At 49.7% G+C, this 284,470-nt stretch overlaps 4 protein-coding genes across 11 annotated transcripts; 2 read left to right on the top strand and 2 right to left on the bottom strand.

Annotated features, from left to right (window-relative positions):
* The first annotated feature begins 1,600 nt into the window (after positions 1-1,600).
* Positions 1,601-117,094, top strand: RALGAPA2 (Ral GTPase activating protein catalytic subunit alpha 2). Of its 4 annotated transcripts, none has more exons than XM_061461767.1 (41): positions 1,601-1,721; positions 9,271-9,381; positions 10,017-10,066; positions 20,660-20,717; positions 24,047-24,090; positions 24,363-24,537; positions 25,097-25,212; positions 25,594-25,732; positions 27,012-27,211; positions 28,779-29,009; positions 32,348-32,521; positions 33,395-33,532; positions 34,144-34,292; positions 34,735-34,846; positions 35,573-35,810; positions 36,333-36,497; positions 37,986-38,126; positions 41,394-41,531; positions 42,049-42,146; positions 43,898-43,988; positions 44,149-44,325; positions 45,824-46,017; positions 46,496-46,594; positions 46,859-47,014; positions 57,746-57,874; positions 59,170-59,298; positions 59,944-60,002; positions 60,262-60,370; positions 61,416-61,526; positions 61,864-61,932; positions 62,064-62,201; positions 62,659-62,842; positions 63,562-64,330; positions 64,635-64,706; positions 65,698-65,821; positions 66,847-67,002; positions 74,192-74,350; positions 79,361-79,488; positions 105,934-106,055; positions 114,270-114,309; positions 117,030-117,094. In XM_061461767.1, exons 1-40 carry the CDS (start codon positions 1,616-1,618, stop codon positions 114,272-114,274), a joined length of 5,763 nt encoding a protein of 1,920 aa, XP_061317751.1. In that variant the 5' UTR covers positions 1,601-1,615; the 3' UTR covers positions 114,275-114,309; positions 117,030-117,094. The 4 variants fall into 4 exon arrangements, with proteins under 4 accessions (XP_061317751.1, XP_061317750.1, XP_061317749.1 ...); XM_061461766.1 differs by lacking the exon at positions 117,030-117,094 and adding an exon at positions 115,373-115,455; XM_061461765.1 differs by lacking the exon at positions 117,030-117,094 and having other exon boundaries at positions 114,270-114,484.
* Positions 117,095-123,474: 6,380 nt separating this feature from the next.
* On the bottom strand, positions 123,475-125,488 carry INSM1 (INSM transcriptional repressor 1). Its single transcript, XM_061461851.1, has one exon. It carries the CDS (start codon positions 125,486-125,488, stop codon positions 124,184-124,186), a length of 1,305 nt encoding a protein of 434 aa, XP_061317835.1. The 3' UTR covers positions 123,475-124,183.
* A 2,343-nt stretch (positions 125,489-127,831) lies between these two features.
* Positions 127,832-230,938, bottom strand: CFAP61 (cilia and flagella associated protein 61). 5 transcript variants are annotated; one of them, XM_061461759.1, is made up of 26 exons: positions 230,843-230,938; positions 228,671-228,821; positions 227,427-227,577; positions 224,843-224,919; positions 223,852-223,919; positions 222,638-222,764; positions 217,768-217,900; positions 215,512-215,665; positions 210,228-210,319; positions 209,022-209,200; positions 205,453-205,492; positions 203,372-203,511; positions 199,845-199,971; positions 198,867-198,944; positions 197,514-197,720; positions 194,963-195,097; positions 181,280-181,407; positions 165,540-165,638; positions 161,647-161,815; positions 159,622-159,796; positions 153,593-153,885; positions 149,343-149,670; positions 148,746-148,837; positions 146,330-146,535; positions 129,554-129,644; positions 127,832-128,045 (listed from the first exon to the last, which is right to left on the bottom strand). In XM_061461759.1, exons 2-26 carry the CDS (start codon positions 228,811-228,813, stop codon positions 127,857-127,859), a joined length of 3,621 nt encoding a protein of 1,206 aa, XP_061317743.1. In that variant the 5' UTR covers positions 228,814-228,821; positions 230,843-230,938; the 3' UTR covers positions 127,832-127,856. The 5 variants fall into 5 exon arrangements, with proteins under 5 accessions (XP_061317743.1, XP_061317744.1, XP_061317745.1 ...); XM_061461760.1 differs by lacking the exon at positions 198,867-198,944; XM_061461761.1 differs by lacking the exon at positions 165,540-165,638.
* Positions 230,939-231,305: 367 nt separating this feature from the next.
* CRNKL1 (crooked neck pre-mRNA splicing factor 1) lies at positions 231,306-242,569 on the top strand. The gene is made up of 14 exons (XM_061461764.1): positions 231,306-231,443; positions 231,815-231,967; positions 233,156-233,247; positions 233,360-233,518; positions 233,878-234,044; positions 234,562-234,740; positions 235,450-235,620; positions 236,232-236,423; positions 237,124-237,183; positions 238,119-238,199; positions 240,251-240,490; positions 240,896-240,997; positions 241,569-241,817; positions 242,318-242,569. Exons 1-14 carry the CDS (start codon positions 231,396-231,398, stop codon positions 242,483-242,485), a joined length of 2,061 nt encoding a protein of 686 aa, XP_061317748.1. The 5' UTR covers positions 231,306-231,395; the 3' UTR covers positions 242,486-242,569.
* The last annotated feature ends 41,901 nt before the right edge of the window (positions 242,570-284,470 follow it).

Raw genomic sequence — 284,470 nt, forward strand, 5'->3', positions numbered from 1 at the left:
AACCTGCAGAGCGTTTTACCCTCCCTGGGTGCCCCAGGAGCAGCAGCAGCACTTGTGATTGGCAGAGCGAACCCAAAGGCTCTTCCCACACAGGGAACCGCGTGTAGCTCAGTGTCCCTGCGAAAACAGGGATTCATTAACCAGAACAGGTACTGTCCAAGGGCGGTGGAATTGCCAGCTTTGAAAACGACAGAATCAGCACCAACGGATTGAACATTACAGGGGCATTCCCCACAGCAAGCTCACTGCAGCATTACAACAGAGCAAACATTAATCCAACTGCAGGATTTCTGGCAAGAGGCAGACAGACAACTCCAATTAAACCATGCATTAAATCCCTTGCCAAGCAGGGATGGAGCCCTGTGCCCGTACCACTGTACTGCGGTACAGAATGCTACAATCACAGGATCAGCCAGGCTGGAAAAGCCCTTCAAGCTCATCCAGTCCAACCCTTACCCCAGCACTGCCAAGGCCACCACTGCCCCATGGCACTGAGGCCTCATCTCCACGGGGTGTGAACACTTGCAGGGCCGGTGACTGCAGCCCTGCCCTGGGCAGCCTGTTCCAATGCCTGAGCACCCTCTGGGGCAGGAATTGTTCCTCAGCTCCATCTAAACCTGCCCTGGTGCAGCTTGAGGCCGTTTCCTCTTGTCCCATCCCTTGTTCCTTGGGAGCAGAGCCCAGCCCCTCCTGGCTCCATCCTCCTCTCAGGCACTTGTAGGGAGCCATCAGGTCTCCCCTGAGCCTTCTCTTCTCCCCACTGAACCCCCCAGGTCCCTCATCCCTTCCCCATCACCCCTGTGCTCCAGGCCCTTCCCACCCCAGCTCCTTTCCCATGAGCATTTTCCAGCCGCTCTTCCCCGAGCCTGGAGCGTTCCTGGGGTTCCTGTGGCCCAAGTGCAGGCCCCAGCACTGAGCCTTGTTGACCCCCATCCCATCGGCCTCGTCCCCTCCATGCAGCCTGTGCAGAGCCCTCTGCAGAGCCTCCTGCCCCCAGCACACCAGCACTGCCACCCGCCGTGGCGCTGCCTGGGGCCCTCTGAGTGCTGCCACTGGACAGCGCTGGCGCGGGGCCCTGGGGCCACCGCAGCACCGCCAACACCTGAGGCGTCAACCCCGACACCGCAAACTCTGACGTCATGGGCGCGTCATCTCCCTTCGGGGCACACGCAAGGGCACACATCAAGGGCGACAAACCGGGGCTGGAGCGGGACTGCGCTGAGTGCCCCCCAGCGCAGCAGCGCCGTTATCCAGCCCGGAGGGTGAATGAAGCCGCCATTAAACGTCAAACCCCGGCCGTGACGTCACCTGAAACGCCGCCGCCCGGGCCCGGCCGTGACGTCACGTTGAACGCCGGCGGCGCGGGCCCGGCCGTGACGTCACGCTGAACGCCGGCGCGCGGGCCGCCCGCCGCGGGGCACGCCGGGGGCTGTAGTCCTCCCGGCCGCGAGGGGGCGCGGCTGCGCAGTGCGACGGGCGGGCGGCGCGGCCACGGGCACGCCCACCGGTGCGGCGGGCAGCGGGCCGGTCACGGGCTGGGCCTGGGTCTCGGTCTGGGTCTGGGTGTGTGTGTGTGTGTGTCTGTGGCGGCGCTGCCCGCCCGCCCCGCGCAGGGATGTTCTCCAGGAAGGGCCACGCCGATGTCAGGAAATCCACGCAGAAGGCGCTGGACCCGAAGCGGGATGTACTCACCCGCCTCAAGCACCTCCGCGCGCTGCTGGGTGAGTGCGGCCGCCGCGGCGCTGAGGGGAGCGGGCGGGGCCGGGCCGGGCCCGGAGACCCCCGCCCCTACGCCCCACGGGCAGCGAAACCCAGGGGGGCCGGGCCGGGCGGGAGGAGCCTCACCTTAGCGAAAGCCTCACCTCGAGGCGAAGGTGCCGGCCGCGCCCGCCTCCCAGTCAGCCTCGGTGCCTCCGTCCGTTCACCGGCGCTGCTGTCCTCAGGCGGGAGAGCGCTGCGGAGTGAAGACTTGACAGGCAGCCCCCGCTGAAGGTGCCCGTGCCTGCCCCGAGTTACCGCAGCTTTCCCCAAGCTCCCTTGGCAGTGCTGGGGAGCTCCGGGCGCTTCCCGGCGCTGTGGGAAGGCAGCAGCCCGCCTCCTTCCCCAGTTCCCGGAGCCCATGCAGAAGGTTATTGCCGTGCTCTGCTGCTCCTGGCTTCGGAAACTTGGGTCGCTTGTGTCGAAATACTTGTGCTGCAGCATTGTTGTTTGGGGACAAAAGCCGTGCCTACATGGGTGATTTCCTGCGGGGCTCTTCGGAAGAGCAGTTCTAGGAGCTCTGCTCTTGTCAACAACACGTTGACAACTTGTCCTTCTTCCTTGCTCCCTCCCGGAGAGCTGCTTTTCTGGGGCCAGGCTGAGAGAGCTGGGCTGGGGCAGCCTGGAGAAGAGAAGGCTCCTGAAGGGGAGACCTGAGAGCAGCTCCAGTTCCTGAAGGGGCTGCAGGAAAGCTGGAGAGGGGCTTGGGACAAGGGATGGAGGGACAGGCCAAGGGGAATGGCTTGAACCTGCCCGAGGGGAGACTGAGCTGAGCTCTTAGGCAGAAGCTCTTCCCTGTGAGGGTGCTGAGGCGCTGGCACAGGGTGCCCAGAGAAGCTGTGGCTGCCCCATCCCTGGCAGTGTTCAAGGGCAGGTTGGACACAGGGGCTTGGAGCAAGCTGCTCCAGTGGAAGGGATCCCTGCCTGTGGCAGGGGTTGGAGCTTTCAGGTCCTTTCAACCCAAACCAATCTGGGATTCTGTGATTTCAGCTGTGAGAAACGAGTTGCTAAGATTTGGTTGGCCTCGTGTTCTCTGTTACTCAGCAAACTGCAGCAGGAGAATGCTTTTAAGAGGTTTTGTGCACTGTCTCTGTTCAGGAGCATCGGTGGCAGTGTGTGTTTATCTCAGTTTAGATTGTTCTCCTTGGTAAGAAGGAGGAGAAAATGATCTGGTCTGTGCCAGTGTACTGCAGCCCTTGGCTAGTTTGCCGTTTCAGTCAGGTTTGCAGGTGTGTTAAAGCCTCAAAGATGTTGTGTTGTGGGCTGTGAGAAGCAAGTAAGTGTCTGGAGGGGAGGGCCTGGTCAGGAGAGAGCAGGAGGCTGCAGGGCTGCACCAGTGAACCGCCCTGTGGGCAGCGTGGGCCCATTCACGGTGCTGGAGATGGAACTGCAGGTTAAAATGTCAGCTGTGAGGAGGGAACATACACAAACAGGTTTGAACGTTCTGTAGCAAATCAAGGAGCCTTTGTGGTGAGGACCCTGAGTGTGGTCCTGGGAAGAGCAGTGCTTCTCTCCCTTGGGATGGAGCCCTGGAGAAAGCTGTGCTCAGGGTGTGGAAATGAGTGAATGAAGTGAAAGCCAAGTCTGTATTGGTTTAGCTTGCTACGGGCATCTTGCTGATTTTTTTGGGACATGTTTCGTACGCATGAGTAACCATCCCCCTGGTTTGTGTTGCTCCCTTGTGATCTGCTGCACTGAAGTAGCTAATCTGAACCAGAGACTTCTGTGGGTAATCGATCAGTGGACAAGTGCTGGACAGATCTGTAACTGGTCTTGAGTCATGCTCTGGAAGTGGCCAGGTCTCACTCATCTTGTGACCAGCAATGCACGCAGGTTTGATGTGCCCAGACCATAGACAGTTAATATTCCCCGTGTGGACTCACAAGTGGAGCAGTTCTGACTGCTGTGGTGGTGGGACACAAGAGTCTCACGGGTTGGAGCCCCTCAGCACCTGCAGTCTGCACGTTGTTTGTGAACAGCATTGAAGCTTAGCTTTGGAATTAGTGCTGAGTGAAGGGTCTGTGGCTGCTCTGGGTATAAATTCCTCCTGTTCTGTATGTACAGAATCTCCATAGTTGTCAATCTGGTGTGAGTTTCGTGTTGATTTCCCTCTGAGGACCAAATGTGTGTATGAGAACTTCGTTTGCCTTTCTATGTATTTAATTCTTAATGGTACCACGTATTTAAGGGCAGGACATTGGAAGGGTGGGAGCACATTCCTTACCTGCATTATGATGTGCCTTTTAACTGTGTATGTCTCATTGCTCGTGTGCTGTGCAAGCAATAGGAAAAGAATGGCAAGTTTCAGTGTAAAAAAAAAAAAAAAAAATGTTGGGAAGCTTCTTGTTTCTGAGGTGAGGTTTAGAGCACTTTGTGAAAGCATCCTGGAGAGATGCTCTGAGAGGCTGGAATGCGAGCTCGCAGACCATGTGTGTCGTCGTGCTCCACCAGCCCCACGGGAGTAAAGGGACTTGAAGAAACAAGAAGTACAGCAGCTTGGGTTAATGTTCCCCTTTCGGCCTCTCGGAAGGACACCACTAGGTTAAGGTGAAACACTGGTGTGGCTGTGGCTCTGGCTCTTGGTGGTACCCATCCTAGGGAGTGTGATGGTTTGTGTGCAGGACAGAAGGTTGTCAGGCTCTGGTGACAGAGCTGACGGGTGGAACTAATGGAAATACACCCATGAGCGTGACGAAATTAACTGATGTCCTCAGGCAGATGGAACAGAAGGGGAGAGCCGTGCCTGGTGCTTTCTGTAAAAATACTGACAACCCAGCTGGTAATGGGGAAATATCCCTATCACTGCTCAGGAAGTAGCCACTGCCAGAGGTAGTGACCTGATGTTTTGATTAACCTTCCTGTTGAACACTGGTTTCGGGTGAAGCTGTCATCAGAACCAGAGGGCTGGGCAGTGAATGAGGGCCTTGCTGGCTGCAGTGCTGTGATGTGACAGCTCGCTGTCTCGTAGGGGATGTGGCTTGTTGCAAGGGCTGTGTCAAAGCAGGCTGTGGTCCTGTTCCTGATGTCTGCCTTTGAGAACATCAATGTAAACACTTCAGATAACATGGGAGTGGCTTTTTGAAGATAATATCTTCAGAGATGCTGTTGCAAGTGCATGTTTTATGGTATTGTTCAGCAGGGGGAATGAAGCAACTCATGGTAAGGATCTCTTCTGTATTTAAAGCAAACTGAGCTTTTGGTATAGAGTCTCAAAAAGAGTTGGATGTTTCTTTCTCTTTCTCTCCCCCTGCGGTGTGGCACTCCTTGTGCTGGCCAGGGCTAGGAATGTGTGTGTCTTCGTGTCCTCCCACCCCAGTCATTTCACTCCCTGTCCCCAACTGCTTGGCTCAGGCCACAGTGGCACATGTTCTCAAAATAACTGCCCTGTTCTTGTGTTTCCGTAGGAGGTGCCATCCTCTCCTCCTTTGTTAGCTTTAAATCACAGGAATTAATCTGTAAACAAAATGACAGTTACTCCTCTGAGATCCTGCTGACGCAGGAGGATAGGAATCAGAGGATGGTATAACAGGGGAGGGATGAGAAGGAGGAATATGTATTTCCATAAACAAGGGGTTGTGTGAGCACCAGCATCAGTAACACACAGTTTGATGGCTTCAGGTCCCTTAGCTACCATCTGTTTGTCCAGTACCCAAACGGAAAGAAAAGATTCCTGTACATTTGTGTTGCTGTAACATCCATCCCTCAAGTCTCTGATGCCCTTCAGGATCTGAGCTCCTACTTCCTGTGGGCAGTCTCTACCTGCATGGCCATGCAAAGCACTCACTGGTGTTAGGGAAATGACCAGAAAAGTTCCTTTAGTTTTGTTACTGTAAAGACAAACTGACTTTCAGAACTTGGGTAAAATCGGTAGGAATGTTTTTTTTCCCAAATACAGTGTCAACAGTGTGGTCTTTTTAGGATGGACTTGAGCCACGCTGGTGTTATAAGCAATGGTGGTGACAAGCTTGGCTCTTTCACAGTGATTTGGCCATAAACGAAGCCCTCTGCACTGTTTCCCAGGTTAGTGTCTGCGGGACATTGTTTAGCATAAAAATGTGTCTTTGCTCTTTAAAACTTTGTTTCTGTGACTGTTCATGGGCAAAAATATTCTTTCTTTTTTTAAGCATCTCAGTGTTTTCTCCTCCGACACAAGTGACAAGTTCACTCTAACATCTTTGCACGCCTTAGTGTATTCCCCATGAGTTTTTCTTCTGGTTCCAAGAATTGCTCTGTCGTGACGTATTTTTTATGAGTAATGGTGTAGCAGGAGCAACAGCTACCCTCTGCTGTAGTTCTCCAGTAATTTACATGAGGTCACTCTCCGCTCATGCAGAATATGGGTAAGTTTTTATTTCATGAGGGTGCTGAGCCTTTTCTGTGTGGTGTTATTGCTCCTTCCAATTTCAGAGTGATTTGCCAGAGAGCTTTAGGGCTGGAGATAATGTTGGTGTGGAGGTTGTGTCTGTGAACAGACCCTGGTGCTCTAAGTTGCCCACCACCATGCACATTAAACTGAGAAACAGCAAAGAGTGGGCCCTTCCCCAGAGCCACCGGTGAATCTCTGTGAGCTGCCTGGGATGGGGATGGTGCTGAAGCTGAATTATGGGGCTTGAATTTTCTTGAACTGAATATTGTTAAGGATGATAACATTGCTTTGAAAGTAGCAGCAGATTGGTGCCGTTGCCAAGCCCAAGAACAAGATACTGAAGGAGGGCAGTGGGGTTTTCCAGTTATGGCACAGGCGTAGGAGAGGTTTTCATTTAGAGACACTCAAAGGTGACCTCTTCCAGCCTTCCTGCTGAGTTTAGAACAGCCCTTACCCTGAGGTTTCACATGAAATTGGAGGTGTTCAGTTATTGTAGAGATTGCTCTAACTAGAGGGGGTTAGTAGAGGATGTTGCCATGCTGATGCACCTTTTTGAAGGTAAAACCTGTTTGTAATTTCTGGGGCAAGAGTAGTAATAAAAGTTTGCAATTAACCGGGGTACGAGTGTACCATTGTACCTTCATCTGCTTTAATTCTGAAGTATTTGAGCTAAAGAAAGCCCTTCAGGACTGAGAGAACTTTGTATGAATAACATGAAGCCAAGAGACTTTGGAAGTTCATGGAATGAAGGGAGGGTTTTGATTACTTAAGTGACTGCAGCAACACTTGGAGTTAACAGGAAAAGAAAGGTTCTGGCTTGCTAAGGACAGGATGATTGTCCCCGCAGATCTAGTCATATGAGAAGGGTAATGAGAGCTTGGCAGGAAACCCAGATTCTTATTCAGTGGTACCTGGATAGTTTGTTTCCCTAAACTTCCAGCTTCAGTAAGGCAAGTAATGGTGACTTGCAGTTACCTTATGAGCCAACTGCTCCATGCTTTATATGGAGGGAATATCATGTGCACCCTCCTGAACGTCTCGTTATCTCCTGTATGTTGCTGTAAAAGCTGTAAAGTGCCCATGGGCAGCATCAGCCAATGGATCACCTATCCGTGTTTGGGGAATGCCGTTAGCGTATATGTGGGTATGGGAAACCATTATGTATCTGATGGCTGACAGTGTTTGCTGGCTTGCTCAGAGCTCTGGCATCACTAGGTGGCTGGTTTCAGCAGGAGTAACCTGAGAGCTACTTATGAGTAAATATAAAAATATTACCTAATACCTGCAATTCAATCCCAGCCCTGCAGTTTAATTTCCTTGGATGCTTATAAATTCTTCAGTCACTGTGATTTCCCTAAAGTCAGTGGTTTATTTTCTTATTTTGTATGATAAGTAGTGCATGATACTTTCACTGATGTTTTCCATTTGGAAAGCAGAAGAATGAGCCTTACCCTGCCGCAAGCTGAACATACGTATAGTAGTGAGCCAAGTGAGTGTCTCAGGCCTCCTGCCAACTTTCCATGAGCCCTCCTGGGAAGCTCTGTCTTGTCCTGGTTTCTGTCGGTTTAGCTGGCAGAGCCATCGCCCACCTCTGCCCTCCTGTGCCCACCGGAGCAGGGAGAAGCGCTCGTGCTCACTGTGGCTTTCCACTGCTCCTCACCATGAGCATGTGTGGTGAAGGAGTAAAGAAACCGTGTTTTCTTAATGTGTGCAGCAAGTAAGGAATTTGGGAGTGAAATGCCCAAGAAAGCTCTGTCTTTGAACAATGGAATTATTGGGCCAGTGGCTTATTCCTTGTGTATTGGATATTATGTTTTAGGTGAAGTGCGCAGTGGTGTCAGGATGACAACTTGCATGCAGGATTCCAATAAAGTCTTACTTTCTGAGTGAATATTATCTCTTGGGGTAGTAAATGGGGGTGTTGTTGCTGGCTGCTTCTAAGGCAAGAGAAGGTTTTCCTGCACACCTTGCGAGGGAATGTGAGGAGCACCGTGGTTCGGCAGGAGAGGGCTGCAGTGCTCCAGTGCCTCCGGACAGCAGAGCAGCACATGAGTCACGCATAGAGAAAAGGAGAATTTGCTTTTTTTGATCAGGCAGTTCCTTTCTCCTTTCACAGCTCAAAGGCAAAGTTTCCTTTTTGTTCAGCTCTTAATGACCTCATCCCTTCATATGAAATCCTTGTAAATGGAAGCCTTGTTTTCTCCCAGAGTTGTATTTAACAGGACGCATTCAGAGAGGGGAATATTTGCACTTAGCTCACAAGTTCGAGACCAGTAGCTTGTAGGAAACAGATATCATGTAAAAGAGTTTCCATGCCTTGCTTGTTTCCGTAGCACAAGCAACCAGGCAATGCCCTACTACCAAACCGGTATTAATTAACCCTCCCTCCGCATTGTCCAAGACTAAAGTCATTCCCTCTTCTGCACTTGTGTGATGTTACTGGGTTGTGTTGCAATTGCTTTGTCTTGATTAATGAATGAGTTTCTTGAGAGGTGAAATTTCAGTGAGAGGCTGTGTTGTTAATAATTCCTGCCCTTTATCTTCTTACTTTGGGGTGGAATCATCTCACTCTTTGTGACCAAATCAGTTCAGTGAAGAGCAGGTGACGTTAAAGTGTGTTTTGCAAGTGGCAGGTTTAGAAAACATTAGGTTTTTTTTTCTTCTGAACAAATAAACTTATTTCAAATGCCAGCCCCAATCCAAGGCTCAGGGAAGGGAGCATGCCCGGCTTTCCATTGAAATGAATTGGGAATTTGCTGTTTTCTGAATTGATCTGCTTGTCAGATAGTCTGCAGCTTGCATACAGCAATCTCTCCTGGTGTTTGTCTTTTCCCACAGTACCTCCTTGTAATGACACAGAAGCCATTAGGTTGATAGCCAAGACACAGCCCATCTCCTTTCTGATTCTGTTGATGGAAACCCGGTGGACCTCAGCCACACGGCAACCTTTCATCAGTGAAGTGCAAATGGAAATGCCCCTGTTTTACTTTGCAAGGATGGAATCAGTTTGGTGTAGAATACCCAATGAACTCACTGAAATGGTTTTGTATTGTGTTTATTCCATTCTCTAACACTCAGTTTGCATGAACACAGTGCCTTCCAGCTTTGTGACGTTGTGCAGTGACTCCGTTTGTTCCTCTTTTCAGATATTGTGGATGGGAGTGACCTGAAGCAATTCTTTGAGAACAATTATTCTCAAATTTATTTTGTATTCTATGAAAACTTCGTAACACTGGAAAACAGCTTGAAACAAAAAGGTAAGTTTTAGAGGTTTGCCAGCAGTTGTTGAGTCAGTTTTCCCCAACTGTTCTCAACAGCATTCTGTTAGAGCTTATCTGGTGATTATCTAGTCCACAGTTACCTCTATTTGCATTAATGGTTCTGTGCAGTACAGTATTAGTATTAATCATGTTAATTTTACGGTGGCAGAGAGATGAGCACAGAAATTGCTCTGAAATGTCATAACTGAAAAGAATTCTAAATGCATTTTTATGGTGAAGTGTCACTTCAGCTCAAGAATCAGTTCTCGTGCATTTATATACGCATCCTCTTGCCTCGTTTTGAAGTGCTGAAGCCTTCAGCCTGCAGTTAAGCAGATGTCTGTTCAGCTCAAGCACTGTCAGAGACGCACAGACCAAGCGCAGTGTTGGAGCTCTGTCGGCAGGAATGGCTGTCTGCTTGGAGATGGGCACGGTGACCTGGACTCCAGCGGTCCCTCACTCGGATTCAGAGAGAGGGGCACTGAAGTCTGGAAGCATCTTGCTCTTTTGCTGTTAAAGATGAATAAAATAAGCAGAGTGCAACATCTTTGACTTCACATGAGTAACAGTGTGATTTTGCCATCTGTTTCATACTGTGTATTTATGGCAAACTGTTGCTTTCTGCCTTGCAGGGAATAAATCACAAAGGGAGGAGCTGGACTCCATTCTCTTTCTTTTTGAAGTAAGTTTTCCAACTACTTTTTATTTTAAGTCTCGCTGTGATTATATGCTTACTTAGGCCTTTACAATGCGGGGTGAAGCCAGATGTCAGTCAAACCGACAGTAGGTGTCCGTGACTATACAAAGTGGGAGGCAGAGGAGAACTGGGGGGGTTACGCTTGCAGATACGATGACAATAAACAGTTTATTATGCAATAGGAATGTTGGTTGGATGAATATCCAGAGTTAAGAGATTTCATCAAAATCTCTTGATAGTCATTTTGATAGACGACAGGTGTATTACTGTCATTTATCTGTAAATAATATATAATGAATACTGTGGTTATGAATTATACCTGTCCTGAGGATCAACTCTTTGGAAGTGTCCTGGGTCCTCTCAGTAGAATTTGGGAGCAGTTTTTTTGAATGAAGTTCTTGCTTCTGTGTCTCATGGAGGACTAGTTCGGAACAGCAGTTCTGCTCCACTGTGCTTTGTCAGCGTGAAGTTCAGTGTCACGTTTATGTTGAATGTCTCACAGCAGGAGTCTGGGCTCTGCTCCTTTCACAGGGAGGCATCTGTTACCACTGCAGTATTCAGTCTTGCAGCACAAGGAAACCAAAATGAGTAAGAGTTGTCAACTACCGCATAGCAGTTTGAGCTGAGTGTGAAATGTTAATGTAACTTTTTTAATGGCAATGTTTAAAATGGGATTTATTAAAGAGGAGCATCTTTTCCACCCAGAAGCGTGCCCTTTCCAGTGCCAGCGCTCACAGTGTCTGCAGTGTCTAGGGAGGAAATGTTGGCCAGTTAACTTTAGCAGAGTCAAAGCTGGGTGTCTTTGATTTAAAAAAGAGTAGCCTGTGATAAATCATTTTCTCAGGGATCTCTACAATCAGTTATTACCTAAATATATTTGGGTGAGAAAACATCACTGGACCAGATGAAAGCCTGACATATAAAGTGTCTTACAAACACACAGCAGAAGCTCTGTCTGTCTGAAGACAGGATCAGTGGTGCCTATAGGGGTTTTGGTTTGGGGTTTTTTTAACAATCCATTAGGTAAATAATTGGCCTGATTTCTTTCTCAAGGGTAAATACACACATCTCCTATTGATTTCTCTTTGTTAATCCATCTGCTAACTTTTTACTTGAGTCTTACATCACAAAAGTGTTAGTCTTTCTTTATAGTTTAGGCTTTTTTTTGGTAGGGGTGTTAGGAAAAAAAGCCTCAGACTTTCGATGGGACTCTAGAAATTAAAATGAAGGTTACGTGTTCTGAACTCTTTTCTCTCCCTCTAAAAATGGAAAAAAATCCATTGTATTAATGTATAGCTTGTAGTTACAATAATATTTATCCTGACAAGAAGAATGATGCTGTCTAGCTTAACACGCTGTGATATGAAACATGGCCATGAAAATGATGATATGAAGTGCTGGATTTTTGTGATCTCATCTTCCAATATTTATGAGGTAGCCAATTCATCTCTTGACTCGCTCCTCTGTCTGCCAGGCTGCATTTTCACACTGAAGTCTAAAAATCAAATCATGTTTTCTGCTACTTATTAATAAAAGAGCCTGCTTTAGGCTTTGCATGGGGCTCATACATCTGCTAGTGCCGTATTTGGGGCAGGAGATACTCTTCTTCCCTCTCCTCCCACGCCGGTGGTAAAGGTATGGCCACATCTCCTGAGCAGGGCTCTGCAGCTTAATGGGAGCTCATTAATGCCCTTGCGCTGTGTCTGGAATAAGTAATTTCAGTGGCTGTGTCATTAAATGGCAAATAGCTGATGGTTGCTCACCCTCTTGAAGTGAACACACGTTCACTCCTGGGTCCTGAAACCCAGGGTGCTGAGAACCGCGCATCTAACGCCGCTTAGAAACGTCAGGAAAACACTCTGTATGAGGAAGAGAAAAATCCATAGTTATATGGAACGCGGTGTTGCTTTGGGTCCTAGCTGAGGGGAATTACGTTACAGCCTGGTCACCGACAGCCCTGGGGAAGAAGAAGTCCTTTTGGATGCTTGTGTGGATTTTGGAGGGGTCCCTTCTTGGGCTTTATCTACTGAAGTAAATTTGCAGTCCATTTGTAACACGTGCTCACTTGTGGGAGAACAGTTCTTTCGAGGGCCCTTTAACATGCCCCCCTTAACAGAGGGTACGTCAGCCTGGGCACAGGACAGGAGAAGATGTAAATGCCACGAAATGAAACATTCATACTGCAATCCATAGGAAACCCAGCTAATGGGTTGTTAAGCTGCCCGGGTTTCATCTGGTGGCAGCTGAGCCAGAGGGTGCCTGGAGTTTCCTTCTAATTAGCTAAATAGGTAATTACTGAGGATTAACAACGCTGGAGTCCAGGAGCTGAGGGCTAACGCTTTGCGAATCAGCAGCAGTACTTATGGAAGGAATGGACCTCTGCCTGTCCGGTGGCTCAGTGGGGTCCTGCTGCTGTTCTAGTGACACCTACTGTGGGTAGGAGGTAAAAGTAACAAATGCCTTTTCCATAAATCCCCTGGAAACTGTGTTGATTCGGTTGTAGTTTATTGAAGGTTTAATTTTACATGTCAGCTACCCAGCCTGGCCACTCAACAGTAACATCACACAACATATTTAAGAAGAACTACTAATCAAAAGGGGGTAACATGAAAGGTTAACAGTTCATTTTGTAAAGTACTTTGTTACAATTAATGTAACAAAGTTCTTAGATCTAACTTCATGTTCCCTAAGGTGCGTTGGCCTCCTCTTTTGCCGAACAGATATTCATGAGATGATACATGATGTAGTTAGCTGTATTATTTTTCCGTGTATCATCTCAAAGGCCAAGTCATGTGAGAACTGACTTTGCCTGTTCTCTGGCGAGGCCCGGTTACCTCCCGACTGCAGTACGTGTTCAGAACGCATTGACAGCATTTCCCGTGTCACTGTTCTCCCTGACTTGAAGGCGCTGCGTGTTACGCCGAGCACTGTGGGTCACAGAAGGTGCACTGCAGTTCTGCAAAGTTGCTGGGTCCCATGGGAGTTCTGTGCCATCATCTGAGTGTGAAAGCTGTGGTTTATTTTAATTATAAAGGGTTTTGTCTTGCAACATCAAGTACCGATTCCTCTGAGGCTGCATTCTTTTTGCACTGGTAATGCAGTAAGAGCAGGCTGATAGGTTGATATAATGCACAGATCAATTTCTTCCCATTCTCTGTTTTATGCACAGCTGCATCTCTTGTGCTGATGCGGCATTCACTGCACTGATGTAACATGCTGGCTGTATGAAATAGTTTGTTCTTATAATTTCAGATACACTTTCTAGTGCAGGAAAGCTTTCCAAAGTCACTTACAATAGCTGCTGTTGTTGCTAGAACTTTCTCAGGTCCTGCCAGTGGCGCTCAGGTCTGTGCTGAGTGTAGGTAGCTGGGGTGGTGGGTTGGGTGCCCCCGCTGCCGCAGGGTATGTACACAGAAAGCCTCTCAGCACAGATTGCTTTGCTTGTTTATTTTGTAGCAGTGCATATTGCTGTAGCATTAAGTGCCCTTGTGTTTCACAGCTCCTAAATAACAAAAGCATACTGTGGTTTTCATATAGCTTGCACAATAAGCTTTGGTTTTGCTGGGTGCTCTTAATTGCTCCAAGTCCATCATTCTTGTGGAATTTGTGGTTCCTTGAACTTGGAGAAGATGAGAGTGAGGCCAGACACAGGGTAAGCATGACCTCGTGAAGGATCTGCAGAATTACAACCTGATGTAGCTCGTGCTGTGCTTCTAGACCCTTCTGTGTGCCAGGCCCAGCCTGCCCCCGCACGGCTCTCGCCCTGCTGAAGTGAGTTGAGGCTGGCAGGGGCGGTGAACAGGCACAGAGCTGTCTGTTCTGCCTCCCGTACAACCTCAGCAGCAGAATACTGATGCACCCGCCCCAGCTCTCCTCTGCAGTGTCCCCAGTATGTACCCAGCAGGTGATGTAAACTGGAATGTGAACGGGCTGGGAGCCTCTGCAGTGCTGGCATTGCACACGCTCAGGTTCATGTGAAGTGACTTCAACGAAGTGTCGTCCCAGAGCTGATCATCAATAAACTGCTGGAACTTGCCCAATACACTTTGAGCTCTGTGTTTTATAGCAGCGGGTACTGATCTCAATACAGTGGTGCTGTCCTCAGGAGCACATCTAAATATAAACTACAAATGGCCATGTACTCAGAGGATTAAGATGTGATATAAATCCACTGCGGCACGGGTTGCTCTGCTGTCAGAATGGGAATGTGATGACTACAGAAGGAACCTGAGTTTGTTACTGCAGGTGTGCACAAGTGACTTGTTCTGCAGATGGTGGTGCTAATTCTGTATAGGTTTGTAATTGGCTGCAGTCTGTTAGGAGCCCTTTGGAAAAGTAGATTCAGACCAGGCACAGTAAATACACCACATGTGTCGGAGGAACACCGGCTGTGGTGTGGGTGGCCAGGCAGGGCTCTGCACTGACAGAGCACGGGAGCAGGCAGTGCTGTATAGCACTGCCCACTAATGCACATAAACATCATTTAAAATGTACAGCTGTGGTTCATACTGCATCAAGGTTGCTGTGGGTGTTTTAAATGTTGGATTCTTCCAGCACATTGTAGGACTGCTTTATATAGACTCCTGTGTGAATTAGCAATAGTGGTTAGGCAGCTTAAAGCAAACCTCAAAGCCAGTGGTGATTTTTAGCAGGTCATTTTCAATGCCATAAACCCTGCATCAGTGACACCTTCACTGCTTTCACATTCATCACTCTTTACAAAGGACTTTAGTGCTATGATGCTATATTTTATGAATGTGCAAAAGGCTGTTCCATATCTGCAGTTTTCTTGGGCTGGTTTGCTTATCTGAGGCTGTTGCTCCTAATTACTTCCTTCATTTAGAATAAAACTGAGGAAAAATGAATTCTGTTGAAATAAATTGTGTATTGAAAGAGGCCAATGTGAAAAGTACTTGTAAAAATCTTTACAAAGAACAATCAAGTCAGGTTATTGTTGAGTTCTTATTGCCACAGGTCCTGGTTTCTCATTTCTTGGGGTTATCCTTTCTATTTAGCTTTTCCTCTTTATTTAACTTTCCTGTTACTATTTGCATTTTCCTCATGTCTGTGCAGCTCAGTGGCTTAATTTCCCCATCTGCAGGTTATCTTACACTTGAAATCAAATTACCATTAAGAGTCGCAGCTTTAAATTCCGGTTATAGGCTCTGGTACAGCTTTTCGGTTGATTCCCGGTGCCTCCTGTGATTACCAGTTCCACTGCTTAACCCCGAGTCTCTCACACACACTTGGCTGGCTAATTCTCAGGCTCAGTAGAGTACCAAGGGTTTATTTGTTTACAGGAATAAAATTACTTACAGCCCTTCTTCCTGCATGGAGAAAATTACTTTTTGAACCAGCCTCAGTTTCTTCTGCCATAATTCTGACGGTTCATCTATTGCTGCTCTTTAAATGACATTGATGTGACTTTTACAGCGTTCTCTTGTTCGTTCTAACTATATGTTTCATGTGTCTGACTTCAGAGACCCTGCTCTTTGATGCTGTGCCTAGGGCAAGAGTATCCTGTGTGCTTTGGGCAGATGTTTCCCCTCAACGAATAACTAAATAATTTAGTGGTGCAGTAAATGGAGTGTCCCTTCACGCAGACGGAAGCGCTGCAGGCACATGAACAGCAGGCTCTTGGCTTCACCCAAATCAGTGAATAGGGGCTGGAAAAACTCTGAATTACTGCAGGTTTTAGTAGTTGAACAGTGAAACTCTTATGGAGGTGCCACTGAGCAGCGCTTGACCTGAGGTGTAGGGGAGCTCGTCTGCATTTGACTTGGCTTAAAGCAGCTCCACCTGCCATTAACAGAAACTCCTTATGATGTCCGGGTTGTAGTAAATAAAGCTATTTTTTGTCTCAGAATCCTTTCTCCTGGAATGAACATTAGTGGGAACCTGTCACTGACATTGCCTCTGAGAGCATGTTCAATCAGCGAGAACATTTGTGTTGGTTGGTGTTTAATAAGAGGCTGCATAGCAAGTTACAGAGCTCTGGGACTCTATTGTCTACGTATTGTCTCGCCTCTGTGGAAATTCAAGGGGAAACATCCAGGCTATGGGGGTCTTCAGTGTGATTTGGTCCCAGCCTCAGCCTGCCCTGCCTCTGCAGCAGGGCAGCACAGCACACTGTGACAGGCACAAAGCCACCCGTGGGTTTGGTTCAGCAAAGCTGGCACAATAACAGACCTTTCCATAGGAGCTGCAGGATTGGTTAAGCCAGAGTGAATCTGTGGAAATAGAAATCCTGGTATCTTTTATTTTCCTTTGACAAAAGAGAGAGAGAGATCTTTCAAAAAGCAGCATCCTGTGTAAACTAAGGTTTAAACTGAACATTATTCCTAGTCATGCAGGAAGTCCGGAAGAAAAAGAACTATGGATAATCAGTTAAAAGAACTGACAGATACCCTGATGTGTTGATCAGTAGTAATACCTAATTTCTATTTCAAGTGTGCTATAATGGATTACCATATAGATGCAGCAAAGCACTAAGCATTAAATAGATCTATGTGTTTTGTGAAAAAGCAATATTATTTCGCACTGTGGGGTTTCTTAAACTATTTCCTATTAGTCTGCTGTGAAACCAGAACCAGGAGTCAATGGCCAGCGTGGATTCACAGCGGTGCTGCTCCAGCTCTAGGCTGGAGTGGAAGCAACTGTCATTTGTTTTGTAGGAAGAGCAGGATGTGTTTTTAGAACACCAGGGGTTGGGAGGGCATAGCAAATGCTGTTGGAAATGAGATGTTGGCAGGACAACAGCCGGAGCTTGCTCACGATGTCCATGCTCCCCTGTCACGCTGTGACACCGCCTGCGCCTGGGCCCTCCTGCACACATGGGGAATTCCTGCTTAAAAATTGCTCGAGCTGTAGCTTTGAAAGAACTTGGAACATGAACAAGTTCTATTTGATAGTGCAGACTTGGAGCCACGATAACTTGATTTGCATTGAGGAGCAAATGTGGGCTTTGAAGTCAGGCTCTTGATATGAGTGCTGATGTGCTGCAAAGCTTTGCTATCTTCATTAGGAAGCTGTGGTGCAGGCAATGCGACCTGGTCACTGTGGCAGTGCAGGCAGGTGATTAACCACATCTTTGCATTGCTTCAAAGTGTGTCATATATATATATATATATATATATATATATTTCCTGGTTTTTACATGCTGAAGCAGAGAATAGCAAGGGAAATGACTGAAGTGTCTCGATTTTTGCTGTATGAAACACATGTTGGGATATGGAAGCCTTCCTCAGATGGAAACCTCTGTCCCCTTGCTCGCTATGCCAACCTTTTGACTCAAGTCACCTGGGAAGGGTGTTTGTGTTTTATAAAGAAACCCCCCTCTAAGTGTGTTATTTCCTTCCCCAGCCCTGCCAGCTTCATGCAGTTCAGTTGAGCTTGTGTTCTGGTGGTGGTTGTACTCCACAACAGCATTTGCTTTCCTGGCACAGCCCGCAGTTCACTAGCACTTGGATGTACAAGTTCTCATGAGTTGTGTTTCAGAACGGGTCTTTATTCTGCAGCTTTGCCACCTTCCAGCTTGCACCTTGTCCTGGTTCACTGGACATGACCCTTGTGTTCAGGTGGAGGTGGCAGCATGTGACACACAGGATGTTCATGCTGTGCTGTTGGGGGGTGACACCCAGTTTCCCTCAGTGCGCTGTGTCTGAAACAACTGCTGGGTAGTGACTGAGCTGAGCCAGCTGGGATGTGTGGCTGCAGAACTGCCCCCAGACCACGGCACAAGCTCTTGGGAGCACGTATGGTTTCTTGTGGCAGCCAGGGAAAACCTGCTTGTCATCAGATCGCTCTCATAAGTGACGCAGGAGTGAGCCGTGCTGGTGTTCGCATCTGGTGAAGCAGACGTGTTCCAAGGACAGTTTTTGGTTTACAGTAAGGAATTTCACTGTGCCATCTGCGGTGCACTGGGACGTGATTTCACTGGTGGTAGTGCCAGATCTTGACAGCTTTCTGATTAAACATTCTGATACGGCAGTGGCAGTTGCTTTTTTGGAGGTTTAATACAGTTACTTCTCAGAAGTGAGGGGTTTGAAACAGGTGAGAGAGGATTTACATCCAAAGACAAGCTGAAGGTATCTCATTCCTGTGGTCTGTGAAGGGAAGCTGGTTTTGCTGTAACAATCCACTGTACTTCTCATAATGGCTCAAACAATGGGGACAAAATGTACGTGGTTTTGACCGGTTTGCCATGACAAATGTGAAGATATTGGAAGGTTTCTGCCTGCAGGGTGTTCTGATGCTTGAACCCAGACAGATTTTGCTGCCAGTTTGTCTTAGGGTTTTGTTTAACAGAGCTCTTCCTCTCGTGTTACGGGCTCTGATGTGTGCTGGGGTGCAGACTGAACCCTGCATGCAGAGAACCACCACTCTTGCAGCGACTTGAAGTATTTGGGATTCAGGCAGAAGCTCCTTTCTGCCCTGTGCTGGGTTCAGTAACGCTCAGCGTCAGAAATGGGCTGGAGAAGTGGTGGGCTGCGACTATTCCAGTATTCAGATGGATAACAACAATTCTCTGTCTGCGGATCCTGCAGTCTGCTTGGCAGAAGCGTGGCCCCTTCCTACCAGGTAAAGCCCCAGTGTGACTCATGGCCTCATTTTTAGCCTGTCAGAGCCTTCATCCCAAGCGCATTCCTGCTGCCCATGGATGGGGAGCCAGACCTCTGGCCACCCGCCCCACTCTTTGGTCCCTGCTCCACGGTGCCATGGGGGTGAAACAAAGCACACCACAGCATGGAAGGGATGGGCCCCATTTCTGCTCCAGGTAAACCTTTAGAAAGGCCAAATGCTATTGGGAGCATGTGCCTGGTGAAGGTGTGAAGAAGGCCAGGCTGTCAGTGGGACCTGAGGTCTAGTTCCCCAAGTCTATGGACGTGCCATCACTGCCATCTTCCGCCATGGAGAAAGGAATGCTCCATTTCCAGAAGGACTCTTGGGAGTGTTGCACATCATTTCTGAGGTGGTGGCAAAATAGACAAGTCTGTCCTGTCCCATCTCTGGAGCACGCTGTTTCCAGCAACAGTACTTTGGCTGTCTCGGAAGGGATGCCCACACTCGCTTTCTTGGCTGTGATGCTTTACTTCCTCCTGTGAGCTTTTATGTGCAAAAGACCCACAAACGTTGCTTAAATGACCTGGCATTCATTTGCATCCTGCATGGAGTATTTCTGGAAACTTAAAGGTGCTTTGTGTGCAGAACTTTGTTCCAGTGATTCTGTTTGGTAATTAAGAGGAGCTCTGTTAGTCATTTGTAACATCGTTTGATCTCATTTCCGGGAGTAGATGTTAAAAGCTGGTTTCCCATTTAAATGTATCTTAATTTCATATTTCAATGGCTGGAAAGGTGTGAGATCAGGCCTGTTTTTCTGTGGGATCCATGTGAAGCCATGTTTGCTCTCTCACTGTTTCTGGGAGCTGAGCAGCAGTGAGTTCCCTGCCCTGTGTCACTAATACACCTCCATGCTGAGCCCTAGTCTGTACTGCCAATAGTGTAAGAAAGAGGAAAAAGCTGCTTGGAGCCTGCTAACTGAAAGTCCTTTTAAAAGTCATATTTACCTAGGTAAGACCCTGGATAGTTTTGATTTGTCCAGATTATTTACTAGCATTGCCATCCACTAAACTGACAAAGAGCAACGTTTGCTGGCCCCAGCTGCTCTTTCCAACCAAGATGCTACGGCTCCGTTCAGGAAAGCCCTCAGGAGCGTGCTTAAACGCTTTGCTTCGTGGTGCCCTGTGGGTAACAGAAGTGAGGGGAGCGGGTTTGACCACAGCCTCTCCCCCTGTTTGAACTGCTGCTGGTGCCATCAGTCCGGACCTCCAGAGGCCCCTTGTGCTGTTCCACAGAGGAGCTTCCCTGAGTGCTGCGCTCTGAATTAACTGAGCCCAGCTTTGTGCAGCTCGGTTCCGCTCCCCAGCTGAAGGCACAGGGAAAGCACTCACTGCAGAGATCACCACAGCGCTCTTCAGCCCTGCCTTAGCCAGGGGTCAGAGCCCCTTAGATGGGGAGAGGCAGACTGGAGCCCCAGGAGCTCAGGACCTGGGCTGTATCGACCCAGTCGTTACCGATCACTGCAGGGGGAGTGTAACCCAAAGGGAGCTGCTTGGAAACCTGCAGCTTCTGCGTTGGAAAGCAGTTTATATTTGGGAATGCCAGGTGTTGGAAGGTGATGGTTTGGGAATGCCAGGCGTTGGAAGGTGATGGTTTGGGAATGCCACGTGTTGGAAGGTGATGGTTTGGGAATGCCAGGTGTTGGAAGGTGATGGTTTGGGAATGCCAGGTGTTGGAAGGTGATGGTTTGGGAATGCCAGGCGTTGGAAGGTGTTGAGAAAGGGAGAGCGGTTCATGACAGTGTCATGGTATTTATTCAGGACCATTCCAGGTATCTTTCTCTGCTATAAGGCAGGAAAGTAATGGGCGAGAGTTATGCTATGATACGTGTTTGCTAACTATTGTGTTCTCAATGTGTACATTGCCATTTCATTGATGTCTTGTGTATTAATTTCTCTGTATCCTCTGAATGAGCCTGTTTACTACAGAAAATGTGACTTTTAGTTTTGTTTCCTGCAGAAAATATTGCAGCTGCTACCTGAGAGGATTTTTTACCGATGGCATTTTCGCAGTATAGGTAAGAAGGAAGGGTTTAAAGCTTCCAGTCAAATAAAATCAGTGTTTTCTGTAGTCAATTCCAGTTCTGCAGGTCCTCTTAACCACCAACTCCCATAGTATTCCCATACAAATAGCACTTACATGAGGCTGGCAGCTGAAAAATCTTGAAGCATATGGAAAATGCTTTTACCTGCTCTAAGAGCTCTGTGTGTTCCTTGGTTTGTGTGTGTTTGGTTGCCTGCTTCACTTTGATTTTGCACAAATGCCTTTTAAATTTTATGTTCTCAGATTTATCTGTGTCCTGTTTCCTTCTCTTCCATGTGCTGGAAGCTATCGAGAGGATGGGGGTCATAAACCAACACATCTTTTTCTACTTAGGTCTCCCTTTGTGTTCACAGACTAACACCAAAGCTAGGATTGAGGAGGGTTGTGGAATCTGTATGTTGTGGTGGTCTTTTGCATGTGATCATAGCCGAGATGCCTGTACAGACCCATAGCACTGAGTGCGGCTCCTTGCCTCACGATGGATGCTGTGGAACTCAACCCTTGCCACCTCCTGAAGCTCATTCTGTAGAACCCAGGCTGTGACCAGGGGGCTGCTCAGCAGGTGAGCATAGGCTGTGCTAAACTGAGTGCAAGCCATGGGGCTGCTGCAGTGAAAGGAGCTTCATTTCAGCTCTGATACCCTGTATTCTCTGTGCAGCTTAGTCCCTTAATGTTTGTGAAACCCTCAGTTGTCTCACACTATTTGTGGGAATTAAATGAGGAATTTCTGGTTTAGGGCTGGGACAGTGAAGGAAAGAGATTCAGGACAAAAATGCAAGCTCTTTGATAGCTCTTTTTGGTCAGTTTTTCTTCTAATGATTGGCCCCTGATCTTTCTGTCCCGTGTAAGTGGCATCATGAACGCACAGTGTTTGTGCAAGCGTGGCCCCAGCTGTCTGCCACCGATTCCCATATAGTGGAGGATCTGCCAAGCCCTCCGTTAGGATGTGACACTGGCCACGACAGACAGGAGATACCGGTGGGGCTCACTGGGTCACACCAACAGCCTGTCTGCTCCTTCCCCAGATTCCCATGGGATTTACTGTGCATTGTGCCTCCTGGAACAAGGGAAGGAACAGGGGGAGTCCGGCAGGGAGTAGTGCTGGCATTAGTAAAGCTCTGCTTTATTGCCTAGCCTCCTGTCCGCTCTGCATGCCTTGGGGGGCAGGTGTGCTGCAGGAAGAGGTTTCACAGGCACGAACTGAAGATTGTATTGAAGCACGTGCATGGGAAAGGACAGGATAAAGTTGCCAGCTCAGTTGAGTGCTTGGCTCAAAGCACTATCTGCTTCTGCTATACTTGGCTTCTCCTAAAGGTAATAGAAATTGTGGCAGGCTTGGTTTAGTCACTCCCCAGCTTTGGAGATCTCAGTAAGAAAAGCAGGATTCATTTTTCTGCACACTGATCATGTTTAATAGAGGATTTCATACAGTTTGTATAGAGCTTTTAACTAGATTTAAATATTGGACTCAGACATTAATGCTATGGGAAAAGAAGTGTCATTGTCTTCAGTTAGATGAAAGTCAACTTTTTAATGGTTTCAATATTCCCTGCAGCCTCCAGTGCTGCTATAGGGAATGTTGAGACCTGTGATCATACGACAGGAGCCAGAAAGCACAATTTATTCCTCTCCTCATTTAACCACATAGCATGAAGCTGGAGTTAAATGGGCACAGCCCTACTGAAAGGTGCAGTGCATTCACTGTGATAGTCAGAGCACCTTTAATCCAGTGAAGTGCCTGAATGTGATTGTTTCCTCTGAATTCAACATCTTCGATCGGTCACTGGTTTGAAAGTTCTGGTCCCAAATGCTGCCAGGGCACTCACAGGGTTCGGGTTTGCTGTCTGTAAAAGCACATTTCAGCTGCTGAGGAAGGGGGTGTATTTCCTCCAAGCAGTAGGGTTTGGCTCCAGCACCATTCTGTCAGCTGCCATGTTACCATCAACACAGGGCGTTTGCTGGCACACAGCTACAGAGTGGAAGTTAAAGGTTAAGGAAGGAGTCTTGTCACATTCCCAGTTAGCACTGATGGGAACAAAAGGAGACATCTGCTTGAGCGCTTGACTGCCGTTGCACCTGAACTAGTGCAGAGCAGGCTGGGTTCAGTCAGTTGTTCTAGAGCTGGTACATTCTTTATATTTCTGCTTCTTTTGAATAGTCGTATCTGGATAATTTTTCGCCTGAGTGTGATAAATGAGCTACAGAATTTGGCAGGGCAGTTATTTACAGCTGTACCTTGTGAGTTGTGCTCGATGTTCCCATGCATTGAAGTGTATTTGCTGGGTATGTTAATAATTCCATTTAGTCTTGTGGAATGGTGGGATCCTGAGGGAAAGCTCCCATTCGGGGGTGTACAGAATTCACAGACACAGGGGGATGAGCAGCTGAGTGCTCTATCATAGAATCATAGAACCATAGAATAGTTAGGGTTGGAAAGGACCTTAAGATTGTCTGGCTCCAACCCCCCTGCCGTGGGCAGGGACACCTCACACTAAACCATGGCACCCAAGGCTCTGTCCAGCCTGGCCTTGAACATTGCCAGGGATGGAGCATTCACAACCTCCCTGGGCAACCCATTCCAGTGCCTCAGCACCCTTACAGGAAAGACTTTTTTCCTTATATCCAATCTAAACTTCCCCTGTTTCAGTTTTAACCCGTTACCCCTTGTCCTGTCACTACAGTCCCCAATGAAGAGTCCCTCTCCAGCATCCCTATAGCCCCCTATCATGTTACTTTTCTCAGAACTGGATTAAAGCCATGTTTTACCTGGAGCATTTGAGCTATAATCACTCTGATTTGAAGTGCAGGGTGGTTGGGTTGGGATCTCTAAAAGCAGAACTGAAACATTTTGCAGTTTCATAGCTGTGTGTATAGACACGAACGCAGTACGGGTTGCTAGCATCATTTTCTCACCATTGCTGTCAGTGTGAGTGTATTTGTATGCATTAATCCTACCAGTTAGGAGTAAGGAAGGTTTCTCCAAATGCAATAACCCAAAATTCCCCCTCCGTAGCTTATGTTTAATGAGAATAATTTGAGAAACTGTCAGCTGGCTGAACCCAAAGTACCCCACTGGAAAGAGAAGTCATGTTTAATCTTGTAGCACTGACAATGATGATTATGGTTGTAACTGGATTCACTTTGGGGTTTTCAACCCATAGTCTTCCTTTTCTAGGACCCTTCTCACTACCCACATGGCAAATGGCACTAAACTGGCCTTTCTCTGGTACTCTTTATATCCGGTAGTGGTGGCAGTGTCCATCTCAGCATCTGACATGTGCCTGTTTCCTTCTTCTCACCCAGGGTCGATTCTGAAGAAACTTTTGCACACTGGGAATTCTCTCAAGGTATTTCTCTGGGATGATGCATTCATAGTGCTTTCCCCTTGGATTCCTATGAGGTGTATTACTGTACGGTTTTCTATTATCGGTGGTTTTCAGCTTGTTGGGCTTCGTTAGTGTTACTTATTCACCTTTTAACCACAAATTTGATTGTTGTAATCCTAGTCTATTTAATATTTATCCTCAGTCACTTTGCTGTTTGTTTCTTCACGATGTCACTGTTACTGTACTTACAAATCTGTTTTAATATCTTCTGCTGCAACATCATTCCCTCGTAGATAAGATGTGAAGGAATCCGCCTGTTTCTTCTCTGGCTCCAAGCGCTTCAGACTAACTGTGGGGAAGAGCAGATATTAATATTTGCATGCCTCGTGCCTGGCTTTCCACCCCTTACCTCCTCCCGAGGTCCCTGTACACTGGATAACCTCATTAGCCCTCCGAATTCACCGGATGGTGAGTAAATGGACACCATTTCCATGAGGGGCACATTGCTTCTCCTGCCACTGGGGTTGTGGTGGAACTGCAGAGCTTCTCATGGGGAAGGTGTTACATGAATGATGTTTGTCTTTCTGGTTTAGAGATGGACCGAATTTGCCAAGCTGTTGTATTTAGTGCAGCTGTGCAGCCTTCTGGTCTTGTCATTCTCAGTTCAGAACGTTGGGTTTGTTGGTTCATGGTTGCCTTTTGTGGGGGTTTAGTTAGTTTGTGTTTCTGCTGGAGCTGCAGCTCTATGAACATGTTACTGCACAACCAGTAGGTGCAGAGATGTGCAGTTAACCTGCAGTGACTGCTTGTGTTAACCCCCAAACTGCTGTCAGGCAGAGGCTGGTGCCACGTTCGAGTGTATGTGGTAGGGCTTGGGAAACATGGGAAGCCCAAGTGGTTACTGACTTCATACAACGGTTTTGTTGTGCATTAACGGTTGTCTTCAGATTCATCTTTTTCTAGAAAATACCTTTTATTTAACTGTTTTGGGGGGTTCTCTGCGTAAAACAGTTTCGTTTTATTTTAGCCAAGATTTCTCCAGAAGAAATAACCCCACTTGTGCCAGCGGTCTCTGGAGAGAAAATTGCTGAAGACCAAACCTGCTATTTTCTTCAGCTGCTGTTAAAATACATGGTGATTCAGGTGGGGAGGATACATGATTTTAACTCTTCATATTCATACTTATAGTAGGAAGTTCAGCCTATGCTGTACCTGCACGGAGCTGGTTTTGCCCCTCCGCAGGAACAAGCTGTTTTCTGCACTTTCTTCCTCTTGTTTTTGAAAGGAAAATCATCCTAAAGCTATTTCCTGGGCTGTTTTGGTTAAAATAAGTTTTGCACACTTGTGATAAGAATTGCTGAATGTTATCCAAACTTGCAGGATAACTGACTGCTTTATGTGCTTGTGGCTGCATGTAGAAAATTGATCTGGGGTAAAGATGTGGTTTGTTCTCTTGGCCACATTGCAGAGCTGAGAAGACTATTTTATCTTGTTTGTTTGTTTCTCTCTAACTCCATGACAAAGGCTGCAAGCTTAGAGTGGAAGAATAAGGAGAACCAAGACACTGGGTTTAAGTTTCTCTTTACCTTGTTTAGAAAATACTACCTTCCTCACTTGTTTCCATCGTTCACAAAGCTGACCAACCTCTACAAGCCTGTCCTGGGTGAGTAGTGAATCCTGTCCTGTAAGTCGAAAAAGAAGTAACAGTGACTGTGCTCAGTAGCATCTCTGTTCCCTGCCTCATATCACCACAGTTCTGCTGAATGAGGAGTTTTCCTCCCTCATCTCATGATTTGATGTATTTGTAGTGTATTTTGATTGTATTTGATTGATATTTGTAGCAAACTTGTGCTTTTCTGAGGTAGTCCAGGAAGCTGCTGCTGCTCAGGCTGCATAAGGGCTGGCCTGGTTTTCCTTTCCTAAGGGCATCTCCACAGACATAGCATTTACATGGAGTGAGCGAGGACTCTGTAACTGTGATGTGTAATGACAGAACATGCTCTCTGATGGGTTTGTTAAAGAACCAGCAAGCTGCCCGAGGCTGAGGGAGCAGCTAACTTAGTTACTCTCATTTTACTTCTTGTTTCCTTGAAGAGAAGACAGGAAGAAGGGCCAGATGCAAGGAGGTAAGATGCACATCTGCAGCTGCAGGATTAAAAGCATGTTAATTCAGAAACTCTCACATTTTTCCTAATTTTTCTACTGAATTATGTATGGGAGTCAATAGGAGCAGTGGTGTTAATCCTCACTTGGTGTACTGCAGCCTCTTCATCATCCTTCCCCAGTCCTCTGACATCTAATTCCTGTCCTTTGCACTTCGATATTTAGTGTCTAAGCTCACCTCGGTGCCACTTCAGCTCTGTTCACAGCTCCAGCCCAGGCCTTCCATGTCTTTGAGCTGTGCACCAGTGACTTTTCCCTAACTCTAAGCATCTGAGTGAATTATGACCCAACCCTGTCTCCCTTCAGCGACCTTCCACTTCTTCCCATGTATTTTCCTTCTTTTATTTCAGTTTATGCAATGCTCTTTGCACCAAGTATCCTTTTTCTTCTCGGTCTTCGCACTGTGGAGTGTTCCAGAGCCTCTTCTCTTTCTCACTGTACTTCATTAATAAAACTCTGTGAAACCTACGGCATTAACCAACACTGTAATAGTAGTTCCTTGTTTCAGGTTTTGCCCTTCGTTTTGCAGCCCTTCTCCTTTGCTTTCCTTTGTTTTGCATGATACAAATTATAATCTGCAGGGAAAATCTCTGCTTTTATGTTCTTGCTTTTCTTTAGGGGTAGCAAAATTCTGACAATGTAAGCATTACTGTAATAAAAGCAGTCAGTTACTGCACCCGTTAGTTCATATGGAGAAGATGCTGGTGACACGTTCAGGACATTTAACCACACTCTGGAAGTTTTCTCAGATGAGTTTTTCTGTCTTTTTATCTCCCTAGATATTCCTGATGTAAGACCGAGGCCAGTGTACATCCCTGCAACACGGAACAATGAGAGTGTCTATAGCACCAAGATCCCCTACATGGCAGCTCGAGTTGTTTTCATTAAGTGGCTTGTTACCTTCTTCCTCGAGAAGAAATACTTACCTGCTGTTCAGAACGTGAAAAATGGGGGGGAAATGCTCCCTAAAATCATTCAGGTGCTTTGAAGTTCCTCTCTTTTTCCTTATGTTCGTACTGACCTGGTGCATGATCACCGTGCACTGACAATGGGAGCAGGGAAGAAATGCTACCCCTGGGTGAATAAATGATATATTTGACTATTTGTACTTTGATGGAGGAGGGAATCTCCAAGGGAAACCCTTCAGGAATCCACTAAAGTTTGTGGCTTTTCTCTCATAGCTATTTGCTTCCCCAGCACCATCAGTATTATGTTCAGAGCTTCGGAATTCAATCTGTAAACTGTCATTCGTGCATGGACCATTTCCCAGCGCATCAAAGGCCTCTTTGTTTCCCTCTCAATTACAGCAGCTTCATGCAATGAGATATTAGAAAAAGACTGCACTTTCAGGTTGCTGGTTGAGACTTCTGTAGGAGCAGGGGCTCTGCAGGGATCTTGGAGGGATAGGTGTGTTTCTTTAACGAGACTCCAGCCTCCTGTTAAAAGTTTAGGATCAATGCCAGCTTCTGTTCTCTTGAATCACAGGTGAGTGTCAGGTCTGGCTCCAGTGGGAAAGCCTGCAGGAACTATTGTGGGAGAACTGTGTATTTTCATGTCAATTGGTTTGGGAGCCCTTTACTGTAGCAGCTGGAGGCCCTAAACCAGCAACTGAAAGTGGCTTTTTAACTGATCTTTTCTTTCTGACTGGAAATTCCACCTTTTAAACTGCTGTGCACCAACAGGCAGAGCCGGGAGAAAGAACTGTTCCCATCTTCCTGAGGTTTATAGAGAGCACACACACAAATTTGGGTTGCATAAAGGTACTGCTGCCTCAGGGTGGAAGCTGGTTGGGAGTTAGCACTCAGCTGCTGGTGTGTGCCAGCCTTGGGCACACGCTGACCTCTGTGGCTCTGAATTCACTGACTGCAGCCTCGGCCTGGCTGGTGAGGCTGAATCTCACCCAAAGCTTCCTTGTGAAAAGCAGCAGAGATGTTAGTGTTGCTCTGTTGCTGCCCACTTGGCTGAGCAGAGAGCAGCCTCACTAACATGAACAGAAAGCAGAACTGTGTTTGGGTGGTGCTTGTGTCAGTGTAAGCTGGGATTCTGGTAATTCAGAAGCAACTTTTAGTCCTCTGCCTGCTCCTGGCTGCATCACTTCAGCCTAGCAGAGTGCAAGATGTTGCAAAGTACATGCAATTGCAGAGCAAAACCTGTCCAGGACATGTCAGGAATAATAATGTGTGAGAGTATGAGCCGTGTGTAGCGCTATGAGCCACCTTTTCCCAAACCCAAGGGGATCTGGAGATTCCTCTCCCCTGTGTCTGTGCCTTCTCCACTCCCTCCACTGCACCCCTCCCTCATTTTTGCTTTATGACCTTGGCAAGGTAGTTGCTGTTCTGGGCTGGGGGGCCCATATGAAGTGTGCATTGTGTAGAGTATAAGACCAGATTCCTTCTTGGATGAAGCAGTAGACTGGAAATGACGCTTCCCGAGCACCGGGATGCCAGTGTGTTGTGTGGCACAGAGCACGGGCGTCCCGAGGCCTGTGTAAGTGCCAGGGCGGTGGTGGATGTTGCTTCTCTCAGGTGTGTGTTCTTCCTGCCCAGACTGTTGGTGGTGCAAGCCAGGATAAACCCACCGAGCTGGACACGGGCGCGTCGCACGCGGGCGAGCAGGAGCGGAGCCACTCCAACAGCAGCAGCCTGTCCGACAGACGGCTCAGCAGCTCCAGCCTCTGCAGCGTGGAGGAGCAGCACCGCCCCGTCTACGACATGGTGCAGAGGATCCTCCTGTCCACCCGGGGCTACGTGAACTTCGTGAACGAGGTGTTCCGGCAGGTCAGTGCCTGTGGTCAGTGCCTGTTGGGTGTTTGCCCTAAGGCAAATGTCATGGTTACGAGGCAGAAGGCAGCAGAGGCTGGTGCGCAGGTAACTGCTCAAACTGGATCTGACACACCAGCACCCTTTAGCTTGGAGTCCTTCCTAGGGCTAGCTTTGCCAACAGTTCTGTGACATACTTACGGGAGCTGCGGGTTGTTGCTGGTGCCAGAATATTGACTGGGCCACTTCAGTTGTTCTTGGTATTGGGATATAATTTAAAGGTGTGTAAAAAGCCGTTAGAATCATAGAATCAGAGAATAGTTTGGATTGGAAAGGACCTTAAGATCATCCAGTTCCAACCCCCCCTGCCATGGGCAGGGACACCTCACACTAAACCATGGCACCCAAGGCCTCGTCCAACCTGGCCTTGAACACTGCCAGGGATGGAGCATTCACAGCTTCCCTGGGCAACCCATTCCAGTGCCTCACCACCCTCACAGGAAAGAATTTCCTTCTTATATCCAATCCAAACTTCCCCTGTTTAAATTTTAACCCGTTACCCCTTGTCCTGTCACTACAGTCCCTAATGAAGAGTCCCTCCCCAGCATCCCTATAGCCCCCCTTCAGATACTGGAAGCTGCTGTGAGGTCTCCATGCAGCTTCTCTTCTCCAGGCTGACCAGCCCCAACTTTCTCAGCCTGTCTCAGCCTTTTAAGCCTATTAGCTTGCAAGTATATTATTTGAATTAGTTCCTGTGATCAACATCAGTTTTTAATGTTGAATATTAGTTGCTTCTACTTGTATTTGTCATTAATTTGACATCTTTTGAGTTGTTTCGGATACGCATGCATGTGGCCCTGCAGGAGAGGCTGTTTTCTGTTTGTTCGGTTTGTTTGTTCTGGGGTCTTGGTTCATTGGATTTTGCTTTGGTTTGGAATTTTTTCTTTCCTGTTGTTTTTTGTTTTTACCATATTTTTTTTCTGGGACTGAGGTACAGATTGCTTAAAGTGGCAGTTCCAGGTGACACAAAGGTGCAGGAGCTGCTCTCCAGCAGCTGAGTGATCATCATTCACAAGCTTTACTGCGAAGTGGCTCGTGTGGCACGGACTAGGAGCCCTTGTATGGGTTTAGGAGCCTATCTCAGTGCTTTTCATTGCGTGGCTGGCACGGGGGGAGGAGGCAGCAGTGGTTCAGGAGGCAGCAGTGGTTCAGGAGGCAGCAGTGGCTCAGGAGGCAGCAGTGGCTCAGGAGGCAGCAGTGGTTCAGGAGGCAGCAGTGGTTCAGGAGGCAGCAGTGGTTCAGGAGGCAGCAGTGGCTCAGGAGGCAGCAGTGGCTCAGGAGGCAACAGTGGTTCAGGAGGCAGCAGTTGGACAGGAGGCAGCAGTGGTTCAGGAGGCAGCAGTGGTTCAGGAGGCAGCAGTGGCTCAGGAGGCAGCAGTGGTTCAGGAGGCAGCAGTGGTTCAGGAGGCAGCAGTGGCTCAGGAGGCAGCAGTGGCTCAGGAGGCAACAGTGGTTCAGGAGGCAGCAGTTGGACAGGAGGCAGCAGTGGTTCAGGAGGCAGCAGTGGTTCAGGAGGCAGCAGTGGCTCAGGAGGCAGCAGTGGGACAGGAGGCAGCAGTGGTTCAGGAGGCAGCAGTGGTTCAGGAGGCAGCAGTGGTTCAGGAGGCAGCAGTGGCTCAGGAGGCAGCAGTGGTTCAGGAGGCAGCAGTGGCTCAGGAGGCAGCAGTGGCTCAGGAGGCAGCAGTGGGACAGGAGGCAGCAGTGGTTCAGGAGGCAGCAGTGGTTCAGGAGGCAGCAGTGGTTCAGGAGGCAGCAGTGGCTCAGGAGGCAGCAGTGGCTCAGGAGGCAGCAGTGGCTCAGGAGGCAGCAGTGGCTCAGGAGGCGGCACTTGTGTGGTTCCGAAGCGCTGTGGCCTGCTGCCCTCTCCTGGTGTGAGCTCGCAGCGTGTGAGGTTGGAGCGGCTGCAGGGAACCAAGGCTCCTCGAGGACTCTCTTCGGTATGGTCAGTGTTCAGGAACGGAGACAGATAATGGTGTTTGCATCCGGTTTGTGTTTATGCTTCCTTACAGGAAGCTCACTCGGTACTGTGAATTCCTGCTTTCCTTCCCCTGCTTCCCTTCCCCTGCTTCCCTTCCCCTGCTTTCCTTCCCCTGCTTTCCTTCCCCTGCTTTCCTTCCCCTGCTTTCCTTCCCCTGCTTTCCTTCCCCTGCTTCCCTTCCCCTGCTTCCCTTCCCCTGCTTCCCTTCCCCTGCTTTCCTTCCCCTGCTTTCCTTCCCCTGCTTTCCTTCCCCTGCTTTCCTTCCCCTGCTTTCCTTCCCCTGCTTTCCTTCCCCTGCTTCCCTTCCCCTGCTTTCCTTCCCCTGCTTTCCTTTTTCTTCTGCTTTCCTTTTCCTTTCTACCCCACTTCTTAGCCTTTCTGGTAGTATTCTGTGTCATGCCCATTCCTCCCACTGGTGAGCTCTACTGTTGTATTAGCTGGCTTGTGGCTCTTCCAGCTTCTGTATCCTTCATAAGTTGGCAGTGTCTGTGAAGACATGCTCAGTAATTTCACACACTTTCTCTATGGCACAATTGAACTTGCTTTTGCTATAACCCTTCCATTTCTGTTGAACCAGCTGCTGGGTGTTGCACTTCCTGCTGGATAGAGACAAGGAAGTGTGTGGTGTGATGTGATTTCCCCTGACCGGAGCAGTGTGCCCTTGCAATGGGTTTGCAGCTAGGCTGGGGTAGGAGGTGCTATAGCTTGTGGCCCTGTTGATCCTGGAGTGGGTCACCTCTTCAGAGTTGAAAAGATCTATTTTTCAGTATGAAAAATGTGTTTTCCTCTCTTTCAGTGTTTTTATAAGATAATGCACATTGATATCAACATTTTTTGTTGGCAAAATGTGATTTTTTATTACAAGATGACATTTTCAGGTATTGATTTCTGTGCCTGTTCACTGCAGTGCACAGGTCTGTCACTGTTTCCAGTCTCCTAAGGCCCACAGGTATGTGGGGAGGCAGCCAGTGCAGCCTTTGGGAGCTTTGGGAGAGGGTGTCTGTACAGCATGACTCCCAGATACAGATACTGAGCAGCATGTTGGGCAGAAATGCACAGCTGCAGTGAGGAGGGATCGAGTGCCAGCCGCTGTTACCCTTGTCACAACTCACTGCCTTGTCTCTATGTGCACCTCCTAAGGTGGCACTTCCCATCACCCACTGCTGGTGGGACAGGGAGATCCCCTCTCCAGGAGGTGCAGAGCAGTTCCCAGGCTGTGCCTGGCAGTGTTTGGGGCTGGTGATGGCTTGGGGGGTGAATCCAGGTGGATTCCTTCTGTGTCCTAGGTTTAGTAAAATGAGTTAACTTTTCAATTCAGGCTTTTCTGTTGCCACCTTGTGATGTATCTGCAACGCGGAAAGTGGTTAAGGTGTATCAGAAGTGGATACTGCAGGAGAAGCCGGTGTTCATGGAGGAACCAGACAAGAAGGATGATGGGCAGGATGCTGGTGACAACCTAGAAGATTCCTCAGTGCAGACGGATGGTAAACATGTATGGCATCAGTGTTACCTACTCCATCCTGTCACCTACAGCACATGACTGAAGTTAAAACTCGGTGTAAATGAGTAACAGCTTAAAAATGTGTGGAAAATCAAGATTAAAATAGACTTTTATTTAGGGACTCAAAATAACTACTGAGTGTTCAGTAGCACTTGCAGAGTGCAGGGAGAGATTGCACCTGTATTGAAACACGATTTGTTGGTTACCCCTGCCTGCACTAACGTGGCAGCAAGAACGGAATGGAGCAAATTGCCTGTAGGTTCTGCAGTGTTAACATTCACGTTGTTTGTTGGCCTCGTGTGTGTAAGAGTGATTCCGTTTGGTGGTAGGTACTCCAGAATCTGACAGTATGTACCGGTTTGTATGTACTGGGTGAAATACTTGGGTTAGTCTAGGAAATCAAAGGGTAGATAAAGATTATGTGCATCATTTTAATAGCCTATACTGAACATCAGTAATTGACTTTGACACTACTGACACTGTGAAGCTGTTTGGAGGGAGGTTTTGTTGTACTGAGAAAGGGGTTTGAGTGGTAAAAACACAGTGAGAATTACAAGGTTTTGACAGATTATTTGTGGAGAATTTACAGTTTTGCCAGGCTTGAATTCAAATATTACTACAATCGGTAACTATAAAATGTGATATGAAATATTTCAAATAACATAGCCTTCAAACTTTTATGAAACTTTATATTCCACATACCATCTGTTTGTTCAGAGATCAAGCAACAACAGATGTGCCTTCCTTGCTGAAATGAAGCAGGACACGAGAGGTCCCCTTTTTGCTGTTGACAGCTTAAATGCTTTATATTAAATATGGGCACACTCCTTCCTGCTCCTCACTAACCCAGTCTGTGTTTGACAGCTCTCCTCTGAGCACTCGGGACACAAACGCTCCTCCAGCTGGGGCAGGACGTATTCCTTCACCAGTGCTGTTAACAGGGGATGCGTGCTGGAAGAGGAGGACAGAAACGTTAAAGCTGGTGCTCAAGCTGCATTGCAGGTGTGGTCTGTAGGAGGGGAGCGGGGCTGTAACTGGATCATATAACCTCATCGCTTCATCATTTAACCTAATCATGTAACTCACACTGCAGGTTATAATACAGTCTCTGAGATTAAGGCAAGCAACTACTAGCAGTTGATGGGCTTTGTAAGCCAGGATTTGCACTGTATTTATAACTTTTTGTAATGTACATTGAGCCCTGGGACCATATCTTGCAGTCAGATAGCTATATTTTGTGACAGGAAGTTCATGTTTTTCTGCTGTGGGTACTGGGAATCAATCAGAACTGCACACTTGCTCTCGTTGAGCCTCAGTTATGGGGAATACTGGTGGCTGCTCAGGCATGCAATGCCAGGGAATGAGTAGCTGGAGGAATGGTGCTCTTGCCTCAGCACATAGCAGAGGTACTCACCAAACCCACAGTGTGTGCCACGTGCCTTTGCTGGGTCTGGAATGCCACCTGAGTTGTTGCTGGAACAGTGGGGCAGAGCAAAGTGATAGGTAAAACATGAAACCTGCTCTAGAGAAAGTGAAAGGTTTGGCTGGAGGAGGACAAGTGTTTTCCTTATTCCTGACACCACTTAAACTGTCTGTCAATGCCTGTTCTGAAGGTGTTCCTGACAAACTCTGCGAATGTTTTCTTGCTGGAACCCTGCCCTGAAGTCCCTGTGCTGCTGAAGGAGCAGGTGGATGCTTGCAAAGCCGTTCTGAGCATCTTTAGGCGCATGATAATGGAGCTATCTATGAATAAAAAGACATGGTAAGCTTAATACATTCTGCATTGTTTAAGGGGAAAATATCAACATTTAAGTTTTATGGGAGAACTGTTGGGTAGGGAACAGACTGGCTTTCCCAGGGACAGACCTTCCTGTGTCAGTTACCCTGGTGGCTTGCCTCGGAATGGATCTGTGAGCTTGCGGGTTCTGCTGAGTCCACATCGTTGTGTGATTTGACATGTGGGTTCTGGCTGGTGTTGCCATTCCTGACTGCACCCCTCAGAAGTGAGTTACTGTTGTCCACAACAAACTAACGTTTTGCACTGTGAAGTGCACTGTGAGTGTTTTGATCTGTGAAGTCTCAAGTGTGATCACTTTATAAGTCAAGCTCCCTGGAGAATTAAGAGGGGGTTTTGGTACATGAAAATTAACGAGTACAATTGATAGAACATGTGAACACAAAGTGCGATTTTGTTTTGGCTCCAGGGAGCAGATGTTACAGATACTCCTTAGAATAACAGAAGCTGTGATGCAGAAGCCAAAGGAAAACCAGATCAAAGATGCGTTTGCTCAAAGCATGTCAGGATTGCTTTTCCGAGTGAGTGACTGGGGCTGGTTGGTTTGTTTGGGGGGTTTAGGTTGGTTCTCCATGATGCTTACCCATAGTTTTAGTTAAATGCTGTGAAACCTACTTGGAAACCATGAAGAGATTCTCCTTTGCAGTACTACAAGGAATTACTTTGTAAATTGCTCCTAACAGAGGGAGACAGGCTGATCTGATCTGTTCCTCAGGGCTCTGTGACAAACACTGGTAGAACACGCAGGCACGCAGTCTCTGTGGGGGTATCTCTAAGGTGTAAGCTTGATGTAACTAAGTCCAGCTGGCACATCACAACTGAGGCCCATTGAATGACGTAAAAACATTTATACATCCTAGTGTACTTCAGAAGCTCAGCTACAGTGTCCAGGCCTGAGTGCCACAGGTGTAGCTCGGTCACTGAGATCACTCTGTAGGTGTAGGAGACAGTTCTCCATCATCATCATCATCATCATCATCATTATTATTATTAGTCACAGTTTATTTCAGTTTGCCAGGGAACATCCAGACCACCTGAGGCATGTGTTTGGGAATGCTTAGATTTCCTTAGTGAACAACTTTCACAGTTATTTACCCGCTGATGTCTGGGGATGGTTTTCTGATGCAAGACCCTGCCTGTGCATCACGAATACTCAGTGCTAATGTGCAGGTCGGTGCTGACTTCAGCAGCATGGGTCAGGGTTGTTGTGCTGGATTCAAGAGCTGTCACTCATTTCTGTCTCTCAGACCCTCATCGTGGCGTGGATCAGAGCCAACCTGAGCGTGTACATCTCCCGGGATCTGTGGGATGAGCTGCTCAGTGTCCTGTCCTCCCTGACCGACTGGGAGGAGCTCATCACCGAGTGGGCCAACATCATGGACTCTCTGACAGCCGTGCTGGCCAGAACTGTGTACGGGGTGGAGATGACAAACTTGCCCTTGGATAAGCTCAGTGAACAGAAAGAAAAGAAGCAGAGAGGGAAAGGTTGGTCTGTGCTTCAGTGCCTTTTGTATCCAACAAGTTAAATATTTAATCTCAAAAATTAATTTGATTTAATCTAACATTAAATACTCCTTAATCTAATGTAAGAACCTGTTTAATCAAATGTGAAGTGCTCTGGATTTGTGTATTCTCACTGTGGGAGGAAAGGTAATTGGGGTCAATAGAAGAAGCAGGTTTTAGTACGCGCTTAAATTCAGTCTTTGCTGTGTAGTGGCAGTGAAACGTGGTTTCCAGTGCTGTGGTCTGGCCTAGTCAGCAGTGCAGGAATTCCTTTCCATGTCTCTTTCTTAACCTTTATTAAAGTATTTTAGCTGCATTTACGTGCCACTTACAATTGATGCACGTAGTTGAAGCAGTGATTGATTTTTATTGATAGTAAAAGTTCACCTGTGTTTAAAAGGTGAATGTTTTTCATGCCCGAGTGCTTGTAAGCCCATTCATACTTAGCAGAAACATGTGCCAAAGTATGCAATGACTGAGGATTTTGCTTGCTTTCTCTCTAAGGTGGCATTTTGGAGCCTCAGAAGACAGCTGTAGTGGGAAGATCTTTCTCATTAAGCTGGAAAAGCCATCCTGAAGTTGTGGAGCCGATGAGATTCAGAAGTGCCACAACCTCTGGAGCCCCAGGGGTTGAGAAAGCAAGAAATATTGTTCGTCAGAGAGCAACAGGTTAGACATAAAGAACTAAATGCTTGTATCTGGAAACACTCGTGTGTTAAATCTGCCTTTGAGTTGTGGCTGCTTCCAAAAGTAGTGCAACTTAATAGCTAAATGCCTGAGCAGAGATGCTGTGTACCTGTGGCTGGATGTCCTGACCACTGCCACTGTGAACAGATAATCCAAGTATTTTGGAAGACTCTAAATAGATGCTTTGAAGCACATTACATTTAATTGCAAGTTACTCCTGTGCACACTATGCTTTTCTGTAAAGTACATCCCATTCCTATTTATGATTTGATAAGAAAGCATTTATTAACATCAGTCAGATAGTACCTGGTGCTTCTGCCCTTCACACAGCTATTGACTGGGAGCACAAGGTAAACCAGATACGTAGCAAACAATTTCATCCTTTCTTACTTGCTTTGTTTCCTTTTAATTGGCATAATGAGGTATGTACAGCATCTCCTTTTCCTTTTCTCTCTCATATTTACCTCTGGAAAGAGGAAAACAGGAGAAAGGAGAGCAGGGGTGAGGAATGATGGGGCATGTCTGAGACCCCAGGCATGGAACAGATATCTGCTTTTTCAAGCATTTCAGCAGCCTGAATCTGATCTCTTTATTTCGTGGTAGCATGGTTCTGTGTTCCAGTGCAGTGGGATAAGGATGAGAAAACTCCATAGAAAACCTGCTTTTGAATAGGACAGATTTCACTGTGCAGCTTCCTGCCTCCATCCTAACAGATTAGTTGTGTTCCTTACCAGGAGAACTTGAAGGTGATTCTGTGTTTTGAGGCTTTAGGCTTCATGACTAAGCCACAGGCTTCAGCTTAGATCACAAAACATTTTGTCAATGGAGTCAGTCATTCTTTGTGTCTGTTTTACTTTCAAATCCAGTGAGTTCCTGTTTGTGCTCCAGTGGGAGCTCACTCTTCTGCCACCGCGTTTCTCCCCTAGTTCTCTCTAGGGGAGAGATATCTCTGCTCGCCAGAGCAGTTGAGAGAACCTGGAGGTGTTGATTATCAAAGGCTTTTTGAGTCTAACCTCCAGCTCAGAGCAGGTCTGCTCAGAGCAGGGTGCTTGGGCTTTACCCAGCCTGGAGCTGGGATGCAGCTTCACAAGCCAAACCAGAGGCAGCTCTGTCTTCAGATCAGTTTCAACAGGTTTTCCAGTCTTTATTTTTGAGCTGTATGTTCTGCTACAGATACTTTGGGGCAAAGAAAAGAGGGTAAAGTCCATTCAGCCCAGGGACAGGAATTGTGCACTGGCAGAATGTACAGTGGGGGAACTGCTGTGGTTCAGGAATCACTGGTTGTTGCACTCTCAATGAGTGAGAGGCAGTTGCACATTATTGACTTAGGGCTCCTAGGAAAAACTTCTGGGCTTAATGGTGTAATCCCCCCCCCCCCGATTGTCATGTTTCATTGTATCACAACATTCAGAACCCCAAATATTTCCTTACTGTTTCTGACCTAATTCTTGCTTTATTTCTCCCTGGAAGCCAAGCGCAGCCAGTCTATCAGCAACTGTGTGCACCTTTATGAGGCTTTGCCAGCTACTAAAAGCGTCCCTCTCCTGCTTCACACTGTGAGCTCTCTCTTACCTGGTATCTCTTACACTTCTTGCTCTCACAGACTGTCAGGTACTGTACTTGAAATCACCTTTTATATGAATGTTCTTTATATTTTAAACTGCTGTCTCTCTGTTCCCCTTCTGTCTTTAGTGGGGTGGAATGGGATGTGTTGCCCTGGTTCTGTTTCTCACACATCAGAGCTGTTCAAAACATGGCGTTAACCCACAGTGGTAAGAGATGAGCAAGTTCAGTGGGAGCACAACTTGTTCTTTTTGACAGTTACAGAGGGTGCAAACAGTGCCTCCTTGTAGCTTTTTGTTACCCTGGCACTGGGTTCAGTGTCAGTAACTTTGTCACTGAAGAGCTACTGCAGAAACTGCTTGAAGGTGTGAGCTGGTGCAAGCCCAATACGCAGAGAAATGCAGCTGGTTGAGCTACTTGATTTAACAGAAAAATCTCCTTCACTCTGTTACACAGTTACAGATCCATGCTTATAAACGTGCCCTTTTTCCTTCCATAGAATTCTGTCTGTAATTATTGATTCCAGAAGCAAATGTAAAAGATTTGTCTGTGCCTTTAGCTCTCGGGTAGTGTTTGATTTCTCTCAGATGTTTGCAGTACTGCAGGCAATGCAAGTGTTGTTCATTTTAATATAAAAGATTACCATGAATCGTAATTAATTTCTTAATAAAGAAATCCTTTTATTCATGCTTACACTTTCTATTACTTGATTTATGGAAGGTTTCCAAGCAGTTGTTAAAGTTTTAATGTAGGGCGGACCAAATGTACTAAGGGTAAGGGAAGCAAACACTAAAGGCAGCAGTCCAGATTTGGGCGTTTAGTGTTATTTAGACTCACGTGGGTGTATTTCTGCTCAAGTGCAGTAAACCTTGGATTTTCCAAGGAGTGGGTCCTGCTGTTGTGACAACTGAAGCTGGAGCAAGCCCTAAGCCTGCACCTCCTGAGCTGAGCTCTGCGCTGGTGCCCAGACACAGCTGAGTAAAAGCGAGCACAGAGTGCCTGGCTGGAGGGCACTCATCCTGCCCCTAGCCAGGGGTGCTGGTGGAGCAGCCAGCTTGCTCGTCCTCTGAGCAGGCTGTCCTTTCTTTCTGCTTTCAGCTGGGAAACCTCTGAAAGTAACTTTGTCCCCTCCTGCATTTCACCTCCTGGGAGGGGTTTCTGACTCGAGCCCTAAGCAGGGTTGGAGCTGAAGTTGTTGCAGCTACTGAATTGAATTGGTTATTTGTTCTGGTGTCCTCAACATAAAAAGGACATGGAACTCTTGGAACAAGTCAGAGGAGGCCATGAGGATGATCAGGGGCTGGAGCACCTCCTGTGTGGAGACAGGCTGAGGAAGGTGAGGCTGTTCAGCCTGGAGAAGAGAAGCTGCGTGGAGACCTCAGAGCAGCCTTCCAGTATCTGAAGGGGGGCTATAGGGATGCTGGGGACTGTAGTGACAGGACAAGGGGTAACGGGTTCAAACTGAAACAGGGGAAGTTTAGACTGGATGTAAGGAAGAAGTTCTTTACTGTTAGGGTGCTGAGGCACTGGAATGGGTTGCCCAGGGAGGTTGTGAATGCTCCATCCCTGGCAGTGTTCAAGGCCAGGTTGGACGAGGCCTTGGGTGAGATGGTTTAGTGTGAGGTGTCCCTGCCCATGGCACAGGGGTTGGAACTGGATGATCTTAAGGTCCTTTCCAACCCTAACTATTCTATGATTCTATTTTATCACTTTCTGCAACACACCTGAGGCAGCAGTGATGCTGTGCAGTCAGTACACGCCAGAGCTGTTGGGGTTTGTGCATGGGCACTTGTGAGGTACTTCTCTAAAGCACACACGATGTTCATTAAGTGTTTCAGCATTACACTCGGTGCAGGCTGAACAAGCTGAGCACTGTGTCCTCCTGAGGCTGCTGCTGCAGCCTCTGTGTGTCACCCATTACCCATCCCAAGGGCTGCACTTCTTGATCCTGTCTGAGGAAGCACAGCCTCGATGTCAGTGCTTGTGGAGCAGAGCAGAGGAGGCAGGAGGAGTGTAACGGAAAGCTGGGGGAAAGGACACTGCTCCTTATTGGAAAACAGAGATGCCAGGAATCTCATAGAAGTTGCCACAGCAGCACTTTCCATCCGGCTTTAAGAAGGGAAGGTACCACTGGCTGTGTGACCTGAGCAGTCACTGGTGGCTGTGGTGGGGTGTGTGGACCCCCTTCTCGGCTGCTTTCTGGGGAAGGAGTTAGCAAGCAGGTTAGGATTGGGAGGTGACGTTAACCACTGCCATAGCCGTAACCAAAAGCACCTCTACTTGCCTGCAGGAAACCTGGAGAGGGGCTTGGGACAAGGGATGGAGGGACAGGCCAAGGGGAATGGCTTGAACCTGCCCGAGGGGAGACTGAGCTGAGCTCTTAGGCAGAAGCTCTTCCCTGTGAGGGTGCTGAGGCGCTGGCACAGGGTGCCCAGAGAAGCTGTGGCTGCCCCATCCCTGGCAGTGTTCAAGGCCAGGTTGGACACAGGGGCTTGGAACAAGCTGCTCTAGTGGAAGGGGTCCCTGCCCGTGGCAGGGGTTGGAGCTGGAGGAGCTTTAAGGTCCCTTCAACCCAGACTAGGCTGGGATTCTGTGAATGGGAACATACTCAATCCCAAATGTTGCTGTCTTTGCCCCCACCCCAGTGCTCAGAGAAATGCATTTCTGCAAGCCCTGTGTTGCGAGCTCAGCTCGGGAGCCCCGGATGCTCCTTTCCCACTCTGTCAGTTCACTTTCTCACTTGAATTTTCATGCCCCTTTCTCCTCTCTTTCGATTTCTCATTTGCAGTCAACAAAAAGCTGCAGGATGCAGTTTGCCCTCAGAAACCTCAGATTGGTTTTACCCTGTCTGAACTGTTGCCTTTTTGATTGTCCCCCTCCCATCCTCACGGACAGGTCGGTCAGCACAGCCGTGCCCTGCACTCTGCATCTCTAGCAGTGCTGCAGCTTCTCCTCTGTCCTGTTTCCAGAAGGAGCAGGGCCTTGTGTGGGGCTCTAGCACTGAAAACCAGCTTTGTTCCCATGGCTCCCACCCCTCCTCGTGCACTCTGGACCCCAAAGCCATTTCTGTCCCTTTTGTAGCCCTTTCACCACTGGCACCGCTCCTACACCTCTCTCTAAACTTCACAGTTTTCTAAGGATAGTGTATAAAGCCTAAATGATAACTCTGTAAGCGGGAGGGACGTTCCAGCCGTGGAACCTGGGAAGTCAATGTATGTGGATAGGTACTGAACTTCTCGTGTAGCTGCCTTAGGTGAGGAGTTCACGCGGGTGCGTCATTCTGAGCTGTGCGAATGTTCTGTGTTCAACCACCAGAAGTGGAAGAATCCCAGCAGCTGGAAAATCCAGCGGGAGCAGAAGCCTCGGGCCTGTTTGCAGAGCAAGAGCAGGAGCTGACTCGGAGCAGCAGCACCTCGGACATCGCAGAGCAGTTCCCACCCGATTTTCTCCAAGGTAATTCCTACAGACCGCAGCGATGCTGCACCTCTGAAGAGCAAGCGTGGGGCTTGTCCAGCCCCGTAAGTGCTGCTCTTACCTGCTTTGCTTTCCAGCGCCGTTCTAAGATGTGTTTTTATCTTGGTTTCTTAGTGAATATATCGTTGGTGTCTTGTTGAAATAACTATTGGTAAGAAGTTACAGACCCACATGCAGGACACGGCCTTTATAAAGCAAGGCAGTGACCAAGGGAACCTTTAAACGTGTGCATTTTGTGTGTAACTCTTGACATTTATTTCTTTTAATCTGGCTTGCATTTAAATTTTGTCTTCGAGAGAACAGCTTTGCTGTTCCATCATGTAGGTTATGCTTATGAAGGATCTTCCAAAACACCTTGTGTTCTGTTGTAATGTATGACTTCCCTGAGCTATAGACACAAGTGACATGTAAACATAACTGAAGTGCTCGTGTGCTGTGCTGGGTACTTTGGTCCCACAAATGTCTGTGTTTCTTGTTTGCTTTCCAAAATTTCTAGGTAAAAAGGCTGGAGCTCCTCATAATTCCACTTCTGCAGACTCCAAATGCGTTCAGGAAAATGCGGGGTGCGCAAAGAAGGAACATGAAGCTGAGCAAGTAAGGCAAAACAGGAAGTAACCGTTGATGAGAGCCTACCAATGTTTCATTTCTAATGAGGTGGTTTTAGTGCTTAGAAACTGCAGCAACTGCCAGTGTGAAAAGCCATGAATCACATCTCTAGTTTGGAGCCTGGAGTTGCGCTGTAGCTGCTCACGTGTTGGGTGATGTGAGCGTTCTGCCTCTCCCTCTCTTGTCAGTTGTTTCTGCAGGCTGAGGTGGTGCCTGTATTGCAGGTTTATGTGAGACTTCTGTGCTTTTTATATTAACTAGAAACACGAAGTTAATAACTTTTAAAGTGTAAATAATTCATGGCTATTACAGAGCTACAGTGCACTGGAATAAATGTTTCATGGTTTAAAGTACTGGGGGAAGTGCTCTCCTCCAGCACCATTTGTGTCACCAGCTGTGTACTGCAGAGGGCTGTGCAAGTTACCATCAGGACAGGAAAGCTTCATAAATTTTTAATGCAACTTTGGACTAAATGGCAGAAATAATGATGGCTGGGGCTGATCATCCCGGTGGAAGTGTAATGCAGCGTGGCACGGAGGGCTTCAAGCTGAATCTTGTCTTTGGACCGTGGCTCTCCCATATGTCTGGACTTGGAAGTGCCACTAATTGTGTCCCATTGCCTGGGAGTGATGGGCAGGTCTCTCCAGCTGCAGTGGTAGATAATGCCATGATGATTTCTAAAGCCAGATGTCTCTTTGGGGGCAAGAATTGCTCAGATTTAGGCAGAAAGAATGAATGGATTCATGTCTGGCCAGGGGTCAGAAATTGCTTTAAGGGATGTATACATTTATTTAAAACTAGTAACAGTAATAATTGCGAATCTCAAAATGGAATGTCACAAATGTTACCTGAATTGAAGAATTTCCTTTTTTCTACTCCTGAGAGTAGAGATTCCTTCAGCAGTTAGATCAGTGTGCCCCGAGGGCCTTTGTGTTGGGGCTTGGTGTTAAGTTCTGCCAATACAGGTGCCACAGAGATGTGAATTGGAAGGTGACCTGCCAGATGTAAAGAAAACCAGTGATGTGCAGGGGCAGAGCAGTGCTGTGTAGAAGCAGAAAATGGTCTGAAGAGTTTTCAGCAAGTAGTTCTAAACCCATGTGGTGAAGGAGGAGGAGGTGAACAAAGGATGGGGTGTCTTTTTATGGGTTGTCTTGCAGCAGGATAATGCTCTGACAGAAGAGATGATGCTGATTCCTCCCTGGAAGATTTTTGATACTTTCTGTACTGAGTCTTCAGATTTGTGGAAAAATGTAGATAAAAAGTCCTGCTTTTTGGTATGAAAACTGAGCCTAGGGAAGGGAGGATAAAGGCTGAAGCTGAGAACATGGTCATAGAATCAGAATCATAGAATATTTAGGGTTGGAAAGGACCTTCAGATCATCCAGTTCCAACCCCCTGCCATGGGCAGGGACACTTCACACTAAACCATCTCACCCAAGGCTCTGTCCAACCTGGCCTTGAACACTGCCAGGGATGGAGCATTCACAACCTCCCTGGGCAGCCCATTCCAGTGCCTCACCACCCTCACAGGGAAGAACTTCCTCCTTACATCCAGTCTAAACTTCTCCTGTTGGTTCCCTGAAGTCATTTAGAGATATTTGGGCAGTCTAAATATTAATTGAAATATCTTGTCTGGGTTATAACTGATTTCTAGTGACTGTGTATGTAGCTCTGATTTGCTAAAACGTGATGTGGTTCTCGGAAGTGTGCTAAACTGAGATGAATGTGTTTCTCCGAAGGTACCAGTCCGAAGAAGCAGCAGCACAGCTGAGTTGGATTTGAGGGCAGACTGGCAGCAATCCCATGGGAGCTGCAGAGAGAGAGAAAAAAGTGAGTTCCAAGACGCAGCCTTTTTCTGAAGTGTAGCACCTGGGGTCAGTGTCAGGTTCTGTCTTGCTGCAGATGTAGTGGCCACTTTTCTCATGGTGCTTTGCTAATGTAGTTGTTAGAAACCGGGTTTGTGACCTGGTTAATGCGCTCCCTGCCGCAGGTGAGAGCGTCAGCAGTGACACGTCCATTGGCTACAACAACGAGGTGGAGATCGCTCTCATCCCCTGGCAAGCTTCTGAAGATGACCCTGAGGTGAATGCCTCCGCAGACGTTTGTGTGGATGCTGATGCCCCTCGCTGGCTTCAGCTTAGCCCCTCAGACACCGCGAACCTGACAGGTACTGCACTGCAGGGAATGTGTTCTACACTGTGATCTCCCAAAGGACTTCGCACAGTTTAGCTTGCTTATAAAAAGTATGTTTCATTTATCTCGTTCCCTTCATGATGCTCATTCAAAAGTGAGTTTTCAATGCGTAGAGTTTAAGAATTTGGATAATTAGGAGCCGAACTACGTGCCAGCAAACTGTGATACAGAAAAGGATCAAACAGTTGAAAATAATGGGGTTGCTTTCTGTGTCAAATCACTGCTCATCAGCTGACTTGTGACAGCTGATCACGTGTGCTCTCTGAGCCTGTCCCACTAATGCCCAGTTTTAATTCCTATATAAAGTGAACAGGTTATAGTTCCTAGCAGAAAGGTACAAACGAAGCAAAAAAGCAAAACAAAATATCCCAAAAGCTTTTTAAAGAAATCAATTCACATGAACATAAAAGCATCTAGAATGGCTTTCACTTTGCTGACCCTCTTTGGGTCCTGGGGTTACTTCCCTCTGCCTATGTAGAGGGTTCCTGTACCTCTCCCCCAGCCCTCGGGTGCTGAGCACTGCAGGGAGCCCCCTGGGGCTGGTTGTGCCTGCAGACAGGCTGCTGCGTGGCTCTCGCTGCGCTGAGAGCAGGCTCTTGTCAGCAGCAATTCCACTTCCGTATGGAATTCTGCTCGTACTGTCCCAGCAGACAAATCCCGTTGTCCTGGTGGTCTTCACAGCCCCCTGCTCTCCTGCTCAGTTTGAGTACTGCAATCTCAGGAACAGTCCCTGCATAAATGAGGATGCCCGAGCATGCTCTTCATCACCAGCAGTGCATACATAGAATCATAGAATCGTTAGGGTTGGAAAGGACCTTAAGATCATCCAGTTCCAACCCCCCTGCTGTGGGCAGGGACACCTTATGCTAAATCATATCACCCAAGGCCCCACCTCTTAGGGCCTTTGTTCACTTGCATTTCCAGGTCGTTTTACACTGTGTGATCTTAAAAGAGAAAGGGCTTTTAGGAATAGAAATCACAGAATCGTGGAATCCCAGCCTGGTTTGCGTTGGAAGGGACCTTAAAGCTCATCCAGTTCCAACCCCTGCCATGGGCAGGAACACCTTCCACTAGAGCAGCCCCTGCCCGTGCCAGGGGGGTTGGAACTGACTGCTGAAATGTTAACTGTAAAAGCCAGTTATTGGTTGAATAAATCTCTCTGACTGCATGAATGTTCCATTTGGAACTCGCTGGTAAAACAAACCTAACGTTGAGGGGGTCAGTCTGATGTAAACTGCTCTGTGGCTGAATCACCTCTGCATGGAAGGCCCGTGAGCCCACACTTTCTGCTGTGTTGTGGTTTTGAACCGTGTGCTAGCTTGAGCAATGAAAAAGAGAGGGGTGATTTGGAGAGAGAGAGAACTTCAGAGGTGGGAAATGGTTAAAAGGAGCAGTTTTCCTGGTTTACTGACCCAGTTTATGCTGACACTGTGTTCCTGATTCATGGAAATGGACCTGTGTTGGATTTCCAGACAGCAGTGAATTCCTTGCTGATGACTGCAGTATAATTGCTGGTGGAAGCCTCATCGGTTGGCACCCCGATTCTGCTGCCGTGTTATGGAGGAGGATCTTGGGAATTCTTGGAGATGTGAACAATATAAAGTCACCTAAAATTCATGCAAAAGTGTTTGGGTATCTCTATGAGTTGTGGTACAAACTCGCAAAGGTACGTGGATGGTGCTTACACCTACTGATCTGGTTTTTCTGCTGCTTAAAAATTAATAAATATGATTTAGTGTTAGCATCTGGAACAAAAGCATGGGATTTGGAGGATTCTCTTGTCAGGTAGGCTAATCCTGTTTGATTTCCAGTAGGTATCCCCAGTAGAGAATATCCCTCTTCAATGATAAGAGAATTTAGACAGTTAATTTATATGGGGTGGGGAAATACTAGCAAAGAAAGTAGAGGTATAGAACAGAATATTGGTGCAAAAGCCCATGGTATGACCTGAAAGGGCAAGACTTGCTTAGGACATGGGGAAGCCCTATAGAATAAGCTTTCCAGGTAGTTTTGGCTGAAGTAGGAGCTCTGTATATGCAGAATGTAGTACCTCAAAATAATGAAACCAAACTAAAATGAGAAAGTAATAATGTGAAATAAGGAGCCATCAGTTTTACTGGCTCTTCTCCTTTAAAACCGCCTAGATTCGGGACAACCTCGCTATAAGTGTGGACAATCAGTCTACTCCCTCTCCTCCTGTCCTCATTCCTCCTCTCAGGATATTTGCATCTTGGTTGTTCAAGGTAAGTGGTTTCTAAACTTCTCACACATTGGTGTTGTCTCCTGTTTCAGTACTGAATGTGTGTATGTTCAGTTGTGTTACTGTTAATGGTTGCAGCCACTGCTGCTAAGAGGATGAATATCCTCCAAAGGCTGTTTGGACTCGAATCTCCTGTAGCAAATACAGGGAACAGCTTTGCTTTATGCAGAATCCGCTGGAGATGCACTTCTGCATTTGCTGGCTACCTGAGAAAAAAGCACTAATACAAGGATTTTGCTCTTTTCAGGCAACCACGCTGCCAAGCGAGTACAAGGAAGGCAAGCTGCAGGCATACAGGCTCATCTGTGCCATGATGACGAGGCGACAAGATGTTCTGCCAAACTCTGATTTCCTGGTTCACTTCTATTTCGTGATGCACCTTGGGTTGACAAGTGAAGACCAGGTACAAGCTTTCCCTGGTAAAAAGAGAATTTATTATTGTGTGCTGATGGAGATGTCTGTTTTCTGTGTTACAATTCTTGTGTTGGGGCTCTGGGGCAGCAGCACAAGAGGGACGTGGAGCTGTTGGAGCGAGGCCAGAGGAGGTCACGGAGATGCTGCGAGGGCTGGAGCAGCTCTGCTCTGGAGCCAGGCTGAGAGAGCTGGGCTGGGGCAGCCTGGAGAAGAGAAGGCTCCTGAAGGGGAGACCTGAGAGCAGCTCCAGTGCCTGAAGGGGCTGCAGGAAAGCTGGAGAGGGGCTTGGGACAAGGGATGGAGGGACAGGCCAAGGGGAATGTCTTGAACCTGCCCGAGGGGAGACTGAGCTGAGCTCTGAGGCAGAAGCTCTTCCCTGTGAGGGTGCTGAGGCGCTGGCACAGGGTGCCCAGAGAAGCTGTGGCTGCCCCATCCCTGGCAGTGTTCAAGGGCAGGTTGGACACAGGGGCTTGGAGCAAGCTGCTCCAGTGGAAGGTGTCCCTGCCCGTGGCAGGGGTTGGAACTGGAAGAGCTTTGAGGTCCCTTCCAACCCAAAGCAGTCTGGGCTTCTGTGATTTTCATATTTGAAGATCTGAAGCAGAAAGGAAGCAATGCTTTGTGACACTTGTTGCACGGAATTGCCTGGTGTAGTGTGGTCTGTACCTCTCTTTAAATTACTTAGTCATAAGTTTCTCATTGCTCCCCCAGTTAACAAGTACGTATTTGTGATGCACTGTTACAACCCATCACAGCTCATCTTAGGGATGCTTGTACCTTCTGGCACAGGGTAAAATGCCAGACATGATCTTGGGTGAAGGAGGGGCTGTTAAGAGCTTCCTGTTAACTTAGGAGCAGTGTCTGCTCTCAGCACACCCTTTGAATGCCCTGTGCATTGTGTGCAAGAACCTCCTCGAAATTACAATTACTGTTGGCCTCCCCAGACTTTTGCCCTTCCTTCAGGGGAGGTTTAACATACCCGCTCTTCCTGACTGCTGCAAGGGGGCTGGGACAGAAGGTTATCTTACCACTGAAGCCAAGAGGCGCTGCCGGAGTGTTCTGCAGCTGAGGATAAGTGTGTCTGGGTCCCTGTGCCCTGGGCTGGCCTCGCTAATAAAGCATTCAGTGAGAGATGGAGATGAGACTTCATCCGTTGAGGTGTAAGGAGCTTACTGCGCCGCAGAGACGGCTGAGTACGGGCAACAGCTCGGAGAGTTACTCTTAGCAAAACAGGATGTGTGAAAACACGTCCATGGTTTTATGGCTGGGGGGGAGCGGTGACAGCACGGGCAGAGCCGAGCTCCGGTGCCTCGGAACCCTGCGGTGCTCACGGCTCTGCCGGGGGCCTGCAGGGAGAGCCCCGCCGGCTCCCTTGTTTCTGAGGTGGAGAGGGGAACAGTCCCAGCTCCCCTCCTGACAAGGGAGAGCATGTGGAAAATCCGCCTTTTAAAGAGATCACGGAGGGGAAAAAAGAGTAGAAAGGAGGTGGTTTTCTTGTGGAAAACCAAGTCCTGGCCAGTGTGGAAACAGAAGAACTCCCCTTCCTGCACTGTCGGGGTGTAACCTGGGGGTAAGGAAGAGCTTGTTGCTCTTTCGTACCCCTAATGCCGTTCGGATTTCAGTTTAACCCTGCCTGGTGAACGCAGTAACTTCATTTCTCTACAACCCCCCTGTGTGCTAACACCCACTGTGGTCAGACCCCCTCAGTGTTAAGAACCACTCAGCATTACATCCTCTCGCATAAAGCACGCAACTCACCAAACGTTAGAGCCTGATGTAGGCTGAATTGAAATAAAATACTACCTTTTACATTTGAAAACACAAAGGCCCTGAATCAGTAGAGCAGCGACTGCCAGCACAGGCCATAGGGATGGGCAGTATCAGTGCCTGTAAGACTTCAGTTGTTTTCATCTACAGCTTTCCATGACATGGCCAGGTTCAGAAGTGTCAGCAGCTCCTTTCTTCAAAGCTGGAGGGTGCTCTGCTTTTTCCGAATCTGGTGGCTTCCAGTTCCTACATAGAAACTGGGGGACTTCTGAAATGTGAGCAGGTTGTTGTTGAGCTGCTCTTTACCCTGTCCATCACACTTCGGTGTCAGTAGCAGTCCCACAGGCTTTACGCTCTCGCTGCTGTGCGCACTGGGTTTCAGTCCTTGTGCAGAGCCCCAGTCCCCAAGTGAAAGAGGATGGAGAGGTGGACACTGCGCAGTGAAGGCAGACCCCGCGCTGCCCATCCTTCCAGGCTGGCCCAGCTGTTTTCCACACTGATGCTGCTCTTTTGTTCCTTCTCATCTCACTCTGTTTTGCTGCTTTTGCCTCTTGGTGGCACACTTGACCACAGGTTTTCTCGTGTGTTGCTGTCCTTGCAGTTTTGCTTTCCTTAGCTATGGAATTGCTTGAGATATTAGCTCATGGTGCTTGGGAGCTCGGATTCTCATGCAACAATCCGTGTGCCTGTTTCTGTATTTCCTGTATCACAGAATCCGAGACTGGTTTGTGTTGGAAGGGACCTTAAAGCTCCTCCAGCTCCAACCCCTACCATGGACAGGGACACCTTCCACTAGAGCAGCTTGCTCCAAGCCCGTGTCCAACCTGGCCTTGAACACTGCCAGGGATGGGGCATGATTTGCCTCAAGGTGCTGGGTGGGTGTTGAGTCTGGTCCAGTAATTTGGATGCTGAGGGCACTGCCTGCTGCAAGGGCAGGTTCTGTGGTTTTTGGGGTTTGGTATGTGCTCTTCCCTGATAAACCTCTTTAAAAGAGGGAGTGATGTCCTGGGCACAGGGATCGCTGGGACACAGACCCCTGTGCTCTGCAGCACTGCAGAATTCGAGGATTCCAGGCACTGCCCACCAGAATAAGCTGTGGTGCAGATTCTTCTAGCACAGATGTTTCTGTGTGCTAAGCAGAAGCATGGATTTCTCACACTTAAGGAACACAAGCAGGAGAACTGGGGGGATGTTCTCACTGAGCAGTTTTCCTTCGGTGTGTATCACTAGTGCAACTTTAGAGTTACTGGGGAAAGCAGGAGGAGTGTGGACAAACCCCAGGAGAACACTTCGGCTGTGTTAGAAGAGCTTTGAGTCACTACATAAATTACAGTCAGAATCCCCTTTGACCTGACTGTGATTATCAGTTATTTCAGTCTGTTAGGTATAGTTCATAGGTGGTTATTTTATTTAGTTAGCATCACAAGGGTTGCTTTCCGCACCTTATTTCTGTTTCCACTCCCCCCTTAAGGGTACGAAATTCCTGCTGTGTTGTGTAGCTCTTTGTGCTGACAGGAAACCAAACCAGCCCATCTGGAACACGGTTATGAATTATCCAGTAACATCCCAGTGAGTGGGGCCGCCTCGGGGGTGTGTGAAGGAGCAGTATGAGGTGTGCTGTGGGGTGTGCTGTGGGGTGTGCTGTGAGCTGTGCTGTGGGGTGTGCTGTGGGGTGTGCTGTGGGGTGTGCTGTGGAGTGTGCTGTGGGGTGTGCTGTGAGCTGTGCTGCGAGCTGTGCTGTGGAGTGTGCTGTGAGCTGTGCTGCGAGCTGTGCTGCGAGCTGTGCTGCGAGCTGTGCTGTGAGCTGTGAGCTGTGCTGTGAGCTGTGCTGTGAGCTGTGCTGCGAGCTGTGCTGCGAGCTGTGCTGTGGGGTGTGCTGTGAGCTGTGCTGTGGGGTGTGCTGTGGGGTGTGCTGTGGGGTGTGCTGTGAGCTGTGCTGTGAGCTGTGCTGTGGAGTGTGCTGTGAGCTGTGCTGTGAGCTGTGCTGTGAGCTGTGAGCTGTGCTGTGGGGTGTGCTGTGAGCTGTGCTGTGGGGTGTGCTGTGAGCTGTGCTGTGAGCTGTGAGCTGTGCTGTGGGGTGTGCTGTGAGCTGTGCTGTGGGGTGTGCTGTGAGCTGTGCTGTGAGCTGTTATGTGGGGTGTGCTGTGGGGTGTGCTGTGAGCTGTGCTGTGAGCTGTGAGCTGTGCTGTGAGCTGTGCTGTGGGGTGTGCTGTGAGCTGTGATGTGAGCTGTGCTGTGAGCTGTGCTGTGAGCTGTGCTGGGGGTGCGAGCTGTGAGCTGTGCTGTGAGCTGTGCTGTGAGCTGTGAGCTGTGCTGTGAGCTGTGAGCTGTGCTGTGAGCTGTGAGCTGTGCTGTGAGCTGTGCTGGGGGGTGTGAGCTGTGCTGTGAGCTGTGCTGTGAGCTGTGAGCTGTGCTGTGAGCTGTGATGTGAGCTGTGAGCTGTGCTGTGAGCTGTGAGCTGTGCTGTGAGCTGTGCTGTGAGCTGTGCTGGGGGGTGTGAGCTGTGAGCTGTGCTGTGAGCTGTGTTTTCCATGGGGCTCCCCTGGCCCTCGGGGCAGGATGCAGCAATTAGGACACGGCAGGGTAATGAGCTGTGCCTGTTTGTGTGTGTGACACCCGGCCAACAACCGTCTCTGAGGGCAGGTGAACAATTCTGCGCCGCGGTTGCATCACCTCCTCAGGTGGGAGAAGGGGCTGAGCCCAGGCTGGTGCTGTCACTGCTCCTGGCTCAACAAGGGGCCTCGGGTCAGGGGCCAAGTGAGCATCTGGGGTGATGGGTTTCCTCCTCCTCTGCTCCCAGCAGCGGCCGTTCTGCTGCAGCGAGCCGGGTTTCTCCTGCAGCTCCTTAGCAGTGAAGTTCGCTGGGGCTCTACCTTCCCTCCCTCCCATGCTACAGGACAGCGAGTGTGGATGTTCACTGCCCTGCTGTGGGGCAGTGGAGGGAGGTCACCTTCTGTTGTCCTAGTCCCTTGTGTGGGTTATGGGGAATCGTGGAATGCTTTGGGGTGTGAATCTTAGGCTATGTCCCAGGGGAGCCTGGTGTGGTTTGGGTTGGTATAGCTGCCTTCTGCTACTTGGTGAACCCTCCCCGCCATGCCCATGATTGCACCCACACGTCTTTCAATTTGGACTATAAAGAAAGCTTTTTAAATGAAACCACATCTGGTACTGCAGTGCACACACAGTCAGGAGAGGGAAGGCGTTTTGTTATCGTGGTGCTGCTGGGTGCTTACTGCAAGCAGTGGTTTTAGCTTTGTGAAGTCCATAAGCATCTCCTTGCTTCATAGCTCCCTTCCTTTTGCTGAAGAACCAAAGTAGCAGAACGTAATCCCAAAGCACTGCTGACACTACTCACCCCCCTTCAGAAAAGTAGCTCTTCAGATAGTTCTGATTCCTCAGTTCTGGGGTTTTTGGTACTTAAATTATTTGTATTAGCGGTGGATTTCTGTGACGCTGTCTTACCTCCACATTTCTGCTCCCAGTTTGAGCAGAGACTGCAGTGCAAGTCAGGTGCTTGCCTTGGAGGCAGGTTTTCAGTGTCAGCCCCACAGCTGTCTGGTGTCACTTCTTTAGCAGCTCTCCCCCTGCTACCAGGGCTTTGGCATGAGTGAAGATTCTCTGTGTAACCTCTCAACAGCGCGTGCCACTGAGGCTTTGCTCTGTAGTCAGAGGTTGTCTGAAAGTGAGTATTAACACCTAAGTTTAGTAAATGTACAGTTCCACTGGCTCACAGAGTACTTCTGGAATAGAATGCTTATAGCAGGTACTAATGAACATAATAAGAAGCCAGACGTCAGAAATTCCCTATGGAAAGACGGCTAACAGCAAAGGAGGGAGGCTGTGCTGATGGCTTCTTTTAGTTGAGTGATGTTAAGGGCAGAGCAAACTTTAAATATGGAAGAAAAACCCCACAAAGCCCGGACCCAAGGAGCTGACAGATGTCGTGGTGATTAGATTTCAGGCCGTGCAGGATGCAGCCAGCTGCAGGCAGAGGAGTTAACAGCTATGCTTTTAGCTCCGTGCCTTTTGGTAGCAGAAGGGTGACTTAGCTGAAATACTCTGCCAATAAAGATGGTGATGTACTAACGTAGGCTGTGCTTGCCTACAAGCCTCGTCGTCTGTCTCAGATGCGCTGTCCCTGATTATGGCAGGGAAGCTACACCAGTTATGTGGTAAGCTTGTGAGGAAAACTGGCTGCAGCTCTTTCATCAGAGATGGCTGATTTAAAACCTGAAGCATTTCTCAGTAGAATTGCTACAAGAGAAGCCATGTTATCTACCTGTTATCTACCTTGTTATCTACCTGTTTGTACCGACATTGATCTGGAGTTCAACATAAACCACTTGTGAGCTGCTGTATGTTTCTTTGAAGTTCTTATTCAACACAAGGGGCTGTGGACAACTTCTAGACTGCTCAGCCACTGCAGCCGCTCACTGGGACCTGCACTAGCCGCGTTTGCCACGGTTTGGGATGTGCCAAACAGCCCCTTCTCCTCTGCATGTGGTCCTATGTCCTGAAAGCTGATGCAGCAGGTAGGTAGAAGTGCCTTCCTGGCTCCCTGTGATCCAGGGCTTGGAAGTGTCCTGCCGCTGGCCTTTGGGAGAAGTCCCTGTGGTGACACAAAGTCAGCTCGACTCCTGAAGCAGTGCCATGGACTAGTAACTGAGGTGTTGGTACCACAGCTCTGTAGCAAATGGGTATTTGAATTCTTCCCTCTTGGTGTGTGTGAACTTAAAACAGTTTTTCCAGTCTGAAGCACGTCCCTAGCCCTCTGAGGCTGTGGATACATCAAATGTACTTTAAAGGAGGAGAAGCTTTAAAAGCTCTTTAAAAACTCCTTTCCTATGTTTGCGTGATCTCTGGTGAAGGCATCTGAGCAGCTCTGTCAGCACAGGCCTTTGGTTGCTCTCTTATTAATGCAGCTGTAGAAGAGGGAGCTTTCTGATGTAGTTTAGAGGGGAGGGAGCAGTTAGCAGGAGGTGATTTACACAGTAATCTGTCATCTTTAGCACTCATGAGTAACCTTACCCGTGCTTTACAAACGTGTTGTTCTTCTGGTTTGTAGTATCTCTCCCTGTTGCGTTCCAGTCACAAGACACTTCAGCACACACAACTCCTTTGGAGGTCAAATGACAGGTTGAAATGGGTTTCCTGACAGGCTAATCCCGAGGGTGTCAGAAGACTTCATACCTTGTGAATGCAGCTTAATTTCTGACACGGTAACTCTTACCTAGAAGGTGGCGGTAGGGAGGCAGACCTGGAATGGGGATGGATGGAAGCGTGTGCTCTTCTGCAGTGGGGATGGAGGAGGAAGGGCTGCACGCTGCAGTCTCGGGCTCTGCTCTTTGCCGGGCTGTGGATGTCCGCGGCGCCCGAGGCTGGGTGAGGAGCGGAGTGCACTGGGTGCCAAGGCGGCAGCGCGGGGCAGGTGGTGGCTGCTCGCTTACACCTGGAGCCTGCAGCGGGAGGGGTATTTTGTAAGTGCCCTCTCGGTGCCCCCCATCCGTATTATTTGGATGTCCAGCTTAACCCATGCTGACAGGGTTAATGCGTTTGGGAAGGACCTGCGTGTGATGGCCCCCTTCTCTCGCCTCCTCCCCGTTTTTAACACTACAGAGCATCATTTTGAATTGAAATAGTCCATAATGGTCCTTTTTTTCACTTGTCTTCAACAACGTGAACGCTAAATTATAGCTGTGCAATTATGTAAACAATGGAAATGCTTCCAGAATGAATACTTCCTTTTAAATTTTCATTTTGTGTAATTGCTGAAAGGTTCGGAGCCATAATAAACCCAAATTATTTTACACGTTTATCGTTCTAAAGGTCAATTATGAAAGAAGTAAAGAAACAACACGGCACAGAATGAGTAAACCAATTTCTATTGCCATCACCATATGCTTTTCTTATTGCTTGTGTTTTCCCAGTTACTGTGTACATAGCATTCAATTAAAGTGATTCATTTACCAGGCTGCGAGCTGCCGAGCAGGGTCTGCATGTACCGGGCAGCGCTTCGGAGGGGAGGAAACAACGGCCTCTGTTTGAATTACCTGATTTTTGTGCTAGCACTGATAGGACATATGCTCTCCCTTGCACTCTTTCTCATGAGCCCAGGTCTCCTTGATGAGCTAGCTCATAGTGCTCCTGAACTGCTGCGTGAAGCCACACTCAGCTGTGAGCAGGAAACGTGGTGCCTGGTGGGGAGAGGGAGGACCCTGCGCAGCTTTACCTGAAAGCACCATCCCAGCGGGAGCTTCTGCCCTGCCACTGCTGCTGGGACTGAGCTCAAGCAGAGCTCCAGTGTTACCTCAGACACACTCTGCCTTGTGTTGGTTCAAATGAAGGCACGCAGGCTAGCGTGGATGTGCACCAGAATGCCCGGGGTGGCAGCGGGAACCGATGGGAACCAGCTTGGATGCGGTTTTGGCTGGGCTGTTACACACTTGTACGTTGTCAGCTCCCAACAGTCGGGTGTGCTGTAGCTCACAGTGCACAGCCTGTGCTGGGAATCCATCACGTTGAAGCTACAGGACAAAGCGGGGGAAGTGAGGGTTGCTTCCTTAGCTTTTCCAAAGGAATTTCCGAAAGTTTCTCACTGGAAACCAGCGTACTTCTTTAGGGGTAGCACATCTCACAAACAGCAAGCACATCGGTGCGGCCTCATTCTCCCAGCCTTGTGGCTGTGTTGTCCCAGGGTTTGTTGAAGCTGTGCTCGCTGTGCTCCCTCAGGTGTGGGTGTATGAAAGCAGCAGTGTTGCTGCTGCTCTTTCGTCCTGTTTCCTGGGCAGTGCCCGTGGGTGGGAGCCCACGAAGCCGGTGGCCGTTCCGGTGGTGGTGAACAGATGGGGCCGAGCGAGGACAGGGGCGACAGCCGTTGTTTGTACCCCCGAGGCTCTGTTACCTCCCAGGCCAGGTGAGCCCAGGCCCTTTCACTGTGGCCTGTGTCAACAGCAGCGTGCTCCCATCTGCTGCTGGTGGTGCTCAGCCATCCCCTACCTGGCTGCAGGTGCTGCGGGGAGCCAGGGCATCAATCAGAGCCTGTGTTAGAAAGGTGGGTCCTTTGTTCTGCCCGGGGCGGGTTTATCACCCGCTTTACAAGCGGCTGCATCCATCTGCTCTCTCTTTGCATGTTTGCCTTGACTGATATTGACTTTAAAATGTATCAAAGGAAGTGATTAAAAGCAGTTTAAACATTAACTCGAGTGGCATTTAGCTTATTCAGGAAAGTGAAAGCATTATCTGCTACTATGTGAAAAACCAGTGTTCTTTACTGAAAATACACACCAGTTATTCCATGGGGTGTCACTGCTGTGGATACACAGCGGGGCACTGACCAGGTTCTGCCCAGGTGCTCAGCAGGGACTTCAGAATATACTGCTGGTGTAAAAGCTCCTCTTTATGGAGTGCAAAGGGAGCTTGGCTTCTGTAGGTTCTGATGTACGGGCATGTTCTGGGCCTGAAGTTAAGTTCAAGCCTTCCTTAGCACATCCTAACACCAGAAAAGGGGGACACTGGAAATGGTTTTCCTTTGACATTTTATTGAGACAAAAACTAATATTCTAGATCATGTAGAAATTGCTTTTTCCAGTTCTTCAGGAAATGCAGAGTTCTGTGTAAGGATTATAGAGGTTTTGCACCCAAGTTTAAACCTGCTGAAACCCTGTAAGAAAGAAATCTTAAATAGAGGAACTTTGCTCTGATGTGGAGAATTGAAGTGTGGAAGGATTCAAGTCGGAGCGCGGCTCTGGAATGCGTTCTGTGTCACAGGTAACGTGAGAGCAGAGCTGTGGTTGCTGGTCTGCTCTCACACGTGTGGTGCTACCTGTGAAACCCAGGAGAGCCCCTTTGCCTCTTCAGGAGTTCAGCAGCAGCTCTTCTCGCCAGGGCTGGCCTGGGTTTGCTGTCTCAGTTATTCAGAGGAGCAGGAGGATCCCGGGGTGCTGGAGCAGCCTGGCAGTGCTTGGCGCCTGCTCTTGGTTCCTGCCCAGGCTCCTCTGGGCAAAGCCGCAGCCCGTTGTGGCACCGGGGGAGTTCATGGCTACAGAGGTTTGGGTAATGGGGTTTTAGGGAATAACTCACTGGGAATGATGCAATGCTTCACCTGAAATGGATTAATGGCTTTGGATTCAAGTCTTATTTAACAGGAGAACAGTTATCCTTAGACACAGAGAGACACGAGGATTTGTTTGGTTTTTTTCCAACCGGAATTTAAGATTACAACTATTACAAAAATATAAAATGCACTTTTCTCACAAAGCACATCAGCAGGAAGCAGTGGCTGGTACCTGATGGTCGGTTTCTACATATAGCTGTGGGGCTCTGAATTATCTATCACCATGATTAGTGCGGAACTGGTGAATTGCAAAGTTGAATCACAGAATCCACCTGGTTGGAAAAGCCCTTCAAGCTCATCCAGTCCAACCCTTACCCCAGCACTGCCAAGGCCACCACTAACCCATGGCACTGAGGCCTCGTCTCCACGGGGTGTGAACCCTTGCAGGGACGGTGACTGCAGCCCTGCCCTGGGCAGCCTGTTCCAATGCCTGAGCACCCTCTGGGGCAGGAATTGTTCCTCAGCTCCATCTAAACCTGCCCTGGTGCAGCTTGAGGCCGTTTCCTCTTGTCCCATCCCTTGTTCCTTGGGAGCAGAGCCCAGCCCCTCCTGGCTCCATCCTCCTGTCAGGCAGCTGTAGGGAGCCATCAGGTCCCCCTGAGCCTTCTCCAGACTGAACCCCCCAGGTCCCTCAGCCCTTCCCCATCACACTTGTGCTCCAGGCCCTGCACCAGCTCCACTGCCCTTCTCTGGCCCCGCTCCAGCACCTCAATGTCTCCTCTCTTGGAGTGAGGGACCCAGAACTGGACATAGGATTTGGGGTGCAGCCGCACCTCTCCCTTTTGGTTTTGGGCCTTCGTTGTTGTGCTTTCCTTGTTCTGAAGCAGGCCCCTTCTCTTCCAGGATATCCTGAACACGGTCATCAGGCACTGCCCGCCATGGTTTTTCTTCCTGGCCTTGCCTGGCTTTACCATGCTCATCGGGGACTTCATCACTGCGGCAGCGCGGGTGCTGAGCGCGGACACGCTGGAGGTGAGGGGCCGCCCGGTGCGTGCTGATGGGGCTGGTGTGTATGGACTCATGAGTGCCGAGTGGAGCGGTGCTGGGGCAGCTGAGCATGGGTCCCGGGTGCGCTGCGCGCTCCTGGTGCAGAGGGGTTTCATCAGAGGCACACAGAGGTGTGAGGAGCGGTCCCGCTGGGGCTGCAGCACGCCTCTGCGCTAGAGGCAGGGCTTGCGCTTCAGAGCCTCGATAGCTCCTCGCAGGGAGCACGCAGGGACTCCCCTGGCAGTACAGGATCTCATGCTAAACATCAGCACTAGCACAAGCATGCCTCTGAACAATGAGAGTGGGGAAGAAGTAAACCGGCGGATCAGTGGGGGGTGGCACGGTAAGGGCGAAAGTGTGGCAGTGCTGGCAGAGCAGGGAAGCTTTGTCCATGAAACACCAGCCCGGGGGGACCTACCTGTCCCTTTGGGACAAGTGCTTCTGCTGCTGCTCTTGACCTTGGTGCAGCTGCGCAGGGACATGGCCCTCTCCTGTCCCAGCAGGACTGAAGAGTGAGCCTGGCTGTGCCTTCTCCATCATCCTGTCATCGAACAGGCATCCCATCAAAACCCTGATCAGTGAGCCAGAGCTCAGAGTGCCAGTAAGAAATGAACAGCCAGCTTTCTATGGGGGAAAAGCCCAAACCACCACCACCTTCCATTTCTCCTGCAAGCATGAAACTTAGCATGCATTGCATTTTCAACAGGACACAGGATGATACCGCAGCAGTTAATGCATTTATAGCTCACGCCATGTTGCTTTTGATTTTGTTATTGAAGTAGGAATCTCTCTGAACTTCTATCACATCTACAGTGAGGTTGAGTGCATTGTGCTGTCTCTTGTGCCGCAGGGTCAGCTAATAGTAGTGCTGGATTAACGCTTAAAACTCTCACTCGGCTTTTCTTTAGGTTGTTCTGTGGGTTTTGTTGATGCTAAATCGCTGATGGTTGGGTTGTGTAATGACAGAGGAGGTATCAAAAACGTAGAATGCGCTTAGAAGTGGGGCCAGGTCCCTGCTGGAGGCAAAGCTCAGGCTCAAAGAAAGAGCAGGGCAACACAGCAGCTGACATGGGCAGGTAAGTGCTTGTTAGTCACTGCTGTAATGCAGCCCTTGCTGTAGTGGTAAAGGAAGAGGCACCGGGACGTGTTCCTGAGGCCGCTGCTGCAGTGGGGGTACAGCGCGCTGCGTGTTCATGGTGACACACACGGCCTCAGAGCCGCTGTCGTTCTCCTGACGTGTGGGTGCGTTCAGTGCGTGTCTGTGTTCGCTCCCTGGGCAGGCTCCCCGCTCGGAGGCTCACACCATCCTCGGCTCTCTTGTCTGCTTCCCAAATCTCTACCAAGAAATCCCCCTGCTGCGGCCCGTTGCCGAAGCTGGCGAGATCATCGCGGGATCTGCGGACGTGAAGGTAAAGCCCAGACCCACCAGGAGACCCTTCCCGAGCTCCTGCTCTCACTGCTCCGTCACTCCGTGCCCGCTGACGGCTGGGCTCGGACCCGCACAGCCGCACACGTTGCGTTGTACTTACTCGATCAGCATTGCTGTGCTTAACAGGAGCCGGGACACTGGCCAAGCTGAGATGCTGCAGTTGCATTTGATTTGCAAGGGGAGTGAACTGCTTCCGATCAAATGCGACGTTTGTCAGGCAGACGCTGTCAGGTCAATTCATTAAATGATGGTGGTGGGATGGGTTAAAGTGTCCATTCATGCTATCTGTGTACATTAGTCCTGTAAGAGATGTGGGGGGTGCGGAAGGGGAGGTAGTCTTGGTATTACATTAAATGTTAAGAAAATTCCACTACTAGAACCATCACCTCGTGTGAATGGTTCTTCCTTGAGCACTGATTTCAGTGGACACCTGGAGACATGAATTGCCTTGAGGGATGGAGAGCTCTGTCATTTCCTGATCTTCACAGCAACAGTCCTGTAGGGGAAAAGTGACACGTGCCCACCCCAGAGACCCACCAAAGGGTGGCTATGGTGAAATGGAACAACTTTATTTAAAGTACATGTATTAAAAAGATGCTGATTCAAATTTGTTTTGTTATTTTAGTGTTACCTCATAAATATTTTATTGAAGAATGCTACAGAGGAGCCAAGTGAAGCTGCAAGGTAAAATATTGAGTTAACCAAATGGGAAAATGGGGAAGTCTTTCTCACTACGTGTTTCTGGGGCTTGTACAGCTGCGTTGTTTCTACTGCCTTGTGGTTTGATCCTGCTTAGATTGGTTCTTTAGCCCTAGAAGGTGAGGTTCATTCTGTGCCGTGAAGGTGTTGAGCTGTGGCGTGAGAGGGAAAGCAGCGATCCTGTCTTTGTCAGGTCTGTCATTCTTCTGAAGCCTCTGACGGAAGCACTTTTCCTTTCCCAAAGGTGCATAGCCATCTGTGGCCTCGGAGTGTGGCTATGTGAAGAGCTGACGCAGTGCACAAACCACCCCCAAGTGAAGGAAGCGATCAATGTCATAGGTGTGACACTGAAGGTACTGCTGCGACAGCTCTAGTCCATAGCATCGTGTAAAAGCGTAGTTTCACTTGAGAAGTAGTTGCTGATTATGTAGAGCCCAGTCTGCTGCTTTGTTGTTCCACTGCTTGAAGCCCCAACAGGATGCTGCTGAGCAAACCACAGCCTGGGGCTTTCTGCAGGCTGTAGTGGGATGGCATTAACTGCCCTCAGGAAGGTATCTCCCAGTTCTGAACCTTTGCCTGTCATTAGCAGCTCCTTATCTTCAGGGAGCATGGTTCTGAGTCTGTGCATGGTTCTTCAGTGGGGCCCTTGGCAGTGTCACAGAGTCCCAGCCTGGTTTGGGTTAAAGAGACCTTAAAGTTCCTCCAGCTCCAACCCCTGCCACGGGCAGGGACCCCTTCCACTAGAGCAGCTTGCTCCAAGCCCCTGTGTCCAACCTGCCCTTGAACACTGCCAGGGATGGGGCAGCCACAGCTTCTCGGGGCACCCTGTGCCAGCGCCTCAGCACCCTCACAGGGAAGAGCTTCTGCCTAAGAGCTCAGCTCAGTCTCCCCTCGGGCAGGTTCAAGCCATTCCCCCTGTCCTGTCCCTCCATCCCTTGTCCCAAGCCCCTCTCCAGCTTTCCTGCAGCCCCTTCAGGCACTGGAGCTGCTCTCAGGTCTCCCCTTCAGGAGCCTTCTCTTCTCCAGGCTGCCCCAGCCCAGCTCTCTCAGCCTGGCTCCAGAGCAGAGCTGCTCCAGCCCTCGCAGCATCCCCATGGCCTCCTCTGGACTCGCTCCAGCAGCTCCACATCCTCTTGTGTCCTATAGAACAGTGCAGGACACTTGCAGAACCAGCCTGTGACTCTGTACCTAAAGACCCTTCCCACCACAGGCCAAGTTAAGATCACACAGATAAGGTCACACCTGGCTTACCCTGGTGAGGACGATGCGCTGTTGCAACATCACCAGTTCTTTATGGTTTGTATGGATGCACAATACTTAAAATACAGGAAAACGCAAGGAAATATACCTGGATAGTTTACATGCATATCTATATTCTAATCTCCTTTTCTCTTCCAGTTCTCTAATAAACTGGTAGCTCAGGTAGCCTGTGATGTTCTTCAGCTGCTGGTTTCTTACTGGCAAAAGCTTCAGAAGTATGAACCCTCCCTGTCCAGAAAGATCACTGAGGTGAGGCAGGTTCTTTCAAGTGTTTGTGTGGAAATCATGGGCAAAGTTGTCTTTATTCCCTCGTTCCTTGCTTGAGCTGCTCTGACTGTGGCTTTATGTTACCTCTGTCTTTCTACGGTTCTTGGTCCTAGGACCAGTGTGCTTCTCTAATCTGTAGTGATTCATTTCCCAAAGGCTCAGGAAATCTTTGTAGTCTCCCTTGGACATTGATTTATAAGGGCAGAGAGATGCTCCTGAGAGAATTTAACCTCTCTCGTGCCCTGTTCCAATGAAGTTCATGCTCTGCCTTTATACTGAAAGATGTGAGATGTCTTTGTGAAATTCTGTTCCAATGTAGATCCTCGTGGCCACTATTGCCTTTCTCTTGCCGAGTGCTGAATACTCCTCAGTGGAAGCAGATAAAAAGGTACGTTGCTGGAAAGAGCAGCCTTTGTCCCTTGTGTGTGCTATTTGAGACGGTTATTGAATGAAATTGCTTTAAGTTTGGGTGTATTTAATAGAATATACCTAAATTCTGTGTTATATGGTTTTATTCAGTTCATAGTTTCATTGCTGCTCTGCCTGTTGGATTGGTGTATGGCACTGCCCATGAAGACGCTGCTGGAGCCAGTGTCTGCGGGTGCTCTTGAAGATCAACACGCAGCCAAAGCTCCTTTGCTGGACTACATTTACAGAGTGAGTCTGAGGGATGAATGGGATTCTCTCGCAGATCCTGGTGGGCACAGAAGCATTTTTAACAAAGTCCTGAATTCTCACAGTGAGCAGAAGGTGTCCAAATGAGAGGTGCAGAATGCAAAGCGCTGTGATGGGGAGATCAGAGAGGTAGAACAGACAGAGGCTGGTGAGGAGAGAAAGGCAAAATGCTTAAAACAGAGAGCCAGGGAAAATAATCTTTGCAGAAGTATTTCAGTGACTTGACCTGGGCTGTTAAAATAGAGGGTGAGTCCTGCAGAGAGCAGTTCAGTACAGAGTCAGTGCTGGGGAACAGTGTTCTTTTCAAAACAGCATTTAGACATGAGCGTCCCTTGTAGCATGTCCTGGCTTTCACCATGTAAAGCTGACAGGGAACGTGTGTAAGGGGGTGCTGCAGTGTCCCCCTTATTGCCCCTCAGCCCATGCCTGTGTGCTGCAGGTTCTGCACTGCTGTGTGAATGGCTCCAGCACCTACACCCAGCAGAGCCACTACGTGCTCAGCCTGGCAGACCTCTCCTCCAGCGACTACGACCCGTTCCTGCCGCTGGGCAACGTGAGGAGCTCGGAGCCAGCCCAGTGCCACTCCTCCACAGACCTGGGCAACCTGCTCACGGTCGCTGAGGGTAAGAGCTCAGTGTGGTGGGGACCAGCGCATCAGCCCTCAGCAGCTGGGGAATGGGGCTTCCCGGGGCACAGCTCTTCCTGGAAAACGTGCTCTTTCCTTTGGGTTCGTGCGTGTACTTCTAGTTCTAACAGAAATGTTGGAAACATTAAAATATAACTTTAATGCCACAGAGAGGCTGCGAGGGCTGGAGCAGCTCTGCTCTGGAGCCAGGCTGAGAGAGCTGGGCTGGGGCAGCCTGGAGAAGAGAAGGCTCCTGAAGGGGAGACCTGAGAGCAGCTCCAGTGCCTGAAGGGGCTGCAGGAAAGCTGGAGAGGGGCTTGGGACAAGGGATGGAGGGACAGGCCAAGGGGAATGGCTTGAACCTGCCCGAGGGGAGACTGAGCTGAGCTCTTAGGCAGAAGCTCTTCCCTGTGAGGGTGCTGAGGCGCTGGCACAGGGTGCCCAGAGAAGCTGTGGCTGCCCCATCCCTGGCAGTGCTCAAGGCCAGGTTGGACACAGGGGCTTGGAGCAAGCTGCTCCAGTGGAAGGGGTCCCTGCCCATGGCAGGGCATGGAGCTGGAGGAGCTTTCAGGTCCCTTCCAACCCAAACTGTCCTGTGAGTCTCTGATTCTCTTAACAACTAAGGCAAGCTTCTCCAATAGGAACAGAAACGTGCCCATGCTCTGTTTGAATTGCTCCTGCTGCTCCCATCCATCCGTGATGTTTTCCTTGTTTTAGAAAAAAGGAGGAGGAATTTAGAGCTGATCCCTCTGACGGCGCGGATGGTCATGACTCACCTGGTGAATCACCTGAGCCACTACCCGCTCAGCGGAGGCCCTGCCATCCTGCACAGCCTCCTCAGCGAGAACCACGACAACTCCTACGTGGAGTCCTCCGAGCTGTCCTCGGAAGTCTTCCGGAGCCCCAACCTGCAGCTCTTCGTCTTCAATGACAGTACTCTTATATCCTACCTCCAAATCCCCACGGAGAAGACGGACACTGAGCCACCAGCAGCGCCCTCGGACGTCAGGGTAATCGTCAGAGATATCTCAGGGAAGTACTCTTGGGATGGCAGGGTACTGTACGGGCCCCTGGAGGGCTGCCTCCCGCAGCAGAGCCCAGCGAGCGCGCTGCTCGTCTCCAGCACCCCCCAGCACCACTTCATTTCCCAGAAAGACCTTTCTCAGGTGGAAGAGGGAGAAGATGCTCTGGACCAGCTGCTGGAGCGGATTGGTACCACCAGTCCCGAGTGCCTCCTGCATCCCCAGCGGAAGCTGAACGAGCCGGCGCCGCCACCCTTCGGCATGAGCTGTGAGCAGGAGCGCGCGCTCACGGAGGCCCTGATGAGGCAGAGTGCCCAGGAAGAGCAGTACATCCTGAAGTGCAGCTCGGACCTCAGCATGAGGGTGGCCCACCAAGAAGAGCCGCGTCCTGTTGAACCACAGGCTTCCTTCTACTTCTGTCGGCTCTTGCTAAACGACTTGGGAATGAACTCCTGGGATAGAAGGTAGGAAGAGAGGATTCAGAGCACGTTTATGGTCCTCTTCTCACTTCTACCCCCAAACCTGTGCACTCTTAAATTGAGAATGATATAGCTGGGTGGTGGTCAGAGCACGATCTTGAACTTCCACATGTACCTGTTTCAGTGATTCTTTTGAATACACATTTGTAGATTGCTTACAGTAAGAATAATGATAAACCCCCATTTGCATCGTGCTGATTTGATTCCCTTCTCTTGGTATTTGAATGAGGAAATGCTGTGTCTGTGCCGTGCTGCCTTTCCCTTCAACTCCTGTTTTATGTATTCATAGGAAGAGCTTTCATCTTCTGAAGAAGAATTCGAAGCTGCTGCGAGAACTGAAGAACCTGGATTCCCGCCAGTGGTAGGCAAATGGTTACTGCCCACACCATTGGCAAGGGGAGCGTTTCCCAAGGAGCAGTGGGAAGTCACCAAACCCAAGCTTCAGTAAAACTGCGTGTGCTAGCAATATGAATGTCTGTATGGAAAAGGGATGGCTTGTTTCTGGAGGGCTCTGGAGCATGGATGGACAAGCTCTCTTCACTGGCACTAGATACACAGCATTCCCAGTCAGTAGCACATCCCAAGGCACAGCAACCTGTTTCCTGTTTTCTTTAGCTGAGAGGGCAGGAAGAATCTCCAGCTATTTCGTGGCCTTGGCTCAGCTCACACAAAGGACTGTTTCCTGCAGGGCGAGCCCTGTGTCAGGGGCAGCAGTCAGAGGGGTGATGTCCATACAAGTACTCTGCAGCCAGGCAGTGGCAGAACAGAGTGCTGCTTATTGCGTTTGATTCTTCATTACATGACACGCAGCCCTTGGGAAACTGGAGCATTGAAGAGTCCTGGTTTTCTGCTATCCCAACGATTTCCGTACCAAACCCACCCAGGTTGTTTCCAAAGCAGGCAGCTGTCCCTGTTGGCCATGTACAGCTCAGCCCGGGCTCTGGAAGTCAATAATGGTTTTTCTTTCTCGTACATCATCAGCCTGTAATGAAAATCCTGTAGGTCACGTTAAGCTCCCGTTAACACCTGGGCCAGCACCTCCTTGCAGGGCTGCACAGATGTATGTGATTAACCCTCTAATTGGAACCTGGTCACCACTTCTGCTGCTGCTGCACTCGGCTCTGCTCTTGGCTGCACTCGGCTCTGCTCTTGGCTGCACTGTGGTCATGGGGGAAACACTGGGGAAAACCTACTTCTGGAGCTGGAAGCGAGGGATGTATCTGTGGGCATGGAAGGAAGGGACGTGCAGAGCTAACGGGGGTCACCTGCTCGTTGCTTTTGAGTGCAGATGGTCTAAAAAATAACTCTGAGCTATAGCTTGTGTAAGTTTTGTTTCTTGTATCCCCTCGCAGCCGGGAGACCCACAAGATTGCGGTGTTCTACATTGCAGAGGGGCAGGAGGACAAGTGCTCCATCCTGTCCAACGCAAGGGGAAGCCAGGCCTATGAAGATTTTGTTGCTGGACTGGGCTGGGAGGTAATAGTAGTCACAAATTTAGGCAAGCTTACATACTGGAAACCAAGGGCTTAGATCGCTGTGTGGTTTGTAATTGGGGGGGGGGGGGGAGGTAAATTTTAATGCACACTGATATTTAGCACTACTTCAAAGATCACCTCCTTAGCAGAGTGCTGTAAATCCCCATGCTGCTCCTGCACGAATGCATCCTCCCTGTCTCTGAGGGACCCACAATGCTGTAGGGGACACTTCTGCTTTCTGCATCTTGGAGAGCTGGAGCATGACTTTACCTTCATTTTACCTCCTATTAACTCCTTGTGGTCAGGCCTCGTACCCAGCCACAGGAGAGCTTTACAAAGAGCAGACACAGTTGTGTTCAGTTTGCACTGCTGAAATGGTGTGTCAGGGACCAGACTGCTGTGAACGCTTCTGGGTTTTGGATATGGAGAGTAACTGTGTTCATGCTTAAGGATTTAAGGGACACAAGGTCTGCAGGGGAAGGTGGCATCCTCAGTGATGCAGCTGGGAAAACAGACAAGCTTTTGGACACAGGCTTGTCTTCAGAGGGACATTTCTTCTAAATGATCCTCTAGAATAGTTTCTTCTGAGGTTTTTCTTCCTGTACCAACGTCCACTTTGTTCTGCAGCTTTCCTGGTGGTTTGTATTTGCTCTGCACTTCAGTTACTTCTCCGGGTGTGTGCTTGGAGTGGGCTTGCTAAGCCTGCACAGCCCTTGGAGCAGCTGCTCATGACAATGCTGCTGCTTCCTGGCTGTGTTTGCTGGAAGGGAGGCAAAGAGCCACAGAGATAATGACTGGGGCCTAGTTAAGAGGTGGCTGCTGTTAGTAAAGCTCAGATACAGGAGTGGGCAACAGACAGCTCTAACTAATGCTCAGATCACGAACCCATAGGGGAAGGCTTCTCTTTCTCTGGGGTGGCTGCAGAATCATAAAGGGGTAAATTCACCAGGGCTTGATATATAAAGGAGTACTGACGATTGATTGGTCTCTTCACATCCCTTCTCATCCTGCCTTGCCATGGATCAGGTTGATCTGTCCACGCACGGGGGGTTCATGGGTGGCCTGCAGCGCAACGGCAGCACAGGACAGACAGCACCCTACTACGCTACCTCCACCGTGGAGATCATTTTCCATGTGTCCACGAGGATGCCTTCAGATTCAGATGATTCACTCACCAAAAAGGTAAATCACTTCCTGTGTGTGTCACAACAGTGCCTGCAGTTTCCCTGTGCTTAAATCAAAGTTTAAACTGGAAGCAGATTGTGCTGCCTGGTCCTCGCAGGCCATCTTTGCTCTGCCACATGGTGCTCTGCAGCTACATTATCTGGATTAAATGGCATCTAAATTCTGGATTCTGGAACACAATTAACATTTCCATGGTAGCCTCAAATGCCACCATTAGCAATAATATTAGCAATAATTTCATTTGTATGTTGTCTGCCTGCCAAAACTGTTGTAGTTTGGTAGAACAAAACAACCAAATGCAGCATAATAAAACCTTGCAGATGAATCATCCAGCGTGGAACGGCGAAGAAAAGAAGTGAAAGAGAAGTGACAAGCATAGTACCGAAGGCAGCCAGCTGATATGTAAAGCCATTATGCAGTTATTCACAATTCTGACAAGCAGACTCTGCTTCAAAGATGGCCAGAACCCAGCCCAAAATTTTGTTGGTATCAGTGCTTGATCATTTGTCTTCCCTAACAAGGAGTGATGTGAGATGATGGGGCTTGCCAACTGCTGCTCAGAGTCAAAGAAGATTTTAGGTGCATACCAAATCTTTGGCTTTTTAATTAGGATTGGCAACTTGTCCTGCATAGGTTGTTAATGTGTGTTAATAATGCTGCTGCAGCCATCCAGTCTACCATGTGATGCTATTGTGCTCTGAAAATCATCCATAACTATGTCATTGGGTGATTGCATTTGTCCTCTTGGTTTCAAAATAACGTGCTTTTCCTCAAAATCAAAAGGTGGGATTTCTGATCACTGGAGCTGAAGCCTCACCCGGCATTGAAGAGTTAACCAGATCCTTGCTTTTCTTATTGTGCTATCTGGCATTTAAAACAAAAGTCAACAAAATGACATGTTCCTCTTCATGAATGCGACTCATTAGCTTCATATTAGTGGATTTACATGGCTATGGGGAAAATGCAGTCTGAGTACTTCAGGACGGAGAAGTAGGGCTGTGGCTCATGTGAAGAGGCTGTACGGTCTCTGTCACTTCACTAAGGTAGGACCATCTGTATTTTATTGTTCCTGGCCAGTATTTATCCAGCTGCTAGTTAAAAACTCCAGTGATGAATGCTTTCCAGTTTCCCTAGGCAACATATTCCTATGCTCCACAAGAACATTTCTTGTAGCATCTACTTTGCTCCAATTTAAGCCCTTGACGCTGTTCCACATGGATATCGGGGACAGATTATTTTGCAGCAGACTTGCTCATGTTTGAGAGCTGCTGCTATGTCTCCTTCTTCCTACTCAAATTGTGTTCATTTACTCTAATCTTAGCTCCTGGGTTTTGTGGAAATACTGTCTCGCTGTTGAGTAATACGTCACCAGGGAGAGGAGAGAGCACAGTCTGACAGAGCTACCACAAGGGGAGAGAGGGGGTTTAATTGCAAACAGTCTATTTTACTGATTCTCCTAATTCCCACCCACATTAGGGATTAACACAGACATCGAGAGAGTCTGGTTATTCTGTTTAATTGTCTTCCCTGTGTTGGCTTTAGGAGAATTTCTTCTGTGTTAGAAACAAAAAGCAAAAGCAGTTTGTAGTTGCCAGTCCCCAAGTCTTGAAGTGCTGGGAAACCAGCCCAGCTCCAGTACCTGCTATCCACAGAAAACAAGCAAAGTAATTGCTCTGAGACTTAAAATCTGCTGTAGGGATGGAGCCCTGCAGGGATCAAACTGCGTGTCCTGTAAAGAAGGACAAAGCTCTGAGCACCCTCGTGGACCTGAGGAGCTGGTGGGCTGGACCAGAGGACTTCCAGAGGGCTTTTTGAAAGGAATAATCTTCTGTGCTTGTGCACAGAACAGTTCTGGTTGATTTGTGGCAGCTCTTGCATAAGCAAGTGTGTGTTCCTGTGCAAATTAGCATAGACTTCTTACCCAGCTTGGCAGACCTGCAGCTAAGGGTGGAGGCAGGATGTGCTTCAGAAGCACTGGAAGATTTCTGGACAATTGATAGGTCTCTAGTTCTTTGAAGATGCTGAGGGATGAACTCGCCTGCATTCAAAACCAGCATTTTGAGCACGAGCGTATCCAAACCATCTCTGCAGACAGCATTAAACCTACCGTGGTTCTTAAAAGCCAATAAACATGCTCATTTCTAGAAATTTCTGTTGCAAACCTTAGCTGTGGAGGCCCTGTACTGCAGTACATCGATGTACAGCTACATCGATGCTTTAGCAGCACAGTTCCTCAGGCCACAGAAGTCCCACGTTGATTTTGGCAGCCTTTGCCTGTGCAGAGCACAACCGGCGTGTGCTTGAGGAGAAGCACGTGTCTGCTGTGACATACTCTGAAGCAAGAGGAAAATGTTTGTGTTCCCCCCGCTGTCCGTGCTGCCCTCCTGCATCCTGCAGTACCGGGTTAACATCGCGATCAGATGCAGCGGAGATCACAGTGACTCTGCAGGTCATCACCAGCACTTTAACAGTTCTGCTTGCACAGCGAGCATGGGCTTGGCTCCCGCCTCAGGTTGTTGGGGCAGTTGGTCCAGGTCAGCAACATCATTTCATGTTTATTTCTTCTTCCCAACAATGCTCCCTTTTCATAGCAGTGTGTCAGAGGAAGGCAGATTCCAGTGTCACCCGCTCGCTGCTCCATGTCAGTGTTTGCTGTGCTGGAGCACAGCACAGTGGGCACGGAGGACACTGTTACTGAAGCAGAAAATCAGATGCCAGTCAGGATGCAGTGGGGGCCACAACGTTTTTCTTGCCTTCCCCTGCTTCCATCCGGCAGGGCTGTCCGTGGATAGCGTGTGGGACTCGAGCCCCTTGTCTCTGAGATCTTGATGCTGTTTCTGTGGGCTCTCCTGTGCTTGTTTTGCCTGCAGACAGGCAGCAGGAACTCGGTGCCTGGCTCATGGGCTGGGGCTGAGCAGAACAGAAGGGTTTACCACCTGCTGGCCCGGGAGCTGGGGCAGAGGCCGGATTCTCTGCGATGCGGAATGAAGCAGATGCAGTAATTTTACTTAAATATGTTATTATGGCTCTTTATGTTTACTGCACACAAGAGGGACAATTCATTTCTGCTTTGAATTCACAAGAATAAGTGCACTTCTACTGAGGATGAGCGTGGCCCCTTCTTGTGTAGTGCAGTTGTGATTTGCAGTTTGTATTCCTTTAGTTGAAGTAAATGCTGACGTATTATATTGCTTACTTGGGGAAGGAAAAAAAGAGAGGAAAAAACCCTCTCCAAATAAGTCTGAGCCCTGAAAAAAAATGTTTCTTGGTGGAATAATCAAAACTCAGCAGGTATCTTTGCTGCTGTGGGGTTCTGCAGCATTGGCTCTGAACTGGTTTTTAACCTGCCTGTCTCGTGGCGAAGTGAAGATCAATCATAGTAGCAGCATCCTGCCTGAATTGTACTGAAAGCCTTAAAACCGAGCTGCCGCAGTTGTGAGTGCTTTATTCCATCTTCCCCATTGTCACAGCAGAACTTTTCAATTCAGAAATCTGGTTGCAACCCCATACTGAACTCTTGCTCCTTTGCTGCAGAAATTTGTTAGCTGGAGCTAGATTCGATTTTTAGCAGCTAATCTAACTGCTGTAGGGGTTTGCAAAGTGGGGACAGAGCTGTGCTATTGGATTTGTCCAATTCATTTGACTCCAGGACTATAATTGCACTTATGTCTTACAAGGCTTTTATAGCCTAGGGCTGGCGAGCAGCAGAAAAACAAATTGGCAGTGATACAGTAAGAGTGAAAGGGAATGAAAGGCACACATTATCAGTCTCCAGGCAGCACTGTTCTGGCAGGAAGTTTCTTGGTTAATTTACAAATAAAACTTAGATTTTCGGATGCGTACGCTGTCAGCAGACAATGGGGATGTCAGCCCCCACTGGTACTTAGCAAAAGTAGCAGCCGTGCCTTCCCCAAAGCAGGAATTCTTCAGTCAAACAGACGACTCGTCTCTGGAGCCAGCTGGCTGTGTAATGCAATTAGCGGGGAAAGGAGGTCAGGCCATGAGGTGTGTGCCGTGACCAGCGCCGCGCCAGCAGCGCCGCGCCTGCGGGCGGGGGCAGCCCCGCCGCGCTCCGAGCAGCCGCCGGCGCTCGGCGAGCAACCGGACAGCTCCCGGTGCTCGGTGACCCCCCGAGGAGCTCTCGGTGCGCTCCCGGTGCTCGGTGACCGCCCGAGGAGCTCTCGGTGCGCTCCCGGTGCTCGGTGACCCCCCGAGGAGCTCCCGGTGCGCTCCGGGTGCTCGCTGGGCTCCCGGCACGGCTGCGCTCTCCCCTCCGCGTTAGCGCTGAGCGGGCGCGCAGCAGAGCTCATCCTCGGCCGCGCCGCGCACGGCAGCAGCGGTGCCCGCCGCTCGCAGGCGCTGGCGCTGCAGGGTCAGAGAGCCCGGGCCGTGGCTCCATGCTTTGTTCCTGCAGGCGCGGCTGAGCCCCCGAGCGCTGCCAGCTCGCTCCCGAGGAGCACTTGCGGGCTCCGGAGCTGCCTTCCTGGCACATCTGTGCAGACCCTTCAGGTCAGCAATGAACTGGAACGTCTGAGGGCCCGCGGCTGAGCCGTCTTTGGGTTTTGCTTTAACACAGATCTTGTTTCCTGGCTGCTGGGGGACTTTCTCTAACGGAGTTTTTTCTTCCCCTCTGACCCTGCCCCTCATGAAGGACACGGCCGGGGCCTCTGCCTCCAAACACCACCTCTGCGCTGCTTCGGGCCCCCAGGCAAAGCTCGCTTCTGTCCTTCAGGGCGCAGACTCTGCCCCACAGCGCCTTGTGAGGGAGCAGGGCTGCGGAGCAGCAGCTGGGCTGTTGTCACTGATAACGTTATTACAGTGCTTTTTATCAGTGGCATTTTCTTTCAAGAGCAAATAATGTTTATTAATACCAGTTTTATGTTTGTAGCATTATACCTTATACATGTGATGATTAAAGACCTGTGACTTGGAAACGGTGGCAGGTAGCTTGAGCTTTGCAATGCCTTACAGCCTGCCATGAGGACTGCAGCAAAGGCAGGAATTTATTATTGCACGATGTTGGCAAGATTTGAGGCACAAATCACTCCCTCTCTCAAGCACAGCAGCATCAGTTGATCTGACTTTCTGTTCACTGAATTTTGTTCTCTTGGATGTGGTATAAGTACAAAGTGGTTTGGGTTTCTTCCGCATGAAAAGTGTTTGATTATTAGCAGAACAGTTCCTTGTGGTGTACAAAGGGTCTCTGAAGCAGTGTTTGGACAAAGTGCGATCACTGGTTTATAGCAGTCCGAGGTGAGGCAGTGCAGAGCCTTTCCTTCACAGGTTGTTCTGGGGAAGAGCTGTGTTAGCTCAGGAATTGCCACATGCAACTGGAAAATTGCATCACCTTTAGAGTGCAGTTTCTGTGTTCATTTGTTGGGCTTTCTAAAGCAGAGGTTGCTAAATGTGGGCTTCCTCTGTGTTGTGAAGGCCGTGCCAGAGCTCTGTGTAGTATTGGGCACAGCCTTGTACACTGCAGGCGCTGCCTGCTCTGAATACAGCTGGCTCCCCACTCAGCTCCCATGGAACACCACAGCCCAGCTTCGGCTGGGGCAGAACAGGCTGGCCAGGCTCCCGGCTCCTCCACATTAAAACCTGTTGTTGCCACACAGATCTCTGGGCTTTTAACAGGAAACTTCAGGTCTGGCTTTTGGGTGCTATTGAGGTGACACGGCTGCGTCTGCCCACGGAAGGGAAGTCCAGGTCTGGTTGTACGTGTGAATTCCTGCTGAGGTTAGGGTGTGTGAGACTGCACCGTGGTACTGTCAGCATCGGTGCTGTGTGGGTGCTGCTTTGTTTTACTGAGCAAGTAAGAAAAGAGAAGAGACTCACAGAAATGAGGGTGACTGAGGACAGCAACTTGTGTTGATGGTTGTGCATGGAAGAAGCTTTAGGAATAGCACTTAGTGATTTTATAAGACAAATGGTTTGTATTTTCTTTAGACAGAACTAAAAATTTCTTTTATTTACACCGAGGGATAGAATACAACTCTTTGCCTGCCGGTTCATTAAATTAAGCTGGGAATCTGGGTCACTCTGCAAACTTGGCTTTATTTTACTCGACTAGAGTATGAGCTGTAGGGCAGGTTGGTGGTTGCACCTGATTCTCACAACGTGTCACAGCTTTGCCATGTTTCTCTCACAGGGAGGGTAGTTTCCCCTGGTGTATAGCAGCAGAAGGCTTTACTTGTAACGGCAGTCGGTGGATCTGGGAGCTAGGGTAGGGCTGATGCAAGGCGGGTGGGGATTTGCTCCCTTATTTACCAGGGAAAATCACTACTTTTTTTTCCTTTCCTCTTTCCTCCCCCCGCCCAGAGGCAGTGAAGAGCCGGGCCCGTTTGGCTGCTTTGTCAGGGCTATTGTGCACATTGTTCAGGGGCTAGCACCGAATTGTGTGTGTCTGGAGGGGAGGGGGGGGGCTTTTAAGCTTTAAGTGGGACTTAAATTCTCTTTCTGCTCTGGGCTGGCATTCTGCGTGTGGATTAAATTTTAACTTTAAAGCTTACAGTTGAAACTATTGTGCGTGGCTTGTACACGATTGCCAAACACTCGCTGCCATCTGTTAGATCACCTCCAGCCCCTCCAGTAACAAAGCAGACCCGCGGCTTTCAGATGCGTTCCCTCCGTCACATTTAGCGTTATCCATATTTTATGTAATTCAGCTCCAGATAACAAGGTAACTGCCACGGCATTTGCCACTCGCCTCTAATTCACGGTGCCCAGCTATTTTCCAGCAAAAAGTCCTTCCCAAAGCCAGCAAGGGGCTATCTGCAATGTAATAAACCAGGAACAGTGGTTAGTGATGGGGTTTCTGGGCATCCTGAGTTGAGGCATTGCATCCTTCTGTGACAGCCGCCTTCTTGAGGCTGCACTATGTTCTGTGGGGTAAGGGTTAGTTCTGGTAGTTCAGATTTCCATGTGAAGTGATTGCAGGTGATGTACATTTACATCTCACACTAATGGCTGGTTTGGTAATTACTTAATTAGCCATCACCAGCGATGCCTTCAGAAGGGAACGAATTCTTTAGCTCATCTTTTCATGAGTAACTGGACAAAACCAATATTTTCGCTTTTTCTGTAATGAAATATTTCTACTATTGAGTGTTGTAATTCAATTTGTAAGCCCTGACCCCTCATAAACTGTTGTTATCACTCTGATTAATAAAGAGCCAATTTGCTGTTGCAGCTTCGTCACTTGGGAAATGATGAGGTTCACATCGTCTGGTCTGAGCACACCAGGAACTACCGCAGAGGCATTATTCCCACAGACTTTGGAGATGTTCTAATTGTTATTTACCCCATGAAGAATCACATGTTTTTCATAGAGATAATGAAGAAACCAGAGGTATGTTTTGATTGATTTACTGCATCTCTCCTATGTGTTATGCAAGGGACCAGTTGTTAAATAAAGCTCAGTGCTTTGGGTTTGTTTTACCAGCAAATACAAAATACAGTCCCTCCATCTCAGTTTAAAAGTATGCTGAGCAATGAGCTTTTATCTTAAACCTGGAATTATGAATAGTGGTGGAAATGGCTGCTAGTTCATGTTACAGTTGTGCTCAGCGCTTAAAGAAATATTCCAGCATTCTCAACCCATAGGAGCTATTGTACAATAAGAACAGTGCTCAAAGTCATTGTGAATTTCCACTATGAGGCAATAACAGCAAAATAATCAAGACATAAATTCCTTATTTGCTATGAATTCACTCCATGCAGCTCGGTTGCTGCTGTACGTGTGGTACCGTGTGTAACCTCATGATGTGACTCAGTGGGATGGTGCAGACACTGGGTATCCTTACATCAGGTTTGGTGTTTTCTGTTCAAATCATTGTTAATGCAACCACATTTTAGACACGTTTTGGAAAGAATGAATTTTTTTCTTTGCCAAATGTCAGGGGTGTGTAGGTACATCTGTCCATATATAGGGAAAAAAAGCTACTTTAATGCTTGTCTGGTACATTATGGATGCAAAAATGTATATAAAATAAGCTTTATGAAAGCAATCAGTGTGATCAATCCCATTTCCTTTATATGAGGGACAATGTTTGTCAAGAGAATAACCAGCTGTGGATAAATGCCTACGTCAGGTATGTATTTACCAGCTGGTATTTTTTGAGTTATGAATGATGGAGTTGTTATATATTGATATTATATATTAGATTATATTATATATTGATGGAGTTATCAGGTATTAACAGCCAGTGGTTTGCCAGTGTATGTTTCAAACTTGGTTTCTACATTGAAATAGTGGTGTTTTCCCTACTTGATTTTGAGCTCTGCAGTGTATTTTGGGGGAGTTTTAGCTTTTCATGTTCCATCAGGAACATCAGGACTTGGCATTACGAACACGCTTGGTTATTCTGTGGAGCAGTGGAGAAAAGCCATGTCATCTTCCATATTAGTCAAAAACACCCACCGGGCAGAAAGAAGAATAGCTAACTGGAAATTTAGTGTTATCCCTACATTTAAAGTACAAACCATTACAATGTAATAAAATTAATCCAGACATTTCCAGGGCAAGTGTGGCTGACCTTTTGTTCACCAGCTACTGACCCCAGGGTGAATGAGAGAGGCTTGCAGAGAGAAATGTCTGTTGTTTGGCTTCGGTCCCTGGTATTTAAATTGCATTCCCTAATCAAATGAAAAGGCTGTCCTCTCTATCAGGTTACAGAATCCATGGCAACATTTGGCCTTTTATATACATAATGTTAGCCTTTTTGTTTGCATCTAAGCAGAGACACCTGGAGCAATGTTAACATTAACCGATTTAGCATTAATAGCTTCATTATAGAAGAATTTCTGATCAGATAGCTGTTACTTTTGTTATATTGCCTCGGCTTGTATTGTTTTCATTTTTTATCTCCCTGCTTGGCAACCGGGCAATGATTTGCAAATTTTTTTTGTCTTGATTAATTAAGCAATATAATTATCAGGAGCCGGGATGCAGTCTTTGCCCGACAAAGCTGCTGGGGGAAGACAATAGTAAGTCTGTTAGTGTGAATGCATTCCACGCGTCACAGATGCATGAGGATATTCTGAACAATGAGACGAAAAGCTGCCTGCAAAAGGGGACAAAGAATGCCAGGCAGACTACACGCGGCACATACCGCCAGGGACATGCTGCGGGTTCCCTGGGACACAGATGCCTCGTTAGATTGCAGCTAGTCAGCAGAGATTAATTCTCAGCCATTTGGTACAATAATTTCCCCGTTCCCCACTCCTTTAACTAGTGCTGCGCGCTGGAGAGGGGCAGCCTTTGTGCTCAAAAGGTTTATTTAACCTTGCCTACTTTTACTGCGGGCAACGGAAATGGTGATTTTTCTCCGGGAGGTTGTAATGAAGCAGGTGTTTGCGAGGGGCTGAATATTAAATTTTGCCTCGTGGAGAAGCCGCGCTGACATTTGGGCGCTCCAGGAAGGGGACGTTTCCCTTCCCTCTCTTTTTCATTGAGTCCCGTCAAAGCCAAACGTGGGTTCGTAGCCACTCAAAGCACCGTTTTCCTCCAGTGGGTGTTTAATTCCGACCCACGGAGAGCGCTGAGCCGGGAGCGCGTCCCTGTGCCGGGGTCCCCCCTCCAGCCCCTGTACAGATGGAAGCTGACGATACGCGACTCCCATTGACTTTAATGACCCCGAGCGTGGCCGCTGGGGCTGCTCGGAATGAATAATGCCCGGCTTTGTGTCAGGGAGGGCGTATGGTCCGGCTGTGCCGCTGCCTGCGCTGCTCCCTGCCTGCTCTGCTCCTGCCTGCTCTGCTCCTGCCTGCACTGCTCCCTGCCTGCTCTGCTGCTCCCTGCCTGCTCTGCTGCTCCCTGCCTGCTCTGCTGCTCCTGCCTGCTCTGCTGCTCCCTGCCTGCTCTGCTCCTGCCTGCTCTGCTCCCTGCCTGCTCTGCTGCGCCGGCCTGCGCTGCTCCTGCCTGCGCTGCTCCTGCCTGCTCTGCTCCTGCCTGCTCTGCTGCTCCTGCCTGCACTGCTGCTCCTGCCTGCACTGCTCCCTGCCTGCTCTGCTCCTGCCTGCTCTGCTCCCTGCCTGCTCTGCTCCTGCCTGCACTGCTCCCTGCCTGCTCTGCTCCTGCCTGCACTGCTCCCTGCCTGCTCTGCTCCTGCCTGCACTGCTCCCTGCCTGCTCTGCTCCTGCCTGCTCTGCTCCTGCCTGTGTTGCTGCTCCTGCCTGCACTGCTCCCTGCCTGTGCTGCTGCTTCTCCCTGCCTTCACTGCACTGCCCCTGCCTGCCTGCACTGGTGCTGCAGCCTGCGCTGCTGATCCCTGCCTGCACTGCTCCTGCCTGTGCTGCTGCTGCCTGCATTGCTACTGCTGCCTGTGCTGCTCTTCCTGCCTTCCCTGCTTCTTGCCTGTGCTGCTGCTCCTGCCTTCCTTGCTCCTGCCTGTGTTGTTTCTCCCTGCCTGCACTGTTCTTCCTGCCTTCCCTGCTCTTGTGCTGCTGCTCCTGCTGCCTGCTCTGTTGCTCCCTGCCTGCACTGTGCCTGCCTGTGCTGCTCCTGCCAGGCCGGGCAGTCTCCAGGGTCAGCCACACATCCCAGAGCTGGGATCCCGCTGGCAAACCCTGCTCCTGGTTGCGGCTGCACTGGGCTTCACCTGTGGGAGGAAAGCCAGTGCCCGCCCCACAAAGTCTCTTCCATCCCTTGCAGTATTCTCTTTTCCATCTGCCAGAGCAGGCCGAGCTCCTTGTGAAGTGCTGGGAACTTCGGACAAAACAGGTGCCATGGGGACAGATCCTGAAATAAACCTGTCTGAGCGTTCGGGGCATGCTGGAAAAGCCTGTGTCCCAGTGTTGGGAAGTCACCCTCCAGCGCTCCCACTGCACTCGTATCTCTGCACCCTGGTCAGGGATGCTCAGGAAAGCTCTCTGGATTTAGGGTTCAGCCTGGCTTAGCCTCCTCTTCTGGTTAAAGGAAGTGTAAATTCTGACTTACTGGAGTTTGACTTTTAAACTTCCAGAGAAAGCCATTCTTTAACTTAGTTTTAAAATGTCAGATTGGAGGTGGTTTTGATAAACTTACTGGAGAGAGCCACTGAAATGGTTTTAAATGTGAGCTTATGCACATGTATGTATTCATACACACACAGAGATAAGGTGCATAAATGTACACACCTCGTCTGCACTGTACATGTACAACCTGTGTACACGGCGTTAACAAAATCCACCCCATGCCTGGGCTGCAGCTGGCTTTGAAAGCCTGGAGCAAAGTCCTGGGAGCAAACCTGGCTCCTCAGAAAGCCCGATGGTGCAGTTCCCTCCGTGTGGAAGTGCTCATCTGCTCTAAGTGTCTGGTAACTGCGAGCTGCTGTCATTTTAATACCAGTCTGTACTTAATCTTATTTGTGCTGCCGTGCAAATGCAGGTTTACAAGTTTTCTCCTTTTGTCAATCCTGTGAACACCATATGTGTCAACTAGGGAATGTTACTGCTTAAAGAGGAGAGACTTGATACTCTACAACATCCCCGGTTGGTGGGGTAGAATTCCTCCTTGACCCCTTTCTTTCCAACCGCCATGGTGGGAATGCCAGCATCAAAAAACAAAGGCAAAGCCACTATGGCCACATTTTACACTAACCTGGTTTTTGGGGGTGGGTAACTCTTTAAGTAACGGAATGACAGAATAACTGTGCTGGAAAGACAGCTGTCATTTGCAGATGTTAGATTAAAACCAAATTTCTTCTGTAATTCATTGCCACTTCTAATTAGAGGAATTCCCTAGATGCAGGGGATTTATATTATTCCCTTTGTCCAGTTATTGAATGACTGTCACAGTCACCCAAGAGCAGTTGCAGAAGAATAATGGAGGGTATTTATTTATGTGATAAGCCCCTGTACAGATGGAAAAAATCCATAGCTTACATATTGATAATTGCTGCTGGCTTCTGTCTGGGGCTTGGGCTGGGGGTTGGGGTTGGTTTTGTTGTGGAAGGGGAAGGAGTTTGCTTGGAAACACTAAGATGTGTTTAAACATCAGTATTTCCTGGGTTCGGCATGGCAGAGCCTGTTACACGTATGCAATTCCAGGCACCTATCGCTGTCATAAAGCATCTCTCTAACCTCGTACAGCCTTTGTGTGAGGAGCTGTGTGCCAGCACGGGGCCCGGGGGGGTTCCTCTGGACGTGACGCTGCAGGAGCAGGGTTCAGCACCTTGAGGTGCTTGTGCCTGTCCTGGCCCTGCCCCTCAGGGTGGTGGTTTCCACAATGCGGTCGTACCAGTTTATGGCAGAATAACGCACTGCTCATGGAGTGGGACCCGGGTTTTGGCACGCTGCTCCTGTGCATGACTGTGGGAGTTGCTCCCGTGCTTTGCACTAACCTCAGCCTCACACGCGTTGTGTCTGCTTGGGTGCACAGGTGCCATTCTTTGGTCCTCTCTTCGACGGAGCCATCGTGACCGCGAAGCTGCTGCCGAGCCTCATCTGTGCCACGTGCATCAACGCCAGCAGGGCTGTCAAATCCCTCATCCCGCTCTACCAGAGCTTGTATCCTTTGCTCCGGGGGCCGGGCTCCTTGGCAGGGCGCGTACTTGCACGCTGTTCTGCAGAGAGGTAAGCTGGGATGACAGCCTTCCATTGGAGTTCACTGGGAAAGGTCTTCATAAGATCATAACGTGACAGGAGTGTTCTCCAGCAGCTTCAGTCTGATGTTGGCAGGCTCGGGCTTAACGCTGACCCTTTGAGCTGTAAGTAACAGCAATACTCAGTTTTCTTTCTCACTAACAGAAGTTTCCTACCATGTGTATTGGGTTGTACATAGAGCTTGGTCCTGTTCTTATCTTACTCAAAGAGGTGGTCCAAAAGTCTTCACTTGGGCTTGTTCCGTTAGTAAAATGGGTGGGATTTAGCCTCAGATACGGATGTTTCCATTCCCAAATTCCAGTTTCATTCCAGCCACATCTGTATTGGGGCATTTTCAGAACCTCTCTTCGCTCAGGTGCTGGAAGGTAACTCTCAGGTGTGCTGCTCTGCTGCGGGGCTGGGAGCAGACTTACTCTTGTGTTCTGTACTAACTGACAACATTGCTGCTGGGTTTCACCTATGCTGGGATTTTCTTATGATGCCATAATTATGCCAGAAACATTTTATAGCTTGTTTTGTGATCATCTCTCTTATCTTGGGACCAGCACTCGCTGCACTGCATTTGCTTTGGGGAGCTATTGATCTGAGTATTTCTATAACGATGTGACACTGAGAAAGAGTTTGTAAATGAAACGTTTTGGAGAGAACACTGATCAGTGTGAGGCATTTTTAAACACAAATATCCACAAAATACTGTTCTGTTTATTTAAAGGCTAAATTCTCTCCAGTGCACTCTGCAGAAGCGGGCAGCAACGAGAAGCAGCACTGTGGTTAAATGAGTTTGTATGGTATGAACGTGGCTGTGACCTGCTTTAAAGCGAAGATGGGGTTGTTGCCTGTGCAGTTGGCTCTGAGCAGATACGAACCTTGCTGAGTTTTCCGGGGTGGTTTTGGGAGAGAGCTCTAGGTAATTACCGAAGTGCTTCTGTGCAGAACTGAGCTTCACCCCTCCGCTCCTATAGCCCACGTATAACAATAGCTCTAAAGCAGTAAAGTTAACGTGAGTAACAGAGACCCTGCTGCTATCCCAGCACCTCACCCCGGCTGGAGTCCTCCAATTCCCACTCCTGCTCTTCCTTTTGACTTTCAGCATCCTGCCGTGCTCCTGCTTCCCAGCCGGGCCTCTCTGGGTCCTCCTTGTCCCCAGGGGAACATGAGCAGCAGGAACATGATAGCACATGCCCCTTCCCAGCATATGTGTGAGGGCTTGCTGGAGCAGCATCTGTCCCCGGATTCTTTTCTTCCTTTCTTGTGCCTGTTTTCGCATCAACGGTATCTGCAGTGAATCAACTGCCACTTGTCTGTTTGATAGATGAAAGTGGATTGAAAACCCTCTGATGCTGGGCAGAGAGAACGTGGTGGGATGTTCCTGTCAGGATGATGCTGCAGAGGGAGAAAAAGCTTTCCGTAACTGCTGCTATAGGTAACATCTTTAGCTATACTGAAATCCTTAGTGAGCCACAAGCTGGGCTGTAGGTGTATACAGGTGGTGTATGGACCTGTCCCATGCAGTAATGGGGTTTTGTAGCTCCGGCAGGGTGCACACACAGGAAATGGCTCTGCTGACTGCTACTGGAACAGGAGGATTTGAACAGTAAGTGAAGGACTCTAGTAACTGTCAGACTGAGAGATGTTACTTTCATGATGATGAAATAATCCTGCTATTTTCATGAGAGATGCTATTATCTGGAGATGAAAACAACTCAAAAGGTGAAATAATACAAAAATTTCCAATGGGAGGGAGAAACAGAAGTCAGTAATCCTGGCAAAGTGAGGGGTGAGGGTTGGCAGTGCATCGGCCATGACACTGTGGTTCAGGTGATGCCGAACAGCTTGTGTAGAGCAGAGCTGAGGAGGGGTCTGCCAGTGGTGTTCCTCACATGGGCCATGTTAGAAGTCAGCACCCATAGAATAAGGGTTAGTAACTGAAAACGTTCTGGATTCCAGCATGGTCAGAAATGGACTGGACGCTCCATCCGGCATCAGTGGTTCCATGGTGATGGGCTCCTGTTGTTGGAGCAGCGGCCGGTGCAGAGCATCTGTGGGGACCTGACACACCCCCCCCCCCCCCCCCCCAGGCTGAGCCCCAACCCTGATCCCAGGCTGTGGGGGGTCAGGAAGGAGTCAGGCTGTGCCCATGGGGAGCAGTGCCCATGGGATGCGGTGCCCATAAGGAGCCATGCCCATGTGAAGCAGTGCCGATGGGATACAATGCCCATGGGATGTGGTGCCGATGGGGAGCGGTGACCATGGGATGCAGTGCCCATGTGAAGTGCCCATGGAGTGCAGTGCCAATGGGAAGTGATGCCCATGGGATGCAATGCCAATGGGTAGCAGTGCCCATAAAATACAGTGCCTGTAGGTAATGGTGCCCATGGGATGCAGTGCTGATGGGGAACGGTGCCCATGGGGTGCAGTGCCCATGGGGAGCAGTGCCCATGGGATGCAGTGCCCATGGGATGCTGTGCTGATGGGGAGCAGTGCCCATGGGATGCTGTGCTGATGGGGAGCAGTGCCCATGGGATGCAGTGTCTATGGGATGCTGTGCCGATGGGGAGCAGTGCCTGTGGGATGTAGTGTCTGTGGGATGCTGTGCCAATGGGGAGCAGTGCCCATGGGATGCAGTGTCTGTGGGATACAGTGCCCATGGGGAGCAGTGCCCATGGGATGCAGTGTCTGTGGGACACTGTGCTGATGGGGAGCGGTGCCCATGGGATGCAGTGTCTGTGGGATGCTGTGCCGATGGGGAGCGGTGCCCATGGGATGCAGTGTCTGTGGGATGCTGTGCTGATGGGGAGCGGTGCCCATGGGATGCAGTGTCTGTGGGACACTGTGCTGATGGGGAGCGGTGCCCATGGGATGCAGTGTCTGCGGGATGCTGTGCCGATGGGGAGCGGTGCCCATGGGATGCAGTGTCTGCGGGATGCTGTGCCGATGGGGAGCGGTGCCCATGGGATGCAGTGTCTGTGGGATGCTGTGCCGATGGGGAGCGGTGCCCATGGGATGCAGTGTCTGCGGGATGCTGTGCCGATGGGGAGCGGTGCCCATGGGATGCAGTGTCTGTGGGATGCTGTGCCGATGGGGAGCAGTGCCCATGGGATGCAGTGTCCATGGGACACGGTGCCAGTGGGTAGCGGTGCCCACGGCGTCGCGTGCCGCAACCAGGCAGCCCCTCGCCAGCAGTGACAGCTGAAGTCACTTGTTGAAGTCTGTAACTCCGGCTCCAGCTGCACTTGTCAGGGGCTGTAAGGGAAGTGTAATCAGCCACGGAGAGTCATTTGCATCTCAATTAGGAAGGAGTCAGGAGGAAGCGGTGGGGTCTGTTGCTGGAAGGTTGTGGAAGAAATCTCATCAGGCACAAAAGGCCCCTGAGTCCCCGTGCTCCAGCCAGGGGAGGACAAAATCTGAGCCTGGTTTCCATGGGGACCAGGCCCGCAGAGCCTCGCGCTGCACCGTCATCGCTTGGTCATCATGACACAAATTCCTCTGTCGTACCCAGATACATTTCTCAGTTGGAAATCCGTTTGGAAATGAGGCAGGTAACTCTGGCAGACCTCAGCGCATGTTTCTGTGTTTATGGAACTGCTGCTGTTTAGGGAATTCATTAGGGCGAGAGAAACTCCTCACAAAGTAATTAACCAGACTTAAACTTGAGCTTAAAGCCACTGTCTCTTTGTACACACCACATGGCAAAACCCGGGGCCGGTATCACAGAGCTCAGTTGTCCCTTGCACGGCTGGAGCCCGGTCCCGGCTGTCGTGGGCAGGGTTTGCGTGGCCGTGGTGGTCAGACACGAGTGTGTGCTCAAACCCATGGTGTCCAGGAGCACTGAGCACTGAGCCCCTCTGCTGAGTGCTCTCCCCACCCTTCAGGAGCTGTTGAGCGTGGGCTGATGGTGCCTCAGCAGCCCCAGCAGCCCCCAGCAGCTCCTCAGGCACGAGGTTTGTTTTAACCGTGGCTGTGTATTTACAGAAATCTTGAACAACGAGGTGGCTTAAATTATGTCAAACCAAGGAAGAATAATATTTATACTTCATAAATAATAACCTTTAAAATTCCTAAAATTATGGTATAAAAATGTGTATGTTTATGGCAGTTTTGGGGGGATCATTTAAGCCCCCTTTCTATGTGCTGGAGAAAGGAAGGAACAACAAATCTCACAGAGAAATAATGACTAAATCAGAAATGAAGTTGCTCTGAATCAAGGCTGGCTAAAGCAGCAGTGGCTGATGGCCAGGGTTTAAGAGCACCACGATTCCCAGAGCAGGATGAAACCCAGCACGTTGGTAGTCTGGTGCGAGTTGTAGCTGGGGTGAGCAGGACACCCGAAGCAGGGGCCTCTTCTGGTTCCAGTAATAGTGAGTATTCCAAAGCATGGGGGCAATGCTGACACAGAACTGCCCCTTTGTGCTCCCTTCCAGCTGATACCAAACCAGTTGTGTGCTGCTGGAAAGGGGGCTTGAACACTGGCACATTATGGAGCCCCAGTTGCTCTGAGCTGCACCTCTCTGGGGGCTGGTCTTGGCTGCAAAGACAAATACTGGGGGAGAGAATGGGGTCTCTATTGAGGTCTTTATTCTGGGTCTGATGCACAGCTGCTGTTCCAGCTGACAGTTCCTAAGCTCAGGTGCTCCAGACACAGGAACGTAGCTGAGTCTGCAGTTACCAGGAGCTTTGCTTGGGCCAGGATTCGGTGTCTGTCTCCAAAAAGACTTTGTGCTCTGGGGATAGCGATGCCTGAGCAAAAAGCTCCCCTTGGAGTGCACAGGGCATTGCAGCTTTGGCTGTCTGGAATCCAGACTGTCTTTCAAATGGAGCGGTTTCCGTGCTCCTTGACTTCCATTGTTCTTGTTCAGAGGTCTGTATGTTGTCTCAGGTTTACTCAGGAAATTCCATAACCGGGATGCTGCTGCTTTCCCATCTGACCTGTTTCGCAGTAACAACAAAGTGAGCATCCCCGATTCCTACATCTTTTATCAGCTTTTTTTCCTTTTCTTAAAACCCTGGTAGTGCAAACTGCTCCTCAGAGGCAGGGCAGGCGTTGTTGGAGGACTGCGCCAGGGCAGGTTTAGTTTGAAAACCCTCCAAGTGTGAGGAGGAGCGGTGCTTTCTGAGCCTTTTCCTTGCTTTGTGCCTGGAGAGGAAAGAGCAGAGCTTGGGACGTGCCCATAGTAGTGAAGAGGGAGCTTGGGTGAATGGCTGTCATGGTCTGTGAGGTTGGGGAAGCGGCCCCACGTACTGCAGGTCTCTGTGTCCACGTTCCCGCTCTTCCACTGGGACAAGCTATTTTTAGCTGTAGGATTGGTTTTGTTGTTTGCGGTATCTTACCCCTGGTTTTCCCTCCACCACTGCAAACAGCTGCTGGACTTGGTGCTCCCCATGGCACTCCTCACTGAGTGAATTTAGAGAAGCAGGGGCATTCTCTGACACACCTGAGATGCTCCCCCAGCTCTTGTGAGCAGCCTGGCAGAGGGTGGGAGATGCCCCTGCGAGCACTGGTTCCTTCCCTGGGGCCTGTGTTGAACTCTCACAGTCTCTGGATTATTTTCTTAGCAATTTAAGCTACACGGCTCTCCCTGTGGATGAGTAAATAGGGAGTTAGTTCCTGTTGGGGCTTATTGAGAACTAACATGCTTATTATGAAATCACCTTTTTAAGCAATCTCAGGATAAATTGGTTTGTTCCTATGCTAAAAAGGGGGGGTTGTCCTTATCCTGCCTGCTGGTTCCTGTGTGTTTGTGATGCTCTTCTGCAGTTCCTGGATTCGAGTGCAGCACCGTTCTCTGCAGGGGAAGGTGGTAGCTGGTGAGTGAGCCCCTGCGGGCTCCTGGCTGGCTCTAGGAGCTCCATCAGCTGCTGGCTTTGCCCTCAGAACTGCCCATTTCAGGTGTCCCTGCAAGCGTTACCCCAACAGACCTCTCATATAAGCTGTGCTGCTTCTGCCTTTAGCATTAACTGAAACAGAACTATAGAAGGGCTGACCTAAATATTCAGAGTCTGGTAGAGGAATGCAATTGCCACTGTGGCAGGTTGTGGTGTTCCCAGAGTTGTTTGTGTATTTGTTGTTCACTCAAAGAGAAAACCTGGAGGTAAAAGAGTTCAGTTGCTTTTGAATCGACTGTGGGTGTTCATAGTACTTGCTGCAAAGTAATGCCCCGTGCACTAGACACTGACAGTGTCCATGCATTGGAACAAGCAAAAAGGACACACTGAGGATGCGCATAGTTTGAGTAGTGTGTGAGCACTGGATGTCACCATTTTCCTGCTTACAACTTGCAGTCCTGTTTGTGGGCCAGAGGAAATCACAGCTCTTCCTCTGGAGGAGTGAACTGGTACCTGAATAACTCTGGATATGGTCTGGCTGCTTAGCGACACCAGGCACAGGGTTCATCGGAGAAAATCAAACCACCATAGCAGGAAAAGGCATGTGTAAATGTCATTCATTACATTGCATGCAGGTGTTGACACATCTCACAGGTTCTCATGTCTGCGGTCATGGAGATTAAGCAAAGAACATAAACTTTGATATTTTATTTTTGTAATTCATTCCCTTTAAACCAGTTTCTGATTCACTGAATGCAGAGCGGCTGATCTGCTCACCCGCTTCACCAGCGACGGAAGAAGAAAGATCTGTGCTGTGACGGACTTTGCTGTGTGACCCGAGTGGCCATCACATATTCTGTAGGTGCATGTCATGTCAGGTGCCTGAAAAGACATTGTGTGAACCTCTCCAAACGTGTGCTCCTGAGCTTGCTTCTGGGGCTCTGCCTCTGCTCTGGTGAAAAAGGTGTGTGTGACTGTGCCATGGAAATGAAGCAGAAAGCCTGGTCCCCTCTTTAGAGAAGGCTTCCCAATTTGTCCCTTGGCTTTACCCAAGGAAGTCGTGCCCCCAGGCTCTATAATGCTGTCAGAAATTACTATGAGATTCTAAAGCACGTGTCACAGGAGCTGTGACAATTTATGTGACATGGCATCTGACCGTTCCCTGCGCAGTGCTGCGCTCTGGCCGGGGGGGTCTGTGTCTGTCTGCGGGGAGCAGCGGGTTCCTCTCCAGCAGCCACTGTAACCAGCCCTCACAGAGGGTCTGGGTCTGGGAGCAGCGTGTGGGGCTCTGCGGGCTGAGCACAGGCAGCAGCACTGCCCCTCACGGGGCAGCATCCCGCCGGCACGGTCGATGGCCGCGCGCTTCCCTCCTCACAGCGAGCACCTTCTGCGGGCGGCGATCGATGCCTCTAATCTGCTCCAGCCTGTACCAAGTCATGCGAGGAGAAGCTTTTAGGTGGCATTACACGGCGCTGTGGAGGCGGCTCTTCAGCTGTTATTCATAGTGCTCTTCATGGACTGGCAGAGAAATCCACTTCATCCTGCTTGTGAATGTACCCAGAGTATGTCAGGCTTCAGAGCTTGCATTTCACACGCTGCTGCGTGATGCTGGGACATGGTGGCTTTGAATTTCTGTAGTTTCATGCGTGCATCTGTTCATATGTGTACATGCTGTGTGCATGTTGCTGAGAACCAGCAGCATCACCGCTTCCCTGCAGGCTCAGGAGGCAGCGCCAGGTTTGCATGTTCACACTGCAGTTCATTTTTCTGCTGTAACAAGGGGCAGGAATTGTTGTTCTTTTCCATGGCTGGAGGTTGTAGAGATCACTGAGGGCTGCTGAAGAAGTCCCAAGCTAGTTCTGTAGCAGTGTGAACCTGCCGCCCCTCCTGATGGTGATCTCTGCAGCGACTGTGCTCCACAGTGAGGGTAAATGCACCCCAGCAGCTGTACGGGCTTTTATTTGCTAAGTAATGTAATGGGCACTTCCATTGGTTGAGTGACATCGTGAATGTAATGGGGTTTAAATGAAAAGTGAATTCACTGTGTGCTGTGTGTCAGAAACAGGGAAACAAACAAATCCCAAGAAACTCCACTTTGGATTTGTTAGATGATGTGTATGTGCACTAATTGGAACAAGGTTCCTGCATACACAGCCATGCCTCTTCTGCCCTTCCCAAAGTCTGGAAAGTCACGATCTTGCTGAAAAAGGCACAAAGCGCATAAAGTATAAGCAGCAGCTCTGATTGAGACACTTGGCTTCTTTATTCCATTTCTTCATCAGTGATATTTCATTTGTTCATGAATAGTTTAGCAGGAGACTGGGGGGGGTAATTTAAGTGCTGCTTTGAACTGGGCCCTAGCTCTGAATCCAGCGGGAGTGGTGTGGAAGTGCTCCTGCACCACGGCTGCTCTGAGGGCTGCTGGGAGAAACGTTCCTCCAGCTTCAGTCTGCAGCAGCAGAGCGCAGTTGTTCGTATGCTCACAAGCAAAACGCAGTGGGTTTCTCTGCCAGGCTGACCAGCACCACAGCCACGGTGCAGAGGGAAATGTGTGCATCCTGAGGCCCATCGCTGGGGGTGTTCATGGGGTGCCCGACGGGGTGCTTACAGCACCCTGGCACTGGGTGCGATTTTACATCAGCTGGGCCCTCAGCTGCTCTGGGGGCACTGCTCATGGTACCTACCCTGTGGTCAAGCCGAGGGTGACCGCAGTGCATACCCAGTACACAGTGTGGTGTACGGGGTTGTTTACAGCTAACCGGTGAACATACTTTTTGTGGTAAGGTGTGAACTCACGCTCCAGCTCTCTTCTGGTAAGATACACAGAGCTCCAAATGGCTATCGAGGGACGGTTTACGTTTTCTGTTGTACTGGACAAAGAACCACGAACTTAGGTTTAATGAGGGCTCTCCTTTGAGCTTGACAGAAGCAAAACTGATACAGGCGGTTGCTACCAAGTACTTCATTCAATCTCATGGGGTATTTTGGTGGTTTGGGTTGGATTTTGGTGTTTGCTTTTGTCTGTTTTCACTCACACACCAGGCAAATTAAAGGGGTTTGTGTTCTTTGTCTTTTCGAAGTTTTGCTGTTCCACCCCTAATGGCTCGGAACGGATTTGTGTACAGAAAACCTGCTTTATTTTGGAAACGTGCTTCTGAACGCTCACTTGCGCTTTGGGTTTCCTGGGCTCAGGGAACCCCAGCGCGGTGTGGTTGGGAAAGGAGCTTAAAGCTCACCCAGTCCCAACCCCTGCCGCGGGCAGGGCCCCCATCCCCTGGAGCAGCTTGCTCCGAGCCCCTGTGTCCCTCCCGGCCTCTGTTGGTTCCGCTCGGCGCTCGCCGCGCTCGGGTGCAGAAGCGCCGCAGAACCGGGGGCCGGGGCTCGCTGCGCGGCCGCTGCTTCCGCTGCACAGGGACAAAGCGCGGGGCCCGCGGTGCCGAGCAGCAGCCCCGGTGCCGGCCGTCCCTGGGCGCTGGCTTTGTGCTCCCCGCGCCTCATTACCATGCTGGCGGCCGGGCGGGCCGGGCTCACCAGCTGTCCCTGCTGCTCCCGCCGTGGCCGGCGTGGCCGGAGCGCCGCGGCCCAGCGCCGCAGACGGCCCTTTCCGCTGGGGATGCCCACGTGGCCGCCGGCACTGCATAAAGTAGCAGGGCCCTCGCATGGCATATGGTGTCTGGATTCATACAAGATGCAAAACTATTCTGCCCTAATGCACAATGACTCATAGCATTGCTAATTTTTCCAACAAAAGCCCACTTCCACACCCACACTTTTAACCCCTCAGGCTAAAGAGCCTCTTCTTTAGTTTCAAAGCCTTGGAAATGCAAGGCGGTGGCTTCGGGATCAATATATGAAACCCTATATTTATTTAAAGCATATGCAAGTTCTGACGCTTGTTTTAAATTTCAGTAAAGCCCGGTTTTCAGGTCCCTGTTCTACCACATGGCCAGGTTTTTTGTTCCGAAGCAGGTTCCTTGCCAAATGTTGGCAATCGTTAATTTTTCCGTAGTTAACGTTTTACAAAAAGGAGACAGCATAGAAAATAGAATTTTTTTTTAATGTAAGAGTGAATCAAAGAATGTAGCGAGTGGATGTGCGGTGCTCATGTGTTACAGCACGAATTACCGAGCCACTTACTGAAGCGGCTTGCGGTATCCGGCTCTTCCCTCTGCGCTGCCTCTTCGGGGAGAAAAATAATTCGCTTTCCAACTAGAGGGAGCTGCTGGTGCCGCTGCGGCTGGCTCCTACCCCCCAGCCCGGCTCCTTTGTGCGCAGCGGGCAGCGCTCGTTCCTCCGTCCTGACAAACCAAGGGGAATCACCCCGAGTCGTTCACATGAAAAGGCCGCGTCTTCATTGTGGCGGGGCGATGGTGGCGTTAAACCGCGGAACGCGGGGGGCTGCGCGCAGCCGGCACCGGGGCTGCGCGGGGGGGACCGCGCAGCTCCTGAGGAGCGCTCGGCGCAGAGCGAGGGGCTGGGGCTGCCGCCGCGGGACGGCACAAGGAGCACCGGGGAGGTGGGAGCCGAGGGGAGCGGGAGCGGCCCCGCGGGGCACAGGAACAGAGGGAGCTGCCTGCTCCCCAGCCCCTCGCTCCGGTCAGCGCGTGGGGCTCCTGCGGGATGGGCTCCAGAGAGCTGCTGGCCTCGGGAAGCCTTCGCTAGGGGTTGGTGTGAGAGCGCTGGTGGGGCTGCTGACTCCGCTGTGGGGTCTCCACCATGGCCAGACGCTGGGGCTGGCCGCGGTAGCAGCCGTGTCCATCCAGTGAGGCAGTTCCTGTGCCCCAGACCCTGCTTCTGCCCCTCCAGGGTTGGTGGGAAGGTGCAGAAGCTGGAGGTGCACATCGCCCAGCGACCATCAGCGCCAGTGTGTAATCACCAGGACCGGTTCACAGCGGGTTTCAAACTCCTCTGCTTTGTCCTTTAAAGAAAACCTGAGCTCAGTGCGCGTTTTCCATGAACCACACACGCTGCAGTCTCTTCCTTCAAAAGTTAAGAAATCGTTTTCTAAACAGGAGAAATGGGTTTAGGTTTAGCTCTGGGTTTTCTTAAACTAAACTCTCTAGTAAAACTGAGCTGAATTAAGCGTTGACCGCCCTGTGAGATCCCGTCACCTCCTGACATCCCACCAACCTGACTGGTTCTGTGTCTCTCATACCCTGCTGTAATGGGTAGCACCATAATCCTACATCATTCTTTAAGGAGGAAAGGTTTTCCCTCCACGCACACTTGAAACACTTCTCAAGCCATCCTGTCACTGGAGACTTTTTCATTGGGCTGGGGACATAGATGTGGAGACAGCAAGAGAGAGGAGCAGGAGGAAGCCCTGCTCCATGGTGGGTTCACTGGCTGGTGTACTCGTGTTTTGTCTTTCCTCAGTATCCTACTTTTGCATGTGTTTCACCGTGAGATTAACTGTCAGGGTTCTAGTGTACAAACAGGAGCAGATGGCTCTTAATGATTTCTTTAATGCTCGCAGCGATCTAGTACATGTACAGCATCTTCTGTTTAAAAATAATAATCCCAGTTTATGTGCTCGTTTTAATACTCTCTGAGTTGGGCCGGGGCTGGTGTCAGTGAGAGCCTGTGACTTCAGCCAGGTTTATTGTACCTGTGCAGGGTTATCCGCCTCGGCCAGGCTCACCTGTGTAACGATATGAATGAGCTTTAAAGCCTTGCCAGTCTGCAGTGCATTGGCTTCCATAAGTGAACCTGGCATCCTCCTGCCACCCTTCAGCTGGGCTGCGTGGTGTTCCTCAGCAGTTATGTCACTTGGGTACCTTGGTGTTAGCCCAGTAACACGCTCTCTTGGGTTTGTTCAGTGTTTCACTGCCTCAAAGCCTCGGTACCAGAAATGCAGCATCATGAAAGAGAAGTCATTAAAATTCAGGAAATGGCCTCGAGCTGGCATAGATTCATCTTTCCTCTTGCTCCTGCAGGATCTCACCTCAGCTTGTGCCGTCCCGGTGACTTAATTCACTTCCTGGCATTGCAGGTTGGTGTCTGGTTTGAAGGGCTGTGTCGCCAGGCTGACACCTAGGAGGTGATGTAGCTCCAGAGTAAGTGATGAAGGAGCTGATGCTGGTGTTCAGAAGCTTCCTGTCTCAGAAGTGAGCTCCTCTCCTTATTGTGAATTTCTGTCTCCATCTTACCCCTTCCTCCCCGCATTGCCAGCATGGGAAGTTGAGGGCTCCAAGCCCACCGTTTGCACAGGCAGCTCCAGTGGCAGGAGATGGAAGTGACTGGGATTGGCTTTCTATCCTTAATTTTTGAATGAAACCCTCTGTTACTCACAGGGTTGGAGTTGCAGGGGCAGCAGTTACAGCCCTGTGTGTCAGTGTGAATAACCTCAGCTACACCGTTTTCCATGTAGCCATGCTTTCTGTCTGTACTGGTTCTGCTGTACCTGGTGGTTGACATCTCCATTTCACTGGGAGGGTAAAAAGCAGCATTGGTGTCTTTACTGTCAGCAGCATATTTCATGTGTGACACGGGGATCCCGTTCTCCGGTTGATTCTCCGCTCACTGCCGTGTTGTGTTGCCGTAGCTCATCCTCAGGGTGCCGCGGTGCCCGGGACACTCTGCGCATGCCTGCAGGACACTGCACCCTCACATGGGATCTCAGAGCAGCTTTATGGCCATGGCACTAGAGAGGATTCATCCCAGTCCAGAGCAGCTTTCATTCAGGAAGGTTTCCTGCCCAGGCTTCCGCAGGGCCCGCTGGGTTTTGTGCTCCCTGTTTTATGACTTGTTGCCATGATAATTCAGCTCATCTTACAGGTTCCTCTAATTGTGATGGATGTGTAATCATTCATTTTATCGAGGCTCATTAAGGCCTGTGAACCCCTGTCCCAACTTGGAGCAATTAGAGCCCGGGTAGGCAGTCCATCTGCTCCCAGCACTGTTTAATTAATGAACTTTCAGCGTGTGCTGCGCCTCGGAAAAGCCCCGGTATGCCGGAGCTGCTGAATGGGATCCGCGTGCCAGCGTCTCCCTGTTTTAAAATGCCGCAGCAACGTGCAGTTTGGAATCCCGAAAGTCAACACAAAGTACTGGGATCTGGGAGGCAAAGGGGAGAACTTGTATTTTTAGTTTCCATATTTCCTGTTGGTTGCAATGTCTGTTACACTGGTGGTTACAAACAAAGGGGTCCCATGGACTCCAGTACTCTTCCGGATGCCCCAAACAACAACTTCTGATCTTCCCTTGGATCACTGAAGACATGCTGAGAGCAGTACACAAAATGTTATCTTTTCATTTTTGCATTTACTGGAAGGACATTGGAAATAGGATGCGTGCAGACACCCACTTTCCTCCCCTTCATCTCTCTGTCACATTCAGAGCATCAGGGCTGAGAAACCTCTGTGATTTGAGGTTTTGGTTTGTTTGGTTGATTTTTGTAGTATTCGGTGTAATGAGATTTTAGGATGGAGTGGGACCCACCGGCACTGCTGGAGTTATCCTAGAGACGATTGTATTCACACCCAGAGCTGTGAGCAGACACTGGGACAGAGGTTCCTAAACCCTTTGGGTGTTTGTGCTGCTTCTCCTCTGTGTGTTTGGCTGTGCAGTGACACGCTGGGGCAGTGATTTAGGCAGAACGAATGGAACAGTTGCATTTGTTTTAAATGCAAGTAAACTCCTGGTCACTGGTTGGGCAGAGGAGGTGACAGCTCAGAGCACCAGGGGGCTGAAGAAAAACTATCTTGGAAGACGTATATCAACATCTAGTCATGCAGTTGTGCTGAGCGTCAATGTCGGGTTGCTGTCCTGCCCGACTCAGGAGCCAGAGAGATGATAGAGAGGAAAAGGCTGCTTTCTCGTGGGTGGATTTGCGTTCATGATCTACTGCTGTTCATTACAGCCCAGTGCCGTAGTCCTGCGGTTGTGCTTTACCTGCCTTGGCCTGGTCTGTGCCTACCTTAAATACTCAGGACAAGAATGAAGCCGTGCTCGGTGCCTCAGCCCCTTTCAGCACCAGGCAGACCATCTGTCCGGCCCCGGCACGTGCTTCAGCCGGTGCTGTACCCTGCAGGAGCAAACCAGGAGCTGAAACAGACCCTGGGGCTGGGGCTGAGCCAGCGTGGGTGGAAGAGTGACTGCTGCTGCCTCCGCAATGCTGGTGTTCCTGGAAATGAGCCCCGGGTTTTGTTGTACCTTCAAGGCTGTTCTATAGGGCACGGTGCCTAAAGGTAAGGCACCAGCAAACTTCCCTGTCATGACAGTTCTGAGCCATGTTAATCTTCTGTCAGGGGTTTCCTCCCACCCCTGTCCTCTTTTGGACCCATTCTAATGTGGCTGCTGAGTGCTTTCATTGCCCTGAAAGAGAGATTTCCAAACCGGCTATGTTCAATTCCTTTCCCACTGTTTCCGTATTCTGGTTCATCCTTTCACAGCCAACCCCACACATCAGCAGGCCATGCAGGTGAATCCAAACACGGTCTGTGGCTCCTTTGTGTCCCTGAAGCACTTTAACTTTCATGTCTGCAAGAAAAACGTGGGTTTCTGTTTTCTGGGGGGACGTGCACGTGTTCTGCTCGGGATTGCACCATTTGTGCTCTGTACCAGGCCTGGGTGATGCTCAGCCTCGGTGCCTCCGCACTCTCTGTTGGCCATGTTCTGCGGTCCAGGGCTGTGGCCTCAGCTCAGTTCTCCTGAGGTGTCATTCCACCGCTGTGACCAGTTACAACCAAAGGAATTAGGGGGTTTTAGGAACAAATTCATTCAGCATGTGTGTTTAATAAGGCTCGTTTCTAAACCCGTGCCATTCCTTCGCAAGCTGATTGGTAGGAGGATGCAGCTCTGTTTAAACGAGGGGAACTCGGGGATGTCTTTTCCTTCAGTCCCTTTTCTGCCCTCCACAAGCATTTGGACTCAGTTTAACACGCTGTCAGCAGCAGGAAATACACTGGGCTGTCTGGATCAGGCAGTAGCTCCTCTGGGTTTGCTTCTCTGTGCCGACCAGCACAAGTCCTCTGCAATGTGAGAGGACCCTTGTGCAGAAACCTCTGCACTTCCTACAGCAGCAGGAGCCTATGAGTGTAAGGCTGTTGTGTACATACTTTAGCAATAGTTTCTTTTACACCTATGAGCACTGGACGCATTCCACCTTAGTTACCTGAACAGAAATGCCAGCGAAGTGAATGACACTGAGGCTGTTCTGTGGTGGGCAACTGATCTGCAGTGATAGATGTTTGCATGAAGATGCTAATATTGATATATACACGATGTACATCGTATTGATATATACATGATGTACATCATATTGATATATACTGTAAGATTTTAATATTGCCCATATTTACTACTTATTTCTTAAATTGCTTTTTGATTTTTTTTTTTCAAAATTATTTATAGCAGTTTTTCTTTGTGCTGCCTGGAAAATGAGGTTTATGTTCTCTGGGTTTATTGGGAGAGATGAGAAGGATGTCATTCTATCCGTTGTTAAATATTATTGCATGTTAATACATATTTTAGAAGTTCAAAGGCTGCACGAGCACGTCTTTCTCTGTTCCTTTGCTGTTGGTAAAGATGTCCTCGTATCAAGCATTCACATTTGTGTGAAAAATAGAGCCCAGTTCAATCCATGCATAGATTGTCAGAAAGATTAAAGTGTGCATCATGCAATTTCTGTTCTTTCAGAAAGGGGCCTTTGATGTGCTAATGTTCACTTTCTCCCTTTTCATTCCCAAGTGCTGGCCATTGTTTTGAGCTCAGAACAGCCTCTGCTCACTGAGGAGCGCTCCAATACCGGGTAGCCCAACCTTGCCCAAGGTAGCTAACAGAAATATGCAGTAACAGTGGTGGCTGATGCCCTGGGATCAGGTAACCGTGTGCCTGCACAGACACATACCCCGGCAGAGGCAAAGCCCTATTGAAAACAGATGCTGCAGAAAAGGCAGACACTGAATCTGAAGTGTGCTGCTGTTTCTGCTGTTGTTCCAACTCATACAGCTTGGGTTTAAAATAGCTCGCGGTGCAGTGAGCACTGTAGTCGGCTAAAATCAGTCTTGCAGACAAGGCTGGGAGTGCCAGAGTTATTCAGCAAGTGAAATTATTTGGATGGCCTCGTCCTGTGTTGCAGCAAATGGATCAAATCCTGCAGGCTGCTTGCAGTGCACGTGGTGGGGGACTGGTGTGGTTGGGACGGCTTTGCACGGGGATGGGCTGCTTGGGGCTACTTTTACTTCTGCCAGAGACACCGTTCCCCTTTTGTTAGCAACTGAGAAGAAATAGTTCATCATGAGGAAGGAGGAGCTATTCCCATATATGTATATGGACGTGTTAGTGTGGAACTGTGCAGGAAGAGACAGAGCAGTTGCCAACTAAGTGGTACAAACCCGTTTGAAAACAGGCTGAGATTTGGTGGTTGAGTTCTGGGAGAGTGAGTTAAATAGCCATAAACTGGCCTCTGGTGAGGGAAGCCTCATCCAGGATGCTCAGAGCTCAGGTGTGCCTGTTTCTCGAGCCGTTGAACACTGTTGCCTCCCAAAAGCTGTGGCTGTATGAGCAGCGAGGTGCCAGTGGAGCAGTGAAGCAAGACACGTTCAGAAATGTTTCTGGTACCGTTTCTTCTTTTGCTTACAATTACATTTGAATCGAAAGGCGGTAGTTGAGGAAGCCGGCAGCTGGACACGTGGTTCATTGAGAAACTGCAGGCTTGGCAACAGCTGGAAAACAACGTGAATAAATAGAACCCTTAGAAGCTGCACTGGCAATGTGTTAGGATGGCAGCGGCGCGGCGCTGCTGCTGGGCAGCCTCTTCCTAGGGCACTGGCTATAGGGATTCTCCTCCGTTTGTCTCCACCAACTCTGATGCTTCATTAGAGGGAGATTCATCTCCTGCTCTCCCCTTCCTCTTCAGGATCCCCATGATCTCCTTTTAGGTCTGAAATTACTCAGCACTCAGGGACTTCAAAGAACATCAGAAATTCATCTGAAAGGGCCCGGTCTTCAAGAACTAGTGTTAAAGCTGAGAGAGCGATCTGTTCCAGTGGAAGCCCCCCTTGCTCTGCTCTGCTCTGCTCTGGGGAGCCTCCCTGCAGTCCTGTGTCCAGCTCTGGGGCAGGCTGCACAGCTCTCACCACAGAAACAGAAAATACCTGGCAAGGGTACTTGTTACCACAAAATCCCAGCCTGGTTTGGGTTGAAGGGACCCTAAAGCTCCTCCAGCTCCATCCCCTGCCACAGGCAGGGACCCCTTCCACTGGAGCAGCTTGCTCCAAGCCCCTGTGTACAACCTGGCCTTGAGCACTGCCAGGGATGGGGCAGCCACAGCTTCTCTGGGCACCCTGTGCCAGCGCCTCAGCACCCTCACAGGGAAGAGCTTCTGCCTAAGAGCTCAGCTCAGTCTCCCCTCGGGCAGGTTCAAGCCATTCCCCTTGGCCTGGCCCTACAGGCCCTGATGAAGAGTCCCTCTCCAGCATCCTTGTAGCCCCCTTCAGACTCTGGAAGCTGCTCTGAGGTCTCCACACAGTTTTTCTTCTCCAGGCTGCAGCCCCAACTTTTTCAGCCTGTCTTTATATAGGGGTGCTCCAGCCCCTCAGCATGCTCGTGGCCTCCTCTGGACTTGCTCCAAAGCTAGGGTTGTCCTTCTTATGCTGGGGACACCAGAGCTGCACACCACTGATTAAGCCCCACAAAGCTCTTGTGGTCTCATGGTTCAGAAATCAGACCTGGGAAGGTGTTTTTCAATGTGTTGTGTCCATTACCTGGAGTCCTGTGCCCATGAGAGCCCTGCTCAGTGTCCAGGTCTGCTCTGCCTTGGAATATCTACAACCGTTAAGAGTAAGCCAGATGGGAATCTTAAACCTCCCCCTCTCTTTCCACATTTATTTTCTTTATTTAAAGCCAGACATCCCCACTGATCCCTCGGCACCTTCGCCTGACCGATCCTTCCCTCCTGCCCTCTAGTGCAGAGCAATTTCCCAGCCTGTATCACTGCAGCAACAAGTACATTTAGTGCTGAGCATCTTGCAAATGGTGTCACTCATGTTACCCATCCATGATTGTAATGAATGTAAATTGTCAGGTGTAATAGAGCTGAAACTGAGCCGTTCAGTGGTAGTTCCAGGAATGATGAAAAGATCTGTAATAAACTAGAGGGGGCAGAGTTATTTTGTGTGATTATTGTCCCGGTTGGAGCCGCCTGGTCCTTGCACTCTCACCAAACCGACGGTGATGGTTTTATTAACCTTTAGTAGGTGACAAAATCTGATTATAAATTCACCTGAAAAGATGTTCCCTTACCCAAACCCCAAACGCAGGCTTTTACCAGCAGCTCTGTAGATGGGTATAATCTCATCTGATGGATGTGTCTGCAGTGGCCAGCCCACCTCCCTGCCCCTGGAGCTCTCTGTGGAGGTGCACCGTCGGGCTCCCACTGTTTAACACAGGAGGATTTTGTAGGTGGTTTGTCCATCATCTCACCTGCCTGTTCTGCAGGGCTGCCGCCTGGCTGCCTGGTGAGCTGGTAAGTGATGTGGGTGCTGTGGGCAGGGTGCTGGACATCAGTCGAGGCAAGGGCTGTGTCGCTGCAGGGGGTGCTGTGTCTCAGGACCACGATCCGCAGTGCAGGCATTGCCCAGGTGAGGGAATTCCGATGCTGCCTTAGGGAAAAGGCCGGTTTGCAGGGGAAGGTGCTGTGCTGCAGAAAGGTGCCCTGGATGGAGGCTCCAAAGCCATCCCCTCGTGCCGGGGGAGCCGGGGGGTGGCACAGCACTGAAGCGGCCTCAGCGCCTGCAGGGCCCCTCTGCCCCGTGAGGGCTGGTGTGCTCTGCCCCAGAGACCTGCTGGTGCTCAGCCACGTTCCTCCCTGCTTACAGCAGTGGTCCCTGCTTCGTGCTGCCTGTTGTCTGGAAGCTGTCAGCCATTATCCCCCTTCCGCTTCCCAGGCGTCCAGGTTCCTGAGGTGGATGTGCAGGGAAGCACTTTGATAATTCCTGCTTGCTTTCCCCGCTCGTTCAAATGTGATGGCGAGACGCAAGTGGGCTTTTGATTTACTATCGCAAAGTTATCTGGCAAGTTACTTGTCTTACAAGTGTGATGAGCAGTTCCCAAGAGTTCTGAGTTATGAATCAGTCATTACCTCCCTCTTTTGCCTTTGGCTGTTTGATTTTCAAAGCTGGGAACGACTTTGGTAGTTGCAGGCACGTTCAGGTTTTGAATGGCTCTGAGTTTGCTGTTATCCTGGGAGATCCCTACCTGTACTTTCACTCTGATACTGCTGTGATGGAGCTTGAGAACATGGGCTCTGAGGGCAAGCAGTGGCCTGCACCCCTCCTTAAGGTGCTCTGTGTAGCAGTGGGCTGAGAGCAGTGTTTGAGGGTTTTAAGAGGCAGGGTGCCAGTTCGGTGACACTGGACTTTAGGTGAACATGCTTGCGCCTGGAGAATGCATGGCAGTGAGTGCAGTCATGTTAAAACACACTGACAGGGTGTACAGGCACCGGTGCTTAGACACACACGAGCACGCAAGTCCGTATGTGTCGATTTGTGTGTTTGCGTGTTTTCATGTGTGCGATGCCCCCAGGATAAGAACACACAACTTTTATAAGCCTCTTTCTTAGCCTTTCATGGGCTCTCATGTTTTTCATTATAAGATTTTAAGCTGTCGGTAACTACCAGCAGCATTTGCCATCAGCTGAGAGCACTGATAACAGGCTCCCGGCCCTTGCAGCTGGTCTGTGCCTTCCCTAAAGGCTAGGTAAAGGACAGGAAGGTTGGCTCTGGTGGAGCCCCCCCCCAGGACCAGCTCCCTGCATCCCTGGTGAGAGGTGCAGGGCACAGGCTGTGCTCACTGCAGAGCATCTGCGCAGGGAGCTCCCCAGCTCCACCAGCTCGGATACGGAGGTTCCCTCTGAGCTCCACGTGGAATCCCGTCCTGGGAGGCAGTGCGGATCCTGGCTGGGGCCAGCTGGCCCCCAACGATCTAGATGAGCTTTAAGGTCCCTTCCAACCCAGAGCAGACTGTGATTCTGTAAGATAACTCACCCCACTGCCCTCAGGAGAGAGGATCTCTGCTCTGCAGCACGGGAAGGCGACTTTCAATAGAGCTGAGCAGCTTCCATCCCTTTTGGGGATCTCTCAGGATTGGACAGGGAGCTACACGGATACTTGTAGAGAAAATTTACACTGGGGGAACCGTGGCCCACTAGTTTGCTGGCCAAAAACTTGTGTAACTGAAGTCACAATGGTTCTTGTGATACAGAGCGCTTTCAGAAATAGCATCTTGGTGGTTACATCTTCATGTGCCCTGCGGAATGATTTCCCAGTCGGGCTGCTGCTGCACGAGCGGATAATAGGCAATTATGTCATCATTGTAATCAATTGAAGTATTTTAATCAAAGCTTTATCAGCGTGATGGAGCATGGAGTACAGCTGCTCACGGACCTCGGGCATGCAGAGGGACGAGTGCACAATGCAGAATGTGCAGTGCACGTGTGTGTGTGGTGCTTGCACCGCTCTGGTGTTGCGTTTCTGCTGGGTTAGGGATGATCTCAGTGAGAACAGAACTAAGGAGGGAGCTGAGCTGCACTTCTGAGTGGCTGTTCAGCAGAGCAGGTACCTGCGCAAGCAGGAGGTCCTGCTAGGAGATGACCACAGGTGCTCCACATTAGAACAAAAAATCCTCAAGTAGGCATAAACACATGCTGGTGGAAGTGCAGGACCGTCCAGCATCAGGAATCAGGGAATGGTTAGAAGGGACCTTAAAAATCAGCCAGTTCCAACCCCTGTTCCTTCAGCCTGCTATGGAATAGTTGGGCTGTAATGGAACAATGTGCCTGCTCCCGGGCTTCCCAAGAGGAGGAGGAGGAGTTGATCAAGATGAAAGCTGGTTTTATGCCTTCTTCCTAATAAACGCAGCATTCCTCCCCCAGCACGTGGCAGGACTGAGGTGCCAGGCTGTGCTCCCAGCCCACCCTGGGCACTGCGCACTGCAGGCGTGAGCGGAGCTTCCAGCCCTGGGCACTCCCCTAGGATTCTGCTCTTAGGTTGCTGATTGCCACGGAGACGGTTTGAACCCACGTGAAATGTGGGTTTGTTGTTGTTTAGTTTCACTTTCCTCTCTGAAGCAACTCCTGGCGACCCTCTCTGAGGAAGCCAGTGTGCTGCGTGTTGGGAAGCGCTGCAGCAGCAGCCGTGTGCCCTGCAGCAGCAGCCGTGTGCCCTGCAGCATTAGCCCTGCCGTGTGCCCTGCAGCAGCCCTGCCGTGTGCCCTGCAGCAGCAGCCATGTGCCCTGCAGCAGCCCTGCCGTGTGCCCTGCAGCAGCAGCCGTGTGCCCTGCAGCAGCAGCCCTGCCGTGTGCCCTACAGCAGCAGCCCTGCTGTGTGCCCTGCAGCAGCAGCCGTGTGCCCTGCAGCATTAGCCCTGCCGTGTGCCCTGCAGCAGCACTGCCGTGTGCCCTGCAGCATTAGCCCTGCCGTGTGCCCTGCAGCATTAGCCCTGCCGTGTGCCCTGCAGCAGCAGCCGTGTGCCCTGCAGCATTAGCCCTGCCGTGTGCCCTGCAGCAGCACTGCCGTGTGCCCTGCAGCATTAGCCCTGCCGTGTGCCCTGCAGCAGCAGCCGTGTGCCCTGCAGCATTAGCCCTGCCGTGTGCCCTGCAGCATTAGCCCTGCCGTGTGCCCTGCAGCAGCCCTGCCGTGTGCCCCGCAGCAGCACTGCAGCAGTCACAGGTGATGTGTTGCTGTGTTCTGCAGTAGCTGCAGCCCCATCATCCCATGCACAGGGGGAAGTTGCAGAGATCCAGACTTGGTGCCAAGGTGCTGGCCAAATGCTCCACAACAGAGAATCCACTTGAAACCTCCCCAGGCCATGGGCTTCAGTGAGTCCCATCTCATGTACACCGAGGGTGCTGGGGCCCAGCCACCCCCTGGCACTGGGAGTGCCTCCAGTGTTCCCAGTGCAGGCTGCCTGCTGTGCGGCTCTGCACGGAGCGGCGGCAGGGCAGCGAGTTGTGCAGTGGAGGGGATGAGCTATTGGGTTTGGCAGCGGGGGATCATCTGCTGTGGGTACAGAGGAGGAGCTGGCACCGGCCGAGGCCGAGCACGGAGCCCTGCCTCCAGACAGATGGTCTTCATGGCGCTCAACCCAGCCGTTGGGTTGAGCTGGACGTAGCAGACTCAGCCTCATGCAGAACGTGTCTCAAGTATGGCATTGACCAGTGCAAGACAGGCATCGCCCTGGAAAGTTTTCATCTGAGATGCTTTGGTTTAAAACAAGCCCATAAATGTGCAGTTGTTGACAGGAATGGTTTGATTGCACCTGCCTGGTGAGGGATATACGTTACTGAAATTCCCCCAAAAGTTTCCAGTTAAATTTATGCACGATGACAGTCACTAGACCATAAATGATGGCAAGCCCTGTCAAGCAGATTGGGTTTCACACTCGGATTGCCTGCCATGTCTGAAAAGCACAGCAGCTCAGTCTTGTGCAGAGCTTAAGGAGGCCAATTAGGTGCATCAAGGTCATCTACCATTTACGTTAGATCAATTTTATGGTCCCTGCTTTACTCAACTTTGGTAAGTCCCAAACATTTATGTCCTTGTTTGTCTTCAAAACCCTATCATGGTGTCAGGAACAAACCTGTTTGTGGAACCATCTTGGGTTCTTATGGTACATATTAGGAGCAGACTGAAATATGTGTAATGGTAGAAATGACTGAGCAGTAGTTCTTTGGTATTGCAATCTTGACAGGGCAGTCAGTAAAACAGAGTCCACCACAGCTCCAGTGAGGCTGGAAAGCTCTGGCTTGCACCTGGGAAATAATAAGTTCGAGGATTTTCTTTCTTTCTTCCAGTCTCCCTGGTTGGGTGGAAGAGGGAATTGGCATGTGGACATGGAGACAGCCTTGATGTCTGATGAGCTGGAAAGAGCTGTCGACCTCTATACTTCCAGCTTCTCCACTGGCCAGCCGCCCTGAAAGCCCTTCTCAGGGTAGGATACACATCACAGATGGGAATTACAATAGGTTGGTGCCAGTAGCCCGCGTTAGCTTCCTTGGCAGTCCCCCTGGAGCTGGAGGAACAGTCGTTTCAGTGTGTGCTCTCCATGGACCCAAGCCGTTGGGTCCCAGTCCCGGGGCAGGAGCCCCTTGGCATTGGCACACGATGAACAAGGAGCCGTGGGGAGCAGCTGGTCACACCTCCCTCCGCCTGTTCACGAACCACAGATACTTTTGTCTCTGTTTGCATGAGCAGAGCGCTGTGTCAACAAGATACGCAGTGGTTTCCAGAGAGGGGAGAGCGTACACAAATGCTACCAAGATGGTTTGGTTTGCTAAAAGCACTGTGGGGAAGGATGGGTGATGTGTAGCTGATGGTTTTGCTGAAGGTCAGCGCAGAGTTAAGGTTAATAACCAAAAGTTCTGAATTTTCAGGATCATCTTCCCTCGTCCCCCATTTCCAAACGCAGTTATTTATGGTTCAGTGTTGTGTGTATATGCAGAGAGGGAAACGTTGGACAGATCTTGACTCCAGGGTGGCTCAGTTCACCTGCAGAACCTCAATGAGGAGGACCTTGAAGGCTTTTCAAAGTCTCTGCATTTTAAACTGTGGGTCTGAAACTGGCTCTGTGTTGTTGTAGAGATTAGATGTGGAAGTGATGCTTGTAAGTCAGAGCCACACACTGCCTGGTGCTTTGTCAAAAAGTTCTACTTTCTGTCTTCTTCTGATCCTCCATCTGGAAGGAGGATGCACACAGACTTGGTCTTAAAGGTCTTTTCCAAGCTAGCTGATTCTATGTGTTTCCCCACAGAACAGTAAGAAGATGCAGTTTAACATTTGAACACACGTAAGTCAGTAAAATCCCACCACTGTTCCTAAGGACAGTGGCACAGCAGATGTACAAGGGCTGCAGTTTGACAGGTCACATCTCGCCCTAGTGACTGGAGGAACGTGCTCTGATGTGGGCATAAACATGAAGCTTTTTCAGGCTGCAAGTGATAAATGATGGTCTGGGACCACTCCTGTGAGAACAGCGTTGAAATGCCAGGTCTTCTCCGCCCCCATCCATCTTATTTTCTGGGTACGTGTTTGTTCTCTCAGATCCTCAAAGCACGTCACCTGGGACTTCCAGGTGTCTGGCAGGTGATGAAGGTGGTGGTGGCAGAAGACTCTGACATGAACACAAGTGAGCAGCAAAGCAGTGGGTTTGTTTGCAGGCAAGCAGCTCAACTCAAACAAGTGACAAAGGTTTTGTGTGAGAGATGAGGTGGTACTTGTGATGCCACGCTGTTTCTTTACCTGTCCATACAGGCTGGGAGGGTACTTCACAGCCCGTTTGTCATGTTCCTAATGCCTCTATTAGAATTCCTAAACTTTGGTAAAACTTCAGTTTGGGTTGTTTTTTTTTTAATGAATCCAAACTGTTTACCCTAATCCATGTACGTATTCAGACAGAGACAGCAGAGTTTAGTTTCATTTCCTGCAGTGACTTGAAGCTTTCTAGATCAGGCTGTGGTGTTCCTGGCAGTTGTGCTTTGGGGAGCCTGGGACAGACATGAGGGGTGTGGTGTGCCCAGCTGAGGAAGGTGATGGTCAAGGGGCTGCCCAGGTTGGACACAGGGGCTTGGAGCAAGCTGCTCCAGTGGAAGGGGTCCCTGCCCGTGGCAGGGGTTGGAGCTGGAGAAGCTTTAAGGTCCCTTCAACCCAACCCAGTCTGGGGTTCTGTGGCTCTAGGAATGGGATCTTCCTCCGCAGCCGCCGGAGCCTGGCTTCAGCTCCGCTCCCTGCTGTTTGCTGCCGCTGCCCAGCGCTTTGGCTGGGTTTCTCCTGCTCCTTTGTGTGCCCGGGGGCATCCTCCCGCTCGTGGCACGGCTCCCCGCGGGTCCGAAGCCGCCCTCGTCGCCACTCCCGGGAGCGGAGCTGCTCTGTGGCAGCCGCCGCCCCGCGCAGTGCCCGTGCGGGGCCTCCTTGGGCAGCGCCGCGGGCTCAGGTGGCCGCGGCCGCCGCTCCCGCCGAGCGCTCTCAGCTCCCGCTGCGCCCGCGGCCGTGCCCGGCGCTACCGGAGCCCCCGGAGCGCGGCCCCGCTCTCACCCGCCCCCGGTGCCTGCCCCGGCTCTGCCGGCCCCGGGGACCCGGGCGCGCATCCGTCTGCGGGCTCCGGCGGGAAGCGGCCGGGGCGATTCCTCCCGGCCGGAGCCTCCTGTGCTCGCCTCAGAGCGGGGCTCCGCGTCCTCCCTTCCTCGCCCTTCGCCACCGCCCGGCCCGCAGGAGCGTGCGTGCGGCCCTGCCTGTGCGCCCCGGGCAGAGCCCGGGCCCTCCTGCCCTGCTCCGCAGCACCAGGACGCTGCTTTACTGCGGGGGCTTTTTATATCAGTGTTTCAGAGGGGGTTCTTAGTGCGGTGGAAGTCACAAATGGCGCTTCACTATGAATTAGTAATGCTTTTCACTCCTAAGCCCTCACCTGCGTCGTGTTGTCGCTGTGTTATGCTCGCCGCTCCTAATTTCCACGTTTCACTCGGCCTTTGCTCCCGCTGGCCGCGTTAGAACGCGCTTCCAGTCACACGGACACAATAATGAGGGTCTGAAACTTTTGTTTTACACGAGGGAACAGAGAATGAGATGTCAGAGTGGCTCCTGCGAGCGGTAATGCAGAAAGTCATATGCGAGGTGCTGCAGCCCCTTGTAGGTTTGTTTCAGGCGTTATCCTGTTATTGGAAGCGTCTGATTCACCTTCTGAGAAAACAGAAGCTGCACACAAAGGGAGAGATTTGCTTTCTCCGCTGTGAAAAGCTGCCGCAAGCAGGGGTCCTATTAAGACAGCTGGAAAGTTGCTTCAGCTTGTTACGCTTGTAAGTTTTATTGGTGACTGGTTTTTGATTACACATTTGAATGCTGTGTGTTCCAGGTTGCCGAGTTTTAATTAAAAGGCAATAGTCTTGATGTTAGATCGCTTTGTTGCCTGCATTATGCAGACTATAATGCATGCGAGTGCTGGGGTGAGTTCTTCCAATGTGCATGGCTTATTTAGGATACAGAAGGTTGCACCTTCCAGCACCTGCCTACAGACAAACCACACGCTTTCAGGGGCTGGGTTTATTACAGCTAATTTCTTTTAAGAACTACAGTGATCAAGTAAATGGGGTTGGAAATAAGGGGGGGGTGGGGGGTGTTCCCCCTCTGTCCTGCAGCTTGCTTCTCCAATCCAGTATTTTTTTCTAGCCTGGCAGGGTGGCTGTGGTGGGAATGCTGTGTACTGGAAACTCCGTAGTGCTGCGGCTTGTCTGTAAAGGTGGGGTTTGGTGTAAACAAGCCTGCAGTCCTGGGGCTTGCTTCTGCCCACAGTAGCTGCAGCAGTCCCTCAGATCTACCGAGTCACCACTTTGCGTTCATGGAGCTAAAAGGTTCTACCCTTAGTTTCAAGCCATTGTGTTGAGAACTGTTAAGCAGCAGCGGTCAGGTTTGGTCCTCTCTTTGCCATGGCTGTGTACAGCCTGGTTAGTGTGGCTGTTGATGTGAAGTGCTGGTGTTGGTGGACTCTGTAACAGCATTTAACCCTACACACATTTCCTTAACGTGGTCGTTGCAGTTACGAGGAACGAGCTCTATATCTCGAAGCAATAATCCAGAACCATAAAGAAGTAATGACATTTGAGGATTTTGCCGCTCAGGTCTTTTCTCCCTCTCCCAGCTACTCCCTCGGTGGAACTGGTGAGTCTCTGCACGTTATTCTTCTCTTTCGCACTAAGAAGCACTTGAGCAGCAGATGTACACCTGTTTTTTGTAGATAAATGCTTGCAAATCTAAGACGACCATTCTTCCCCTGAATCAACTAATGAATATCAAAAGGAATGATGACATTCATTTTAATTTGTTTTGCATCAGAGCTATTCACTCTGCTCCTTTCTTCAGCTATCCTGTTAACCCCCGAATCTAGCAAGGTTAATGAACTTTCTCTCAGTAATGTGCTCCGGTCCATTCAGGAGGGTGGGTTTCTTGCTGAGCTGGGAATATGTTGTTCAAAAGCTATGCCTGAATCGGTGCTTACTTATCGAGAAAGAGTTCCTCGCAGTAGAAGCCGTTGCTACTAATGCTAAATGGGGATTATGCTGCCGAGATACCAGGGTCAGGGATTAATGCACAAGAAATGTAAGAGCGGTGCTCTGCACGGAAACCACAGCAGCCAGCAGTATGCTAACAGATCCCTTCAATATACATGGTCAGGCTGCCTTCCCACACCTGGCCTGGAGCCTGCTTGGGTTGGGTTAATGTGTGCAAGGACGCACATACGTGTATATGTGTGTGTATATATGTATGTACATACACGCACATGAATGCTGATCAGCACTCATCAGCCTTGCTGAAAGATGGAGATGTAATGCTGAGCTCTGTGAGCTTGGATGCTAGTGAGCAGCCAGTAAGACACAAACTGCTGCTTTGCTGTGTTAATTGGGTTTAAATAAACACCTCCTGAAAGGCAGCTTTCACTCTGAAATGCAGATTTCCAGTGCCCCCAAGATGTGTTTCTCCAGCCTCCAAAAAGTGCACGGTCCCCGTGTGCTGGACTCCCTAACAAAGATTCCTTAATCCCTTTTTTACACTCAGAGGGGAAACTGGCACTTTCTCATTACTCCCTGCTCCTCTTTCGGATTGTTTAATAGATTATTTCAAACCTGTCTAACTGTTGCAGGACATCTGCTCTATTTCTCTTTAGCCTGACTTGTTAGCAAATATCTCCCATCTAAACTGAAAAATTGAAGGAAGAAATTAAATTTACCAAAATAAATCACTTACAAATAAAATCAGGCGTGCACCATTGTTTAACGTTACTGGCTCCGGTCCTGGAGCTCCCGGAGCTTTGTTGGGAGATAAGAGAAGGCTGCAGGGCCGGCGCTGGTGGCCAGCAGCAGCAGGCAGCAGGCAGTGGAGATAAGCAAGCTGGCAGGAGGAGAGGGGAGCTGGGCCATTAACATAATCGCGCCTCCGCTTCCTGGAGAGGCGTCAAGAAACACAGCGATGGCCTCTATTGATCTCTGCTGAACTGGAATACTAAACAACATTAGAAAAGCTTATAACTTAAAGCTTTGATTAATGTTTTCTACATTAAAAAGTAGAACAGCTGTGAATTAAATTCTTTTATACACTCTGCCAGAAGTCTGAGACAAAAAAAAATGATGGGTTTCAATAGACGTGGAGCCTGCGTGCCAGTGTTGTTCGCTCTGTGAATCACTATCTGTTGACGCATCAGCAAATCAAAGTGCAGCTCTATGGGTGTATTTTAACCGCTTTGCTCTGTGCATAATTGCATTTCGCTTTCACATTCTTCTTGCGGCACACAGTGATCGTATTAGCTGCGAATTCAGGTTGACAAGCAAGGACACAGTCATTTGGTAATGCCAGAGTCATACTTTCTGAAGTCTCTGATACGTTTTCCATGCCGAAGCTATTTGTTTCCTAATACGTACTTTAGTTTGCCAGAGCACTGTTAAACCAGTAGTACCTGAATGTGGGTTTGTGATTTCAGGATTTTATTTGTTTTTAAGAGTAAACCCTGCCACAGTCAGGTCCTGGTTTTTGGACTTCCAAACATCAGAATTTCTGTCACAAAAAACTGGAGGCTAGTCCTGATTTCTGTCATCAAACTTCAGAGACTTTCCTCACCTTACCCAGTGATTTACTTGCATCTGTAGTGGGATGTTCCCGCGAGCCAGGTCAGGGGTTACCATTAGGATGTTTTTTCCATCACTTGCCCAAGGAGCAAAGAGGCTGAATGCAAACTGCAAAGCTCAGGCCGAGGCAAGTTCCCCTCCCACAACCTTGTGTGGAGCTATGCACAGATCCCGAGCATCCCTCAGCATTGTCCCACCTTTGCTGTGGCATAGATTGGGGGGGTGCTGCCAGCAGCATCCAGAAATAAAGAACGCACCAGCTCAAGTGCAGCTGGACCAGGTTTGCAGCATCTCTTCATCCCTGCTGGGGATTAGGAATAGGAAGGATGTAAAACTCTTCTGGAGCCGCTGTCAGCATGGGCGCAGTTGGGGCAAGCAGGACGGTCTCAGTCATGAGCAGCACTGCTCTGTGTTCTCCAGCACACAGCCTGTCCCTCTGTGCCACAGGCATTTAGACCTCCTCCAGGCTTAGACTCACCTGCCCTGCGCCTGCAGAACGGGCTGTCTGTTGCTTGAGGATCAGGGGTGGTGTTTCTGTCCATGTGAGAGGGGAATTTCTGTTCTGAAATGGAAAAAATGAATCACAGAGCAGTGAATGAGTGGAGCTGACACAGGTCTGTGTTTCCCCTTCTTCAGTAACAAGGAGCTGCCCAGCTTAAACTTTACAGGTAAAATTCAGATGAATTTTCCTCTGATCTTAATACCAGTTAATTGGAATCCTGTCATCGCTGCGTATACACGTGCGCAAGAGAAAGGGGCAGTGAGTAAGTGAGCTTTTTATTAAACTCAAGTTTGGTTTTAGCAGTCAACACGGTACAAGAAGCAAATCAGATTTGTGAAATGAATCACGTATCTGGCTGTTAATGACACACATTACTGGGGTGTTATTAACTGTCATCTATTTATTTGAACTTTTGAATGCTTTTATGTTTTCTGATGGTGCCCCAGGGATGCTGCCCCTGGACTCAGCTGGGATGGGGCTTTCTTACAAGGATGCCCTGGCTGTCCCCTTCCACACATGGCCTCGCAGGTGCACGAAAATCATCCAGTTGAGACCCTCTCTCGCTGTTTTCAGAAGCAGAGCCTGAAACTCCCCTCACGTAGCACAGAGAGCTCCATGTATCTCAAAGGCTGGAAGTGCCTCCTGGTAGGCAGAATGGGCATCCCTGAGCTCATTGAGGGGATGTGCAGATTAGGAACAAAAGATGAGAATTCGGGCCTTTGTTGTTAAACTGGTACATTACATGCTGTATTTTAATTAGGCTGGGTCTGAGAGTCAGCCCAGGAAATCCTCAGTAATCCAACACTCGTGAATTGCTCTTATCCTTTCCCTCTGCAGATTTCTCTCGGGTTCGGGGATGGGGTTTAAGCTGCTATCTTTTCCTGCTCTTGCTCCCTCAGCTGAAAAGAAAAGCAGTTATTCACCAAAATGCTTGTGTGTTCCTGAAGAAACGCCATCAAACTGAAACAGGCACAAACAGATACAAAAGCATTCCAACTTTAATTACCTCTAGGACTAAAGAGCGCTTGTTGGTTTGTTGTTTGGGGTTTTCTTTTTCACTTGAGATCAGCAGCCAGAATGGTGTTAGCCCTTAGGAAATGGAAGCGGTCAGGTGTGCCAGGAAGAGAAAGAGGGCTTTAGGCTCACAGGGGCAGATTTCTGCTCTGGAGACAGCCCCCAGCTCTGCTTGTCAGCAGCGTGGACTTGCAGTTGGTGCTCAAAGGGTTAACTGGAGCGGGCACACTTGACTGCTGAGAGGACTGATCTAATCACTGCCATATCCAAGTGCATCTGTTCACCATGAGGTCATCCTTGTGCATGCTAATGATTTGGAAAATAAAGCATAATGCTCGACGTTATCAGGAGGGATAGAGTGTGCATCTTGGCTAACAGCTATTGTGGAATGAAGCACAGCAGAAGCATCCCAGGGTCTTGCTTTCCATTTCCGTGGTTTAAAGCACCGTTTTCAGTGGAGCGTCAGGAAAACTGTGCTGGAAAAGTCTGCCATGTGCTATCTGTTGATAAATGGATTCTTTAATGAATGTTAGAGCATTGCCCAGGAGCAACACTTGAGTTGAGGAACTGTGGAGGCTTCCAGCGTTCTTGGTTTGACGCCTGCCTCTGATTTACATAAGCCCGGGAGGCTGCAGCCTTTCTCTTGGAAAGGTGACACACGCTCTGCCTTTGTCTCGGGACTTCCACACACTTACATTCCTTGTAGAAAATCCTTGAGTGTCCCACAAGCGAGATGGGCTTTCTTTTAAGGCACTTTTTGCTGGATGCCCAGCTGCATCTTTCCCACTTCAGAGAAAAAAGGAGTATTTCAAATGGCCATGTCATTTTAAAGTCTGCTCTTTGACGGAAGAAACACCAACCCTGTTGTCTTAAACAGACTTGTGTTCTTTCTAATGCTGATACAGCAATGCGTCTCCTTGGGTTAGCTTGGTTTTTCTGGGGTTTGTTTTACTTTGTGCATTTCCTTGCAAAGCTGTAGGTGTTTGGCCAGGTCTGGGTGCGACAGTAAAAGTCTCTCCAGGTTCTGTGTAATATTTCAGTGTATTTTTAAGGAAACCGGAAGGGGCTGAACATTAAAACCCACAGGTCTGAAATGAGCCACGGTGCCGTGGTGCTGGAGCATGCACAGCACACCCGAGGGAGGGCTGGATCAACGTGACTGTGCGGCCCGGAATGGAAAGACGAGTTTCTGGTGACTGGGACATGGGGAATCCCAGATGCTGCTGGCAGGAGAGGCCGTGCTGACCCTGCCCCACAGTCGTCATGGCTGGGATGCTGCTGTGGAGCTGCACACAGTGCTTGGACACGGGCTTGGACCTCAAAGCTGAATCTGGCCTTTCCCAGTACAGGCGCTGCCCTGGAGCATGGGGGGAGCACAAGGAGTCCAACCATCAGCACGAGCTCGTTTCCAGGTCCGAGTGAGGAGGGGCATGTGCAGTGCAGGTGCCAGATGACTGCAGAGGTTGTCCAGGCCCTAAACAAAGAGGAGAAGCTGGGGGAGGTGGAGCAGAGAACTGAGAAACTGAGAAAGCACGAGGATGAATCCTTATGTTGACACACGGATGCTGCCAACAGAGTCACAGTTTAGCTGCACGATGAAGCGGTGCCCAGGTGGAAGCGCACCCTCCTGCTGCAGGAGCACTTGTTACAGCCGCAGGGACAACACCGGAAGCCAAAAGTTCTTCCTCTTTTGGACTCAGGCAGCAAGTGAAGCCCTTTCCCAGGCTGTGGAGTCTTCCCTAATTCGTCAGTCGGTCGTGCATTTAGCAGTCTGAAGGGTTCAAGCACTGAATGAGGGAACAAAAGGAGCTCCTTCATCCTCAGTGCTCCGTGGGATCTGCCCTCAGACCCTTTGGGTTCAGTTGTGCATGTTGACAGTGTGATAGTTTATATTTTTACATGAAAGAGAAATACCTTCTCAGTCAGTCAAACTCTGATTGTCCCTGTAGGGGTTGGAACTGGTCTGTTACTGACCAGGGCAAAGTCACGGTGAATAACAGGAGTCACGGAGTGGCATCAGCTCTACCCCCAAGCCCCAGTGATTGAAGGCTGAAGCAGGGCACTGCGGGAGGACCAGGCCTGGTTCAGGTGGTGACCCCGTGCAGGACGGTCAGGAAGCTGCTGTTCCTCTGCACTCCCTGCTGCGGGATCTCCCCTCTGCCCGCCTCCTGTGAGGACACAGAGCACGGCACAGCGCTGGGGCTGCTGCTCCCTCGGGGTCTGCAGTGGGATGAGCGCAGCCCCAGGCCCAGCCTGTGCTCCTGCTGCTTCCCGGTCCAGTGACCGGCTCCGAGCAGCTCTGCAGCCATGACCCACGGCAGAGCCCATGGCCAGGGCAGGATTCCTGCCGGCCGTAAGCACGGGATGGGGAAATACTGATGTGACCTGACGGGCCCTGTGCTGCGGTGGCCGCAGATGCACGTCAGCCCTGCAGCCACAGAGGAGAGCTCTGGTGCTCTGGTGCAGTGCCAGTGGAGTGCAGGAGCAGTGCCAGTGACATGCCAGTGCAGTGCTGGTGCAGTACCAGTGTAGTGCTGGTGCAGTGCCAATGCAGTGCCGGCCTATTGCCAGTGCCACGTCAGTGCAGTGTTGGTGTAGTGCTGGTGTGGTGCTAGTGACGTGCTGGTGCAGTGCCAGTGCAGTGCCAGTGTAGTGCTGGTACAGTGGCAGTGCAAGTGCCAGTGCCAGGCTGGTACAGTGTTGCTGCTGCAGACTGCAGTGCCAGAAGGAGGCTTTGGCCAGGGTCAAGTCAGAGCAGCTCCAGTGCCTGAAGGAGCTGCAGGAAAGCTGGAGAGGGGCTTGGGACAAGGGCCTGGAGGGACAGGCCAAGGGGAATGGCTTGAGCCTGCCAGAGGGGAGACTGAGCTGAGCTCTTAGGCAGAAGCTCTTCCCTGTGAGGGTGCTGAGGCGCTGGCACAGGGTGCCCAGAGAAGCTGTGGCTGCCCCATCCCTGGCAGTGCTCAAGGCCAGGTTGGACACAGGGGCTTGGAGCAAGCTGCTCTAGTGGAAGGGGTCCCTGCCCGTGGCAGGGGTTGGAGCTGGAGGAGCTTTGAGGTCCCTTCCAACCCAAACCAGGCTGGGATTCTGATTCTGTGGTTTCCTGCAAATGCACCCCCCCCCAGGACAGGCAGGCTCAGGGTGCTGCTCATGTGCTTTCAGCCTCTCCTTGTGAGGGGAGGACAGAGCACATCACGGGGCTGGGTGGATCAATTAACTGCTGCTATGATTCCCTCTGGAATTTTCTTCCCTTCCCATTTACTGGGAAGGAAAACAAAGACGCCACAGACGTGTCATAGCGGAGGGGTTGATGAGGGGACAGGTCATGGCCACTGTGAAAACTCCATGGGCCTTCTCAAGTATGGACATTTGGAATCCCTAACGACCATGCACCGTGTCGTGATCCGTTTGTACCTGCCTGGGCTGCACGCTAAGGACCGCCTTTCTGGTCTTCCATACAATAGAAGCTCATGAGATGCTGCTGCTGAACACAAGGAACCCTGACCTTCAGCCACTGAAATGCTGCAGCCTTTGGGCTGTTAGCTGGGGGGAGAGGAGCCCTCCAACATTACTGCACCCAGGGGCTGCTGGGGGAGATGCCTCAGCACCGGTCGGCCGCGTGTGCTGTCCTGGCCAGGGCTCGGCTGGCTTTGGTCTGGAGCTGGAGCTGGAGCTGGCAGCGCAGAGCTGGGGCTCCGGGCTCTGCTCTCCATAGAATTCCAGTTGTTTGTCCATCATAAGTAACAACACTACTGTGTCTTGTGTGTGGTGCAGGGTGTATGTGTGTGTGGTGCAGGGTGTATGTGTGTGTGGTGCAGGGTGTATGGGTGTGTGGTGCAGGGTGTATGGGTGTGTGGTGCAGGGTGTATGGGTGTGTGGTGCAGGGTGTATGTGTGTATGGCGCAGGGTGTATGTGTGCGTGGTGCAGGGTGTATGTGTGTGTGGTGGAGGGCGGTCTAGAGGAGTTGTTTTGCTTTCAGAAGGGTTTCTCTGCTTCACAAGTTGAAGAGAAACGGCTCAAAGACCCTTCTGTCCTAGAGCACGTGCCCTGGTGCTGAAACCAGCCTTGTTCTGGTCAGTAGATGTAAGATGCTAAAAGCTCTCCAGAAGATGACTCTGCATTTAAAGTGTATTTGTATCTGTATCAACTGAATTCTTAATCCCCTGATGCAAGGAACATACTTTAACAGCTTAATCCTTCACCTGCATAAAGCATTTCTACCTGTAAGAGACCATGGAGGCCTCTGATGGGCGCTCAGGTGCAGAGTGCTCACGGATGGGCATAGGGCTGCCTGTTGAAGGGTTTTGCGTGTGCGAGTTCCCCCATGGGTGGGAAGGGTTTGTGCCCAGGGATTGTCACTGTGCACCTCTGTGCTGCCCAGCCTGCCGCGCGTGGGAGGGAGGGGATCTGTGAAGCCTCAAATCTTAACCCAATTTGATCTTTGGAGGTGTCACTGAAGCAGGTGCCGGACATCCTCCCGCACCACATCGGCAAGAGCAGCAGGAGCTGGAGGTCACGTCGTGTCCCAGCGTTTCCCTCCCGGGGTTTTCAACCCACAGAACAGCTGGGGCAGGACGAGGCCCGGGGGCACCCGTTTCTCTCTGGTCCCTGGGGATACCGGGCTGAACTTTGGGTCCCGACTTGTCCTTACGCTGGTGCCACTCACCGGGTGCCGCTGCCGTGATGCCGTGGCCGGTTTCGGCTGCTGCTGCTCTGACGCCTGTTGTGTTCTCTCCCTTCAGATTAGAATAAGTACCGGTCTCGTTACGGTAATTGCCGCAGGTAAGAGCGATGCTTCCCCTGCTGCCGCCCGTGTGCTCCACCACTAACAGCCCTGCTCCTCCTGCGCTCAGTGCTCAGTGCATGGCGGCTCTGGGGCTCTCGGGTCTGTCTCTGCCTGTCCCTGTCACCTCAGCCCCATCTCCTTTTACTCCTTGCACCCCGCGGTGCCCAGCGCCCATCCCAGCGCCTGCTGCTCCCTCGGCTGGGCCCTTTTGTGCGTGTTTGTGGCCAGGGCACCACGGGATGGGATCCGGGATGGGGCAGCCGCCGGGAATGGGCTGCAGGGCAGCACCTGTGGCGGGGCTCACCAGGAAACAGGGAATGCTGCCGCTGGGCTCCCCCTTTGTGCAAATTCTTCTGCCGAGTTGTACACGTCAGGCACTGACCCCCGTGAGTCGGGAGCGAATTCTGTGTTTGCCACGCTGCTGCCTGGTTCTGACGGCGTCTGATTTCACCCCGTGTGTGCCCCTCTGAAGCAAACACAGCAGGAGAGGGAACGCGCCCCTGTGTCGCTGCAGAAGGGAGCTGAGCCTCCCGGGAGCACCTTCCGCAGCGGCACCGGCGACGCCGGCTCTCGGCAGTCCCCTCGCCCCGCACGGCTGAGCCCGGCCCCGCACGGAGCTGCAGCGCCCTTGCAAGACGCCAAGTAATTATGGCCCGTGCCAGACAGCTTGCAAGTGGAATTACAATATTTGTGTGGGGCTGCCTCCTTTGTGGCCGGGCTCACTCCGCAGCTGCTGCCGCCCCATCAATCACGGCGGTTTGGGGAGCTCCAGGCTGGTGGCACAGCTCGGGGCTCGCCAGGAGAGCCGGCACTGCAGGAATGTGCGGCTTGGTGCTGCGGAGCAGAGTGAGGTGTGAGCCCTGCTCCCCGCTCCCGGCTCCCTGCTCCCCGGTCCTCACTCCCTGCTTCCCATTCCCCGCTCCCCGCTCCCGCTCCCGCAGCCGCCTGCCCTCGGCCGCGGGCCCTGCTTTGTTCTGCACTTGCATGAATATTGCTCGAGCTCGTCTGTTGGGTGAAAACTGTATTATTTTGACCATCTGCCGCGCTGCCGCACCGCAGGAATGTGGAGCGCGACACCTCCCTCGCAGCCCTTCCCTCCCCCTGCAGTCAGCAGCACCCAGCTCTGGTTCAGCCCCAGCCCGGCAGCTCCGCACTTGTCACAGAAATGCCTGTCCCGCAAAGTCAGGGCTTTCACCTTCCTTTAATGCGCTGTTTCCCCTCAGTCCCGTGTCCGGCGGGACAAAGCGGTGAGTACAGATTGCCTTGGACGTGCAAACGCCGGTCTGTGGATGGCGGGGCCTGTCAGCGGTGCCCGGGTTGGCTGCAGCCCCAGCAGTGCCCGGCTCACCCAGGCCTGAGGGTCTCCAGCCAAAGCACAAGGACTGCGGGGCGGCCCTGGCAGAGCGAGCGGAGCGCACCCCGTGCGCGGCCACCTCCGAGAGCTCTGTGCCGGGTGTAAGAACACGGAGCCCGTGGAGCAAAGGCAGCGCAGGAGGGGCCGGGCTGCGGCTCCCGCTCCCCTCTCACACCCATTGTTCTTCACTCCGCGCTCCAAGAGCTGCGGCCCCCACCCTAATTACGACCTGTTCAGCCCTGGCCGCTGCTCGTCAGCGCCTGGGGGGGAGTCATCGCAATGAAACCTGGTGGTGCAGAACCGTGAAGTGCCGCAGCTGCGGCTGCAGCCATCCCAGCCCACACGTAACGGTCCCGCACGGGGGGTGCAGGTCACTGATGTGATGGGTCCTGTGCGAGAAGTGGAACTAATCAGAAAAGATTGGGATTCTTTGGGATTTTTATCAGGGGCCAAGATGCCTCCTGGGCAGGGTCCCATAGAGCATTCACACTATGGAGACTCATTTCCAGCTCCCTGCAGTAGATCAAATACAGGAGAGCATTTAGAGACACAGCAGACAATAGTTTTTTACAGCACATGCTTGAAAGAAGCGGGTTTGGAGCTGTTGGGTGGGAGCTGTGAGTGGACAGGATGGATGCTCCTGCTCCCCAAGGCGGCAATGTTGCGGCAGCTGCCGGAGCCACCAGTACAGGGGCTGCACCAACCGGGACAGCAGGACTGAGGGGGGACACTGCTGGGGGGGTTGGGAGTGGGGGTGGGGGTGGTGCATGAGCCCTGCTTCTGAAAGCTGAGAAAGGGAAATTCCTCATTTCTCCAGGAAAGCTGGAAAGTGTCCTCAGCTGCCTGGGTCATACTCCATAGAATCACAGAACCCCAGAATGGTTTGGGTTGGAAAGGACCTCAAAGCTCCTCCAGCTCCAGCCCCTGCCACGGGCAGGGACCCCTTCCACTGGAGCAGCTTGCTCCAAGCCCCTGGGTCCAACCTGGCCTTGAACACTGCCAGGGATGGGGCAGCCACAGCTTCTCTGGGCACCCTGTGCCAGCGCCTCAGCACCCTCACAGGGAAGAGCTTCTGCCTAAGAGCTCAGCTCAGTCTCCCCTCGGGCAGGTTCAAGCCATTCCCCTTGGCCTGTCCCTCCATCCCTTGTCCCAAGCCCCTCTCCAGCTTTCCTGCAGCCCCTTCAGGCACTGGAGCTGCTCTCAGGTCTCCCCTTCAGGAGCCTTCTCCAGGCTGGCCCAGCCCAGCCTCTGTTAACAACTGCCCGGCTCTCCCCAGGGCTGCTTCGGAGGGCTGGGGAGGTGCTGCCTCTGCAGCGGTTCTCTGCCTCCCCTCACCGTGCTCTCTGCTCTCCTCTGTTCCAGGCTGCCTCAGCACCAGCGCCAGCGCCGACCTCGAGGTGTCCCTGGGGGTGGCTGCGCTGCGCTCGCCCTCGCTGCGGGTCCCCGGGCGGCTGCGGCGCTCGGCCAGCGCGCTCGGCAGGGCCCCCGGCTGCGGCGCCGCGGGGCTCCGGGACCTGCACACGGACGCGTGAGCTCCCGCTCCTCGGGCGTGCGGGTTCGCGGGGGGGGACGCGAGGGCTCCAGCCCCGCAGCTCCGGTGTCAGCAGACGCTGCCCGTGACCGGACGTCGCCTCCATCACCACCGTGTTCTGCTCCACCGCCTCCATGGCAGAGCAGAGGAAGGTGGCCGGGTGCTCCCACCACTGGCGCAGCATCAGCCCCACAGCAGCACATCTCCCCAGCACCAGTGCACAAGAGCTGGCGTCGCAGCCAGAGGACATGAACCAGCACTGATACCTGTTACTTAACGTAGCTTTGGAGCGTTGTGTTGGTCATCCCGGCCAGCACCAGGTCCTGTGTCAGGGAACTGTCCCCAGAGGGGTTTTCACATGTGCGGCCACCCAACAACCGCCCCCCTCCCCCCTGGATAGCAGGTGAAGGATGGGGATGCTGCCCAGCCCGTGTTCCTCCTCTGCTCCCCCACTTGTCTGCTCATCCAGCACCAGTTCTGGGCCTGTAGCTGGGAATTAGTAACCATCATCACAGAGGTCATTTACCAGAGAGCCAGGAGGGTGCCGCCAGCCTCACACAGTGGCAGCACCTCCATTAACACCAGTTCAATTGCGGCATCTTGTGCAGGGTCACACGTGTCAGTACCTTGTGTGTGCAGCCGTCCCAGCCCATCGTGCCGGTGCAGTGCAGTGGAGCAGCAGCTCCTGTCCTTGGTGCCCATCTCCCATGGGTGCTGTCTGGTCACTGTGGTGGCAGCGTCCTGGGCACCCTCCAGCGCTGCTGCCCCGCTGGGTGCAGCCTCTGAGCTATGGGGCTCCCACTGTGGACAGCAGCGACTCCTCAGCTGCGCCACCATTGCCTGCGATGGTGGCTGGAACCAGAGGAACAGACACAACCCAATTCCCTTTGAAGAGCAAAGGCCATGACTCACAGCAATGCCCTCCTGGGTGACCACCCCCAGTCACGACAGCCGGGCCATGCTCTGCACCCCGCGGCCTCCCTGCTTAGAACAAGTGGGTCTGCAGGTGTTGGGTGGGCAGAGTCCTCCCGGCACTTTGTGGCACTCCTGGCACTGTGTTTCCAACAGGAGCTGCACTTCAGGCTCGTGGGGTTCCAGGGGTGCCGACGCCTCAGAGCTAGAACCTGGTGTTGTAAAGATGAAACAAACCCAACAGAAACTCAGGGTCTGCCCGATTGCCGTTGCTGCCTCCCAGCCTGGGTTCCACTGATCGTGTGTCGGTAACGAACAGCAGAAAATAAACCCTAGCGTTTAACTGTGCTGTTTTCAGGGCTGGCTCGCTCCGAGTTACCCAGTACATGGTCTGAAATCACTTCAAAGGTCTCCTGAGCAGGAGACTTCTCTCACTGAGCAATACCCATCGCTAATTCAGGGAAGAACTGAAACACTGATGGAAATAAAATAGTATTTTCCTGATGTCAAAACCTGTTAATTTGTAAAGTTCAGCTGTGGTTTTGTACTGACCTGGTTCCCTCACACCCCAATAAACTCGTGCTCACGGCAGCCTCGCATGAACGGGGGGGGTCTGTGCCTGTGCCGGGGCCATCAGCAGCCCCTTCCTGGGGGGTGGGACTGGGGGGACATGGGACGTGCTGGGCATCAGACACACTGGACAAGCTGCCACCAGCCATAGGCTCGATGGGGAACACGAACACGTTTGTTGGGCTGGATCCCACCATGGGGCTTGTGGTTGCCCGGGAACAGCGTCAGAGCAAGGGAAGAGGATTTTAACCTCCTCTTCTACAGAAAGTCAGTGCAGAGCTGTGCTCCTCTTAAAGGCTTGGTGCTTCCTTCACTGTCCATAAGGATGGGCCAGCTGAGAGAGACACACAAAGGGTCGTTGAGGTGCAGCCTTCGAGCTCAGCCACACAGAGCGCGCCCTGCGGCAGCAGCACCCGGCTCCCCTCCCTCAGCCCATCCCTTTTATCTGGGGTGTCTTTGGTCGCACTCCCCCCCGCCCCGATGGGTCCTTGGCTGCTGCACGCTGCATTGCATCACACGGGCACAGGAGCACACGTGTGTGTGGTTACTACTTCCGAAGCACCGGCCCATCGGCCTCCATCCCGCTGCAGCTCCCGGTGCTGACCCCGCGAGCAGCCCCTGCAATGGATTAATTTGCTAATTACATTCCATTACACCCCCCCCCCCCCCCATGATTTATGTCCCGTTCATCACGGAATGCTCAGTGAGGAGGCTTCCCTTGGAGCGTGCGAAGCTTCACTGCGGAGCGACCTGCGTGAACGTCGGACCCAGCATATTTCTAATGTGGTTTTCTACTCTATGGAAACGTTCCTCAAGGAAAGGGAGGGGGTCTCTGCTCTGTGTCGGGGGGGGCTACGTGTCACCACCCGCTCGCGCCGGCCGGAATGCAAGGGGATTGCCGGGCAGTGGGAGAAGGGGCTTGGAAACGTCCGTTCCTGTGCTGAAGAGGGGAGGCAAAGGCGCCCCCGGTGGCCCCGGAGGCCGGGATGGGCTCACTCGGGTTCCCTGTGCCCGTCCCGGCAGCACGCGGGGAGGGGGGGCGGCAAGAGCCGGCTGGGGCTGGGAGCTTCAGACACCCCCAGCAGCAGCAGCAGCGGGACCAGGCACCGGCAGCACCACGGACATGCGCAGACAAACAACGTGAACAGAACAGCACAATAAAACAAAACAAAAGTAAAAATAATTATAAAAACAGAAATTAATTTATACTCATGCACAGGCCGCTTAACTTCTAGTATGAATTATTGCTATATCTATTAATAGGTTCTATGTTGTAGCATTAAGTAAACATAATAATTACGTAAATCATGCTACAATTATATGCTATAGTATATTTAATTAGTATCTAATAGTCTATATTAAGTATATATGTATATTAGGCATAGCATATATTACAGGTATTAAATATACATGGATATAATGCTTATATAATAAGCATACTATATATTCTACAATCGATGCATTAGGAACAGCATCATATAATGCATATAATGAAATATACATTATTATATAGACTATACAATATGCACTACATATTCCATTATATATTATTAATACATTATATTTATTACTATTAATAGTCACTAATAGTCACCAAAATATGGATTATAAACTACATCTATATATTACATATACATGAGATATGTAGATGTATATCTGAACACATACCTAGTATATACTCGAGACACATCAGAAAATTGTAGTTCTATAAATCATCTCAGCAATGTCTGAATTATACAATGTATATATAACCCCTGCTACCACATCAAGCGTAATGCCTGTCTAATGTACAGCACAGAAGACTCAAAGCCCTGCACACAACACAGTAACTATCGGTTCTGGCTCATGCATAACATGTATGTCTAATGGGTATGTTACACCTACACTTACACACAGACCTGTGCATGTATGTACACATGCACATACGCAACGTGCACTGTGCAATGCTTACTCCATGCTCCAGAACACATAAATTAATGGCTACAAGGCTACTAAAACCCCCCGTAAAACAGTATTGTTTCATCACATGAACATTGGATCAAGTACCAATAACGATATATATAATGCACCTGTAATATTACATACCGTGTATGGTGTGTTAGAATATGCCTTATACAATAAGCAATAATTTATAATATGCATTGTATATGCAAATTTATATTATTCTATATTATGCAGATGTATTATGTGTAATTCATTACATACTTAACTACATATTACTAAATACAGAGATAATCGATGTAGAATACACGGAGATACAAGGATCACAATTTCTCTGTTTATTTAGGATTACCATTTATTACCCACAGCCAAGTCTGTATTTCCTGTGCGTACCCGCAGTGAGCGGACCCAGCGCCGTGTCCCACGCGGTGCCTGCCTGGGACTTGCCTGGGTGTTCTTGAGCTGTTCCAGGCGGGTCCCCTGTGGGAAGCTGTCTCGTCACCGGTACCGCAGTCACTGGGCGCTCACCCTGCGGCGGGTGCAGCTCTGGTGAACCCATCAGCTGGTTCCACGGGGCAGAGCTCTGCTATGGGCTCTGAACTACATTGAATTAAAACCGTTTAAAGCCATAATGAGGCTTTTTATCTGCATGGGAGGATTCCAGACCTTGGAATGAGATGTGCAGAACACAGGCTCCAGCCACCCTGCTCCACCACCCATGGGAGATGCTGGGGGCTCGGGGGACTCGCTGCAGCAGCAACGTGGGCCCAAAACACCCTCCGGGACCCAGCACCCTCACAGGAGGGTGATGTGACAGGCGGAGTGTTGGGACTGGCACCCCACGGCGCCCCACACCATCCCATGGCACTGCGTGCCCTGCTGGGGACGGCCAGCCCGCGGCTCCATGAGCTGTTTCCCCTCCTGCCAGCTCATTACGCGGGTCTGCGTGGGGAAGAGCTCTGAAAGGCAAAGCCAAAGCCCCGTCCCTGCCCATTCCTGGGCCATCAGAAGGTGCCCGGCGAGGCCAGGCTGCCCCTTGTCAGGGCCCTGCAGCTCCTGGAACGCACCTCCTGGTCCCTTTCAGGTTGCAAAGAACCGTCCGGGCCCCTGTGTGTGCACACCCCTGTGTGCCCGGAGAGGAGGGGGGCTCCTGCTGACTGCACACAGCTGGGCACTGCCCATGTGCCCTCCGGCCCCCGTAGGCTGCCCTTCGCCCCAAGGGACACGCAGTGGTGCTGCCGGTGGCCCCCATGACATCCCTCAGACACCCGCCGGCACTCGGACCTCCCGGCCCCGCGGGTGCAGCCCCAGGACACCAAAGCGGCTCCCCCGTTTTAGAGGAGCCCCGTTTCCAACGTGCTCCAGTGTCACCGCTCCTCGCTCCGCCCCACACGAGCAGCCTCCACCGCTCACGCTCCCACGGGAGGACGCGGGAGCGCGGGGGATAGCGGCCATCCCCGATGGTCCCTACGGACCTGGGAATGACGCTGATCCTGACCGGCTTTACCTGGCCCTGCCGAGACAGGCAGGGATTTACCTGAGCGTGGAGAAATCTGTCAGTGTGAAGCTGTTGGTTGGGCTTTGCCAGGGTACAGGCTGGGAGCACCCAACGGGGTGGAGCCTCCGGGCCACCCCGATAGATGCGCCGGGCATCACTCCGGGAACGGTGGCTGCTGTCTGCTGGAGAGCACAACAACCACGAGCACTGGGAACCCCTCAGGTGCTCCAGGGGTGAAAGCAGCCTGCAGCGAGCCGTGGCACACGGGCCGTGATAACCCAGCGCCAGGGAAGCAGAAGAGCAGCCGTGCGCTTGCAGCCCGCTGAGGAGTTGCTGCCCGCACCGCTCAGGCTACGTTCTCTGTCTCACTGTTACCGATTTACAGCTCAAACCACGGCTCCACCTCAGCCTGAAGCCGGTTTCGGGACAGTGGAGCTGTGTCCCGGGAATCCAGCAGCAGGAGCACGCTGCTCTGGTGGGTTTTAGCCCTAGCGAACAAGAAGGTAAAAAACATCTTTAGGAAGATTTTCTTTTCTCTAGAAGCGCTGCTTTATCAAAAACACCCCGAGGCTTCCCGGGCAGCTTCCAGCAAGAGCTCCCGGCGGTCCCCTGCCATTTCCGAGGGAAGAGACGAGAGCGAACGTGGCAGCAACAGGTTCTAAACCTCCCCCAGTGCGCAAAAGCCTCAGAGGCGTTTCCATCCCTCAGCGTGTGCCAGAGCCGCCAGCTCGGTGCCCCTCGGCCCTCCCCGCACCGGGATGGGGCAGGGTCTCGCCCTGGGCCCCCGGGCAGAGCGGTGATGGGAGGCTGGCTCCTGCTGCGAGGGGAGCGCCCAGCTCTCCGCAGGACCCCAGCACTCAGCACTGCAGGGCTCGCACGGGCCCCGCACACACCTGACATGAGAACACGCTGCCAAAATAACGAAGAAAAACCTTTTTTGGCCAAACCTGGGGAGTCCCTGCACAGAGCGAGCCCTCGGGGTCTGTTTGCAGAGTGGTTTGCACAGCTCTGTACAAACTGCGGCTCCTCAAAACACCCCCAGGGCCCGTCCTGTCCCCGCTGCGTGACATGGTCACCTCTCCCCTCGCAGGGTGACCCGGGCGCTGTGCACCTTGCCCTGCCCCTGCCCTCGGAGGTTTTTCACCCGTCGGTGTGATCCCGGTCCCGGGGCAGCCCTGCCGCACCAGGCTGGCAAATGGAAAGCTGGCAACACCGAGGATACTAAACCAACCCCCCCGCACCCGGGCAGCCTTCCCAGCACCAGGCATCCTCTAACTCCCCCAGGTCCTGCTGGACGATCCCACCCGAGGCGCAGCGCAGCCCCCAGCCCAGGCCACAGCAGCACGCCTGCATTGGAAAATATTTTATTTGAATAGTAAATAATTATACAGTTGAAACAGTTCTATTGAAGCACTCTATAAATAGCTAACAGTTAAGAAAATAATGTGTGTAGAAAAAGAGATTGCATCTAAAAGTAAGAGCTGTCGGCTGCACAGGATCGAATGGCCAAGGTCGTGTGTGTTCTATGTATAAAAGTTAAAACCTTTATAGCGGATCCCTTGAGGAAAAAAAAAAACCAAAACAACAAAAACCTCTTCTAAAACGCACAGTGAAATGGCAGGCGGGGACAAAACCAGCGTCAGAGCATCTGCGGTCAAATAATATCAATCTTCATAATTAATATAAATAAATAACGAATAAATAACATAATTACTCAAACCAACATATACAGATAGTCAACTCGTGAGCTACCTCGGGAAGGGCAAACCGAACGGAAACAGAAGGTTGGCATGTCACAGTTAAGGCAGTTTCTACAGCATCTTCTGGAGACCATCAACAGCGGCGTCAAGGCATCGGCGGCTGCGGGAACGGGAACCCTCGGGCGGCTCCTCCGGCGGGTCCGGGGTCCCCCGACGGGCGCCGAGGCGAACCAGCGGCCCAAACGGAGGGACGGACCCGGCGGCGGGCGCGAAGCCGGGCTCCAGCGGTTCACCGGCCGGGTTAAAGCTAATCGTGTGGCGGCCCCGGGCCGTGCGGGGCGGTGCGGGAAGGCACGGGGCGGCTCTAGCAGGCGGGCCGCAGCGGCACCTGGAGCAGGATGACCTGCCTGTTCTCCGAGGGGTGGCACTTGTTGATGTGCCGGGTGAGGCCGGGCGAGCTGTAGAAGGTGGCCGGGCAGTACTTGCAGGGGAAGACCTGCGCGGCGTGCAGCAGGCGGAGGTGCCGCTCCTGGCTGCTCTTGCTGGGGAAGGTCTCCCCGCACACCGGGCACAGGCGGCACTCGGCGGGCGGCGGCGCGGGCGGCTCCTCGGCTGCGGGCTCGGAGGCCGGCGCGGCTCCCGGCGCGGGTGCCGGTGGCTGGTGGCCCAGCAGGTGCTTGCGCAGGTAGGCCTGCCGGCGGAACCGCTTGGCGCAGCGGGGGCACTCGAAGAGCCCCTCCTCGGAGCCCGCTTCCGAGCCGCCGCCGGGGCTCGGCGTGTCCCGCTCGCTGCCGCTGCCCGCTCCCGCCTCCTTCGGCGGCTCCTCCGGCGGCGCTCGGCCCGGCTCGGGGCCGCTCTTGGCGGCGGGCGGGCGCGGCTTGTGCCAGCGGCGGTGCGAGGCAAGGTTGGCGGGGCAGGAGAAGACCTTGTCGCACTCGGGGCAGCGGTACTCCACCCGCACGATGCGGGAGCAGCGGTGCTGCGCCAGCGCGAAGGGGTCCCCGTACTCCTCCTTGCAGAGCTGGCAGATGAACTCGCCCAGCGGGCGGGCGCAGCCGCCCCGCGCCCTGGCCGGCGCCTCCACCGGGCCCTCCTTGATGCGCAGCCCCAGCACGGGCGACGTGGTCACCTCGTCCTCGAAGGTCAGCTTGCGGATCGCCTTCGCCTTCTTGCCCGACGGGGCCTTCTGCCGCCCGGGCTCCGCGGCGCTCGGCGGCCGCTTGGCGGGCTGCGGGCGGGCGGCGGCGGGCGGCGCGGCCGGGGCGGGCGGCGCGGGGGCTCCACCGGGGCCGGGACCCGCGGCGGGCGGCTCTGCGGGGCCGGCGGCGGCCCAGAGCTTGAGCTCGGCCGGCGCGAAGAGCAGCGGGTCCATGGTGGCGGGCACGGCCGGCGCCGGGAAGGACTCGGCCGAGACGGGCGAGCCCAGGCTGAAGCCGCGCTCCAGGTACTTGTCCCTGCTGACGGGCCGCGTGGGGCTGTACAGCGCCTGCACGGCGGCATCGGGCGTCCCGCACGGCACCGTGTGCCCCGGCGGCGCGGCGGGGCGGGCGGGCGGCGGCGCGGGGCTGCCCGCGGGCAGCGGCGCCCCGGCGGGGTCTCGGCAGCAGCGCGCGCGGTACGAGGCGGGGGCGGGCCGGCGGCTGCGCTTCACCAGGAAGCCCCGCGGCATCTTGGCGCCGCCCGCGCGGCGGCCCCGGCACCCACCCGGCACCGGCCCCGCCGCTCGCGGAGCCCGGCCGCGGCCGCGCCGCCTTTAAGCGGGGCCGGGGCCATTGTTCGGGCCGGCGGCCGCGGCGGGGGCCAATCAGCGGCGCCGCGGCGGGCGGGGGGCGGGGCCGCCTGCACCTGAGCCCCCGCCGGCGGCACGCGCCCGGCCCCGCCCCCCGCACGCTCCGGCACGCGCGGGCCTTTGTGTGCGGCCCCGGGGCGCGCGCGGCGCTCCCCCCTCCCCCCCCCCCCCCCTCCCCCCGCGGTGAGCCCGGTGCGGGGGGTGGGGGGAGGGCGGGGAGCCCGGTGCCGGCATCAGGTGGCGCCCGCGGGAGCGCCGAGACCGGGCCCTGCCCCGCCGATGTCAGCGGAACGGAGCCGCGGAGCCGCAGGCCCCGGGCACCTGTAACGGGAGCGGCCGGGGCCGCACAGCGGACACGCACGGACACAGAGACGTTCACACGCACACGCACACGCACACGCACGCACGTACAAACACACATTCGCACACGCACACACGCACAGGCACACACGTACACACATTCACACGCACTCACACGCACTCGCACACACGCACACACACGCGGACACACGCGCACACACACGCGCGCACACACACGCACACCTGCACACACACACACACACCCGCACACACACACACACACACACCCGCACACACGCACACACGCACACACAGCTCACTCACACACACACACACTCACACACACACCCGCACACACAGCTCACTAACACACACACACTCACACGCACACAGCTCACACACACACGCACACACACTCAGACACACACACACACACGCACACACAGCTCACACACACACTCACACTCACACACACTCACACCTGCGCACACTCACGCTCACACACACACGCACACACTCACACCTGCGCACACACACACGCACACGCACTCACACCTGTGCACAAACTCACGCACACACACACTCACACACGCGCACACACACACCCGCGCACTCACACACACACACACACTCACACCCGCACACCCGCGCACACACTCACACACGCACACACTCACACCTGTGCACAAACTCACGCGCACACACACACCCCCGCACACCCGCACACTCGCGCACACACACACCCGCGCACACACTCACACACGCACACACACACTCACACGCGCACACTCACACACGCACACCCGCACACTCGCGCACACACACACCCGCGCACACACTCACACCTGTGCACAAACTCACGCGCACACACACACTCACACCCGCACACTCGCGCACTCGCGCACACACACACCCGCGCACACACTCACACTCACACCCGCACACACGCGCACACACACACCCGCGCACGCACACACCCGCGCACACACTCACACTCACACCCGCACACACGCGCACACACACACACACCGCCCGCGCAGGACAGCCGCTGTCCTGAGGAAGGCGGTGCCGGGTCCCGGTGGGTCCCCGCTGCCGGAGGTGCGGGTGCGGGTGCGGTCCCCGGGGCAGGTGCAGCCCCGCTTTAACCCTTTGTCGGCGGGGGGGGCTCTCGGCTCCGCGCTCGCAGGTGGCGCCGCGGCGGGGAGCCCGGGGGGGGTGGGGGGTGAGCGCCCCCTGCCGCGCGCAGCCGGCCGGCCCCGGGGGCGCGTGCGGGCAACCCCCCCTTTGTGAGGGGCACGCGGGCGGCACGCGAGTGCGGCCCCCACCCCCCCCCCCGCGCCGCCTTTGTGCGCCTCATTAGCATAAAGCTGCGCGAGCCGCGCGGCGGGAGCACAAAGGGGCGGGGGGAGGGGGGGGGCGCCCGGGGCCGCGGGGGGGTGCGGGGGGTGCGGGGTGTGTGTGGCCTCCCCGCCCCCGCGGGGGGACAGGCGCGCGGCGGGGCGGGGCGCGCGCCATTAGCATACAGCTGCGGGCCGGCGGGCACGCGCCGCCCCCCCGCGGGGCTCGCACCGGCACCGCGGACCCGGCAACCCCCGGCCACGGCTGCCCCGGTTCGAGACCCCAGAGCTCACAGCGAGACATCCCCTGCCCGGAGCTCACAGCGAGACATCCCCTGCCCGGAGCTCACACCGAGACATCCCCTGCCCCGAGCTCACACGGAGACATCCCCTGCCCAGAGCTCACACCAAGGTACCCCCTGTCCGGGCTCACACCGAGACATCCCCTGCCCCAGAGCTCACACCGAGACATCCCCTGCCCAGAGCTCACACCGAGACATCCCCTGCCCCAGAGCTCACACCAAGGTACCCCCTGTCCGGGCTCACACCGAGACACCCCCTGTCCGGGCTCACACCGGGGTGTCCCGTCCTCCCCGTCGGGGCCGCAGCCGTCACGGAGCCGGGGAGTCGGCGCCCGCCGGGCCTGTCGCTGCCGCCTCACCTGCGCCCGGCGGGGCGCTGGCCGGGTAGTACATGGGCAGGCTGTGGCGGTGACGGCGCAGGAAGCGCAGGACAGGGCCCAGCAGCGGCTCCGGGCAGGGGCTGCTCTCCGCGGCATCCTCCGGCAGCGGCAGGGGCACCTGCAGGGCACAGCGGTCCGTCAGCACCGGGGGCTCCGGGGCTACACAGGGGCCCTGTGTCCAACCTGGCCTTGAACACTGCCAGGGATGGGCACCCTGTGCCAGCGCTTCAGCACCCTCAGAACCACCATCAGCGTTACCCCTAAATGTACAAGACATTCCCAGCTCCTGTGGGAGTCAGCAGTGCACTTGCACTCAAACACCCCTGCAAGGGTGGTTATTTCCCCTCTTTTTGACGTTTCATCACTGGTTTATCTACAGGCTGAAGCGGGCTGGGATGGGAGTAACAGGAACCACGCTGGACAGGGCTTGGAGCAGCCTGCTCTAGTGGAAGGTGTCCCTGCCCATGCAGGGGGTTGGAACTGGATGAGCTTTAAGCTCCCTTCCAACCCAAACCAGGCTGGGATTCTATGATTCTGTGTGGAAACACAGCCAGCCCCGAGGCACTGAGGGTATATTCCATTAAGTGCATGGATACTGACTGTATTTGGCAACATGCCTACAAGGAACACCCAAGGAAAACATAAATTTGACATTTAGCAAATATGGGTGAAATCACGGTGAAGAAAAATACAAAAAGCAGAGAGGTGTTTGCATTCAGATGCAGACACCATCACCTGTGTTCATACAAAGGAGGCAGGGGATGAGTATCTGCACGGCCATGGCTGTGACACATGCCAGTTTGCGTGATGGAAATGGGTGGGCACAGCCTATGCCCCATCCCTTTGTCACCTGCCTGTGTTTACAGTTCATTCCCTTTGGTTTCTGCACTAAAACCTCTAGGAGCTGTCGTTGCAGGAACTGCAGCACGTTAACTGTGAGCAACAGCAGCAGGAGGAGAGGGGAAGTGCTCCCTAGCTGAGGGTTCAAGCACCAAATCATGTTTGAGGTCCGGCAGGAATTCGTCAGGGCTGGGATTGCTCTTTGTGAGTGCAGCTGGTTTGGGGTTTGGAGCAGGCAATGCTGTGGTGCTCAGACGCTGTGCCCCTGCCTGCGGTACTACAGGAAGAGCTTTAGCAAACATTTTCATGTCATCCTCACTCAGTAAATCCCCTTATCACTGAAGAAGGCCAGTTGCTTTCATTCTTGGCTACAGAAGGCTGTTCCCTGTTGAAAAATCTGCTTCTCCTGGGCTCAGCTGGGACAGGTTTGGGGTGGCTTGTCATGCATTTGTACCAGGAAACATTAGTAATGGGGGGAAACAGGACAAGTGACCCCTGGTTCTGCTGGCTGGTTGTACTGAACTGCATGTGGGATACAGAAATGCCATGAAGGAAAACAAAACGGCTTGAAGTTCTATTGGCAAACTGCAAATGCACCCAGGTAACAGCAGGAGCACGACGGGCTGCGCGTGGCGAGCACTGCGGGCGCGGGACCTGCTTGGGCTGCCCAGGGAAATAGCTCAACAGAAACGTGGGGCTTGAGGGGAAAGACAGAGCAGAAACCGAAGTGAACAGCACTGACAAATCAGCCTGCTGATGAACGTGCCCGCCTGCCGCTTGCCTTACCTGCTCCGATACGAGGGCTTGGCGCAGTTCCTCCTTGAGGTCGATAAACTGATCGTGATAGATGGCCATGGACCAAGGCTCCCTGAAGAACCTGGTTAAAAAAGAAGAAATTCAGTTATCTTGTGAACCTCTCATTAACCACTAATAAAGTATTTACCTGGTTTTTGCCTTTATAAATGACAGTTCTGGACCCATCACGATCGTTTGTTCATAAAATGCCTCCTGTAACAGCATGGTCAATCAATTCTTTTAATGGATGTTCCTGATGTACAGCCAGCTTCAGTAATTACATTTAAAGTGGCTTAATTCAGAGCTGTGGCAAGACCCAGTGAAGAATCCTGATTTTATCAGAATTTAAAAGCCTGAAGACCTGTAAAGAACGGTGTCTCCATTATCTGTCCTCATTTGAGAAAAGCAGATTGCAGGATTAACTGAACTGCTGCATAAACAAATTAAATTTGTGTAGACAATGACACAAATGTTGTTCATCATTAAGGTTTCTGGATTAATAAAGGCCAGAAAAACAGGCCACCGTGGTGCTGCAATATGTTCTTTGCACTGGTACTGAGCTAAATTGAACCTATTCTAGGAGGAAGCTCTTGTAACTTTTTCATTCATGGCAGCATCCTTCCGTGAGAAGGCAGGGAAGGGGTGGAAAGGACCCGGCTTGATGTGGAGACCCAGGCTGCAGATGTGACCGGAGGCAGCAAGCTATGGACTGGGGTTACTGCTCTCTCTAGGATGAAGAACTTTCTCAGCGGCAGGGAGATGCTCTGTGTGTAACTGCTGTCAATGCCCTCTGGAGCAGGGGTGCGCCGTGTTTACCCCGGAAGGACTGGGAGCTGTCAGCAGGGTCCTGCAGGAGCTTGTCTGGGGGGGGTGGCTGCAGCCAACGTGCTCTCTTTGGGTGCTGCTGCCGGGAGCATGTGGATGCTGTTGCCCCACTGAGCTGCCAGGTCCTGAATGAACGCTAGGATAAAGCAAAAGGCGCCACACGTTTAATAATTCTGCTGTTCCTGTGTGCAGAAACTCCCGTGCAGGTTCCTGGGTGCAGATGAGATGTTCATTGCTGCCCAGCGGCAGGATCCCCCCGCTCTGAGCAAAGCAGCAGCGCTCCTGCATGACCCGCACTGGTAACGATGCTCTGTGCTCCTGCAGAACCATCCTGCTTCTGTGACATCCCATAGAAGTTCTTCCCCACCCCACTGCTCCCCTTCACGGTTGTTCTCTGCACCACCAACTGCCCCGGAGGCCTCCCGCAGGCTTCAGCAGTGTCCAGCTCCTGGGTGGATGTTCTCACAGTACAAACGCTCACTGGCACTAATACAAAGAGTGAGTAGCAGCTCAGGGAGGGGATCCTGCCCCTCCGCTGTGCTCTGGGGAGACCTCCCCTGCAGCCCTGATCCAGCTCTGGGGCAGCAGCACAAGAGGGACGTGGAGCTGTTGGAGCGAGGCCAGAGGAGGCCATGGAGATGCTGTGAGGGCTGGAGCAGCTCTGCTCTGGAGCCAGGCTGAGAGAGCTGGGCTGGGGCAGCCTGGAGAAGAGAAGGCTCCTGAAGGGGAGACCTGAGAGCAGCTCCAGTGCCTGAAGGGGCTGCAGGAAAGCTGGAGAGGGGCTTGGGACAAGGGATGGAGGGACAGGCCAAGGGGAATGGCTTGAACCTGCCAGAGGGGAGACTGAGATGAGCTCTTAGGCAGAAGCTCTTCCCTGTGAGGGTGCTGAGGTGCTGGCACAGGGTGCCCAGAGAAGCTGTGGCTGCCCCATCCCTGTCAGTGTTCAAGGCCAGGTTGGACACAGGGGCTTGGAGCAAGCTGCTCTAGTGGAAGGGGTCCCTGCCCGTGGCAGGGAATTGGAGCTGGAGGAGCTTTGAGGTCCCTTCCAACCCAAACCAGGCTGGAGAGTCTATGAAGTACCATGTCCTTGCCATGGGGGTGCTCCCAGCCTGGCAGTCTGTGGTAGCACATCACCACAACCGACAAAATTAATTCGTATACGAAATGTTGGAAAAGATGGGCTCAGCTGTACGTGTCTTTAATTACTATACACCCAGAGCGTGTGCAGAAAGCTAAGGAAGAATAGTATGTTCCCCAAATATTTAAACCCCCTTCAGAGAAACCCTCATCCAACACAAACCTTTAACTCAGCATTGGTACTAGAGAGCAGAGCAGGGAGAAGCGGGGTGTCCTACAGGAATGCATTAAGACTATTTTTACTGATATGCCCTTCTAAAAGGCCAAACATTTGGTCTTCAAGCTGGCATCTTACTTTCAATTCTAACCCTGGCACGATGATTTCATCTTCTGGCTGCTGCACATCTCCCAGCATCCCTATCTTGGTGAAGCTCACCTGCCTCACTAACACCTTGCATTAAGTGGTTACGAAATGTTTCAGGGATGCTGCATGTTCCTGCTGCTGCCTGCTCAGTCCATAACTGCAGTTTTATCCATTCCTGCAATGTTCACAGATTTGGAGCTCAAAACCTGACGTGTGTCCCCAGTTTGCAGTGTTCAATGCAAATAAAATGTCCTTTTTGGAGGCACAGAGAATGCCTGTTGGCATTTTCTACATGAGTGCTGAGATGTACCTGCTGAGAGGCACCTGCCTCCCAGGTGCCCTTCACCTCCCCTGCAGAAATGTAACCAAGGGCAATTTGAAGAAAGGCTCCACAGCAACACCTCACGTTCTTTGCAGGCTCTGTGTTTTTACCCATTCATCTCCTGTTGAAATCCCCTTTCCACAGGGCATGTGCTGGCTCTGGGGACCTACATATGGCAGCTACAGGGAAGCCCCACCATGAGAAAGCCCATTTGAAGCCAAGCCAAGGCGATGCCTTAGCGAAGCTCGCTCTGGGTGTCAGCAGCAGTCCCTCGGGGCACGCCAGAGGAGGCTCTCCAGCGCAGGGGATGGGGCCTGGCGTGCCCCCAGCCGAGGCGCTGGGGCTGTCCTGGGGCAGCATCTGCCCCGTGTTTGCACACTGAGCCCTTCGCAACCTTCCGGGGACCAGGTTAGATACGCACAAGACAACGGGTGGTGCTGGCCCAAGCCTCATGGCTCCCAGCGTGGTCACTTCCCAGCAGGAATCCCGCTGGCTGCAACAGGGGCTGTGGGGAAGGCATCTGGAACCAGAGGGGAGAATGTCTCCTCCCAAGGACAATCGGCCACATCCTTTTTGTTGCTAGGAAGCTGGGCTCGCTTTCCATTGACAAACAGCGTTTAAAGTCTGTTCTGCATCATCTGTGATGTGCAGCCTACATCAGATGAAAGCGATGGAGAAGGAAAATAGTCCTGTAGAAAAAACATGGGATCTCTCCCTTTTCAAGAGATACAGCACTAAACAGAACAGACAAAGTCAGCCTCCGTTACAAGCAAAACTGGAGTAAGCATGCACGTGGCCTTCCATCTGCGAGCTGTCTGTATGCCAGTGCCTAAAGAGGCTGACAAGGCCTGTAGGGATGGGACAAGCGGGAATGGCTTTAACCTGACTGAACATGAAGGAAAGCAAGACATGAATAATTTCCACTTATGCTACTTAAGATGGGCTTCTGAGGAGCACTCTTGCTTTTGTCTTTATGTATTCCATATTGGGTGCTTTTCTTGGAAAACCTCAGCTGAAATCCTCTCCCAGAATGAAAGAAACTGGTGGCAACAGACTGGGACGTGTCCAATACAGCAGAAATAGCACCAACCAGAAAACAGTTCTTAAAAGAGGTTTGATTTTCTCATTCCTTTTAATGCAAAAGTAAATCTCATTATCGCAGCCTGAAAAATAGTGGTTTTGTTTTGGGTCTGAGGACTGTTAATATGTTTTTAATTGCTTCCATTCCTTTTGTTGCTGCTTCCATGAGCCCGATTGACATGTTGATCACTGGTGCTGCATGGCCAGGCCACGGGCACAGCCTGAACTGGGAATGCAGCTCCTGGAACTGGTGCAGCATTCCCTGCCTGCAGGTGAGCTCATGGAGCTGAGCCCCACAAGCGAGCACAGGGCCCAGGTAAGGGAATTGAAACCACGGCCCTCGGCAGCACCCATCCCTTGGCAGAGTGCTGGGGAAAACCCCTCTGCAGGGAGCTGCCTGTGAGGATGCTGTGCCCGCCCGTGTCCTTCTGCTACCCAAAGTATGGAAACCACCACAAAACGAAACCCCACTCCTCGCAGCCCTGCTGTCCCCACTGCACCAACACATAGACTCGGAGCGAACAACTGCTCAGGAACTCAGACCATCCATGCAGTGGTTTGCATCCACTGCAGCTCTTGTTAAAGGCCTCCAAATAATCACAAACACAGATCTCTTGAACCCTGTTCATTGCTTCATGAGGCAGCCTGAAGTCACTGGTGACCTGCCCCACGGCCCAGTACACACAATGGGACTGCCCAAAGCTGGTTCCTCCATCATCCAGCACTGCAGGCACATGCACACCCATGAGGCAGGGCCGTTGATAAACTTAATCTCCTGTTAATCTGTGAGCAGTGCAAAGTCCCCCTTGTCCCTGCAGCTTCCCACCCTTGGCACAACACGGTGAATTTTCAAGCTGGACGCCTGTTGTCCGAGTTTGAATTTCTTTTTTCTTGAAGAAGAAATGTGATGCTGGAAGTGCCAATCTCCAGGCTGCATCCGCTCTGTCTGGAAGAGCCTCTGTCAGTGCTCAGACACGCAGACCCAGAACATTCAAAGTCCTTCCTTCGCACATTTGGGGTCCTAAAACCCAAATGACTTCGGTGGGTTATGGAAGTAGTTTCCCACTGGTGCTTTGGGCCCGCAATGGAAAAGGCTCCCATGTGCTGGAGGGCTGTGCTGCAGGATGCCATGTTCCTCCTTGGTCTGCCACTGCCTCGGCACTAAGAAGGAAGCTGCTGCTGTTCCAAACACCAGGAATCGAACCAGGACAAACACTGGAACTGAAGCAGCTGCTCAGGGGACATGAGCTCAAGTGCAGTCATGCCAGGAATGCCCATGGAGAGCAGGGAATTGCACCTCCCAGGAGTGGGGAGAGGGAAATACCGCTTAGGGATGCAATGCAGACAGCCACTCTCACAGTCTGCAGATGAGCAAAAGCCATTTCTCCATCACAAGTGCACATAAGACGAAACGTCCCATCTCGCCAGGAAAGGGGAAGAGGGTTTGTTTTGAGGACAATACATAGATGTTTTTAAGAATCTTAATTGCAAAGGTATTGTGATTCCAGTAAAAGATACAGAGTATTTTACATAGACATGTAAAGGCTGTTATGTATTTACAGGTACGTAGCAGCCTTCCAGTATCTGAAGGGGGCCTACAAGGATGCGAGACAGGGACTCTCCATCAGGGACTGTAGCGATAGGACAAGGAGTGATGGGTTCAGACTGCAACAGGGGAAGTTCAGGTTGGAGATAAGGCAAAAGCTCTTCCTTGTGAGGGTGCTGAGGCGCTGGCACAGGGTGCCCAGAGAAGCTGTGGCTGCCCCATCCCTGGCAGTGTTCAAGGCCAGGTTGGACACAGGGGCTTGGAGCAAGCTGCTCCAGTGGAAGGGGTCCCTGCCCGTGGCAGGGGTTGGAGCTGGAGGAGCCTTAAGGTCCATTCAACACAAACCAGGCTGGAGTTTTACCTTGCACAGGAATCATAAAGTGTACATTTAAAGGCAATGTAAGTAAAGCCATTGAGCATTTCCTGCTAACTATCATCTGAGCAGTAATTCTGAAAGGCAGCTTGTTTCCATAGGTAAAAAGCAAGATAATCTGTGCAAGGGCCACAAAGCACCACCCGAAGCGTTGTTCTCAAGGAATATAAAGTGTTCCCTGGTTTGCCATGTCTCAGAACTCACCTGCCACTGCTGAACCACCAGCACGTGCTGAGCCCTGCTCAGGGGCTCTGCTCACCCGCTGGGCCGGGGAGCCTGCTCACCGCTGCTGAGCTCATTAGTCAGGACTCTGCTGCTGCTCCGACCCAGGGATTACTGAAATCTGTGGTCTTATGGGCACTGAGCCTGTGATTTACTTCACCGGGCAGATCTACACAGCAGTGATGGTGTTCTCTGTGCTGCAGGCTGGTGTTTCCTTTGTACGCGTTGTGGGTCAGTCACAGAAGGGAAGCCTGTGCTTCCAACAGAACTACGGCCACACCTGCAGTGTGCTCTCTTTGGAAGATGACTGGTTTGAAGCCTGGGGGTTACAAACCCCTTTTTCTGTAGCTGCAAAAGTAAAAAGTGTGCCATTACCTGGAGACACCACTGGGAAGCAGATCTGAGCAGTACTCTCTCCACATTGGGATGCTGCAGCCCTGTCCCATCCCAAGTGTCCCTTCCAGCATTGGAATTTGGCAAAGTTTAGATACTTGATGAGATACGAGCAGTTATTGCATGGCTGATTCTCACTGAACTGCTTAAACTCTCTGAACTCTGTGCTCTTTAAAACTGATGTAAAAACATCACTCTAACTTCTGAAATAAGGGCTGCCCCTGAAATGAGGTTTATTGCATTTTTTCACACAGTTCTATTTCAGGGCAATGCATTATGAAAAACCAATTTAAAGGAAATGAAGTGTGATGCACCAAGTCAGCAAACAGGCTGTGTGCAGAGCTATGAGTGCTTCAGTGCCTGGTTTATGGGTCCCGAGGCCAGCCACTCGGAATGGTTTGCATCATTATCAATGTGAATCAGCAAGGTTCTGCTGCAAGCGTGTGTGGCCAGCGCAGCTGAGCAGCCTTCACTTGCTGATTGGGACGTGGGGTTTCTTAGTAACCCAGCTCTTCATTAGCAAGTTACCAGCTCCTTCAAACTGCAGTGCTGTAGAGAAATCTAAAGCCACGGAAGGGTCCTGCCGTTTCTACTGCCTGGCTCTGGAAGTACAGCTCTGCCCGTGCACCTCGGGGTCAGCATCTAATTCTGGTAGCAAAAGAGCTACCAGATCTCCCTTCCTGTGCTCCTCTTCCCTCATCCTGTCTGTCTCCTCCTGTAAAGCACACAGATTTCCCTCTAATGAGGCCACAAAGTGCACTGAGCAGCATCAGCCCCTCAGCCACACTCGTACCTGCCACATTTCCCTTCTGCTTCCTTTCATCCCTGGAGAAAAGGAGTCTCACCGCCTGTATGATGAACAAAAGCCTTAGGTGGAGTCCCTAAGTGATCACAGCGTGCTAATGGGGTGGGAGCTGGCACATTCCAGACAGCAGACATCCTAGTGTTTCTCTTAATGAACAATCCCTCTCCATTTCTGAACGGCTGGCTTAACAACAGCTTTTCTATGCAGCATTCATGTTTAAATGCGACATGCATTTCATGTTTAAATAACCTCTGATTATCCAGGCTGCAAGTGATAAATTTGTATCCTTACCTTCCCCTTTTAAAAGCACTTAAACCATCAAATATTCTTCTTTTTCTTATTTGTTCTATTGTGAGATGTTCAATTAGAGTTGTGTCAATAAACAATCCCGTGTGGTGCTTCTGCTTAAACTCTCATTAAATGACACTGCTTAATAAATCACTCAGCCTGATGTAACAGAGCTGTAATGTGTGAACTGAACTCAAAGGAAAGACGTAAATGGTTAATTTAAAATAAGTAAATGTTGTTCATACCACTCAGAATGCTCAGCTTGTACAGCTCGTATGAGAAATGTAACGCGAGCACAAGTGACGCTCCTGGTCCAGCACAAGTGACACTCCAGCTGCATGCCTGGCAGCCTTGTGTCCTGTCATGCATTGGTACCTGTTGCTGGTGAAGCTGCACCGCTCTCCAGAGAGCATTCCTCACTTCCCTGGGTGCTGAGCCTCTGCACAGGCTGCAGACACACAGAATCATGGAACCATAGAATAGTTAGGGTTGGAAAGGACCTTAAGATCATCCGGTTCCAACCCCTCTGCCATGGGCAGGGACATCTCACACTAAACCAGGTCACCCAAGGCTCTGTCCAGCCTGGCCTTGAACACTGCCAGGGATGGAGCATTTTCTAACAGACCTACACATGCCAAAGTTACTCATTCCCTTCTAATGTGAGCATCGAGTCCCATCTGCTATTCCAGCACTGGGAAGGAAATTCCTTCCCCACATTTCAGCAGAATCCCCTGTCCCATGTACAGGCATTGCCAGAGCCACTCCCCAACTACCACTTGCCAAAGAGCTTCTGGTCGATTTCTGCCAAAGGGGCTTCTCCCTGCGGCCCTGCTCCTCATCACCAGTCCCCAGAGCGACCTTTGCAGCACGGTGGACACAGAAACCCCAGCTCTGGAGAGCTCCATCGCTTGCAGCAGAGATGAGGCACTCGGAGCACACGAACATCCTGCTGCACGTGGCTCTGCTATTGTGTGACAGCCATCTGCTCCTCGTGGTGCTGCCTGAGACCACGCGGGGTAGAGACTGGTCCCTGGGTCAGGCGAATGCTTCAAGTGCTGGAAACCAAGTCATTAAAAACGTGAGCTCAGCTCGAACGCGTGGGTGCCCGTGAGGCTCCTCCTCCCCAGTGCAGCTGCCTGCGTGGAGTCCTGCAGGGCACTGACCCGTCACCCCCAGCCCTTCACACACACAGAGCAGTCCTGAGCATCCAGGCGCCGTGCGCCACGGGCTGCGGGATGCAGACGGAGGGGTAGCAGGTACAGATGGCTGGAAGCACACTGTGGTAAGAGCTAAACATAAATGCACTCTAAGGAGAGCACTTGGCACCCTGCGGTATGTGTTACTCGGAACTCTGACTGCTACACCATGCGCTAGCCTGTCAGCATGCTCCGTAAACTGCTAGGTGCCAGAGGTGCTCAGCACAGAGCATCCCACTAACTTCGGTGGACACGAGAGGGAACTTGGGGAGTAGGTACGAGAAAAAACTTGTAGAAGGGACGGCTGAGCAGCACATTTCAGACCCCGATGATGGCAGATGATGTTGCCTCTGGCAGGACACTAACTGCAGCCCGAACTGTGCCATTCCTGCAGGGACACTGCCTCTGCTATCAGACAACAGTGCTACCCCTCTGCCTCGTCATCAGTGTTTGCCACACCAATGTGATACAACCAGCATCTTCTGAGGGTCAGGACTGGAAACAAGCCCATTAATACAACGTTACAAATCCCAAGTAAAGCACCACTCGCACCTAATTTGATAAATAAACTACTTGAGTATTTTAGAAACCAGTGGGTCAGTTTTCTACATGTTACATTAGTAGATTTGGCTTTCATTAATGCCAAATGAAGCCTACATGAAGCGCTCCTACCTTATATTAAAGGTATGATGCCAGTGAGCATCCGTTCGGCTGCCACGTATCAGGAGACCCCCCTAATAATGCAGTTTGTACTTAAGATGCAGCAGAGGGAGATTCCACCGCTCTGTGGACACGTTCCGTAACTTGGCAACTGCCTTCCCCTCGGGGGAGCACACGGGTGTAACTGCCTGGGGACACTCCTCTGTGAAGCACTATGGAGCACACGGGGTGTAACTGGCTGCGGGGCACAAGCTTCCTTCCTCCTCCAAGAGGAGTGTTCCCTGTCAGAAGAAGCCTCACTCTCGGGTGCTCAAATTCCAGTTGAGTCTTTTTGAGATGCAAACTTATGGGAAATGAATAAAAATTGCAGAACTTGTCCTTCCTGAAGTGGGTTCCAAACCTAGAGAGTAATGCTGTTGAATCTCCAGGTGACCTGAAAGCTTTGTATACAAAATACCCAGCTTTAGGATACTGTGTCTCTGGTTCCTGTGGTTTTGCATGCCCTGACACAGGACAACTGCAGCATGCGATGGCTGCAGGCCTGGATGGAGCGAGGACACCAACCGTGGTGGCACAAAGCAGATGGAAGGGTGCCTGCCCATTGCTGATGGCAATGGTGCCTTTCTCCTGCAGCACAATGGCAAGTGAGGATGAGGCTTTCCCTGGTCAGTAAATACTGCCTGTGGCCCTCAGACCTCATTCCCCGCAGACCTTGGCATCCCATAACCCGGTCAGAGGGATGGAGTGCATCCCACCGTGGTGCGGTCAGAGGCAGCTGTCTGACTGGATGTGCTCATCTCCTGGCTTAACAGCCCGTTTCCTCAGCTGTTGTTTGCACGGGTGGCAACAGAAACATTGGCTCTTGAATTCCTGTTCCGCTAAGGAATGAAGTGAGCCCACAGTGAGCTCAGAGGCTGCTCTGAATGAAGCTGCAACACCCAACGTCTGTGAGAACAGGTCCAAATGTGGCTGCAGAAGCTTAACAACAGGCAATTACTTCTGAAAAAGACTAATATGTGCTGTTATCACATTAACAGCTCTGTCACTGGCATCGCAGCCAGGTCTTCCGAGTGCTTATTCTAACTGTGCAGCTGTAGAGCTGCTCCAAGACCTCCTCTGGAAATGCCCATAGTACCTGTCTGCTAAAGGAGGAAGGAAAAGAAACTCCCAAACTCTTCAGTTCCATCAGATGCAGCGCTGCTGCTTTAACCAGGGGAGCTCAAAGCATTGTCTCCCTGGAAAACAAGTTTCATTCAAAAGCCTCTGAGGCTTTCAGTGAGCTGTGAAAATACTGTTAATGTAGAGGAGGAGCATCAAACCCACTAAAAGCTCACATCTCGTGCGCTGTGCAGCCAGGTGGCTGTGGCGATACAGAACGATGATTCTCTGTTGGCTTTTTAGATACTGCGTGATAGGTTGGTAAATTGATGAACTTGAAGTCTTCAAGGGCAGCAGTCTGAATGCTCATAAGCAGCAGTGATGTGGTGGGGGCATCAGACTTGGTCTTGCAGACTTGGGGGCTCAGGGGCTTCCTCCACTCCCTGCTCCCCCCCCAAACACACCTGTAGGAAGGGAGGGGTAAGGGATGTGGTTCCAATCTTCCACTTGGTTGTGGGTCAAGTCCTGCAGGTTTTAATCACTCTGAACTCCCACTGAAACCAGTGGAAGGTGTCTCACACAAGAGGAAATGTTATTTCTGTCATCATTACCACCAGGCGCTCCGGCGGAAGGGGTTAGTTACTTGTTGGGCTGCCTGGACCTGGAGCCTGTTGTTAATGCTAATTTGAAGCTGGCACTGGCACATTATGGTCAGGAAATGCGGTTCCGTGGGGTTAACGGCCAGCTCCAACACCCGATGCAAATCAGGGAGGAAAGGCCTCTCGTTAGTCAGGAGGTAATTTGCATGTTACACAGGAATAAATGAGCTCCCGGGTGGCAGCTGAGCCGTCCTGGGAATGAGGAGCCACAGTGGGAAACCTGAACACAGCAAAGATCAGACCTGCACTTCCTGGCCGCACAGGAGCCCACTGGACACAGGCCTGGGGAGGGGAAGGCAGGTTTACAAGCTTACCCAGCAATCCACAGCATTCCCACTGCCTACCTTCTCACTCAGGGCGCTCCACATCTCGCTAGGAGGGACTGCCGGTGGGTGCAAGAGGAACGTGCACCGGTTTAAAAGTTAAAAGGAGTTTTTCCAAAGTCAAAAGGGAGAAATTCGGTCCTAACATCAGCTTTGCATTCACACAGTCATGTGAGGTCATTACAGCCCATGCGAACACCACCCAAACCAGTTCTGCTTCTCTATCACATCTCTACACAAAGAAATCAACTAATGCATTCTTGTTTTCCTTGCCAAAAGATGACCAGACACCACTTTTTGTCTACATCAAAGCCTCAAGACAATCTCCATCCCTCAAGAGATGCTAAAACACAATTATATGGTTTTCTAATAGACAGTCTTCTCGTGGCCAGGTTTTAACACTGTGTATTTTGTATATCGGTCATATACCTGTATACCTTGTATATAACATTGCATTATGTGGATGTGTATGCACCGCATATAGGATGCGATATTACGAGACTATGCTATATTGCCAGCCTTCTTCCACTGCCCTACCTCCTCCTGAAAGAAGCAGTCTGCTGTGCTGGTCTCTCTGTGCCAGGACTGCTGCATGGGGATGATGGGCAGTTTGCTTCCTCCCCTTCCCTTTCTCACTGGTCCTTTCCCCCTGCCTAGGCTGCCTGCAAAGGGCTGTCCTTCACTGCAGCGGGTTGTTCTGTCTCCTGCCTGTTGAACTACCTGGAGAACCTATCCTCCTTATAGTACAGACATTTGTAACAGACATACCAGGACTGATATGAACGGGAACACACACGTGTGTGTGTGTGTGTGTGTGTGCGTGCATGTACAAGCACTGGAAGAAACAAGCAAACAAGGATTAAAGAGCAGCATCTGTGATTTCATTCAAATGACCAAAAAGGAAGAAGAGAAGGACCAAACCTATCTAAAGGTAAGGTATAAAGAAGATGAAAAGCAGGGCTGGAGGCAATAAAATAACCGGGTAAGAAAAACCTGGCAACTGTAATTCAGGAATTTTGCCACAGGCTAATGAGAGGTGAGAGAAAATAATGAGGCAAAAGATCCCAAACAACATCCACATCTAAAGGCTGTAAAAGACAGGTCCAAAATTAGCCCATCAGCACGCATTAAGAGGAGCTCAGGAGATGCGGTGGGGGCTGATGAGGGTGTCCCTCTGTGGCACCCCAGGGATCCTGGCCAGGCCACGCAGACGTGCAGGGCACGGTGCCTGTGAGGACCCTGAGCAGGCGCCCTGAGCACGGGGAGCAGCTCACATGAGCGGTGCTGCAGGAGCTGAGGGCAGAGCTGCACCTCTCGGACTCCCTGTGCTGACTGCCCTGACGACTCCTGTTCACAGATCAGCACCGGGGTCTTCATCTCCACTGAGGTTTGTGAAGTCGCTGGGGAGTTTTGAACTTGACCTTTCCTGTAATCAGCTTGTGCAGTGCATGGGGATCCCACCACGATCGCGGGAGCAAGGGGGGGCAATGCATTCTGAGCTCCTCTCCTGAAGGAACAACCTGTCCATTCAGAAGTCAATGTCTCACCTCTTCCAGACCTGCGGGTGCAGCTATGAAGGGTGCAGACAAGTGGAGCTGCACCGAGGTCCCTGGCTGGGCTACGCACCCAGCAGTGGGCAAGGGAACTAACGCTGGTTTTGTGGAGGCCAGGCAAGTCCTGCTAGCTGTGCTGCAGGCAGAGGTCCCAAAGCAAGATGATTTATTCCTCCAGATGTTGATGCTGGTGTGAAACGTGCTAGCACACAGAACAGCTGGCACTGTGAGCACATCTGGGCAAAGAGTGCGTTCAGTGTCTGGCAGCATTTGTGGCTGATAGGAAAGCTTGGGTCACAGTTGTGTCTGCATATTGGCACACCATGGAAAAGACTGATGATACCTCACCACAACCTGAATATTGAGTTTCTTCCAGTGCTCAGGATGCATTAGCTGATCAGCATCAGCTGTGATGAGGCAGGAAAATGATCTGTTGTCTTAGCCTGTGTCTTATACAGTTGTGTCATCCTCCCTCAGTTTCTGCTTCACACTTATTGACAATATACTGTTTATGTGAACTTGACATTTGCTGTGTGCTGCTCCTCTCTTGTAAAACAAACCCAACATTGTCTAGAAATCAAGATCAATCCCCGTAGCAGCAGTAATTCACAAGTTCCACACTCAGCAGAGGCATACAAAGGTCTCCTGAAGTGAAATCTATAAAGAGACATTTTTGTCCAAGAAACTCTTAAACCTCATAGTTGAGGTTTGGGCTTATCATAGAATCCCAGCCTGGTTTGGGTTGAAGGGACCTTAAAGCTCCTCCAGCTCCAACCCCTGCCCATGGCAGGGATACCTTCATAGAATAGAATCATAGAATCATAGAATAGTTTGGGTTGGAAAGGACCTTAAGATCATCCAGTTCCAACCCCCCTGCCGTGGGCAGGGACACCTTACGCTAAATCATATCACCCAAGGCCTCGTCCAACCTGGCCTTGAACACTGCCAGGGATGGAGCATTCACAACCTCCCTGGGCAACCCATTCCAGTGCCTCACCACCCTCACAGGAAAGAATTTCCTCCTTATATCCAATCTAAACTTCCCCTGTTTAAGTTTTAACCCATTACCCCTTGTCCTGTCACTACAGTCCCTAATGAAGAGTCCCTCCCCAGCATCCCTATAGCCCCCCTTCAGATACTGGAAGGCTGCTATGAGGTCTCCACGCAGCTTCTCTTCTCCAGGCTGAACAGCCCCAACTTTCTCAGCCTGTCTCCACACAGGAGGTGCTCCAGTCCCCTGATCATTCTCGTGGCCTCCTCTGGACTTGTTCCAACAGTTCCATGTCCTTTTTATGTTGAGGACACCAGAACTGCACACAATGCTCCAGGTGAGGTCTCACGAGAGCAGAGCAGAGGGGCAGGATCACCTCCTTCGCCCTGCTGGTCACGCTCCTTTGGATGCAGCCCAGGATACGGTTGCTTTCTGGGCTGCAAGCGCTCACTGAAGCCGGCTCATGTTCATTTTCTCATCAACCAACACCCCCAAGTCCTTCTCCGCAGGGCTGCTCTGAATCTCTTCTCTGCCCAACCTGCAGCTGTGCCTGGGATTGCTCCCACCCAGGTGTAGGACCTTGCACTTGGCATGGTTAAACTCCATGAGGTTGGCATCAGCCCACCTCACAAGCGTGTTGAAGTCCCTCTGGATGGCATTCCTTCCCTCCAGGGTATCAACCGAACCACACAGCTTGGTGTCATGGGCACACTTGCTGAGGGCGCACTCAATCCCACTGTCCGTGTCAGTGACAAAGATGTTGAACAAGACCGGTCCCGACACTGATCCCTGAGGGACACCACTCGTTACTGGTCTCCAGCCGGACATTGAGCCATTGACCACAACTCTGTGTGTGGCCATCCAGCCAGTTCTTTATCCACCGAGTGGTCCATCCATGAAATCGATGTCTCTCCAATGTAGAGACAAGGATGTTGTGTGGGACAGTGTCGAACGCTTTGCACAAGTCCAGGTAGATGCCATCAACTGCTCTACCCCTGTCCATCAGTTCTGTGGCCCCATCATAGAAGGCCACCAAATTGGTCAGGCAGGATTTCCCCTTAGTGAAGCCCTGCTGGCTGTCACCAAGCACCTTGTTGATTTTCATGTGCCTTAGCATGCCTGCCAGGAGAATCTGCTCCAAGATGCTGCCAGGCAGAGGTGAGACTGACTGCTCTGTCATTCCCTGGGTCATTCATTTTCCCCTTCTTGAAAATGGGGGTTATATTTCCCTTTTTCCAGCCATCGGGAATTTCACCCGACTGCCAGGATTTCTCAAATATGATGGACAAGTCCTTTCCAGGGAGCTCACCCTCAGGGATGCAGCCGACACCACTGCTCCCAAAACACGGCTCACAAAGCATCCCTCTGCTGTTAACTGAGGGGCTTGGCCGGGTGCCCCCTCCTCTGCTTCCAGCAGACACTTGCACTTCCCTGTCTGAGCAGTGCACAGCTCCTCACCCGTGCTCTCTGGAGCTCTGCGACACTGGACCAGCGGAAGGGCAGAAGCCAGAGGAGGAGGTACAGAAGTCAAAGGCTCTTCAGCCCCTGTCTCAAGAGATCAGGTGCTTCGTTCTACAGAGTTTTTGACCAGCAGATCACTGTTATGATGCAGTTTCTTTTGGAGCACGGCACATCCTGTACAGCAAACTTGTACAAGCTGTTACCTAAATAACAGTGCTTACTATGGAAACTCTGCTACCATTTATGTCTTTCTTCACACCAGTTACAAATACAACGAATCAGAGCTGGAGACTTTTAGGACACCACTATCAGCTCTGCATCATGACATATATCCATTTGCTTCTGTGCTTGGCTTTCTGTCTCTGAACCATCCCAGGTTGTGTAGGTGCTTCACTTCTCCATCTGTGACAATGCAGGTTCCCAATCCACCACTTGTGAGGGATGTTTTAGAAGGAAAATCAAAATAGGATGTATCAGCAAATTCTTCTTTGCCTCCTGTTTCAGTTACACGCTCAAGGCGTTCTGTGAATCTTTCTGTGAATGAAACTCAAGGCTGGGTTGGGGTTTTGTGTTTGTTTTAACCAAGCTTGACTTCCAAAGCACTTGTTTGCACTGAGGCAAAAGGAACCAACCAAGTCTGAGTTTTCAGGCCAGGTCTTTTTTTTAAGCTATGAAATTCTGGAGAAGCAGTAGCAGATTAAAGATGTGCTAGATTGTGTTTCCCAGATAGGCCTCTCTGTAATAACCTCCTTAATCAAGTTTTCATTTCCAAAGGCAATGAAGAATCATCTCAGAGGAGGTGGCACATAAATCTTGCTAGAAACAGCTCTTCAGTCCCTCCCACCTCCTGCAGACCTGACTTGGGACACGGAGCCCACCAACTGCTGTGGGCACAGCGGGCAGAGGGAAGCACCTCAGAACACTGCAGGACCTGTGCCATGGTGGGAGAAGTCCTGCAAGGTGAATGAGGAACCTCCACTAAATAGAGTCCTGACACAGCCTCCAGCTGTAGAATTCACTTAAATACCTCACTTACATACAGAACACTGTCTAGAGGATAAACTTCATCGTTGGTTTTATCACCAGATGCTCAGGCACGTTGTGAGTGTGACTGTCATCATGAGTGATTTAAAATGTAATTCATAAATGTCATTCAAAGTGATAAAAACATCCTCTTTTAAAAGTGACTTCTGACTATGAATCTTCAGCAGAAAAGGACTGGTCAGGTTCAGCTTAATGAGTCAAACCTACTGAATATTCTAAGCAAAAGTTATCAAGATGCTGAGATGCTCTTTCAGATAAAGGGTGGTTGAGAAACCACTGCTCCTTCTCTCAGCAGATCTCAGTCACACAGCCCTGTGCAGGAAGCTCTCCAGGGCTTGCACTGCCACTGAGAATTTTGCCCAATAGTAGAAAATACTCTTATAAACCTATTTTTTGCTCTAAGAGAAAAGAGGCAGAAGCCATAATAAACTAAGCCTGCAGTTCTGTCAGAATGTGGATGTGATGAACAATGTTGGGTTTCTCTCACCTGTAGAGGTCTGTAATCTGCCCTTGGTTCCAACGATAGCAGAGATCGTTGAGAAGACGCTCATGCTGGCCATACAAGCAGATGTAGTTGGAGGCAGGAAAGGGTTCCTTTGAAAAGCAGGTGATGCCATCGACCATGCTGTATTTGTTGATATGCATCCTGAAGTAATTCCCTTCTCTTGCCTCTCCGGTGATGATCTCCATCCCCTGGAACAGAACACACAAGGGAAGCTGTAGAGGTGGAACGAACCCCAGAGTGGGCACACGCAGAGGACAGGGCTCCCCTGCTGGTATTTACCACTTCTGAAAATCCACAGCCCCTTTTTTGGCAACAGCCTTTATCCAACAAGGTGCTTTGCTGCAGTTTGGATGCAAACACTTCCTGTGTGGGTTAGGCCTTGGTAACTGCACACAAACTGCAGCGTACGGGCAGGTGGGCTGTGCTGCCAGCCCCCAGTGCCATTCCAGACACCATGGGGTGCACCGGCACTTGGGACACAGGAGCCAGGGGGACCTGGGACCTCCTGGTGCAGCAGCTGGGGTCCCCAGGCAACAGGAGGTGCCTGTTTCAGCAGCTGAATTGATCTTTATTCATGCCACTTTATTCTGCAGACTCTGCATTACTGCAGACGTGTGTGCTGTAGTTTCCTATAGGATAGCACCTGACGTACAAAGAACACAGGGGTGTTCCTGTACTCCCTCTCCTGATTTATAACTACGCATATATTTTCATATATGTATATACAAACAGTATATGTCCAGAGTCCAAATGGCACATCATAGAAACTATGGCATTGCAGGCAGAGGGTTGGCACAACCACATTAACCAGCTCCAAGCAGACTTCAACATTACAACTTAAAGGCTTATCACAGACCAGTTAAGCATTTTGGCTTTGTGTAGAAGTTTTCCATAGTCAGAGGTGTGACCTCCAACAAAGGAAGAAATACAGGAAGGTTCCTGGTCAGTTCTAAAGCAAACTTCAATGTTTTCTACATGCACTGTGCACTAGATGCTTGCCCACAGCTGAAGGAGGCTGGGCTTGATCTCTTGGGATGCTTCCACCTTTCAAATAGTGAATTACTACTGCCTCTAAAAAATACACATGCGTATGAGCATGTGTGTGTATATATGTACATACGCACACACATGTATATTGATTTAGAATTGCTCTCCATGACTCCCTCCTGCTAATTTGAGTAAGGGCTGCCACCAACTCTCCTATCAATAAAAGACTAATAATGATGGGTGTTGATGCTCAAACTGCGGTATTTAGGTTCAGCTGCTGAAATCAATCACTTAAAAGACACAAATGTAAAGATTTGCTTCAGACCTCACATTGCAGTGGGATGATCAAATAGCTTGAAGCTGTATTCATGTTCCAGTTTTATCCATTTCTGAGACCTGTTGCTAGGCTACAGTCCCCTTTGTTACTTCCACATCTCTCTGCTAATACATCTCACTGCCTTCGCTTACTCCTTCCTCAGGAAATTCTTTCAGGATTTACTTGAAGTTCCTGGAGTGGCTGTGGAGATGTTCCCTTTTCAGAGAGCAGGTAAGCAAAGCTGCAGCAGAACAATTCTGACCATGTTCTAGCAATCTGGAATGATAAAGCCAGTTTTTCACTCCCTGATAGTCCTTTCTGCTTCCCAGTACATGCTGCTTTGGCCAGCTCTTCTTGATCTGCAAAGCTGGGAAACAAGGTGAGCCATGCTTCGATTCCTGCCCCCAGAGCATGGATTCCTTTTTAAACAAAATCATTTCTTTCCATGGACCATTTTTGCTTGAGTTCTAGAATCAACACTGAAGTAGTCTTTTAAAAGCCACTCTTTAGATGAACTACAAGAATGGGCTTGATGCAGAAATCCCTGAGGAAAAAGGTATGATCTGCATGAATGGGGGCTTGTCGAGGTGAATGGTCCTCTCTGGCTTTAAAAGACGTGAATCTTGTCCTACTCTTGTTTCACAAGTCAGGTTCTCCTGTAGGAGAAGCATCTCTTCACTGGTATCATGGGACAATCTCCTGTGCAGCCCAGCTGTGTGAAGTGCTTCCCCACCATGAGACAACTCTCACGGCTGCAGCACCAGCTACTTTCTGCCAGTGAAGTACAGAGCACCCCTTCCAGAACACATCCTTTCCCTACTGCTCTACAAACCAACCCCATTTCACTGACAGACCACACAGGTTTATCATCTCTATGATTACACTCATGCATCTCTAGCCCCTTACTGCAGGGAGGAAAGAGGTTAAGCACTAAGGCTGAAAGGGTATTTTAGTGAATCTCAGCTGATCATGTCCTATGTCCACTTTACAGAGACCAAGGTGTGCGGTGCCTGTGCAGGTATCTGTGCCATCCTAAATAAGGACATCTTCCCAAATGGAGGACAAAACAAAGGAAAGTTCAGTACTGCAACTTACATGATCACACAGGGAAAGTTCCAAGTCCAGGCGGATGGGGATTCCTGGTTTAGCAATATGCAAGTAGTGATAGCCTCCAGGAAGAACACCTCCTGCCAGGAGGGAAATAGGAGATTAATTAAATCACAAGCAAAGAAAAAATAAAGTATTTGTTTGCTCTCCTTCATCTCTTTTTGTTTGTCTCTTTACTAAATGACTCTAAAAATGGAACCAGGAACTTATTTTGTTTTGGTGGACTTCGTGTTATAAACGTTCTTGGGTGCTCTTACACATATGGGTGCAGCAGCCACACACTGGAAAGTTCTGGTTATAGTTTTATTGATCTTGAACTTGGAATAAAGACACTGGGTTTCACTGGAAACACTCCATGTTTACTGCAATGTAAGTGAAAACAAAACTTGGCTTGTTAGTAGCAAAACTACTAAAGCAGTGTAAGCTTTTAGTGCAACTCACTTCTCTCCACTGACTAGATAAGGAACTTTGAGAGCTTCACTGCCATGAGATGACAGCTTGGGTGAGGTGGAGCTACCCTGGTTAGATAAAAAACATAAACACCAAGAAGGGTACGAAAGTATGAGAGAATCCAGTTGGACATACCTTTAATTTTGCACCCTTTGTATGTGGGAATGAGTCTGTCTGTGCCTTCTGATGCCACAGAAGAGGGCTGAGGGGTTAGATCCAGGAGACTCAGCATTGATGCAGCGAGCTCAAAGCCAATCTCTTTTGAACTGAAGTTGCTGTGTGTCCACTCATCTACATAGTATCTCCTGGAGTACTTTGTTAAGGGACCTGCAGCCCTGATGCTCACATCGTTAGTGCAGAATTTGGTATCGATCACAAGTCTCCCATCAAAAACCAGGCAAGCATCATTAATTGCCTTAAAGGTTTCATAATCCACCGTCCTGTAGGCAAAGCTAAAAAATGCCTGGAAAAGAGATGTAAATAAGTGGAGGTTATTACACATCAGTTACTGGCTCTTTCCATAAACCAAAACCCACTTTTCATGTTGAACATTATGTATCTTAAAAAACACGAACATAAAATAAAGTATGATTTTATAGACACAGAAAAATCCTTCTGACGCAGGAGTTACAACTACTCAAATCAACCCAACAGTAGTGAGGAGAATTACTGAACTGGACTCATCTACTTCTGGTTACCAGAGGAGCTTTCTTTTAAAAACTAACAGTAACTGTGTGGAACAGCCTGAGTGGTTGTGCAGGTCTGTGAGCTTATGGAACAGACTTGAAGCTTTTTCTCTTCTTTCAAAGAAAAGCCAAACCAAAAAGCTAAGAAATAAGAAAGGGCAGTGTACTCTGCATCTTAACTGCATCTTATAAACCTGTTTTCAACTGTTGTGCCTGACTCTTTGCCACCAAAGCACGTCACCCTGGCACCCAGCACAGCGACCTTCAGTGAAACAGGAGAGAGGAAATGAAAATCATTCGGGGGCAATGTCATCCCCACTCAGACCACAGCAGCAGAACTCCAGTGGAAGCTGTGGAGGCCAAGGGGTCTGAGAGGGGTACAAAAGGACTGAGTACCCGCATGAAAAGGAAAGCATTTGCATCTGTTATCCTTGATAGTGATGTCCATTTTGGAAAGCCTATCCAGACTTTGTCAGGACTGAAAGACATCTCTTAACTGCTCCAGATCTGGTTAACACTTGCTCTGGGAGGCAAAGCAAATACTGATCTGTACTCCCTTGGTGCCTGGGACTGCTGGGCCACTCCCGGAGACAGGGCACGGGTCTAGATGGACACCAGATCCCTGTACATCACCCGTGCCAGCCCAGGGAAGGCTGTGTCTGTCTGTAAAGTCCTTGGTACATCTGGCACTCACTTACTGAGTTTGGTGATGAGCAGATGATACCCATTCACTGTGGTTTGTTTTGTGGGTCTAAAAAGAGATGCGACTTCTGTTCTTGGGTAACACTGCCTGAGCTGTCTGAAGTGGCCCTGAGGTAGGGATTTGTCTCAGGACCAGCATCTACTGACGCCATGAGCTCATCTTCCCCACGGGAAGATTTCAAAGTCATTGAAAGAAAATCCCCCTAAATCCTTCAACTCCTCCTCTGAGTCTCAGAGAAGAAAGCGCTGATAATTCCCGTCCTTTGTCCTCCCGTGGCACCTGCACAGCGCCTCTTCTGGGACACGGGGAAGCAGCCCAGCCCCATGTCCCAGGACAGGAGCTGAGCGGCAGCGCTGCGGGGCCGGCGGTGTCGCTGCGTGGAACAGATGCACAGGCAGCCCGCGCTGCCGGGCGAGGGATGCCTGAGGAGCCGCTCTCACACCCTGCACAGCCTTGTGTCTGCTCCGCAAGGCACCACCAGGGAGGAGAGTGAGAGCCACGCACACCTGATCCCTGCCTGGGTATGGGCTTTATCCGGTTGTCTGTGCTGCCTGAAAGGAGCGTCTGAAACCTGGAGCCAAACATGCGGTCCCCGAGGACAAGAGTGCTGCGGAAGGTAAAACCTGCATCACCCGGAGGTGCTCAGCTCTGAAACGTGAGAAATGAGCAGCAGGGAAGGGAGGTTGGGTCACTGCAGCTTGGAGCCAGGGGGCACACACAGAAGAGCCCCTGCCCTAGGCCCTCACCCCCATCTGAGCACCACAGACAGAAGCGGGAGAAGATACAACTGTGAGCAGCATCTTTGCAGTTGCCTCTTCCAAAGGATAAACAGGAGGCTGCCAGAACAAGTGTCCCAAAACCAGGGTAAAACAAGAGTGCACACTGGACACTGAGGGTTGAAAGCAGTAAGAGTGACAAGGTTGAGAGATGTTCTGAACAAGACCATGGTCTGCAAGGGGTGCAGATGAAGACTGACCACCTCACTGGTACAATACAGTTTGTGCAGCTTCAGAGCCTTTACAAAGAGCTCTCCCTTTCGTCAGTGCCCTCAGCTTTTAAAATCGTTATACAACACAAGCTGACTGTTGCTGCCCACCATCAAGAAATACCACTGTACAGGCTGGGGAAAGGGTGAAACAGCACATGTCACCTCGCTGCCTTCACCCTGACCAGCCCAAGAAAACCATATGAGGGCAAACCAGCAGCAGTAACACGTTCTGCCCTCAGCACCAGCCTCGGAGAGGAGGCGGTTGTGAGCCGGGTAAAGGCATTACCTGATTATCCCACCAAACAGCGTCCCTGGGGGCTGAGGGCAAGTGCCAGATGCTCACGACTAGAAAAAAAAGCACAGGAGAGGAGGGAAAAGAGGTCTGGGAATGCCAGCAACGCTGGTGTGGCAGAGCCAGGCAGCAGAGGAGCTGGAGCCGCTGGGCTTTTTGCAAGGCAGTACATACAGGTCAGGGGATTGAACCCATCCACAGCATCCCAAAGCAGGCGCGGGCACGAGGACCACCCAGCCCCAGTGCTGCTCACAGCAGCCGTGTCACCGAGGGGAGGGGAGGGGACGGCAGCGGGCTCCAGGCTGGGAGCCATCTGTCAGCCCGGAGGCAGGCAGGGAGGCAGAGGGGGAGGCAAGGAGGCAGGGAGGCAGAGGGGCAGGGGGCAGGGAGGGAGGCAGGCAGGGAGGCAGAGGGGCAGGGAGGGAGGCAGGGGGGGAGGCAGAGGGGCAGGGGGGGAGGCAGAGGGGCAGGCAGGGAGGCAGAGGGGCAGGGGGCGGACAGGGGGCAGGCAGGGAGGCAGAGGGGCAGGGGGCAGGCAGGGGGCAGGCAGGGAGGCAGAGGGGCAGGGGGCAGGCAGGGAGGGATTTTCTCCTGCTGTTCCACCCTGCAGGACTCTACAGATCAAGCTCCCCCCGAGCTGCCAGCCAAGAGATGATGTTGGCTGAGAGCACTGAAGGCCCGAGCACAGCCCGCTCCCGGCGGAGGCTGCTCTGTGAGGCCTGACCCAAAGGTGATGGGTAAAGAGATGGGCTGGTGGTAGGTGGTGGGTGGATATTCACTCACAAGAACAAGAACCGCATGGAGATCTCTGTGGAGAGGGATTTTAGGGAAAGAGGAGAGAAACTGAACAGGGACATATGAGGAGGGAGTGAGGAACGTCACTGCTGATACAGAGAGCAAAGTCAGGAGACTGCCAGCAAATGGCTTTGCGAGGTCTTCACTCCACCAGGAAGGGCTTCGCTATCCATGTGTTACAAAAGAAAAGGACTGGGAAAGCCCAGTGACCGAGAGCTTCCAGCGAGGGGAGCCCTGCTGGGGATGCACGCAGCTCTTCCCTCCCAGGACTGCAGGACTCTGCCAGGGAAGCGCGCAGGGAGCCGGATGGCTCCCGGCAGGTGCGGGTTTGATGTGGCTCTGTCACAAGCACGTGGGTTACCCCAATGGTGAAAACCAGAACTACTCTGCCCATCAGGAAAGCACCAAACCCAAAGAAGGGCCACAGCAGAGAGTGTGCACATTAATTTGCTTAGATAAGGCACTGATCCCATAGATGAGCAAACGCACAGCCAGGGATGTAGGGGGAGAAAGATGTGTTTAAAACACATTTTGATTGCATTACACAGCAGGCCTCTACCCTTTTTGGCTTCTATTGTGACTTAATCAAATGCACAGAACTATAGGCAGGAGGAACTGCAAATTTAAATGATAAAAGGATTTCTGGAATTGTTTAGAAAATGAATTAGGAGTATTTGTCACTCAGCAGTGAACGACTACTTGTGAGCCAGGTGACTTTAATACATTGTGATCCACATCAGGCAGGGTACAGAGATGGGTTGGTTTGGATTTTTAAAAGCCAACCCTTTAGACTAACAAGTGAGTGCTCAATCTGCTCCAGACAACGAGGAAACAGCTAAACCAAGGAGGGACTGTCTAAATTTGGTGGCCTTCACCTTAAAAAGCCAGACTGATGGAAGTCCAGTGGAAGCACACACTTACCGAGCACTGCAGCTGGAAGGGTTTTGTGCTGGTGGTGAAGGAAGCACATGTGATGAGGTCTGGGTCACTGCCTGTGCCCCACTGTGCCAGGACACTGTCCCAGTGCACCGACACGCCGGCCTCCACCAGTGCCTGCCCCACGGCGCCTTCGAGCTCGTTGTTGTTGAGGCACGTCACGTTGGAGCTGAGCGGAGGCTGCACCAGGTGTATGCGGGAGCCAGCGATCCCGAGGGACAAGAGGGCTTCTACCGTGGTGTAAATGTCAATTGTATTCCCATAGACAATGACGTTCCCTGAGGGAAGAGAAAAAGGGGAACAATTTCTAAGATGTACAATGAAAACCTTATTAGTGTAACTGGGATGATAATACCACGGAATTGCTCCCTGTGACCCTCTCACTCCTCTGATGCTATGAAGCAAACAGCGTTACCTAGCAACAGTAGGCAAGATAATTTAGTGAAGAATCTGTACAAAACATCCCACAAAGTAGGCAAGTACTTCACATACAAGTATGACATTCACTCTGCCCCTCTGATTTCAAATTATTTTGATTGGAAATCCTCTAGGGAGGAAAAAAACCCAGCATTTTCATTTTGTTCTCCCCTCCCTCCTCAGTTTTGCTCATTCAAATACCTTACGGGGCGGTTGGACGGATGAGCGGGAGCAAATGAAACACTTCATGCAGAGAAACCCCACAAACTGTGGGAAGACCAAGTTTAGAACACAAACCTGAAGGATGCTTCTGACCAGTACGTATGAAAACAGGGACTGGGTACAGGCTGGGTGGAGAATGGATGGAGCAGCCTGAGGAGGACTTGAGGTGTTGGGTGAGAAGAAGCTCCCCATGACCCGGCTTCAGTGAGCGCTTGAGCCCAGAACCCCCCCATGTGCTGGGCTGCACCCCCAGAGTGTGAGCAGCAGCTCAGGGAGGGGATCCTGCCCCTCTGCTGTGCTCTGGGGAGACCCCCCTGCAGCCCGGATCCAGCTCTGGGGCAGCAGCACAAGAGGGACGTGGAGCTGTTGGAGCGAGGCCAGAGGAGGCCATGGAGCTGCTGCGAAGGCTGGAGCAGCTCTGCTCTGGAGCCAGGCTGAGAGAGCTGGGCTGGGGCAGCCTGGAGAAGAGAAGGCTCCTGAAGGGGAGACCTGAGAGCAGCTCCAGTGCCTGAAGGGGCTGCAGGAAAGCTGGAGAGGGGCTTGGGACAAGGGATGGAGGGACAGGCCAAGGGGAATGGCTTGAACCTGCCCGAGGGGAGACTGAGCTGAGCTCTTAGGCAGAAGCTCTTCCCTGTGAGGGTGCTGAGGCGCTGGCACAGGGTGCCCAGAGAAGCTGTGGCTGCCCCATCCCTGGCAGTGCTCAAGGCCAGGTTGGACACAGGGGCTTGGAGCAAGCTGCTCCAGTGGAAGGGGTCCCTGCCCGTGGCAGGGGTTGGAGCTGGAGGAGCTTTGAGGTCCCTTCAACACAAACCAGGCTGGGTTCTGTGAATGTTCTAAAGAAAAATCAGTGTAGAATTGTAGAAGATGTTTCAGGAACAGCGTTTTGCCAACAGCAGCAGCAGCTGCCTCCAGAGCAGTGACTGCAGAGCAGTGACTGCACCCAGAATGGGACAGAGAGGGGACACTCCTCAGAGTGTGACTTTTGGCAGCATGTGTTTCCCTGCAAGGCACTGCAGCCAGCAGTGATGAGCAGGTAAGTGTGCCTCATGCCACTGACTTGTGTGTTTGTCTCAGCACTGGTATTTATGCTCACTCCAAGTGGTAGCATCCCCTATAAACTACATTTTATTATTTTATAGGCTAACCTGCTTTCACTGGGACCATGTTTTACTGCATGAGACACAGGGCAATACTAAACACAGCATCCACAAGCTCCAGCAACCAACAATATTAATAAAGGTTGTTTACAGATGTTCTGTTATTCCCCTTTGACTGCCTACAGGGTTATTTTATTTGTCCATATCCGTTTGACTACTTGTAGCTGACAAATAAATACACTTCTTCCTAACTGCCAGAGGAAAGAACTGCCCCATGGATAGACCTGCTCAGGAATGACAGGAAGCGTATTTCTGCTGTTCACACCAGCACCCAGAGGGACAGAACGATTTTACCTGCAAATGTATTAACCTGAAATCATAAAAGCAACACAGAACACGTATGAGACGTGATAATGGGAATTCCCTTCAATATGTACATTGCTAGTCTGACTTCCCAAGCCCAAAGAGCCCTTTCTGTGGCATGCCCAGCAGGATGTCTGCTGTGGGCAGCACTGTCCTCAGGAGAGCACCAGAAGAGAAGGAAGACATAAGGTTAACCCTTTTTTCCCACTGCTGCAGCAGGGTGCAATGCAAGAAGTGAACAAGCAGGACTAGTGGTGAAATTCAAACTTTGATATCTCCATATTAAGTAATCTGATGTGCTAACAGTGCAGTAAGAACGTGGAGCTGACAGCCCCACATCATTTACACATTCCCAACCAGTGAAAACCATGAGCATCTGAAGAGGATGCAATGGCTGGGAGAGGGGACTGAGAGGTGTTCTCCAGACTCAGAGCCTAGCAGAGGTCGGTTCTGGCTCCAAGCAGCAGGTCTGGGCACCTGAGGTGCCTCTGCCATTGGGCAAAGCCAGGCTCCCTGAGGGGCAGCTCAGTTGCTGCATGGCACACGCTCAGTTCCATGTTGGCATTTTGTGTATCACATCAGATTCCAGCCTGGCATTTCCCAAGGAAAATTAACATTCTGGTTTATATGGTAATAACAAATAGAGCTACATTAGCTGAAGGAAACCATTGCTCCTTTACTGACCTGTAAATCAGCAGTTTATGGTTTCTGCTTATTACAATATTAGTGGCTTTTTAGATTACAGAGCTAGTAGTGTAGGAACTACAGATATTCATTACAGACTGAAATTATGTTCACTGGACAGACAGCAGTTCCTCAGCATGCTTTTATTATTTAACTACATGAAAATGTACCTGTGAGTAAACGCAATAATCTTCCATGGGAAAAAGCAGCCATAAATAAAGCTGGTTAGAGTAGTTGTACCAGTCAGTGCTAGACTGCCAGCGCTGTGCAGGGCGGGCTCATTCATCCTCCACAAGTGGAAGCTCAAGATTTCACTGACCCCAGCATGACCCGAATCTCTTTAGTTTGCAAAAGCTACAGGAGAGAACCAGTTTTAGCTGCAGCATCAGTGGCTCTGGTCGGTGATTCATGCACTGGAATGTTAATGCGAGAGTATTCCCACAAACACACTTTTAATAAGGCAGTAACTATCTCTAGGTAAAGAGAAAAAATAATTGCTCCATTTGGGGCCATTAGAGCAGTTTTGTTCCTTACTTCCCTTCCATCCCACTTTTATCTTCATGGAAAGCGCAGCGCTGACAGGGGCTGGATTCCAATCAGTCACGACAGCTATGACAGCTCCATGCATTAGGCTCCAGTGTTTCATCAGGGAAAGGCCCTTCCGGAGCCGCCACCATTCCGTCCGGGACAGAGGCTTCCAGCCTGGCACTGGGGCCCCACGGCAGCTGGAGGAGGAGCTGGCGGTGGCAGACATGGCTCTTGGAGCCACCCTTGGTCTCACCATCCCTCGGGAGCCCCGTGGCTCCACCACAGTGCGCACACACCACTGCCACCACCACGTGCCATGTACGGGGTGATCCTGCCCTACTCACAGCCCCCAAACCAGCCCCCACCAGTTCCACCCACCCAGGACGCAGCAGTACATGGTGCTCAGTGAAAACCCAGCTCTAACTCTTGATCTGGAGAATTTCAGAGGTGAAAAGTAAAGGCAAACGTCCACCTTTGGCCAGCGCACTGCAGCGGCAGCACAGCCCGCAGACAGCTGATGGACTTCCACATCAATTGCTGGGCTCCACAGGAGCTCTGCCTCTGCACCTCCATGAGCCTGTCACCTATTACTCCCTCTAGAAGAGGCCAGGGGCTGAAAAGTGGACTCATTTTCAGAAAGAGCAGGGATCTTGGATGCAGCCATGACCAAGCTGCGAAGAACAACGTTCGTAAGAAATAGAGCTGGAAAAAGAAGCAGGGTGAGGACGAACAGAAATGGAGATTGGTGGAGAAGGACTTGTCCAGCTGGGCACTCTTCATAGCTTACATCTGCAGCACCAGAGAACACAAAGTGGGAAGAGCAACGAAGGGGAACCAGAGCCAGAGGCAGCATGAGGACAGAGGGGTCAAATCTCCCACAGAGCATGTCTCCAAAAGGTCCCTCCAGATTGGACTCATTGGGAGTTGTGGATATACCTTGTAACTGAAGACAGGATGGTCCCTAATGAAAATCTGCAGCTTTACACCACACCACCAGTCAGCAGCAATAATGAAATTACCACAGAATCCCAGCCTGGTTTGTGCTGAAGGGACCTTAAAGCTCCTCCAGCTCCAACCCCTGCCATGGGCAGGGACACCTTCCACTGGAGCAGCTTGCTCCAAGCCCCTGTGTCCAACCTGGCCTTGAACACTGCCAGGGATGGGGCAGCCACAGCTTCTCTGGGCACCCTGTGCCAGCGCCTCAGCACCCTCACAGGGAAGAGCTTCTGCCTAAGAGCTCAGCTCAGTCTCCCCTCGGGCAGGTTCAAGCCATTCCCCTTGGCCTGTCCCTCCATCCCTTGTCCCAAGCCCCTCTCCAGCTTTCCTGCAGCCCCTTCAGGCACTGGAGCTGCTCTCAGGTCTCCCCTTCAGGAGCCTTCTCTTCTCCAGGCTGCCCCAGCCCAGCTCTCTCAGCCTGGCTCCAGAGCAGAGCTGCTCCAGCCCTCGCAGCAGCTCCACGGCCTCCTCTGCATGATGATTAATTTTAATTTAGTATTAATAAACCAAAGGTGCATTTGTCCCCCAGCAGCAGAGGTGCTGTAAGGCCTGAAGAGCAATCCCCAGGCGCTGCTTCCACCGCGTTCCTGCACAGGGATACTGCAGCACATTCCAGGACTGGGCACACAGGGATTTACATAAAAGAGTAGGAGCAGCAAAGAGAGAAGCCCAACAACCTCATCTCTCTATGCAAACACAGCTGTGCCTGTTGGCAGGACATGAGGTGAAGCACTGTGGGCAGGGCTGGGGTCACTGGGACTGCTGCACAGGCTCCATTTGCCTGCCTGAGGCCAGGACACTGCTGGAGGAAAGTGTGAGCGGAAGCACTGTCATGTTTGCTGTCTCCTGTCCAGATCATTGCAAGACTTGGAGTATGATAAAGAAACTTCCAGTGTCTTGAGGACGTCCCTAAGGGTCTGTCAAGCCGAACATGAACCTTGTAGACCTCACCAAGGAACCCCCATGTTCTCCATGAACGAGCCAGATGACCTACACCCTTAGGAAACTGCTCTTGTTGCACTCAGCAGGATCTTTCCACGAGGCCAGCTTTCCTGCTCTGAACTCCATCCTTCTCATCACGGAACCAACATTACATGAACAACTCTCTTCCGTAGCTGAAGTTCAGCTCAGAAGCCTGGATGATTCCAGGTATTTTCACAGCATACACTTTCAGTGCCTGAACTAATGAACGTATGGAGCTGGGGACAGGCTGAGGAAGGGCAGCAGTGGGGGACATCTGCAGAGATGTGTGATTTTAAGGGTTAAAAAAGAAATATTGGGATCCTCAGTTCTGTGTGAAGGCCTGTAACGGCTGTAACCCAATACAAAGAACCCCCTTACTATTTTAGAGCTGATTTCTTTGTGTTATGCCTCAAATCCAGATATTTTGCTATATAGAAAAACACATCCACTAATTAAATTATTATTTAATTGGCTAATTAATGCCTCCAGCCAGATTTGCATTTGGGACTCATTCTGGTTTATATAATAATCATAGCTAATCAATTTATCTCAAGCTTTTCTTTCTGAGCTACACATGTGGGTATGAAAAATGACAACAAATGGTAAATTCATCTGGAAAACAAAGCTCAGCAGATGAAAGGCTTTGTTAGAATTAACCAAGCACCAACTGCAGCATGGAGTTAAGGAAACAATGAGCCCAGGAAACACTGCTGTGGGTGTGTGAGTGTCAATGCAGGCACTCACCTTCCGCATTGACAATGTGCTCCCTCAGCCACCACGCTGCCTTTGCGCAGTCCTGATTGTCATTGAGAGTAAAATGGTTGGAAGGGACCTTCCCTGTGTATCTCTGTGGCCACTCGCTCAGGACTTCTCTGGTAGTTGGGAGTTTACGGATATCTGCTCCAGTGGGAGATGGGACCTGGAAGAAATGAACGGGTGAGTGAACACATGGCGTGTATCTCGGAGAACTGCTACGAAGGGTTTTCAATACCAAGCACACAGCCTCAGGGTGGCTGTCCTTGCACATCCTCACCCCTGTTAACATTCAGCAGTAGCACACCCACCGGGGGCCACAGAGAGCACAGATTTGTGCGAGCCTGAGCACACACACGCAGGTACACGTGTGTGCACACCCCATACTGCCTCTGGGATGGCGGTGACCACTTCAAAGGGTCGTGCTGGCACAAGGGAGTAACAACACAGGCAAAACGAGTGAAAGGACTTCACAGCAAACAGCAGAAACATGTAACTACGTGCCCGAAGGATCTCTGTGGTTATCTGGGTAACATATACCTTTAAATGACACTCAGAAAACCTGTGCAGCACAACTGCCTCCATCTTTCAGCATCAAAAATCAACTTCCTAAAATAAGAGAGGTTTTGTCCCAGAGAAAGGGACCAAGCCTGCTTGATGGTTGAAATGCCAGCAGCAGTGAGGTGTTATTTGTATAATGATACTTTACAGTAACAAATCAATCTGAATTCTATAGAGCAAAAAAGGGAGTCTCATCTACGACTCCCACAGCACCAGCAATTAAAGTCCCGAACAGTGTTCTCACTGCCCCTTGGATCAACTGAAATACTATCTGGCCATATAAAACCAGGCATGACATCAAAAGACTGACCTACCCAACAAGTAAATCCTCTTAATCATAATGAATAATGTTAGGGATTAATTTGACTGTGTGCCAAATAAGGGACAACTTAGGATGGACTAGAGCAATGTGTAATACAACAGAAACCAGATGATAAAAGTAATTCCTTCCTATTTTTTGGTAGAGCTTAAAAGTGAGAATAGATGACATTAGGTCTTCTTCTTGAAAGCAGATAAACCCCAGGTCTTGCCTTGCTTCCTTTCTCCAGTGTAGTTACTTCCCATAACTTACTCTGCCAGTCAGGGTTACCTCTACACTTCTTTTTATAGGAGCACTTAACATCATTCAGACCACACTTCAGCTTTTGGTTGTCCCTGGACAGCAAATGTGGATTGCTGCTTAAAGTGGCTCTACTCTGCAAAGCAATTACCGAGAACCCGGGGTTTCCTTGCTCCCCAGGCCTGTTGCACTCATGCAGGCCAAGCTTTCACTGCAGGGCTGAAGACATTCATGTTTGTGACTTCTGGTGAACAGCACTGCAAAGACCTGTAGACACACGCTCAGTGTGATCTCCTCATTTTACAGGCAAAATCCCTTGCTCATGCCAAAGCCAATCACTCAGGCAGAACCACTGCAGGCAACGGGGCTACACAAAAGGCATCCCAGGCTGGGTTCCTTCCAAGTTGAGGACAGGAGATGAGCTTGATTCCACATTTCACATGAAACTAAGGATCTGCTTCGATGTCACTGGAAACTTGGCTGTGTGCTACAATAACACACAGCACAATGTGCGTGCGCTGGCATGGTCATGGGGTGAGATGAGTAATTAATCTGATAAGGAATTCTTTCCATCACCAAAACGGTGATGATCAAACCAGTGATCAAACAGTGCTGGACCATCCGGAGGCAAGTCTCCTTGTGAAGACTGGGACCATGTGTCAAGTGGGCCGGTTCAGTGTCATGGTGGCAAACACACTGGCAGCTTTGCTTAGTACCTGATGCTGAGCAGTGACATTGCTCGTAGGAAACTCTGGAAAGCCACGTTTCCCATTGTGCAGCCACATTGGAACAGCACAACCTGCTGCACCCACGGGCTGTGGACTCGCTCAGCACCACTGCTCTGCTCAGCACAGAAACACTACTCATTGCAACAACTGCAGACACACACACCTCACCTGGTACTGTTGTCCTGCACACAGCACAAGGTAGTCGTACGGCACTCTCTGCTCCTTAGAAACCACCACGTATTTGGCAGCGCGATTGATGCTGGTCATTTTACCCACCACGACGTTAACCCAGGAACGAAGTGACATCTTTGCATGATCTTCATCATTAAAGCAGTGGCTGTGAAGGGAGACACTCTGTGAGTGACATGAGCTGACAGCAGGCATTAGACGAGATCAGTCCGTATGGAACACAGTTACACACTGACTGCTCTCTGCTAAACCCCAACAACCCCTCCCAGCACTGGGCCCTACAACCACATCATGTAAAAACAAAGTCACAACTACATGCTTTATCTGCTTTTTCTTTGCAGGCTCCTCCAAGGAAGAGACTTATGCTTCACAGGCCCTGGTGGCATTTTAACATCCGTGTTCTGAAGTATTAGCATGAAAACTTTGCAAATACCCTAGAAGCCAGGAAAGCAGCCCTCAGAGCTGGGAGGAAAGGCAGAGAGCTCCAATCTTCTCTTGGTGGCCCCTTCCCGGCTGAGCTGCTCCAAAATGCAAGAATGAAGAACCCTGAAAACATTCTGATCTGACCCCCTGCCCCAAACAGTCAGAAGTCTCTAAGATGCAGCTCAGCTCGTATGCTGGATGAACTGAACAGTAACAGGGGAGAAGAAGGAACTTTGCCATAGGCTATCCAAAAAAGCACAGAACTAGACAGGAAATGAGACACAGAAGCAGTGCAGATGTGAAAATACCAACCTGCACTAATTTGCAGCTGAACAATTTATTATTCTTAATGAAATGGGGAAGGAACTTTTATAATTTCAAAGCAATCCTCTTCATTGTGAGGCAGGGAACCAGAGGAAGGTTTGTGTGTTCTAACTGCAGAGCCCTGCTCCATGGGACAGTTGGGGTTTCCAGGGCCCCTGAAGGTTTTACAGACTGGGAGTTGTCCAAATGAGCAACCTCGACAGGAGCCTGATCTTTCGGGTGTGCAGGTTTTGAGCTCAGCTCTGGTGCTGTTAACTCAGCGTCGGTACCAGGCCACTACGGAACCTGAAACCACTTGTGGATTTCCAAAGCCTCACACAGCACCTACGTTTGCAGCTCTCAGATTTCAGCAGTGTTTCAGTGTAAACTGTCACACATACTCCACTCCTGGGTATGACGGAAGTGTCAGGGATGCTGCTACTTAAAAAGCCAATTTTGAAGCAAAATCTGAATGGAATGAACCCTCTTTCAATGCCTCAGCAATGAAAATTACAATCATTTCCAAAGGTCTGTCCTGCCTCAGAGCATGCCCCCCTTCCCAAGCCAGCAAATACCAGGATTTTTATTTATTTCTGCATTTGTACTATCCTCTTCTAATAGACTTCTGGGAAGACAATGATTCCTGAAGGTAAAACACTCCCATAAGAGGTACAACAGACACACCATTATAAAACACATGGAGGAGCAGAGAAATCACATCTTCATGTTGTGGTTTAAGCCCAGCCAGTAACTTTAGCCGGTAACTTTAAAGACAGCTGGGCTTAAACCAGGACTCTTCAACAAGGTCTGTTGTGACTCGTGAAGATCATGGAGTCTTGCAAGAGCCCTGCATTTTCATACAAACTGCTGCTGGCCATTCTGCAACTCAGTGCCTTCTGATACAGAGAACCTAAACCAGGCAGAATTCTGTTCAATCAGGTTCTTGCAGTAGGACTGAAGAGTAATGCTAAGACCAAACCCATTTCTGCCTTTGCGAAGGGATGAATCTGTGGGATCTAGCAAAAAAGAGTGCAACAGGCTTGAAGCAAGGCAAAAAGATGAATGGCTGGTGTCCCACGGACGTCTGGTTTATGAGATGAGTGACATGGCAAGAAGATGGAATTCGCACACCTTGGGTGAAAGGAAGCTGGGTCTCACCCCTGCCAGCACTTCAGGCCTGTGTGAGGATGGCCAGCGAAGAGATCCAGTCTGTGATCTGAAGTCACTGCAGAAGAAACGCTCCATCTACCACACAAAGCTCACGGCCATGCAGAGGCTCAAGAACTTTACTTTCTATCGATACCGAGTGATGAAAAACATTCCCCTTTCTTCCACAGGACTACCTGGACTGCAATATTAAAGGGAAGGGGACTGGGCTCGTGGTGAAGCATCTGATCCTGTATACTGCACCAGTGCTTGCAGAGCACTGGCAGCTGCTCTTTGCTATGAGCAGCAGCACACACGTTCTGAAAGAGCTGAGTGCTGTGCATTAATTGTGGTTACTGAGCTCCAGCACTATCACACAGGATGCCACAGACAAAGCTGCTTCGTGGCCTGAAGAATTTTAGGACAGAAGGCCTGGGCTTTCTGAGGCGCTCTGCATCCTCCGCACTCACAAACAGCAGAGGCAGTAAGTAAGGGAAGAAAACCACTGACAATCTGAATTGTAATCAGGCACACATCTATAAATAAAGCGGACATCAAGGACAGCTGAGGGGTTTCAAAAGCACCTTTATAATTGAGGAGCGCAGCTCCCAGGAGACTGGCACTCCAAAATCACAGGGATGCTTTCAAAAGCTCACACCCTGCAGAGTTCAATTTTCACTCTTAATCTGCTTTCAGATTTTACCAGCTAATTCTGGTGAGGCAGAGATGAAGCACAAGTTTCCATCAGGAAGGATGCTCTGTTATTGCAACCCTTTTTTACAGTATATGTAGGAGAAAGGGCACATGTGTTTACGTGAGCATACAGGCCCTTCATTTACTAGTTAAACACACCGCTTTCTGCAATAAAACAATCAATTCAGGTAACTATTTATAAAAATTCCAAAGGAGATAAGGTGGTTTTAAACAGGCTCCCATCACACCACCCTCGTGTCTTTGTTGAGAGCTCATTTTTAAAGTGCAGCAAGCAGAGAGTTGTTTTGCCATTTGAAAAGCTGGCCCTTTACTGTGTTGCTGCTGACTTAGTGAAAGATTTGGTAGAAACCAATGAGCAGGTTCCAAAGAGTCACACTGCAGATCTAAATAACTTGTACAAAGCTCATTCCCCAGCTATTCAAAATAGCGAATTCACTTTGATTCTATCCTCCTGAAGGTCCAGGACAATCACGTTCCTTTCCACAGCGAGGATTCCCAGACGCTATTCCAAAGTACAAAATACAACCATCAAACCAAATGTACTGAATTTAAGGGGGGATTCTGTAGTGTGGGTGTTACTGAGCTAAGATTTTATCCTACTGAACACAAGATATTTTACTTACTGGCCAATGAGGGAGCTTGTGGAACACCTGCTCCCAGCCACAGGCAGTGCTGTCCTGTGTCACAACCTCCCCTGCAGCTCCTGAGCACCAGTGCTGTGGCTCTGCCAGCCCAGGAGTGTGCAGGACAGCACCTGAGCTGGGCTGGAGGCACACAGCTCAGTGACAGGCACACAAACAGCTCACAAGCAGCAGAACTGACTTATCAACAGCAAGAATCCTAAACTTCTCCTGTACACTCAGCAGTCCCCACTGGTGACAGTACCTCACCACATCACCGGTCACACTGCTAATAGTAATTCTTGTCTGTTTGGTCAGCATTGCTTGGAGCAAACCCCATGAAAATTAAAAGCTAAGTAAAGTTCTAAAAGCAAGCATACATCTTGTGTCATTTTTCTTTAACCTGGAGATCTAAACAATCTAAAAAGTCTTGGGAAGCCGAGACCAGTGTCCTGGTGTAATAAAATGGACTGCTGTCCTGAAGTTACTGCTCTAGCAGTCATTATACTCAACTCATTTCACAGGTGAATGCATGGTGTACAGACAGACTGGGTTGTTTTGAGGCTGTCTATGTATCTATCTAAAATTGAGGACAAGCTCACAGAGCATTACAAAGTGTCACGTTCTCCTTTGAAGCTATGGCACTGTTTAGATCTGAAATCAAACCTGTTAATTAAAAATGCTCTGTGTCTGGAGCCTGGTGGGTCTTTTCCTGGAAGGCCGTGAATTGAAATCAAGGTCAGGTTGTTGAACTGCAGATGTGGCCTGTGGAAGGAAACCAAAACACCATGGTTGAAGCAGGGCCAGCTGCCAGGCTCCGGCTGGTAGAAGCATCACCCAAGTGCACGTCAGTGCGTGGTCATCCACTGTACGGCCAGCACCCAGCACAATCTGTCCTAACCCTGACAGTATTTAGACTCTACCATGTAACTAACAAGCTGTTCCTTACTGCAGGACTTACCTGGGAAACCACTGAGCCTGCCCAAACACCCCTGGTAGCAGTGGGAAAGGAAAACCAATTCCTGACAGTGGGAACTGGTCTGCTTCCTGTGCCGGGCCTGCTGCAGCTAGGAGGGCACGTCAGAGGAACAGTGCAGCTTTTAGTTCCATATTCAGGAGGATACAGAAAGCAATTCCTTTACATGGGGCACGTACAAAGTGTTTTGTCCTTTTGCTAAGAGGCACGCGTCTTTGGGTACCAGACTACTTTCTAGTTTCATCAAGGGCAGAGTGTGGTGGAGAACCAGGCTGACAGCGTGTTGAACTAAATGTGATCTGACATTTAAAACCAAATAAATATTATGAGTGATTAAGCCTTCTAATCTTCAAGGCTTTCTGTAAGTTGAGTATGGATTGATGCAAATGGTACAAAGGAATCAGAATGTTTTTTATCAACCAATGTTAATTTGTTATTCATACTTTTAAAAAATATATTCAAACAAAGTTAAAGGTCATACTTAAACCAAGGAATTTCAAGGTTATGGCTGCCCCTCTCAAAATGCATATTAATAGTTTAATTCTGGATTATGGATTATCTATGGTAAATCTCCATGCATACGCAGGCCAAGTGCAATGTGATAAATAACCTTCATGTAACAGAGTGCATATATTTATACAGATTATGGGCCTGATTCTCATTTAAATTAAGGTCACTCTGCAGAGGTGGGTGTAAACAGAATCTGCTCTCCATTTATGGCCACATTATGCTGGTTGAGGGATACAAAGTGGTCCTGATGGAAACCCGAGTTATCCCGACCCACTGAGCTGATTCCAAGTGCACAGAATGCCACCCGCACCGGTGCAGCGCTGCCAGCGGGTGCTTGCTGAGCAACTACAACTTCATACACCTCAACAGGATGGCTCCTTGGCAATGGATTTACATGTAATTATGAGGAAAAGAACTACACCAGTAGACAAACATGCTGGACACTCCCATCCTGCCTGTCCCCACAGCAGTGAATCAGAGAATCAGGATAACCTGGGTTGGAAAAGACTTCTAGGAACATCAAGTTCCTTTTCAGCTTAGATCTGAAATGACCTCTGCGCATCACATGCTGCATAGCCTCAGGCCAATAGGTCTCCAAGTCCAGGTGCTACAGCAACATGACTTTCAAATTCCATTAACAATATTTAGGATGAAGCAGCAGAATGAGGGTCCTAGGCAACATGAATATGTCTCTTTCATGAGTGCACTGGGATGCACTTTATTGATCTGGTCCCATCCTATTTTCTTCTGCAGATGCTCTACCCCTGTTTAGTCCATACACAGCCATCCAGCATTTCCATGGTCATCTGGCATTTGTTCAGTTCTTCGCCACTGAGCATGAGGCTTCACTTCAGACCTTTCACTCACTGTGATTTACTAACTAATGATTTACTTCTACCTCAGTGCTCCCATGGCATTCCCATAGGCCGCCATGATCCAATGTTTCCCATTCATTAATCCTCTAGGCATCAAAACGTTGATTAGCATCTCCTTAGAAGACTGGGATGAAATGGGTCAGATCTTCCATTCCCATTTTACAGTGAGAAAAATCAGGGCACAAAGAAAATGGGATTAGAGCTGCCAAAGAGGCAAGTGACGCTGGGGGCAGAGCTGCAGAGGCCAGAGGCAGGTACCCAGCACTGCCTGTGCTCCAGGAGCTGGCCCGCTGCCCTCTGGGCCCACAAGCACAGCTCTAGGCACATAATGGTCACGTTTTCAGAGAGGTAAAAGTCTTCTTCAGCTAAGAATCAAACTCTACTAAATGGCTAAGCCATGAGTGAAGCTTCAGTGTTAAAAACACAGGCTGGAATATGTGAAGATTATCAGAATCTTTAAAGAAAACAAGTAAAACCCACCACTGTCGAGTATTACAAAAGCTTGATCTCAAAACTGTAGCTGGTAATCCTAACCTTAGGATTTTAAATATATATATATAGAAACATAGAAGCTATGATTCTATATCCACAGTAAGGATATTGATGTGCCAAAACAGCAGATCTTTCTGTAATGAGATGTCTCCAACCATTCCTGAATGATTTTCCAGTAGTTCTGTAAAATGGGTATTGATGATGAGGATAGCTGAAAACAGTAAATCCTATTGACTGCAACCTATCCAACTTCCATCCCAGTCAGCGTTTATCCCAGAAAACTGATTGGGTGAGACAATAACAGAAGTTAAATATACTGAGACTAGCCCTGAGAAGGCAAATCTGTAGAGATGGTACCACACAGTCCGTGTTTCAATACAGAATGGTTTGTGTTGAAGGGACCTTAAAGCTCCTCCAGCTCCAACCCCTGCCACGGGCAGGGACACCTTCCACTGGAGCAGCTTGTTCCAAGCCCCTGTGTCCAACCTGGCCTTGAACACTGCCAGGGATGGGGCAGCCACAGCTTCTCTGGGCACCCTGTGCCAGCACCTCAGCACCCTCACAGGGAAGAGCTTCTGCCTAAGAGCTCAGCTCAGTCTCCCCTCGGGCAGGTTCAAGCCATTCCCCTTGGCCTGTCCCTCCATCCCTTGTCCCAAGCCCCTCTCCAGCTTTCCTGCAGCCCCTTCAGGCACTGGAGCTGCTCTCAGGTCTCCCCTTCAGGAGCCTTCTCTTCTCCAGGCTGCCCCAGCCCAGCTCTCTCAGCCTGGCTCCAGAGCAGAGCTGCTCCAGCCCTTGCAGCAGCTCTATGGACTCCTCTGGCCTCGCTCCAACAGCTCCACGTCCCTCTTGTGCTGCTGCCCCAGAGCTGGATGAGGACTGCAGGGGGGTCACCCCAGAGCGCAGCAGAGGGGCAGGATCCCCTCCCTGAGCTGCTGCTCACACTCTGGGGCTCTAAGCTCAAGTCCTCACTGATGGGTCGTGGGGAGCTTCTCTTCAGTCAGGCACTTAGAATCATAGAATCATAGAATAGTCAGGGTTGGAAAGGACCTTAAGATCACCCTGTTCCAATCCCCCTGCCATGGGCAGGGACACCTCACACTCAACCACGTCACCCATATCTACATATATACACATACATATTCATATATACACATACATATTCACAAATACACGCACACATATATACAGGCATTTAACTCCAAGGCTGAAAGCAACAGGCAACCTGGGGTGCTCAGCCACGGTTACGTTCAGGCACTGGCACAGGGAGGTAATGGCTCTGAGGGGTCTGAGCAGTGGCTGTACACACATGGCCACACTCTGTGCCATCCACCCCATTGCTCCATGAAGCAGTGTTACTTCTAGGCTAAGAAAAGGATGACTTGTTTATTTATTAAGGCATTTGATGCCTTCTTGCTGCCTACAGTCTCTTGATAACAGAAAACTACCAAAGGCTCTGAGAAACAGGCAGTGTCTGTAGGAGAGTGAACGTCTTCTGAGCGTCTAATACATAAATTGATGCCTAATATGAAGTAGGGTAAAAGCAGAGGTTCCTGTTTGGTGGGAAAGTCTTCAAGTTAAGAGCCTGATCGAAAGCAACGTAAACCAAGTGCACCTGCATTTTAGAAGCAACTAATTCCAGCAGGGATTCATGTTGCTGTGGATACAGAGGGAAGAACAGCTCAAAGATACTGGTAAAGCAGGGAGGGATTAGAGTATCTAGGGAAATAAGTAAAAGGTATTGGGTTTCATTGCACAGCTTTAGAGGACAGCTACAAAAAGAGTTTAAACACCCTTGTCCTTGAAATAAAATGGGACTGTCAGTTTACTGTGAGCATAAGCAAAGGCGCAAACACAGAGTTTTAGTACAGTACTTGAATATATAGAGAGATCTGTGTCTGTATCTCCTGCAGTTCGAACCTTGCCGTTCCTTGCCGCGTTTGTGGATTTTTTGCCTCATGGTTTGCTACCTGTTGTTTTCCTTCCTTGTGTGCATGGTGTAATGCTGGAGGCTGAGATGGAGGAAAGAGCCTGAGCAAATGATTTAATTAATTGCTCTCATTAAACCCTTCATTATCACAACTAATCACGGTCAAATCTCTCCTGTTATAACAACAAACTGGGTGACGCCTGTGTGTGAACCCAAGGGCTGCACTCAGCTGGAACAAAGCATCGCGCTCCCTGTGCCTGCAGGCGTTGGGGAAGGCTGGGATAGAGCAGGGGACAGAAGTGAATGCTTCCCCTGGCTCCTGACTCCTGTGGGCACAGCTCTGTGGCACAGCCTGCAAACAGTAAGGTTACTGTCCTCAATCATAACCTACCCAAAAGCCAAGTCCTGAGTATCCTGTACCCTCAGCTTCACTCAGCTCAAATCGTTCCAGAAAGGGCAGCAAAGAGTCTCTTTCCAGCACTAGATCCTGAATGCTCGGATGTGATCGGGTCTTGCACTAACGAAACTGAGAGACCTGAGCAATCTGTCTTGCAACAAAGGAAGGAACCTCAGGCTTGGAGTGGGAAGGAAAGAGCCCAGAGCAAAGGATGAGGAGCAGCAGAGAACCAGGCGGGACACTGCGTGCGCAGGGCACAGGAACGCCATGTGCCCGGTGCCAGTCTCCGGGGACAGGCGGATACAGACCCTTCTCCTGTTCCCAAGTAGCACAACAATTTATCCCAAGCAGGAAGACCAGCACCCAAACACTCCAACCCCACGGCAGGCGGGATGTGACCTCCAGAGCAGACTGCTCCAGAAGGAGAAGATCTTTGATCTATTTTCCAGCTCTATGCAAGCCCCACACAGAATTGCTCAGGTGCACAGAGGCTGCTGCTCCGAGGAACAGCACGCCCCACTCGCCCATGTTTTCACCAAGCATAAACTCACTCCTCAGCACTGGAGCCCGGGCTAGCAACCTTTAGGAGCACAGTGTTTCCCTATTGCCACGGTACTAAATTGCTCCTGTTTGCTTGGACAGCGCCCACTGCTTCTGCTGGCAGAGCTGGAAAAGCCTTTCCCTCCCTGCACTCCCACTCCCGGGGCAGCTGCACTGGACTCAGACAAGGAAGAATCCACCCAAAGTTGAGTATGAAGCTCTGTGAAAACCCAGCAAGAACCATCCCCCTGTGGGGTGCAACACGGAGCTGTTCTGGTGGCATGAGGGCTCTGGCCAACCAAACAGCACTTGGGCATCAGGCTTTTGGTACCAGCAGCAGCAGAAAGGGTTTATGGTTTGTATCAACAGTCACCCAAGAACCTCATGTGAGTGCATCAGTTACAGCCCCCAGAGCAGGACTGTGGCTTAACTGCAGTGTCCATCGGTGAGTTATAGAATAGAATCGTAGAATGCTTTGGGTTGGAAAAGACCTTCAGATCATCCAGCTCCAACCCCCTGCCATGGGCAGGGATGCCTCACATTAGACCAGCTTGCTCCAAGCCCCTGTGTCCAACCTGGCCTTGAACACTGCCAGGGATGGGGCAGCCACAGCTTCTCTGGGCACCCTGTGCCAGCGCCTCAGCACCCTCACAGGGAAGAGCTTCTTCCTTATCTCTAACCTGAACTTCCCATTTCAGTTTGATCCCCTAATTATCGATAATTATCCCCCTGTAACTACAAGTGAACAAAGATAAACCAGTTCTCCATTAGATCAAGATAAGGAAAATGTGCTAAGATTGTGAATGAATTTGCTCAGTGAAAGAAGGGGTGACAATAGAGTCTTTACAGGGACACTTCTCGGTGCAAGGGTCAAGAAAAGGGTTTCTACATACTCATTTGTTCTAAAACCTGTGCCCATGGTGACTCTTCCTCCAAGACCAGCAACAGACACGTTGAGACCACCACCAACTAAAATGGAAGGCAAGTAAATCTAATTGCCAGTAGCTCCCATTTAACCTGACTGCCACTGAGGACACCAGGGGACAGATCAGTCACTGCAGTGGGCGAATTCACATCTTCTCCCCAGAACAGGACTATTTCCATTCAAGACAGGCCCAACATGGCTGCAATTCACCATCCTCTTTCATTTCAGAAACACTCTCCTGAAGTGTTCACAAGAGATTAAAAGGAAAGTGTTTGCTTCTGACTTTGATTTACCAACATTCAAGATGCAATTTCTTTAAAAACCAAAGAGCCACTTCTTTTCAATGGCACCTCAGCAGAATAGCTCTTCATGTCGCAGGTCCCTCCTCCTGACACACCACCACATCCTCCCCTCAAAAACTCACATTTTGATGGAAAGTGCTTCTATCAAAGTACTGTTTTTCCAGAAGCTCCCCACCAGGTTTAGCAGTGATTGACTTCACCAGATGCTGCATTCTCAAGAGCAGCCTTAAGGCCAGACCATGAAAGCCACCACTGCCACCGCTGCCAATAGCTTAGCAAGAACCCATTAAAAAAACAGGTAATATTTCCTCTGAGCTTTGGCTCACACCCCTCAAGGGTTGCTGTGAGTGTTCCTCTCCCCGGCTGGCAGCTCCTCCTCATCTCTCTGGACTCTGAACTTGACGGCTTGATTCTACATAGGACATGGAGGCACCTCCTTGTGCTTCAAGCCCAGTGCCCCCTATCACAAGACCAAAAAACCCAACCCAAAGCCAAACTTCCCATAACGTTTTCAAGCACCATTTTTAAGATAATTACATTTGTCCCCACTATGCTGCTGGAAGATGATGTTCTCTTTCCCACAATGAACTGCACTGAGAAGTGCTACAAGCGCCAACTGCCTTGGGGTAGCAAAGTGCAAACAGACGATGGCTCATCTGCCATCCCCACTGCAGGTTTCTCTCTCAGAAATGGGAGTGTTTGCTCCGGAGCTGCAGCACTTCCAGGATCGAGCTTCTCAAAATCAGTGTGCCAAAGTCCTTGCAGTATGAATTGTGTGACCCAACAGGAAGATCTGAGAGCTCTTTCCTTTCCCATACACCACACACGGTCATTCAGACACATCCACACACTTGCGGGGGAACACCCACAGCTACCAAGTCTACCCGATCAGCCCCACTATCCCAATGTAAGTTGGCTTTGAGCTTGACCAAATCAAAGCACCATCCAAGCACTGCTTTACTGAGAGCATTTCCTTACTAAAATTTCAATTTCCATTCCATAAATGTTTCAGCATTTCATCCTCTTAAAAGTATAAAACAGGGCAATTATGTTTCTAGACAGAAAATGAGGGGTATCTGATTATGGCCTCGCTAGTTAGTCTCTAGCTGTTTGAATCTAATCACCTGGCAGTTTCAGAATTGCAGTTGAGACACATCAACACCATTTTCCACAGATGAAGATGCCATAAATTGGGCAGTAAAACTAGAATGTGGTTGAAATGTTGCTGTTTTGTCTGCTGCAGGGTGAATGCTTCAGTGCATAACACACAGCGTAAATTCCAGCTTGTGAACAGAACATTTTTAATATTATCAGCCAGCCAAGGGATTATTTACGGCTGCCTATTTACCAGACCCCAGTTTTCCAGGTTATTGCAGAGGACATGAGTATTTTGACTGCGTGGTGTTGCTTGGCGCAGATCTGGCAATGCTGCCTTTACAGGGATGAAGAGTACGCACTTGGAAAAGCACATGGACGTTGGGGGATTGACTTGCCTTGAATTTGAATGGCTTGAGACCAGTACCAACGTTTTTGTCTTCACTCCTGGGCACATTCTGCTCCTGACAGCAGGAGCGGGCAGGAAGAGCAGTCACCCCCGAGAGCTGCGTGTCCTGAGGCAGCGTGGCAGCGCTACGGGCTCCTGGCAGACAGCCGGCAGCACCAGGGCCAGGCTGGAGCAGGGCCGCCATCCCTGAGCCCAACATCTGCATGGAGCAGCTGCGGCACTGGGCTCTGGCAGCCGGGAAGGCACAGCTGCCTCACTGGTACTGGTCCCCAGCGGGAGCAGCCCGCGAGGGGCAGCACCACACAGCCTTTGGCCCCCGGCTCTTCACCGGGGCAAGGAGGTGCTTCTCCAGCAGCTCCCCCCCTCGCCGAGCCCTCAGCTCCCATGAAACTGAAGTGACGCCCAGTTACTGCAGAGGTGCCACTGACACCAGGGCCCAGGGCATCCAGCCCCACAGCACGACGTGTCCCAGTTCCCACCACCATGCAGTAACATGGGTACTGGGGCAATCAAACTACAGCTCCACCTACCCCAACCAAGCCCCACTAGGAGCCTGTGCAGCCTGGCTAACACAGCATGCAGCAGAGATTCACCAGCTCGTTGCTCTATCCTGTGCACTCCCAGCTCTCACTGCAATGTAAAGTGCATCAGACTCATCTCCTTCCTGGGACCTGAAGGGTAACCGCATCATTCCAGAAAAGGACCTTAACATTTCAGCTCATCAAGCATTCAGAAAAACCAAGCAAGCACCTTCAAACAGTGATGTTCTGTCAGAGTACATACAGATCTACATGTGACCAGGAATCAAATGTACACTAATCACTAGGGAGAAGGGTCACAACTTAACAGCCAACGGGTCTGAACACTCTTCAGTGCTTCAGAACCAACCCACAGGCAGTTTACAGACAGCTTTGGAGACCTCAGTGATTCCACCTCCACAGCAGCCCTGGGAAACAAACATCAAACAAAGGAAACCAAACATGAACGGCAGAGAAAGTACATCTGCTGCATGGCTTCAGCAGAGCCGGAGCACTCGCACGCAGTGTTTCCACTTGGAATGCTGCTTTGTTTGCTCTGACCCGCACTGATCAGAGCACGATGGGCACCCAGGTTACCTGGCACAGAGCTGCTCCAAGAGCCCAGGAATGCCACCCCCAGTCACCAGGAGGGGTACAACGCACACGGAACAGCATTCTGTAGAGACTCCTGTGACTCATGGCAATTCTGAAACAGGCTTTTCACGCGAAAACACTATTTCCAAGACCAGTTTTAACATGCAACAGGAAGTTGTAAATATTCCTACCTAAATAGTACCAAAATCACCAAATCCTTACAAATTTGATGTGTGAAAGAATAGTTTGGGCTCAGACAAATGTTCACATGTGTTTAAAGGGTAAGTACTTCAAGCTAAAATAATCTATTTAAAACTGAAAGCTGTCTCCAAAACAAGAACTATAAACCAACCCCATATCGATGCTAATTGATACCTTCTGGCAGAAGCAGGTCAGTGGCTGCTAGGCAGGCGGAGCTGACCCACATCCTCTCCCCCAGTCTGTGTCTGGTATCAGTCACTGACAGTGTCCTTTGTGATCCTGACTGCACAACATGGTGAGATATGACCCATCGTATTTATCTCTGTCACAACTTGATCTCTATTCACCAGAAATGATGGAAGGCAACAACATCTGAAGGACATGGGCCCGGTGACACTGAACACATGGTCAACCACAACATTGTTCTGCATTTGCCTTGGTGTGAAAAAAAGACAGTCAAAAGGAAGCACATGTATCTCAATTCCTGTGGCAGAGACAGAGAGTATAAGGCAATGAGGATCACCAAAGCATTCATTACACGTTAGCTCTGTGATCAGCAAGTAAGCACTAACTATTTAATTAGTCAACTAATTAGTGCCAGGCAACATGGAAGCTTCAGATGTTCTCAGACAAATGCAGAGATAAAAAGCCTAATTAAACAGCAAGCGTTAGGTAACCACTGCCAACAGGCCAGATGTGCAGGGCAGTGCGCGCTGCACTGCCGGAGAGCAGCCGCTGGGCTCTCCTGTCACACTCCCTGTTCCAACCCCTGCCATTTCCAAGCTGATCTTTGACAAATTCAGCTCACAACGGGAGACACTGTCCTGCACACAGATACTCACGAGTTTCCTGTGCCAGGTTCCGGCTCTGCCTTAAGAAAAAGTTCTGGGCTTTGATAAACATGCCCTTTGATCCACTTGGTTTTTAAATGCAGTAGTTATTTAAGTGCACCCACGTGGAAAGGGAAATCTATTTCCCAACCCCTCCCACAGCCACCTTCATTTAGCATGTTTCATGTAGCATGTTATGTATATTCCCAGTGTCCTCAGAGAATAAGTCATTGTTTACAGCAGAGGTTGGATTGAGGAGGTTTTGAGATCATGGATTAAACAGGGTTTTCCCTATAATCAGGAGACAATGCTGCTCTCCACAGCTATATGCAAAGAGGTGGATAAAGAGCTAATTGGTTCACTACAGTGGGACCAGCGACAAGACACTGCTGAGAGCTGCATGCCTGCAGCCGGGGGGCTGCCAGCAGGCCCTGTGAGCAGTCAGCACTGTGAGCACTGTCAGCGGTGTGAGCACTGTGAGCACTGGGACCACTGCCAGCTCTGTGAGCACTGCAAGCACTGCCAGTGCTGTAAGCACTGTCAGCGCTGTGAGCACTGTGAACACTGCCAGCACTGTGAGCACTGCCAGCGGTGTGAGCTGTGTGAGCACTGCCAGTGCTGTAAGCACTGTCAGCGCTGTGAGCACTGTCAGTGCTGTGGGCACTGTGAACACTGCCAGCACTGTGAGTACTGTCAGCACTGTGAACACTGCCAGCTCTGTGAGCACTGTGAGAACTGCAAGCACTGTGAGTACTGCCAGCACTGTGAGTACTGTCAGCGCTGTGAGCACTGTCAGCGCTGTGGGCACTGTGAACACTGTGACCACTGTAAGCACTGTGAGCACTGTGACCATTGCCAGCACTGTGAGCAGTGTGAGCACTGCCAGAGCTGTGAGCACTGTGAGCACTGGCAGCACTGTGAGCACTGTCGGCACTGTGGGCACTGTGAACACTGTGAGCACTGTGAGCACTGTGAGCACTGTGAGCACTGTGGGCACTGTGAACACTGTGAGCACTGTAAGCACTGCCAGCACTGTGAGAACTGCCAGCACTGTGAGTACTGCCAGCACTGTGAGTACTGTCAGCACTGTGGGCACTGTGAACACTGTGAGCACTGTAAGCACTGTGAGCACTGTGACCATTGCCAGCACTGTGAGCAGTGTGAGCACTGCCAGAGCTGTGAGCACTGTGAGCACTGCCAGCACTGTGAGCACTGTCGGCACTGTGGGCACTGTGAACACTGTGAGCACTGTAAGCACTGTGAGCACTGTGACCATTGCCAGCACTGTGAGCAGTGTGAGCACTGCCAGCGCTGTGAGCAGTGTGAGCACTGCCAGCGCTGTGAGCAGTGTGAGCACTGCCAGCACTGTGAGCACTGTGGGCACTGTAAACACTGTGAACACTGTGAGCAGTGTGAGCACTGACAGTGCTGTGAGCACTGCCAGCACTGTGAGTGCTGTGAGCACTTTAAGCACTGTGAGCAGTGTGAGCACTGCCAGCACTGTCAGTGCTGTGAGCACGCTGTGCCCTCAGCCACGCAGAGCCAGCAGCACGGTTGGGTCTAACTGGGTCTCTGGCCTAACTCTGGCAGAACGCTGCGGCCACGGCCAGTGCTCTTACAGTGTCAAAGAAATAAGCACATCCAACCCACTGCCCTGCCCTGCCCTCCTGGGACACCAGCATTCAGCATTGAGGTTACTGTAAAGCATCTCAGTACTGGGGCATATGAGAAGGTCGAAAAGCTGGGCTGTAGCTTACCTTCCCCTAAGGATATACCCAATGGGGAACACTGGTGTAACTGAGCATTGTGCAACTCCGTATCGTCAGCTGTAGCTGTTCACAGCCTTTCAAATACCTCGTTAGCTGCACTGGATGTTTCTCCTGCTGACCCTCACCTCCAAGAACTGGTATTTGCAGAACTCGGAACTGAGCTCGTTTCTCCTCTCACACTCAGAGGTACTGACAGTCTGTACTCACAAAACACATTTTACACTTACAAGTCTTTTCCAGATACAAGTGTCATTGAACACGTGCAGGTTGAGCATTTAAACCAGCTTTTTCATGTGTAAGTTTAGTAGATGCACACTCCAGCTCAGTGGGGATGCCAAAAAAAAAAAAAAAAAGGCTTAGTTTCTTAAAAACTTCCTTTAGTTTTAAATTCAGACTCCTTTTTAGGGTCTCCATCCATGACAGTGTGTCAGGTGGCTTGTAGCACTGCAAGTGTAGGGGCATGCACGTATTTACCAAAATGGCTGATAAAACTCTTCCATGTAGTTTTTCTTGTTCCACCCTCTCCCCGCACCCCCAAGGACCAAGTCCCTCAAGGGAAACTAAAACCGAGGAAAACTTGTGTTTTAGCTCAGCCTCTCTTCGGAGTTTCTCCGCCTTGACTCACTGGAGCCGAAGGCTCTCCCCGCAAAGCCCCGCGACAAAGGGAGGGAGGCCAGAGCCTGCCGAGGAGGGCAGGGAACAATAGGGGCCGGGTGTTGCTGGGCTGAGCAGCGCTCTCACGAGGGGGATTGGTTCAGTGGCTGCTTCTCCTTTAGCACTGAACATCCCCCCGGGTTTGCACCTCTTTAACAAGGGGACTGATGCGCTGCAGGTCCTGCAAGCCGTGTCTCAGGGCTGGCTCTGTGCGAGGGGAAGGATGTAACTGCAGTGCCAGGAGGAGCCCCAGCAGGACCGGCGGCACTCACAGCTCCTTCCTGCCTGCCACGCTCCTGCAGGGCAGTTGATGCCTGCAGTAACGGATGGTGCAGCTCCTCGCTGCCCCTCCGCAGTGCCTGGGCTCTGCTGCCAGCTCGCTGCAGCCCCTCATGTGCTGGAGGAGCCGTTCTGTCACCTGTGCCCACGGCTAGCCCTGTGTGGATGGGAAGCTGGGCTCTGCCTGCACTGCTCCCCTGCTTCCCGAATAAAACATCCCTGAGCCTGCAGGAAAGCAGCGCTACGGCTGGAAACACGTCTGCATGTGATTACACTCTGAGGACAGGGATCAGCAGGAGAGATATGTCTGAATGGTGAAACATGAATAATGAGATCACCTCCGCTGAACTAGCGATAGATTAAGCAGAACAGATTCAATTCTCCAGGCCTCAGAGCACCCCAAGCATCAGGAAGAAGCATTCCTGCTAGCAGGTCATTCCATACACTCATGTGCAGCATTTCCAGACTGCCCTTTGAAACAACAGGCACCAATTTGGGTGCCCCAGCGCTCTGACCTCTGTGACAACCTGTTTCCAGAAACTCCAGCAGCAAGGTGGTGAGCCACACGGGAAGACTGAAGCAGCACTGAGACAGCCGTTCACAGCACATACAGAACCCCAGCCTGGTTTAGGTTGGAAGGGGCCTTAAAGCTCCTCCAGCTCCAACCCCTGCCACGGGCAGGGACCCCTTCCACTGGAGCAGCTTGCTCCAAGCCCCTGTGTCCAATCTGGCCTTGAACACTGCCAGGGATGGGGCAGCCACAGCTTCTCTGGGCGCCCTGTGCCAGTGTCACCACACACCACACACACCCCTGCAGCAAGCACTGTCAGGCTCGTGTTCGGTGCGGGTGGATAAGCAGGGGTGCCCCTGGCTGCAGGGGACAGGGTGACCCTCCCCAGTGCTGCAGCAGACACGCTGCAGGGCCCTGCCTGGCACAGCGGGAAGGAGGCTGCTGAGAGGCAACGCTCGGGATGATCCCTGTTCAATGGAAAATGGATTTCTTCAGCTGAAAAAAGTTGAAAACACTTGTAACATGTAGTTCTAATAACTGTTCTGTTGGTAAGTGAATTACATTGTGTGTTTCCATGGTGACTGAGCATGTAAAATAATTAAGTATGAAGAATAATGAGGAGAAAACTACTTCCTCTTTTTCAGGATTAGGGGCTTACAAATTAATTCAATCTGGCTATTTTTAGTGCATGTAGCTTCTGCAAACAGTACTAGAAAAATATGAGTAAATTAAACCAAATTGTATTAAAAGGCCTTCACATCGATCACGAGACTTGATCTGCTGCTGATGTGAAAATTAAAACATCCTCTTTCTGAAGTCCATACATACATGAATATCAGTGCTGGGGCATTCTGCACTAAGTGCTGCCTCTTTGCTTCTTGGGTCTGAGAGCAAGGCTCAGGTTCCCCCAAGCAGGAGCACCCCTTGGTGCAGTGCTGCAGACAGGCTCTCATGCCCTGCTCACTGCAGGGACCCAGCTTCTGGCCGACACATTCACAGCATCAATGTGCTTTGGTTTCCCTCACAGTACTTCATGCTGAAAGTGCAGTAATACAGCGTGGGGTGAGCAACAGGAACATGGCTGATAGCTGTAAAGTGCATTTTTAAAAGAGTTTTGAGTGGCACAGGAGGATGAGAGGAAAGGGATTTTATCCCAAGAGGGATGCTCTGCAGGCAGTCAGAACCTAAGGAAAAAGAGCAAGCAGCTGGTATTTTTCCTCCCCTGCTCTAGCACTATAATAACAGCCACAAAGCACTTCAGCTCCTGCTTCTCCTGCCATATTGATATTTTAATTTGTGATGTTATTCATGGCTGCTGTAGAAATACAAACTCTTGACTCAACCGACAGAAACAGGCAGAACCGTCAGCTCCCTGCCAGCCTCCCCGGCTGCACTGGCTGCGCTGCTGTAACTACCGCGTTCATCCTGCAAGTCTTTCCAGACATTTCTAGGATGTATGTTTCATTTATGAGGAAAACAACAACTGCACAGAAGGACCTGGATTCTCACATACAGCCTGACTTCCCCACAGCCCCCACAACAGCTAGGGATGGGTATGGCAGGGAAACGCAAGCAGTCAGGTATCGGGAAGGGGGTACCTTGTCCTACCCGTGGGAAGTCTGTGGAACAGAACTTTGCCCTGGCTCAGAGCCCTGGGTTCAGCAGTAGCAGTCTTTTTTCTCCTTCTTAGTAGCTGGTGCAGTGCTGTGTTTTTGACTTTCAGCCTGGGAACAGTGCTGATAACACCCATGACTGCTATGGCTGAACCCAGGACACTCCGACAATGGAAGGTATAAGAATTTGTATACATTTATTCCCCTTCTGAACCAGTTCAGACTGTTCATTTACTCCAGTTTGGTCACCACAAGAAGTCAAGGTCACCACAGCAATCTGATTTGCAGTTTCACTGCTCATGAATCCTTTAATGTGTGCTGGTGGCCTGTGCTCTTGGTGGGCCACAGAGCAGGCCCAGACTGCTACAGAGCATGTCCTCTGCTAGCCCTTCCCATCACCCCAGGGTCTACAGCAAAAACAGCACAAGGGCCTAAAAGGACAATCCTTGGTTCCTAAGCAATCCCAAACATCAAAAGACTCATTGGAATCACAGGTATCAAAAGGTGTCATTACAGTCAAGAGCAGCACAGTGGGGTTAAAACTCAGCAAGCTTCTGTCATACACTGCACAGCTCTGAAAACACACATCACAACAGGGAAGAGATGGCAGGGATTCAGACAGTGATCTGTGATCCCACTGAGTACAACTGGCTTTACAGATCAATACTGCTTTGGAGCACATGTGAGGGCCATGGATTTAACCTCCACCTCTCATATTTCTGTGCAAGAACAACTGTCAAAGAGATGTGAAGTATATGGAAATTCAGCACGCCTTCACCCTGCGGATTTACTAGCAGCTCTGTCAGCACTTCCAAGTTCCAGAGCCCACCAGGATGCAGCACCTATCTCTGAACATCCTCAGACACTCAGCCCTTTACCAACTAGCAATGGAGACAGACTCAAAGCATGGTTCTGAATGGATGCAGCAAGCCCCTCAACCAAAAGGCAACACGTTCTTCTCAATAACGGAAATAAAATAGAAAACTTACCAAAAAACGAGCGTTTCCAGAAAAGAGATTCCAACGTCGGATGCACCAACCACCACAATCCTGGCGTTGACAGACACTTTGGATTCCAGCACCAGCTTTCGATTTGTGTGGTTCAGAGAATAGCTCAGCTGTGAAAAAATATGGAAAATGACACAGAAATGCATGAAAAGAACCCAGCCAAATCCTGCTGAGAATCCTTAAACCATGAGCCGTGCCTCACCTTGCATACACACAGAGCTCACCATGGCTCACGGACATGACTAACGCTATGGTTTTTCAGCACACAGCACAAGATAAATGGTACTACAATGTTGAACTATGTGCATGTTTAATAGGTCACAGAAAATTAGCAGAGCTTAATGGTCTGGCTCCTCCTGGGAAAGATGCTATGGAGTCCTTGTGAGAGAGGAGAAACACTGCCTCTGCTGTCATTTACTACCATTAGCTGACAAATGGGGAGCATATTTACATAATCATAGAATCACAGAATCCTAGAATAGTTAGGGTTGGAAAGGACCTTAAGATCATCAAGTTAAAACTTAAACAGGGGAAGTTTAGATTGGATATAAGGAGGAAATTCTTTCCTGTTAGGGTGCTGAGGCACTGGAATGGGTTGCCCAGGGAGGTTGTGAATGCTCCATCCCTGGCAGTGTTCAAGGCCAGGTTGGACGAAGCCTTGGGTGAGATGGTTTAGTGTGAGGTGTCCCTGCCCACGGCAGGGGGGTTGGAACTGGATGATCTTATGGTCCTTACCAACCCTAACTATTCTATGATTCTATGATTCTAAGTTCCAACCCCCCTGCCATGGCCAGGGACACCTCACACTAAACCATGTCACCCAAGGCTTTGTCCAACCTGGTCTTGAACACTGCCAGGGATGGAGCATTCACAACCTCCCTGGGCCATTTCTGTACTTTCCAGAGCAGTATGTACTCTCGCTGCTTTATTCATGGAAATTGCTTTACTTCTAAGGAGGAACTTCTATCTTGGAGTGTCTTCACGTGCTTCATGGAAAACTCTTCCAAAGTGACAGGATTAACCTTCTCTTTTCCTGAACACAGAGCAGCCAGACCGGAAGCCAGGCAGACACCAACTTAACGTGTATCTATCTCAATGCACTGAGATCAACACTCGGGCCAAAAATCTGGGTATGAACTTTTTAATTACCAGCTTCAGTTTCTCCTTAATGCAGACACTGGCTCAGAGAACAAATTCCATGTGTTTGTTTACCTGGTGTCTCTAGGTCTCCGCAGCTAACAGAGGTTCTCACAACAAATACACAAGGGACAAGAGAAAATGTTGCGTTTGACAATTGTGTCCTGCCCTGAACTATACTCGATTCTCAAGCAGCTGATGACAGGCAGGAAAACACTCCCCACCTTGCAGCAGAACCCACTTGGCACGGTGCTGACTGCTTTGGGTTATGCACACTCCCACTTCACAGAACTCATAATTGCACATGCAGAAATGCACTGAAGAGACAAGCAAAATGGAGCTGCTTCTGTTATTTGCCAGGCACTTCTCCTACACGGTGCTGCTGTGTCACTGAAGCAGGAAGCACTCCAAGACTGAGCAGGTTCTCTTCTAGCAGGTTACAAACAGGAGACAGGGTTAATAAAATTAACTCCTCTAAATTCCTCCTATGAGATTACAGTAGAAATATATTCTCTATATATCAGCTGTCAGAGTAACTCAATATAGAAAGAACAACTATTCTATTTTAAAGCTATGGCAATTGCATTGCCCTCCTCAAGACGCACGCCGCCCGTTGGGATCCCCATTGATGTTTCGTGCCCCGCGCTCGCCATGCTGCAGAGCCGCCTGTCCGCCGCAGTGGTGGGCTGCGCCGTGCCTTAAGGAAGGTTGCGGGCCGACTGCCTGCAACCCGTCCCCGCTGAGATGTGGCCGAAGCCGAAGCCATCCCCGCTGAGCTAACGCTATTTCTTACGGCCGGACAAGCGCTCTCCCGGCCGCCGCGCACCGCAGCGCAACGCTGACACCCGGTGGTGAGCGGGGGCCCTCCCAGCACCGGCCCTCCCCGGGAAGATTCCAGAAGACACCTCCGTGTCCAGCCCGCAGCGCCGAACGCGAGGAGCGCAGCCCCGGCCCCCCCCCCGGCTGCCCGGCACAGAGCACGGGACCGCTGCGCTGCTGCCTGGATCCTAAAGACCCCCTTGAACCGGGCTAAGCACCTGCCCCACAGCCAGTGCTGTCCAGCACGGCTGAGCTCCGCCTGCAGCGGGGTCCGCTGGCAAACGGGGATTGGCCATAAATGACAACAGATCCGTGCCGTTCCCGCATTTCTGAAACTGGAAACCCTTTTCTGTCCCATGGAGAACATGCATCACTGGAAAGATGTGAAGGAATGGCAAGAACCGACCGCACCCCCCCCTTTAAGTAAGACCGGGACGTGTTTCTGGGACACCCTGAGCAGGTCTGCCCCAAGGACAGCTCCGGCACTGCTCTGCAGGGGGGCGCGGGGGCCTCGTGGTCCCACAGGCAGGCACCGAGGACCCTGCTTCAGGGCCTGGTCCTGGGGCTGTGAGCCCCAGACGAGAACTCCAGCAGGCTCCTCTGCTGCAAAGACTTGCGGCTTTCTAGCAAAGCCAAGAGCCGAGCCTTGTGGCAGCACACCATCAGTGATGTGTCTGCCGAAATGCGGCTTTAACCACGTTAACAGAAGGTCAAAAGAACACGAAGAGATGCTACCTGCAGTGTAAGAACTCGAAGAACTCGACAGGAATGGCAGCAGCTAATGGGATCAACCCCACGGGCTTGCAGCAGTGCCAGGTTCAAACACCCCCCACTGCAGGCTGTGTGGGGTTTGTTTTCCACATGTGCCCCAGTGACGAAGCACAACGCAGCAACACCATTTCTGAGGCAAGAGTTGTGCCTTGTTTATGAAATGGCTTCTGTATCGAGGGTACAAAGGCAGCACATGAGCAGGATCTATCGGTTTTGTTCACTGCACAATGGCCCCAACACCAACAGCTGCCATGCTTCAGAAATCACCTTTCTAACGGCTAAGTACACTAAATGGCCCCAGGGAGTAAGGAATTAGGTGGATTGGTCCCATAATACCACCTTATTTTAGCAAAATGTCAGGACAAATGACTGCGTATGTTCCCCGGAGGAGCAATCACACATCATAATTGATAGGTCAGTCGCCAGCTCTAACTTGTTTATTTCCTACCCAATTCATTAAACAAACCAGCAATCAGTAACTAACGTAAGGCAAAAAAGCACCAAAGCTGTTGTCAGGAGAGGCGCGCGTACCTCGGGAAAAGGAAGCACGTTCTTTGGTTATCAAAGAGATGTTGTCCCCCCTGTCTGCCCTGGTACCCGACAGCCTCGCCATCACCTCCTCCCTTCTTCACTACAGGTCTCATGTGGACAGTCAGTGCCACCCTCCTTGGGGCCGTCAGGCTGCACCGCACTAACAGTGATACCCATGTCTCAGGGTGCTCCCTGAACACACAGACCCTGTGTGCAAAGCACGCCTGTCACTTGGGATCTCACATGTATCTGCATGGATCTCTACACCATGTGCAGTGTAGGACTGATTTATAACATTAAAACTCTCACATCCTTCTTAAGTAACCAGTGGGAAAAGCTAACATGAAATCATTATTGGTTTTAGCAAATCCATTTGTATGCATTTCTTTCCCCGCACTTTGAACCCATGTAAAGCATCACACTCATAGCACATGCCCATATACACTGCTGTATACATGCCATCTCAGATGGAGATAACCCATAGCTCCTGCTAGTTCTGGTTTAAACATTTGACTCTGGGCTATTTGTGGGATTTCTAAAAATAATCATTGGAATTTTCCTACCAGAGGTGTGTTTTATAGCAAACATCACCTTCACTGAAATAAAAAAACTGGAACCTGAACACCCAACGATGAACAGCCACGTTGGACAGAGGGTTTCAACTCCAACAGAAAAGGAGCAGTGCTGTGTTCAGAACTGGGTGTTAGTAAATGCATCCCATTAAACACCAGCAGTGTGTCAACGAGCTCTTAGGCTCATTGCTGGGGCTCTTCATGCAAAGACTCCATCATGCAGCAGGATTTAGACTTGATTTTATTGCACACTGAGGACTTGGGCCTTACCCAGCTCAACACCCTCAAGTGTTTGCTACATTTAAATACATGAGAGTGGCGCTGAGGTCAGAAGCACTGCTCAGGGTACCACGCAGGGAACATGGGATGACTTGCTCCTTACATACTCAGCATCCTCACAGATCCCTCAGTGCTACAGGATGGAACAGGGACCACTCGAGGGACCCTCCCAGCCCTGTCCTGGGTATCCTAAACCTGCAGGACAGGCTTTTGGTTTCATTCAGCATTTGCTACTGAGAAACTGAGCGACAGTTACTGCCGCACAGGATGTACACAGCTTGAACTCTGCTACGGTAAGAACCACCAGACTAACCAACCCACTCGAGGTTAGTGCTGAGGTCAGCGCTAGTGGCAGGCAAACAAGGAGGTGAACAAACAGCTATTTGAATTTCAAGCTCCATTTGAATCACAAGGAAAAAAAAGAAGAATCAATGTTTACCAAGGAGATATGAACAAAAGTTACTGGAAAATGGAAGCCTTTCCAGCCTGCGTTATTGTTTTTCTAAATAGTAGCTATGTTCCAAAGAGTCTCATTAGGAATGTCTGTAAACATGTTTGCAGGAGCTGTTTCCAGCATTCACAGATTTACACAAACACCAGGAAGAGAAGGAAAAGGAGAAAGAAACTGTGATGAAGAGTGCAGCCTTCATCATTTTGTCATCTTTGTCAAGATCCCCTCCTTTGGCAACTGCAGCTCTGTCAAACCAGTTTGCACAGATAATACCTTGCCTTTATATCGAGTTTTGCATCCATGGACCTCAAAGGCCTTTGAGAATGAAGTCACTATTACTATACCGATCTTCATGTGGGTGAATGCTGATCTCAGTCTATATATTCATGAGCATTCCCTAGGACTCCCTGTGAAACCAGGGCTTTCCTGTGCCACTCCAGAAGGCAGCACAGGAGAGCAGAGCATGGGCACATGTGTCTAATTTCCCTGCAGAACCACTGTTACCATGGTAAGAAACTGCTCTTTTTTCCTTTTAGCACAACATTTGGATTCCCAGCCCAAAGAGAGCTGGACAGTTCACACCTGCATAAAGATCCCATGAATTTTGCTGCTCAGCTTACAAGGCCAAATGGCTGAACTCTGAATGGGGTCATTTTCAGAGGTGAGGTCTCCCCATCCCTCAGGGGCAGACAGTGATGTACAGAAGGCACAGGGACCCTCTCAGGCTACAGGGGTGAAGCCATGGCTGCTCTAGGGTGCTGAGATAAAGAAACCTGCTTTATGGAGACCAGTTCTCATCTGTTAAGAAAGTCACTAAGAGCAACCCTGGAAAAGGACTGTAACCCATACCTTTACAGTAGACAGATGCTAAAGGGTGAAGAGTTCTTTTAACAGCCCACTACGACCACATAAAATCATTACCTATAAATAGCAAAATTATACGTAACAGAAAATACCAGCAGCATTTCCAGACAATTCTTGCTTCCACAGTGAAACACGGGACTTCCTTAAGGTTTGATTTTAAGCAAGTCCTGCTTCACCTCCCTGCCCAGCTCCAAAGGAAAACCTGAACATCCCTGAAGAGACTTCACTGGAAGAATCTCTCTGTGCTGGCTCAGGAAGGCTCCCTCTGAGGGCCCCTCCTGAGGAATCACCCCACCGCCACAACACAGCACAGCTACTCCAGTGCCCATATCCAAACAGGGCCGTGTGTGCTCTGGAGAGGGAGAGGACAGAAGCACCTCTGTGCACTGCACCGACTCAGCACACACACTCATGGCAACAGAAGGAGCATTTGCTCAATGGACAGAATTCATTAAATTATCCAAGAGATGTATAAAATTAAAGGCTGTAAAAAGTAAACCATAAAAACCGTCATCAGGTTTCGTACTGAAGATGACGAACACGAGGTAAGGAAAGCACAATACGAGGGTACAGGGAACATCAATTTGCAGCTTGCTGGAGAGTTGTATTTTAGTGACAGCAGCTCTGCTTCTCCATTTTGTGAGAGGGAACAATCCGTTTCTGTGGAAAACATATCTATGCCCTCCTTCCAAGCTGCACTTCTGCTACTTCCAAAGTCAATCCAACAAAACCCTTTGAAAGAGCTTTTGAACGAGCCTGACCTGGGTTTAGGCAGAAATGACTATTTTAGTTTGCTGCAGATGTCATTAACACCTGCCCAGGACTGACACCCTGCTTTCAAAATAAAGACAGGTCACCCTACTTTTAATTTCACACAGGCACGTAAGTGGTAAACACTGGGAGCATTCCTGTTAATGATACCATCTGGTGCCTCCCATAACTGTGTAATATTGAGCCTTCCAAACAAGATGTAATGGCAGCAACACACAAACCCACTGACATTTACAGTAAGGAAATTTATTACCAGCCAGCAGTTCGGAATGGCTGTGTTTGCATGGCTGCTGGTGCTGTAAAACCATCACCTTTCCCAACCGAGTGGAGGCACAATAAATAATGGATTTTCATCCATGCACATATTACTGAAGCATAAAAAATTCATTGCCCCAACACAACAGCATCTTAAGCAACAGTTACTTCTTTAAAAATTAATACTACTCTCCTGGTTAAGTGCAAACTGCACACACCGAGCCTGTGTTTGTGACACCAACGGGATAACAGGAAAATGGGAACACAGAGGAATGTGTTCGTTTTAACTTTGATCTGTGACTCTTGATATTTAAAAGCAGGGAGCTCCTCTCACCTTGCCTAGGCTCTCTGCTTAGCATCTTTATGATCATTAGCAGAGGCTTAATGATTTAAAAAAACCCAAACACCAAAAACCTTTCACATTTAAATCATAGAACAGTTTAGTTCTAAGGAACTGTTAAAGGCCCAACCTGCCTGCAAGAAGCAGGGACACCCACAACAATTTTAGCCCATTTCGGTACATTCCAGTGCCTCAGCTGAGTTCACACAGAACTGAGTCACAGCAGAGCCTCCTGTTACTACAGGTGTCCCACGCAGTCTGAATACGCCTTGCTTGAAGGCAGACAGCTCTAAAATACAACAGCACCAAAGGCTTCTCTTCACCACTCAGTCATTCCGTGCCCCGTCAGCCTCCCTGCGGGAGCACAGCTGGAGAGGAGGCACCTCGGAAGCGCAGCTATTCCCTGCCACACGGGGATGGGGGACGGAAGCTTCCCGGTCAGCCGCGGCTCGGGAAGCTGCGGGGAGCTTGCTCTAACACACATCTGCACTCGAGGAGGGCAGGCGCTGCAGAGCACTGCTTGTACCTGCCCTGCCCTCCCGCTTGAGGCTTCTCTCTGGATGCCTAAGGTGAAAAGCTTGCTCCCTCCATTTCTCTCAACCTGTCAGAAGCAAACAGCTCTGCCTGTTCAGAACAGGCTGTTCTGTTGTACACAGCCTCTCCCCGTTTTAAAACCTGTGTCCGCTCCTTGGTTTTATTATCATTTAAGTGCAACTGAGCTCAGATTTTCTATCTGTGCTCTCTGGACGAGCTGGGACTCAGTCACGGGTTGCAAATGTCCTTGCCTTTTCCTCTGCTTCCCTCCACAACGAGGTGTTAACTGTCAGTGCACCAGCTCTCCATAGGCCAGGATAATGCATTATGCTCACTCTGCATGGTTGACCCAAAACACTGCAGACCCTGCTCAGTTTGTTCAGTAGGAAGCACTGAGGATGGAGCAGTCAGGTACGTCCCACCTACACACAGCCCCTCAGGTTCAAGTGAAGACTTAGGGCAGCTTCTCGTTAGCAGAAGCTACAGAGTGCCAAATGCCTCACGAGCATCCTGGGGGAGGCAGGATCCCTCAGAGAAGAGTTTCCTATACGAGCACTCGTGTATATCTAGTTTATTTTCCTTCTCAAACAAGCTGCCCCAAATGACAGGTTCTGTCAAGCCTGAAAATGATTTAGGTTTTTGGTTTTCAGTTTTACCTGGTAGCTCCATTTATTTTCCTTTTAGAAACCCTGCAAATATACTGGGCATGTTTGATTCTGGGTTTAAAGTCCTGAAGCTTTACAGTGGACATAAAAAAGCTCATTTAATAGAGATTAGTCCAGGACAGTGTTTCCAATTGCAACTCATTGAGTAGCTTCTGCAATACAAAGAATATGCATGAACATAATTTCAATGGAACAAGTTGTGAGATTGCTCTAAGAACAACTACATTGATAAAAACATGCGTGAAAGTTTTAGTATTTTCTCTCATTTTACGTTTGAAAAACGATATTAAACTGCTTTCAGGCCACAGGCATGAGCCTGGAATCAAGTAAACACACACAATACTGGCACTGAAATCTGTGAAGGTAGCAGTGCTTGTATTCCCATTTCTTGAATCTTAAATTAACACTGACCCTTTGCGGTTGACCTTCCATTTCCCCACCAGGCTTTCAGCCTTTTCTCATGCTCTGACCCCGAATGGTTCCATGTGATAGTGCAGAACTACACACACACAGTGAACCAGCTCTTCCTAGAGTCTCCTATTTGCAGACCCCTTCTGGATGGTGCAGAGGCTGGAGACCGCAGCTCACCCCTGTGCAGAACAGCACCCACCGCTGACAGGGTCACAGAGGCCCACAACTGCTTGGAGGGGAAAAGAGGACATTGAAAGTTTTGTTTGAAACAGTAAAGGAAAAATCTTCTGAAGAAGAAAAAAACCTAGTGCCATTAGAATAACTCGCTACACAGGAGGTAAGCAGACTTCACCACTCCAGTGACAACCCTTCTGTTCCCATAAGCTGTAGAGCAATGCGAGTATGAAGGAGCAGAAGGATACCACCTCCCACAGCCCATGCCACAGCTCGGAACAGAAGGCAGCATGTTTTCATGCACAGTATTATTCAATTCCATGTGTACAGGGCCTCTTCTCCAGCTTCTGAACAGTATTAATCCTGATAAGGTCCTCTGTGTGGTCAGGTAAAGCAACTTTTGAGGACAGTTTCCAGTAGAAGGTTAAAGGCTGTAACATGGCAGTTGCTTTGGAGGGTGTTTTACCTCCAGGACTGCTGAGAAAGCACACTGCCCACTCACATGGAATGCAGCCCTGGCCCCTGAGGGAGCGCAGGACCTGCAGTTGATGTCCCCAGGTCAATGTGGGGCAGCTCTCCAGCCACCCTGGCAACACTCAGCTCTTGACCACAGCTGAAGTCAGCGACTCGGGGAACACAGCGCTGGGCTCAGCCTCCTTCCCTCACTGCTTCTGACCCCACGTAAGGATTCCCTGTAACACACCTGCACCATCGCTTGAGAAGCACTAAACTGACTAGTGGGTTGGTTTTGGTTTTTTTTCCAATTAAACTTATACAGCACTGTATGTGCTTCTGCAGTGCCTTAATAACTGTTCTGTCTTCTTCCTATGAGCTACAGCAGAAAAACCTGTTCTGAACTCTGCAGTAAAACCTGACAGCTTGAACGCAGCCATGACATAAAAACACAAGTAAACCTGGTAGCGTGAATAATAATGAAAGGGCAGAAACAGGAAAATAATTCAACAGATGTGTGACATTTTTGTTCTTCACTGTGGATCAGTTATTCTTGTTAATTATATCACCTATTCTTCCCTTTTATTGATAATTACATGAAGCAGATGGATAACAGAATGCTCCCAGATGGTGGGAAAGCAAACAAGTTTATCAATTGTTTATTTATGAAGAAATCATTAAAAATTATTTCATTATCTGTAGTTTTCTACTGCACCCATAATGACATGCACCCCCAGGGCCAGCAGCACTTTACAAGTTATTTAGTATTCTGTTGTAACCAACTGGTTTTTAACGTAACTCGACTGAAATGACTGACAGATGTGCAAAACACAATCATAATCTAATCTGCTTTAACACTGTGGGAATTAAGATTTGGAATCTTTGGATCTTCTGCCAATTGGCTCTTCAGAGCCGGTTACTGACTTGGAATACAAAACTGAGAGCTCTCCTCTGACTCGGAGCAGCTGCAGCAGCGACTGATGCAGCAGCAGCCGGTGCTCTGCAGGGCTGTCCTCAGCCCCACAGCAGGGCAGCAGGAGCGGGTGCTCCTGCAGGGGCTCAGCATGAGCAGGCTCCCAAGCCTTGTGCTTCCCGGGCTACAGCAAACGAGACCGTTGGCATCTGTGCCATTGGGCAGGGCTGCGGGGCAGGCAGCGGGGCTCAGCACCTCCCCTCTGTGCCTCCTCTGGCAATCCATGCCTGATTTACCCCAATGTCTTCCACAGAGCAATGGGAGACAGAGTCTTGTGGAACAGACACAAACCCAGCAGCAAAATGTATTTGCCATCTCGGGGAGGGGGGTAAAACCACACTGTGTCACTAGTGACTGTCCCAGGAAAATATTACTATGTTCATTAAGGATGTGAAGCCCTTTAGGAAATGGAGAGCCACGGCTCCCAGGGAGCCTAGAGGAAGAAGGACCTGTGCTTTCTTAGACACCACAAAGCACAGCCCGTGCTGCCTGCTAGAAGCAGGAGCAAGCAGGCAGGAACCCATGGCAGGGCAGTGCACAGCTTTCCCCCTTTTTGATTTTTCCAGACACTGCAGTAGAACAGAGATCTGACAGAGGGACAACGAGAACAAGTTATCACAGACCTAATTTCAGGTCCTCATCTGTCTGTAACAACCCATCCAGACCTGCAGGAAAACCACCTCTCCAGCACAGCCGAGATCCATCTGGGCTGGCAACACATGGGAATTAGCTGAGGGCAAAGCCTTTCTGATTGAGATTGCAGCTTTTGCTTCTGGCTTTGGAGGAAGGGATCGGGGAAAACAGTCCTTGTGGCTGCTGGCTGAGTTATCTCCACTGGGTCAATATTTATGAGTGAATCTCTTCATGCTCCCAGGCAGGCTGGAATGTACTGAAGAGATACACAAAGTGATGGAGCCCCAGGGCTCCCACTGCACACCCTCTCTGAGATACTACGACACTAATGGCCTACAGAGATGTATATGCACAAATCAAGAGCTGTGCTTAGGCAGGGAATGGCTGAGCTGCTCAGCCCCAAGCTGTTCCTGGTGAAAAATGGATTCTGCAGCAAGAATAGGAGAGAGAGCTGGAATGAGAGGAAGGCAGCGGAAAAACCAAGAGATAGAAGCAGATGCTGATGGCCAGATATCATGGGGCATCTTTTGGGCATCAAAGCAAGAATTTTGCTACTATTCTCTCCATCGTAAGTGACAGATACTCCAGCAATGGATTAGGACAGGCAATCAAATGAAGATTTTGCATTTCTGACATTGACTTGCATTTACAATGCTTGTATTGTACTTCATGTGAAAGACCCCTGCCACCACTGCAGAGGTGCCTAAAACAAGAGTTACAATAATAACCCATCCTCCAGCTCTCAGGAGCAAAGGGCCCATGGGCTGATGTCTGAAGGAAGTGCTGTCTACACGCCTCGTGAACTCAGAGAGTATCATAAAGAAACGAGGAGAGCTCTCAACTACCTGGAATCCCTGCTTGCCCAAAGCTTTCCAGATCCTGCAGGATCCTGCCCACCTGCTCAAACCCACTGTACCAAGAGGACAGCAGAAGTTTTCTCCTTACTGCTACCCAGGTGCTCACCCCAGACAACTCCCTCCTCCTTCCTGCTCCAGCCTCTTTGCCCTCACTTCTCCAAGCTTTCCCTACAATATTGTTTTCCCATTTCCCTGTTACCTCTCTTCCTAGGCTGCTGGCATCTTCTTGGTGACCAACACATCTCACCTTCTCTCACAGTATTTTAAGGGTGATAGTTCTCAGCCTCTCCATTTTGCAGTTATCACATATAACTCCTTGGTGGGATATTTTGCTCTTTGCAATACAGACTGTGTCCTTCTGTTGACAGAGTGTCTGGGCAGGCCTTGTGATGGTTGCAAAATGCAGAAGTATCATCTTGTGCCAACTGAAATTTGATCATATTAATTTTATAAAATACACCTCATTTTATGTGCAATTCAGCTGCAGGATTTTGCAGGAAAGTGCAAGATTATCCATGGGGATCAATTTTCCTTTCTGAATTCAGAGTCGAGAGAGGGTAAATGCCTTATGCCTGCTACTACCAGAGCTAGCAAAACATCCAGGATCTAAAAGCAGCACCAGTTTCTTACTTCTACAAGCACACTCAGTCCCCTGTGGTAGGTTACCTCCCAATTCATAAAGCTTTCCCAACGTATGGTGGCCAAAGGTCAATTCATTCACTCAACAGAGGAGTCAATTTAGCTTTATGTGGTTTCAGATTCTTGGTCCTTCAGAAAACGACAGGCAGCAGCAGTGGACTGGCTTTATCCTCAAGTTACCACCTAGGGATCAACCCCAGATGTCAGCTTTGATAGAACACAGTCTGTCAGGAATCTATAATTAATGCTGGCACATATGCATCAGCTCTCATGCAGTGGGCAGCCTTCACCTCTCTTCAGCAGAACTTTGTTAGTGAAAATCTCACACATTTTATTAATTAGAAATTGATTAAACTTTCAAGATTTTAACTGATTATCTCAGTGCTCAGGCTCAGGCTCAGCACACAAAAGATTTGCAGATCTCCCCATCACAGGAAGTCTGATTCCCAGCTCCAGCAAACACACTCAGAGGAGCTCTTCTTGCAAGTGAGCAACAGGTCAGTTTAAAGATAAACCAGGATGTGGTTTAAAGAACAGTGTGGGACAGTTTATCCTGCAGAGAACGGGGTGGGGGGGAAGGTGTTGAGGGAAGACTGTTCAACAAAGCCAAACTGACACCAATGGCCTCAGCCATGTTCTGGATCTTGCTTTGCCAACTGCTGCCTAATTAAGAGTTTTGGGTGCCAAAAAATACTGACTAACTGTGAAAAGGACAGCTCTAAAATACGATATGGGAGCCCCTCGCAGCCAACCGGAGTTCACAGACAGACACAAAGCTCCCTAATTATATTTCTTTAGGAAACTGCAGCTACCTACTGAGAATATCCCTCACTAATGGGGTTTTTCTGATGTCAGCTTTGCTGGTTACTTGTGAGGAATCATCTTCATATCAAATTTTAGTTACTTAAAAATGTAAGACAGAATAAGGCGTCAGTTATTTAACATAGGAAATGGAGAGACTTTTAGGTCAGAACCTCCAGCCTTCACGAGCCCTACACAAATCAGAAGTGTTTGGTAGAGACCACAACCCTTTCTTTTACTGTTAAATCATTCCTGATATTTTGAAGTGTTCTTTGAGGGTTTCTTGTGCATGGAAGAAATCTGGCTTTGGGACTGAAACCTAACATGTATTTAAGCAATTTCTACAGCAATAGTCAGCATCATGGCATTGTCTTTTTTCCACTTGCAGAGTGACATGGAAATAAACTTACCAGAAGAATGACTAAACAGCAAGTCAGAGCATTTAGAATGTGCTGGGAGTTTGAGAGCAACGTCACGAGAAGCCACTGCTAAAATGGAAGCAATTGTTTGCAGATGTTCCAGGTCAGCGGCTGCTCCTATAACGTGTTTGAAATTCAAGCTCAGAAGCAGCGGCGGCCGTGCAGAAGCAGGGCTGGGATTGTGAGGGTATGGACACCATGTTCAGTGTAATTAAGAAGCAACCTATCAACACTGGGATGGTAATGCCATCCCATCTGCCAAAGCCTGCACTAGCTGGCACCATGCCTTCCGCCTGCTGCTGCTTCTGTTACCCACCTGATCCTTGGAGACCTGCTCTGATGGAGCGTTTATGCCAAGCTCTTCCAGAGGATAGACAATCTGTCGTCTTGGTCGCACGGGAGCCATGTAATGAAGGGCAGATGTCAGGGAATGGGCACAGGGAGTCTGAAACTGAAAGGCAGCGATCTATATTTCAGCAGAGAGAATGTCAGAGCAGTGCATCACAGATGTCTGTTGTATGGCTTTGCAAATACAAAATTCTTAGCTCTGTTGGCTAAATCTGAGAGAAAAATCAGCAAATAAACAAACACACTCAGAGCAGAGGAATGAATTGCAGCTAATTCCTGACACTAATGAAGATAATTATGAGAGTAATTACATTACCAGCTCTGTGGGAATGACAGATAAACAAGTGGTTTGGTTTATGGGATTTTTCAGCACAAGTATTTTCCCCAGGAGGATATTTTGCTCCATAGTGATCATGAATCAGCTTGACTTGACCCCATTAAGCAGTGTTATCTGCTTACTCTAACCTTTGCTCCTTTGGCAAAGGAGGGTTATGAATTCATATCAGATTCTATACCGACCAAAATGTCAATTTCATCCAAGTGATAAATGTTAATCAACTGGCAGAAACCTGAGGTGAACAAACCCCTGATGCTAATACGAGGAGCATGGATCATTAGGAATAGCTGTATTCCATTTATTACAGCATGACTGGCTCTGTCATAATTTACAACATGAAAGGGACAAAAAATAAATGAGACTTCCTGTAAGTAGAGAATGAGCGTTAATGCAAACTAAATTACACTGAAGTACCATTCCAGCCACCAGTAATGAAAAACTTGATCTTACTATGTTGAGAACTGAGTAAAATATCACATTTACCACTTAGAAAGCAATGGTAAGCTAAAGTAACTTAAAGGAACTCTGTAGCCTGGAAATAGGCCAAACTAGAATCATTAGTAAGATTTAACTTTCCTCTTCCAGCCACTGCCATTAAACTGCATTTTTGTAAGTGCCTCTTAAGCATCTGAGAACCTAATGCTATGTAAGGACATTGGTTCCTCAAGAGAACACTTCATAAACCTCCACAAAAGTGCACAGGAAAAAACATCCTTCTGAAAATATGCTTGTGTGTAACCTGGCAATTCCTGTGTCCGGAATGGGGCTGTCTCAAAAACACCTAAGCCACTGAGGACAGGAGTCATTTCAGTCAGCATCTCAGAGCTGGGTGCTTACTTGAGGCAGCAGTGCAGATGCCCCCAGGTAGAGATGAGCATCCCCAGAGGGCAATTCCTTCCACCCTGAGATAGGCAGTAATGATGGATGGCTGAAGTGCCCTCTGGATGCACTGAGCTTCCTCCGTTAACGCTGGCAGGAGCCTGGACCAGACAGTAGCTCTAGAAGGCAGCACAGCATGAGCTGACATGTTTGTTTACCCTTTTCTGACATGAGACTGATGACAAGGCACACACATCAGTGCTGTGGAAAGAATCTTTCGGTTTGCTTCCAGAAATGACTCTGTTCTCAGCAGTGGCTTTTCTCTCACAGCATTAGGGTTTCAAGGCTCTGCAGGCCCTTGCTGAAACACAAGCCACATTTTCAACAGCAGTGAGGTGCTGAGGTCCCACCAGCTTCTGATGAAACACAGTCTAGAGCCTAAGTCACTTCTGAAGAGGTTTTACAGAGCTCTGTGTTTTAGTGGCTTTAGTAGTATCCCCGTGCATTTACTTATGCTACATTACACCCAGTAACATCATTCCTTTTTCCTTCCCTGCCCTCCACTTCATCCTGAACCTAAACAAATACTGGTACCATTCAGAATTCATTATGCAGGTGAGTGGTGGTACATGGGACAGCACAACTCAATCAGGTTCTATTAATAAACTACGAGAGGAAATACAAATCATTGTTAAAGATACACCATGTCCTTTCTGCCTTGTCACTACTGGCACGTTAAAACAACGAAATCAAAACTCTAATGTTGGTCTCCTCAGTTGATGAGGTTCTTGTTTCTTTATGCGTACATCTAACACAATGGCAAGAAACAAAGTCAAACCCAGACTAAAGCTTGCAACTGAGATGCAGGGCTCTAATTTAGGCAGGAGTGGGAATACTGCTACTTCATCCTAGAACCCATCTATTGGGAATGGACAGCAAAGGGCAGAGGCTTGACTGTTGGGACTACAGCTCGTTTATGGAGGGGGCTGACAAGGCACAAAGCAACAGCAGCACACAAACTTGTATGGGTAAGAAGCATATATATTTCTCCTAGAAACTAGCAAGGAGGTATGAAATGATTCATTCCTCTGCACACTTCAAACTGCTGCTCCTCCACATGCTTCCTGAAGCTATTGAGTACGTCTGGAGTCACTGCACTACAGAGCATCTACTGAGCGTACGTACCATGCAACCGCTACATCCGTGAGTGCAGATGATATCATGCAAGAAGTAAAAAAGTACAATTTGCTGCAGTTTGCTAAGAAAATTCCTGTTTATAGCCACTCACAGAAGCAAAGAGAAAAATAAAGTGAGAAAAGGTGACAACATTTAGTATCAGAAATACAAATAACTTTGTCCTTACCTTGCCTTCCACATACTGTGGATAAATAGGGTAGTAAAGAGAGGATTTGTGGGCCAAGCGAAGCATCTCCTTTAGAAAGTATTTTGTATAGTGATGAAATACGGGATTTAAGACAAAGTGGCAAAGATGTCCGTGTTCCTCTCGCTGGTGGCGATTGAAATTAATAAAGGCTTCAATGTTGTAATGTGATCGAATGTACTCAATATGCTGGAAAACAAGAACATGGAGATCAGCAGTGACAAGACAGCTCCATTTACACTACTGGAGCAAGTCTAGTGAGTTGCTTCCTATCACCTAAGAAACCAAATCTGAACACTGAAATGCAGTGCCTGCGGGCATTGTTCTCAGTTAAAGCACTGACTGAACATACTTCTATTGGAAACCCTGTCACTGTATCAAAGCCTTCTCTTGCAGCTTGCCCACCTTTCCTACAGGGAATGCAGAGCTGACCTTTTCACAGTGTTAATGTAGACAGGTTAATGGACATTCAGGGAGGGGAAAAGAAAAAACAAGCAACTAACCCAAACCCCACAACTGTTCTGCTGAGTTCAAGCCAGAGGAGCCCAGATTGTCCCCTCACAACACTGACACTGAGGAAGGGGAATTCTGCAGAAGAGCTGCGTACGAAATGCCCTCCAACAAGGGCTGAAGTGATAAGCTGACATTTTTGCACATTATACGCTCAAGAGAAACTGCCATATCCTCTTATCTCAATGCTCTTAATAAAATTAAGAGCTGTTTTTGAAACCAGGAGTGACTATGGTAAAAACTGAGCAAACAGCTGCTGAACAATGTAAAATCTGCCACAGAAGTAAGCCTCAAAGAAGGTTTATTTTTTCCAGACTAATGTGCAACGTGGTCTTTTTTTGTGCTCCATTGGAACATGGACTTTTTATTTGCTTTGAAGGGTGTGATTCAGAATCACTCAGAACCTACAGCTGGAGAACAGAAGGTAAGAAAGCAAATCTAGAAGGACAGCTACTGCTCTGCAGTACACACGGCAAAACTGCTTATTGACTTTGTCAAATAGGGGGCAGAACAGGTGATGATGAACATATTTAGAGGCAGAATGGCTTTCTGCTGAAGAACCAAGAAGAGGTGCAGGAGACACTTCCAGAATGCATCAGCAGCTTCCTGCAAATCACAGTATGAGTTTTTGTGTGCCAGTCATCACCTATGGGAAGGGCAATTATGAGGTCTGCATTGTCAGGAAAGAGAAAGGAAGTTTAGAGGAGCAGTATCTTTTACATAGACTTTCTGTTAGGTACACCTATAGTGGCAAGCTTGAAACTCAGCCTGTAGAACTGAGGTCTAAGCATTACAGTTTTCACCCAACACAGAAACAGGATTTACCATTTCATCTCTAATGACAGAAATGCCAACTATTTGATCCAGAACTTCTGCTACAAAAGCCTTCACTGCGTTCCCATCCTGCAAGGCAAAACACATGCACATTCCCTATTTCATTGGTACTCTTTAACCTGACTGCATTTCAACACACAGTTAAAATACTTTCCTCCCAGTATACGCACTCCCGCAGTTTAACCACTCTGCCCTAACTTGAGGCACGATGTTTAAATGGTATTTGTGGCTGGACTCTGGACCATGCAGAACTTTATGGAACTGAAGGTTCAGTTAAGATCTAGCTAACAGCAGTGCTGTAAGCTCAGCCACTACTTTAGTCCTGGGTTAAGTTCTGGTCTTAGGAAAGAATATTCATTAAAACAGATATTCCACATCAATAGTTGTATAAAATGGATTTCCCTGCAGCTGTATGACTGGTAATGACAGCGCTTGGGTTTTGTCTATGCAGCATTTTCCATCACACAACAAAACTGCAGATGTTCCCTGCTGTCTGCTGGGCATGCACCCATCCACATCATGGGAAGGAACTGTCTGCTGGGCATGTGCCTTTCCACATCATGGGAAGGAACTGTCTGCTGGGCATGTGCCTGTCCGCATCATGGGAAGACACTTGTCTGCTGGGTATGTGCCTGTCCGCATCATGGGAAGGAGAAAGAGGCTCCATCATGTGACAGACACAAGTACATGTTCATCACACAACCAGATATGCATGCAAGAAAAAGCAACAACATAAAGGAGGCTGTGGGTGGCCAAGGCATGCATCCAGCCTGCTTCTGAACCTACACTGGTACACAGGTTAGATTAACCATCAGGTCAGGCTGAATACAGCCTATGCCGACTGTTGGTACTGACTTGAGTACCTCTACAGTATATAGAGAGAGTTCACTGGTTTCATGTAACAAATTATGGTTGTTTTTACCAGTGTTTATCCATTCTCCCATAAGTGTCTTTGCAAGCAATACTCACGGGATCCCTGCGAACCAGAGTGGATATCCTGAAGTCATTCAGTATCCTTTTATTCAAGCTAAGGGTTTCAGTGAGCATCTGGACACCAGGCAGGTCATTGCTTGTTGCGCTTCTTACATTAAATGACCTATAAAAGAAAGGGAAAAAGACAAAAAGCTCACTCTGTGACAAATTAAAGCCAATTCCCACACTGTGACAACCTGCCTTCCACAAGCATTGCACGCACCTCTTTTAGAAGCTGGAAATGATTGCTGTATGACAATGGTTCCAAGTGCATATATTAGCTTAGTGTATGAGAACATAAAAGATCATACAACAGCTACTTAAAACAACTCAAGATGCTGCTTTAACTGTTACTGAACACTCAGTCTTTCTGCACCTACAGTCCAGTCCCATAAAGCAATGACTACTGTAACCACAGATAGCACCCAACCTTCATGTGAGCAGAGTCAGCAGAGAAAGGAGCCAGAGAATCATTTCAAATGGAAGCAGCAGCTGTGGCTGCACAGTGACACACGTGGGGAGAAGAACAGGAAAAAAGGTAAGAAAAAAAAAAAGAAAAAAAGGAGAGAGAAGAAAATAAGCCAGAGCCAAGTGTCATCCTGGCATATGGTACCAAGGAAAGGCGGTAGCATCCTTCTCCAGCAGGAGCAACCAACTAATGTTTGTGTTAGGCCTGGGTTCTTCAAACAGCAACATGTAAGCATAAACTTACATAAAGCACAAACAAAATGCTCCCGCTAAACGTAAGACTGCCACTTAGTGATCACACACCAGTGACACAGAGGGAAAGTGCCAGTGCAATAGGGACAGCAGCAGCGTATGAGCTACAGCAGGAGTACCCCAGCACTTCCTGAGTTCACACACACTGCTATAAAACATCTTCCCACCACTAAACATGAAAAAGAATTACTTCCCAGTGACAGTCTCCAGCAGCTGAGGAACTCTCTCATGTTGCTTGTTAAAGGCATTGACCCTTCCTGGTTAGAGAAGGCCCATGGAATAAAGATTTAGCTGTTCAAGGAACCAAATTACAGCTTCATTTCCAAGAATTCAGTTCTTTCCCCCCAGATAAAAACCTTGGGATCCAGGCAGTCTGACTGCCACTCCTGGTCTTGTTTGCCATTTCAACTTTATGTGCTATTTGTCAGCCTAAGTCCCAGTCACACAGACTGATTTTGTGGAATGCTGTTTTAATGAACAGCACTAGGACCTTTAAAACCCCAAGCTACCAAATCTCTGATGTGCTATGGGAAATGTCCCAGCTCCATCTCTGTGCTCGCTTTCAGCTGGATTATCCGAGTGCTCAAAGCACACACTTGATTGCTAAATTACAAACTAACCCTGAACTTGGAAGTGAGCATCAGCTTCCTTTGCACATTTGTTACACACTTCCACAGAGTTCACTGCAAGATGGAATAAGCGATGGGGATGATGGTCAGGGAGACCCACAGCACAGTTCACGTGCTCCCTCCTGCCACCCCCCTGCGCGCAGCACAGGGGTGTCCCCCTCCATGTCCTGGAGCGGTGCCAGAGGGAACCATGTTTTAAATGACATAAACCAGAACACGCCAAAACTGAACCCAGGTCTAAATGCACCCAAACCCCAGATCCACTGGGAGGATGGAGGACTAGAAAGGACCATCCAAGGTCTGTGCCATTTCTCTTCCAGCAAAGAATTAAGTGATTCTAGATGCCCAGTCCCTTCCACTGCTCAGAGACCAGGACGCTGCTATTATTATTATGCTTGTTAGTGAAAATTGAGGCAAAGTGTCCATTAAGCATTTCAGCCTATGCCTCGTCATCTGTTATTTTTCCTCTTTCACTGGTAAGTAGCAGGCCCATACTTCCATTTGCTGTACTCTTTTTGTGTACTTAACACTTTTTCTTAGTCCTTTTACAACCTTTACTAATCAGTATCTCATTTTGTGCCTGTGCCTCTTCTGATTTTGCCCTTTTGTGTCTTCATATCCCCATCTCCTTAGCCCTGCTTTTCTTTTAGTCCATTTTCTGTGACCTTCTTTTCTCTCTCATGCCTGTCGAAAGCCCTTGGTGCAAGTACAATATATTGATCTTTCACTTGTTCATATTTTGGTTTCATCTAAGAGAGAATCTGCTGTTGTGCACCAAGCTCTTTGTTCTTCAGAAACTTCCCAAAGGTTTCAGCTGGTTTCTTCCATAGCTTTTCTGATCCTGAACCTCAATGAAAGGCTATTTTCCTTACTTCCCTGCACAGGTGCAGGGGGTGGGGTTGGAAAATGCTACTACTGACTTTGTTGTGTTCTCATGGAAGGGCTAGTATCATTTGGAACATGCACAATTCAATAGGAATTGTAAGGGTTTTACAAAAACCTTGATAACAAGTTTAATTTTGACCAAAATCACAAGAGGACATGTGACTCCCAAACCTAGCCATGGATTACTGAGCAGCTGGGCAGAGATTAGCAGGAATTACTCCAGTGGCTTTCCCTGCAGCCAGCTGGATTCTGACAGAGCACACAGAAGCCCAGTTTCATCCCAGGGTAAAAAGCTTTGTACAGGTCCAAGAGGAGCTGGCCAGACTCTGCATGAGCTATTTGTATAGCAGCAAAGGTGCTTAAGGATGCAATTACAGCAGAAGTATTGCTCTGAAACCATGCACTATTTAGCTACATTAAAAAAAAGGAGGGAGGAAATCTCTATCTGTGCCACAGTTTTAGCGGATGTCTGGGCCAGCCTGGTGTTGTTACACAAACAAAGCATTGGAAAACTCCTACCACACAACAGCAGTCACAACAAGAGTGGTTGTGTGTCCCAGTCCACCAGTATTTCAGGCTACAGAAGCATTCAGAAATTCAAAGGTATGAAATAAATGATAAAAAAAAAAAGAGATAAATTATATAAACTAGATACACAACAATGAGGTTATGCTGTGTTCTGCATGTTTCAGAAATGCATTACACTGCATAAATAACACCCATACCAGGCTTTCAAGTATCAGTGTCACACAACCTGACCCAGTCCACAGGGCCAAACACTGCACTGTGTTTCTCTATTAGCCTTGGTTCACAATGAGGCAGCTTGAAGAAGCTTCTTGTCTGTACCAATGTTCATGAATCCTCTCACTGCACTTTGCTTCTCCTTGAAGGAAGCTATATATAAATGCTGGCAATCAGAAGAGTGTTTGCTTTTACAGTTTAATGATCACAGTTTTTCTTTGGTTAAAAATCATGTCACTAACTACTTATTTCAATTAATAATATGAGGCTATTTTCATATTGTCTCATATAGTGCTGTTGGAGATACACCTGAGTAGGCTTAGGATTCACTCCAGAACAGGTAGCAAGACGCTGTAGTAACCCTGCTAAAGACTAAGCTATTCAGCTCTGCTCCTGAGTGCTCCAGGCACAGCCCAGGGCTATTCAATACACTGTTACGGGGACTCCAGCTGTAAGATCTGCCATCCTGTGCAGAATACCAGCAGAGAACACCCAGCTGGTGCTGGGCTGGGGAGTCCATCAACTATAGCCATGAGGCACAGGACTCACGTGAGCAGCCCCGCACGGTGGAACACGTAAAGCTCCTGGCCAAATCTGGAAGTGCAGAATGGGACAGCCCGGACAAAACTCTGGATCAGGAGGAACTCTGGTACATGATGTGGGATGAGGATGACACAGAAGTCTTTGTCCTGAAGAAAATTGCAGACAATAAAGGCTCTTAGTGACCTCAGTAGAAGCTTTACACAAAAGCTTATCTTGAGGGGACAGAAAGAAACCAAACTGAATGCAGTGCTTACAACACACATACACTCCAAGCATTGCTTTACCTAGCTGGCTTGATGCCTGGGCATCACAAAGCAGCTGATGAGCTCAACACTAGCTGGCTCACAGAAACAGGTCCTTTAGCTCCCATAGTAAAAAATTATTCATTAATATCCTGATATTCCCTAATGATCCTTTTTATGCACAGCTCCCCCAACTTTCTTCCTCAATAGAATAAGCACAGACTGACTTTGCACTGTGTGCACAGTAGACTTGATGAATGCAAGTTTGTATATATGCAGTAATGTCCAGCTTGTCCCAGGTTTGGCACTGCTGGTGTGCACCACAGGGTGCATCTACATGCAAACACATTGGAATGGCAGTCACTGTAATTGCTCAGAGACCTGTGCTGTAAAGGCTGCAGAGGTGCAAATGAATGCAGGAAACTCCATGGCATCACAGACTGGTTTGGGTTGAAGGGACCTCAAAGCTCCTCCAGCTCCAACCCCTGCCACAGGCAGGGACCCCTTCCACTGGAGCAGCTTGCTCCAAGCCCCTGTGTCCAACCTGGCCTTGAACACTGCCAGGGATGGGGCAGCCACAGCTTCTCTGGGCACCCTGTACCAGCGCCTCAGCACCCTCACAGGGAAGAGCTTCTGCCTAAGAGCTCAGCTCAGTCTCCCCTCGGGCAGGTTCAAGCCATTCCCCTTGGCCTGTCCCTATTCAGATGAAAGACAGCTTCATGGCATGCTAACTTTATCCATTCAATTGCTCAAACACTCCTTTCACCAGAGTCTCTCCCATCCCTTTTTATTGAATCCATGTTTTGAGATAATGTCCCTGCACTCAGGGGTGTTGGAGAACTCTGCCCATTCAGAAAGACACTTCATGCACGTGACACATGCTGAGGGACTCCCAGGCAGCACAGATCTGGAAGACGTTTAATCAGTTGACTCTGGCTGAGTATTCTATGGCATATTTTCCCAATGGAAAGCTGTTTGAATTTCAGTCCTTTTCTTCTCTTTAAGCACACTGTGATTAAGTTTTCTCACTACACCTGGTGATTCCATCATGACATTTAGTCTCAAGGAGTGGCAGGTGCACTGCTGAATGGATAAATCAGAGATCTGGAATGCTCCTGTGCTCACATTCTCTGGGAGCTTTCTTTGGTGGGAAGCAGCAGTTTTGAACATGCTGATCTCTAGGGCAAAGCCTGTACCTCTGGTCACTGGGACCTGGCTTTAAGGGATGTTACCATGCAGTAAATCGCCGTGTGGCTTCACAACACACTGTAGTGTGCATAAAGAATGCCTCAGAGAGTGGACTCTGTTACCTCAGCTAAAGATGGAGCACACAGGGCATAGTGTTAAACAGTTGTGGCACTGTAAATTCACATCCTTATTTGCCACACATTAGCCTTGCCCTAAAAATAAACCTTCAGTGTCACTGTTTAGGCTATGGGTAAATACCATGTATTTCCTTAATACCGCTATTCTCTAGGCTTTAAATTCATCTCCTCTAATGTAATTCCCCCAGTTTTGTTTTTAATTTAGGTACAGTCTGGATGTATGCATGATTTTAAAGGAGTTTGAAACATTTGTTTTCTAAATCCGCATCTCAGAAAAGCCCCTGTGGAACAGAAACTAAGGACTGATGATTGCAACATAGAAAGTCCAAAGCAGCCATGGAGGAAAATTGAACTCCTCAGGGTAACTCAGCCCAAGGTAACACAGCCCAGGGTAACTCAGCCATGGCACACTCCTATCAGTCACAGTCTTCCTCAGGCATCACATCCAAATACTCTGGCTAATAACTCCACTGCTGTCCCATCACGCATTCACATGCACACAAACTTGAATTATACTCACTGGGAAAAGCTTGAAAACATACTGCAGGAAATCCAGCGATCTGCAAACAAGAGAAAACACTGTTAAATGCAGCACACATCAGCCAGAGCCTGTACATGTTGGCATTTACATTCCTATAAGTGCAAGGCACAGTTATTCACAGTGATCAGTCCACTTGTTCCTCACTGATCTGCTGCAGATGTTGCACACTGTCTGAAGCTGACTTCCAGGGTTTAAAGCGTCACTGGTAACAAGAATAAACCTGAATGTCTGAACTAATCTCACAGCATTGGGCTCTTCACTGAAAGGCAAAAAGAAAAAGACTCACATTGTTGACTCCAAAGTTTTCCAGAGGTCATTCACGGGCTGTCAGAGCAGCCTTAGCAGACAGTCAGCGTTAACTGAGGTTGCAAACAGTTGTTGCTATGGCCCACAATATTCTTAGGCACTACCAAGAGTTCTGTCTTTACTCACTTGGTAAACATCTCCAATGTGCTTGATGAGACTAACAGGAATGTCAATACTTTGAATTGGTTTTGAACACTTCTTTCCACTTCTCACCTACTGGTTTAGAGTAATTCCACCCTCTTTTCCATGGTGACAGTGAAATGTGACATTTGAGTTTAAACAGACATGAGAAATCTAACACATTCTTTGTGTCTCTCCTACGTGCAAGCTCTAAACCCAAATACAAATGATGCTAAAGCGTTATAAAATATTTTTCACTGTATGAAGTTGAAGAAACACAATATAGATACACTACCTAAAACTATTCATAGAATCGCAGAATCATAGAATCATAGAATAGTTAGGGTTGGAAAGAATTTCCTCCTTATATCCAATCTAAACTTCCCCTGTTTAAGTTTGAACCCGTTACCCCTTGTCCTGTCACTACAGTCCCTAATGAAGAGTCCCTCCCCAGCATCCCTATAGGCCCCCTTCAGATACTGGAAGGCTGCCATGAGGTCTCCACGCAGCCTTCTCTTCTCCAGGCTGAACAGCCCCAACTTCCTCAGCCTGTCTCCATATGGGAGGTGCTCCAGCCCCTGATCATCCTTGTGGCCTCCTCTGGACTTGTTCCAACAGTTCCATGTCCTTTTTATGTTGAGGACACCAGAACTGCACACAATGCTCCAGGTGAGGTCTCAGGAGAGCAGAGCAGAGGGGCAGGATCACCTCCTTTGACCTTCTGGTCACGCTCCTTTTGATGCAGCCTCCTTCCTCCAGCCCAGTAGTTAAGTTCCCTTTAACTACTTCACCAATGTTATTAATGAATGAAAAGAGAAATAATTTCTAATAAAAATATTTATGTTTGAAATAAACTTTTCAACAAAAGCTGTAAGCACAGATCTGGATTGGGGCATTATACAGTCACCTATATAGTCCATAATTACAGCTAGAGAATAGCTAAATGGGGGAATGGGAAATGCCATCGCAATGGAGTTTTCTGCTGTCTCATATCCAGCACCTCCTTGGCAGCAGGGAGCACAAGAATGGAGGTAGAAGATTTTTCAGGGGGCTTAAAAAGCTATCAGATATCTGCAAAAGAACCAGCAGGTTGGTTCCTCCACAGTTCACTTCCAATGCACTAACAAGCCACAGAGGTTTAAGATTTAAGCCACTCTAGATTTAAGAGATGGAAACATTAAGCAACCTGACTGGGTAACACAAATTCCCCAGCGGTAAGCTCCCCTTGAGGACCAAGATGCAATCATGCCTGCATTTCTATTTCTGGATCCATGCAGGTCAGCAGTAACTCCCCTGCAGTACACAGACAGGATTGCCTCACACCACCCTTTCAACATCCTCACTTCCCTGAGGTTTCTTTCGCAAACAGGTGGATCAAGCAAACACAGGCAAAATACTTGAAAACACCTAGATCTACAGATTCCTCAGCTCTTAGAGGAGAGGATCTTGCATGAGTTAATCTGAGAAGTCTTCAGGAAGGAATGCTGTGTTCTCCACAGATACCCATCTTGGAATCCCAACTGCTCCAGAGATGTCTTCAGGAGAAAAAAGAATGGAGCTGCAGTGCTGAATGATAAACAGAGTGAAGAGAGCTTGGACAGAAACAACAATGGTGCAGATGAAGGGCAGAATGTGAGAAGGGAGCAAAAAAGTGAGATATCCATATCCTAAGCAGGATGCTGTGAGCAGAGAACTCTAGCCTACATGAGAGTATTTCCCAAAGTAGGTATGGACCACTGCTGTGAATCGCTGGTTCAGGGTAATGGAGTCATTCCACAGCAAGTCCCTTCCCTCAGCAGTATCTTGAAATTATTTTTTTTTTGAATAATTATATTACTTGAATTTTATTTTAGACCAGATTGTCTATCAATCCAGTGTTCTGGAATGGACCCTCTGCAGTGCCATGGTTCTGTCGCATGTACATGCATCAGTGTTTCTAAGTACACCACAGACTTCTGGCCCTGCATTTCTCTCTCCTCCTAATAAGTCCAACCAGCATTACTTGGGAAATATGTACCAAGAAGACTATGTGTTTGCTCTGCTTTTGTAACTTAGGTTAGCTGTAGTTGAAGCAGATTCAGTGTTTAATCCCTTTGGGTAGGACTCCTCCTTAGTCAAGAAACAGCTCAATAAACAGAATTAATTTTCAAGGAGTTCTGATTTGTCTTCTTAATGAATTTTATTCCTAAGTCTCCTTTAAAGCAGATGAGTTGAGAAGATGGCAGTCACCAGTGACTGCTACCACAAGCACAGAGATGTTTCTGCAAACAGTACTGCAGTTGTCAGACTCATCATCTATAAAGTCCTTGCTACTGATACCCTGTATCTCCAGAAATCACATCTGTTCAAGAGTGTGGAAGACCTGGGGTGTGCTCAGCCTCTTTCTGTCTCCTTTCTGTAAGTATCTACGTGGTTTATCTTTCTTTCTAGGCTCTATAAACAAGAGCAGGGCTCACTTGTAAGCAGAAAGGGCCAATGCTCCTGGAGAGGCTTTTGCTGATGTGGTTGAGTGCAGGTTCATTCTGCAGGGGTGCAGAGAAATTTGGCAACAAAATGTCTTACCCACATGTATAGATCTATTCTACTCCACCGGGATCTCAGAGACCAAAGTCAGCAGCAACCATTTGAACACAAAAAGCCTTTGTCTCCCCCCTGCAGCAGTGGATTCCAGGAAACTGAATCAATCCTCTCAGTGATGGGAGACTGAGTCTTTAGAAAGGACAACATTTAACTGCAGAGTTCAGAACAGCTTTGCTGCCCTATGGAACAAGATGAGCAGCACGGCAACACCCAGCTCCTTCTGCAGTTAGGCAGCTTTGGCATCAATGTTTCTTCAGAGGAAGAAGTGGCCTTCTTCCAAAATTTCAACTAGCATTTTCCCAATAGAAATGAGTTCTGAACTTCCTGTCCCCACAGATGTCCCATCACAGGGGGGAAGTTGCAGCCAGAGCTTGAGAGTTTCATGAAGTTATTAGTGGAAGTAAAAGAAATGGAAAAAAAAGAGGTTGGAAAAAAAGCCAGCCTCCCACAGCGTGTGCTGCCACTTCCAGCTTTGTCCTAAAAATGGAGCACCAAGAACCGGTATTAAACTGGGGAAGCAGGAACTCTTCACCCAAGCTTACCTGGTTTCATACTTCTCATCGATCCAAAACAGGCGGATACAGAAAGCATTGGAAGCTCCTCTGTACACAGGACAAAAAGCACCTTTTTCTTGAGCCTCAAGGAGTGTTGCTGAACCTCTGAAATCCTTGACATCACCTGGGAGCAGCTCAGCCGGGGGAACGGTAACGGCTCCACTGCTCTGCAGTAACAACACACAAGTGGTCACGTGCAAGAGTTCATTTTGAATTAACAGCTCCTGCATTATTCCTACCTAACAGCATTCCAGGTACACTCACAGGGATGCACTTTCTCCTTGTCACACTTTGACAAACACAGAAGTTCAAGGAGGTATATTTCGTGGGATATCTGTTTCTCAAACACTAGATAAAAATGGCCTTTAAAAATACAAACATTCCTGCCAAAGAGCGACAGATTCACAGACTAAGTTACCATGATGGTCCCTCTGTAAGGCAAGAAAATATCTTTCAGAAATGCTCCTATATAAAACAGGTGTGTATTGAAAATAGGTGAAAGTTGAAACATGTTAGCTAAAGAAAATGGGGTCAGTGCAGAGAATACTGTGGAGACGGAAATGAACAACGGGAAGAAAACCAGAGGAGTTTTGGTACATACTGATGCAGCCATTCAGAATCTATCAGGGTAAGTTCTCTGCTGGTTTCTGCTGCTCCACTGCATTTCACAGTAATGGTCTTTCATCAGGTTGAGCTTCACTCAACAGAAGAGGCACAGAGATAACACGTGCCCTTTAACTTCTGCAGCCCACAGGGGAAAACTGGAGCCGTGTTGCTGCTTTCCAGCTCTGCCAGCTTCCCATCCACAGCAGAGTTTCAGCTCCCAACACAGTCAGTCAAACCCTCAGGCCTTGCACTGGCCCCTGCCTCTTCCAGGAAAGCTGTCTCCCACCTGTGAGGAGCCCGCTCAGAGCTGTGCTCCCACATGCCTTCACTCGGCAGCAGACCTGCACAAACAGGCCCCCATCCTCTTCCTCCTCTCACTGCCATCCCCGTGCTGGCTCATCCCATGGAAGTGGATGGGAAAACCACCCCCGTCCATCCTGATCCCACACACCAGCGGATCGAAGAGTGAGTCCATGCACAGGACAGTGCAGGAGTGGCAATAACAAGCACTGCCTGTCCTGGCAGCCTCCACCTTTGCCTCATGTTAGCTTTGAAAGTCATTGGCACTGCTGTGTGCAGAGGTATTACCTGCACAGCTGCATCCTCATCAGGAACATGTTCAAAGTTTGGAGATGGAACAGGCTCTGTCTCTTGACGTGTTTGGTTGCTTTTATCTTCACCTGAGTAATGAAAATGAATAAATGCATCAGGCTTAAAAACGCAGGCTGAACCCTCAGGATCACAGCACTGAGGAGAGTGTGCCAGGCTGCCTCTATTGGAAGGTTTATTTCATTTGTTTGTAACAAGCACAGTTAAAATAGACCCTCCCACAGTTACTTGGCTAGAATTTCATTAGATTTTTTGATTTCAAGGCAAAAGAATCAGAGAATTGGTTGCAGAAGAACTGAACAAGACAGAGTTTTGAAGCAATTCCTAACTCATGTATTACATGTAGCAAATTTTTACCCTATTTGAAGAGATAAGTCTGAGTGATCAGTGTATTGACTGGTATCTTAAGCCCAGGAGCTGTTCTAACTCATTTTCTGAGGATCACAAGGGCAAGCAAGGGCTCTTGATTCTCAGATTAGCTCTCCTAAACCAACCCGAATTCAGAATAAATCCTAGTCAGGCCAGAACCCTTGCTTACTGGTGCAAGCAGGGACAAGAATCAGATATTTAGAGTCTCTTCTCAGTTGCTAAACCTAACTAGCTCTCTAAACCCTGTTTTATTTCTTATATAAGGTGGTTGCTCAGTTTGTCTTTTCCCTTCTCTCCCTCTAAGAATTTCTCTCCTCTCCCGCTTTGCTCAGATGTTGGAGTAACTGCTCCAAAGCATTCTGTCAACCACTGCAAGCTGGGGTGTGTGCAGGACTACTCACTCATAACAACAGACACTTGTTGAGCCACACCAGGAATGCTTCAGTAGCAGTGAGCACAGGCTTTGACATCAGCAGCATGAAAAAGAATAAAAGAGCTCCATGGAAAGGAACAAGCACTTGACAAAGTAACAGAAACCAGGTGTAAAATTGCATCACAGGTCATCCGGCCACCCTCAGTCACAGCCCATAGCATTCCAGTTTAGTTCATTCCAACCTGAGCAATACTATTTTTGTGGTCAAACAGGTCACTAAGGTCACATGTGAAATACACATGAATCCTACACGTGAAGTACACATGAATCCTACATGTGAAATACACAGGAATCCTACATGTGAAGTACACGTGAATCCTACATGTGAAATACACAGGAATCCTACATGTGAAATACACAGGCATCCTACATGTGAAATACACAGGAATCCTACATGTTACTCCAAGTGACCACCCAAATTACTAAAGCCAAATGTCAGTTCCTGTATGTTTAGCCCTGAACGTACCTTTACTGGTTGTGCCATTCCTGGTACTGTCCCCTTCCCAGTTGCACAGACATGCTCACAGCTTGGGTTATTTAACAAGAAAGCCCGAATGTGAGTTTTAACTCATGAGCTCTGGAGGTGCAGGTATCGCTGCTGCAGCAAACACATCAGGCCGGGACATGGCATGTGAGAGCTCCAGTGACACAAGGAAGTCAAAATTTCTGAGCCCCAGGAGGAACAAAATGCCTTCAGAAGACCCGACACAACAGAATCCTTCACTCCTCTCTGAACTTTACGTTGGGAAACCCATCTAAGTGCATTCACCAACATGAGCATTTCTTCACACAGTAATGATCTTTAAAAAAATACCTTCAAGGTTTAAAATAATGCAGCCAAAAGTATTCTGAAAAAAAATGTGTTATCTGAAAATCTGTTCCTCTGTTAGCAGAGAAGAATGCAGAGGCAATGTGCAGGGCAAGAAGGAACACAGGGCTTGAAAATGTGGTTTCTCAGAGGTATCACAGATGTGAGGCTTCACAGGAATGATGAGATGTGGTGTGGACTAACCCAGCCCCGTTTCCCATCACAAACAGCCCTGGAGGTGTCACAGGGAATTAATCAGGACTCTGCTTGTGTGTAAATATTGAGATGTTGTTCCTGACTTTACACTGAAATGAAATTCCCCAATGGCTCCAACATCCACCACTGGCAAATGTAGCTGCAACACTACTTACATGGATGTGCACACAAGTGGTGGGATGAACGCAAACACTGGTGCACTAAATGAAGTAAGGAATGTGAACAAAGGGAAAATGGAACTAATCCTGTGATTGCTGGGTTGTTAGCAGAGGTAACAGGCAGCAGGAGCAAGAAGCCAGTTCACCATGAAGCCTTATGAAAAGCCCTTGAATCATTCTCACTGCATCATAATGTTTTGTAGCTACCAATTCGTGACACCATATAGAGTAACAACCAAATGACTGTAATTACCCCGAGGCTTAAGTGGCATATCAGTACTGGGTTAAAGACAGATTCCTGTATGCGCCTGCATTACTATTCACTATTACATTCTGAAGGGAAAAATATCACCAACCTGTGATCTCTACTTACCAGGCTCAAGAGCTTGGGAAAACATGGGGGGTTTATTTATGTGTGAACATCCAATGACCCTACCCAGGGATGCAGCCTGCACTTGGAATTCCTGGCAGCAAGTCCCCAGCACTACTGATCCAAGGAGACCCCTGAACTGCCCCCAGGTTTCCAGTACAGCCGCCTGCAGGAGCGGTGCCATCGCTGAAACACCATTCAGTCATTCATGCAGTGCTTGTGTTATGCACTGTAAGCAAATACCAACTACGTGTGACTGACACTACAATATATTCCAAGGACGTAGCTTCACCCTTACACTGGGAGGGCTCCACAATGCACTCCTGGGATGCAACTCTCATATGGACTCTGCAGTTCCTAAAAAAAACCCAAACAAAAAGCCCCCAGGAGCCCCCAAACCTACAAACACCTCAACAAAAAACCCAACCTCAAAACCCCAACACCCCCCCCCCCCCGACAAGACAATGCTCTTCCAAATTACGTATTTTAATAAAACAAACGGCAGAAGGAAGGGTACTGTGCTTCTGACTTGTAAACGTCCTTATTAAAAGAGTGGGATTTTTTATTTCCAAAAAGGAAAATAGGAAAAAAAGAAGGAAAAAAAGAAAAAAAAAGCAACATTCCTGTTTCTCCTGGAAATTGTCATGAATGAATACTGATATAAATGGCATTACCTCTCATGAATAATGAAACCTAAATCATCCCAAAGGAAAGGGCTTTTCATTCAAACTGCTCAAAATAGGGATTTTTTTGTTTATGGCCATTAGTCAAATGTGTACTATGCAGTAAAAGGAAAAGCTGCTTATCAAACATCTACCGTATGAGACCCATACTTTCAATAAGCCATGACAAACTTCTGGAACTGTTCAAGCTAACGCCTTATTGACGGGTATCAGAAACCTGAGCAGTACCAGTCTACATTTGATTTTTTTTCCCTCTTTCTTTTTCCTTTATCTGAGATTCAACTACCGCAGCCCTCAGTTTCACCTCTGTCCCTTGGGCCACACTGGGCAGGCATAAACAACAACTTCCAAAGTTTCAGGGCAACACACGCTTCCTGAGGTGCTGTAATGGTTCATTTGTTCTAAAATGTGCAAAGCTACAACAATAATTTTAAATATTATTCAGTGATAAGAGAATTAATATTCCTGAGCTGCAGAGCCATGAGCTAACCCTGATTTTAGTATTACATTTCTAGTGGCTCTTTCTCTCTAGGAACAGTGTCAGAGCCAGGCTCTTGGCTTATGCCACTCAAGCTCCTTCTCAGGTGTCTGAGACCATCAGTGATTTGTACTCAAGCTACCTGAGAAAGCGTACAAGTAATTCTCCTTCTCCAGAGCTGCCCCTGTCATTCTGAACAGAGGGATAATCCTACTTTTAAAAATCTTGCCTGGAGGAGACACACAGGATTGCAGACAAGTACCAGCTGTCCAAACTAACCTAGTATTTCAATGGAGAGGTAGAAGAGCGATGAACACACGAGCTGTGAGCCGTGCTGCTTTAGAGACACCAGAACCTGAACAGAACAGTTGTTTATGCTAAGTTTTCACATTTTGAACAACTCTCTCAGATTTCCTAAATGTAAAACCCTGCGTAAGAGCTGTGGTGTTAAAAACTTTAACCACCCACTCTTTAAAAAGCTCAGCAGCGCAGAATTGGCCAGAAAATATGGGCCTACAGCTTGCAGCCCCGGGACAAGGAAAGCACTCAGAAGTGTCTGAGGGTTTTCCCTGAACTAGTAACAGTCACAGAGTGGTTGTGGTTGAGGGGACCACTGGAGGTCATCTTGTCCAAACCCTCTGCTCCAGCAGGGTCACCTAGGTCTGGCTGTGCAGGACTGTGTTCCTACTTTTTAGACCAGACTATGGTGACTGATGTTTCTTCCTCCCTCAGGCTCATTTATGTCTCCACACATCTGTCACCTATTTTGCAATGACACTGCTGCAGCTCCAGCAGCACAGGACCATACGGGAGGAGACAGTGGCTCCCTTCACCTCGGTGTGCAAGCTGCTTCTTTGCGGGGGAGGGAAGTCCACAGGAGCAGCTGTAGGACTTAATTCTTTCCCTCTCCTGTTCCATGGCTGTCAGCTCTCAGGTGCCAGCTGGTGACTGCTCTGGTGCTCCCTCGCTGCCTGTTTTGCCTGCTGCTTTGTGTTCAGACAGGCAGATACCTACAGCCTAACACGGGGTTTTAATTCTATTACTGATAATTAGTAGACAGCAAAACGTTGCCCTTTGCACAAGAAGCCCTTTGACACTGAAACATAAAGGTGACAACTCTAAATCATGTAGATGACACTTCCGCTCTGCAAAGACCTAACATATTCATGTTACTGGTTTCTATGCTTTGCAGTAAGGTGGCTTGTAGATGTGTTGTTGTATCATGCCCAATATAAAAATAGAATAAAAAGACAGTCCCTGATCTCCAAAATCTTGTCATCTAGAAGACTGAAAACAGTAAGCAAAGAGAGCAAAGCTGCACCACAAGTTAACAGGATGACACAGGACAATGGGACAACATGATAGCTACAGTTAACCAGCTGCTTAGCTACAGACATTAGAACCACATTTCAAAACTGAGTCTTCAGTTAATAGCACAACCATAGCTAACTGATAGAAAACATACCTGATGCTTCAGCTCTCCAAAACCTGACACCCAGGTTCAGCCCATAGCTGGTACTAACCAGCTCCCCACAACCAACCACCACTTCCCAGTCAGACACCAGGGCTAGCAAAATTTGCCTCCTGAATTACAACCCACCAGGTAACCATCTCCAAAACAGACACATTAGCTTGTGTTTTCTTGCCAGTAAACCTTCATCCTCCTCCAACCTTTGGCAAAACCTACTCGTAAGCTAGAAACAGATGCACCTCCAATGTATCTAGTGGTTTAGGACACAGATAGATACCTTCTTGAAGGCTTGGCTCCTGTGGCACTTTGAGAATATCTTCAGGATGTGGTTTACAGAGTCCATGGAAAGGCCCCAAGTCAAAACACTCTTGCAACAAGGAAACATTCACTTGCGAACACAAGCTCATGAATCCTACTGCAGTGTCACCAGCCTGGAACACAAAAGCAGTGGCACATGTGTGAAAGCTGAGCATGTGATTTGAGGTCAGGACAAAAATGTGAACAAAAAACTTTCTGAAACATAAAAGTTACTGGTTGTGCACAAAGGAACTATTTCAGCAAAAGTTAAACATTCATGGGTTTTCCCTGTAATGTCTGTATTAGGATCTCTATATTAGATGCTACAATTGTTTTGCTAGCTATGACCTGCAAGAGCATTAGGATTATATGTATGGACTAAGTAATGACCTATTGTTTCAATAAAGCATTTGTTACAGTACATAAAAGCCATACACTTTCAGCTACATGCCTCCAAAAAGGTATAATTTATATTTAACTTGAAGTGCAGGTGAAATAAAACCAGGCTTTAGCTACCTATAATGGCCAGTTACTGCACGCAGCTTTGTAAAGAAAACTGTGCTCAAACTGAAAAGCGTATTTTATTTTCCTATGAGAATGATTAATACAAGAAAGCAATTCTCTAGTATGGAAACAGTATCTAATGCTGTACATGGTGTGGATTACTGGCAGCAGTTATAAGCACTGAATATTTTCAAGTTCTAAAAAAAAATTAATCTAAGAACTAGTCCTTAAAGAAATGCAACAGACTTGCAGGTACCATGGTGACGAGCCCCTGCCATGGGAAAGGCCGTGTCACTCTGCATGTTTGGTACTGAACATATCTGAGGTCTTCAGCAGGAAATGCACCCTGAAAATAAGAACTGGTGAGATGCAGGGCTTTGGCTTTAGGCAGAGATGAGTCCAGAAGCAGGAAGCTCTTCAGTTGTTAATGCTGTGTGCAACCTTTCGGTGAAACACACATAATCATGTTTTTTTCCCTCTTACTCCACATACTGCAGGCCCCCTTTACACACAGAATGAAACCGCAGTGGCTGGGTTTGGAGAGCTGTTTTATCAGGCCATCGGCACTGCCATCAAAATAAACCCACAAACTTTCCTTTTCCCCTCAAACAACAAGTGACTGTTCGTTTGCTTGTTTGCGTAACTGAACAAAAGCTGGGGCGCTGCAGTTGTCTGGCTGCTGTGTAATTTTAGGCCCAAGGCTCAGCGGAGGCTGATTAACCAATCCATCTACCATATGTGCAAAAAGAGGCTGCCAGCTTCATTCTCTGCAGGGAAAATTGGCAACTATCTTGGATCGCATGGAGGTGTCTTCCCAATCTGCAGCAGCAGTGACAAGTGTAAGCCATGAGGGCCTGGAACACCTTTTCCTCGTATCATATTGAGCTATAAATGTACAATTGAAATGTATTATTTATAAAGATAGCCATTTGTAATGTGCTATTACACTAATGCTTTATTGTTTCCCATTTGGCTTCCAGTGGCAGTGATTACATGTTACAGTTTATAAAATCATTTGCTATAGAAAGCAGACTTGTGGAATTAAGCAGGTTATGTTGCCCATCAGCTCACACCACCACGCACAATTATTAACACAGGAAAATCTTAACAGGAATTTTCAGCAGGATAACTATTATCACCTCTTTCTCATTTAAATTAATTTCTGTCTTCAGTTCAGCAAAAAATGTGACTGCCTGAGGCCTGGAGATGGGAAAAATCTACAGTTTTTTTGACTCTGAAGGTATCACTGGCTACTAGTTTTCACATGCAATATTAATTTTCACTGGGAATGAAAACTGGTCATCTATAATGCAAATGTCTAAAATGACAACATGGTTTCTTCAAGAGGTGTGAGGTGTCTCGTTTAGTGAGGTGTCTCATTTAGTGTGAGATGTCCCTGCCCATGGCAGGGGGGTTGGAACTAGATGATCTTAAGGTCCTTTCCAACCCTAACTATTCTATGACTCTATGATTCTGAGATGGTCCATTCCAATTACTGGAAAAGAATCCACACCATTACTGGAACTGCTGCTTCATTTGCTTTAACAGGAGATACCGCTCCTAAAGGCAGACATAAAACACATGGCGTAGGGCACTGTGTGTGTGCACATCACAAAATCTACCTTCCAAATGTGAGCTTGTTCTTTTTGTTCATTGAGCTGCAGTGTGAGCTGTCACATGTGACATCACTGGTGTTAGGACTGGACAAAACCAGAGCTCATGGCAGACTGACCTCACCAACAGCAGCCTGATTGTCTTCATCCTGACTTTCTATGAGATCAGCAAGGAAATATTCACTATAGGTTTCTTTCAGGGTCTCACTCTGATGTGTCCAGAGTGCCCTGATGTCATCATGATCTTCCAGCCTATGAAAAAAGAGATTAGGTAACATCCTAAAGCTCCAGCATTAATAGGTCCTGATCAACTCCATCTGTAACACTCCTTTTGAGCTCTTCCGGACCCGCTTTTCCCCCGCACCGCCGCCACCGGCGCTCGGCAACGCCGAAGGAAGCGCTGCTGCTCCTGCTGCCGGCGCTGCGCTCCGCCGCCCGCGGGTCTCTGCTGACCCCTGGCGGCCGGGCTGGGGCGCGCTGAGGGGGCGCCACCGCCCAGCCCTGCCCGCGCTCCCGGAGCCCACGCTCCGCTCCCGGAGCAGGACAGTGAGAGGCCGGAGCAGGACAGTGAGAGGCCGGAGCAGGACAGTGAGAGGCCGGAGCAGGACAGTGAGAGCCCGGAGCAGGACAGTGAGAGGCCGGAGCAGGACAGTGAGAGGCCGGAGCAGGACAGTGAGCCCGGAGCAGGACAGTGAGAGGCCGGAGCAGGACAGTGAGAGGCCGGAGCATTCCCGCCCCGCGGAGCCCCACGGTTCTGCAGTGCTCAGCCCCCCGGGAGCTGTGACCGAACCCCCACAGCATGGCCGCAGCTTTGTGTGCCTGCCAGTCTTCCCTGCCGTACCCTGCACTCATCCCCCTGAAATGCCAACAGGAAGATACCTTTTATGTAGCTTTCCCTTCTTTAAAAGTGTTACATGCGGTAGAAACATGTTTCTGAAGGTAATTAGCAGGAATTGTTATTAACCCTTCCCTCGGTTTTCCTAACACTTGTGCTTTGCTCAGGTTCCTACTGCTCAAGTTCGTATCTCTTCCTACCTACTCATGCGTGTAACTTGCCATTGCATTTCTGCATATACAGCAATTCAGAAAACCAAACAAAACAGATTCTTATTCCCACTCTTTACATGTTTCCAGATTTGGAAGAAACCTTAAAGTTAACACAACTGGGCCCAAAAGATTATTTCTGGTTTTGTCAAACAGGGTCTGAGTTTCCAAGTACTGACCGACGTTAGAGAAGCCTGAAGGATGATTTAGGAGGTATCTCGATGCGGTTTTGCCCTGCAGAGCCGAGGGAGGAGGAACAGCCCCGTGGCCGTGGGGGAGGATGGGCTGCAAGGGGAACACAGTACCTGGCCTCACATACAGCCTTTAAGCAGGGTGAACAAACCCTTTAGGATGTCCCAAATCACACAGAACTACTGCACCTGCCAGCAGCTTCACATAACTTAATCCTTTTCCTGAAGAGCTGTTGCCAGATTCTTTCATGGGGTTTTGAAGTTAAGAAAGCCAGTAGAGATGGGTATCATCACTGCCCATTCAAAGCTGGAGACAGCTACCAGGGGTGACAAGTTTCCAAGCCCCATACTTTTTCATTCTTTTTTCACTGTTTAAGTGAGAATTTTTATTGTAAGTATTTTATTGCTATATTATATATGTATTATTTTATATTTCTGCTCCAAGCCCCAGGTTGGACAGGGCTTGGAGCAACCTGCTGTAGTGGAAGGTGTCCCTGCCCATGGCAGGGGCTTGGAACTGGATGATCTTTAAGGTCTCTTCCAACCCAGATGAGTCTGGGATTCTGTGACTTCCAAAAGGAAAAAAGAGTACAAAAATTACAACACACCATCAATTACTTGTTTTTAGCATTAACTCAAAATTTTCAACTGAAATGAAGTTCCAAGAACAATGAAATCCTGTAAAAATATATAGTAATTCATATTCTTTATCTCTCAAATCAAAAGAGCAGTCTTCCTCTTCTTTACAGGCAGTATCTCAAGGGAAGAGCTGCTGCAAAGTTTTCTATCATCTGAACTTCACTAATTAGTAAAGCAAATCTGAGAATGTGTTAGAAACCTCAAACCAATCAAGCTAATTTAGGGGTAAAGGAATGAGACACCCTAAGTGTTGTTTCACTGGCATAAATAATATACACACACCACCTCCAAAGTGAACGCTCCGATTGCTCCAAGTCCCTTCCAGCATTCTGCTCTGTAAGACACAGCATCAAAATGCAGATGGCAATTCTGCCAGCTCATGGTATGTAGAAAGACTAACCTCGTGATAGTCAGATGGGCTCCACGCAAGCCCATTCATCTCCCTGTACACCAGAAACTGTAGGAATACAACTACTTTTATACTTTTCTGGTTTTGATATCCTCCAACAGTACCACAGTCTTTAAAAAAGAAAAACAAAACACAATAGCTTTTTAATATAAAAACACTACAAAATTCCTGTACTATAAGAACAAGCACAATAAAGACATTTTACATTTGTGAGCTCTTCTGTATATGGTACAAACCCAAGAATGATGTGATCTAGATGATAAATTAGCAAGAAACTTAGATATAAAAGCTCGGTGGATTGTGTTCTGGCACAGTACAGATTTGTCACATTATAAAGGTCAGATGGAGAATAACTTCAAATTAATGGTTAAGCAAAGCATCAGTTTACAGCATCTTCCCCTCTCCCCCCCGTCATATAAGCAAGGCAAAAAGGGAACAGAGATTACCCTAATCTCCTGTCATTGACCCAGAACGTGTTGCTAGGCAGGTGGCTGGGACAACTTCCATAGATAAGTCTCTGCAGGGCTCCACTGAACGTTACTATGGATGCCAGTGAAGTACAAAGGTGAATACAGAGGAAAAGGAAAGGCAAAGCGTCTACTGCAAACAGAATTTAGCTTACTCAGAGAATCTCATGATAGACAACACTGAAATATAAATTTTATATCACCAGATACTGTGTAATTTAAGAGAGAAAAAAACCCCACAACAGTTTCCTGGTTATTTTTCTAACAATAATAAACAAACTAAAGCAAATAGGTTTTATTATTTGTAACAAACTCTTACATGGACTATTCTTATGTCCCACGTTACATTTCCAGTTGTGTTAAAAATATTTCTATTGATAATATCTAATAGCCATCAAAAAAAAAAAAAAAAAAGATTATGGTTCAAACTAAATAGACAAACATAATAGTTGGAAACAAAACACATGGAAAAACTTTAAATCCTTAGGATTTAATTCACCTACTGATAACTTCTCAGGATTATGGCTCATTCACTTACTGATAGATGGTAGACAACTCAAAGAAAAGACTCCTAAGCAGCCTAAAAATTGTAGCTCAAGTTAGTATGCAAATAATTCTGTAGCATATTGAAATATGCAGACCTATAGCAGGATGGTGTGGTCAAGTCAGGCCTCTGTCGTTTTTCTTAGAATATTCTAAAGTCAAGTGACAGGAGATTGCAAACACTGACTGAATCTATAGGATAAAGAGCATGATCTGCAGATTTGTTTTTAGGCCTATTTGGCAAAATTAGATGTGTGTAAACCATCTCTGAGACAGGCTTCTGCCAGAATCCATACCTAGATGTCCACATGAATTAACCCATAAGCAGACAGGCATGCACTTACTAGGCAGAGATAGTTCTAATGTGGTGTTAGCACTCTAGTGCTACTGCTGGTCGATACAGACCCGCATGCACATCGGTATCATATGGTACACTGTCCCAGAGATTTGCTTGTCCCTACTCTTCAGTTTCCACTACATGGACCAGAAATGGTGTATAACCAGAAAGCAACGGTTACATCAGAACAAACAAGAGCAAGTCCAGAATGGATCAGAATCAAATAAAATCACTACTTCGTAAACCATTACCCTACATGCACTGTTCCCACTGCGAAGAGGAAAACGAGTGAACCAAAATGCATGGATACAAGCTGTATTTTAGCCACACTACAGGGAAGCACCTACACATCAGTGACAGCATGTACGGTCCAGCAATGCACACAGACAAATACAAGGCTCTATTGGGTCAGGAGCTGTGTTTTGCACTGATGGCACACAAAGCTGGCACGGGCACAGGAAGCTGCCATTTGGTGCAGGCAGCAGGACTCAAATGGCAGAAATACAGCAAGAGTGGTACTAGTGAACATGCAGGCAGGCACCTCCAGCAAGGCTGCTAGAGAAACCTGCAGCTCTGCCTGGTGCACGCTGCAGGCAGCTGAGCACAAACAAGAGAAAATTCATTCAGTCTAACTTTGAAAATAACATTTATGACTTGAATCTCAAAACAAGAGCAAGGCTGTGTTAAAGGGACATGGCATGAGCATATCAGTCCTTGCTCTAAACTGCATTCATTAAAACAAGGAACACAATGGAAGGAAAAAAGTGCTACCCCCTGAATTTCTTAATCTCTGTCAGCAGCAATGAGAAAGGGGTGCATCGGTGCTTGCGCATAAGGAGCTGCACAACAGACAAAAGGGATTACTCTCTGTGTCTGAAAGACTAGTGGAACTAGGGATTCTTGGCTCCTATTGAATCCTTTTAGATAATAGACCTTTCTATTCAGACTTTGCTCCACCGGTCAGAATATAACATGAGGCAATTAAAAAGAAGTTGGAAGATGCTCAAGAGACCAGGAAAGTACATGTACTCACTAAACAGCACTGAAGCAATTCAGCAGCAGATTCACAGACTAAACATCACTGACAAAAAGTGTATTCTTTCTAGACAGCAAACTAGTTTTACACAAAATACCACTGATCTTGTGATGAAGTAGAATAAAACCAGCATAATCATAGAACTACTTAATTAGGTGTCGTGGTTTAAACCCAGTCAGGTAACTCGTTCACTCACTCCCCCCCCTTGATTAGGTCATCAAGGAAAATCATAGCAGTTTAGCTAAGATATTGCTGCTGTAAACAACAAAAAGGATTCTTCCCATTATTACCCCAGACAGAAGCAGAAGAGGAAATTGCGTTACCTTGCTTTGCGGACATACAGCTGCGGGTAATGCCGATGTCTGGGGCACACAAGCAAGGTGAAGTCGTTATCCACTACCGAATCTGGAGCAGTTGTCATCTTTTCAAAGACATTTTCCATATCTGGCCCTGTGAATGACAAAACTCTGTTAGGAGCCACAGAGAAACTCCATTATGGAAGCTTCTATATGATCAGCAAACCTATCTGAAGAAAACAGAGATTTGAATTTAAACCCCAGATGGCATAATGCTCTTAAGTCTTTTAAGTGATGAAGCTGAAGTGACTGTAGTATAAACATGTGAAAGAATTGTTACTGGATTAATTTGCTAATTAATCCAGCATCCCAAACCTGAATAAGCTTCAAAGCAATCCAAAATTCGTAGGATCAAATCCCTGCAGAAATAAAGTCTTATAACCAATCCTATATGCCACTAGAGAATCTCTTTGTCAGGACTCATTATGCTGAAGGAAATCTGGCATTTGCTACTAGGGTGGGTTTCACAAAATCCTTTTTTTCAGGTGCTGCTCCCTGTAGTTGACACACCACTGGGGAGGTTGTTTATCGTGACTTGGAACTAAGATGCCTAGAAACTGGCATATGGGAGAAGGTACCAGTTCACTTCAAGGAAAGCTCCAAGCAAAGAACTCAGTCGTTAAGTAGACGTCTGGTTTATTAGTCTGAATTCAGGCCTGAAACTCCACGTCAGGTGCTGCTCTCTGATTGAGATATGCATTCTCCCTCTTTGGACCTCTGCTCTAACCTCATTTCCTTCCATAAGCACCCCTCCTGAGCCTCACCAATGCATTCTCTTCCCATCTTGTACTCACTTTTCTAAACAGGAGAAAGACCCTAGTTTTGGTCTCTTGACTCTCTTCAGCAAGATACCTTCACGAGACCTGGAGGAATTTATTTCTGAGATCTTCACTCCTGTTTGGAGTCCTGTCAGTTTCTGGCAAATTTAAAGACTGCAGGAAATGGGTAGGGTTCTGAATGGATGGACTGCTGGTGTGAACATGCAGCCACAGAAAGCTCTTCCACAGGGTGTGCACTAGAGGGTACTTTAAGGTTGTGTTCTCTGTATGTTTAAGGAATTGCAACTGTCGGCGGTATTTTAAAAAGCCACACAAAAGCCCACCCCCACAGTGCACATTAATGACCATGAGGTTTGAGATTGTTCTCATTATTTTAAGAATAAAATTGCATTCAATTCTCACCTAAATTCGTCTCAGCTGGTATGAAGAGAAGTATAAACTGCAGTTCTGGTACTGTGATAAAAGCTCTCCTGGACAAATAACAAAACTGTATTAAATCTTTTGTCATTACACTCATCAAACAGATACAGCAGCTAGTCTTTTAATATGTAATTTTATCTCCAGTGTCTTTGATCTTCCTTCATGAGTCCATATGGCTCAAAAATTAAAACATTTATGGCAAATAAGTTTATATAAAATTAATCTGGGCATTTTTTACTGTTTTTCTACCTTATTTCTCTCTTAATTTCCCAATCCTTAGATTTCAAACATCCTCCTTTTTATCTCTGTTCCCCAGCGGTGAATTAAAGATGCCAGATCTCTACTGGCAGATCTCAGAGTTGGCATCTGGATGAGCTGCCTTGACATGACAAAGTAGCTGTAAACTCAACAGCACCAAGAGCAATTCACTGTTTATGTAAGGAGATTCTGTGCTGTACCAGATAACCTGAGCAGTGGTTATACTGAAGCACTGAGCTAACACAGCAATACGTTGTACTGTTTGCACAGTACAGTTTGCAGCCTTACCAGATAATCTGGAGCTAACAAACTACCAACAGATTACCTGGGACCAAGCATATTCCAGAAACATCTACATCTTTCTAAGCCTCCTGCTCAGTCCTGTGCTTTGATATTTACAAATGGAAATTTAGGACAAAGAGAAATCAATCTGCCTTGCAACTGCAGTATTATTTCCATGGAAAATTACAGGAAAGACACAGCTAAACCTTAGCACCGGTGGGAAGTGCACTGGGAACTAGAACAGCTTAGTTTCCAAGCCAGCAGTGCACATTTGATTACTACAGGGTTATGTTTTGTTACCTTCCGAGGCTGTTCAGAGAGAGATTTAATTTTAATTCTGTGATCATATTTAGGCATTTTAAACTCACTGCTGCTCCAGATGACAGTAGGAGAATGCACATGCTTCGCTACAGAAAGTTACAGATGAACTCACCTAACAATTTCTTGGGGACATTCAGCTGCATATTCTTCTTTTGCCACACACAGATGCATGAACAACGTGTTAAGAGGCTATAAAATGAGGAATGAAAATCTAAACACCATGCAGCTAATATTTATATGTCATCCCAAGCATTAACATGCACATTTATTTCCAGTGTATATGATCTGCACTCAAAATGAGTAATTTTACATGTAAAGACAATGTCAAAGCATGTGTGGATGAAGCTATGTGATTAAAGGACTTTTTTTTTATATCATGATTTGTGCTGCTGTCACATTTTTGATTTACACTCAGGCTTACACTTTTTTGACTGCAATATACATCCATGAGATCGTATTTAACAGTATCCCAGACTAACAACATTTTAATTTAACCACAGAAATTAACAACTAACTCTTAACAATGTTTAATTTAACATTTGGCTGATAAAGACACTCTCAGTAGGTTTAAAAAAGAAAAACCAAACCCAAAAGCTCATGTGCTTCTCATCCTACTAAAATGCTTTTTCTTTAACAGAAGTAAGAAAAATCACAAAGTCTTAAGATGACATCATTAGACACATGTAAATAACCAGGCAGAAAAGGGGCAGACTGAAAGACACCTTTCTGTGACATGCTTGCTGTTAACTGGGAAGCACGAGCAAAGGAAACCCTGTGCTACTTCAGCTGCTGTCTCATGCATAACCATTCATGTGCTGAGTCAACCAAGGTCTACCTGGACATGAAATATTCCTAGAAAAAAAAATACTTTAAACAGAAAACCCTATTCAGAGGTATTCTGAAAGGTGAGAGTCACCAATACATTTCATCAACTTCAGGGCAAGTATGATTTTAACAGAGCTTGCAGTATATGGACCAGCACAAAGACAACAGGCTGCTGTAATGAATAAGCATCAGAACCCATTTCTAAAAATCAGACTTGCTCCTGTTTTTTTTTAAGTGCAAAAGAAAAAGGAAGAAGGAAAAAATTAAAAGCCTGTTTTGTTGCTGAGGTCCAAGAGGAGGCCCAGGAGGCAAGACTTGGCCTGGAACCATTCCTGAAGAGCGCTGGTAACCAGGCAATGCTGGAAAGCATCCTTACTAATCAAATGCTGCCCAAGTCAAGCCCTGGCTGGAACCTCCAGGCTACATTATCATTTCTGTGCTCCGCAGAAAAAAAATGTCAAACAGACTTTAAAGAAATTCTATTTCAGAAGATCTCAATTTTGTAAAACACATCTGCATGGATGTAACCTGCAGTTAACCAGTGATATCTCAACTAGTTATAATTCAGAATAGCGTTGGTTCTTTTGTCACTGCAGAAGACATACTGAAACTTCTGTGTGTATAGAAAACAATCTCCATTCTAGAAAAAGAAGAGTCCTGCTTCTTGTCAGTGTTCCAAAGCACCTTTCACTCCTGTTTACCAGCAGCAGCTCCTAACACGCTCAAGCTCTGGTTTTGTGCTTTCTCTTTGTATGCCCCTGTACTCAGAGGTCAGCTGCAGCTCTGCTGCAGTCGATGCTGTCCTGCCTGAGGAGCTGACGGCATGGCACAACCCATGGGAGCAGCTGCAGCTGCAGAGTGCGTGAAGTGGCTGCGCCTGCAGTGTGCCCAGACACAAAGTACTGCTCAAGTGACAAAGAAAAGAGATTACAGGAAAATTACATGGGTTTGTTCTGTCCTCCTTTGGCTGTAATAATTTTGCGTCTTTAACAGCATTTCCAAATACAATTGCTGCATTTGTCAGCTTTTCTGCAAGCCGTTCCTTAACATCTCCCAGAACATTAGAAAATTGATGAACGAACTGTCTAGAAATAATTTCAGTACTGCCAATACCTTATTATGGCATGTGCTGCCTGGCTTTGGGGTGTTTATGGTTAACACTGACCATTTTTTCTCAACAATCACAGGATTTCCTAGCTGGACTGAATGAGGGGCAGCATTTGAATCCTAAACTTCTAAGTGCCTATTTCTAGTCCATAATTCCTAAGAGTAGTTCATAGTCTTGGCCTAGGAGCCTGTACGAAAGCTGCCACCACACAGAACAGAGCACAGCAATCTCCACACGAGCATGTCAGCATGGTCCTCCTCCCAGAGTAAGTCACCACTCTTCAAGCAGGGTACACTCCTCATCCCCTGTTCTTTCTGTAAAGCCATTAAATTTGCATTCAATTCTGTAAAATAGCGAAACTTTATTCCAAAAGGTGAAAAAAGAAGATTCCAGTTCCCTTACAGCAAGAGGACCTTAGAGCAATAACTCTATCTCTGAGGTAAATGTTCTGATAGGTAACACCAGCGGTTTTTGCATGAAAAATACTGGTGGCATCTATGATTCACACTGCTCTCAGTGCTAGCTTGGTGCTCATGTTCTGCACATGTATGGCAAATAAAAGACTTGTCTTCTCCAACAGCCATACCTTCAGTTACCCAAGTGGCAAAAAGACAGGTACTCATGGGCTTCTGCGGACCTGAGGGTTTAGTAAGGAATCTGATAATCACCTTCTTCAGCATGAATGCCTCAGATCTACCGAACATAGATTTTAGATGCCATTACCTTAAATGAAAGTTCAGCTAAAATCACACAATTTACTTACAGTGCAGCTATTGCTAATGTAGTTTTCATGTAGAAATGACTCCCAATCAGACTGATCAGTGATATTCCAGTTTGGATAGTCCAGAAAGACAGCATGGGCTATAGCCCCATTTTTCTCATTGCAGAGGGTCAAAGCCAGGTTTGCTCTTTCTCTGTAAAAACAATTTAATTTTGCAGAAGCTGAAGAAACTACACCGAGAAAAGTGACTGTTAATTCAGCCTGTTAGAATCACAAAACTAACCATGTTCAAAAGTGCTCCCAGGATCGGGCCTCAATAAAACTTCATTACTCACATCCCAACCCGATTCCAAATCATCAGTTCCAAATATTTATTTTGTGTATGCTGGCATTATAACAATTCATTACTATGATGAAATATTACATTTTATCAAACCCCTCAATTACTATAAATTTGATACACAAAATGGAAATGCTCCCTCTTTTTTTGTATGTGTCTTCATTCGTCTGTCACCCAGATAGCAGGGATCTGAGATGATTGCCATTAACCCTCAGTGACCCATCAGCATTTCATACCGTCCATCTCTGCTGTTCATCACTGCACAGAAAGATGAAGCACAGAGGGTTCATCACTATCTCCAGTGGTGAAAATATGGTAACAGAGGACCTCCACAACCACCCATTTCTGCCATGCAAGCAGCTAGGTTGCAGCTGCCAAAACACAGAGAATATATTGGGTATCTTGGGGACATAAAAAGACGAGACACCTTGAAACATTTTATGGCAGATAGAGGCTGTCTCCCAAGTTAGAATAGAGGCAAAAAATGACCAATTCCTTACATTAAGTGCTAACTGGAGGAGAAGGAAAATATTTCAACAAACACAGGAAAAGAAAAGAGAATGGTCATGGGACACCATGATTAAACCCCTCAGCCCCTCTACGTCTGTCACCCTCCAAAGGCAAAAGGATTGTTAGATGCAGCAGACAGCAGGCATTGCAACCTGATGGTTTCATCAGGTATCACTCAGAAGTATTTCTCTTAAACTTGTGTAAAAAGGAAGCTAGCATGGAGTCATGCTTCACCATGCTGCAGCAACACTCCAAGTTTGCATAGTCATGCATGTGTGAGGCAGAGAAGATCTGAAAGCAGATTTTCTGTCCCTTTTTTGACTAGCATAAAAAGTCACACCATGCAAAGGCTCATAATGGTTTCTGCCGTTTAACATAATTTCTTGACATTTCCTGCAAGAAAGGCGATATAATGTCCCTTAAATACTGTACTTACAACAGGTACACAACATCAATTCTTCCAAAAAGGACATCTGTAGTATTGCTGAAGAGGCCAATAATATCCGACACATCGCGTGATTCTGTTCTTCTGGCACTGATCGCTCCTATGTCTCCTCTGGGAGAGGATTCTGTAGTCATCTTGCAGGCTGCAACAAGAAAGAACACATTGCTGCTCTGGCAGATCCCACCGCAATCCATCGTGCAGTGCAGTTAAACTGATCCTTACAAAGAAGCTGAAGCAGCACAATTCAGTTGGATTCCCATACACCTCAACATAAATCCACACTGCCTGCATAGACATAGAGCATGCCAACAGTGCACATGTAGAAATACAACAGGCAATCATCACTCCTATTGTATGCATTGTATGTGCTACACAGGAAATACATGTTTTTAACAGGCTACAAACTGCTTTTATATTTATTCATTTATAGGCATTTGCATGCTCTCTATCAAAACAGTGCCCATCATTAATAATTTCAAATTTACTATCTGTAAGTCTACAGGGTTGGGAAGATCAGCTGCAAACAACCAGGGTAAGGACATCCTGGTGACATTAAACAGCAGTTTCAGGCGAGTTAGATGTATTTTGTGCAAAACAGCACCTTTAATTTCTGCCTGTGTCAACAGCAATGCTTAAATTTCAGGAGGAATTGAAAGATCTGCAGCGTTCCTGCCCACAAGAAAAACGTTATTGTGGTTGCACACTCACACCCTTTGCCAGATCCATCTGATTTACTGACCTGGCAATTTTGGAACATACAGGGGCAACAGCCCATCCATGCCTATTGACTAACAGCTCAGTCATCTTTCACCTGTGTTGTGACACTGTAGTGTAGCCTGTTGTGATATAATTGAGAACTGGGATAAAACCCAAGCTGACCAACACAACAGCTTAGTGCAATTTCTAAATAGACTTGTGCAAAATATAGCATTACTAGCTCAAAAGAGGTGTAAATAACCAACATACCTACACTAGCAGGGCACTTTTACCAACCTAGTAAAAACAACAGCCATTGCTAACAGTCGCTCCAGGTATTAGGCCCCACAGATCCCAGCTCAAATGGGATAATCGTGAATTTCATACTGTTTAAATCCAGAGAGGGTTCATGTACAGCTCCATCTTTCTCCCACGACCAAGACACTGTTACAGGTGACAGCACAGGTCTCAGTCATGCCACACACGTTGCAAAGAGGTTCCAGAACCAACCTGAGGCAAAACGTCCTCTGCAGGTTTTAATGTATGCACTCAGCAGAGTGGTGGTGATGTAGAAAGAACCAGCTGGGCATAAGAGTGTACTTATTACTGAGTACATAAGAGTGTACTTATTACTGAGTATAGCAATAACATCTACAAGATAAACCCCCCTACACTAGCTTGTGTAACAAGCTTCTCAAACATCTGCAGTACTAAGGTGTATATATAGATGATACGTGTATTTATTTTCCTGGTGGAGTGGAAGGCAGCTACCCCCAGGGCTAAATGACAGGTGATTCTTAAAATGAGCAAAGAGAACAGCCAAATAATTCCTTTTTGCGTTTCATTCAGTAACTGCAAGCTGGGAGACTACTAGAAGAGTTGGCTTAGTAAATCATTAGTAAACAACCATTAGTCAAATGGGTTTTATTAATACCAACTGCATGTATCAAATGAGAATTTTAAATTGTCCTTCACAAACTGGCCAAGCAGTAAAATTACCCCAAAGGAGAAGTTTGCCACATTTCTTCGTTCAGTTTTTTAACTTCATTGAGGAAGTCTCACCCCTTCTCCACTAGCTCCCCTTGAAGGCCCTCAACACTAATGCAACCAGAAACAGCATTCACGCGTTAAAAATGTACCGTTTCCCTGAGAAAATGCACTCCTCCTACGGCAACTCCCGCGTTTCTGCTACGGGAGCAGCAAACCACAGACGGGCCGTGGTGAACCAGCGGTTGAGGAGCCGTTCCTGTTCCGGACCAGCTCTGACCCCCGCACAAGCACTCAAAGCCAGGCGGGGCTCCTGTAGCGTGCTCTGTCAGCCTCCTCGGGCGCCCGCGGAGTCCCGCCCAGCCCTCACCGCGCCGCGCACCCTCCGCGTCCGTTAACGGCTCCCGCAGCTCCGCGAGCCGCCGCGCCGCTAGGGGGCGCGCTCTGCAGTGCGGGGCCGCGAGCTGAGCGTGCTCTCACCTGCCTCCCGCTGTCGAGCCGAGTCCCTGTCCCGGCCCTGGGGCAGCCCGCGGCCCGACGGAGGCACGGAGAGACGACCCCTGACCACCGACTGACCGACCGGACTGACTGACTGACTGACTGACCGACTGACTGACACTGATTAACTGCTGACTGACTGACCGACTGACTGACCAACTGCTGACTGACTGACTGACCGACTGACTACTGCCTGACTACTAACTACTGACTGACTGACTGCCTGCCTGACTACTGACTAACTACTGACTGACTGCCTGACTACTGACTGACTGACTACTGACTACTGACTGACTACTAACTACTGACTGACTGCCTGACTACTGACTAACTACTGACTGACTGCCTGACTACTAACTACTGACTGCCTTGACTACTAACTACTGACTAACTCCTGACTAACTCCTGACTGACTGCCTGACTGTCCCCCGCTCTCCGCCTGGCAGCCGCGTCGGGACGCGCCGCCGTTACCCCGGCAACGACGCTGCGTGAGGTCAGAGGTGACGGGGAGGGGCTAGCGCGGAGAGGCGGCAAGATGGCGTCTACGGCGGCCGGGAAGCAGCGGATCCCCAAAGTGGCGAAGGTGCGCGGGAGTAGCCGGCGGGCTCGCGGCCGGAGGGGCGGGTACGGGAGCGGAGGGCGGTCGGGGCCTACCCTCGCCGGGCGTCCCGGACCCGCAGCTCCCGCGGCCTTCGGGAAGCGAGCGAGCCGCCCGCTGGTCCCCGCGGCCGCCCCTCACCGCGGCCTCGGGAAGCCTCGCCTCCCGCCATGGCCCAGGCAGGGGCTCGTGCTGGCGCTTAGGGCCCTGCCGCCCGCGGAGGGCGCGGGGCGCCGGATCCGTCCTCGGCACACACCGAGCGCAGGCCCCCGCCGGAGCGAATTAATGGGTCTGAGCGGGGGAGGTCCGAGTGTTCCATTGGAACGAAATGCGACTCGAGGGCTCTCGCTCCACAGGTGAAAAATAAAGCGCCTGCAGAAGTTCAGATCACAGCAGAGCAGCTTCTGAGAGAAGCAAAAGAGAGAGAACTCGAGCTTCTCCCACCACCTCCCCAACAGAAGATCACAGATGTTGAGGAGCTAAATGACTATAAACTCCGGAAAAGGAAGGTAAAGGAAAAATCACTAATCTTGATGCTCACATAGAACACAGTAGAAGTTTTAGGGCTTTAAGTTAAACAAGAGGCAGTCTATTTTACTGCGTTTGCAAGTGCTGTTGCTGTTCTGTATAATTACAGTATTAGTCCACAGCTGTCTGCACTAATCGTGATTGTTTGATAATTGTCTTGAAACTTGACCATTTGGCATAAGAGATTTTGGGGATCGCTTTTTCTGCTTTACGTGAAAGGGTTGCTTTACTTATACAAACTTATCTATGGCTTTGTTCTACTTTTTCCTTTGATAAGTGCTGTCGTGGATCAGCAAAGCAAGCATATCCCTTACAGGGAACTGTAAAGAAATTGCTGAGTGTTGGAAACATTTCAGTGCAGACAGCATGAACCAGGGCTGTCCTTCCCTGAAGCACACATGTATTTTCAGAGCTGGGGGCTGTGGTGGCCTGGCCCAGCACCCCTGTGCTCAGCCCTGAGCGGGTGATTGTTCCCTCCTTACCACAGTGGGTAGGGCTCCTCGTGAACATGTCAGGCCTTGCTGTGCTGGACACAGGTGTACCTCCCTCAGGCACATGGAGAGCAGCCAGAGCCAGTGATCAGCACCACAGCACTGCAGAAACAGTGTCTGATGGTACCTTTTTACACGTCCTGAATGGCAGTAACTGCTGGCACGTTAACTGTGTTACACCGTGTTAAACACCAGTAGCATTGATCCTGACAGTAGCCAAGCAAAGGACTGAAGGTGCCCTCGCTGTTCCACTGGCAGTGAAATTTGTCTGGCACAAATTAAATCTGGGGAATAAGAATAAGACATCCTGCTCTAAAGAAAAATTCGGAGTAGTGATATATACAGGTCAGAGTGAACAAACTTGTGTTGAAGCATCCAAGTATTGTCTGCAATAACGGGATTACATCTGTCCACATAATGTTGCTATAGAATCATTAAGCAGGAGATTTTAAAAAAAAAAAGGCAAAAAAAATTTTGTTGTTATTCCATCAGTATTTACTCTTTGAGCTTCTGTTATGCAATTTTTAGGAAGTGTATTGAGTATGATCTGTTACTGCATCTGTATGTGTGTAAAACATTTGGAATTAATTCCAATAACTGCAGTAATATTCCGTGAGCCATTTATAACAAGATTTGTCTACACAGAGGGATTTCTTACTTAAATAATTTTCTCCTCAGACTTTTGAAGATAACATAAGAAAAAACAGGACTGTTATCAGTAACTGGATAAAGTACGCACAATGGGAGGAAAGCCTGAAAGAAATACAGAGGTAATTATGATACAGCTGCAGACATCTCTTACAAAGCTTTTAAAACACGTAGTGACAAATAGCATCAAAGACTTGGAGGCACATTACAGACACAGCTCTCTTTACTTTCCAGAGCTCGTTCCATTTACGAGCGTGCTTTAGACGTGGACTACAGAAATGTCACACTCTGGCTGAAGTATGCAGAGATGGAAATGAAGAACCGCCAGGTTAATCATGCCCGAAACATCTGGGACCGAGCCATCACCACCCTCCCCAGGGTGAACCAGTTCTGGTACGTTTGCAGAGAGCAGAGCATTGTTTCCAGCCCCAGAGACTAAGGATCATGTTTCTGGTTTGGTATCATGCAACAGTGCTTTGGCTTCTGTTTCTCCAAGTCTTCAGGCTAGCCTGAAGAAGAGAGGAAGGCTTAAATTTTGGAATGGTTTTGTACTTTTCAACTAATGAGAGTACTGGGAGAGAGGATGTTCGTGTGCCTGCATGCTGCCAATCACAACAGTGTCTATAGGCATTTCTGGGGTGCAGGTGGGAAATAGGTGAAGAAATCTCAGTAATGCTGTTATCAAGCACTAACAACATCCTTGTAATATGTGTTTATTGTGTGATTGTAAAAACTGGCTCTTGTTTTCTAAGGTATAAGTATACGTACATGGAAGAGATGTTGGGGAACATTGCTGGGTCACGTCAGGTGTTTGAACGCTGGATGGAGTGGCAGCCAGAGGAGCAGGCTTGGCATTCCTACATTAACTTCGAGCTCAGATACAAGGAGGTGGACAGGGCACGTAGCATTTATGAGAGATATATCCTTTTTAGTGTACTGCAACACTGCCCAAGTTTAGGCCTGCATCTTTCATTTCTTTATCTGTTCTACCTCCAGCTATGTCCCTGTGCTTCTTTTTACTGTGGCATGTTAGGAGCAGGCCACCATGCCAAGAGCCAGCAGTAGGTGTTTAAAGTGTTTTGTATATGCTTTCCAAAGTCATCCAGCAAATGCACATCTTGCCACAACAGTGTGTATGTAACAGCACTCATGCTTACAGCTTTTTTGCAGTCATCATTTGTTTCAGATTCCTCCTCTTTAAACTTCTCCCTGACCCTTGCCTGATTTTTATCCCTTTCTAAACTTGAAGAAAGTTCTCAGGAAGGCACAAAGCCTTTGCATACTTAGAGCTGTTTTGTGTCCTCTTCCCAGTTGGATTTTTTTGCATATGCCGTCCTTGGGAGTTGTTCCATGTGGTCCATGACTCTGAAGTCACTGGGAAGAATGCAATTTGAAATGTCAATGCAACCACCACTGTTTCTTTAACATAGCTCTACTTGTGATTGTGCATCCTGATGTTAAGAACTGGATCAAGTATGCCCGCTTTGAAGAGAAGCACAGTTATTTTGCTCATGCAAGGAAGGTATACGAGAGGGCAGTGGATTTCTTTGGAGAAGAACATATGGATGAGCACTTGTACGTGGCTTTCGCAAAATTTGAGGAGAACCAGAAAGAAGTAAGACCTTGATAATACATCACACTAATGGCAGCCACCTCTCCATGAGATTCCTTCCTGAATATCAAACTTAAGGCTGGCAGCCACCTCCACGAGATTCCTTCCTGAATATCAAACTTAAGGCCACTTAACACTCACTGCAATACTTTCATTTTCCAGCACCTTGTGAGATATTGCTGTTGTAGTCTGAATTAAAGAGGCAATTTTTTGCTTATCTTCTGTTTAACTTTTGGTGACATCAGGGAAATATGTTCTAAAAAAGGTGGGCACCAAATCTGCCAAGCCTGAGAACAGTATCATTGGATGAAGTATGTATCCTCAGACTTGTAAGTTTTTTGGAGGTTGCAGGCCTGCATGACAAAAACTGAAGGAGCCATGTTTTTCCCAGGTGTTCTTTTTAAAGTGCCCAGGCCATTCAGGAATTGAAAGTATTCTGTGAACCCAAACCCACAACTTCTTGAATATATCCTAAATATTCCAAACCCTGTAAATGAATAAACAATGGTGGGTTTTAATATTTACAGATATTTCCACTCTCTGCCCCAGATTTACTTTTCAGGATCTGTGCTAGTCCTATCTCAAGTAATTTATGTTGAGATATTCTGTGATTCTGCATTTATTAAATACTGCCTAAAGCTCATTGAGAAACTGGGGGGGAAGACAGGAGCTGCTTTATAAGTGTTATTCAAATGATAATTAATATTTTCAGTTTGAAAGAGTAAGGGTGATCTACAAGTATGCCTTGGATAGAATCCCAAAACAGGAGGCCTCAAATCTCTTCAAGAACTACACCATCTTCGAGAAGAAGTTTGGAGACAGAAGGGGAATTGAGGACATCATTGTCAGCAAGAGGAGATTCCAGTATGAAGAGGAAGTAAAGGTATGTATTGAAACATCCAGTGGGCTCATCATGCATCCTACTGCTGCTTAAGGTACATGAGTGTCTCAGGATATGAAGGCTGATGAGTCTTGTTACCCTTGATGCCCAGTCAAAGAAAATACCATCCACTGGGAAGAGAATGATACTTGCCTTCATGGCTTGTTTTGATTCTGTATTCTAACACAGACTGCAGAGACAAAGTTTTTGATTGAACTCAGCGCTCAGTACCCTTCACAGTCATTTTGGGGTACAGTACAGTTTAGCTTCTAACTTGTGTAAATGCCTTTTTGTGAGAAAACCGGTGCTCCACACCTATCAGCTGTTCACTGAATATCACGTATTTCACCATTTCCTCTTCCCTTCTCACAGTTCAGTTTGTTTGCCTCCACTTAAAGAACATTGGCAGATAAGCTAAAAATAAAGAACTAAGTGCACTTGAACCCCAGAGTTCTCGCATAAGCATACCGGAGACTGACAGTTTGCGTTAATATTCCAGTCATCTCTTTTTGAAGCAGAAATTCTGTATAAAAGCCATGAGTAAAGAAACAGGGTCTGTTGTTCGTAGTTACTGAAATTTCTTTCCCATTTCCCTACTCCCATCTTTCTGGAAGGCAAATCCGCATAATTATGATGCGTGGTTTGACTACCTGAGGTTAGTTGAAAGCGATGCAGATGCTGAGGCTGTCCGAGAAGTGTATGAAAGAGCCATCGCCAACATTCCCCCAGTTCAAGAGAAGAGGCACTGGAAGAGATACATCTATCTTTGGATTAACTATGCATTATATGAAGAGCTGGAGGCAAAGGCAAGTAGTAAGAACTGTTTTTTTTTTTTACCTGTCCTTCCCACATATTTTCCTTACATTGAATAGCTACAGATATTTTAGTAAGAAAACAGAGATATGAAAATATTATGTCTTACTTCTTGGATTTGCTATTGAAGTATGGGGGTGTTTTCCCCTCCCATATACAGGGGATAAAAATACTTCAGTTTCACCACAAATCAACCACAAACAGGTTGATAGTAATTAAATAGGTTGAATTGCCTGTTCCTGAACTTGTGAAAGTTTTTTACTTAAAAAAAGCAATTTGTGATTGTTCAACAAGAGTTGAACAATCGAACTCTTGCTATAGGGGCCTTTTGAGGCTGTGTGTTTCTCATTACCAGTCACGCAACATGAGTTGCTCTTTATTTCATAAAATTGGAGTGCAGTATGGAGTGTTTGTTAAAGGAAAAAAAAAGACTTTTTCCCCAGAAAACAGGAACACTCCTGATTTCATTGTCTGTTTTTTAGTGTTGAATCTTTATTTTGAAAAGATTACTTGTATCGATTCTCAGAAGTCACCACCTTTGAACTGTGCATGTTAAGTACATAAGGATGTTTACGTCTTAAGGATACACAGTTCTGAACAGCTTGACTTCTGCAGTTTTGCAAATATTGCATGATGCAAAATCCAGCATAACCTTAGCAGTGACAGAGTGTTTCTGTTGTCTGTTTCTTGCAGGATGCAGAGCGAACCAGGCAGGTGTATCAGGCCTGCATTGAGCTCATTCCCCACAAGAAGGTATGGCTCCTCTAGGGCTTTGCATTGAGTTTTGGATTAAAACTGCCAAAATAAGAGCCTTTCATTTTCTTTCCCTGGAAGGGTTTCTCCAGTATTTTCAACTTTCTAAGTATGTTCTAAGCAGCTGAAATAACGCAGAGCCAAAGGGTAGTGCATGCAGTACTATTAAGCTGCAGGGAAGGCCTCTCTGCTATTCATTACTTACTTTTTTCTTCCTTGGACTGAGCCTTTTACTGCTCTATCTCAGCCCAGTTGCTTGTAGTTTCTGCAAAAGACTTGTTGGCCTTTCTAATAGGGAGTTACCACTTTTTATAGCAACTGTTTCTAATTGCCTGCATGGCCCCACGTGAGGGAGGTACACTTGATAAAACTCTTCCAGCTGTGCATTCCCTATTACAATCCAGCTTCAAGACCTGTTTGGGTTTATGGATGTTATTACCAGTGAGCTTTTAACTAAAGTATGCATGTGGCCAAACCATTAAAACGACTAATCAGCATTGCCATGGAATGTCAAGAAATCTTGGTTCATGTACTTTCTTTCTTTGTCATTAATTATGTCTTCTGAGTATCAATTGGGTAGGTTAGGATTAATCTCTAGTAATTTATTTCTGTCAGTGATAGCTGATATTTTACCAATCAGTTGTTTGATTAAAAAAACATTTCTGTGTTGGAGAAGACTTCTGTCCTGGCCATTTTTGCTTTTGTTATTGTGGAGTGTATTGTCCTGTTCTAGGGAGGGTGTTTTGGGTTATGAACTCTCAACTTCTCAGCAGGAAAGCACTGAGGTTAAGTGGAATTAACAGCAGTAGCAGTAACAGCTTGTGCAGACAAAACAGAATGTACAGACCCAAACAGAATGGTTATTTTTTTAAGAATATATGCAGTGTTATTTATAAGCTTCCACCCTAAGCATCTCATTGTTCTTTTTCTTTCAGTTTACGTTTGCCAAAATGTGGCTGCTGTATGCACAGTTTGAAATACGACAGAAAAATCTTCCACTTGCCAGAAGAGCTTTGGTAAGCTTTTGTTAACCTATAATAGACTTCACTAACTAACAGTACCAAGGGACTGGCATTAAAAGTTCTTAAATTGTCCTTTATAAGGTGCTGGTTTAATCCACTTAAATAAAGCATCTGGGAGGTGTGCAGGGACCAGTGTTCACTGTCATGTATGATTTAAAAAGAAGCGTAACTTGGTATGATGGTTAGCGGTGGGCAGAATGAATGCAGCTTTCTGGTTTCAGCTGACACAACGCACGTCTGAATGCAGCAGCACCCAAATCAGCTTAGTGCACTTGGAAGTGTTTAACTGCTGCTGGGTTGTTTCTATGATGCTTGCACTAACAATAGTGTTTTTAAAAGCATTTGAAATAAACAGGAGGTTTTGAATCCCAGAAATGAAGAGCTGCTGAATAGAGCATTGGAGTGCCAGCTACAAGGTTGCTGATAGAAGCAATCACAGGGACTTTGGGCAGGCTCAAGAGCTTCTGTGCAAATTCACTGTGTGAATGTCAGCATGTCAGAGAACAATGGAGTACATTTTGGCAGCAAAACATTTTGAAATGAAACTTTCCCTTCAGTTCAGATACTCTAAATAAGCTCAGTGATGGCATTAGGAATTATGAGAGGAAGCCAGCGTTGGTAGTAGTTGAGGTGGTTTGATTTTAAAGAGGAAGCTGATGAGATTTCTACCAAACCCATGGCACAGCAGTGACAAGAGCATAAATGCGAGTGCCCTTCTGTAGCTGCCACTGGACCAATCTGCCCCAATGTGGTAGTAAAGCCTCTTGAGACAGACTTCTGCCCATGACCACAACAAAGTGAAGCAGAGGGGTTAAGTTCCCCATGAGACTGTTACTGTCTCCCTGCAGCATGCTGCTGTTGTAGCTTGGTGTAAAATAGCCATCACCCAACACTACTACAGTCACCCACTAGCACCCTGCTTCTGGCTGCCTATTTTTTGAAGTAAATATTATGATAGATTCTGGAAAGGGTGCTTTGGCCTGGCTAGAAACAAAGTTTCCTCTGTTTCTTCTAGGCTCCTCTTGTGTTGGTCTTTTCCGCTCCTGTTGCTTTTCTTTGACAAACTATTTTTAGTAGGTCACCTTTGTCTTATTTTGGAAACCAGATTTTGTTGCTGCAGCCATAATACTTTTTCAGACTGAGCCAAGATTTGGCAGTTTCTGTCTTTCTTTTGCAATGGATTGGCTTTGAGCCATCTCTTTGGCAGGAAGCCTTGCTCCTGTCCCAGGGTGATGGTCCTTCACTGTCACCACTCAGAAGAGAGGGTTCAGCTCCAGATCTGAAGCTTTTATCAGCATGCAGATAGCATTTCTGCCTTATCCTCTGCCTTATTTTCATGTCTGCTGCAGATGGTGTGTGGATTCTTTGTTTTCCCAGTGACTCAAAGCATGAGGCTCACCATGTACCAATCTCAGATAGGCCCATTCTTAACTCTGTCTTTACATGATTCCCAGATTAAGAATCAGAAACTGCTTCCTCCCAGCTTGGTACCATGGCTTAGGACACACAGGTTTCTTCAGATGCTGAAACATACCAAAAAGGAAGTATTTTTTGAAAACATGATTCTCCATCACTTTTTACCGTACGTGAGCAAGCAGGGAGTGTGGATAGTGTTCTGTGATGGTGAATAGCAGTGGTGGTTCAGGAGATGATTTTTCTTGATACAGGTTGTTTTATGATATACCTGGGAACTGGTACAGCCTGGTACTACGCTTGCTTCAGCTTTTGATGCAAGATGAAGCGTTCGTTTGATGAGATGGGCTCAGTGTCAATGAATATATTGTGGGCAATTGTGTTATGTAGGAGCATAGTAAGTTAGGTTTTCTGCTTTCAGAGTTGCTGTTGATGTTTATGGAGGCACACTGATTTTGTACACACTGGTTGGAATCAGACTGGCCCTGGGCAGAGCCTTAAAAACCAGACTCTGCTCAAAAGTGAATTTCAGTTCAAATACTGGAGAGTAAATGGATCTTGAGAAGACAGGGTGGGTTTTCCTCTTTGCAAGGTCTTTAAGTGGGTTTTGTCATTTGGGTTTTTCTTCCTAGGGCACATCCATTGGTAAATGTCCAAAGAACAAGCTGTTCAAAGGCTACATTGAACTGGAGCTACAGCTGCGAGAATTTGATCGCTGCCGGAAGCTCTATGAGAAGTTCCTGGAGTTTGCCCCAGAGAACTGCACCTCCTGGATTAAGTTTGCAGAACTGGAAACCATCCTGGGGGACATCGACCGGGCCCGTGCAATATATGAGCTGGCCATTGGGCAGCCCCGGCTGGACATGCCTGAGGTAAGGAGGGGCAGCAGCTCCATGCGGCACCATTTAAAGGTATTTATTACACATTATGGCTAATTAAATGTAGCTCATCTCCTGGCCTGGACAGAACTGCTCACAGAGTGCCTTAGCCTCTGTCTCATTAATTTAGCATCTGTGTCTTAGCGGGGTACACAGGACTGAAAGTCCCATGACAGAACATGGAGGGGAAGCATGCTTCCAGCAGTGAGCTGAGCAGATCACGTGCACAAGATCTGGTCCTGCCTGGCTGCAGCCCTTGCTCCTGCAGGCAGTTCCTCCTCGCATCTCTGAAATGTTTTTCAGAGAGTTTTCACATTTATCCCTGCTCCTGCTCTGTTCTGTTCCTCCCCCCATCATCTCAGTGGTCTGTGAATACAACAAGAGACTTCTCTTCTGCAGGTTCTTTGGAAGTCCTACATTGACTTCGAAATTGAGCAAGAGGAGTATGAGAAAACAAGAAGTCTTTACCGCAGGTTACTGCAGCGGACACAGCACGTTAAGGTATGTGTGGGTACCCAGAACACAGATAGGTCTTGAATCTAGCCCATGGTGGATGGAAACCCTTGACTGCTTTGCTTCTCTGGCTTTTCCACTACTGATTTTCAAATCAACAGTGAACCTAAGCCATGTCTGTGCCATGAAGAGGGAGAGGCATTTTCTAACTTGCACACAACAGCAGGCATCTCTTATGAAAGAAGCTTTTCCAAGCAGCCCTCTTACTGCTGAGTAGCTTTGGAATTTTACTTGCAAAAACCTTACAAGTTAAAAATAGTTGCGGTGTTTCCAGTGTAGTTTGTTGGTGTTGTTCAGCTGAATTCAGGCAGACTCACCATGACCAAAAACAACCACAAGGAATTTGTCAGCATGGCTTGTGTGAATATTCTGTCTTGCCAAGGTGAGGCAGATCTCATACATGGGAAACAAATCTGGATTTTGCAGGTGTCTGCTGTGAAAAAGTACTTTAGACTTGCCCTGACATTTGCTTTTTTTGGCTGTCTGTTTTTTAAACTGTCACGTAGCTGTCAGAGGTGGGAGTGGAGATTTCAGCTTGATTTGATTGTTCCCATCACAGGTGTGGATCAGCTTTGCACAGTTCGAGCTCTCTGCAGGGAGGGAGGGCAGCTTGTCCCGGGGCCGGCAGATCTATGAGGAGGCCAATAAGGCCATGCGGAACTGCGAGGAGAAAGAGGAGCGGGTCATGCTGCTGGAATCCTGGAGGAGCTTTGAAGAGGAGTTTGGAAGCGATGCCACTAAAGAGAGGGTAGATAAACTTATGCCTGAAAAGATAAAGAAGAGGAGAAAACTGCAGGCTGAAGATGGGGTAAGAGGAAAAATACTGCACGTGGTTGCTTTGAATCCCTGGTGGCTTCGTGCTGGGGTCTGCTACACAAACCTGTCTGGGTGCTGTAGCTGCATGTGTGTTACTGCAGGAGCTGGAAAAAAACTTTGGCCTGAAATATGCTGCTGAGCTCCTTACTCTGCAGCAGGCTGGGTGGAGAGCTGACTCAGAGTGAGATACACCCATGCTCAAAGCCACCTGTAGTTTAAACTCTGACCCTAGACAAATCAAACCAGCTTTAGGTAGTACTGTGCAGATTGTGTTTGTTTCTGAACTTCCTTTGGGAAGCTACAGCCAGGCTGTTCATCACATGTGCCTGCTCACTGTGCACAGCAGTAGTGCTGTCTTATACCCGTTCAGCTCGCTGGTTTAACAAACACGGATTTTAATTTATCTCGCTGTTGACTATTAGAAGGTGCTTCAAATAAGCTTAACATGAACATGCAGATTAAATGTGCTTTATGGTACTTTTTTTTCCCTAGTCTGATGCTGGCTGGGAGGAATACTATGATTATATTTTCCCAGAAGATACTGCCAATCAGCCGAATCTTAAGCTGCTTGCTATGGCTAAGCTCTGGAAGAAACAGCAGCAGGAGAGCGAAGCTGCAGAGATGGATCCCGACAAGGACATTGATGAGAGCCAGACTTAAGGCCTTGCCTTTCCCTCCCCTTTTCCTGGGCATTGTACAGTATTTTCATTGGTGATAAATAAATGTATTTGAAGAGTTTTACTATTACTGACTTCAGACTTTTTTGTTTGGAAAAAAAAAGAACCATATTGGAGTTGATTCAACAACTGATAGAATTCCAGCAGCTGAAAGGAGGGGTCATGGTCAAGGGCAGGGGACAGCTGTTTCAGTGATCTGAGAACTGGAAGAACTGGACAGCAGCTTTGTTTTTAGCACAAGACCCACTGTTCTAAGGCTTCTGCAACCTACCACAGTAAGGATATTGTGACGTGCCAAAACAGCAGATCTTTCTGTAATGAGATGTCTCCAACCATTCCTGAATGATTTTCCAGTAATTCTGTAAAATGTGTATTGATGATGAGGATAGCTGAAAACAGTAAATCCTATTGACTGCAACCTATCCAACTTCCATCCCAGTCAGCGTTTATCCCAGAAAACTGATTGGGTGAGACAATAACAGAAGTTAAATATACTGGGACTAGCCCTGAGAAGGCAAATCTGTAGAGATGGTACCACACAGTCCGTGTTTCAATACAGAATGGTTTGTGTTGAAGGGACCTTAAAGCTCCTCCAGCTCCAACCCCTGCCATGGGCAGGGACACCTTCCACTGGAGCAGCTTGTTCCAAGCCCCTGTGTCCAACCTGGCCTTGAACACTGCCAGGGATGGGGCAGCCACAGCTTCTCTGTGAGGGTACACCCAGAAGGTGAAGCAGGACTTTGTGGCTCCAGGCGGGGTGGTCAAGGGCATGGAGACCCAGATGGTTTTCCCCTTGATCCTTGAGGGACGGGGGCAATGCAGGTCAGAGCCTGCTCATGCAGCTGGTGCTGATGAGAGTGATGGGCTTCCACCTCCAGAGCACCCATGAGTGGAAGTAACAGAATCCACCTGGCCAAGGAGAGCCACAGAGAGCTCACTCTGGGGCTGGTCAGTGCAGAGAGGCGGCTTTAAACTGGGAGCAAGAGGGCAGAGGGGCTGGTGGGGTTGGAAGCAGTGGGCTGGGGTGGCAGCAACAGGGAATACCTGCATGGAGGGTATGCTGCACATAGAGGGATGCTCTGGCTCTTCTCTTGGGAATCCTGTGGGATTAGGAGCTTGTTTGGAGTGCCTGGGACCAGTCCTGTGTATGCAGAGCTCTGCTGCATTGGGTGAGTCTTTCCTGCCTCATTTTGTCCTGGGATTGTTCATCTCGGTCACTTGTCTGAATGACTGCACTGTTGGGGCCTGTCCTGGAGCACTTGCTGATCATTGTTCTTAGTCAAACTAACAGGCTTCTGGGTTTTTGAGCCACCTCTGTAAGTTTATACCTTCTGTTTTAAAGCTTGATTACTGTGGGAGAGGGGTTTGTGACAGCACAACCAGCGGCTGTAACACAGCTGTGTCTTGCACCAGTTACTCTGACTCCCTGAAGCCTCCCCAAAGCCTGCATGGTAAAGCAGGGCTGTTTCATCCCAACAGCTCATGGGAGTGTGTTGGTGAGACAGAAAACAGCTTATTTAAGTTCGTAGTGGCTCTTATGCCTCCCAAGCTTTAACTTTGCCAGTGTTTGGGTGCTCTGGGGAGGGTTTTTTTTGGTTTTGGGTAGTGGGGGGCCACAGTTGTGGTCCTGGTGCACCCCAGCACAGTGCAGCACTCCTGTTTGAGAGCAGCTTGTTTTATTGGTATAAGACATTCTGATGCATTGAAACACCATTTGCCTGCTGGCTCTGAGGAGGGATGCAAAACCTCACACACGTGTTGAGCAGTCCAGGGCTGCTGGTGGAGTGCTTTGATGATGCAGAGCTTGGTTTCCTTCAGGGTGCCTCGTATATATCCCTGTCCAGCTGATATATTGTGTCTCTTAATTCTACCGCTGTAAATCGAAGTCCCTGAAGTTCTGTTTGTGTCCTCCTAAGCCATAGCCCTGGTAACGGCAATTTGTAGTGGGCAGGGGGTATTACTTTTTGTTACCGGCAAGTAAAGAAGCTGGTGGTACCTGTTTAACCAGGCATGTGCTTGGGAGCGAGAACTTTAAGTGCACCAAATGGAAGGTAACTTTGATGGGACTGATGCCATCTTGCCAGTTTCCTGAGTTCTGGTGGATGTTGACTCCAGAGGTGGAAAATGACTTGTGTGTGTGGTTTAAACCCTGGTTTGTGATGTCCTAGTTTGTTCTCCCCAGCAACAGCAGGTGGTTGGGCAGAATATTAAGAACTGGAAGCCTTTGATTTATACTTGCACTGAAGAAGCAGCAGAGCTGATTTGTGCTGCAGTAAGTGGTGAGGGGGGAGGCAGGAACAGGGAAGATGCTGTGGGACCAGGTCCCCCTGGCATGGGGCACCTCTGTTGGAGGGACTCAGCAAGCTGAGGGCCTGCTGCTGCCTGGCTGGTGCTTTGGGGTGAGGATCCTTCTGTCAGCGGTGCGGCTCCTTCTCATCGACTGAAACCTGCTCTTTGTAACTGATCTCTTTAAGCAGCACAGGAGCCGGTGCTGCCCGCACCAGCCTTCGGCTGCCTGCCCCGGTGCTGCTGAGCTCTACCCTGCCCCTGCTGCCTGCCGCCTGCAGAGGGTGCGGTGCAGTGAGCTGGCGCTGTGAAGCAGCGCCGTTGGATGGATGCAGTGAGCTGGCGCTGTGAAGCAGCTCCGTTGGATGGATGCAGTGAGCTGGCGCTGTGAAGCAGCTCCGTTGGATGGATGCAGTGAGCTGGCGCTGTGAAGCAGCTCCGTTGGATGGATGCAGTGAGCTGGCGCTGTGAAGCAGCTCCGTTGGATGGATGCAGTGAGCTGGCGCTGTGAAGCAGCTCCGTTGGATGGATGCAGTGAGCTGGCGCTGTGAAGCAGCTCCGTTGGATGGATGCAGTGAGCTGGCGCTGTGAAGCAGCGCCGTTGGATGGATGCAGTGAGCTGGCGCTGTGAAGCAGCGCCGTTGGATGGATGCAGTGAGCTGGCGCTATAGGGCACTCTTGTGCGGTGCAGTGAACTGGTGCGCTTTGCTCTTCCCCTGCCTCCCCTGTTCCCTACCAGAGAAGGGGCTCGGAGCACACCAGGCTGCTGGGGCTCCGCTGTGCTCTGGAGGACGAGGCTGGAATGAAGTGAGATGGAGTGTCCAAGAGGTGCTGGATCCAATTGCAGCGCGCGCCAAGCGGCTGAGGATAGGGCTGTGACCGGGGCTGTACCGCCCCCGCCCGCTGCCGAGCCGCGCTGCCCGCAGCCTGCTCCCTCAGCTCCCGAGTTCCGCCCCCCGCACAGGGACACATCCCCGCGTGTCCCAGCGGTCCCGCTGCGCCCCATGATGTGGTCACTGTGTCTCCAGGGGTGCTCGGGCTGATGAAAAGAGGACACGCATTGGCAGATGCCTCCAGGTCCAGCTTCCCAGTGCCATGAGTGCCCCGGCTCCTGTCCTGCGTGTCACTGATGCTGCAGCACACGGCTGGGGCGGTTTCTTTTCCTTTGGACTCCTTGGGGATAGAAATCAAACCCGTTAATGGTGAGGACCTCAACTGGGGCAGGTTTCTGCCAGAGCCTGGTTATTTACAGGACTTCTCAAGGGGGAGTTTGTGTTGCTGATGGGTAACGCTCCCCCATGCGCAGCAGAGACTGGTCAAAGATCTGCTCTTCATTATTCTTCATGCCCCATCCCTGGCAGTGTTCAAGGCCAGATTGGACACAGGGGCTTGGAGCAAGCTGCTCTAGTGGAAGGTGTCCCTGCCCGTGGCAAGGGTTGGAACTGGCTGAGCTTTAAGGTCCCTTCAACCCAAACCACCCTGTGGTTATTTGTTAGGTTTTCTCTTTGCTCTCTGTGGTTTATGTCTGTGCTGTGTTTTTCCATTTGTGAGCCATGTCCTTGAGCTCAAGTCAGGTGAATACCTGGGTTTTGCAGTTCACAGAGCTGGAGGCTCCTCAGGTGACAACTCATGATGGGGATGAGTTTCAGGGGTGTCCTGCAGCATCATGTACCCCTGCCCTTGGGCAGTGCCCTTCCCCAGTGCTGCGCTCTTTAGGGGTGCAAAGGCTGTGCACATGGAGCTGGGTCCTGATGTTTGTAGGAGCCTGGTGGAGTTGGTTGGAGCATTAGCACAAGAAGCATGACCCAGGGTGGCATGGCAATGATGGCAGAGAAGCGATGCAAGGGGTTTGCAGGGATTTGGCTGGTTGGGTGGGCTGTTGCCACTACACCTTTGGGACTTATTCTTTTCCAGGTGAGTAGTTCTAGGTGAATAGAACAAGCTGCAGCTCACAGCAAAGGGAGCAACCAAGATCTGCCCCCAAACCACCGCATTAGCACAGAAGAATTTGATGTAACCCTGTAGTTGTGTAGTTATGCTTATTGGGGATGGAGAGGGATGCCTCTGGCAGACCCTGGACCCATTAGCAGCCACTCGTCTGACCCTCCAGCCTGTGGCTTGCAGGCAGACCCTGAGCCATGCTGCATTCCCTGGCATCGCTCCTTGCAGCGTTCCAGCCCTCGGCTGCAAGGACAAGTGTTCCTCTGCTATCCCCTGCACAAGCACCAGGTGCTCTGTGCTCTGCTCCTCGACCTTGGGGCCCGTGTTCTGGAAGGGGTGTTAAACACTTGTGACCGTTTGTTTTGTGTCCATTTACTTCATTCCTGCAGACCTGCAGGATGCAATGTTTAGGTCATGGAACCCTTGCGCCTGCCTGGCCTTATGGCCAGGCTCTATGGGAAAGCAGGGCTCCTGCTGGCACCCCTCTGGGTAGATAACCCTCTGCTGTCCAGGAGCCCCTGTGGTGCTGGCTGTGGAGCCCAGAGCAGGGCGGCCCTGCCTGGGTGAGGAGGGGATGGGGCAGCGCATACCTTCCATGGGGATCTCTGCTGCTTGCCCCCTGCATGGGCCAGGCAGTCCCTGCTCCTTCCTGCATGGCTGTGCAAGGAAAAAGGGCTTTTGCCACAGCCCATCCCCTCTCCTGCAGCTGCTCCAATGTGTTCAGACCAGTTCCAGCTGGGTTTGATGGGTCGAGGGCTTTTGGGGTACAAAATGTCTTTAAACCTAGCAAAAATCCCATTCTTGGGTACAGGAGGGAATACTGAGCAGTAGGTTCGTGTAGTGGGGAGGTAATCCCCTCACCTTTTATCTGGTGGAGGAAGATCTCCAAGGGGTGCAATGGAAGGACTTTAGGAGTTAGGATGTGTTTATTCCGGAGCAGTTGTTTAAAGCCAGTTCTGCTCATGGAGCTGCTTGTTTGAGGCCGAGTCCTTCACCGAGGAGTGAATGCATTTTACACTCAGGCTTGTGTGGCACAACTTAAACGTTCTGTCTGACTCGAGAGGGCTGCCAACAGCCGCTGTTACAGCGGGAGCTGGGCACTACTGAAGTGCACAGGCTGCGGTCACTGCCTGGGTTTTGGAGAGCCTGGATTTTGTTTCCTGACTCGTAATTGTGCAGGTTCTTTCCTGAAGCTGCCTTTTAGCGACTCTAACAAAAACAGCCCCCTTCATGAGAGATCTGTGATACTTGTGCTTTCATTCCACCGCTGTAGATACAGTCAATGAAGCACGGCTCTAGAGAGCAGATAAACGTTTGTCTCTGCTTCTAGGTTGTGTGTTATTAGTGGAGGGTTCATCTGCCCATACAGGGGCTCAAAGGCCAGATTAAACCCAGGACCACATACTGAAAATGTTCCTCCTTGGTCCCAGCTGAGCACTGTATGAGGGGCTAACAGGGAGCGCATGAGGAGAACCTCTGAGGTTAGAGCATGCAGGGATTAAAGCTGGATCAACTAATGCTGTAAGCAGCGCATGGCTGGTACTTCTGGTGCCTTAAATAGCAAAGGTATTTTGGTTTGGAGCTGGTTTCCCTTTACCTCCATCTCTGTTCTGTGTCCCTCGGTGCTGCTTTACCTCTGCTAGCACAGCGTTCATCGGATGAGCTCCCAGCTTCCTCTGCAGCCCACAGTGTGAGCAGAGTCCTTGGCTCAAACCGTGTGTGATGAGTGGCAGAGGCCCCATCCTCGAGGTACAGGTGGTCTGCAGGCTCGTGCACTTGTATCCTATGCAAGGAACAGATCTGTGCCCAGTATTCCCAGGAAATGGTGCTTGGGGAAAGCTGGATGGCAGAGGAACAGAGCACTCTGCCCTCCCCTCTGCACCAGTCCTCAAAGGGCTCAGCTGTGGCTGGCTGCATCCTTGGTACAGCAGCACTTGTGGCCCATGATGAGGGCAGCAGCAGAGGATGATGCTGCATCTGTCTCTTGCTGCTTGAGACTTGGGAAAGGAGCCGCACAGTGCCAGGGTCTTGGGCAGATTAGGTGAGACTTTTGTTTTGATCAGGTTGGGCACTTTGAGGGTAAATTTACCTTAGATCTGAGGCAGAAGCTCTTCCCTGTGAGGGTGCTGAGGCGCTGGCACAGGGTGCCCAGAGAAGCTGTGGCTGCCCCATCCCTGGCAGTGTTCAAGGGCAGGTTGGACACAGGGGCTTGGAGCAAGCTGCTCCAGTGGAAGGGGTCCCTGCCCGTGGCAGGGGTTGGAGCTGGAGGAGCCTTAAGGTCCCTTCAACACAAACCAGGCTGGGGTTCTGGGATAAGTAGTCTGGTGGGAGTCACCAACGCGGGTCACTCGCCAGAGGATTGCAAGGATACAGTCTGAAATGCAGATGTCTCTGATGACACCTTGCAGGTGGCTGCAGTGTGGGCAGGAGACTGGGAAAGACGCAGGCTTCCCCCCTTTCCCTTGCTTGAACTCCTGCTCATTGTGAGTGTGTTAAGCCTCTCTTCCCTCCCTAAACCTCATGTTCGTCAGTAAAGATGGAGCTTCATGTGCAGGGTGTGCTTAGAGCACTGTCCTGTCCTAAGGTAAGGTTACACAGCATGTCTTTGATGGTGTCTGTGCTGGGACCTTATGGACAGGATGGAGAAGCTGTCTGAGCATTTTAGACGTGGCGTGTGTATGAGAACAGCAAAACTTGCCTGCCTTTTGAAATGCAGCACCCACAATTCTTCTGTGTTGCTGGCTGTGACACTGGACTCTTGTGGCTTATTGCAGTCATGATGTGTGGTCATCTGAGCTTCACAATTCCTCGGTAACGGTGTCAGTGCGATGCCAACATAACCCAAATGTGGTTTTATATCTTCACCATGCTGCAGAGTTGGAAATAAACTGCTCTCAAAATTCATCCAGAAAGTAAATGTCCTCGTACAATAGAAGTTGGAGAGAGAATATCCCAGTGAACTGTCAAACCTTAGTAAGCAGCAGTAGCTGCTATGGTTTAATTTGTTGTTGTAAACTGGATTGCTCTCACTTAATAGTAAGTAACTGATTTGAGAGTAGGCAGTAACATCACGTTTTTACATCACCGGTACCTGCCAATCGCTGGGTCTCTTCTGGAAACCCTAAATGCATCAGGATTTTTTGGATATGTGAATGAAGTAACAGGAAATGGAGCTGCTGATGTTGTCCTGAGCTGCCAAAGCACCTTTTGGGAAGTCTACTGCACAAAGGGGTGCTTAAAAGGCAAAATAAAGACATAAAGCCATGTGTTACAAACTGCACGAGAAGTAGGAAAACACAAAGGCATTAAATGGTGAAGGCTCAGTATAGGGCTGCTGTGACTCTGGGCACAATTGATAACAGTGGTTAAGTTTCTCTAGGGAAATTTTGGGGGCTTAGCAGCAAGACGGCCGTGTTCACACTGCACTGCTTGTGCGTTTAATAGAAAACAACATGAGCCACCTCGTGGGAACGTGGGCAATAGGCTGAAGGTGCAATACTGCATGGGCCAGCTGGGTGTGATGTGGCTTAGAGCAGTGGGTCAGGGGCGGGTGCACTGCGTGTTCCTTTTGCTCTTGGGGATGATACAGGAAAGGAAGATTTCTGTTAGTGGTCTGCAGCAGCGTGGCAGCTTCCAGGCTAAGGCTGTGCAGGGGGTTTAGGGAATTCCCTTCTGGAGCTGGGTGTGTCCCTTTGGGTAATATTAGAAAACAGGGAATTCCGTGGAGAAGGAAAGGACCCGCACAAGTCACATCAACAGTGCCATCCCTGGCGATGTAACGTCTGACTGACTTGGACTGAGAAGCAGCAGCATTCACCCTGCACACACCTGCCTGGGAATGTGGGGAGGGGAAGGCTTTGTCCGCAATGGAGCAGTCTCCTGACCCCACTGGGGAAATCCCATCCAGTGACGGGTCCCATCTGGGATATCCTGCCCAGCAGCTACAGGATGAAATCGGGAGTAGAAGCCAGTGCTGAGACTGCAGGAATGCTCTCTGCTGTCCCCACAGAGCCTGGTGCAGTGCTGAGATGGGGTTAGCCGTGCCCAAGCGCTCTCTGGTTTTCCTGTCCGGGGGAGCCTGGGTGATGGAGTTTGGCTGCTTTGTGAGGAGTTTGCACCCCGTCAGGAGCAGCCGGGGGGGATGGAGGAGGGCGAGAGCTCAGAACTTCCTGGGGAAGTGACCTGGGGACATCCGGAAAAACAGGAAACCTGTGGGAGCGTCGTGGCTAATTATGGAGTTCGGATTGGAACTGTGCCGTGCATTTTTAATACCCCTGCTAGGAGGCGTCCAGCTGCTTTAATGTTTAATGCATGCACAGTAATAGAAGCTGAGCTGATCTCCGTGGGCCCGTTTGTTCCATCACTGTCCAGACGGAAATAAATGAAATTCTATTTCAAAGCATACTTTGGCTCCTGGTGCTGCAGGGGGGATCTGGGGAGTGAAGGCAAAGGGAGGGCTCTGTCCCTGAGCTTGTCCTTGACTGTCCCGGGGGGCAATGCGCACGCTTGGTACAGGGATACAGGGGATCGGTGACCTCGGCAGGATCACCGGTTGGAGGAGAGGCTCTCCTCAAGTCAGGCTCAAGTGACTCCGGTGGAAGGAGGGTTTTGAGTACAGAAAATCAGCTGATTCCAGGCACCTCTCACCGAGCTTTACAAAAGTTCTTGTCGCGCTGCAGCCGAGACTCTTCTGTCCTGAGCACAAAGAAACCCCAGCCCCGGAGCGTTGACTTTCCCAACACTTCCCAGTTAAGCCCCCTTAATGGAGCTGGAGGCATTCCAGCATCCCCAGGGATGCTTTTCACATTCGGGTGGCACGGGGTGACCTGGGTGGATGTGTGCGGATGCTGTTGATTAGTTCAGTATTTGAATGATGATGTCTGGTTGCTGGTGCTTCACATGTGTGGTGCCTCGGAAGCGCTCATCACACTTGAAAACTTATTAGTAAAGGGTGAGAGCTGGGGCAGAGCTACCTGCCTCCAGATGTGATCTATCACTGTGTGTTGCTGGTGATGTGCTGGAGACTTTTGGGGCTGGGTCCATAGGGTCTCATGTTCTAGCTCTCCACTCCCTATATCAAGGAAGAGCTTTTCTGCAGCAGCTCTTACTCGCTTCTCTCTTTATTCTGTCTTCGTGTCCTTCCAGCACTGTGCTGGAGCTGTGCAGCCCTTGCTGGAGCCCATTGAATGTGTGAGGATGGAAAGGGGCTGTGGGAAGAGGCAGAGGCAGTTTCCCCAGGCTGGGGCAATACCTACACAGCTTCCCTCAGTCCTGGGCCTGGAGCTGGAAGTCCTGGGCCTGTGGAATGTGCAGGGGATACCCAAGGTGGCAGCCAGACTTGTTTCTGTTGCTGATAGGTGCCTTCTAAGCTGCAGGTGCAGATTGTCTCCTCCTTAACTGCAGAGCTCTTCAGGATGCTCCTAATTTGTACTTAGTTTATGCTTACGCTTACTCTATGCATGTTATAAGAAAATAGCACACTTATACACAAAACAATGTACTTACTTTACACGGATTAAGAATAAATTTTACCTGTGTAAAGGTCCCTTCAACCCAAACCAGTCTGATTCTGCTGCTCCAGTCACATTGGTGACCATGGGATAATGGCCCCACTGACCGCACACGAGAATGAGCACCAGGATGCTCCCCATGGGGCTGAGTGAAGCCACAGCTCCAGTCAGACCAGGTGGTAGGAGGAGGAAGGGAAGGAGGCTGCTTTGCAGGAGTCCCTGGTGACACCCAGAGAGGGAGGATGGCTCCCGCAGACACACAGGCTGCCCTTCAAGCCCTTCTCAAAGATGGCATTATGAGTAGCACGGGTGATCCAGCCTGCAGACAGCTGCATCTCCAGCATGAGCTCAGCTCCCCATGCTTCTGCCCTCACAGCCCATCCAAGGGCAGATCCATAGACCCAGAAACCAACCTGGGAATGAAGGGAAGGAGGGAGAGCAGGCAGATGCAAGTTAGGGCTGTGAAATCATGTTCACTTAGAAGAGAGTCTTTTCCCCATATTTGCTGAGCACTTCACATAATAGATCCCCAGGGCAGCAGAGCAACAGCAAACACGCATTGCTTTGGTAAGAGCATGCACTGTTCACCTACAAGCGCAAGGCTATCCCTCTGGGAAGGGAAGGAAGCACTCAGCAGTGCAGATGAGCCCCTGGAGAAGAAACCAAACATTCAGAAACAGCACAAACCATCCATCAGTGCTCTACCAGGAGGCAGCAAAACAATCCCCCAGGCCAGCAAGGCCTAAAGAGCACAGGGATGAGCCCTGAATCATTCAGCTTTTACCAGGAACCCTGACTCCCCCAGCTTCCCTCAGGCTGAAACCCTGCCTTGCAGTTGTCAGCAAAGTCCATGAGGTAGAGGAAGATGCTTCCTCCCTGTCCCTCCTGTGGTGGCAAGAGGGTCCCCATGCAGTGCGGATGTACGGGACTGGGATGTTTCTCCAATAAGAAATTAACACAACAGAAAGTCCCAAAGGGCCTTAGATTAAGTGTTTTAAAACAAAGTCTTTCGTGGACAGTCACAGCTGCAGGGGAGCAACGCAGCTCAGCAACTCCAGCTGCTCTGGGGAGCGTAGTTACTTAAGGTTTGTGGAACAGAGGGGGATTTCTTATTCTGCATTGCAAGTATTAGAGACTGTTAAGAAGCACATGCAGAAACTGCCTGTGGAAGCCTGACCTAAGAACGTGCCTTGATTTGCATGAATATGAGAGAAGAGAATTCAGATGGCTTGGAGGATACTGAAGCATCAGTCTCTGTGGAAGTCTTTCTGGCTAAGAAGAGCATCTCCTTAAAGGTCAGGAAATCGCCCTTTACGCACATTTGCCTGCTCAGTTTTTAACTTTCCTTTTCCAGTTCTGTGAATAGTGCAAGGACGGTATCAACCGTGTGCCGCCAGTGAGATGATTCTCCTGCTCCACGCGATCGGGCGCAAAAGCACTGCAGGGCTGGGTTGTAAATTGAGTTGGATTTGATTCTTTTCTACATCTGTGTTATTCTGAGCTCTTATGTAAACACTTGGAATGCAGTTTCTGTATATACGTGGTTGTTATGCAACTACCCAGCGCAGTGATGCCAAAGGCATTTCATTTTCTTCTCGGTGGCTTTGGGAAGCAGTGATTGCGCATTCTTCCTGGGGAAAGCACAGAGAATGAAAGTGAAAAACAGTCCTAAAAATGACAGAAAACAAGGACAACCGCGCATTTGGAAAGGGGGGAAATCAAAATGTTCCCAAGTTACCAAACTATTTATGGCGGCTTTCGCTGGTTGTGTGATTACAGCTTCAGCACCACTTGACTACATTTGTTCCCTATAGAAATTGTTGACTGGCTCAATAAATACATCTGCTTTACAGCCCATGCTGAATACATTCTTTATGTATTATCGATGAAACGTACTTATTTATAGCAGATGATGTTTAGCAGGGTAGCAGTGAAAGCCTTGCCAGAGTTGTGTTCCACCAGATCCCTAGTGTTTTTCAAGCAATGATGAGTGCATCCTGAGAGCAGCTCCAGGAACGTGCTGGGTAAATCACAATGTTCTGTAGGTGTTAGCTGCAGGAGCAGCTCTCCAGCAATGGCACTGGGAGCCACATCCCTCCTGGAAACCTCTTGGACGTCATGAAACTACTTCACATAAGAAATGACTTTTGATTTAAATTTATTTAGTTTTCCTATTGGTTGATGTATTATAGTAATAAAGTATTACTGAAGAGGGGCTTTGGACAAGGGCCTGCAGGGACAGGCCAAGGGGAATGGCTTGAACCTGCCCGAGGGGAGACTGAGCTGAGCTCTTAGGCAGAAGCTCTTCCCTGTGAGGGTGCTGAGGTGCTGGCACAGGGTGCCCAGAGAAGCTGTGGCTGCCCCATCCCTGGCAGTGTTCAAGGCCAGGTTGGACACAGGGGCTTGGAGCAAGGTTTTGCTTTGCCCATGCTCCTGCTGGGCTGCCAGCTTCCTTGGGACAGGGGATGCCGCCTGTGCCGCACCAGTCCTGGGGAGGACCCCACGCTCCCCTACGGGGCTTTGTGCTCCGAGGCATTACTTTAGGTGAGGTCCACAGTGAGGAGTCGCTTCTGAACTGATCTACCTTAATATGCGTAGCTGGATTTGCAGGGCTTTCAGAGCCGAAAGTCCAACACATCGCCTGCTTAATCCTCCTTGCGTCAAAGCAAACGTGCACTGGGTGGATTCGAGAAATAAATGCCCGGTTTTACACACTTCTGCTTTCAAAGTAATGGCTGAAGTCGAAGGGTAAACCGCAGAGAAATCCTCATTGCCTTTTCCCTCTGAAAGCACGGTAGGAAGACAAAGCTGCCTTGCTCGGCCTCAGGAAGTGCTCTGCCTTTTTGGTTGCAGCTCTGAGTTTGTTGTTTAGTGTCTCGTAAGAGAGAGCTGAATGCAAAGGCTTTTGGTATTAATCATTCCGATTATCTGGCAGCTGTTCTATCTTTGTGTGGCTTTGCATCACTGCTCAGAATAATACCATAATATCACATCATCCAATTATATTATTTTTTCCTCTTTTCATTAGGAATGAGCATTATCTAAATAAATGCCTTCCTATAAAGCTGGGGCTGCGGGAGAGTTTGTTGCTCTGCAGAAAGAAACTAGCTTATTTTCTGGTTTGCATAATGTTCTTGGAGTCCTAATATAATGTTTGCAAGCATGGATGTTTAAGTTGCCATAGGCTGTGGGCAGGAAATAGGCTTTGCTCCTTCTCATAGCAGTTCTGAATGCAGAAAATAGTGAATTGCACTTAAAAGGGAACTAAGCTCTTTCCTTTTTTTTTAACCTTTATTGTTAATAGAAACTTCTACAGCTGAAGAAATACATTACCCTTTTACCACTTAAACCACGCTGCTCCTCCTGCATTTTGTTCTGTTTCAGTCATACAGACAGTTGTATTAATTTGATTTTGTATTTAATTTCTCCTGCATATAATAAAATCCTGCTCCTTTGTTCATCCAGCAATCTGAGCAAACACAATATAGCAGCATTACAGGAGAACACTTAATCCCCCCTTGTTCCTCTCCAGTGTCACTGCTCATAGTGGGGGGGGTATTGGATTAGATCTTTAAAGAGCCCCTCCAACCCAAACCATCCTGCGATTCTGGGAGGTGGTTTTGACTTGTTTGGATGTGAAATGAGAGCGTTTCTGTACAGGTAAGCTCAGATCTTGCCTTTCAGCTTTTATTACCTGATTTCAGTAAATAACATGTTGCTAAAACATATCCAGGGTTTGGTGCATCTCTGTCTATACAGTTTCTACCTCAAGGCTTTAGGAAAGTGTGGCTGCAGGGAAAGCCCTCCATCCCAGAGCATCCTGCATCCCGCAAGCAGGAGGCTGCAGCCCTTGTCTTGGTGCTGAGGCTTTTCTGCTTCACTGCAGCTTGGGTGAGATGAGAGCACCTCAGGGAAACAAGGAACAAAGCTGAAACCTTCACCTTCTTTTCTCTCAAAGCCATGGTAGTGAGTGTGGCAACATGACTCCAAAGGCAAGTGGGAAGAGCTCCAAATGTATTTGGTCTTCCTGACCTCCCTTTGAATAGGGAAACCTTAAAACCAGGGGGCTCAGCTCTCCAACAAACCCATGAATCATCTCTACAGCAGAACTCCCCATCTGTGTCCATACCCGGCCGGAGAAAGACACTGGGCATGCTTCTTATGCAGGAAACCAAGCTGTGGAGGGGGGTTGGCTGGGACAAAGTGATTCTGGAAGTGATGTGACATCTCTGGGGCTGCAAAGCACCACCTCAGAGTGCTGCCAGGCTTCCCACTGGCAGCGTTCGCTGGCCAGGCCTTTGTGTCTCTTGTGTGCTATTAAACTGGGTCAGGCTAAAACCTGGGCAGGGATTGTGAGGGGGGTGTAAATCCCGACCTCTCCCAAAGTGGCTGCTCCTCTGTGCCTGCCAAACGGCTGGGCAGGGAGCGCTGCGCGGCCCCGTGGGCGCAGGGGGGATTTGCCCGTTGGCAGCCTCTCGGCAGAGGGAAATATCCCCGCAGTTAATGCAGGCTCGGAGCTTGGAGGGTGCTGACTCTCAACATGTGCACGCATGGCTCCGCCTGCAGGCAGCGTGTCAGAGCTCAGCGCCTGGGTCTTGTGGTCCAAATGCGACCTTCTGACCCCCTGTGCAGATGTAGCTGAGCTGCTGACCCGTCCTGCACCGCATCCCTGCGGGGGCACCCTGCCACGGGACACTGCTCCCAAACGTTTGTGCCCCTGCACGGCGCCTCGGCAAGAAAAATCCTGGATGTCAGTGGGAAACTCAGCGGTACCTGCACAGAGCTGCGGGGGCTGCGAAAGGCTTGCAGTATTTCATGGAATCGTGGAGTGGTCTGGGTTGGAAGGGACCTTAAAGCTCCAACCCCTGCCACGGGCAGGGACCCCTTCCACTGGAGCAGCTTGCTCCAAGCCCCTGTGTCCAACCTGGCCTTGAGCACTGCCAGGGATGGGGCAGCCACAGCTTCTCTGGGCACCCTGTGCCAGCGCCTCAGCACCCTCACAGGGAAGAGCTTCTGCCTAAGAGCTCAGCTCAGTCTCCCCTCGGGCAGGTTCAAGCCATTCCTCTTGGCCTGGCCCTACAGGCCCTTGTCCGAAGCCCCTCTCCAGGTTTCCTGCAGCCCCTTTAGGTATTGGAAGACTGTTGTAAGATCTCCCCTGAAAACTGCAGAAGGGAGGGGAAAGGGGATCTGCATCTTCCTGCAGCTGAGATGAGCCTGGAGCGCTGCTGTTACAGGCACCATTCAAGTGTGTTTCATTGTACAAGATTTAAAGTTTCATTACAATATGCCAAACCTTCACCAGTCTTAACTTTTTTATCTCAGTGCAGCTCTCTTCTGTAACCGAGTATTTTTACAATATCTTTTGAGATGACTTAAACATTTTGAAAAGCAAAGAAAGGGGAAAAAACCCTGTAATCCCTTTATTGCCTGTGTGATACAGATGAGTCTCCTTGAGTACAAAGAAATGCAAATTTAGTCCTATACTTTACTTTTGAATTCTCATTCCTAGGCTGGTGCACACCCAGACTGGAGAGTGTGCATGTACACACACACAAATCCTTATTCGTTCCAGTATTCAAGTTTTTAAAGGATGAAACCGTTCCTTTATTAAGCTCATCTTTACTTGGGTGTAATCTTTGAGTAAAATGCACCCAAATCCCATTCCCTATGAGGCAGGAGTTAATTCAGCTTTTCCAGTTATCCCTTTCTTGCATCAAAACTACTTGTGACATTTTTCCTTGGCATAAGGGAGTATGGCTATTGGGAAATGGCCATTATAGGTATGTTTGAAACAGTGATGCATTGAGCACGTGTGCCGTAGCACATCTGTTCATATATAGTACGAAGGTGGATTCTGTATCCCATAGTGCAAATTTCTCAGCCTGAATGCACAACTGCTTCCCAAAACTGGGAGATCCAGGGCTTGTCATCTTGGGTTAGATCACAGGCTTCTCAAAGGAAAATGTAGCTCAGCTGGCATTACTCGTGCCGTGTGGTATAGTCTCTTCCTCACATTGAGTAGTAAGAAAGAGGAAATTATTGTGTAGAAAAGAGCAGGTTTCCTGCCATTGCGTGCTCACATCATTTATGTGGGGAAGGGTCCCTGCTAGGATCTGGCAGCTGCAGGGGAAGGTGCAGCTGGCAAAGGGATGCTCATTTATGTGTACATGGCCCTTTGCAGCGGGTTTGGCTGGGCAGCACCAGCGTGATGGGTACGGTGAGTACAGCTGAGTGCTGTGTTGAGAGGCAGTGATACGTTTTCCTCCTGAATATGCAGCGCCTGCTAGTGTAGGTGTTTAAATGCATGCAGATCTTCTTTGCGAAGCCAGGAGCTGCGCCTTCTGCTCACTGGAGCATGCAGAGAAGGTAACGGGCCTTTTCTCCTCTGAAACGTTTCTGCACTGTGGAGTCGATGCAGTCCCAGCTCTGACATCAGCATCCTCGTGATCCCAACAGCATTTACACAGAAAAAGACCCAAATGCACATTGGATCCTGCAGACACCTCTTGTGCCCATCCGTGCTTCATCTGGGAGCTGCAGTGGAAGCGGCTGGGAATGCAGTGGGTCACAGGGACCGGCCAAGCGGATGAGCTGCCCAGGGCAGTGTCTGCGGTCGCTTGAGGAGCTGTTGCTCTGTGGTGTCTCCAGGCTGTGCTGCAGCCGGGGCCCCTGCGAAAAGGTGGGGTGATGGGGAAGGGGAGAGGGGGGGAGAGGTGAAGGTGGCCGCTGGTCCAGGGAGCATTGCCAGGCAGTGCTGGTGGGGGACCTGACCTGAAATGGCTCTTCTGGGCTGCGGGTGTTGCTGTGGGACACGCGCCTCTGCAGAGACCACATCTGCTCTTGCTGAAGGTCTCATGTGCTGAACGGCTGAGCCTGCGATACGGGGGCTCGCTGGAAACACTGAAGTAACAAAGCAAAACAGGAGGGAGTTTGGCAGAATTCAGCTTCCCCTTTTAGTCCTTGTGGTTCTGCTCCCCCATACTGCGGTGTGGCGGGTGGAGAAGCAGCTCTGAAAGGTGGACGGTAGCTCCCTGAAGTGCATACTCAGGAGCATCATTCCAGGATAACTCACCATCTCCTCCAAACGTCTCCCAGTGTCAGGTCGTTTTCTGTTCCCTGATGTGAGCGCTGCGAGCCCAAGCTGCCCGGTTCAGACAAATGCTGCAATTCCGAACCTAACACAGCGGCTCCTGCAGGGATGTGCTCATTTCATTTAACGTTTTCTGCCTCCCTCTGAGCTGATGCAACCCGGGAACAGTGACGGAGAGCAGCAGAGACCGGGACGAAGGCGCCCCTGGGTCAAAGGGAGGAGGAAGCGCCCCTGACAAGGGTGGTCCCGGCGGAGCAGGAGCAGATGTGGCTCGGGAAGGACACGGCCAAGCTGGGCCCCAAGCGTGCCTCTTCCTCCCTTTGCTGCAGCAGCCCCCGGAGCCTGTGCAGAGCTGCCCGGGGAGCGCCACAAGGTGGAACTGGGATAACGCTGCTGTCTCCGGTCGGGGAACTGACTGTGGGCAGCCGGCAGCGCTGGGGCTGCTCACCTCCATCTGCAGTTTGCTCTCAACTAACCCGCTGCAGACTGCAGCTTTTGGCTGCAGTTTCAGGCCGTGCACAATCTTCCTTAGACGGGTTTGAGGGGTTTTCCCTTTCCACATTTAAAGCAGTAGGAAGCTTGGAAGAACGTGATGTGCAGGGGAAGGGCTTTGCTGGCACTGCCTCAAACCTTCCTTTCCAGGGGTCTGAGAAGGGATCCTCAGGCCTGTGTGCTCCTGAAACAAGGGGGCAGAAACGTTTCTGTGCACACATCATATTTCAGTGTACCTCCTGAGGCTCATAAATAATGAATTGTATGGATCTGAGCCTTTCTCTCGGAGCAGAACAGCTACATCTGGGCATTCAACATGTAATTTGGACTTGAAATTTGAGGAGTGTCCATAACCCTGCCTTATTTTAGCTATTAAACTTGCTCCTACCTGCTTTTCATCACCAGTGGAGATTGCTGGGTCACCCCCGTGGTTAGAGAGCAAAGCTCAGGGTACTATGCTTCTAACATCCCCTAAGGCAGGCAGCGTGAGCCAGGTCAGGAGAGGAGATGTGCATGTCAAGCTGCTCCCTGAAGCTGATGACAGAATAGTTTTTCTCTTTAATTTTGGCTAACGACACTTATGTATTTTTACTCATTGTTTTCCTTATTTTGCTTCAATTCTGCCTGATGATTCACATCAAAACCTCAGACGCTGGCAGTGAACAACCTCCTGCTCATCAGTGCGATCCCAGAACTTCCCTTGGGAATCGATCAAGGGTTGTTCATATTCCAGACCCAGCGATGTTCCAGAGCTGCTGCTTTCAAAACCAGTAAGAATCCTTGGTGCTCTGTGTTTCTGCCACTCGGGTGTCTGTGATGCTTGGAAATGAACATGACACCCCCTCCTTTCTGAGGGGAATCTTGCCTCCTGTATCTGGTACCTCTCTGACTCAATGAGAGCTGGGAGGCCTCGGGCTGGCCAGAGCCAGTGTGGTCTCATTAAAACTCAACTGCCATCCTCACCCAAGACTAATGTAATGGAGGTACACGTGTCTGTGGGCTCGTAGTTAGCACAAGGAGGTGTATTGCTGCTCTGTCCCATTGAAAACAGAGCAAGGCACTTTCCAGCAGCAGTTTCTTCTTGTCTCCATGTCATCTGCGGGTAAAGGGAATGATATTTCTGTGCTGCACAGAAGGGCTTGAACTGCTCTTCCTGGCAAAAACTGCTTTGCTCCTGCTTTAGTTCATATAAGCACTTTGTAACAGCTACATTTGGGCAGGCAGCATGTCTAGCTATTTCTTCTTCCTTTCCTATAAGACCTGCTCACTTTTTCTTGATTACAAAACTGCTACACACTAATGCTGGCTTGTGCCATCTCCTGTTCAGTCGGTCGTACATAAGTAATGATGGCAAGGGAGGTGTTTCCTCTTCCTCTTCATCATCTTGGAGAAAGACATCCCAGCCATCTCTGCACATAAGGACAGCTGTCAGCTGCCCGACAGCCCTGCTGTCTGCAGTGTGCCTCTCCTGGAAGTCCAGCTGGCTCTGTGGGATGTGGCTGTATGGCCTGGACACAGCTGGCCCCTGCTGCCCCATGGCTGGCTCTCATGGGGTAATCCAGCTCCATCACCAGCACCTTCTCCTGCCCCACCCGCTGTTAGTGCTGGTCTGTGCTGGCATCTGGCACTTCACTGTGGGCCACCAGCGCCTCCTCTGCAGAACGGAAACGAAGCTGAGCCAGGGTCTCACACGCAGCTACGATGCCTGACCCTGTGCTGCCAAGAGCCAGAACCTGGGGAGGAAGGGATCCCTCTTCCCTGCCTGCAGGTGTGCGTCTGAGCCAGGTCCTGCCCCGGAGGGGAAAGACTTTGGCCTTAGGATGCAGCGGATGCTCAGCTCGGAGCCTGCCTCATGCTCGCCAGAGTGCGGGCAGACCCCTGCGCCTCTTCCTGCCATCCCCCAGCCGGCAGGTCCTGCAGGGGCAGCCCCGGACACCGCAGTACCCAAATAACACAGGACCTGAAGGGGAAAGTGTTGTGAAAGTCAGAGAGGGACCAGAGCCACAGCTTCTTACAGCAGTCTCAGCGCTGCAGACCCCAGCCAAGCCACACCTCGTGCTGATGCTCCCTGGACCCTGCAACCTCCTCACCCTTCCAATAGTCCTGATCTGAACTGCCAATGTGCCCGTATAGAAATAGTGCCCTGGTACTAACAGTTGTATTGCTCTCATCTGGATAATTGCTCTCCCAGCTGGCTGCACAGTTGGATCTTAACTTCACCAAGCTGTTCATCAAGACCCTTCTTTCATGTTCCTATGCGTGCAGTGCAGCCCGGTTTGTGATTCACAGAACTGTAGCACACACAGCTCAGGAAGCTGCTGGCATTTTTCTCTTCATTTCCTTGTACATCAGCAAAGCTCCTGGGTTTTCAGGGGTGGGGTGATGTGTTTTACAGGATGTCACATCGTCTCTGGGACATTAATGTGAATGAATTTGCACAAGGTGTTGAGTGGATTTCTGGGAAGAGGATAATTTGTTTGGGATGGACCTTCAAAAGGAATCACAGGAACTTCTAAGCCCACGGTGCTGCTTTCCCAGGGCTTGGGGGGAGCAGCATCAGCCATGTGTGCAATGGTGCTGTCGGTGAACTGGACTGTGGTCAAAATCAGGTTGTTGTGTAATGCAACAGCTGGGATCATATGGGCTCCTGCTCCCTCAGGCTTCATGCTCCGCAGCAAGTAACCTCATCAGAGCACCTCTCGGGCTTAGGTCTGTTGGGAAGGAGAAGATAACCTCAGAAAGTGCAGCAGAAGTGCGCTGGCACTGAGCCGTTGCCAGCCTTGCTGCTGACAGACAGCGAGGGGCTGTTCCGTGCTGGTTCTGGGATGTGTGCTGAGTAAAGCAGGTTTGTAAGTCTTATCTTTTCATCACTGTTAGAAAGAATGGAAGCTGAACACTTTAGAAATGTTAAACACCACTTCAGCACTGAGTTCTGTGCTGTGACAATCAGATTTGCTTTTTTCCATCAGTGGAAAGAATCTTAGCTTTTCCTCCCTCTACAGTAACATTTCTGCCTGTTTCTCTTCAGAGGTTTCCCATACAAAAGCCCCAGTGGACCCTTGAAGGGTTCACAGGAGACCAGGAAACTGTCCCAGCGCCTCTCCCCTAATCCTTCAGGAAAGGACAGAGAATGGAGAAAGAGAAGCAGGAGCTGGGAAGCACACGCAGCTGGATGGTGGAATGACCCAGCAAGGTCACTGGACTCGGTTGCTCGTGTCTCGGATCAGCAGTAGGAAGCTGAGGCAGCGCTGGGTGCAGGATTCCCAAGGGCAGGCTGGGGCAGGATGCTCCCTGTCGGTGCAGGTGCTCTGCTTCAAGCACGAAATCAGGGGTTTTCCTTAAACTTACACTTAAACCCTGACAATTTCCCAGCACACCTGTGCTCAGAGCCTCTGCCAGCGGTGCCGTGTGCTGCCCGCTTCCTTGGCTGGCTGTGGACACTGTGCTTTACTGCATGACCTCTACCTCACGCCACGCTGGGCTCTCTGCTCTCTCCACGTGCATTATGTTACTAATGGAGAAGGTCATTGGCCAGTCATCTATCACGTGAAAAGCATCCATTCGGTAAACTTTCTGAAACCAGAGAGAGTTGAATAACTAACCGGTGCTCTGCGAGTGCCTGTTGCACATTGCACATCGCTGCTTGGTCCTTGGGATGCAGCGGCATGGCTGACACGGAGCATCAGGGTCCTGGGAGACAGGACAGCCCTTGGAAGCTGCAGGTTGACAAGAGCCAAGAAGTGGCACACTGTGACACTGTGAGTGTTCAAAGCAAGCAGCCTCCAGCCACACTGAGCAGGCTGAGGGGAAAGATAGAGTAGGGAGCTGGGACTTTGCCTTCTTTCAGAGGCAGTGGTACCGGTTACGTGTGTTTGCCACAGTGGTGGTCTCCTTGCCGTGGTGCCTCCTGCAAAACCAGAACCACGGCAGAACGCCCCAGTACCTCTGGGTGTCTGTGTGTGGTTTGGGTTTGCTGGGCAGGTGTGGTGGTTTCTGGGTCTAAGGGCAGAAGTGCCCCAGGGAGGACACGTGCAGTCCTACCAGGGGCATCAGCTGCCCAAAGCCATGGAGCTGCTCAGACCTTCCCCCAGCTCTTTATGATCCATAAAGGGAGATCCCAGCCCTCACTCAGGCAAATCCTAAATGCCAGGTCTGAAGTTTTAGGGAAGGCAGAAACAGAATCTGCTTTTAAAAAATGGTTGAACCAATCTGTGGCCCCAAACCATCAGTGACTGCTTTGCACTGGGCTCAGAGACAGCTCCCAGCTCAGGGAATCACTGAGCACTGGGGAGGGCTGTGCTGGGACAGGCCATTTGCCAGGCATGCCTCTGTCCAGTTCCTTTCCCTTGCCATCTGTTGTTGGCCACCCTTGGGAAGATGCTGATGCACAGCTGTCATTACCTAGCAATAAGGCTGATTCCTTGATGTGTGCTGTCCTTGTTCCAAATGCTCATCTGTAGCTTGCTGCAGAGGATGTGACAACTGTGGAAGGGTGTTGGGTTTTTTACCTTTCCTCTCTAAGCTTTTTGCTTGTAGCTGCTTCCTTAGTGAAAGATCCCTCATACCGTGGCAGGAGGCGCTCAGGAGTACACTGACCTGGCTATTTAAAATACTGAAGTGCAAGTGAAGACTTGGCAGGCCACAGCGGGCACATGGAAGTGAGTTGTGAGCAGCCAGCTCGGGGTGAACAGTTTTGTTTAACCTTGTCCTTTAGAATTTACATCATTCTCAATCTGGCCACTGGATGCAATTTAGCTTCCATGAAGGCACATCTTCACTGCAGCAGGTGATTGTCCCCCTCCGGGTACATGTGGTGTCTTTTGGAAAAGAAGGAAACAGGGAACTGTCTCTCCTCTGGTGCCTGGTTCCTGTAGGAGCATCCCTCCCTGGGAGCACAGCCCCTGCAGCCTGCTCTCAGGTTTGTGTTTAACAGGCTGCAGACCTGCAAGGCAGCAGCGTGAGCATGGAACAGGAGCTGCCCTGGTGATGGGGAACCAAGTCTCAGGTTCATCTCATTTAACTGTGCTCTCCTGCTTGCTCCAGGTCGTTTAAAATCACAGCATCTGCTCTGCAGCCTGTTCCTGAGGCCACAGTGGCCTGAATAAGGTCTCTGAAGCAGCTTTTTTGCACCCTGGGAGGTAGGAGGGCAGAGAGCAAAGACAACCAGGTGAATAAATGTAAAGGTAAACCGAGGAAAGTAAATGCTGATGCTTTTGTGAGGCTCAGAAAGGTGGTTTCTTTCCTGTGGCTCTTGTCTGCAGTGAGCTGCAAGCAAAAATGGGAACCATTTAACACCTCCCTCAGCTTCCCTGCCCAGTGTGTTTCCGGTTTGACTTGTTTCCCGTGTCTTGGTGAGGTCTTGTAGTCTCTCCGTGGAACAGACCAAGGTTTGCAGTCAGAGGAATGGTACTTACTCTTTTTGGTAAGATGCCAAGGAAGCCTTTCAGTGGGATGGAAATACAAATGTGCCAAGTAAGGCTGCGCTGCTCTAAAAAACAGAATTTAAGGGTGGAATAGCATGAAGAAATCGTGCTACTACAGCAGGCCAAAGGTGTTTGGGAAATGATTGGAGGGGTTTTATTCACTCTGCAAACACCACCAGATTAAACACGAAATAACTCAGGACTATTGATGTACGTGCCGAAAAGCAAAACCTCCAAGTGTCAAAGTCAAGGCTGTCTGGATGAGCTCGCAGTTTCCAGCCTGGGGGCAGTGCGAGTAATGGGTTGAAACCCATCTGATTTATGGAGATTGCATTTCTCAGCAGATCCCTGTGTGCAGTGTTGGCTGCAGCTCCTGCTCTGCACCAGCGGCTGCGTGACGGCCGGTTCCCATCTCAGAGTCATTCACTGCACTTCATCAAAACCCACCCCGAGTAGTGTCTCCATAAATCAGCAAGGCTTTCAGTCAGCTTGAAAGCACACTTTAACAGTATCAGGGCTTGGAGCAAGCTGCTCTAGTGGAAGGTGTCTCTGCCCGTGGCAGGGGTTGGAACTGGAGAAGCTTTGAGGTCCCTTCATTCCAAACCATTCCATGGATCTATGATGTGCTAAGATGCAGATTTTCAACGTTGGGCAGAGGTGCAGAGAACTCCAGTGTGCTTTAGGGCATGCAATTGAAATGGCAAAGACGAGGCTGAGCTCCAAGGGCAGCCTTGTCCCCTCTCCCCTCACCAGCACCACGTCCGCTCCCCTCTTTGGTCAGCTTGATAAGCTGATTCCTCCTAATCCTTCCTTTAGAACTGGCCTCCTGTTCTCTTGTTCAATTTCCAGATAGGCTGTAGGGATTTTTTGCATCCTCTGTTGGGAATACGGGTCTGGTGGCAACATTTCTGTCAGAGCTTCTTTTCCACTGGCGATGGCTCTTGGCTGCATGGGGGCGGTTACTTGGGAGCATTTGCCTTGCAGGAATCCTGCCTCAGCTCCGAGTTACACAGAAATGCTTTTTTGCACTTGCCTTCTGGTGACAGATGAGCCTCCACTTCCAGGCTGCTGTATTTCAGTAAAACAGGAATGCCAAACACACACATGCTGTGACAAGTGCTTGCTCCAAAACCTCTTGTTGGGGAAGCTCCCAATCCCTTAGGGCAGAAAGGCGTTCTGGTTGCCTTCTGAAGACAAACCCTGGCACAAGTATCTCTCAGCTGTGGCACTTTTCTTGCTTTCACATGTTTTTGCCCAGGTCATTGTTGGGGATGAAGGTCACCAGTGAGGATCTGTTGATGCAGGAGTCATGGACAGCGCAGAGACGATCAATGTGATCAAGCGATTGCCAAATTTATTACAAAGCCTTAATTCCTTATGTACTATTTCTTACATGCACTTACAGTGATTTGGCATATTAAGATTGGATACATGTCTTGAAGACCCTTAGTGACTAACATATAATTGGTTAAGCACAGGTGTGAGAACTTGACCTCGAAAGCTTGCAAACAGTCCACAGTTCTCATTAACTCAGTGAATTCCAGCTTCTTCTTATCTTGCTTGCTTAAGCTTCTTCAGGCCTCTCATGGCCTTGCTGTATCTTTCAGGATTATTCAGAGTTTATGTACCAATTATGCCTTCTCCCGTGAGCACACTGTCTCCACAAGGATCTGATTGTGTCTGTGCATCACTTGGACTCCCATCGAGGCACCCAGCGGCCGTGTGCTGTCCCTTCCCTTTCACTGAGCCTGGGAAGGGGCCCGGCAGACCCGTGGTGCGCTGTGGGGTGAGCAGCAGGTTCTGGGGGCTGTGTGCAGGGGGGGCACTCGGCAGGCTGGCAGCAAACACCCAAATCTGGTGCAGGACCGATTTGCCCTGCTGCCTGCACAGGCTTTGTGCCAGTGACCATGTGGACCCCTCTGTGCCTTATCTTCTTGGTCTTGAGATGCGGAGAAACAGCAATTCAAAGCGACTTGCGGATGTGCCTCATTTTAGGAGGGTTTTCTCTGTTGGATCTCAAAGATTGCCTGGTTCCTGTAACAGAAACCTCTCTCCTGTCTGCTCACAGAGGAGATAATGACAGAAAATGGCTTTTACCCCAGCTCTTCGCAGCCCACCAGGGATGCTCCCATCAGCTCACTGTGCAGGATGCTTTTGGGAAGCCCACAGGATTTTAACTCTGGTCTTTGAAGTGAAGTGTTGGACCAGATCCTCTCCAGAGGTCCCTTCCAACCTGAGCAATCCTGTGGCTCTGTGAAAATCCCCAATGGCTTTGGTGATAGGAGTGCCTCGGGTTTCTGTTTTCTCTGTTCTCCCCTCCCCAGGAGCCTCTGCACATCTCCCTGTCTCCAGGCAGTGCGACTTTCATGAGCAAAAGGAAATAAATCTTAGCAGGAGCTTTGGATTGTTATCCCTCCTTCCCAGACCAAACTTGTTCAGGTCTCTCCTGTGCGTTGTGTGATTGCCTCAAATCAAGGGTTCAAGGCAGGGAATGATGAACGAGACCCAGCGAACAAGAGTTTGGTCTGCAGACCAGTCAGTCTCAGCTCTGTGCCTGGCAGGGTCTTGGAGCAGATTCTCCTGGAAACCATGCTAAGGCACATGAAAAACAAGGGAGGAGGGAATCCAATCCACCCGCCCTTCAGGCACTCCCTCCGGTAGGAAAAGCGGCAAAGCCTTCTCTTTCTCCTCTTTTTAGGCTAGTTCTTGCGTGAGATAGAGCCCATTAGCACATGTGGGTGATGAAATGGACCTGTGCCTTTGAAGAGGCTCTTGCATTTCACTGCTGGAGGGGCTGTCCCTCACACGCTGTGTGCAACTTAAAGAAAGACGCAGAAAGAAGAACCTTGCTGAGCTTGCTGCTTGCCCTAGCCCGACCTGAGGCAGGGGAGCGGGGAGGGACTGCTGGTGGTGCAGTCCTGCAGTATTACAGTGGGGGTTCGCAAAGAGCAGCTCCTGCAGGTCTCGGGTGCAGCGCTCCCGTCGGTACTCCTTTGCTCGGTTCCCAGGCCTGAGCAAACCTCTCAGTGGCACTTTTGAGGTGAACAAACAAGAGCTCCCTGCTTGTGTCACTGCGGTGTTAGAGGCGCATTCATACCGTGCCGCAGGGAGTCTCTCTTCTCACTTGTTCGCCCCACAAGTTCCTGCAGCCCTGGGGGTTTATTGTAGGTAAATAGCAAAACCTCCCCAAAGCGCACCCTGCCCCTTCCCCTGTTAGCAACAGGAGCCAGTGCTCCTGCTGCCTGTAGGATTTAACCTGGCCAGACCTGGGAGAGAGCCAGCTCGTGTCTGTGTCCCCACCAAACTCCAAGCAAGCTGCGGTGGGGAACCCTCCTGCTGGGCTGGAGCGAGGGCAGAGCTGGTGCCTGGGGACCCTGACAAGTGCCAGCCAGGGAAAATATGGTGCTTGAGGGGGGAACAGGCCCCCCAGGGCCCCCCAGAGCCAGCGCATCCCCCAGAGCCAGCACGAGGCTGCAGCCTGCGCTGTTCTGCACTTCCCACTCCTCAGTACCTTGTTCTTAACACTCTCGGCACTGCTTTTGTCCTGTATTTTCCTGCACTTGGAATAGTCGCTGCTCCACACAGTCAAACCAGCATGGGTTATGGTAATTTGGAGGTGAAAGGCTTTTGGATGCTGACTTCAGTTCATTTGTGTGTGAGGAGGGAACAAGCCCCACCACTCAAACACGGAGCAAGAGAAACAAGCCCGGCTGCAAGGGCTTGTGCTGCTGGGAAGCAGAGCTGGGTGGGAGCAGCCCTGGAAAGCAGTCCATTAAATTGGATCCTGTTGCTTTCTGCGTTCAGCTCAACGGGCAGTGCTGGAGCTGTGACTCACTGGACCACCACCACTGCTGTCTAAAAATACCTCGAGAACACATTTCAGATTGATGTTTCAGTGAGTCACACTTCCCAACAAAAGGGCTTAAGGAAAACTTGGTGCATTGATGGAAATGACTCTCATGTCCTCAAACGCAGCAGTGATTTGAAAGAGCAAGCTGTTTCCACATGGGCAGGACAGAGCCAGTTTTGGACAGCAGCAGGGAGCAGGTGGGATTTGGTCATCCCACTGCATCCATCCCTGCTGTTATCCAGGGACCTCCATTCCCAGTGCAGTCATTCCATAAACAACCTGGCTTCCCCGTCAGGCTCCATACCAAGGCTCCAGGTTCCTGGGGCAATAGGAGCTCCAGGGACCTCGAAGGCTGCTCCCAAAGGAGTGCCTCTGCAGGAGGAGGGGAAGCGCCCATGGTGAGGCGCATTGCGAAACCCCTGACGTGGAGCCAGGGTAGGTTGAACACTGACTGTCTCCTGCAGCGCCAGGACGTGAGTCACTGCTCGGGTTCACCCGAGGTCCTGATGCTGCTCCGGGGGGCTGAGCTGCTGCAGAAGAGTAGGCACAGCTGTCAGTGCCCGTGCTGGGAGCAGCGCAGGGGACAAGACAGGCCCCATCCAGCAGGAGCAATGCGCACCAGTCACAGGCTCTCCTCAGCTTGTTTTGGTGCAGGGGTTTTGGTCCCAGAGGATGTTTCCCTCATGGCCTCCAGGCAGGGAAGCTCCTGGGACAGCCCATCCTGGATCTGGAGCAAGGCTCCTCTTGCTGCACAGCAATGGGCCTCTTCCACTGGCAATCGGGGATCTAAAGTGGAGACTTAAACCTTGTTCATGCTGATAAATAATGCTGCTTTCCTGTACCAAGTACTGAATGTCCAGCGATCCCAAGGCAGGTTCCTGCCCGGTGCCAACGAGGCTGTGAATAAGTTCTCTTTTCCCCAGGGCTCTCCCATGGACAGCAGGGAACAGCTCTGGGGACAGGCAGGGTAATCCTGCTGAATTCAGGTAACCCCATGCCCCCCTGCTCTGCTGGGCCTCCCACCCAGGAGCCCACAGCCTGAAGCATCCGTTGTGTGAGTGTTGGCAATAGCTTTGGGAACAGGAACTTTTCAGTCACTTCCAGCTTATCACAGGGTCTGTTTCTAAGGCCAGAGCCTCGATGCTGTGCTCGCTTCTGCCCAGCAGAACAGGGCTGTGTTCGGAAGCAGCACGTTCCTGTGGGTCAGTTTTGGTCCAGCATCAGCACGCAGAGAGAGAAGCAGGATCTAAGTGATGCAGATGCTGAAAAAGGTTTCTGGGTTGTCACCTGCATCTGCAGAGCCGCGCTTGCTCCCAGCCACAATGGGAAGGGGAAGACATCCCTCCCCAGGGGCTACGGCAGGACTTGGCCATCCTCTGCTGTTACCTTCCCTTTGGCTGGAGCTGCACGGGTTGTGCTGCAGCAGGTTCCCAGCTGGTGGTGTGTACACAAACAAACAGGGCTGTAATGCTCCACACTGATGTGTGTTCTGGGCCCGTGGAGTGAAACAGCCTGGACAGTTCTGAAGTTAAGAGTATAATTTGTTGTGCTATTTGGGTCCCTTCTGGCACCACTTCAGTTCCTCTGCATTTAACAGGGCCTGCATTCCTGTTCAAAATAGGTCCACAGCGAAACGCGGCTGTTTCCTATGAACTTTTATTGTGGGTAGGAAAAGAAGGGGATGGGATATTGCTTGAGGCAGTTTGTAGGCACAAGGGGAAGGTTTATAAATGAGAGGACAGTGAGGTGCTGGAGTAAAGCCTGGGGCAGATTTAAGAGCAAAGTAAGTGATTCTTTGCAGATGTTAGGACATAGCTGCCTTCAGGCAGGAGGATGGGTGGGTACCACCTCGTGCTCTTTTTTCTCATCTGTGACACCAGCGAGGTGTAGAAGATCCCTGGCTGCGTTCAAAGCCATTCTAGCAGGAAGCCACACCAGCACCTCTCAGTTTACATGCAGAGTCCTGGAGAGCCGGGCATCAGCTGAAGAGAGGGGACAGGGCGCACAGAGGGACCTGCCCTTGCATCAGAGCTGAGAGATCTTTTCCTGGTTCATCTGCCTGAAGAGAAGGGAAGGGGCAGGTCCTGCCTTTGCATGTGGGTTTGCTCTCGGTGCTGGCCCTGCCAGCTGCTCTTGACAGAGCACCAGCATCCCACCACAGGCACCCACACCCTGGGCTTGTTGAGTGCTTCTAGTATCTGCCTCCTCTCTCTCCTGCTAAGCAAATGGGGAGGAGAACTTGTGTTGTCCAAAGCACAGAGAGGTCTCTCCATACCCTTGACATCCTGCATGGGAATTCCTCCATCCTCTTGAAGGGAGAAGTGGGCTTGAAGTGTTTGGGCTTCTCTGAGCGCCTGGGGAGCAAACCCGTGAGCGTGGGCACTCGGTGGGGCTGGGGCCATGGTGCTGTGCCACTGTGTGGGCCTCTGGGGGCATCGTGGCACCCTGAGCTCCTGCGTCCATCCTGGCAGGTGGAACTGGGAATGGTTGGAGACGTGTTGCGAGTGCAGGGGGAGGAAAACACAGATCCTGTGGGCTCTTGTTACTGGAAAATGTCAGCCAACAAGCAAGTGCTGCAGGAGGTGAGCTGTGGGGGCTGGGGAGGCTTTTGGATGAACTTCTGTTGTAGGAACACCGGGGAAAACGTGGAGGAAGAACAAAAGTTTTGTCCCAGATGGAAAAGGAGGTTGGTGCTCAGAAGCATCTGCAAGCGGTGGCAGCTTCTCAGTGGTGATGGGGCCAGGCTGCTGCTGTTGGGATGGCTGGTCTGTGTCCATCCCTGCATGAGTAGCTCAGTCCTTCCTGTAGGTCCTTGCTCAGGAAAATCCTTGGGCAGAACATCCACTGAGCCTGGTGGGGATCCTCCATGAGGACAACGTGTGCGTGCGCTTTCCTGAGATGGGAAAACTCCCTCCTGTTGGTGCCAGAAACCCCTCTGCAGAGAGCAGTGCCTGTCCCAGAGGCAGGCAGTCCCCCGGAGTGAGCTCTGCCCGTGGCTGGCAGGCAGGATGAGGCAGGCAGAGCTTGCCTGCTTTCAGCCAACAGAAGTCCTGGGCCTGAGCCGTGCTCTGAGTCTATCAAATCTCCAGTTTTCCTGTGCGAAACCACTCTACTGGGAAAGCTCTTGAGCACTGTACATCTCTGCCTGTGTAGAAACTGGAGGAGGAGGAAGAGCAGCGGGTGGCTAGGGTGTATCTGCTCCCTCCTGCTGACGGGCAAAGCCCAGACCTTTGGTGGCTGTGCGTGAAAGAGCAGGTAACAGCTTTTAAGGACTGAGTCTTTTATTGGTGTGAGCTGGAGGAGCCCCTGCTCCATGGGTCTGCTGTGGCCCTGGGGCTGGGCACGCAGGGCACGCACTGCAGGGCCTCTGCAAGTACCTGTGCGGTGGTGGTGGTGAGGGTGGCAATAATGGTGATGGTGGCGGTGGCAGCACTGATGGCGGCCGTGGTGACGGTGCTGGTGCTCCCGGGAGCGGTGGGCACCTGGAAGCCCGCCCCAGCTCCCCCTGCCTGTGCATGTCCTTATGGAGAGCCCACGGAGGAGGTGAGAGCGGAGCTGCACGTGCTCAACACGGCAGCTGCACGCAGCGATGCCCTCTGCGGAGGGATGAGGGAGCAGGCAGCGAGGCTCCAGCTTCAAGTGCCCCTCACGGCGTGGTGAGGCCCCAGGGCAGCAGCATCCCTTGGTGCCATCCCATCCTGCCCAGCCCCGCTGCTCCTCCGGCTTCACAGAGACCCCGGCACAAAAGCTGCCGAGGCACCGATGGTGCGCGCAGGGGTACCCGGAGCAGCCCCTCCCGGAGCCCTGCCGCCAGCAGGCAGAAGCTGCACCGTGAGCCAGGAGAAGGGGTCAGATGGGGCTGAGGCCAAGAAGCGTTTTAACATTATTTTCTTGGGGCATTATTTCATTGGAAGTTGGAGTGCCCCCACATGCTTCTGCCTAGGTACACGAAATTCATTATAAATAACCATGTGCTGGGCTGCATCCACAGAGTGTGAGCAGCAGCTCAGGGAGGGGATCCTGCCCCTCTGCTGTGCTCTGGGGAGACCCCCCCTGCAGCCCTGATCCAGCTCTGGGGCAGCAGCACAAGAGGGACTTGGAGCTGTTGGAGCGAGGCCAGAGGAGGCCATGGAGCTGCTGCGAGGGCTGGAGCAGCTCTGCTCTGGAGCCAGGCTGAGAGAGCTGGGCTGGGGCAGCCTGGAGAAGAGAAGGCTCCTGAAGGGGAGACCTGAGAGCAGCTCCAGTGCCTGAAGGGGCTGCAGGAAAGCTGGAGAGGGGCTTGGGACAAGGGATGTAGGGACAGGCCAAGGGGAATGGCTTGAACCTGCCCGAGGGGAGACTGAGCTGAGCTCTTAGGCAGAAGCTCTTCCCTGTGAGGGTGCTGAGGCGCTGGCACAGGGTGCCCAGAGAAGCTGTGGCTGCCCCATCCCTGGCAGTGCTCAAGGCCAGGTTGGACACAGGGGCTTGGAGCAAGCTGCTCCAGTGGAAGGGGTCCCTGCCCGTGGCAGGGGTTGGAGCTGGAGGAGCTTTGAGGTCCCTTCAACACAAACCAGGCTGGGGTTCTGGGATTCTATGATCCTTCGTTTTTGTTTTTTTTTTTAGCCCATGGCAACACCCCACTTTTGGCAGTGGTGTTCCCAAGCCCACTCTCAGCATCTGAAGCAACCAACTGAATGACTTTCTAGTAGGTCTCTGTTATTGAGCCGAGGCGCTGTTGTTACTGTACCCACAGCAGGATGCAGCCTGAGGTGAGGATGCGGAGGGAGGCACGGACAAGGAGGCGGGATGGCTGCCGGCGCAACCCTGTGCTGCTGAGGCACTCGCCGAGAGGCTTCAGTACCTGGTCTGGTTCCTCCCCTCCGCTTCCTTCCTCCTGGGAGCGAAGGGATGAGCCCAGGGAAGGATTTGTACATCAGTGCCTTTGGACAGCGCTGCAGCCTGGGTATGGACTGGCGAGACCAGCAAGTGCGAAATAAGGGACTGGCATGTACAGATACAGCAACTGTGCAAAGCACGTTGGAAATAACCTTATGAGGGACCCCTGCTTTGGAGTGTATGGGTCTGGTTACTTATTTGGTCTGCTCCCTGTCCTCCCAAGCAGTAGGAATGTAGTTTGTTCCTTTCAGCAGGGTATAAACATTTACACTCTCCTTTCTGACCCTATCACTTTGATCTCCTCCATATACTTTTCCAGGAATGCCTACTGGCAATGGAAAAATGCATTAGCCTGAGCTAATTTGTTTTTCCTTTATATACAAGTGCACTAAGCCTTGGGAAATGGGGCAGTGAAGTGGGATTGTGGAGCTGCAGGGCAAAGCAGTGCCTCCATAACGCCGTAACAAGGTTTTGGGGGTGTGTTTGTGGCAAGAGGTGGTGGAGATCTTGGGTCCTGGTAGTTGTATTCCTTAAAAGGATTTGATTTCTCTTCCCTGGTACTAAGCACGTTTTGCCATCAGAAGAGCAAACAAGAAAGGTATCTAACTGCTCTGCCCTTTCTGAGGACTGTTGTACATGAGTGGGGAAGATCTGGAGGGAAAGAGAAACTTATAGAAGTGTATAAGCATAACTCATGGGTCAGACTGTGAGTGAGCATAAATCAGTTGCTCCTTTTCAGAATCATTCCTATCACTTTTGAGGAGTGCAGTTTTTGCCTCACAGTATCTTTCACGTTTTCCCTTTTCCTGGCTGTAGCTGCTGCTCTGTGACTGGGAGCAGGTTCTTTCTCCCAGACACGATTCTCTCACATCAGCAGATGCACCCCAGGTCCTGGCTTTGTGCACCAAGAGAACATGAAGCCTTATTAAAAGCCTCTGCCTCCCTTTCTAACACAGCTAACATTGTCTTGGAAACCAAACCAAGGAATTAGCAAAACCAAAACTAGTAAGAGCCGGAAGTAATATTAAAACCACTATAGCTTCTCGGCTGCCTCTGCAAATAGAGGCTTGCAGATGTGCCGTGATGGAACTCTGGCATTCTGCACTTCAGCTGAATTCCAGATGCTGAGTGTGCTGAGGAGAGTGGGCCTGGGGATGCAGCCCTACTCTCCTGCCTGCCCTGGCCAGGTACAAGAGCTCATGCTGCGGAAGTGCCTCACTGACCGTCCCTCTCCAGAGCTTCCTGGTGGCCAGATCTCTGCTGGCTGTGATACCCTGAGTGGGATCCATGGGATGGGTGGCAGAAACTATTCTTGATGCCCAAAAGTAGTGCTGGGTCTTCCAAGTGCCTGGTGCCCAGGTTTCTGGTGTAACCGTGATGCTGGTTGCTGCAGCTTGGCTCTTTTCTGGTTCTTTCCTTTCCACCCCTGCACTGCCTGCTCCCTGCAGCAGCATCTCCCTGAACTTTACACACTCAGGAGGAATGTTTCTGGTTTGCCTGCAAAAAACCCCACCCTTGTGCGATCTGCTCTGAGGAGTGAGAAGAGAAGGCAGGGATGGCGTGAGCACCGGAGCCCAGCGAAGCTCCAGCCGGGATGCTCTGTGCGGCTGGTACCCCAGCCTTGCCGGGCCCTGCTCCGCTGCAGCAGCTCCGTGCCTGCCTGGTGCTCACACCAGCTGCTGGGCAGAAGAGGGCAGAGCTGCAGGCTGACCTGCATCCTCTAAGCCATTTAGTTCAGCTCTCTGCTGCCCTGAGCCCACCGCCCCTCCTTGCTGAGAGGGGCAAGGAGATTACTGTTGTTTGCCTGCAACCCATGGCGCTTGTTCATTGACCTCTTTGCTTTGCTTTGGGAGCACAGAGCAGCTCAAAGCACAGCGCAAGACTTTCTGTGCTTCGTGTTGAGTGCTCAGCCAGAGACCTGTGGGCACTGTTTCTGTGCTGCCTGCACAATGCCAAGGGGGGACCAGCACATGGCCAAACCCCACCATTTGTATGCCCTGAGCAGCCAGTGCTGCTACAAAACCCTGGCTACCCGAGCCGCGAGACTGGGCGTGATGTTCACCTGCCTTTAAAGCAGGTCATCTCCTGCTGGGACGGCAGAGTTGTGGTGCCTCTCTCCATCCCCTGCAGCACTGGAGGGAAGCGCGCTCGCTGCTCTGTGAAGTCTCACAGCTCTTAAGTCAACCTCAGGATTTTGGGGGCTTGACTCATAACTCTTGAAGGGCCGGGGCTGTCTCTGCAGTCGCTGGCTTCCTGCCCAGAGACAGCTATAAAAAGGCATGTTTAGATTTCTGCAGCGTTCTTCATTTATGTCAGAAAATACAGCAGCACGGCTCAGACAGACCCAAATACGGGCACTGCAGTGGCTCCCCTCGATCATGTCCCTTCGAGACAGGGGAACAACCCAGACTCCAAAACCTCTTTCCTACCCCAACCCACACCTGACATCAGGGACAGATCTATTCAGGCTGTTGAAACCTTTCTAACTCTTACTGTGCTGCTTATACTACTGCAATGCCTATCTGCGAGTCCCAGCATTCCCAGGATGAGGAATCCTCTGCATTTGTGCCTTGAAAAAAGAAACTTTTTCTGCTAGAAAAAGAAGACTTACAAGACAGTACAGCCCCAGGCATCCCAGTCGTGAGACAAACAGTGGAAATCAAGAGGTTTCCTTGTTTTCAAACTCTCTAACACAAGGTATGGCCCAGGCAGGTGACAAGGAGCAAGGGCAGCATCAGGCCGTCCCTCCCGAGAGCACACGAGGAGATGAGGGGCTCTTTGTGAGCACAAAGCAGCTCAGGATGAGCAGCACCCTCCGCCTCGGGGCTGCCAGGGGCAGGATTTACCCGTCCTCTCCCTGGTCACGCCAATGGGCTCATCCCGGGGCGTTCTGCAGCTCTGTTCCATCCACATCCAAATGTGGACTGTAGAGAGGAGGCAGAGAGAGCTGGGAACTGATCAAACAGCCTCTCCCCTCGTGCAGCCTGACCCCTTGCAGCCGATGCTCTCCTGTGAGCAGTCCCTGCTGGAAGGAGCTGTTTCTCCCGCTGAGGTGAGGACACCCCATTGCTCATCTCCTGTGTACTGTAACAGCTCCGGTGGGCAGCCCTGGAGGAGGTGGCTGTGAGCTGTGTGCCCTGGGCACAGGATGGCTGCACCCCCCTGCCCTGGAACCTGCTGCTCCTTTCACAGCAGCACTTGCTTTCACCCCTTCATGTTTATCCTGCTCTTATCCCTGACATGGCTCCGAGGCCACGTCCGCCCCATCAGTTGTCCAAGGAGCTGGCAAGACCCTTCGGTTCCTCCCACAGACAGATGACTGCCACGGCACGGCGGGTGAGGAGACGTTTCTCTCCCACATCACCTGTCCATCTGCTGGCAGACAGATATTTCAGAGCCCTGCTCTCCTCCTCTTCTGCCAAAAGCATTGCCAGGGCTATTGCTGACCTCTGCTTGAAACACCCCATCCCGTGGTGCTTCCCACCAACGAGCTCCTCCATCTTTGCACGCGGTTTGTCCCCATGCCCCGGCACAGCAGCACAAGGCAAAATCTCCTCAGCTTCATCTGCCCAACCTTTTGAGCTCCGGCCATGAGAGATGGGGCTCTCCTAACCCCTTTTGACAGGTTGTCTGAACTGTCACTTGCTTTTTCCTTTCCCCCTCTCTGCCAAATGCTATTGGTGTGAGTGGCCAGCGGTCAGGGTCCCCAGCCCAAGGCTCTGCCACCTCTTCAGTTTGCTCTCAGCAGCCAAGACTGAAGCAGGGTTGATCCTGTGGGAAGTGGGAGCTGGGTGAGCTTTGGGGTCCCTTCAACACAAACCAGGCTGGGATTCTATGAAGTTGCTAGAGACAAGAAAAGTGATCCTGAGGTCAGACCAGGAAGAATGGATAATGCACGTAATGGGAGAAAACAGCAATGGACTGAAGAGGAGGAGGGATAAGCAAGGTCATGAGGAAACACAGATTTCTCCCATTTCTCCCTTTCCTGTTTTCAAGCAGGGAAATGTGTCCCCCTCACCTCAGTTCCACACTGCAAAAGCCACCCCTATGCCCTGGCTGAGGAGCAAGGGGCTCAGAGCGCAGCAGCCCTGCAGCACTGGCTCCTTGGTGCTCAGCAGCCCGAGCAGCTCCTTCCTGCTCCCTGGGCTGAGGCTGCCCAGGTCACAGCCCCGGTTTGCTGCAAGGGGAACAGCCGGGTCCTGGCTCCTGCAGAGCTGGGAGCTGTGTTCCAGTGCTCAGGTGGGCTCAGGTGCTCCTGCAGCCCCATCAAGGCAATCAGCAGCTGAAGGAGCTCTGGGGAGGAGAGGAGGGCACTTGGGGGTTGATTGCTGCCTACCCTTACAAAACCAGAAGGAGCTGGGGTGGGGAGAGCTCTTGAGCTGTGTGGTGTTCGTACTGGGCTCACCGGGACACAGCCAGGTCACCCCGAGCAGCTCAGGCTGTGGTTTTCTTATCAGTGGTAAGCAAACGTTCTCTCTTAGCCCTACTGGGTATGGGAGCAATGTGCTGTGCTGGGTGGCTGCTCTGTCCTCCAGCTCGTAGATTATTTGCTCGTTTAGAAGCTCTTGCTGCTTCCCCTCTACCTGCCATAACCAAGCAGCGATGAAGCAACTGTCACTGAACCCTCAGCGGCTTTGTGGCGCTAGGGATCATTAGTTATTTTGTGCTAGTGATGCTGCTGGGTTAGAAACTGGTCACACCAGCACTTCTGGCAGGCTGGATGTGACAGCAGCTGCTGGCAAGGGGGAGGTGACAGAACATGGGGGACCATCACCACTGCCAAGACTGTATGTGCATGCTGGGGTGCTCGGCAGTCCTTGCATGGCAACAGACTGTGCAGAGCAAGTGTTTGGGTTTAGGTTTCTGTTAACACTCACTCCATCTCATTAATGTTTTCAGCACTGGTGTGGTCATTCTGCCTTTAACTGGCTGCCAGCGGATAGTGGGAGATTAAATTAGTGCAGATGCTCTGAGGACACTCTGCGCAGTCAGCATAGGCACCATTCACTGGGAAGAGGGAGTATGTTAACTGCTTAAAAATCACCACTTGCCCCAACTACCCCCATAACAAACTGGCCTGAAACCAATTCCGTGTAGTCTTCCTTTCTTTCCTTTGGCTTTTGAGAGCTTGGAGCAGTGATTCACATGGCCAGAAATAGTGTCCTGTTTGTGAGGAAGCAAAGCTTGGGGAGCCCTTAGGGCCATCTGCCCTGTGGTGCCACGCACCTTTGTCTGCTCAGTCACTTTGAATGCAAGGTGGCAAAATACCACCCAAAAGACAATTTGCTTTCTCTATTCAGCCACTCAATTCCCCCCCACACCAACTGCCACCAGCTTTCCTTGGTATTACTTGAGGTCAGCAGAGCCTCTCCCCCTGGGGACTTCTGGATGTGGTTTGGTTGTCAGTCTGGAAGAGGGATTCCTGCCCTGTGAAGATGCAATGTTTCCCCCTCAGGCGCTGCACGGAGCTGCCTTTGACCAGCCATAGAGAGCCTTCCCTTTGCTGAAGGGGTCAGGTCATCAGTTCATCATTAGGTGTGGCAACTCCTGGCTGCCAAAGGGGTTTTCAGAGTCATCTCGGTGTGTCTTGCTCCAGGTGACCTGCTCTGGGCAGTGTCTGAGCCTGTGATGCTGTTACTGTGCTGTATTGGCCTAGAAACTCCACTTCAAAACTCGGCCACCTCAAACCCTATGTCACTTAAGAGCTGATAGCCCAGTATAGATCTACCAGTTTGATTCAAGATTTAGGTGAGGTATGTGGATCCAGGTGATGCTGCTCTAAATGTTAACTGCACTCTGCTATGGATGTGCTCTTAAGCACCATGTGGAAAAACTGTGTGGGGCTGGGGTTTGTTGGTTAGGGTTTGTGTTTTGGGATTGTGCAGCCAAGGCTGTGATGAACATGATGGGAGAGATGCAACTTCATCTCCAGGTGTGCAGCCACGTTATTTCTCCTCCACCACAGAGATGTAACACCCCAGCTAACATTGAGCGTGCGACAACTTGTGGTCCACTGAAGATAAGCAAAAGCTCTTTCCTTATCTGAAAAGGAAACGTTCACAGCTCTGCTGTAGTGCTCAAGAAACACAATGCACAACTCTACTTCTCAGTAAGGAAAGGGAATATTAGTACACCAGATGCAGTTTCTGTGCAGTGCTTTGGGCTGAATTCACCATGAGCCTTTAGAAACTTGCTGTGAACTGAAGCTTGAGTATCAAACACTATCTGGAGCTAAGCAACAACAAACTAAACCATAATTTTTGTTCATGCTGCTGTTGCTGCGCCTTTCCACTTGGGAGAGCATAAAACCGGTGAGTCTCTGTTCCCCCTGCAGAACAGAGGCTGAGCTCCTGGAGGGTGCAGCTCTCGCCTCATCTCCCACCACCTTTCAGTGACTTAGAGCTCCATCCTGCTGGCCAAGATCCAAGTGCCCGGCTTTAGGAATTGTTTTTCCCTAAATACTAGAAGTAGCATTTAATCTTTGTCTCCTGCAGTGATTTACACTTCTGGACAAAGGTGAGCATCAATTATAGGGAATCACAGTTCAAACTCCTGAAGTTTAAACATGCACTTGTGCACATGAACATGCTCTGCTTTACATGCACACAAATGCATCCCCCTTCGTGCTCATCTGAGTGCAAGGCAACTGCTATCCCAGGAATTTCCCAAGTGCTGTGTTTGAGGAGGGCTGTGTGCAACATCCAAACCAAAGGGACTCTGTTGTTGCCATTTGTCTGTATTAATGCATTGCCTGGGGCCAGATCCCATCCAATGGAATTCCCCTCTCTCGCTGCAGAGAAGAATAGTCCCTGGGTGGATTTTGATTTTACCCAGATGTGTGTGGTTCAACAGCATCCACCAAATCCTCTCTCCAGAGAGAGACAAAACATGGCATGCAATGACAGGCAGAGGAGGGGGTAGAAACTTCCCTATGCTGTGTATCATCCTGGGAGGGAAGTTGTGGAATCTTTGTGGGGTTTTCTGTCTTTTCCCAAAACACCTGGAGCTGCTCCCACCGAACCAAGGGTGCTGTTCTGGATTGGCCTGGTAAGAGACTCTGATCTCCTTCTGCACTGACACCAAGGGACCTGCCCAGGCTGTGCTCTGAAGGTCCCGCTGATGACTAGGGTGAAGCACTGAGTGCTGGACACACCAGGAGCTGGGCTCATGGGAAGAGCTGGATAAGGCTGTGCGGACAGGGAGGGAGATGAGAAGGGGAGGGTGCAGGGACAGGAATGCCATGTGCAGCTGCTCTTGAGTGAGGTGTGAAGGCAGCTGAGGAGTCACAGAAGCCTCTGGGTGCTTTGGATATTGCAGAACAGGCACAGCAGCCAAAGGTTTCCAATCAGATGGCAGCTTAGGTTAAGAAAAAGCTTTGTTCTTCCTCTCACGCAGGCACACACCACCCCTCCTGCAGCTCCGCTCTGCACTGGTGTACGTGGTACCTCCCTGCTCTCAGGAGAAGTGCTGCGGGTGCAGGCAGGGGCTGGGAGGAAGGGGTGGGTAATGTCGGGGCTGTTATGGGTTGGCTGCTGCAACTCCTCTGCTGCTGTGGCTTGTGAGAGCCGCAGACCTGCCCCTAGCTCTCTGTAGGAAGCTATAGGACATGCTGGGAATGGCTTTGCAAGACACGTGGTGCAGTGTCCCCATCCTGTGCTGTCTTCGGGCTAACGTGAACTCCTGCTTGGAGCCAGAACGTGGCCCCACTCCTGGAGCTGCCTGGTCCCACCCTGGTCCAGGCTGGCTCCTGTGCCTCCGTCCCGCTCATGTACAGGGAGCACAGAGTGAATGAACCCACCTGAGAAACTGGGCACGGAGGGAAATGTGACAGTTTCACACCTGATGGAGATCCTCCATCCCTGCAGCTGGCTGCGATGTCCTTCCCTTTGCCAGTGTAAGAGCACCTTCGTGCATTTCCAGTCTCACCCACATCCCGTGGTTCAGCAAAGTTCACCGCCCCGCTGCCAATGTGCTCGTGCGCTCCAGGCAAAGTGCAGCTTTCAAGCACTCGATTGCAACCAGGTTTTCCCATGTAGAGTTAAGTCCAGAAACTCTCGTTTCAGAGCTGCTGGGAGCTCTCAGAAAGTGAGGGCTTTCACCTGGGGGGCTGGGAGGAGGGAACAGTTTGTTGCACCCGAGGCATCCATCTGATGCACGTCAGCTTCAGGGAACTTCAGCCAAGCAAGCAGCACATTTCCAAGATGACCGTAGGTATATTGCCTGGGACCTGGACTCTGGGAGCAGCCTGGTCCTCAGCACCAGCGCTGCATCTCCTGGCAGTGAAATGTGCAGGAACATCAGTGTCACGGAGCCAGCCCAAGGAGCCTCTGGTTCACTGGACGTGGGAGAGTTCAGCCTGCAGCCACAGGGCCAGGCCCTTGGCTGTTCTGGTCCTGACGGCTCTCCTGATGCTGGCTGTGTTAACCTGGTGCAGCTTTTTAATTTCCTTTGTGATTTCTCTTCTCCCTCCCAATGTTTCTGATCAGTCTGGGGGTTCTTTGGGCTTTATTTTATGATCTTATCTGGATGAGATGCAAAGAACTTGCACTGCCCAGCCAGAGCTCTTTTGAGAGGCACCACAGGCGGGTGCCTCTCAGAAGGGATCACTGCCTGGTGCTGCTGCTATTCAGTGATGCAAATGTAGTGGCTTTTGAGAGACTGATGGCATGGACACTGGACACAGATCTTTCATAAGTCCTTGCTCCAAAGGCTTGTTTTTACCAAAAATCAGAAATACTGGAAAAGTAGTTGAAGAATGGATACTAAGAATAAACAAATGAATATGTAGAAGGTGAAATTTAGGTTGAATTCATAAATTATCCGAATTTTCATTTAGCAAGGACGCTTCCTTTTCCCCAGAAGGATACTTCCCATTTTCATCCCCCAAAAGCAGCTACCTTTCCACAAGCTCCCCCGCCTACGCAGTGATCTCCATATTGCTCTGCTTGCTCACAGCTGCTGCGGGTCAAAGCACAGGGGTGTTGGTGCTTTTCACAAACAGAAGTTATTCCATTCTCTCCTGATCAGCCGTGTGTTTCTGTGAGTGTGTGTACAAGGGAAAAGGGCTGCACGAGGAGAACTTTCTAAACCCCTGACTGGGAGTGTTGGAAAGAGCATAAGACTAAGTGACAGGGCAGTGGTTCCTAGAGTGTGGTGGAGCAGCGTTGATTTTGCATTAGTAAGGCTTTGTCAAAGAAAATAAGTAGGGATGCTGGAAGAATAGAGGTGGGCTTTTTATTCAAAGCAAATAACGGGAATTGCTGTTTGCATAACATGACTGTATATTGACTGTTTGGAATCCCAGAACCCCAGCCTGGTTTGCGTTGAAGGGACTCCTCCAGCTCCAACCCCTGCCACGGGCAGGGACCCCTTCCACTGGAGCACCTTGCTCCAAGCCCCTGTGTCCAACCTGGCCTTGAACACTGCCAGGGATGGGGCAGCCACGGCTTCTCTGGGCACCCTGTGCCAGCACCTCAGCACCCTCATAGTGAAATTCAGCAGCAAGATCAAATTCTTTGTGTAGCTTCAACTTTACTTTTAAAATCATACCTTGGGAAAGGTGGCTAATATGGAGTGGGGGAGGCATCTTTTTCTGTCTTTGGGGTCTCCAGCCACAGAAGCCCAGACTGTTTCAGTGAGCAGGGCTGGGTTTAAATGCACTGGTCTGAATGTTCAAAGTATAATAAGGACACTGAGCTGGGTTAATTCCTGCCAAAACAGGAGCCTGGCTCTCTGTCCACCTGCCACGCAGCCTGTGGAGAATGGATGCTTCTCCAGGCACTGCAAACGTTCATACTCCTCTGTATGCAGACTGCTGTAGGGAAGCGATCAGGGAGCCTGGGCCTATTGCCCCATCTGCTGCTGGGCCTCACAGGCTGGGCTCATTCCTGCCCCAGGAAAACCTCTGGGATGTGCTGGTGAGGAGAGGAGCAGTCGCCCCTGCCACAGGCACTGGGGTGTCAGACAGCGGTGCCCGGGCTCTGCTCCTGAGAGCTGGCTGAGTCCAGGGGAGGGGAAGCAGCCCTTCCCTAGGGATTTACTGACCCTGACTAAAACCAGACCTTGAGCACCAGGGAGTCTTCTTTCAAAGGCTGCTATTGACTTAGAGTACTGTTGCCTCTGTAACTCTAGGGCTTTGTGAGGAGCAGAGTCCGAGGGCCCAGTTACTTCCCTCATCAATGTCATAACCTGTAATTATCCAAAACGTAACGGAAGATGGCCACAAGGCCCCTTACAAGCAGCTGGTGGGATGGATACCAACTGCTCATCTGAGAGCTTGGGGCAGCCGAGGTGGGTTTGTCACGGGAACCCAGCCCCAGTGGCCCCGCTCTGCACCAGGACATTGTCACACTCTGGAGTCCTATGAAATTGCAAGATACTGGTGGCATTGCTGGAATAACCCCAAGGGGCAGGAGGTAATGGATGGACAGGGAAGATGCTTTCCTGCAGGTACCAAAATTTAGGGGAGATCTGTGTTGTTTCCATGAGGAAGGATCCCATT

This window comes from Pezoporus flaviventris, unplaced genomic scaffold, assembly GCF_033815535.1.
Source record: "Pezoporus flaviventris isolate CSIRO_AGI_PZ_B2104156 unplaced genomic scaffold, CSIRO_AGI_Pfla_v1 ptg000031l, whole genome shotgun sequence".
NCBI classification, from domain to species: domain Eukaryota; kingdom Metazoa; phylum Chordata; class Aves; order Psittaciformes; family Psittacidae; genus Pezoporus; species Pezoporus flaviventris.

What these genes read in the sequence shown, in the direction of transcription:
- RALGAPA2 (XM_061461767.1), top strand. Translation starts at nt 1,616, where the DNA reads ATGTTCTCCAGGAAGGGCCACGCCGATGTCAGGAAATCCACGCAGAAG. An exon ending in ACACTGGGAATTCTCTCAAG is followed by an intron (nt 24,091 to 24,362) that starts GTATTTCTCTGG and finishes ATTCCCTCGTAG; the next exon opens with ATAAGATGTGAAGGAATCCG. An exon ending in ATCCCGCTCTACCAGAGCTT is followed by an intron (nt 79,489 to 105,933) that starts GTATCCTTTGCT and finishes TGGTCGTTGCAG; the next exon opens with TTACGAGGAACGAGCTCTAT.
- INSM1 (XM_061461851.1), bottom strand. Translation starts at nt 125,488, where the DNA reads ATGCCGCGGGGCTTCCTGGTGAAGCGCAGCCGCCGGCCCGCCCCCGCC.
- CFAP61 (XM_061461759.1), bottom strand. Translation starts at nt 228,813, where the DNA reads ATGACTACAGAATCCTCTCCCAGAGGAGACATAGGAGCGATCAGTGCC. An exon ending in CACAGTATGTGGAAGGCAAG is followed by an intron (nt 195,098 to 197,513) that starts GTAAGGACAAAG and finishes GCTGCCTTTCAG; the next exon opens with TTTCAGACTCCCTGTGCCCA. An exon ending in GTGCAGGACAACAGTACCAG is followed by an intron (nt 159,797 to 161,646) that starts GTGAGGTGTGTG and finishes CATTTCTTCCAG; the next exon opens with GTCCCATCTCCCACTGGAGC.
- CRNKL1 (XM_061461764.1), top strand. Translation starts at nt 231,396, where the DNA reads ATGGCGTCTACGGCGGCCGGGAAGCAGCGGATCCCCAAAGTGGCGAAG. An exon ending in ATAAACTCCGGAAAAGGAAG is followed by an intron (nt 231,968 to 233,155) that starts GTAAAGGAAAAA and finishes TTTTCTCCTCAG; the next exon opens with ACTTTTGAAGATAACATAAG. An exon ending in AACTGCAGGCTGAAGATGGG is followed by an intron (nt 241,818 to 242,317) that starts GTAAGAGGAAAA and finishes TTTTTTCCCTAG; the next exon opens with TCTGATGCTGGCTGGGAGGA.